The following is a 278,764-nucleotide window of genomic DNA, read 5'->3' on the forward strand; positions in this document are numbered from 1 at the left end:
AAGTACGGGCGTATGAACGTTATCCTGCTGGGGCAGCTGCTGCTATGCAGAGATGCTCCTGCTGCTCAGAGCTCTTGCAGAATTTCTGTTGGACCCTGAAGATCTGAATCCTTAAATAAAACCCTTTTCTTCCACTTACAGGACCCTTAAAAGTAGTATCAAAATGAAGTTAGCAGCTCAGGGAAGATGAGCAAAGTTAATGACCTTAAACACTGAGGTGTACAGATAGATGTATATACATATGTTTCTTCCAACCTGCTGAAGTTGGAAATCTAACTTATTAGCAACTGGTTTCATACTTGCTCTTGTATTAACACCTTTATTTAGCTTAGATGGGTCTCTCTTATTTTTATCCTTATTAGTGTGCTCCTATAGAATATGATTTCTTCCTATTATTAGTGTTTTATTAGGCTAAATAAGTCAAAATTATGTAATCTCCTTCCTTAAGAGTCTTCCATCGCTCTGATGGTTCTGGTAACTTGTCTGAACAGGGATAAAAGTTTAAGTTCATTTTTCTTGAAGTACAAGTGACCAGAACCTACACATCTCAGCGGTCTGTAAGCACCTAGGGAATAGGTTGCTGACCTGTCTGCTATATTCACTGAGTACATTCAAGGGCTCCACTTGTGCCTCCCTCACACTCTTTCTGGGTTGTTTTCATTCTCGGTGAATTGTTTCTGCTGCTCCTGTGTCATTTCTGACCAGTGAGCTCATGTAAAACTGACCTTCTTCTTTGTCTCTGACGTAACCTTGCGCTTGGTTGTTGAAAGTTAGGAGGACCTAGTGAAAAACTAGACAGAAACTGTCTTTAAAACATCACAGGTGTTGTTCTGGATTGCTGCATCTCCTCTTCCAAGAGACGTGGCTGGAATATTCCTACATTTTGCTACAAATGACTAAAGGTGGTGCTAAAATTTCAGTGTTAGCATAGCTTATTATGTCTTGTTGCCAGATTCATCATCTCTCTTATAGTTCCTGCAGCGACTGCCCTTTTTTCCCAGCAAACTTTGTAACTCCATATGGGGTGCTATACCTACTGCTACATCCCACTACTTACTACTTTTGCCCAGAAAATAGTCATTTTTGGGTCATGGGTTAATTTAGCATAGTTTCTCCATGGTGGAGTTGGCAGATGCTGAATGTATCTATATGTTTTTAACCATCATTGCTAACTCGGAGCCTAGCACTGTACAAGCAAAGCTGGGACCGCGTTTCCCTCGGGATGCTGCTTTTCACGGAGGGGCCCTGAGGGGCGGCGGCGGTGCAGGCCGCCTCCACCGACTGTCCGTCCCCGCTGGTTTTAGGAGCAAGGCGCGGCCCCGCAGCGGCCTCCGTCTCCCTCCGGGCGCGAGGCCCCGACACCAGCACCCCCCGCTCCCGCTCCCAGCCGTGGGTCCGGCCAGCGCGGCCCCGGCCGCCCTCTCTGCTCCCCCAGCAGCGGAGGCTCCGCGGGGCCCGGGCGGGCTGTCGCCGCTCCTCGGCCCTGCCTGGGCGGGCGGCTGGGCCCGGCGCCTCCACCCGCCGCGCCGGCTCTGCCCCAAGGCCCCGCGGCCCCCGCCCCGCCCCGCCCCGCTCCCCGCCAGGCCTGACGCTCCCCCTGCGCGGCCGCGGAGCGGGCGGGGCCGCCGGGCCGGGCCGGGCGGGCGGGCGCGGGGCAGGGCGGGAGAGCGCGTGGGCCGCGGACTCGGTTTCCCAGGGACGCCCGCGGGGGGCGGCGCGGCCCGGAGCGGCGGTGGCGGCGGCGGCGGGGCCCGGGCGGGGGCGGCGCTGCGGCGGGGCCGAGCGCGGCGGCGGCGGCGGCGGCGAGGCCCGAGGGGTGGCGCGGAGCCGGGGCGCAGCGCGACGGCGGCAGCGGGCCCGCGGCGCGGCCTTGCCGGAGCGCCCGCCCCCGGCCGCACATCCGGGCCCTCCTCCGGGCCGGCCCGGCCCTGCCCTGCCCGGCGCGGTGCGGCTGCTCCGGCCGGGCCCGGCCCTGCGCCCCGGCGCCCGAGCCCGCGCCCGCGCCCGGCGCGATGCTGCGCTGCATGCCGCCGCTGTGGCGCTGCAACCGGCACGTGGAGGCGCTGGACCGGCGGCACTGCTCGCTGCAGGCCGTGCCCGAGGAGATCTACCGCTACAGCCGCTCGCTGGAGGAGCTGCTGCTGGACGCCAACCAGCTCCGCGAGCTGCCCAAGGTGAGGCCTCCCGGCCCGGCCCGGCCCCGCCGCCCTCCCCCCGCTCCTGCCCCGGCCCGGCCCGGCCCCGCCGCCCTCCCCCCGCGCTGCTCCCGGCCGGCTTTGCCGCCCGCTCCTCCCCAGCTAAAGGAGGGTAAAGCAGGGCAGCGCCCGCGCTGAAGCAGCTGGGTCGAAGCGCGGTGCTCGTTTTGGGGGGGCTCGAGGGGATTTTGGCTCTCTGATTCAGGGCTCCTTGCAGCTGCCAGCCGGGAGCTGCCTCTCCGCAACCCGCTGCAGCAACCCGGGTCGCTCCCTGCGCGTTCGGGAGCTCCCTGCCCTGCGACAGCCTCATGGACGCTTAGAAGGTAGTCTGCCCCGCCAAGGGGGTCCTGCCCGCCAAGGGGCACGCGTTGTGCAAACCAGCAGTCCTGCGCACCGCGCCTGCTGCTCAGCAAAATCACAAGATGAGCCCAAGAGCTCCCTTTTAATCTGTAAACCACAACAGGGTATTGAGCGCGTATATTAAAATTGACGGAGATGCTTTATGCTTTTTAACTGCGGCGTAGGCCTGGGCTTACCGCTTTTTCCTCAGTTCCTGTAATCGCGGTGCTCTCGGTGCAGGTAACACCGTAACGCTCTGCCACGCGCCGGGCCGTGCGAGTCCTCCGCAGAGCCGGGGACGGGAAATCCGCCCTGCAGAGCTGCCGCCTTGGCCCGGGCGTCTCTGAACCCCGAAGGCTTCGCCTGCGCGAGGCGGGAGTCCTGGATCTGGCAGAATCCCCCCGCTTTGGCCTTAAAGTATCGTTCAGCAGGAGCCGAAGTGATGATGATCCTGTTCTGCCGGATGATCCGGAGCGTAGGGTGCTGCAAACGGGAGCTGGGGTTTGAACCCCGTCCCTCACCTCTCGGGAGGGAGGAGGCCTTAACACCCCACTGGGCTATAGGGTATTCTGGAGGAAGTTTTTCCATATCATGTGGAAATTATACCATTTTTTAAAAGTTAGTTCGGTGTTCCTTGTGCCAGGGAAAGTATTGGACTGGAGCTTGTTTGGACAGGTGCGCGCCAGAGTAACTGCGGGCTAAGTCGCATTTTGCACACCTCGGAGCGTCCCGTTGAATCACTGATGTGCTTTTCTTATTGCCATGAAACCTGAAAAAAACATTTGCTTTTGGTTCAGGCCAAAGCAGTTTGGTTCGGTTTTGCTAAGCAGACCAATTTACGCATCCCTACTTAAACAGATTCTCTCGTACAGAAATGGCACCGCTTTGCTCTCCCGTTGCCGCTCATATTTTTGCCTTCTGTCTTTCTGGTCTGGTCCTCTCCGAGAGTGCTGTGAGCCAGCTCGCTTCAGTCGCGAGGGCACGTCGTTCAGGCGTGGAGGAGCTAGTACAGCACTTCGAGTTCTCCATCATGTACCTTGAAATCTTATTATACTTCAAATTTTATATACATCTACTTATATAAAATATATTTATAGTATATACACTTCTACTTCGTTTCTCAAACTACTGGAAAGTTTGTGTTACAGGTTACAGGCAGGTTAAGGCTGATGAATGAGCGAAAGTCTCTCTTGCAGAGCAGGCGAATTGCAGCGTATCTGCAGTGGACTTGCCTCTCCTTGCGCTGCTCAGCTCTTTCTTGTATCCTCTGAACAGCCACTGCCTTTGCATTTGTGTAGAGGCAGGTTTTATTGAGGTGTGGTAGTTTTTTGGATGTGGTTGGGTTTTGCTTAGCTTTTGAAGAGCATCGTTTGGATGACAAATGCAGATTTTATGTTGACATTTTATTTAGTCTGTGGTCAGGTAGATGAAATGCTGCCTGTGTGTCTGTCCTCACCGTTGTGTTTCCTTCCTGTTGTCACCAAAAGAACCCGTATTTGCAAACATTTGTTTAACTCAAGGTGTCATTATCTGTTCTCTTCTGCATGGGAGCATCAGAGCTCTTCCTGTGACCTGTCCCGGGACCATGGGTTCCCTCTGTAGTGATTGCGTGCCCTAAAATTCTTAGATTTTTTAATGTCTAGGAATTATTAGAAAAGCATTAGAGAACAGAAAAACACTATTACATCATCATACAAACCTCTGGTGCACATTTCTGGTCCCCCGGTCTCAAGGAGATGTCTTAAAGTTGGACGTGGTAAAATGCGTGGCGGGGGGGGATCATCAGAGGCGTGCAACAGCTTTCCCACAGGGAAAGCAACGCTCACAAGAGACCTGGTCTCAGCCTGAGAAGGGTGTTGCTGTTCCTCCATCAGGCGATGGAGGTCTGCAGTATCGCAGGCGGTTTGGAGGAAACAAACAGGGAGCAGCTGCCCACTGTTTCTTCCAGAACGAGGATCAGAGGACATTAGGTGACATCAGTAATGGCCGAGTTCAGAATAAATACAAGGAAATTGTTTTTCCATGCAAAGCGCAGTTAAGGTATAGAACTGCTTGTCATGCGGCACGACGGAAGCGCAAAATTGACGTGGGTTCAGCAAAGCACCGGACAAACTCCTGGAAGAGAAATCCGCCAGAAGTTAGTATATACAGAGAGAGCATCCGTGGCCGAGGCGCAGCCCGTGCTGCGGGTCGCGGGGCAGCGCTCGGAGGAGGTGGTGTCGTGGGCCTGCCGCGCTAGCCCTCCCCTTCGGCTCCTGATCCTGGCTGCCGTTGCTGTTGGCTTTCTCCAGCAGTATCAGCCTCGCGCAGCTGGGATGCCTCTGCCCCGCGGGGAGGGCGAGGGTCAGGTATGTGCTGGGGGAGCGGGGGGGCCCTGAGCGCTCGCTGCTCTTGGAAGAACCAGAGCGCTGGTGGGTGCTACGCAGAGGTGCTGCGCTCTGGAGACGTGTCGGAAATAGGTCCCACGGTCTTCCTGCTTTCCAGGCACCCGCGTCAGGAGTTTCTTCCAGCCGGTGCCGTGAGCGGTCGCCTCGTCCGCAGGAGGTGGTGAGGAGCTCCGCACCTGGCAGGACCGGGATGCGAAGCTGGAGCGACCTGCGGTGTCACCCCACGGGTCTCAATGCCAGTGCAGCTTCCCCGAGCGACCAAGGGTGCAGGTCTTAGCCCCAGCTTTAGTTCGCTACACACGAACCACACGCAGGAGGGACGTTGTTGGGGGCCGTGATGGTATGGGCTGATTGCTGCTGCAGCAGTGAGAAGCTGCGTGTTTGCAAGGTGGGGGTGGCACGAACGCTGAAAATAAATTGCCCTTCCACCAGGGAGGGATAGGGAAGCAACGCTTCATTAGGCAAAGATTTTCCCTGAGGGAGGGCAGCCGGAGAGGCCTTTGGCCGGGGCAGGGAGGGTGCTCTCCGGCTGAGAAGCGCTTCGTGGAGCGGCGTTTGGTCGGAAGCGCGAGCCTTTCCCGTGGGAGAGGTGCTCGTGGGAGGACTGGTGCGTGCCACGAGGAAGACTCGGAGGGAGGAAACCGTCTGCGTGCTGGTTTCGGGGAGCAGGGCTGCTCGGGAGTCCTTGGGGGGAGGCTCGAGGGGGGCGCTGAGCCGGCTGTGCCGGGGACGGAGAGTTAGAGAAATGTGAATTAGAGAATACGTAGAGTGTTTAAAAGCAAGTTTGACCATAACGAGTGTGTTTTTAAGAGCTGAAGCAGGGTTTTTGGAGAAGGCTTCTGTGTGGAGGTGGTTTTCGAAGCAGCAGAGTGCAGGGGAGGCTGGCTTTCGGAGAGGTTGTCATCTTTTGCAGTGAAGAAGCAACTTGCTTTAGAAATGTTTGAATTTATTTGCCTCCTCCATGGGTTTTCCTCCCCAGCTCCCGCTGCTGAGCTGTCTCTGTCCAATGTGCTTTTATTTGCCTTTCACCCACTTGCTCCAGACTCCCGAAACGTTGGCGATCTCTTTTTCTTTCTGCGGCACCGTTTTCTTTCCTGCCAGAACAACCCATGTCCCTTTTTTGCTACTGCCTTGCTCTCGGTCTGATTACAGATTCTGCCTGCTGCCTGGCGTTTCTGGATGACACCAACCACCGTAGTGCCTTCAACATCTCCTGCGAGCTGTAAAAGTGGATGCTTGTCTCTCCTTCCCGCGGTGACTAGCCCTTTTGTACCTGCTCCTGCTCCTTTTTACTTATCCCGTGGGGAATGTTGCCTGTTTTGAGTCCACATTTCTCATTATGGTGGCTGAACTCCGGCTGCTCAAAGCGATAGATTAGATCTGTGTTAGAAGCATCTGCTGCCTTGTCACAGGGGTTTGCTGCTAGGGTGATACAGCATGATTTAGCGGAAAATGTTAAATTCTGTTTGGTAAGTTCCCTGTGCTCCTCGTTAGTGTCCGAATTCCACAGGAGGGGATTCCTTGCTCTGCACGGTTCCTGCCCAACCCAGCGTGCATGGGGTGGTTCCTGCAGGACCGAAAGTGTGTGCGGTGCGGCAGGAGGATAAATAGCAGGTCCTTCAGTTTTCAAGGATACGGGCTGCCGAATCATTACGTTAAAGCTGCAGAATGCTCCCGACCCTTTTAATCCCTTCCCTATGAGCAGTTCAGAGCGTGTAGTTCTGATCCGTGTGGGATGAGCGTAGTCTGGCGCTTGGAGATCAACAGTCAATGATCAACATGATCCATGATCAATGGCGACCCAGAGACTTCCACGTGTTTTAAAAGGAGTGCTCTGGCTTGGAGCGTGGGAAGGCAGAAGGGAGAGGTCAGAAGAAGCCTGGGTGGAACAGAGATAGCAGGACCTGGCGTAGCGCAAGGAGGCTGAATAGGGCCTGGAAATAATGAGCAGGTTGACGCGGAGGAGGGAGGGGACCTGCAATCCGTCTCGGCAGTAGCGCGGGAGGGACAGCCGGTTGGAAACCTGGTGCTGGAAGGGAGGTGTGCTTGGGTGGGCCGGACCGAGGGATCGGGTGGTGAGGGAGGAGGAGGAAATTGGAGCTGCGTTTGATAGCAAGTTTCTGGACAGTGCTGGTTCTGTAGGTGCAAAGCCTTAGGGATGCCTAATTGAGGGGATGCAGTTTCTCCGCTTTGCTTTTTCCATGCCAAAGCGCCTGTGATAAGTTGGATCCAACGCAGAAAAGTTTTTCCCTGTTGCCCAGTGAGCTGTTCTTCACTTGATCCGAAGAAGGAAGGAGATGGACACCGTCCCGCAACGCCGAGGAGCGGAGGCCGCGCGGGTCCCTTGCAGGCTCCCTCCTGTTCTGGCTTGCTGCTCCTTGCCTCGCGGCGGGGCCGTCGCTGGGCTGGCAGGAGCTCCGGGTTTCGGCGCTTGCCGGGTTTCGGCGCTTGCCGGGTTTCGCGGCGGTCGCCCGCGGCAGGAGCAGCGCGTCCTTTGTCCCGGCCTGGGATCCCGCCGCGGCGGCAGGGCGAAACCCGAGTGCCCTGTTTGTCACTTTCCCGAGACGGGGCGGGGCCTTCGCCGGGCTAATTAAGAGCAGCTTTTAATTTCCTGGCATCTGGGGCCTGTGGGGAGGATCTCGGGTTTTACTTACTTCCATGGAGGAGTAAAGCTGTTTCGTTTAATCTCCCCGTGCTCATAGCCCTTCCCTGGAAGAGCCGGGCAGCAGTGAATCATCAGTGACCTGAGCTCTCCTCCGTTTCGCCGCGCCCGAGCGTGCCGCCGTGCCCGGTAAGGCTGGTGCGTGCGGCGGGCACGTTCCCTCGTTCAGCCTGCGGATTTTCTGCAAAACTGCAAGCTGCGTTCATTCAGCAAAACCAGTCAAGAAACTGGTTTCACTTGGTTGTTATGGGACCTATGCGCGGTGTTGGCATGTCTCGGCGCCTTCCAGCAGCTCAGGAGCCACGTGAGTTAACGTGTACAGATGGATGTGGTTTCGTTTCTCCAAAAGCCAGGTATTTTGGATGTGCTGCTGCCTAGAAATTGAAGTGGCGCAGGTCATTGCACCCTCGTCCCTTTCTCTTCTCATGCGGCAGCTTTCTCTTTTACCAATTCAGGAGTGTGGTGACAAGGGAGACTTAGGATAAGTGATGGAGTAATAACAGCTGGATATAGGCTCATTTATAGAAAAAAGAGCTCATACCGCTCTTGAACATAAAAACAAGAGAACAGCAAAGAGGAGCAGGCAGTCGATTTTACTACAGTATGCAGTATTAGCAAGGCTGCACAGGGATGCTTTAAGGTCTACAAATAGGAATTCACAGTTAATATTCACTTCTGTGTGAGCTCCGAAGCGTGTGGCCAGCTTCCTTTCTGGACAGTGTGTAGGATGTTGCACTGCGTGGATCGCAAAAGGAGCTCAGGTCTCGGAGAGGGTCTAAGTGTATGTAATACCGGAGTAAAAGGGCATGCTGGGCGGCAAAGGGGTTCAGTGAGGCAAAGAGACAGTGAAGATTTGGGTGACAGTGGCCTAAATAGTGCTGCCTCTCACCAAATTTCTTGTTACGCTGGTTTTGTACAACGTAGGAAGGTCGTCAGTGGAAACACCTACTTAGTCTTTCCCCCAGGGTTGGCTGACCCTCTTATTGCAAACCTCTAGATGAGTCTCTTTAATGTGGTTCATAACTTCTTCCGTATCTTTGGGTACACGGGCTGCCAGTTTGGCTGCTCGACCTGAGTTTGCGTCTTTGAAATCCTGCCTGCTCTTCTGTGACAGTTACCGGCATAGGCTCTTCTCTCCTTGCTCGTGCTCCAGGATGCCTCTAAAACAAAATACCACACTGGACTTACAGATCCCTATTTGCTCAGTGCTGGGTCTGCTTTTGTTGCGTCTCTAAGGTCTCTGCTTATTCCCTTTGGCTGTTGTCTGAGCATCTGCCAGGAGTGATACGGGTGATGTTTTATCCGTGGTTAGGGGTAAGGGCAGGACTAGATTAACCTCTTTAGGTCTCTTCTGATGTATTTTTTATGTTTCTCTGAATATTCCTGGATTTCATAGCTTTGTTTTACTCTCTCTCCCTGTCAGAAACTTGCATGAGGCAGGGAAAGAGCAATGTGAGTGGTAAGACATACCGTGCACTAAGGGAGCTGGATGTGCTGGCCTGCTGAGCTCTTGCATTGCAATCCTTCGTGGTTTCTGACTCCTCCGTTTTCCATTTCTGCTTCAGAGCATTTAATAGTGTATGTCTGAGCTGTTCCCTCGAGAGCCGCTTTGGCACCTTCCTATTTCTTGTGCTCTTCCTGTTCAGAGGAACTGTTTGCATCTTTTGTGTCTGAGAGTCTCCTGCTGTCTCCTTCCACACGGGGACATTTAACTCTTCAGGACTCTTTCAGTCCCCCAGATGTGCTTCCATAAATCCTGCGGGTACAGTCTGCCGTACTCTGAATACCTTATTTTATACTAGTTTATAAACCTGATCTCATCTGCCTTGTCCGTCGTTTCCCAGTTTCAGCATTGGATGTTTGTGGCACTGTGGATAAATAAATGGCTTCTTTGTAATTGCTGGGGGACCTTCATTTGGTCAGAAGATGGCTTAGAAGACGAGCTGTAAATGGGTGAAGCGGGCTCCTCTGTTGAACTGGCACGGTGGGTACGATGGAGAAGGCCGCTCCTGAGAAGCTGCTGTGCCGGGGCGGGGAGGGGAGGAGGTAAAGGGTGGACTAGCTGAGAAGCAGGACAGGTATTTGGATTGCGCTTGGGGGATATTAGGTTTTTCCTTCATCGCCCATAGCCAGAATCCTGTCCCGTGTCACAGTCTCAGTAGGTCTCTCCAGTGAACCGGATTCGTGCTTTTGCAGTGCTTTGCTGCAGCAGGGAGTGCCGATGTCCGACGTCCGTCCTCCTCCGGACTCTGCTCCCAGCCGCCCTGCGCAGGGCCGGGGGCCGAGGCCGCGTGTGCCCTGGTCTCCGTCGGGGCCCTCTGCCCGCGCGGTTGCACCGTGCTGCTGCCGCACGAGAGAGGCGGCCCGCGACGGTGGGGCCTCCGGGCAGCAGAGCCCCGCGGCTCTTCGCAAGAGCAAAGCGTTAATTGTGGTGTGGTCAATCTAATTCTGGCTCGGGGATTTCCTTTCTGTGGCCCCGAGTTAGTTCGTCCTTTCATTAGAGCAGAGCTGCTGCTTTGCTCCCGCACTGGGTTCTCGGGCCTGTTGCTATTAGCAGTTAAGCAGCTGCTGCGCGCTGCCCCGGAGGGGACCGCATTCCTCCGTCCCCGATTAAATGCCTGGGAAGCAGCAGCTGGCGAGCCTTTGGCTCGGAGACAGCTTGCTGTGTCCTGGCCGGAATGCGTTCCTGGAGCTGCAGTGCTTTTATAGATGTGCAACGCATTCCTCAGGGCCCGGTACCTGGGGTTAAATACTCGGAAATCCGGCCGGTCTGCCCTGCGGAGCGCGGCTGCCTGCGCGCGGGTCTCCTCCCCCAGCTCTGAGCTCTGCTACGTGGGGGCCGCGGGGGGGGCCGCGGCTGCTCGGTGCCCCGTCCTGCCCTGCCCTGCCCCGCCGGGGAAGAGGAGCCCCTCCTCGGGAGCCTCCCCGCTTGCTGAGCCGCTCGCGAAGCGGCCTGTGTGTGGCGGGGGGGCAGCCCCGGGGTGGGCGGAAGGCCGCGGTGGTGCCTGTCCTCTGGCAGCTGCAGAGGGCCCGGTGTTCCCCTTTGGGACTCTGCTCGGTCGCTGCCTTTTGGGTGTTTTCGATCGTGTGCCGGCGACCGGGAGAGAAAGGGGCGAAGGCGGTTTGGTGGCAGGGGCGGGCGCTGTGAGGAGCGCAGAGCCAAGCGCTGCCGCGGTTGGAGCCCGTTGCTGGGAAGGATCCCGTGTTTAGGAACCGCTCGGCGAACGGGTCGGGCTCCGCTGTCCCGTGGTGCAGCCCTGCTCCGCTAAGCGAGGCCGAGCCTCCTGGTCGCTCCTGGGAGGATCCCAGAAGTACAGTCAAGTCAAGCCGCGTTCGACCAGGGAAACGTCGGTGAAGCACAAGGCCCAAATACATGACTTTTTTCTTTTTCTGTGAGCATTTTGAGGCGCTGCCGCAGCTGCTACACGTCACTGCTGACACCTCCTGTGCGGCGGTTGAATCCTGCGCGTTTGCTCCGGTTGAGGACGGAGGCCCAGCTCTGCTGCGGCTGCTCTTAGCCTCTTGCAGTCAGCCCAGCCTTGGTGGCACGGGAAACCAGGCCCTGTTCTTGCCCGTGAATCACCAGCAGGACTGTGATTATTTCCCTGTTACACGGTCTGATCCTGCCTTTACCTAAACACGCGCTGTCCTGTGAAGGCAGCGGGACTGCAGCAGCAGGGACTGAAAACTGGGCTTGAAATTCTCTTAGAGCTCGTGAGATGTGAGGAGGCCCCGTCTTCCCGACCACTGGGACTGCTGGTATCGGAAGGGTGAGCAAAACCTTCAGGCACGGCCGGCGTGCTCCGTCCCTGCGGCAAAATTGCCTGTATCCGGACATCTCTGGCTCTGGGCCTTCGTCATCGAGACAGCGTCTGTGTCACGCCGACGCGGAGGTTGCTTTTGGGGAACGAGGGGACGCGAGAGCTGCTCCGTGGCTGGCAAAGCTCGGGAGCACCCTGGCAGCTTTCACTGAGCAGCAGGAAGGTTCTGTGCAGTTCTAGGGTGACGACTGTGTTCACAGCGTGGACCCGGCTCCTGGTTCCCAGCTTGTCACCGCTCTATTTCAGAGACACTGGCCTGCCTGTAAGTCACGGTGTCTCTGCGGGTGTGTGAGTTGGATGTGTGACCTTCCTCTTCCTCTTCCTCCGGCGTGCACCCCGTTCCCCTTCGGCAGTGCTGCGGTCACCCCCCCTTGAAAAACGCCGCTTTTAAGGCGTCTCGTCGAAGTCTGCTCAAAACACGCTTGGCCGAGGCGGGAGGTGTCCCTGCTGCCCGATGGCCCCGGCAGCTCCCTGCCCTCCTTCCTGCTGTTTGCAGGAGCGGCGCTGGTGGCAGAGCGGGCTCCCGCGAGCCGTCCGTGCTGCAAACACAGCCGCTCCTTCCCGGGGCAACTGGGAGAACGTGGGGTTTCCGTGTGCCTCCGCCGGCTGGGACTGCTGCACGCGTGGCCTCGGCGTTGCAGATCGGCGTGGAGGTGCTCTTTTCTCACGCAGACGGTGCAGGTGAGGGGAGAGCTGTAGCTGCAGCCTCAGGTAGGCCAGAAGCCGTTTCTTCTGCAGCCCCGAAGCCAGATGCAGCCGCCGGGGACATGCAGCATCGCAGTGCCTGGGTCGTTTCCGCACCCAGACCCTTTCCTCCTCCCTGCCGGAGCAGCGGCCCCGTCTCTGCCGTGCCCCTCCCGAGCAGCTCGTGCTGGCACAGGATTACCCGGGGCTGCAGCGCCTTGGCGGAGCGGGGCTGTCTGCCGCCGGCCATTAATCCCGTTTAGGGAACGGCTGGCTTTCCAGGCTGGCTTTCCAGGCCTTCCCCTCGGGTTTTTGTTGTGCCGGGGAAACTGCATAGCTGAGTGGTGGCTCAGAGGGTTTGTTCTGATCCTTTCATCCACTGTCCTTTCTCCTCTTTCCATTCTCCACCTCTCGATGGGGTGGAACGAGGGAGCAGGGGGAGGAGGCATGGCTCCGCGCTGGAGCGGGAAGGGAATCCTTAGGGACAGTGTCCAAATTCTCAGCATCGCTGTCCGAATACTGCGGTTATCCAGGTAACCTCATAGCTCCATGAGCCTCTTTCCCATGTCCTGGGGCTTTGCTCCAGCCTCTGTAGCAGTGCTGGGCGCTTCACAGATATGAATTCAGGCAGTTAGAGGCAGGACTGAGGTTTAGAGGTCAGCAAACCGGAGAAGCACAGCTCAGGTGGAGGCATGCTTGCTGCAGAGGCGGGAGGGAACTTCCTTCAGATATTTCTTAGAGCCTCTCCTGCACAACAGATTGAGCAACAACTTGAATGGGCCCTTCGTGGCTTTGCTGCGTATGTACGTGCTGGGTACGACTTCGAATGTACCGGCTGGTTGTGCTGCCGTTCAAAGGGACCTTGACAGCTTGGAGAAATGGGCTAGCAGGAATCTCAGGCAGTTCAGTGAGGGGAAATGACAAGTCCTGCCCCCGGGAGGAATAACCCCGTGTACCAGTGCCGACCAGGGAATGACCGTTTGGAAAGCAGCTTTGCAGAAGAGGACCTGGTGGACACCGAGCTGGACATGGGCCAGCAACGTGCCCTCGCAGCAAAGAAGGCCAAGAGCCTCCTGGGTTGCATTAGAAGGAGCGTTGCCAGCAGGTCGGGGGAGCTGATCCCAGCCCTCTGCTCTGTGCTGGTGAGGCCACGCCTGGAGTATCGTGTCTAGTGCTGGGCTTCCCAGTGCAAGAGAGACATGTACATACTGGAGCAAGTCCAGCAAAGGGCCACAAAGATGATTAAGGGATTGGAGCATCTGTTATACGAGAAGAAGCTGGGATTGTTCAGCCTTGAGGAGAGAAGGCTCAGAGGGGACCTTACCAATGTGTATAAATATCTGATGAGAACTAGTAAAGAAGACGGAGCCAGACTCTTCCTAGTGATGCCCAGCGAAAGGATAAGAGGCAATGGGCACAAACTGAAATACAGGAAATCCTGCTTAAACATAGGAAAAACCTCCTTTACTGTAAGGATGGCCAAACCCTGGAACAGGTTGCCCAGAGAAGTTATGGCATCTCCATCCTTGGAGATATTCAGACCCTGACTGAACATGGCCCGGAGCAGCCTGCTCTGGGTGACCCCGCGTGAGCAGGACTAGGTGATGTCCAGAGGTCCCTTCGGACCTCCGCCGTTCCGTGGTTCTGCTGGGCCTGCCCCCGTGATGCAAGCTGCCAGCTCGACTTAACTGCTGGATTTGGAAATCGGCATTCCTCCCTGACTGTGATTACTGCGTACTCCTTTGCTGCTTGCATGCAACAGTGCTTTTTAGAGACTTACCCTGTGTCCTTAATTCTTCTGGAAGCTCTACGCTAGTGTCTGTAGGCAGTAGGACACCTGCCCCGCTCCGAGTCTGTACTCCGCTCCTGCAGCGTGGAGGAGCTCTGCACAGCCGGTCTCGGAGCTGCGCCGTCCCCGTTCCTTGCTTCATGGGCGAGGAAGGGTAGAGGTGACTGCCCGACTTCTCTGCGCGCAGGAGATAGGCGTTTCCCTCTTTTCCTTTGGCCAGCACCACCTGCATTGCTGTGCAGCGGTCGTGACGTGCTGAGGAAGGACGTGAGGCTGAAGGCTGGTGTTGTGGGTCTGGGTAGTGCTCGTTCCTTCCTACCATTGCCCTGCTTTCCCCGGCAGGAGCGCGGCGTTGGCCGAAGCTGGAGCCGCAGGCTCACCTGCCTCATAAATTAGGTGCAGGCAGCTTATATAAGAGCTTCATATATATTCATATATATGAACATATATATATATAGAACTCCATGGGACAGGGGACTCTTGTGCTTCTGGGTCCCCCTGGGTGAGAAGCTCTGCAAAGCGGCTGTCGGGCATCCCTGCAATATCAGTAAGAAAGGAGTTCTAGACCGGTGGGCCTCAGCATCTCTGTGTGAGGATCAGGACTTTTTTGACACACAGGTATTTTGGTTCCTCAGCGAAAGGCGGATCTGCCACGTGGAGCCTCTGTTTGCTGCTGCCAGGTTTTCATGAACTGGCTGGGCATGTTGTTATTTCTCTGGATAACGTCAGATAAAACCACAGCACGCTGTTTGGAAACGTCGGTGTCCCTTCAGTAGGGCTGACCATCGAAGATGAGCCTTGGCCATGATCAGGATGGCTCTCTGCTTGGCTGGTTGCAGCATTTCAATCTGAAGCTAACATTTCTTTCACTGTGCAATGATGGTAGGTGTGACTGTTGTCCTTGCAGTGCTTCTGCTCTATTTGCCTGGTAATTTTCTTTTTAAAATTAATCCCAAGACAGTGGTCTGTATCACAAGGTTCATTAATACTTGCACTGGGGTTTCATCCTTCCTCACCTGTGTGTATAATCGTCATATTTCAGTATGTGAAGTGGATCTTCTGAAGCTGCTGAGACATCAGTTATTGTTAAGAAGGAAGTTAATTCCCCCAATTTAGCTGGATGCAGCTGACATACGAGTGTCGGGTGCTCTAACGCTAGTTGAATGAATAGCTCCGGAGGGTCAGGTAGCTTACCTGGAATTTCTTGTGGACCAAAGCCAAATCCTTGAACCAGGAGGTTCTGGCTGGATACCAGGAGACTTCTTTTCACCGTAAGGACAGCTAAGTGGGCTAAGTGGTGGACCCAGGGGCTGGAGAGTTGCGGATAATCTGTCCTTGGAGGTTTGCAAGACTTGACTAGATAAATCCCAGAGCAACCTGGTCTGACCTCGTAGCTGCTGGACTGCAGACCTTCCTTCCAACCCGAGTTATTTCCCGATTCTGTGGTAAAGGTCCGTGTTTGCCTGCTCTCTCCTTGAAGAGGGGCTGGTGAATGAGGATGTCACTGTTGGAAACACACTACGGAGCCTGCATTGCACAGTTCTTTTTCTGTATTTTTTGAAATGCTGTAATTTTGTGGAGGTGATTCCTCATCTTTTGGATTGTGCATTATAGGCTCTTCATACCTTTGACTAATTTTCAGCTTGTCAGTATATTAATGAGAGCAATGGTTTATGTATTCCTAATCTGTTACAGCACCGTTGTGTTGCACTGGGTATTGTAGGAATTTGTGCCGCCTGAAGCTTATTTGCAGGATAATTTCGTGGTTTGCAGGGGCTTCTGCCTTGGGCATCCTGTAGCAATTCCCGTGTTTCAACAGCAGAATGTCTTTGGAATACGTGTGCTTTTCTCTCCCCAGTCACCCAGCTGTGCTGTTAATGTGTTAGTGCACTCAGAACTTTGAGGCTTTCTTTTTTTTAATTTTTGGTAACCTCTGTCATACTTTGAGCTGATTGAATTCCTTCGCACCGGAGTCCTGTCTCACTAATCCTCGTTAGCACTACGTGGTCTTTGTTCGGGCTTCTGGTACGCTAACCAACAGGGGAAGAGTGAGGCTTACTTTTTCTCCTCAAACTTCCATTTTTTGATGTTATATCAGTCTAGTCTGGACTCGGAAAGATCTAAACTGTGATTTTTTTGGGGGGGATGCTGAGAAAAACTGAAAGAAAAGTTGTGCATGGTTCATCTCAATAGAGACATACGGCGTGGTTTTGTCAAAATGGTGATTTTTTTGCCAGCTGTATGCAACCAGACTAACCTTGGTTAGAGAAGAGGTAATTGCCAGTCTCCAAAGAGACGTTTGCTTGGGTTTCACTCCTCGTGCTAGTGACAATTTCAAAATTAATTTCTTCTCTGCTTTTTCCCAGTGTCAGAAATGGCTCTGCTGTGCAGTCTTGCTTTGTAAATTAGAGTTATGAGTTGAAGTCCCCATTTCAGAAAACAGTGAGTGGAAAACTACCCACGTCACGTCAGACGTAGCGTTTGCAGTCTTACCTGTTCCTGGTTACATGATGCCGTACGTTATATCGTGTTAATTGTATGGTCCTGGCAGAGGTAAGAGCAGACTTTGCGTGCTTGCTGCTTTTCTGGGCTTTGCTGGCAGCAGTGGGGAGCAGCGCTTTGCTGCACTTCTGAGCGTTTGCCGCTGCAGACCGACCCGTCTGTGCCCAGCGGCTGGACGGCCGGGGCCGGTCTGTGCTTCGGCAGCGCTGCTCGGCCCCTGCCCCTGCGCTCGGCAGCGGTGGGTAGCGGAAACGTTGGTACGCGGTGCTGGCGAAAGTCCTCCTCGTGCTTCTATGGTAAAGCCATTCATGAGCAAAGCAGTCCGTAAGAGAAGGTGCAGATCCGTGGGTGCCTCTGGACTAGCAGCGCTTCGCTGGGACGGCCCTGCTGGCAAGGGCTCGACCCTCTGCTCGTCTCCGGTAGGGCTTTGCAGGCGAGCAGTGAGTCACCGATGTGTGCCAGGATTAACAGAAAGGACTGTTTTCTCGCCAGAGTGAACACGGTGTCTCAACTGGGGTTTTTTGTTGTTTTTGTTTTTTTTTTAGCAAATATAAAATCTTAATTCTTGCAGAGGAACACTAATTCTCTGGGGAAAGTGTGGTTTCGGTGACCTTCACTGACAGCTTTTGACTAGTTTACATTTTTGTCACATCAAAATATTTTATTCAAGTCCATCTTAATTCTCTCTTTAGAAGGGGGAGATTGTTGTGCTATTTGAGGTTTTTGCCTTTTTTTTTTTTTTTTTTAAACTGTGGGAGAGAAATTGCTGTTTAACAAACTGGCATAAAAAAGCATACAAAGAAAGGTATTTTGGAGCATCATATTTAGTCACATGTCTCCCTGAAGCAAAATTATTTGGGCAGGAAGAATTGCAAGATCGTCAAAATAGCCTGATTCTAGAGCTTGCTCTGCACTTTACAGATGTGTCTCTATGCGTGTAGGCTTTGATTGTTCTCAGTAACATAGTTGTGCTAGTAAAAGACCTATTATGCAGCTTGTTGGTTTTTTAAATTGCAGTAAACTGCATGGATACAACTTCTGTGCTAAAGAACTATTATGCTGCTTTGGTTTTGATGGCATAGCTAAAACAGTAAATCTTAACTGTAAGCAAAACTGAAGTCAAGTGTTTGCTGCTACCAACTTGCCCTGCAGATGATTTGCTCTTTAATCTCTATTCTGCCAAGTAAACCCTTCCCATATATTTTGCAGTGCAATGCACAGCATGATTTAATCCTCGTGTATTCCAAACAAAAAATGTGTTTGGAAAAGTGTGCATGTCTATGTTGAGACTGCCCAAAGACTGCAGCCAGCAGTGCTGGACGCTTGGGATATAGATGCTCTGCTCCCTCTGTTGTCGTCTGACTTGCCGACTCTGCCAGGTCAACGTAATGTCTTGCCTGGAATTTCCTTGCGTTCTAAAATTAGGAGAAGGAGCTGGGAAACAATAGCAAATCAAGTCTCTAAATCTCCTGTTCTGGCTTGAAACTTTGTTGTCATTTAAGATTTCACCCACTTCCTTTCTTATTTCACCGATTTGCATTGGATACACTGAATTGAAAGAACTCAAGCTGCTCAGCGTCGAGGAATTTTCTGCTGCTACTGCTGTGCTTTACTGCTTTAGGACACAGCGGGTATACACTCACATCAGTGCTGCTCACCCCGGAGCACCTCTTGCTTGCTGCGCGGGGCAGGGCGTGGAGGTACCACGACCCGCGCGGCCGAGGCAGCGCTCCGCCGTCCCTCCGGCCCTTCCCGACCGAGGAGCCTCTGCGGGAAACTGCAGCGCTTTGGTCTGCAGCAGAGAAACGTTTCGTGTCTGCTTAGACCTCGTTGCCCTCCCTTCCAGCGGGGCGAGCGAGTCACGTTATGGCCTGTGTATCTTTTCACTTTTATGTTGCACATCAGCTTTTCATTCTTTACTTCTCTTTTTTGGCCTGTATTGAAAGCAGCAGACTACTGTGATCCGCAGTGTTATGAGTGAGAGGCTTTTTTCTCTACTTTACTTCTGGTCATGAACAAATGTCGGTACCCCACACCTGTTCCTGGGGCACGTCCGTTTTAGCAACCCTTTCTGCAGATGGATTACTGGAAAAGCAACTGGGAGAGGAAGTCCGGACCTCAAGTCCTTGTTTGGTCCTTTTCGTTGCAGTCTGAGTAACCGTTCCTGACTCTGAATCAGTTTTCGGATGTATGAACAAGTTTGCTTTCACATCTCCTGTTGCTTGCTGTACCCCCCGGTCTGCCTTTGGCTTAAGACAGACTGTGATTACACTGATTAGAGCAGTCTGCACGTCACTTTGTAGACGTGAGTTCGCTCCTAGCTTTATCTCTACTTTCTTTTGCATCAGTGATTGAGTTACTTCTTACAGCTTGGTCATCTGAAACTCGTGAACTGGTAGAGGTGACTTGGAGTAATTGTCCATGTTGTGGCAGGACCCACACACGATTCCTGCGTGTGCGTGTGTCCGTCTCTGCCTTTATTTGTGGGTTATGGGTGACCCTCTTAAATCTGCCTCGTTTTCTGCGGTGGCCTAATATTGTTTGTTTGTTATTCCTGGCCGCTCTGGAACGGTCCAGGAAACGCAGCAAACCCCACAGCCTTGGCTCCATCCTGTCCAGTATCCGACGTCTCACAATAGCTAGAAGCGGCTGCAGGATTCACCCAGTGTAAGGTTATAGCCTGAGTTACGTGCAGAAAACTTACTGAGGGCTGTTTGTGTCCAGAAAGAGGATGGTTGATGATCTTCTGATTAACCTTTTATAGCTAATAAACTCACTTCTGAAAGCAAGGCTGGGTTTGAGAATTTGGATGTTGTTGGACTAAAAGACCTCTAGAGGTCCCTTCCAGTCAACTTTTCCAATGTTGATGTTTCTAGAAAGGCATTCTGCTAATTCCTGGTTACTTGAGCCCTGTGGATCATTTGTGCGCTCCTTTTCTTTCCCAGTTCAAGTAGCCCAACCCTTTTTATGGTTGCCTTAGAGACCTGTCACTGATGTCCCTGATGAAATGCACTGTACAGTACGGATGTTGGTGACAACAAGGACAGGACTTCAGTCTGAAAGTCCCCTCCAGCTACATGTTCCTAGTGTTTCTTCTTTTGTTGTTGTTGACTTCTCTGAACCAGACTTATAAACATCATAGTGCCTGCTGTCGCGGCTTTATAGCGACTTTCCCATGAAGCTAATATTTGAACGCCTAAGATGTACTGTTGTCTAGGGAAACAGGCGCGTTTTCTGCTCCAGGAAACTTACATTTTGCATCCTGCAAGGAAAGGAGAAGGTTAGTATGGTAATGGAGGTGTTAAAAGAATCATCAAGCTGAACTCACTAAATGCCTTTCTCCTTTTACCCTTGCTTCCTGCGGACCGTAAGTGGGGTTCTCATCTGTTCAGTAGTTGCACTTTGAGGGCCTCAGCAGGACAGCGGTTATGAGAGAGAGCAGTCGACACCAAGGATGGACGTTCAGGTTTGCCCTGAGGTGAGAAGACAGGTTTTCTACGGAACTGCCGCTGACCCTGTTTTGTTCTCTTCCCGTCCTAGCCCTTCTTTAGGCTTCTGAACCTGCGCAAGCTGGGCCTGAGTGACAATGAAATCCAGAGGCTTCCCCCTGAGGTTGCCAACTTCATGCAGCTGGTGGAACTGGATATCTCCCGTAATGGTAAGGTCAAAGCTAGACAGGGAATGGAGCGCCCATGCTTGGGCCCCGGCGTCCTGCTTCTCCCACTGCAGTAGTGCTACTCAGCATGCTACGCTGTGCACTGCTGTTCTGCAGTCCCGTTTCCCATTTGATGGGGTCTTCTCAAGCCTCTCTTTTTGTTTCACGTGTTTTTTCCAGACATTCCAGAAATTCCTGAAAGCATCAAATTCTGCAAATCCTTGGAGATCGCAGACTTCAGTGGGAATCCCCTCTCCAGGTAGGAAGGCACATGCAGTCCCTTCGTGCAGTTGAGAATGAGGGTTGAGGTTCCTCATTCTCCTGAGCTTTCTCTGGTCTTCACCTTGTAATCAGCTTCCCTTGACATCAGTCTGTGATCACCCTGGCTTTACCAAGATCTACAGGTGCGTCTGCCCTCCCGGCATAGGGAGCACTCGGTGCAGGGAGGAACTTGAGTGCTCCCTCTTCTGCGGAGCCTGTGGCTTGGGCTGGTGAGGTTCCAGTCATACAGACGCCTCTGGTGTGAATGGTGAGGACTTTTGTCCTCTTGGAGTAAGTTTGTGCTACCTCCTCACCGCTCCACCCTGCTGCGCAAACCAGAATGGATGGGGACTGGCTGTATTTCCGAAGAGCATAGGAAAGGCCTGCCTGCTACCCTCTGCTCCGTGTCAGTCCTCTTTGCTCTGCCTTACTTATTACTTAGGATAGCCATGCTTTGCCCTCTGTGTTTGGTCAGAGTCTCCCTGATACCACGGTGCCTGGAGCTGCGTCCGAGAACAGGACTCTGCCCTCTCTCTTCAGTCTTCTGTCTCTGCAGCTCTTAATCTCTCGCGCTTGGGGAATTTAGCTGTGGCTCATGTGTGTTCACAAACCGTGCTTGCAGGTCCTGACGACTTGGTGCGTTCTGTGCCAGCGTCCCTGGAGATGTCATTTTTACCCCAGATACTTGCTGCCCGTTGTGCTCCTGGGGAGGCATTGCCCAAGTTGCCCTTTAAGCAGATTTAGCTTTGCTTCCCCCCTGCAGTGCCACACACTGTCGGAATGGAATAACCTTTCCAGTCAGGGAGAATCCCCACACTGCAACAATGACCAGCAGTTTCTACGCTAAGAGTTATTTACCAGGGTCTTTTTGTGGCCTGGAGTTTGCAGACTATGTGCCAAGAGCAGGGGGCCAGAACAGCTCCAGCAATAGCCCGTGAGCAGCAAAGGGCGTCTCTTCTTTGTGGGTCTTTCCCTGGTCCATTGCGCCCTGGAGCTGCTGTGGTGGCACTGCTTGGCCCCAGGGAATGCAGCAGGGCCATCTGCAAAGGTGTCCTTAGCTGTAGATTTGGATTCCTTGGTAGCCCTCCCTGCTCCCAAGCTGAAATGACCTCATGGCATCGCTTAGCCTGGGAGTCCTGCTTGAACACTCCAGAGCCAAGTGTGTCCAGTGGGACCGGTAGCACCTTTGCTGTAAGGGGTGTTGGTGTCCTGGCAATGGGTGTGTGCTAGACCAGGAGCCACGGGCAGAGCAGGTTCCTGCTTTTCTCCTTTCGCACGTGTTAATAGCAGTTGGGATAAGACTGGGTTTTCAGGGATTTGGAAGAGCTGTTCAGGGCTTGTTTTGTGCACAGGACTTTAATGATGTTCGTTCTGTCATGTTTTCACAGGCTTCCGGAGGGTTTCACGCAGTTGCGGAGCCTGGGCCACTTGGCCCTGAATGATGTGTCCCTGCAGAGCCTCCCCAATGACATTGGGAAGTGAGTATGCTTGCACTCCTCATATGGCGGGGGGACCTTGCTTTTAGGGTGGCAACACTAGAGGATTTGTGGGGAAAGTGTAGCCTCCCGGTCACAGCTCGTCACTGTACTGAATGTGCTATCTGAGACCTCTGAGCCTTATTCGTGATAAAAGAGAACCTCTTAAAGAGATTCTTTCCCTGGACTCATGCACTCTCCCAGCAGAGTTTCTGCCTTTCCAGTTGTTGTCAAAGCGGTTGTTGGTGTGTGAGGATTGCAACTGAGTGGGTAGAAACCTCAGCTGGAGGGCTGGTGAGAATCACAGTTTATCATTTTGCTTAGGTTAGTTGTGCCCAACGTGCTGTTTACGTGTGGATCCCCTGCCTAACCCAGCAGCTCGATACGTCACTGCTCCGGGTGCTGGTGGGCAGCTGCAGTACAGGGGAAGGAGGCACTTGACCGTGCTTCCACAGACTGTCCGTGGCACAGGCAAGGAGTGAATCCAGGCCTCTCAAATCCTAGAGTCTGTCTTTTCCTCTCATATGAGTGCCCATTTGCCCCCTCCCAAGCAGATGCGTTCTGTCCGGTGACGCTCATGTGATTAATGCTGCTAGCAAATGGCCAAGGCAAAGCCCTTGGGGCTCTGCCCACGAGGCGTACTGTCCTTCCCGCAGGATTTGGCTTCCTGCGTGTGAGGGTTTTTATCCTTCTGGGCAGACAGTCCGATGCCACATTTCCTTGCCCTGGGTTTGGACACAGCGTTGTTTCCCTGTGACTTTGCAATAGGAAATCACCATCGTCACAAGTGGTTTAAGATCCTTTTTGTTTTGCGTTTTCCCCGCCACATACGTTTTTGTCTTCACACTTGCACATACTCCTTTGCGCAGGCCCTGAGAGCCTGTCCCAAAGGAGGGGTATGAGCATGTCCTTGTGTCCCTGAAGCCCTCTCCAGTGAGTCTGGCTTCCTTGCTCCTTTTTCTCTTGCAGTTTGGCAAACCTGGTGACTTTGGAGCTGCGAGAGAACCTTCTAAAGACTCTGCCCACGTGAGTGTCTGTCTGGTGGCTTCAGGAGTTTCCTGCCTGATTATTATTACTGCATCCCTCCGGGACTTGCTATCACTGTACTACAGGCTGTAGCACTTTGCTTGGGAGGACTTGAGGCTTTGAGCAAATCAGCTGTATCTTGCTGGATTTTTGTAGATTTGGGCGAGTAGGGAGAGAGATGATACAGGACTGAAGAACAGAGAAGGGTATTTAGAGTTTACACTGGATTGATTTGGAATAGACAGGGTTCCAAGACAGCCTCTGGAAATGGTGAGAGCCCTTTTTCCCTGAGAAGAGGAGCAAATGACAGATTGTTTTGGAAAAAGAGAGAAAAATGTACTGCTGTGGGTGTAGAAAGAACTCTGCATATGGTAAAATTAGAAACTTGAGGAAGAGCAGATATGGTTAAAGGCATATTTTGCTTCCAGTGCCTCTGTTTCTTGGGTATCCTTTCTGTTTTTCCTGGTTGAGCAGTTCTATGGGAAGGGGTGGGATACCAGGCTTTCCTAAAAGGGACAAGGAATAAGCCAGCAAAGGAGAAAAGGTAAGTTACTTTAAATGTTTCAGTGAGTCAGGGACAGAGGTTGCTTCCTGCAGAGCATCTCATTGGTGCAGCTCTGATGCAACCAAGTAGACAGGATGTGGAGAACTGATGAGGTTGTACATTAATCTCTAGTTTGGGGCCCATCAGAGTTGTCTGCTGAGTTTTCTAACCTATGTTAGCTGTTTCATCTCATTTTCTGCCCGCTAATCCATCCAATTCATGATCCAACACGTCTTCACTGAGGACATGTTGGAAGGGGTTCCACCTGGCTCGTTTGAGTAGCAGTGTGTTTTGGCACCACATGAACTTCGCAGTGAATGTGTGAAATATGGAACTGTAGACACTCTTCCTCAGTGCCCTCTCACTATTCATAGCAAGTAATTCAGTTTGGCAACCTGTATTTCTCCCTTGTTTCCCTGCTTTTATAATAAGGGGCAAAGGAGGCATCATGATACAGTGTTCAAGCAGGGCTTTGTGACTCCAAACAATGAGGGCTTTAGTCTTGCTGCTTCTGTGATGGCCTTGCCTCCCTCATTGCAAGATGTTGCTGTGACACATAACATATGCTCTTGTCGATGGTAGTTTTCCTCTGGGACCTGCAAGTACAGGCTTTACCCAACATCAGTTATATTGGCTCGTAGAGTTCATGTGTGTCAGCTTTGACCCAGAGGACAAGACTGCTTTCAAAAAGGAGATGAAAGAGTCTACACTGGTCAGCTCCCAGGCTTCACACCTAGTTATTACCCAGTGATGGAAGCACAGTTCAAATTAACGTTGTCATCTTGTCTCTGATGCCAAAGTCACGATCTTTCTGCACAGAAATTCTCAGCATTGAAGCCCTGTCACAGAAAGGTGACGTTAAGAGACCAGCTGAGGTGGCCTCTCATGGAAGGCACCCGCAAGGGTGGAAGGTGAGAGCTCAAGGTCTTTACACCAGGCTGAAAACTGGCAAGTGGGAGAAGTTCAGGTCCTGTTGTTGGGACCCACTGCTGTCTGTTCCATGTGTTCCCTGTAATCAGACAGGCAGACAGACAACACCGCTTCGATGCATCCTATAAACAGAGAGATGCTTGGTGCAATAGCCACATCCAGAGTTGGACTTCCAGACTTCAATGAAGAGTGATCCCAATGACTTTTCACCATCTAGGAACCAGCAAGGACCTGAAGATTGAGTATGCAGTCCGTGATCAAACCCATGTGGTTTCAGGGCAGATCTCTCATGCTCAGTTTTCCCTTGTTTCCCTGTGTTAGATCTGTACACTACCCAGCATGATACTTGTAGCATGCCATGAATTTTGGGGTGTTTTCTCTGAGAAATAAGTTCAGACTTCATACGCATCCTGCAGTGCAATTCCAACTTCTTTTCACTTTTCCAATTCATAGGACATTATCCAAAAGTAGAAATAGCGGGGTCTTGAAGACCGAGACAGTTTTCATCAAATCTGTCAGTCAAATATGAGATCTGAATCAAAGCCAAAGAAATTTCATCCAGGTCTGAAGCCCTTGTACTTAGTCTGGTTACAAACTGTGCTCAGCAGTGGTTGTAGACAAGTCCAAGTGATCTTGCCAAAGAAAAGAATGACTTATCAAATTGGACAGGGTTTTCAGTTTGTGAGTTTGCTAAGCTCAGTAGATAGATGGGCTTCAGTACTGTGAATTTGTGGCTGTTTGATGCCTAAGCAGCCTTTTAGTTTTGGGGTTGGTTAGTTTGTTTTTGTTCAGCTCCTTAGGATCCAGCTTGCCATGACCTTGGTTTGTCAAAACTTAGTCATTTGTTAGTCTTCTATTGTCAGCTGAGTTTCTGAACAGTTCAGCTCATACAGCTGGTTACTGCTCCTCATCTCTCCCATCGAGATGGGGAAGAGCTTGCCAGTCCGTTGGGAAGAATGGCTCACACTGATGCACTCTCACAGAATAGCAGGTGCTCATCTGTGCTGAGGCATCTTGCAGGACCTCATAAATCGGCATGGATTCCATCGTTCACTTGCCCCTGTTTTGGGAATTCAAACTGGGAAGGTGCTAAGGGAGAGTCATGACTGCTTCATCATTCTGAGTAGTCAACAAGCAAATGTACAGTCATAATGAGGCACTGCTACATAACAGAATCAGTCCAATTAGTCTGTTGATAAACCTTTGCTTGAGTTCATGTGGTATCTCAAAATCCACCACTGCATAAGGTGAGGTCGTCCTCTTCCCAAGTTGCTCCAGTATTTTTGCAGCCTGTCCCAGCTAGGGCAGATCTTTTTTTTATTGCTTTCTGGTAGACTTGAAGCCCCCAACTTCCTTAGTTTGGGTGGTGGAAATGCGTAGCTGTATTTCACAAAGAAATACAGTGATTTCTGTGTGAGGGCAATTCCTTATGAAAAGAATAAAAAGGGCTGAAGACTCTCCATGTCAGGTACACGGGCAGGGTTAAGATTCTTTTCCTTAACCTTAGTAGAGTTTTTCATTGATTTAGTAGAGCAAGAAACAGCAACCGCAGTTTGCAGAAGTAGGGGTTGGAGTTGAGGTGGTAGCACTGAGAGCTGAGAATACATGAACAGCCCGGTCACATGAGAAGAACTGAATCCTAGTGTTTTGGGTCTGTGGATTGGAGCTTTTTATACCGGCAGTTTGCAATGTGTCTGGATACTCGGGGCACCTCCTTGGCCCCCCTGCGTTGACATGCTCCGGCTCCCGTGCAGGCTTCTCACAGTATCTTGCCTAGTGACCTTCTTGCCTGTACACGTCTTTACCTCGTCTGAGACATCATGCCAGTGTTGCCTTTCCCTTTCTCTTAAAAGCATGGGGCTCCCGTTTAGGGAGGTTGGGGCTGTAGATTTGTCCCTTCCCTCTGCTCCCTGCAGCTATGCTCCCTTCGCGCCCCAGTTGTGTATTGTCCTCTGCCGACTCTCTCCTCTTGCCTGTTACTCTGTGCTCAGGGCCCCATCCTTGCAGCCAAAATTGGCGGCAACGTTAAGGTGTGGCTTGTCATCTGTCATGTTTTTGCTTGAAGAGAGTGGGTTTTATGGTGGGAGGGGGAGAGAGCAAGTTGGTGTTATTATGGAAACTGGCCACTTTGGGACTTCTTGGGCCACTGACCCCAATTCTTTAGTGCAGGTGGCCTGGCTTGGGGGAGGGTGCCAACTCCTCTAAACTGTTTAGCTCAGAGGGACTATGAAAAGGGTCAGAGTTGCCCCATCTGTTTTAGGAATTATTCAAAATAATGTAATTTGTGAGATATGTATCCCTGATGCTAACCCTCCTTTCTTTCTTTCTTCTTTCTCTCTCTCTCTCTCTCTCTCTCTTCCTCTCTCTGTTCCCTGTATCTTGCAGTTCACTCTCATTCCTTGTCAAGTTAGAGCAGTTGGATCTTGGTGGCAATGACCTGGAAGTACTGGTAGGTGAGGGACTGTGGGGAGGGAACATGGGTGGTTGGTAGGGGCAGCACCCTGTACATTTGTGGAAGCAAGTGTTTTTCCATCTGAAACACAAAGAAATAGGTCCTGAAGTTGTCTGGGAAGATTGTGGTCTGCCCACCATGGCCTAGTCGTTGTCCCCATGATGTTTGCTTCATGTGTTTGTCCTGCACTTTGCTTCCCACTCTCCTGTTGCACAGCTCGCTCTGTTCTTTGCAAGCCCTTTTGCTCTGGGATGTTCTGCCTTGCTATCTAGCTGCCTTAGGATCTTTTCTTTCCGATTCTGAGACTCTCTGCTTGTTGCTCCCTTTCTCTTCTGTGTTGCTCTCTGCCACCATCTCTTTCTTCTTTACTTCTGCAGGCCAACTTTCTACCCTTCTCCTTTCTGATTCGAATTCTCCACTAGAAAGAGTGCAGGACCATTCCCTGTTGTTCCTGGCAGTGAAGTCGGCCAAGCATGGGGTGTGTGCCCTGGGATGGGGGTGCCACCATGGAGGGCTCTAAAGCCTACGAATGTTGAGAGCCAGAGCAGAACCTTGAACTCTTCTTAACATGCGGGGGCATCCAGCAGTGTTCTTTAATTCTGCAGCTGTGGATTAAGTTACTGAATCCTGCTCCTGATGTTCTGGAATGCTTTTTGGTGGAAAGCTACCTAAAATGGGAGACAAAGATGTTGGTGCAGCTCATTGTGCCCAAGGCTGCAACCTACTTGTGGGAACAGTTTTCTGGCACTTGAATTGCACCTCGGTGGTGCGTTAACTCCAAAACGAAATGATAATCAGTGTGTGCCTTGTTGGTGATTAGAAATACAGTGATGCAATGAACGGATGTCTGTCGTGGCTGATAGTGTTCATACATCATGTTGGAGTGGCCAGTGTTATCAAAATGCTTTCATTCAGGTCTGTGAGGAGATGTATTTCTTCTGAGAGACCCAAATCTCCAAAACCCTATCTAGCTCTTACCTTGCTGCTGCCAGACAATCCTTGCTGTTGTCTTCCATGTTTCCTGTTGGGAGCTTCTGCAGGCAGTATGCCAGCCCAGAGACCTCCAAACATATGTGCTGCGGCATCGTGGCATAGCAACATGTTAGCATCATAAATCGTTTGGTGAACGGTTTTAGGAGGTATGGAAGCTGTAACAGTGTCTGGCTTTGCAGAGGCTGAGTGTGATTTGGAGCATCCTAGAGCAGCCTCTCCCTTGCGGAAGGAGCTGACGTTATTGCTCTCCTGATCTGTTACAGCCAGATACTCTGGGAGCGTTGCCAAACCTGCGGGAGCTTTGGTTAGACCGGAACCAGCTCTCAACCCTGCCTCCAGTGAGTACCTGTTCAGGGCCGTTGCTTCACCGCTCCGCTCCTCCCTCCGCTGCTCCCTTGAGCCTATAGCATCTTCCTTTCTCATCCCAGGAACTGGGCAACCTGCGCCGCTTGGTCTGCCTGGACGTGTCGGAGAACAAGTTGGAGCAGTTGCCCAACGAGGTCAGTGGGCTGGTAGCACTGACAGACTTGCTGCTGTCGCAGAACCTGCTGGAGTGCATTCCCGATGGGATTGGTGAGTACTGCGGGATGGTCACCGGAGCAGAAGCCTGCATCTCCCCCAGAAGTGTTCCCGGAGGGCTCAGGCTCCCGTGCACAACAGGGTACTAGGGCTCACTGAGCGTAACCGCTGTAGGAGGCTGCGGGAGCAGCAGGTGATGTTGGTGAGCAGAACTCTATGGGACAAGCTCAGGTTCTTGATCCCATCACGCGTGGGTGAAAGCTGTGAATAGGACTGGTGAGGATGGAGGGTAGTGCCGGTGTTTCTACGCTGATAATCCTTGATAGGAGGCGGTTCAGCCAGATGAACACGGGACGTTATCTTGCTGCTGTGACGCAGTTCACACCTAGCTTGTTGCCCTGGCCAGGTCAGCTGAAGCAGCTCTCCATCCTGAAGGTGGACCAGAATCGGCTGACAGAGGTGACGGAGTCAATTGGAGACTGTGAAAATCTGTCAGAACTCATTTTGACAGAGAACATGCTGACAGTAAGTGTACATGTGGCTACCCCTGCCCCTCCTGTGCTGTTCAGTTCAGCTGCGCACCAGGGATCCTCTCCCATCTTCTGCTCTCCGAGCCAGACTCTTCAGCATGCTCTGACTACTGTGCTTGTAGCTGCTTTGCTTCACAGAGATTCACCCAGCTCAGGGCCTCCTCGTAAGACCCTGGTGGGAGCTGTTTTCTCTAAATAATTAGCTGAAAAGTTCTCTAGGATAGCCAGGATGGGTCAGTGCAGAAGCCCAATCAGTCTGATGGGAGCAGGACTGCATGAAAGGCTGCTTTTGGTCAGGGGTCATGCGGGAATGTGATCCAAAGTGGACCTGCTCTGAGCTGCTCGCAGTCTGATTGGTAAAACACAGATAATGGGAAGGGCCAGAGAAACAGAAAAATCTTTGCCGAGGGTCGTCTGAGTGTGCTGTGCTGAGGTGAGTAGTTTACATGGGCAACAAGCTGCGAACCTGCGGGGAAATCTGGCCCAAGGTTGAAGTGAGAACTGTACTGAAATCTTGTCTATTAGGAAAAAAAGGCAGCTTTTTTCAGAAGTAGAGGGGTTTATACCCGCTCTGCTGTTCTTATCTGGTATAACAACTCAGTCATCTCCTTCCTAGGCCTTACCAAAATCCCTCGGGAAGCTGACCAAGCTGACTAACTTGAATGTGGATCGGAACCGGCTGACGTCCCTTCCAGCCGAGATCGGAGGCTGTGCCAATCTGAACGTGCTGTCCTTGCGGGACAATCGCCTGGCGCTCCTGCCACCAGAGCTTGCCAACACCACCGAGCTCCACGTCCTGGACGTGGCAGGGAACAGGTAAAGAGTCGGTGGAGCGAACAGGCTTGTAGGGATGTTCCCGAGGAGGCTGGTGTGAGGGAGCAGCGCGGGCTGGGCACTGATGTGTCGTGGGAAGCGCTGTATCCGCGCTGATCCCAAGGGCACGGAAGCGTTTGGAGAGGCCCAAACTGGCAGCTTAGACCTCTGGAAAGGGGGAACATATCTCTTAGCCTTTGCCGTTAAGCCCTTCCCCGTTACAATTTGACGTAGAAGAGAACTGATGCGGAGGGGTGGGGGTGTTGTGCCATCTGCGCGTGCGGAACGGAGATCTGGGGGAATCCCTGTCCGCTGTCCTCCTGCCTTCCCCGTTTTGTAGTTTTGCGTAACCAGTTCTCGGGTAATCGGTGCCAGAGCCTTGCGACGTCTACCAGATTCTCCGCGACTGCAGGCGTGAAAAGCGGACCTGCCTCTGGATGAGCACGGTGTTCGTTCAGTCTCTCTGCCAGGCTGTCGCCAGTCTGCTGGAAATGCACCTCCTGCTACTCACACTCGCACTCACACTCGCACTCACTCGTCATCGCAACGTACACGCTCCAGAGTGGCTTTTGGTTTGATCTGTGCCTGTTCAGCCTTCAGCCCTCGGCAGTGGCGTCAAGTGAGCACCAGGCTCGCTGTCAGTTTTGTGTAAATACAAATGTTGTATTTTCTCGGTAAAAAGCAGTCCTTGCTCAAAAAGTCTCTCTCAGCCTGTAGCGTAGGGTGTGCTTTGGCTGTGACCCAGCCGTTGCTTGGTTGCAGGTGTCGGCGCTGCAGCAGGCACGCTTAGTGCTTGTTCTTCTGCTTCTCTCTCCAGCCAGTGCCAGCTCAACCTCCCCACTGTTTTACCAGTGTCACTGGGATTTTGCCAACATTTTTTGTGCTGCTTAGGTGTCTCACTGGGATTGTCAGCATTTATAGGCTGAATTATAAAATTCAGTCTGAATAGTGGACCGGTACAAAGCACAGCCTGAACGCCGCTCAGCAAAATATTGTTGCATACTAAAATTCTGTACTTTATGCAAGGACGGAGATTTTTTTTTTCCCCCTACAGATTTGTATGTGGTTCACCGGCTGCATCTGTATTTTGGTATACTGTTTTGGGGGTAGAGAAGGCAGGATTCCTGCCTGGTGCCATGTCACAGGCAGCAGCGTGATGGATTTGGGGCTCTGCTGTTCTGAAACCCTAGAATTCAGAGACTAGGTAGACTTTCATATTAAAAAAAAGAAAAAAGAAAAAACAAGCATGCAAACACCTGTAGTCTCGTCTGTAATCTTCTGCAGATTTTAGCTACGGTCCTGTTAGCTGAGGTTTGTGTTTCTAACAAAAGTTGAAAGCCGGCCAGACCTTCTGTTCGGAGCAGTAGTCCGTGAAAGCATCATCCTTTCTGCTTTCAACCCCCTCCTTGGAGTTCACTGTTTCCACGTTGCTGATGGAAGTTGTCCTCTGCTGAAGCCTGTGGTGGGTTTCTTGTGGGTTACTGGAGTCCAGTTTGTGGCTGTGGCAGAGCCACGTGCAGCTGCTTCCGGGCGCACAGGAGCGAGGGATCCCGCGGTGGCTCGAGCTGTCCTTCTCTGACACGGATGATGCAGTCTGGGGTTGCATGGAGGCTCCTTCGCAGCCCGAGAGGTTTAACCAGCAGTTCTCCTTTTCTCTTGCAGACTGCAGAACTTGCCATTTGCTTTGACAAATCTTAACCTGAAAGCGCTCTGGCTAGCAGAAAATCAGTCCCAGCCCATGCTGAAATTCCAGACAGAGGATGATGAAAAGACCGGAGAGAAAGTTCTTACTTGTTACCTGCTTCCCCAGCAGCCCTCTCCCAGCCTAGGTAAGAGGCCACGTTATGGATGCTGTCTGCCGTACCATGCACTCTGCAGAGTGCTGTAAAGAGGCCGCAGACTGTACTGGTCCAGGTTCCACTGCCTGGTCCCTTGGCCTCTCCTCAGGGTCACTTTCCTCCCTGCCTGGGTCTGTTCTTGATTACTGTGGTGGCTCTAACAGACCTAGTGTCCTGACGGGCTGTTGGCAGCTTTCTAGGGCAGAGATTAAGCAGAAACTGCTCCTCTGTCAGGTGGTGAAGATGCTGCAGCCTAGTCTTCAGGCATTCGGCTTCTGTACGTTGACCGAGTAGTTCATTGGCTGTAAAGTTTGCTTGACATGATGACGTTCCTGTGTCAGCACTTCTGATTTGTGCCTTAATCCTCCCTTTTTCCTTCAGTCCTTGGGTAAGGTGTGCTAAAACTGAACCCTCCAGGACCCTTTGTAGGGGCTATTGCGGATCTGGCAAGAGACGTACAAGAGATGACAAGATCTGGAGGCTTTGTCCTTTGTCCTTAGTGCCTCTGCAGCTCGATGGCCTTGGGCAAACATGATAGAAGTGTTCTAGCGAGATGGGAGCTGTCTTTTGTCCAAGCCCGCAACTCTGCTTATTCAGAAAGTAGCTCCCACTTTGTTTTCCTTCTCCCCAGAGAACCTTTTGCAGAACAGCGTGGATGAGAGCTGGACGGACACCAATTTAAACAGAGTCAGTGTGATTCAGTTCCTGGATGAGCCCAAAGTGGATGATGATGAGGAGTCTGGAGCTGAGAGAAGGGTAAGAAGAAGAATTTCTAGAGACTCGTTACCTTTCTGCAGAAGTGTGCGTGTAATCTGCATTTTATTTCTAGTACAAGGAGCCGTTATGGTGTTCCTCTTTCACAGCCCCTGTGCTATTGCTGCAGGCATGTGCTATGTTTTTGCAGTCCTGAGGGCGTTAGGCTCCCTGAGGAGACAAGCAAATATAAAAGAGATTTCCCCAAGAGCCTTTGTGCAGACCTAATATTGACGGCCATCCCGTGGGAGTTGAACTGTGGCTGCTCACCTCTCTGTGGAGCCCTTGGTATCCCAGAGATCCTCGTGGTCACAGCAGTCAGGACTGGATCGGAACTGGCCCCTCTGTGGGGACATGCAGCACCTCCAAACCTGAACCAGACAATCTCTAACCCTCCAGGCCTGGAACCAGATGCAGTCCCGTGCTGTGGAGTATCCTGTGACTAAGGTGGCTAAACTTTATAACTGTAGACAGAAAACCTAAAAGCATATGGCAGATCATTTTTCTTTAATTCCAGGTACAAAGGGCAGGATAAACGTTTCAGTTTGCAGCAAGCACTGTGTTGGTTTAAATGTCCTGCAGGATTTCTTGCTCTTTTCATCTTGTGGAGAGAGATGATCCTGAGATCTGAATCCTTCTAATAAAAGATACTCGGGCTGGTCTCAGTGCTGCATCTCTCCTTGTTGCATCTTGTCCATCTCTCCACTGAGATCTCTTTCCTGGTGATGTTTGGATTTTTTTTAATTGTTATTAATTTTAAAATGCTGAGTGTTTTTGACTCCTGTTGTGGGATGGACCCAGCTGAGTGTCAGAAGTTCTGCTGACACAAGAGTTTGTCAGGCATTTTAAGAAATGCCAGACAGATCGGGAAGTTCCACCTGTGTGTTCCTCTAGGGGTTTCTGGGTTGGCTGTGTCATGGCGTTTGCTAAGACTGAGGCACAACTTAAAACTTCCTGTCTGCGTAATTTCTAGTTCCTCTGTTAATGAGCTGGATAATGTCTGAGAGGAATATCTGAGAATCGTTATCTTCTTCCACATCTGTCCCCTTCCCAGCCGCGGGCTGTAGTAGAGGAGACCGGACCACATCCTGCAACGTGACGGTTCGGCTGGGTTCAGCTGGAGCTCTGTTGCTCTCATTTAAACTTGTCATTTGAGGTGACAGTTCAGTCCTGAGGCATGGTGCGTGCTGCTCTGGCTGTTGAGTCTCCTGCTCTGAGGGTTTTCCTTTGACAGGGCTTACAGCGCCGAGCAACCCCCCATCCCAGTGAGCTGAAGGTTATGAAGAAAGTGATTGAAGTCCGGCGCAATGAGATATGTGCTGCAAAGCCTGACGCGGAGCTGAATTCTCCCAACTCAGAAGTGAGTGGTGTTCACTGAGAAATAGGTAACCATAGGGCCACGCATAAAGCATCTGGAGAGCGGGGAGGCAGCGTTTGTAAGCTGGGCAGGAGGAACTTATTCTGGGGAAAGACTGGAATGAAGATTTGGTGGTAGCAGGGGTCACTGACAGAGCAAGAGGTTCAACCGGGATACAGAAAAGGGTATAAGGGGGATTGGGTGCATTAGTGCAGCTCTTATCACAGTACGGGGAGAGAAGAAGGAGGCTCTGATATTCTGAATAAAGAGTGATAGGAGTAGAGTTGGGGGGGTGTCTTGCTGCCCAGATGCTCCCAGTATTGACAATAAATGCCCACACAGATGAAGGAACTGGGGTGGACCTAGGTGAAAAGCAGCAGACTTGGCAGGGAAGGCGGTAGCCAGTCTGAAGCAAAAGGTGATTCTGTTGGCGCTGGATCATGTTCCACCTTGTGCCAGTCGCAATGCTCTGCTCCGTCTGCTGCTCTGGCTTTCGTCTTGGCTTTTACAACCTGTCGTCTTCCCAGGAGAAGAGACTGAGTGCCACGTCAAACCGCAGCGAGGACTCGCACCTCTCCAACAGCACTGCCTCTGCTGACTTTCGGGGAGAGGAGCAGGGAGAGGAGGGAGAGAGGAACTGGCCAAATGGGCAGGTGCCTGAGATGCAAGAGCTGGAGAAGGAGGCCAAGTCGAGAGCCGAAGAGGAGCGTAAAGAAGCAGCCGACCAAGAGGACGACGACGTCGAAGTGGAATACAATGAGGTAGGAGCTGCAGCAAGGTCATGATGAAAAAGCAGAAGGACCTGAAAGTTTCAGTGGAAATGATAAATGGGGGTGCAGAGTGAGCTGGCCATCACTGGGGGTAGGCGAAGCCCATGGATGCCCAAGTGCAAGTAGAGAATCAGGGAGGCTGTGGGAGCTGGGCGCATGGGAGACCAGGAAGGACAGCGTGGGAGCCAGGCAGGGACTGTGGGAAAATCAGGATTACGGGATTGAGTGTCCTCAGTCCTTGGAGCTGACAGGAGACATGTCTGGGCAAGGGATCTGATACAGAAAAAGACAATTGTGGTGAAAGTTGTAATGAGCGTTCCTGCATCTTCTGTAGCGTAAGAGCAGCAGCGCTGGCTTTGCCTGTGTTGGCGATGGAGGGGCAGCAGGTTTCTGTGCTGCCTCCAGGTATAGCTGTCATCTGAGGCTCACAGCCTTTGGGGGGCTTTGCCTTTGCAGCCCACTGTACACTTCGCTGAGGACACACTGATACGGAGTGACGATGAGGATGAGGATGAAGAACGACCGTTCCCAGTGGAGAAGCAGAGGCTTATCCGCAAGGACACACCCCATTATAAGAAACACTTTAAGATAACTAAACTGCCCAAGCCAGAGGCAGTGGTGGCACTCCTGCAGGGGCTGAACAGTGATGGGGTCCCCAAAGAGGAAGAGGAGTTAGGAGGCTGCAATAACAACACGGAGCCTGAGGATCAGGAGGAAGCGTGGGACGAGGATGACATAAAGAACGGAGCTTTATCCACTCAGCCGTCGGTGAAGGTAAGGTCTTGTGGGAGGGCTTCCAGATATCCCTTCGGCTGCTTGAGCTACCAGGTGTGGTGCCAGCGAAAATATTGGCAAGAGGCTGTAGCCCCTCAGGAGGGACGTGCTGAGGGTGGGAGCGCTGAAGTTCTGGGGCGGATACGGTTGTCCAGTCGCCTTGCTGCGTTGCTTATGTCTGACTCCTTTGCTGTGTCCAAATCCTTGCGCACTCCCCACTCGCGCGCGATGCTGTGCTCTGTGCTGCAAGAATAGTTCTTCTGTCTCACCGCTGACAGGTTCTTTTGTTCCTTTCAATCGACTCCTCGCTTACTGGGTGTTGCACCTCGTCGGCAAGCGGGTGAGCTGTGTCCCTGGGGAGAGTCTCCTCTCCTCAGGCTTGCGTTCCAGCTGCTCGCAGCTGCCCTTTCCGCTGCAGTGCTCCCCGGAGAGGAGCGGTCGATGAGAGCAGGAGGAAGCGTGCCACGCTGCCTGCACCGGTGCAGGTGCATTCCCATCATGTGTGCACTGGGTTTTGGGGGAATTTTGCCGTTTCCACGGTGAGCCTTTCTGGTCCTGCTGGGAGCTGATGAGTCCTTGGCTCTGCTCAGGTGAATCCCTACGCTTGACCAGCGACACATGGAGATTTTTGTTTGGGGAAAGATGCTCACAGCAGAACAGGAACGTGCTGATGAGGGACAGTGCATGAGGTCAGGCAGGTTCTTGTGGGAGTTGAAGTTGCTGATAATTCTGTGAGGTTACTTAACGGGCAGGGATAGGATGGGGCTGGATCTCCATCGTAGTACGACATCCACAGATCTCACGGATGAGATGTGGGTCTCCGAAACTGGTGGAAGATGCTGGAGTAATGGCTATTCTTGCTGGGTGCCCCTCTCTTCCCTCTCCTGGGCCACTGGGATCACTTCCACCCCACACGGGAGTTCGGATTGCACAGGGAAGGTTCTTGCACTCAGGTTTGCTTTGACCTTTTCCCTCCGTGGATGCTTGCCTTGCTCCGTCTGCAGTGGTACTTGCTCTCTAAGGGCCAGACATGCAGTTTCCTTGCTGTTCGTGAAGTTCTTCAGAGTAAAAATAAGTTGCTGCTGCTGCTTGTAAGAATGTATGAGGCCAGTTCGAGTCCTCTACATCAAAGACTGCCATTACTTGGGAAATATCCTGACCTAAAAGGCTTATTTTAGTTTGGGACTCGGAAGCAAGGATGCACTGCCCCATTGGCATCACCCACAAGGAGCTGAGACCGCAGGTTTGGTGTCTCGTTATCAAAAAGTGATCTTTGCTGTTTACGAAGGCTTCTGCCTGGAAATACCAGTTTTCCTCCTCTTGGGGCTGCTCCATGAGGCAGGTTTGCTCACTTGCCTCCTGAGCCGTGTTCCAGACAGGGCAGTGTGGGGAGCACTGTCCCCGTGGAGCAGTCTCAGGTGAGAAGCGCTGCACGTGTCGGAGAAGGAGATAGAACAAGGTGTGCAGGAGGCTGAATCCTTGAACCAGAGTGGAGTGGGGTTTTTTTGCTTTTTGTTTGTTTGTTTTTTTGCTAAGGCAGTTGTTGTTTGAGAGAAGTTCTGAGGTTTCCTGCGTTTGGGAGCAGAATCCTGTGGCATCTGCCAGGCTGCAGCGTCCCGGCAGAGCCTCTTCCCTCTGCAGGGCTGAGCAGAGCAGTTTGCCCTGGGATGGCCTCATTCCTGTGCAGCACCTGGGTGGCCCCGGAGGACCCTTCGTGGTTTCCTCCCGTGCTGCTCAGTCCTTCTTCTCCGGCGAGTGGCTGGGCACAGGGCGGGTAAAAGCAGCTCTTAGCGTGCAGCTGGCGAGCGTGGTGGTCACATCCTCAGAGCGCCCACGCAGACGAAATGCTGCCTTTAAGATGGGGCTTGCAGTGACCTGGGCTGAAGCGGGGGTCTGCCCCGGTGCCGTGCGGCCAGACCGGCTGGAGAGGTGTGCGTCTGCGTGTTGGGTGGTGGTGGTGGTGGTGGTGGTGGCGGGTTTGGTTTACGCTCCACTAATCCGCATGCCTCTTTGCTGGTTCCTGTCCTAACAGGGGGTGTCGTTTGATCAAGCCAATAATCTGCTGATTGAACCTGCTCGCATTGAGGAGGAAGAGGTCTGTACCATTCCCGCTGTTCTCTCCCTGCCGGAAATCATTCAGTCTGCTTGATTCGCTTCCCAGGCTCACCCGTGTCCTAGGGGGAACTCTGGTCTCTCTGGGTCAAGTGGCTTCCGGACCTGACTGATCACAAACACACGATGATGATTGTTTCTCCCCTTCTTTCACCTCCTTTCCCTGCCTTTCCGTTCCTGAGGCGAGAATGGCTGCTGCAGATCGAGATGGAGGAAATGCAGAAAACCAGAGGGAGGGCCGAGATGGGAATCTTACTTGCTGTACACTGAGGAAAGAGAAGGCGGAAGAAAATAGTGTGCACTGTCAGGGGTGACAGGTAGCTGAGAAGGAGCAGAGGCCTCAGGGATCTGCTAATTGCGGAGTTTGAGCTGCGGGGTAGGGAGGGGAATCTAGCTCAGGAGCCTGTGCCGTTGGACGGGAAGAGCGGACGGGAGCTGATGTTTCTTGCACCTCGTGCGGTTCCCCGTAGAAGCTTCTGAAGTCTGCACGTGCAGGACTTGGGGGTGTCACGAAGGGGCGGGTGGCACCGGCGGGATGTAAAGCCCCATCACGTGTACGGTGTTGTGTGTCACAGCGTGAAGTCCTGCGTCTTGCCGCCTTAGCCCGTCCTCTGACTGTGATTAACTTCTTGAACTCTTTCCCGGCCGTTGAGCGGGCTCGCCCGACCTCTGGGTGAGGGGACTGCCTGCCGGCACTGCTTCCAGGGAACCGCGGGAAGGAGGACGTTACCGGCAAGAGGCAGAGACTGTTGACGGTGCTCACTGCTTGCGGCGAGGACACTTCCTTCGCGACAGTGCCGTGGCGTCAGAGCCATGCGTTACAGCAAGGTGCTGGCCTGTCTTTGCTTCTCCCTCACGTGTGATGAGGAGACGTCCCTTTCCTGGTTTTGGAGCGAAACTTTCTGGGAGGGAGATGACGGAAATCCTTTCCGTTTCAGGCAAAGAGTGAACTGGCTCAGTTGTGGTCCACTCTTAATGTGTTGTGGAGATTCGTCCACCTCCTTAGCTGTAGATCATTGCAGAACATGTCCATGTTTCTTGCATTTCTCTTTCGCGTAGCTTTTCTATCGCCAGTAACCAAAGCTCAGTACAGCCAGGTGCTTCCTGCTTCCTTCGTTTGGGAGCTCACTGCTCTTGGGGACTGGAGCATCTCCCGCATGAGGAAAGGCTGGGTGACCTGGGACCGTTCACCCTGGAGGGGAATGTTTCTTGCTAGTGCCTATAAATATCTGAAGGGAGGGTGCAAAGAGGATGGCACCAGACTCTTCTCAGCGGTGCCAGTGACAGGACAAGAGGCATTGGCCCAAACCGAACACGGGAAGTTCCTTCTGAATCTAGGGGAAACCTTTTCCACTGTGTCTGTTACAGCTACGCCAAAGGCCGTTTGCCTGAGCAAGCTCTGCAAGGCCGTTGCAGAGTGGAGCACCTGGTGCCTCCTCACCAGTGCTGTGTCAGTTCATAGTGCTGCTCTTACGTTCCTTGTATAGTTTTATACAGCTCTTAGAGGGAAGGAACTACTGATTGTGTGTTCTTTAAGTCTAAGCCAGAATCCTGAGCCAAAGATTGACCTCAGTAGAGCAGAGATGGAGACATGCACCTGATTTCTATCAGCACCCCAACTTCAGGGTGTGGGGACCGGGTGCTGTGCATGCAACGGGTGTTTCCCAGTCTCCTCTGACTGTTAGTGCAATGGGGTTCTAGTGCAGGGGAAGGAATAATTTTGTTAAAGCATAGGAGTAACTGATAAGATGCTTGGATGCCATGGCTGACCGTCTTCCCAATGTGTTGCCTCAGTCTCCATCTCTAGTACAGAAATGGCTGTGTCTGGGTTGTAGGGAGGCTTCTGCAAGGCAAAAGAAGTGTATCAGGCTGCTGTTTGAAGGCATGAAGTTGCACCTGAAATCTTCTTGGTTTCAGAGAGTTCTCAAAGAAATAGAGCGTCCAGCAAGAGCTACTACGTGGATTGACGATGATAGGGGGAAGTGGGTCCCAAGCTCTGTTTAAGTGACTTAGGTTTCTTCGTCTGAGATAAGGACTGATGTCATCCTTCTGGTTTTGCCCAGACTTAGCCTGTCTTCTGCAGAGCACAGTGAAAATAAGAGACATGAAGAAATCTGCGGTGGCAAAACTTGTGCTGGTGGAGGAGCTTTATAGGTTTTTCTTCTCCCGTGGGGCTTTCGCACATTGCACAAGGCCATCCAGAGAAGATGCGCTGGCAATTTCCCTTCCTAGAAAGAAGCTAGACTGCTCTTAGAGGTTCAGAGCTCCTTGACTTGCTTCCTTGCCAGAGGGCGAAAAAAATGCTGTCACCTTCCTCTGCTCAGATGTGAAATCCTGTCACTGTAAAGTCAGGAGCAAGTCTCGCCTTGTCGAAATTGCTCAGAAATGCCACCATTTATGTTTGAATGCAAGCCTCGTGCTGATCACCACAACTGTTAGTGGCCAGAAGTGGACAGTGACAGCACAGTTTGGTCCTGAAACATCCAAGGCTAAAGGGATTCAACTTTAAAAAGGCTGGTACATTTAGTGCTTGGCATCAGGATGCCCTGCCCTTGTGAGCAGTCCTGTTCATCTCGGTGACACTGCCGAAATACTGCCTTTTACTTGGACCTCTATGCCTTGGTATCTCTCTCTCTCTTTTTTTTTTTTTTTTTTAATTCTTTGCTGGGTGAGACCACTGTACTTATCAGGATATTATCAGGCTTTGAATTCTTATGTAGAAAACTTGATTTTCTCACAGTGACCTGTAAATTTTAAGCCCCAAAGACATTAATAAATCTCTTTTGTAAGATCATGTCATCTGCGTTTGCTGAGCTGACTTGACTAGAACATATCGTCTAACAGAGCAGAATCCTCTTACAAGGTTGTCAGAAGATGCAGTGCCCCACTTTCTCTACTTAGTTTTTAAAATGACTAATTGTCTCATTGAGCAATGAAAAATGTGCTGTATTTTCTGTTTACATGTCTGTCTTTTAATTTCTAGCCAGACAGATTTTTTATGACCTTTTCCCCCTGGATTGAAGGGCTCTTACTGCATTTTGAAGACAGGGTTTGTAATCTTTTCTTGTAGATGTTGAACTTTGCATTTGGGTCTATTAAGGCACAGTTTGAATACAATCCCCCTTCTAAGTGACAGCCATTACTTGTGTGATTGTTTCTTATTCATCTTAGTATATCACTCTGTCAGCTGCAAGTTTTAACAGATCTGGAGCTTTTTTGAGGACCAAGTAGCAAACCGTGGGATGGTTTCTCACAGAAATGAATAAGCTGCCTGCAGGGTTTCCTTCCCGTGCTCTAAGTGTGTGGCACATCATCTGATTTGCTTTCTCAGATAGAAAAAGCAAAAAGCAATAGAGGAGCCTCTTTTAACAAAGAGGGAAAAGGTACCTTGTTTAAATAAAACACTCTACTGCAAATCTGATTTTTCCTTTTGCAAATGGGCAAACAGGTTGTATCTAACAGATACAGGTCTTGCTGCTTAGGACTAGCATTATGCGAACATTTAGGCATTAAAATAACGCCTGTAGAAAATAATAGGGCTTAAGCATTTGCATGCCTCTAAAAATTGGTCTCTCCTCGCAAATTGAATAGCAGAGATAGTGGTGACAGCAGAGAGGGAGAACTCCTAGGATAGTTTTGAGACTTTGTGATGGAGGACAGCACCTCCAGCTTGGGTGCAGGAACTGAAAGGAGACAGGAGTCGTTCACGTTGCGATAGGTTTGCCCTTTCTGGAAGATATGCTTTAGCACCCCTTCTCCCCCATCGCCCAAAAAAGGAAAAAAAGACAGTGTGCTCAAGTTGGGAACATCTAGCTGATATTTAAGAACAAAATAACATAGATTTGGAAGAAATATTGAATTCAGGTCTCCTACAATCACTAGCAACATGTACTATACTCGCTTTCAAACTTTTTATTAAATATAGGTAGAGTCCCCCTCATACCCCATGCACACACTCAGGTTCCTCCTCCTGGGAGGTTTTTCCAGAATTCTGCTTCTTGAATGATAAGAAAGCTTATTCTTAGGCTAAACTTGCATTTGCTACTTCTTTGTTCCCATTATCTTTTCCCTTGAAAAAATCTCTTTCCTGTTACCTGACCCTCTGTCCCTTTCTCTGCGGTGTACTTTTATGGACCTCAGTCACAACCAGCTTCAGCCTTCACTGTGCTGTGTTAAAGATACCAAACTCTTCTGGTTGCCTCTCGTGAGATAGGTTCCTCGTTCTGTATCTCCCTTATTGCCCTTTCATGCACCCGTTCTGTCTGAATTCAGCTTTGTTGTCTGAGGGCGACGGGCCAGAGCTTATTCAGACGTCAGTTCGCTAAATTCTGTAGTTTTCCTTCCACTTCAGATGTGGCAGTTTCTGTTCGTGAATGTGAATTCTCTTTAGCTATCCTGCTTCTGTTCCTGCATCCAGCATCAGCATCCTCACCGAGTTCTGTCCTCCAGGCTATTTCATGTACTCAAACATGTCTATGCTTGTGTGTTTTGAAATAACTGGTGCCGGGTTTAGCGTAAGAATTTTCTATCTGCCTTACTGTCACCTGGGACAAAAGCTTTCCCAGTGTATTGGCTGCCCTCAGCGGCACCATCCGAAAATGAAGCACAGTTCTTAACTGAGGCTAGCCAATGAAACAGATTTTAGGGAAAAGTCATAAATTCTCTAATCCTGCCAGTCTTTCAATTCCATATTAAACGATGTGCTTAAATGGACCTTCGGAACAATTAAATTACTGGCCTGATGGGCGTTTCTAGGTGAAATTTTGTAGTCAGAATGATGCAAAATAGATGATTTTAACAATTCAGAATGAAAAAGAATCAATAAGAATAGGCATAAAAATAAAAATGTTTGCATTTCCAATGGGGCTCTGAATGTCTCCCATTGCTTTTCAGTATTTATCCAGCCAGTTCTTTTCAGGATCCCCTCTCTTGTTATCGACACTTCCATCCCTGTGTCAAATCTGGGTGCCCTGAGTGTCCAGTGAGGAAGAAGTACTAGCTCCTTAAGTCCCTGTTTCTGGAATCCACTAATGAAAGAGCTAATCATATCTGTATGAACCTAGAGATTTTTATTTGTGGTGTAAAAGTCATCATCAATAGGAATATTTAAAAAAAAAAACAAAAAACACAGCCTCTTTTCATCCTGGCTTAATGAAATGTTGTCCAGGGACGTGGAATCTCTGCGGGAAAGGAGCCTGCAGGGATGCAGCGGAGCGTTTAGCATCGCTAGGTACTGTCCGTGATGCTGCTGCCGACCCCTGGGACCCGCGAGCCTTTCCTCCCCCTCTGCCCAGCAGCAAGCAGGGTGGGGGGTGCCCAGCAGGAAGGGTAGAGGGCTTGGCTGCTGTGCCCTCCGCCCTGCCACCCCTACCCTGCAAGTGTCCGTTCCCTCGGTAACCAGAAAAACCATCTGAAAGGAGGAGGAAGAGGGATCGGAGCCGGCCGAGTCTTCTGCCGGTTCCCCGCGGGCCGCCCCGGTGCCGTGCGGGATCTTTTCTTCGTGTTCCTTTTTCCGTTGTTTGTTTCTAATTTAGCTCTCGGCAGCTCACGCCGCAATCCCCCGCCTTCCGTTTGCTCGCGGACATTTGCGGCGTAGCCCCGTGTCCTCGTAGGTCGCTGCTTGCTGAAGCCGGACAGATTTAGCTCCGCTCATCTTCCCCGGCGAGTCAGCGCCTCTGGCCCCGAGCTGCGTGAGCCGCTCCGTAAGGACCCCCGTGTTGCCGGCTGCGCCCGCAAGAAGGACACGCGGAGTCGAGGGGGGTCTGCGAAGACACCTCTGATGCCGGTGTGAGGGGTTTCCTTCCGCAGTGCTGTTGGGATGGCTGCGGGATTGGGACGCCCGGACCCGAGGGAGGCACGGCGATGCTTGCCCCGTTTTCCCAGCTTCTTGTACTCTGTCGCTTCGGCCCTTCGCAGGGTTCGCACCGCTGAAGTAGACGCAGGGCAGCTGCCGTCAGTGTCTGATTCTCTCCGGTCCCCTTCACGCATTTGATTTCCACAGCATTTTGTGGCAATAAATGATGCAATTTAATTGTGCTTCGTCCGCAGCAGCATTTCTTGTAAGCCTGCTGCTGGCGTTTCGTTGGGTGTCACCGATTCCGGTGTTTTCAAATACGGAATAACTATTTCCTATAACAGCATGAATGGCATGGAGAAGGTGAATATATCCCTATGCTTTCTCCTCCCCCTGTTCGGAGAATCCTGGCTTCCCCCCGTGGGGAGCTATTCAACGCTTTTGCTGTCAGTGGTTTGCGTTAAGATCAGGCCTGATAAAGGTCCCTGCAGAATGCTGCTTCTGGGTTCTCCACTGATGACCGGTACTTGATCTCTGCCAGTTCTTCGCTTGTGTCATGTACGCTTAAAAATAGCATCAGATGATGTCAGTAAGAATGTCTCGTGATCACAAGTTTCATGTTTTACAAAAGTCTGCTTGTCTCGTCTCTGCTGCATCAGCCAAGTTCAGAGCCTCGTCAAAGAAGGGAAGAGTGCTGTTTGGGGGGGGGGGCGGGTTTTTTGTTGGTTTTGTGTGTGTGTGTTTTTTGCAAGACCTGAGTTTCATAAAATTCAGCTGCTTGGCATGAATTGTGTTTCTGTCTGTCTGTAAGACGCATACGTGCCAGTTCTTAAATTACTTTTCTGGAGCTGGTGCTGGCGTGACCAGCCTGTAGCGACGGGCACTGCTGTGCGTGACCTCGTTGTCTCACCACACGATATAAATGCTATTTCAGGGTATCGGGGTTGCAGAATTTAATAAATACTCCGTATGCAGATCAGGGATCTTGGTCAACTGTTGAGACTCTTGGGTGCAAGTTACCCAGATCTTCTAGGTTTTAAATTATTATTTGTTCTTTATTGATGATATTTAATGGATTCTTTAGCTGCCGACGGAGTGAGATGTGCTCTGTCACCAGCATGTGATGCATGTACATCATCGTGCGTCTGTCTATCCAAATGCAAGTCCGAAGTCTTTATTACATGCTTGGCTTTTCTGCGTCACTGCGGACAATCCAATCTTTTAAAGTTTCAAGTGATATAAATCCAGGGATCAGACGTGTACCTGCCTCTAGTCGTATAGCATGTTTAAAAAAAAAAAAAAAAAAAAAAAGACGTTTTTGCATGCGGAAACTTGCTGCCTGCTGGCAGTAAAGCCCTAAAGCCCCATTCCCCCGGGTACGTCTGGAAGGACAACTTAGCCCTTGGGCAGGCTCCGAAGTGTAACAGCTCCACGCTTTGGCACTGTAAATCCCGTGAACGTCTGGTTTGCTGCCGCGGTGTCTGCTGTGCCCCTGCTAAGGGCAGGCTGCACAAATCCTTAGCTGGCAGCTTGAAGGGCACGGCGAGAGCACGGTGCCCAGTCTGTCAGGACGGTATTCACATATGCCCTGGCGGCTGCTGAAAAGCAGGCCTGTCCCTGTGCGTTTTATTTCAAGTTTCTCTATAACAGTATATGTTGACGTGCTGCAACTTTGAAAATGTAGCAGTGAATCTGTTAAAAGGTAGCTGTATTTAAAAAGGTACAAAAAATAGGTTGGGATGGAATCAGTCCTGGTTTGAGTGAATTCCTCAGAAATGCACAGGCAGAAACAGATTGGGGGGGCAGAGGAGAGGGGAGGGAAGCATAGCTGCTGCCTTGGCTTGTACTTTGGTGCAATGGATAGGAGAAATGGGCCTTTCCTTGTCTTCAGTGGGAGTTCAGGGAGATGCAAGCATTAGGCCAAAGTGGTGGTTTTTTCCCTTTTCCCGTTCCTGCCCGTCTGGGAGGACCTAGGAAGAAACACTGCATGTGAACCCAGTTCACGAAGGTTTGCCTGTTTTGCTGGTGCCAGGGACCAGAATCAGATGAGTAACATGTTTCTAGGTGAGAATATCTCTGATTTGTTGTTACTTGTGAGATGTACCGTTTTTGGGGGGTGAGTTGGGTCCCTGATTCTGGGGGCAAAAATAGAAGAAGAGAGAAAACTGCAGGAAAGTCACTGACAGTGACTGCAGAGGCTGTGCGGTCCCGGGCTATGAGGGCAACTGTTCGCTGCGTTTCCAGAGTCTCTCAGTCCAGATACCAGGAAAGTCAAGGCAGCTCTGAAGCAGCCTTAGGACAGACGTGGTGTTGGAAGAAATAACTTACAGTTTTTGTGGAGAAAAAAAAGCAGCGTCTTGGCCATAATGTGCAACACTGAATGTAAAATTGAAAAGCCCTAATAGACTACTGGATCCAGTTTCTTCTTGCTCAGGTTCATATTCACATCATTCTTTTCATAGACTTAAAATGACCATTCACCAGTTCGATTTCTTGCTACACTGTCTTTGTGCAAGGACTCATTTGTTTTGGGTGTTTGAAATCTTCTTTCCAGCCTAAATATATTTACGTCCAATTCATGTCCATTTGCTGTTATTCCAGCAGTGTCTTTTAATTTAATTAGGTCTGGTTCCTCCGTGGTGTTTGGTTCTTTCAGTTTATTTTTATAGAAATGAGGCTCTTAACTCTCAGCCCAGTTGACTTTTCTGGCAAGTTCCCCCATGTTTTTGGTCTAGCTTCTATGAATTTGCAAAATTCATCTTTCTTTTTAAACTTCATCAACTTACTGTACAAATGAGAGCCACTTTCTGGAAGTACTGACTTGGTGAATTCCTTACTTGTTGTCAGAAGCAAGTCAAAAATGGCATCCCGTTTTATTGATTCCATCACTGAACAGATTCACCAGCTACTTTACTTGGCAATATCTGGATCCCATGATTAGAGTACTCTCTGGTCCTTGTCTGGGAACCAGGTCTTCAATGATCTCTAGAAGTTTTTGTGTTGAATGTAGATAGAAATCTTTAGAACATTACGAAAATCCAATAAGACTGGAGGGGAAAAAGGAAGTAGGTATTCGTAGTTAGATCCAACAGACTCCGTAACTCAAATACGTTTATCTAATCTATAACTTGGCTTGCAGTGTGCTAGCAGTGATGTACACAGCTGTCTCGTGACCACATTTCTCTGTCTCACCTGAAGAACGCATGTCTTTCAATACCTGTATTTCACTAGTCGCTAGGTTTTGCTCCAGGGGAGATGTACTTATGGGCTGGGTGGAATCGGGTTCCCTTGTGAAGCAGCCGGCAAGAGTTGCCAATTTTACAGTTGACTAGGCACCAAAGGAAATGGCAAAAAAACTAATTCTAGTTCTTCATTTCCTTTTTTTTTGTTTGCTTTGATCTTAGCAGAACGCGAAGCTCACACAGGCTCCTGCTTTGGTCCCTGTAGAAAGTAAGGAAGGGTTTGTGGGGAGGGGGTTAAGGAAGGCCAGTCTCCCGCTTCTTTTGCCGCCCGCTTTGTGGCCCGACCTAAGCCAAGAGGACATGACGTTGAAGCTAGATGCCTCTGCAGCAGCCGCTCTCTGCTCTGGACGTTGTTTCTGGAGAAGTGACATCTGGAAGACAGCAAATTTGGTTCTCTCCAGGTGTCTGTGTACTTTTCTTTCGCTTACCTCTCCAGCTCCTCAGTCCTTGGCCCTGACAGATCCCTGAGAGTCCTGTATCCCCCTCCCTTCCATGTGTCCTACCTCATGTTCCATATCTTCCCTCCTATGGCTGAGACACGAGCAGTTTATGCTAGTGTCCTAACTACAGGCAGTTTCAGTTCAAGTTTTGCTTTTGGAACTTGATAATTTGGTATGTGGAGGTGGGAGGGAGGAAGGAGAAGAGGCTTCTGTATTGCACGGCCACAGTCTCGAGCCTGCCTGTGCCGAGGGGAGAGGAGGAAGGAGCCAGCCGGGCAAAGCAGATGGCTTGTTCAGACTCGCTGGCTGGCTTTGCTCTGCTGATGGGGGTATTCTGGAAGAGGTGCAATTCTTGTTACCGCACGCTGCAGTGGGGTGACCCTTCATCTCCCAGTAGCCGTGTGGAATTAGACCCCAAAGGGAGCCATGTGGTAGAGCTGGGCTGTGATGTGAACACCATCCTCGCCGCTTTATCCGGTCCTGTCCCACTGCCTCTCAGTTTATTTTGCGGTGGACATCTCGTTCTGACGTGTTCATTGCAAGCAAACTGACTCTTGGTCTTGACATCTAGTTCAGGGCTCAACTGTGAAAAAGACTTTGTCCAAACGTGTTGTAACTGTGGTCCCTCTGAGGTACGGATACCGCAGCTTACCCAGATGTGCGAGCAGATGCATGCATGTGAAGTTTGAACTCCCGTGCTTGTCTTCTTGTATACTCGTCCCTTGCTCTTCAAGACGATTTTGGCCTTCTCCCTGTCTGTGCTGACCTGTAACCCGTGTCCGTTCTCCTTTCAGCTGACGCTGACTATCGTGCGGCAGACGGGGGGGCTGGGCATCAGCATCGCGGGGGGCAAGGGCTCTACCCCCTATAAGGGAGACGACGAGGTAAGACCCTGCGCTGCGTAGTTACTGACGCACCCGCTTGCAGGAGCTAGTTCTCTGTAGTTAGAGGCTGGATGTCCATATGTGGATGGCCAGGCCGGGCTTTCGCAGAGCAAGGTGGGAGCAGTGCTTGACCCTTCCAGAAGTAAGAGCTGTCGCCTCTGGTACCCGAGTTCTGGTACCTGCAAGCTGCTGACTGCCTAGAGCAATAACGAGGAACAGCACCGTCTTTCCCGTCTGGGCCCTGATGCACAGGACTCAAAAGGGGAAGGGTTGGGGTTGTCTTCCATTCACATGGTGTCATCAGCTGTGTCATGCTCTCATCCCACTGGAGGAGGAGGATTAAGTGTCGTTCCCTTTTCCACCTCGTCACCTGTGGGATAGCCCTGCAATGGGATTTCTTTCCCCTTTACACCAGTTCCTGGATGGGGTGATGTGGCTGTCCTCTTCCCCCAATCCAGGGGATGGGATTGGTGAGGGATTTCCCCTTTCCATGAAATTGAGTGGGGCTGAATGTCCTCCTTCCACGCTCCAGGGCTGAAGAATGGGCTTCACGTTTTCTAACATGTAATTTTGTTTTCAGGGCATCTTTATTTCACGTGTGTCAGAAGAGGGTCCTGCGGCTCGTGCAGGGGTTCGTGTTGGGGACAAGCTCCTGGAGGTGAGAACTTAGGTGCCGTGAACAAATAAATGCCTGGAACTAGTGATTACTAGAGAGTGCAGGGAGAGGTGAGGTTTGATGCTTACTGGCATCACACTGGTCTGTAGGCCAAGTTAAGCATGAGGAGCTGTGCAAGAACAAAACAAAGTCCCCCAGCTCAAAGAGCAAGTTGTTTGGTTAACATTACCATTAATCCTTTGCTGTTTTATAAGGACAGAAATTGCTCCTGCATTCATTCTCCCCAACTCTGGAGCGTTCTGTAACCTAGGCAGGTAGAGATGCCAACTCGCGTGTGCCAGCCTCTCCAAAAGGCCGAGCAGCCAGCCTCTACACCCGCTGTCGGTTTCTGCTTTCCTACATGGGCAAAAGTGGACCTTGTAAGACAGATTCTTAACCAGAGGGCCTCTGGTTAAGATACTTTGTACCTGCCTCTCTTCAAATTATTTAAAAACGATTAATCATATAGAGTCAAGATCACTTCCTCAATCCTTGAGGAAGGATTGATTGCATCATGCAGGGAAATGTCTACTGTTACAATATTGGATTGAGACCAGAGAAATAACTGGCCTATACTTGTAGAACTGCTCCATGTTCATGAGATCCAGTATGGTCTCTAGATACGTCTTGCACCCCTACTGGCTGCCGCCTGCCTCTTAGCCATGGAGGCCTGGGCATCTGCCTGACTGTAAGTTCCAGTCTTTCTCACGACTTACCTGGCATTGACCATGGTAGAAGTCACTTAAAGTGCTATATGGTTCTATATTTCAAAGCTTTTACATTGGTTTCATGAGATAAACTTGATTCTGGAGTTTCAAAAGCTACAGTGTTCATTTGTGCAGTTATCATAACGTTGCCTTGATAATTTCATGAAGTCCAAAAAGGAATATCCACTCGATCATCTAGTGTGATATTTTGTATGTTGCAGGGCCTTAAATGTCACCCAACATTCTTGTATTCACCCGTCATCTGGTATTTTGCTGCAGAGTGACTTCCAAAAGGGAGTCAGATCATGAAGATTTTGAGAGAGGAATGATTCCTCCTTTCCCCAACAGTTAAATTGATGGCAGCTTACCATTTGGTAGAACGTAGCTCCATCTTTGGTTATGGCTCTCAGAAAAGACTAATTCTTTTAATTTTGATTTGCCTTCCCATGATGCTCATTCATCTATGCCTCCTGCAAAAGTGGATGTACTCTCATAACATTTCTCAAGAGATCTGTCATATTCCCACTAAAATACTGTGTATGCCACAAGTAAGAGATGGCTGAGGCACATCAGAGTTGGGTTGGCTATGAATTGTAAGGAATACCCCTTTACCCTTAGAATAAGGATACAAGACTTTGCTCAGTGATGAAGGCCACGATGGTAAGAAATTCTTAGATACCACTAAGTAGAAGAGATGGGGTATGAACTCCTAGTGTTCAGGCTGGGAGGCAGACAGCCTTTCCCGAAAGCCTGTGTTAACACGAAATGGAGCAGCTGCTCTGAAATGGAGATTCTTCAGCTTCCTTGACCCCAACTTTGCACTTCCTCAGTCTCCTGATGCGGTAGGACTTCATCTCTGAAGTCATGGAAACAAGAGCGGAGGGAATCCGATTGCTCCCCTGCGGACTGCAGACCCTGCTGTCCTCCCCGAGAGCACTTCACTAGTTTTGCGTGGAGGGAGAGAAACGGTGTTTCAGATGAGGAGGAGGCAGACGCCCTTCTTAAAGCTCAACGAGAAGCCGTGTCTTCCTGAGTTGTGCTGAGATGTGTTAGGGGAAGTAGGTTTCGGTGAGCAGTTACTCGTCTGAGGGTGTTCCCGTGGGATGCGTGTTCGCTGTCCGTGGGGACCTGGAGGGAGATTTCCTCTGCAGGGACCTTCACTCTGGCTGTCGTCGTAGGCAGCGGGATGGGCATCGCGTGCTGTAGGAGCCTCCTGTGCTGTGTGCAATGGTGGGGAAGCTCCCTTGCAGGCGGCACATGAGGCCTGGGGTATCCGGTGGAAACAAGGTGGAACTATAGAGCCGCGCAGGAGATCGGCTGTACTTTTTGTGGGGCAGCAGTTGCTAACGCTGGAGCCGTCTGTGCGGACGGCTGGAAGGGCTCCCGGTGGAGCCCAGGTTGTGCCCGGCTCTGTGCGTCCCCAGGTGAACGGCGTGTCCCTGCACTCGGCTGAGCATCACGTGGCAGTGGAAGCCCTGCGCGGGTCGGGCAGCTCCGTCTCCATGACGGTTCTGCGGGAGCGGATGGTGGAGCCGGAGAACGCCATCACCGTCACGCCGCTGCGCCCCGAGGATGACTACAGTCCCCGCGAGAGGCGAGGGGGGCTGCGCTTCCCGGAGCGGCCCGACGGGGCACCTCCCGCGGAGAGATACTCCACCTGCCTCGTGCGCAACGAGAAGGGTCTGGGCTTCAGCATCGCTGGCGGCAAAGGCTCCACGCCCTACCGGGCTGGTGACACGGTCAGTGGCGGTCCCCTGGGAGTGAAGGTGCTCCGTCACCACGTCTCTGCGTAGGCTGTGGGAGCAGCTCGGGGTCTTCCTCGCTTTTGGGGCCCAGGGACTGTGGGGCTGGGGGCCAGGCAGGCTCTGTCCTCCCTGTGCTGAGAAGCAGAGTCTGTTCTAAACTGGGGATGGAGAGGAGCTCGGAAGGAGGTGGGGCTGAGGATCACGATCCATGCCAGTGACATTTAATCCTGCCTCTGTCCTTTTGACCACATATATCCCGGGCTCATGGCCACGTGAAGGCTTTGCTGCAGCGGAGGTTTCGCAGGTGGCTCTAGAAGCAGAAAAGGTTTTGTTTGCAGAGCGAGGAATGACGGGGAAATGCCAGGGCAGAGGAGGAGGAGTCCGCTGAGGGAAAGGGGTTGAGACTGACCTAGAGCCAAGGAGCAATTCTGGAGGCAAAGGCTCCGGTGAGGGGAAACACAGGCTGCTCTGACCTTCCTGCCTGTATTTCAGGGGATCTTTATCTCACGGATTGCAGAAGGAGGTGCAGCCCATCGGGACGGGACTTTGCACGTGGGAGACCGGGTCATCTCGGTGAGTGGGGGGGTGTGGGGAAGGGCAGCGGGGCCTGGCGAGGGGTCTGGCTCGCTGCTCTCTGGGCAGCAATCACAGGTACAGCTCCCTGCCCTTCCGCAGACGGGAGCTGCTTTCCCGTCACTGACGCTGGAGTTCCGGGGTCCTTTTCAACTCCTTGGCCGTCTGGGAGAGCACCTAAATCTTGGCTCTTCTCCCCCTGCCCGTCACCAGCTTGCAACTGGCAGTGGCTGGGGAAGAGGGGAGGCATTGACCGCACGAGCGCTGCGTGTGCCTGCTTCCCCGGAGGAACTGCACGCAGCAATGCCGGCTGCGCTGGAGAGAGACGACACCCTGGCACCGCCCTGGCCTGGGTTTCCCTCCTTGCCTCGCAGGGCAGCTTTGGAGGCCTCTCCCGCAGCGCGTGGGAAAGGAAGCCCCCCGGGGCACAGCTGACCGCTGCTGCCTGCGGGAAGCAGGGCCCGGGGCCGGCCGGAGAGGAGGGGGATCGCTGAGGGTGCTGCGGGGTTGGACCGTGCGCGAGCGCAGTCCTTCCCCAGCCTTTCCTCCTCCGAAACGCCGGCTCCGGTTTTCCGTGCTGCTGGTGTCGGTGGTCTGAATCTCACTGCTGCCTTTCGCCGTGGAGCCTCTCCGCCGTGCGCGTCCCTCGCTCCCCCTCCCGCGGCGAGTCTGCGGAGCCTCCTCACCCTCTTCCCCAGCTCGCGTGCCGCCTCTGCGCGCTCCGGCCGGGAGCTGCCGCCTCCCCGCTGCTGCTGCCGGTGGGTTTCCGGCCCGGCTGCTGCGGTAGGAGCACGCGTTACCGCAGGGCTGGTGCGCGTAAGCACTGGTACGGCCTCGTCAGTGCTGGCTTCTGTCTGCTCTATCCCTAGGCTGGGGGCTGTGCTGTATTCTCCTCTCTGGCGCAAAATTTTAACGGAGTTCTGGCCTGGGTCTGCCATTCCTGCTTTGGCGGGGGACCCGAAGTGCTACAGCCTCCCGCCTTCCTTGCTAACGTTATCCCCTGCCCCCAAAACCAAGCCGTTGCCCTGCCAGCTCGCCTAACTTGTTTGGTTTTAGCTCGTCTTCTGACGCTGCGCTGGCGTGGAGGCATGACCGGGAGACAGGCACCCAGCCCCTTGCGTGGTGTTGACCTGCTGGGCCTGTGGCCGGCAGGGGAGACGAGATCGCAGAGCAGATCCTGAAGTGAAACCTGCTCCTGCGCTCCCCACCCCAGCCCTCCGTTAGCAGCTGTGTTCGTTTCCGTGGACAGCTTCCTAGGAAAAGCAGATCTGACTCCCTAGAAACAGCTCGCAGTGTCTGCAGACTGCTCTGTATGGGCTCAAGGCTTACAGAACTCGGGAGCATTAACAGGTGTTGGTATGGATTAGGGCCTTGCTGTCAGCGGCCCTCTGACACGCCGTGCTGTCACGGAGAGTGCAGTGTTGTTGCACAGATAGGAAGTGTGTCCGTGCCTGAGAGCGCGGTCCTTTGCCCTCAGCGTCACGGCCTGTGCAGAAGTACGTGCAGTAATGAGAGATGTGCTGCTGAGCATCAGTGTGATAAGAAGAAACTGATAATCTTCCGGGGAGATACTTGCCTAGTCTGGGCTTCTCACATGACTCCCCGCACCTTCCCACAAGTGTCCGACCTCGCCGTCTTCCGCAGCTGCCGTTCTGTGCTTCCGGCCTGTGGGGTTTGCTGCGAGGGAGGATGTCCCCGTGCTGCTGGAGGTAGGGGCGTATCCTGAGGCCTCTCATATCTCCTGGGAGTGTTTGTCCTCAGGAACGTGCCCACCTCTCGCAGGAGAGGCGGAAGCAGCTGTATGTGTTTTACCCTGTCGGCGGCCAGCTCTGGTGCTGGCTGAGACCTGTGGTACTGCTCTGGCCCGGTGGTGCAGGATGCTGAGGGTGTTCACCGCAGAACGGTGCCCAGCTAACGTCACACAAATTCACTGTTTGCTGCAGCTCTTTCAAGGCAGTGATTGCCCACTGTTATTGGAAAGCCTTTCAGTACGCGGTGATTCCTGGGATGTGCCGTGCGGGTTGCAGACGTTCCCCTAGGTCTGCACGAGGAAGGCAAGAGGGCCCTGGCAGGATGCAGGCGGTTTCATGTGTCCCGTTCGTCAAGGCCGCAGTCTCCTGGTCATGCCTCCGTTCTCACTTTGCCCAAGAATTTTTGTTTTGTTAGGAAAAGAAATACAGCACAGCTTCCTATTCTCATCCTGTGCTCGAAGCCACCCTGGACTTCTCTGCGGGGAAGGACGGGGATAACTCCTTTTATTGCTTCAGGGAGCTTTGAGTATATGGATTGAAGAGCCCAGCCTAGATCTCTCTTCACAGTTAACACCCCACAAACCTCACCTGACTGACTGCTAACTCTCCAGCCCTCCGCAAATTCTGGTCCCTCTTGTGAATAACACCCTGGTACAGCTGTGGGGTGGATATCGTGAGTCATCTTGGGAGCAACAGGCGTGGGGCAGGGTGCTGCGAGGGGGGAGCGTTAGACGGTTTGAGTCGTCACATAGGAGGGAGCTGAAGTGGAAGCGGTGGCTAAGGACGGACAGTGTGTTGGAACAGGGCCGGGAGCAGAATGAAGAAAACTGGTTCTGGGGTGACTCAGGGCCGTGGCAGCGCCAGGCGGTAGGTGGGGGCCCTGGTGAGAGCAGTCTGGTCACTAAGAAGCTTTCCAGAAATCTGCAGCTCCCTGGGACGCAGAGCCCTGCGCGGAGCTGGTGAAGGGCAGATGATGCCCGGTCGTTTCCTCTGAGCGCTGGGCAGCCGGACTGCTCTGCCTGGCCTTCTCCTCTTGCTGAGCAGAGGCACGGTGATAAGGGCCCCTGAGAGCTAGCTGTGCAGAAGCTTGGAAGGCAGCATGACTTACTGGGCAGTGGAGAAGTTCACGAGGAAAATGCCGCCAAGGGCTACTCTACGTGATGCACCTCTGACCCGGGGAGTTCCTGCGTTCCCGGGTGACTTGTGTCTGTGGAAGCACCGCGGTGCACTTGTGCTGTGCTCCTGCGCTAACGGAGAGCAGCCACCTCCCTTCTGGGCCTTTGATACTCTAGCCAAGCTGCTTTAAACCTTGTTTCCCTAAGGAAAAGGCTCTCTGTTCTTCTGCCTAGCAGCTCTTCTCTGCGTATATGTTAACTTGTGTTAGATTTTTTTTTTTTAATATGAATAATGAGAGTAGTATACAGTTTTTCAGATGAGTTCTCCTCAATGCCATTTACAAATGACATTGCTGCTTCCCTACATGTACTGGAAGTACCTCTTCATCCAAAGCATCGTATCTTTTGCTGGTTTCATAGCAGGATTGTAGCTGCGTTCTTGAAATTACTTGGCATAGCATATTGGATAATGTTTTCTTGCCCAAGGGAATGATAGTTTTCCTTTTGTGTCAGCCAGCCGGTCACTGTTGACTGGTAGAGTCTTTCTCAGTGTTTCCAAATCTTTTGATACCTTGGGTATGCTTTTTATGTGTTAAAGCAGGCAGCACAGGACAGGCCCCCCTGAACTGCCCTGACCTTACCCGGCACGGGTGGGCAGCAGCTCGGCGGCCAGCCGCAGGTCCTGCCGCACAGCACATCGTGTCCTCTTGGGACACGGCTCCTGGGAGTGACTGATGAGGGCAAATGGCCTGGTACAAGAGCAGGTGCTCCTGTGGCACGTCGGTGTGATGTGACACTTCTGGGAATCAGTGCTCTGCCTTCTTCCCACGTCCAGAGCTTTTGACCCACCCCTTTAACATCGCCCTTTGGGCTGCTTTCGTCGTGAAGCAGCGGGCAAGCTGGAACGCGAAGCCGTGCAGGAGCGGTAGGCAGTCTCCTGGTAGGGAGTGAGCCAAGGCATCGCCTTGGCAATAGCCAGCTCGGCGGGTGGAGATGGTGCTGGGTCCTCGTGGTCCCCGGAGCATCACCGATGCTGCTGGAGCTTGGAGGCGTGCAGGGAAGGTGGGGAAGGGGCTGGTGAGCTGGCTGGAGAAGGGGCTGCGGTCCGGCTGGGCGTGTGCGGGCTCCTCTGTCCCTTCGTCACAGGAGCGGGGTAGGTTACGGTGCGCTTCGGCATAGGCCTTTAGCAGACTCCTGAGGAGGGGCCGGATTCTGGCAGAACGGGGCCCTTTGGGCTGCTTGGCCACGCGCTTGAACCAAGAGGGCGTACTCGGGCGATGCTCTGACACTGAGTTTGCGGGTTGTTCTAGATCAATGGGGTAGACATGACAGAAGCCAGGCATGATCAGGCAGTAGCGCTGCTTACCGCATCCTCCCCCACCATCGTGCTGCTGGTAGAGAGAGAGGGTGCGGAGCAGCTCGGCGAGGGAGACTCGCCGGGGGTGCCACGAGCGCGCATGCACTCCCCGCCACCGCCTCCCAGCCGTGGGGAGAGCCCGCCCGAGGAGACGCCCGCGCTGCCGAGGAGCCATCTCTCCAAAGGCCTGGAGGATCAGTACCCCATCGAGGTGAGCCTGGCTGCTGGAGTACGGGGTGGTGTAAAGTTGGGTGGTTTTCATGTGAAAAGGTGATGGGTCTGAGGAGGGCTGGCCCCGGGGCGTGGAGAAGTGAGGGGGAGCTCCCTTGCGCCGTGGGAGCTTCCCTGTGCTCGTTAACTCGGAACGTCCCCAGCCCCATGCTGTGGTCCTTACGTGATATCCTTTATTCTCTGTAACTCCGCTTCTTCTTCCCTCAAGGAGATTCACCTTGTAAAAGCAGGTGGTCCCCTGGGTCTCAGCATCGTGGGAGGCAGCGACCATTCGAGCCATCCGTTTGGGATCCACGAACCAGGTGTCTTCATTTCAAAGGTAGGGGCCTGTGTGGGCCGCCCGGCAGTGGACATTCCTGAACTGCTTCGTTATTGGGGCTAAGAAGAAGGATTTTGATGCAGGAGTCTGAAAAGTATAGTGTAGGTTAAAAAACAAAAAGTGGGGAATAGGGAGGAAGGATGCGTGCATGTACAAAGAGTTAGTTTGCATTAGACATCCTGCTGCTGTTTTAGAAATTTAAATGATGCTTAAAACCCGGCAAACCTGTATAACTCGTGCTGAACTGTTGGAGGAGTTAGCTTCTGAAATTGGTGAGCTTCTCTTAGCTTTTAATGAATCCTGGAAAGATGTGGGCATTTCAGAAAACGGGTCATTACTCAGAAAGTGTCAGTGGGATGAATGTGTAACTAAGAAAAAAACCGAAGTACCCTGCTGCGTTCAGGCCAATGTTCATTTGACCCAATACTCTGTCTCCAAAGGTGGCATTAGCAGATGCTGTTTGGGGACAGCACACAAGCCCAGCCACCTTCTGCAGCCCGTTTCCCTCACAGTCCCCCGCACCCAGCCTCTTTGGATCAGAGATGTTGGAGAGGACGTCCCTGCCCAGTCCTACTAGCGTCCATGCATCTTTCTGATCCCCTGGACGTGCCGAGTCTGTCTCCTCCAGCCCCGCACAGTTGCACGTCCCAGAAGTTCGTTATCTGCCGTGTGAGAAAGCACACTTGTTAATCCGTTTGAAGCTGATCTACTGGTTTCACTGAGTGCTCTCCCGTTCTTGTGTTGCTGATTTGGTAAACGAGTCTCCTATGTTCAGCTTATTCACCTTCTTCATGGTTTTGCAAACCTCATTCATTTTCCTCCTCAGCCTTTTCTCCAAACTCGAGTTGCGACTTTCTTCGTTTTTCCTTGCAAGGTGCTGCTCCAACCCCTCAACTATATTGGTTGCCTTTCTCTGTACCGTCTCTGACTTCTATGTCCTTCTTTAGATGTGGGATCACGGAGTAATTGAGCTTGGAACAGAGCTGTGAGGTCATTTGATCCACCTGATCCCACTCAAAGCACAGGACCAACTTAGATCAGCTTGTTTTGAAAAGCTTCACAGATGGGGATCTCACAGCCTCTCTGGGCTCCTGCTGCAATGTTTAACTAACCTTATGGTGAACATTTCTTTCCTAATATTTAGTCAGAATTTTCCTTGTCCAACTTGAGTCCGTTGCTTCTGTTCCTACCACTACGCACTTTCAAGAAGAGCCTGGCTCTCTGTCCTCTCTGTACCCTCGTGTTTAGGCGGCTGAAGGCAGCAGCAAGACCCCCTTTAGCCTTCTGCTCTCGGGCTGGGTGAGCCCAGGTCTCTGCCACTCCCTTGCAATGCGTTCTGCAGCCGCCTGTTCGTCCTCCTGCCCATCTGCGGTACTTGTTCCCGCCTGTTAGCGTCTTTCCTGTATTCCAGATCAGCCTCACAGGTGATTAGTGGGAAATAATCACTGGAAATAATCACTTCCTTCAACTTGCTGGCTACACTCGTGGTAGTTCAGTATGCAGTTAGGCTCCACTGCTGCAAGCAGTCTAGGTCTGCGGACTAAGTCTCCACAGGAAACTGGAGCCAAGCTCTGGCAAGCAGCAAACCTGAAACAGCAAGTGTGTTTGGCAGACGTGTGCTCTGGTCCCCTGCGGCAGGGAGTTTCCAGTGGCTTTCACCTGGTGACATACGGCTTGTGGCTCCAGTGCCTCCCTTGATGCAGCTTTTTTTCTCCTCGCCTGTTAAAGGCACTGCAAGAAAGAAGGTGCCTTCCCTGTTACCAGCAGTCACAAGCTTCCAGCCTGTTACGACCCAGGGTCCCAGAGATCCAGGTTTCGTGGTTCCCCTGGGCTAAATTAAGGTGAAACTACACCAAACGATCAGTCACACCCTTTATTCGTTAACATGGACTTAGAAACAGCATTAACTTGGAGGCAGCCTGAACCTAGAAAGTGTGAATGGTCGGCAAGGGGTTCTGCTGAAATGTTTATAAGAAGGAACAAAGAGAGAAGGAGTGAAAGATAGAGAAAGAGATGGTCACCGCCCTTGGATCCCTCGGTCTCCATGACATCCATGGCAGTCCTCCGGTGGTGGGTGCACACGTGCTTCACACATGCCTTGCATGTCCTTAATGGTCTCTCACACAGCCTTTCCCATCCTGGGAGCCTCTCCTGGTTTTTCAAGCACAGCCCCTCGCTGACCCTCCCTCCGTGTGATGTGGGGTTTAGGCTCTTCCCTTTGCAGGGTCGCTGTAAGGACCCTGTTGCTCTCCTGTTCATCTTCCCTGGTGTCGTGCAGTCCGCTCGCCTCCTCCTGCAGCTCAGCGCCCCAGCCAGAGCACATCTGCTGCCGGAGGTCACCATCGCCACCAGCTTTGGGGAGAGGCCCCTTCCCGCAGCCCAGGACCTCGAAAGCTGTATCCTCCCTCTCAAGATCTGCCTAGACCCAGGCCTCTGAAGCGTCGGGAGCACTCCCACTGGTACTTCTTGGCCTGCGACACATCACCATCACCCTTGCGCGGTCCCAGGCAGAGCTGCTGGATCCCCTTCTGCTCTGCCTGGATGGTGGGGACGCAGAGTTGGACAGTGCTGGAGACACGGGTGCACCAGCATCCAGTGACGCTGTCTGTCTCAGTACCCTTTCTGATGGTGCGCAGCATTTGAAGGTCTTTCTTTTTAGCTCTTCTTTCATGTAGAGCCCATGATTTCAGAGATCATTCAGCAGGGGCTGAGCTCAGCATTGCGTGGGCATGGTTTAGGGTTTTTTTTTTGCCCTGGGTTCATTATCTATGCTGAAACTCATCCGCTGCCTTTTTGTCCACCGCTTTTTTGAGTTTCCCAGCACCAGAGTGGTATTTGGCTACTCAAAAGAGCATGGTATCTGCAGACCTGGGGACTTCACTGTTCGCTGCCTTTCTCAGGTTGCTGAACACGCTGGGTTCAGCATGAACATGCAGAATAACAATAACGTGAGTCCTGCACCGATCCCTCGGGGATCCCATCAGGGACTGCTCTCCATCCTGAGAAGGGACCGTCCAGCCCTGCCCTCTGCTGCTTCTCCCTGAACCAGCTCTCGGTTCATAAAAGCACCTTTCCTCCCGTCCCGTGGAGACTCAGCCTCTGTGGTAGCCTTTGGGCTGGGACCTTGTCAAGGGTTTTTTGGAAACCCATGTTCTGGCTACCAGATCCCTTCAACCAGTGATTCCCTCACAAAGCTTCAATGGGTCAATGAAGCAGAATTTCCTTTTACTGAAGCCATGTGATTCTCTTTCCCAACAGACTACATTTATCTACGTGCTCACAAATGTTACTCTTTACTGTTGCGTCTATCATTTTACCAGGAATAGAAGTTAGGTTGGTTGGTCTGTAGCTCTCAAGATCCCCTCTGGAGCACTGCTTTTGTACCGATGCTGCCAGTTCTGTCACAGAGGCCATTTGCAATGGTAGGTCGTGCACCTTGGGCCACAGCACTGCAATTTCGCATTTGTGGTCCTTCCGAGCTCTTGGGAGAAAGCTGTGTGCTGGTTAGTCTGGCATCAGTCACAGGGAAAATAATGGAAGAGCTGGCACAGGGTTTGGTCAGATCAAAATGCTGGTATCAGAACACAGAAACACATTCAACGACATTATAAAGCAAATTTTATTTCATTTTTTGCCAGCGTTACATTTTTGATTGATAAAGACAGCTTGATAAAAGTAACCTTTATAAGACATTTGCTGTATTATCTCCTGATTAAAAGTTAACGCTTTGTAATAGCAGAAGAAATATTAAATGAACTTGGAACTGGGCAGCAGTTTTCAAGGAGCAGCCACCAGTGAGATGTCATCGAATGGGAGTGTTTCCAGAGGGATTTTGCACAGATTCATACCAGACCTGATGCTATTCAACAGTAGCAATGCTGTTGGACTGAATCTCTAGTTGAAGCCAATAAAACGTATGTAGAAATATTGACACCATGGTAAATAATGAGGAGAAAAGAGAGATTTTGATCACATTTTCTGTTCAAATAGATGTACTTTAAGGTAACCGAACACGAGTGTTTACATCTAGAAATAATCTGTTGAACAGTTTCCCATGTTGTGCTGTTATTTTCTGGAAAGCAGTAGTGTTGAAAAGCACAAACTACAGCATGAATTCTTGGTGCAAAACAGTGATCCACCTGGTCTTTGGACATACAATGTGGGATAGTGAAGGGACCAAAGCTTCCTTCCAGGGCAGTGCTGGCTAAGCCAAAGTCAAACCTTCATCCACTTGAACTATCTGCGGTATCAAAAGATGTTAAAAATGCGGAAGAGGAAATGAAAGCTACAAAGACTGTTCAAGAGCTGGAGAAAATGTCACATAGTGACGGGCTTTTACCTTCTTGTGGAGAAATTGTAAAGTCCTTAAGGACGCTTTTTCCAAATGACAAAGATAAAAACAGGGGCTTAAGAAAAGATGTCAGACAGTAGTGGGCTGAAAACTGAGGAAAGCTTTTTTAACTAGAAAGAATAATTGGTCACTGAGAAAATTATCGAGGGTGATTATAGTTTTTGCAGCCATCAGCACCTTCAAATTGAGATTGGATGTTCATCTGAGAGATAACTGTGTTAAAACATGGTACTGAGCTTAGAGCAGAAAGTAGGGATGTTGAATGACCTGTGATAATCCTTCATGATGTGCTAGATGATTTCTTCTGGCTTTAATAATATAAATGAAAATCCCACTTGAATGGCGTCCTACAGCAAATAACTGGTACTACCAGCAGTCCCAGTTATGTCAGGTTTTGTCAGGTGACTGAAAACTTCTGTTTCCTTTTTGCTTGTGTCACAGACTCCCTGCTGTCCTGATGTATGCGCAGTTTTAACTTGCAGTCTTTGAGCTCATTTTGGGTGCGGTTGTATCTCTTTGGCTGCTGTCTCACCTTCCAAGGTTTGAATGATTTAGCACTCTATTCCAATGCCTCGGAAGCCTCCAAATTAAAAAAAAGAAAGGTTGAGAGGGTTGTGTGTGAGTGCATGTAAATGCACGCACAGCGTGCTTGGAGGATAGAATTGTCCTTTTTATGACGGCTTTCTCAGAGGCGTTAATGCATTAGCTCACCGAGCAGATTCTTCACAGATACATTATCTCTTAGCTTTGGTTGCAGAGAGGAGTCAAAACAGGCCTCAAGTGCTGGAGGATAGTCTAGGGAAACGATGGTAATTATCCCTTACTATTTCCAGTAAAGCTTTGACGCTTGTTTGGTTTCTGTTCGTGTGTTTTTTCAAGACTGGCTTTATCGGATCTCTCTGTGCAGAGACGGGATTTCCTTTTCCAGTTAACGCTGATGGTCTTCGCAGGTCATTCCCCGTGGGCTGGCATCCCGCAGCGGGCTCCGTGTGGGGGACAGGATCCTGGAGGTGAACAGCATCGACCTGCGTCACGCTACGCACCAGGAAGCGGTGAACGCCCTGCTCTCCAACGCCCAGGAGCTGACGATGTTGGTGAGACGAGACCCACCGCCACCTGGAATGCAGGTAGGTGCTGGGTAGGGGCGCTGGGGGACTTCACTCTCCTCTTTATACAAGTCTCACCTTCGAAGGCAATTTCTTATCTAGCCGGAAGTTTGGGACTAGGATACAGCCAAACTTCTAGTCACGGGTAGGTATGTATCCAGCTGAGGACTGTGGAGAGCCTGTTGCCCGTGATGACACTGTAATCAGTGAATAATCAGATTTCTTGAAGACTAGACCTGGAATAGGAGACAGAACTAGAAAAAAGGGCAGCGCCAGATCAAACAAGCCAGACTGAGAACTGGCTGAAAGGCAGAGCTCGGGGGGTTGTGCTCGGTGGCACACAGTCTCGTTGGAGGCCTGTAGCTAGCGGTGTCCCCCAGGGTCAATACTGGCAGCTTGTTCATCAGTGCTCTGCACGAAGGGACAGAGTGCACCCTCGGCAAGGTTGCTGATGGGTCCTCCTAATTCCTGAGGAGGAATAACCCCAGGCACCAGCACAGGCTGGGGACTGACCTGCGGGAGAGCAGCTCTGCGGAGAAGGACCTGGGGGTCCTGGGGGACACCAAGGTGACCGTGAGGCAGCGAGGTGCCCCTGTGGCCAAGAAGGCCCACGGCATCCTGGTTGCATCAGGCAGAGCATTGCCAGCAGGGCGAGGGAGGGGATCCCCCCTCTCCGCAGCCCTGGGGAGGCCACGTCTGCAGTGCTGGGTCCAGTGCTGGGCTCCCCAGTCCGAGAGAGACATGGAGCTACTGGAGCGAGGGCAGCGGAGGGCTGCGAAGATGCTGAAGGGCCTGGAGCATCTCTGCTGTGAGGAAAGGCTGAGGGAGCCGGGGCTGTTCAGCCTGGAGAAGAGGAGCCTGGGGGGATCTGCTCAACATGTGCAAGCATCCGAAGGGAGGGTGCAGAGAGGATGGGGCCAGGCTCGTTCCAGCGACAGGACGAGAGGCAACGGGCACAAACTGAAACGGGAAGGTCCATCTGAACATAAGGAAAAGCTTTTAGACTGTGAGGGTGGCTGAGCACTGGAGCAGGTTGTCCAAAGAGGCTCTGGAGTCTCCATCCGTGGAGATATTCAAGAGCCGTCTGGACGGGGACCTGGGCAGGCTGCTCCAGGTGACCCTGCTTGAGCAGAGGGGTTGGATCAGATGATTTCCAGAGGTCCCTTCTAACCTCAACCATTCTGTGATTCTGTGAAAAAAAACAAATTGTGCCAAATAGGTGAAAGGTACAAATCAGGTCCCTTTCAGGATATTTAGAATATGGTCAGCTATTAGAAGTATTTTTTCCTCAACGATTCCAATCTGAACTTAACCCAGAAACAAGAAGACCTTTTCTGTGTCCACAGGAAATATGCATTGAAAAGGCTCCAGGAGAAAAGCTGGGCATCAGCATCCGGGGTGGAGCAAAAGGTCATGCTGGAAATCCCTTCGATCCCACTGATGAAGGCATCTTCATTTCTAAGGTACCAGACCCTGAAATCTGCAACTTAATTGCATGCTAGGGAGAAAAGTGATCACTGCGGGAATTTGTTCCATAGTCTGTCTGCACTTTTCACTGGATATACCAGTTTTCCCAGAGTTTTGTCCATCCACCAAAGCATATGCACGGGTATCCTTTCATATTTCCTTTTCTACGACAGCTGCAAGATTTCTTCTTTCATTTCCTATATTTGTCTCTATTTTGCCTCGCATTTCTTCTCTTGCACTTTTTCCATTAAATGAACCCACACTCCTTCGTTTTCCTCTCCATTCCTGTTGCCTCCCCCAAGTGCTTGTGACCTTTCTGCCTACTCAGTCATGCTTGGTCTTCCCTCCTTTCAGTGAAAGCCGTACGCATTCCTCACCTTTCCTCCTGGGCCTTGTACCACGTGGGTAATTCTGCTTCCTTTCCTTAGTAAGCGAATGCTTGTGTGCGTACCCTTGTGATGTCACTTCTCCCGAAGAAGGGACACATTTTCTTTTCAACCATATATTGTTATATATGCTTATACTCTCACCAAAAAGTATTGCATTTTCTTCCTTGTTAGCAAGAAAGCATCATGATCAGAGGTGTAATCTTTGGGTCAAAATCATTTCACATCTCTTGCTGCTGACCAGAAGGGGACTCTGGGCGTTCGTGTTAGTGTCACTGGTTTCTGGTCTAGCTGTGTTATGGTAGGGTGGAAATGCTGCACAGCTTTAGAGATCCTAATAATCCTTGCTGGATGGTAGACCCTCCGTGAGTCCTGGTTAATCCTCCATAATAACTTGCTACTTTCAAAGAAATGGAATACTCAACATTTGTTTTCACTTTGCCATCACTTCTTTATCTGATTTTTAAAGCTGAAAGAGTAAGTATACTCTATCAAAGTAATAGCTGCATAGTCAACTGCAATATTTACAATAGTGGTAAAAGAAAACCTAAGATTATTGTAATCCAGACTTATTTTTAATGATTAGGTTTGTTTTTGTCTCCTTCAGTGTTTCAGCATCTAAGTTTTTGGAAGGCTGATAATTTAGCCCCATTGCAGTGTTGGTTTGCTTTTTTTTAATCTTAGTTTTTTCATTTTAATAATTGCTTTAGCTTGCATAGAGCCAAAGCGCTGAACTTTTTTGGTCTCCTCCTGACTGTCATTTCAGCTTGATCTCTCTTACCTGACCTTTATGATTGTGTGTTTCCCGATTCTTTTGTTTTGCCTTGGAATATCTCCCGTAACAAGGAGACAGAGCACTGCTTTTTCTCCCTGAGGTTCCTTGCGTGTCTGATTACCCCCTTCTTTCCACTTAGTCTTTCTGAATTTGCATTTATGTTGGGTACATTAGTTATCACATTTTTTAGCTTTAATCTGGCTCTTACTTTTTAAAACCTGCTTGGTGAAGTGTTACAAGTTGAATACCATGAGAAGTATTAATTATACCTACAATTTGAAATTCATAATCTGTCTCAGCGGGGATAGTTCAGAGTCCCCCCGTGACATGAATAGTACAGATGACGGCATTCAGGACACTTTTCTACATTAACTTCACCTCCTCCCATTATTTCTGGGTGTTCTACTGTCACACTTGTGCACTTGCTCTCCCTGGAAAAGAAATTGTGAGTACTTGGTCTTTTTCCATTCAGCTGCATGTGACCACTTCTGTGCATGCACATGCACCTACACACGCACACTTGTTTTCCTTGGGGAGAGTGCGCACAGGCATGCGTGGCTGCCTTCCCTCCCCCCGACCTGTGAGAAATTGCATGCAGCTTTTTATTCTCCTCTTTTATAGGTACTTTGTTAAACATATATATCATATCTGGTGGTATTTTTTTGTCCAAAACAAATCTCATAAACCAGCAAAACACTCATGCTTGTGGGTTTTTTTTATTTTCACTGCTCCCAGTAATATACAGTGTGCAGTTATCCTTTCTTCCATTCCGATGATACCTGTGCCATCGCACTCGCCTCCTTCCCACCTTGACAACCAGCCAAACGTGTCTTTGCATTTTTCCCCATCCAGTGACCCATCTCACGTGCCCTTATGCTTTGCTTATTCTCTGGATTTACAGGCTTCGCTCGAGATCCCTGACATTGGTGTATTCCTGCTGCAAAGCCCTTGTGTAGCACTGGTCGTAGTTTTCTTTATTAAGGCTCGTCGTGTTGGTTCTCCAGCTTTAAGACTGGGCTTTTGAACCGAAGCCGTTCGTTTGTCTCTGGTGTTCCCAGCAGTTCTGTCTGCGTACCGAGGTGTTCATCTGGTCCAGCTGACCACGTGTGTGTTTGTTCCGTTTTGTTCCAGGCTTTTTGGTTCTCCAGTACAAAAAGTAATGCCCTTCGGTGATTCTCTTCCTTTCCCCAAGGCGCTTTACATTGTTCCCTGTATTTCTGTCCAGTTCCTGATAGTTCCTCCTCCTAACTCTGTATTGTTCTGTTGTTTCTCACTTCTCCAGCTTGCGTATTTTTCCTATAGCAAATCTCATATTTGCATGTGCCGTTTTCTTTTTCTCTTTTTTTCTGCGAATCCTGCAGTCTCTTTTCACTGTCCTGAAGAGAAAAATGAACAAAACCCTGTACGTTTACTTCCCTTGTCCTGGTGACAAAGCACGCACTCGCATTCTCTCCTCAGACGTACGGGTGCTTGCACTCCTTGAGACAAAATCTGGCTTTCATGTGCCTTGTCGATGGGTTGCAAGTAGTTGCTTGCCCTGGTGACAGCTGGTGTACAGGAGGCAAGTAGGAGTTCTCGTGACTCGCTGAGGAAAGAGAATAGGGTTCCCCATGCTGTTCCTGTGAAAAGTAGGAGGGAAATGCCACACGTGCGTAATGTCGTGTCTGCATCTACTGTGAAGACAATGAGAAGTCTTTGTGCAGCGTCTCTCTTTATCTACAGAAATTATGTACTTGTGCTTGTGTTTTCCTCCTTCTGTGAAAAAGTTGCACACTTCTTTCTCTCTCCCCCTCTCTTTTCCCCGACAACGTGTTACACTTTCCTTCCTCTGAAAACAAGTCGTAGATGTGTGAGCTTTCTTTCTTACTTACCTGCTTCACTGACAAACCAGCAGCGGTTTCTTTCCTTGGGGCAGCACATTTCAGATGCATATTCCTTTTCTCTCCTCTAAGCAATTTCTTCTGCACCTGTTTCCTCTGCCAAGCTTCATACGTTCTTCCTTTTTCCCCCCTCTCCCTAACTATATAAGCACTTCTACACCCTTCTCTGTCAGGCAGCCTCTGTCTTTCCTCCCTGCTTCCTCTGCATGTTTTCCCGTCTCATCCCTCCTTCCTCGTGGCCCCCTGCGCTCTCTTCCTCTCTCGACGCCTTAGAGAAACTCCTGATTCCCCCGTCCGTTGCAGGTGAGCTCCTCTGGGGCTGCTGCCCGGGATGGTCGTCTGAAGGTGGGGATGCGGATCCTGGAGGTGAATCATCAGAGTCTGCTGGGAATGACGCATACGGAAGCCGTGCAGATGCTCCGAAGCGTGGGCGATGCGCTCCTCGTGCTTGTGTGCGACGGCTTTGATCCCAAGGCTGCAGCTGCCATTGAGGTGGGAGCTTAAGGGCAGGCACAGGGGCCTGGGCCATCCCAGGAAACAGCACCACGAGGATCCCACCTATTTCCTCATAGCACATTGCTGGATTTTCCAAACTTTTGGTATAGATTTTTTTTTTTTTTCCTGAAGTCCCAGATTCTAAAGTCTGGTCTCCTGCTACGTGAACTGGAGCTTGTTGCCAGCTGATAAATGTAATAGTCTCTCAGGGCTCTGTAGATCATCTCACTGCTGATTAGAGAACTGTTTTACAATGTCACTGCTCTGGTTAGAAACCTAGTTTTCAAAGTAATTTTCTCCTGGCCATTTTATGCCTATTTGTTCTGTTGTTGTATTTGAAGATTTTTTTTTTAATTTTTATTATTTTTTTTTGTACTTTTTACCTTTCCCCTTAGTACACTTACAGGCAGAAATCCTGTGCCTTCTCAGCTTGCTTTTTTTCAGGGCTTAGAAAGTTAGCTTTTTTTTTAATTCTCCATTATAATATGTATCCAGTCCGTGATCATCTTATCCCCTTTCTGTACGAGTTTCAGTTTAAATTCAGCTTTCACTGATCTCAAGTTCTTTGTGTATTTGGCAGTGGAAATAAGGTTTCAAGTTGTGATACAGTTCTGACTTGCCCAGGATCATCTTGATATTCTGTGTCTGGAAGCCCAGGATATGGAATCTATTGTATGGCATACCAGGTGCTGGTGCTTCTGCCATGCTTTGCTGTCTTTTTGCTTTGTAGATGTCTCCAGGAATTATTGCAAACCCTTTTGCTGCTGGTATTGGGCGCAAGAACAGCCTAGAGAGTATCTCGTCTATTGATCGGGATTTAAGCCCTGAAGAACTGGAGATCCTGCAGAAGGTGGGTGTTCTAGCCCCAACTGGGAGCATGGTGTGGAGTGGAGAAAGTCTCTGAAATTCCCTAGAGGGGGAATCCCGTGGCAGGTAATCCGCAGTATAATGAGTAGGCCAGTCTGTCCTAGTAGTGGACTTCCTTCTTCTTATGGGATCAGTAGGTCATTGCTTTTGCATCAGGAGCGTGCTAGGACGTGACCGAAATTTCCATGAGGTTGTAGGTGCTCCATGGGGGGAGAGAGCGCTGCGTGAAGTGGCTCTAACTTTGGTCTCTCCTAGGAGATGGAAATGGTGAGAGAAGCAACTCAGTGGGAGAGAGAAGAAATGGAGAAAGTGGTGAGACACTTTTCATGTAGGGGAGTCTGTTCTTGACAGCAGGTCTGCCAAGGCTGTGAGCCCTAAGGGAAATGCCGCAGAATTACTTCAACCAAAATGTTATTCCCGTGGGGCAGCTTGGGGCCTTCTCTCTTCATAGTGCATCTCTCAGCTATTCTAGCTGCTTTTTGACTTGGCCGTACCTTCCTCTGCACCACTTTGGTGGTACTCTTCTCTTACTTACGGAGTTCTTCGTTGTTACCTGCTTCCACTTTCTGGACGAGTTTTTTTCAAAGCTGCAACTTTGAGAAAAATGGCCCGTTAGCTTGGAAGTCCCATGGTTAATCCGTTCTCGCCAGGCAGTACTCCATGACCTGATGGAGCGTTTATGAGCAAAGATGAGAACACACAGCTCAGAGTTGCCCTGAATTTGAAGAAGGGGCCCTGATAATCGCAATTCTGTGCTCCTCAGTTTGCACGACCATTTTTCTGGTCTGTCGGGCTTTTTGTGTTACTGCCCGTTATCTCAGTCTTTCACAGAAAATAGATTAGCAAAGTCAGGCTCCTCAAGGACTTGAGTTCTCTGGTTACCCCTTTTAAAAATGTAATTTATTCAGAGTTGGATCTTTCTGGAAGATGAGGGAGAGTTGGCTTCTTCATTACTGTGAATCGTGATTCTATTCCACTGGTAGATAAGTATGGATATATTTTGCAGATGTTTCTTCAGGTTTGCAGTTTAGATCCACCTCAAATTTCTCTACATTCTTTCTGTAGTTGTAATCCCTCAACTGAATAGACTTGACCTGACTTTTTCCATTTGCTACCCCATGAGAGTACAGTTGTGTTGGCAATTCTGGATGGAGATGATCTTTCTAATTTAGCTAACACTTAAGGTGTTAATTGTTTTGGCAAAAACAACCAAGGTTTTGAATGGACAGTGGCACAGACTGTAAAAGGACAAGGCAATGAACAGGGAAATGGCCTTATGGCCTTTCAGGCACGTGGTATGTGTGACCATTTAAAAAAAAAATCATATATACTTAGACAATCCCACTCTGCTTTCTGTGCGCAGCTGCGATGGGCTGTGCAGGAACACAGCTTTACAAAAGGCTGGGGCAGAGACACAAAAGGGGTTCAGCGTGTCATGGACTCCCTTTGGGACCTTTACTCTTTCTCGGCTCGCCTACAGCTTAGTCAGATTAATATCAGCACGTGTAGGACAGGGTTTTCTGTCCCAGTTACCTGCAAGGTGTTCTGGCGGTGTTTGAGATCTGTACTTAGATGGGAAGTCTTCCAGTGGAATGACCTTATAGAATTATAGAATAATTTAGGTTGGAAAGAACATCTGCAGGTCATTTGGTTCAGCTCTGCTCAAAGCAAAGCCAAATTAAATCAGGTTTAGGTTTTTCCTGTAATATGTCTTGTTCCTTGCCCAGAAAGAAACTGAGAGTGGTTCGTTGTGATTTCAGAGAAAGCCTGGTTTTGTTGTGTTGCTGTTGCAGCAAAGGGTATTCCTACCAGTTTTAAGTTAGTAGCATATGGATTTTAATAAGGAACTCTCATAGTCTACAGATAGTATGAGTCATTGCCAGCATTTCTAAAACTTCTGGACAAACAAAGAGCAAGTCCTTTCCCAAAACCATACAGCTCTGTCTGAGCTAGTTGGATTAGTTCAGTCTTAGGTAGGCAAAGACTTTTCCGTAATTGATGCTAAGATTACTGTAAAATACCACAAAGACTTTGACAAAAAGAAAAGAAAAACATTTATAGATTGGGAAGTGGTCTTGGCCATATCTTATTTTAAAAAATGTTGATGGTATTATGGCAGTTCTTTATGGAAAACTTGAAATATTACTAAAACGGCTAATTTAAAAGAAAAACCTTAGCCATAACCAGCCATTCAGCCATCAGCAATATTTAAAAATAGTGGTAAGCATCTTATAACAAATATCATTATTCTTTCTAGAAGCTGAACTGTGCATAGTAATCTGTCTTTGTCTTTCTTGGATGTTTTAAATCCGATGGATTCTTAAAAGACGCTCTGATGTTGCGATGATGTGTATTTAAGAACTTGGTATAAGATCTGTATTCTCATATACTGTGCTTTCTCTCACCATAGTGTGGCTTACTATAAATAGAATTTTGTTTGTCTCAGCCTCTGAAAAGCTGAGAATTATGCCTGTAGCCTGGTGATCAGCAGAGACCAAGACTCCCCTCCAGAATTGCCTGTGCCTTAAAAGACTTTTTTGGGGTTTTGATGCCCCTGCCATTAGGGCACTAGAGGGGGGAGGCAGTGGGGGCTCCAGACTCTGTTGTTTCACTGTCCATGGCCTGAGACCAAAGAGTAAAAACACATTTTTCTGCAGATGCCTTTTAATGTGACTTTGAAACTGGGATTCTGTCTCTAATACTGCTTTTGATGGTTAAATCTAAATTTATACCAGTGACAATATATGATAGCCATCATAATGTAGTAGGAAGTTCCCACCTCAGCGCCTGATCCTCACTAACACTGTTCCTATGTCACTATATTTGGTCCTCTGATAATGCGTGTTTTAAGTTCAGTTTTGCACAAGAGTCCTTCAGAGGTTTTCAAATACCGCTGTTGCGGTCTCTACATACATCTCCAAAGTCTGACACTCTGTTGATTCAGATTCTAGCAACAATATTAATAACTCCAAATCTTCATGGACTGATTCACTGTGCATTTTTCTATCTCAGTTCTGCATCTGTAGGTTTTTTTTTCTAATCTTAACCCAAAACCTTGCTCAGCTGTTTCCAGTGATGGACTTTGAACCTTCCCCAGCTCAGTCTGGGGTGGTCGGCCCTCTTGTCTCTCTTCAACTTGAGAGCTTCAAAGAAGGATCACATGCAAGATTACTGTCAGCTTGAACATTTGTTTTGCAGACAATACTTGTCCAAAATGTGCATAACCGACTTCAGCGTAGACTTTGGCTGAAATACCCCTTTGGGTCTTGTGATTCTCCAGAGCCTTGTGTCTCCTCATGTCGCTCACTGTTGTCGGGAGAGTGAGGGTGTGATGGGGGCACTGGTTATTTGCTAGTGGTTGTGCACAGGAGCCTTTGAAGAGAAGGGCTTAGGTGACTATCAGTATTTTCAGTCGGCTCCCTCTGTATTTTTTAAATGCCTCCCACCTTCCATCCTTCCAGTGTTGGGACTTCTGGACCATCTGGGTACTGCTGCTTGCGGGGAAGCAGTCAGGAGGGCTGGAATATGCAGTAGAATAGAAGAATGATGCTTCGCTTGTGCACAGCCCTCCCTCTGCAACATAGATGCAGCACAGAAAGTCACAAAAGTATAAATGCACAGAGATCATTCTTTAAGATAAGTAACAGACATTACTTTCCTCATGAAGCCTGGAAGAAAGCCTCCAGCCAGGGGAAAGTGTTGTGAGATTCGTCACTGGTCACTCCTACATGACGTTCCTGTGCTGTGCTGTGCTGAACGGTTGGGAACTGACCAGCTGGTTTCAAGCCCTGTCTTACGCTTTCTCAACTCCTGTCTCTCCATAGCATTTCTGATTGTGATGCTATAAATGAGCGTGTGATTCTTGAGGTCTTTTTCCCTAGTGACAGCCAGGCCTGTGCCACGTAGATTTGTTTCCCATTCCCTTCCGGCCTCTCCAACCTGTGCTCTGTCAAGATGTCTCTTTCGGCAATGAGCAGTCTTCTCCTTTCCCTTGGTTATGGCTCGTCCTGCGCTGTGCGGAGGACTTTAGCTCCCTTCTCCCCAGGACCGGCCCTGGGGAAGGATGCTAGAGGCACCTGCCCTCTTCCCGTCACGTGGTGACACCGTGGCCCGTATTGCTTGCGGTGGCCGTTCCCGTCTCTTTTGCTAGCAGTAACTGAGCTTACGCTGTGCAGAATTCCTGCTCCGCTTTCCCCCGTGCGTCAGCTTCCCGCTCACCCTTCCTTGGCGCCAGCCCTGCTTGTGCTGCTGTGTCCTCCCCTCTGGAGTTACTGCCCAGCATGGTGCTGACCTCTTTCCGTCTCTCTTTGCCTGCGCTGCTTGGACGCTGCTCTGACTCTGTGCTGTCCCCGTGGAAGGAGTGGATGCGCAGGGAGCGGGAGGCAGCCACGCAGCAGCTGGAGGAGGAGGCAGAGGTGAGGAGCGTGGCGGGAGGGCTGGAGAGTCGCAGGGAAGCCAGCTGGGCTTAAAGGCTGAGGAAACCTCTGAAAGTGCTCTTTCCCCTCAACTTGTCCACCCCCCTCCAAAATAAGAGATTGACTTTAAGGTATAAGGGAAGATATCGGAAGTGAAGGAATCTTTTACGTGATTGTGGAAGGAATGGTGGAAAAACAGCATCTAGAAATTGAAAGCCAGACAAATTCAAACGGGAAATCAAATCAAAGAAAATTGAACAACACGTGTGATGGGAAGAGACACCATAAGGGAACTGTAGATTCTCTCTTTCGCGGTCTTCAAATCCAGACTGGAAGTCTTTCTGGATGCGATCTGGAGAAAGCTGCCGTAGATGTAACGCTCCTGTCCCTTCCCGTAAGGGACCGGGTGGATGCATCCGGGGGCAGGAGGAGCGGCGGGGATTTGTGCACCAGCGTGTGTTTACCAGGCCCAGAGCAGCATGTTCTCTGCGGTATTTCTCAAGCCCAGTGTCCGTCACGTTTTTCCGTGGCTGTGTTTGGGACACTGCTGGGTTCATCTCCCAGCAATGGGAATTTCCCGCAGTTTGGAGATAAGGCCGCGGTTGTTACGAGGCCTGTTGTCCCGGGGGGTGGTTTCCTTTGAATTGCTCTCTTCCGTCGACTTCCAGCCTGATCTCTTCCTGGTGTTTTTTGTTTGTTTGTTTGTGTGTTTGTGCTCCCCCCTCGCCCCTCTCCAGAGTGTCACGAGTGAACCTCTGAGGCTGGACTATCGGACCCTGGCTGCTTTGCCCAGCAGCGGCTTGCAGAGAGGCAATCGCACTGTAAGTGGGGGGCCGCTGAGGTGGGGGTCCCGGTGCGGGGAAGCTGCGGGCACTCCCTTTCCTGCCCTCTCCCTGTGGGAGACAGCAGAAAGCTCTGCAGGGGAAAACTGGGAAGCAGAGCTGTGGTCGACCTGCACGCTCTGACGTGCAAGGTAGCCACAACAGAAAATCAGATCGGAATGAGAAAATGAGGAGAGTGGAGGGCCAGGTGGCTTTCCGTGTTGGAAGGGGAGGTGGTCTCGGCAGCTGCTGAGACAAGGAGAAGGTGTCTCAGAACAGGGCAGGACGAAGAGCCCGACAGAACAGGACACGCGGGAATGGGCCGTCGTGGGAGACAGGAACGAAGCAGCTACCGAAAGCTCAGGGGAGGGAGGGGAAGACTGAGCCTGACGTGGGAGGTGGTAATGTTATCCACGGAGCTTAGCTGCAGGTTCATTGCACGGCGGCGTTTAGGAAGCAAGGCACTGGTGCCAAGAATTAAAGCAAAGTCACAGGTCCGTCTAGGACTGCAAAAGGCAAAAGGGTAGTGACTGCCTATCAGAACTTAGCCTAGATGCAGGCTGGGTACTCCTGCCCCTCTGACCTGCACGTCAGTCCCTGATACCTAACAGCAGCTCAGCAGACAGAATCCAGACTTCGCACGTTACAAAGTGGTGTCTGTCCTGTGTTGTTCACAGTCTCACCTCACTTCTCCATCCTTGTTTCCTTTGGTATTGTTTTGTCTTCCCTGCGTTTGCATCGTACCTCCTGCACTGGGATTCTGCCTGCTCCTTCCCACACGTCCGCAGCCCTTGCCTCCGTTCTTGTCTTGCCGCTGCAGCAAGGCCACCCCTTTGCTAACACCGTCAGAGGTTAAGTTACCCTTTGCTCCTCCACTGCCGCTAGACATGACATTTTCTGCATTCCCATTCCATTGTTTCAGGAACATTTCTTTTACCTTCGCTGTCTCCATGTCATTCCTTTCAGACAGGCCTTCCCTCCTGTTCTTCTGTTCTCTCACTGACCTCAGGCCCTCTTGCTTTTCTGTTTTCACTCTTATTAGAGCTCTATTTTGCGTCGTTTTGTCTCATTTTGTTCCCCTCCCTACTCTCCAGCTTCTGGTTTTTGTCTCCTGGGTATTTACACAGACTAGCTGGTGGCCAGTCACACAGAAGACTATTATCAGGGAAAGGTTTAGTGTATTTTTAGCATCTGTTAATATAACTCAGTAGCTGGGAACAAGGGGAGAGCCAGCCCCCTGCAAGCAGCTGCCTGTTTGCTGAACAGCCCCTGTCCTCCAAAGCAGCATTTGGGAACTTCTGCCTTAGCGGGTCTGATGCCGGCCTGGGAATGCCTGGGGCTGGAATGTGGGGCTGGAACGCTGGGGGGGTGAGTGGCATCTATAAATGTCCTGTTGCAAGGGAAGGGCCGAATAGTGTCCGCGTTCGTCTTCCTCCAGCTGTCCTTTGCCCAGCCCTGTCATTGCTCTGTTTGACAAATATGTCTATTTAGACTGCGAACAGGCAGAAAGAGATGCAGGCTTCAAGGACAAGGTTTTTACTTTCCTTCCAGAGCTACACCTAACCCATTTGGCCAGCAGAAAGGCTCAAACTGGGATCAGTTTGGCCAGCAGAAAAGCACGTCATTCAATTACCAGATTATCTATTTCCGGACAGTCTGCTTTGATAAAGATGACTAATGTTATTGCCCTCTTCCCCCAGTACTTTTCTATTTCTTCCTGTCTCAAGTTCCTTTCTCAGCAACTACTTTCTTCTCTAAGCAGTGTCCCTATATTTCGGTTGCTGTATAAATGACAGTTCAGCCTCTAACTCTCGATGCCAAGGAAAGCCAGCATCGTCTGCGCAGACTCCCAGCTGGGCCTGGAGTGGTCTTTCATCCGACAGCGTGTCTAAGGAGAACGGACTCCAGTGCTGGGCCATGACAGGCAGCGTGGCCAGTGCTATCCAGGGTGTCCCTTCCTGGCAGCCTGGATTCCCCGTGGGGAAGGGGTCCGGGTGCTTTGGGGGCAGCGGGGGGGGAAAGGCCCTGCGTTCCCTTTCAGTGCCTGCCGTCCTTCACGGTGCGTCCCTCTGTCATAACTCTGCTGTAGATTGCAGGTAGAATTTCCGATGAGGGTTCCCCAGGAATCATGCCTAAGAAGGGGCAAAATGTTTAAATTAGCTTGGACTATTCTGCATTGCTGTGTATTGATGCTCTTGTGAGCAAGGGTTGCAGAGGCTTGCTGCAATACACGCCTTTCATGTCTGCATACGTTTAAAACTCCAGCTGAGAAGTTTCAGCAGGAAGGTTCGTTGGGATGCTCTTCTCCCTGACACCCTGCCTCTGTGCCAGCTTCCCAGTAACTTGATGCCTGTGGAGGACCCACTTCACAAGAATTTCTGGATAGTCCCATCACAGTAATAGAGGGGCCACTGTAATCTCTCAATTTTCTGTGTACTACAGGCTTGAAAACCTTACCCATGAATAACTGCAAAGCATTTAAAGTCTTGTTTCGCTTTCTGGACTGTAAGTAATGGAGAAGACTTTATACCTCTCAGTAAAGTGTCACTGTGGCTAGATAATTAATAGTCTGTACTTTCTAGTCTGAATCTGTTTCTCTGTAATTTCCAGCCAGCGATTCTTTTTCTACGTTTGTTCATTAGATTTAAAATTTGCCCCGGAACAAGGGCTGAAACGAGTCTAAGTGATGGATCAGAACTGCAAATGCATTTGTCCTGTATTTGCCTTGGAGGATGCGGGGGGGAACATGAGTCTCCTCTCTCCTGGACTGGGGAGTGGCAGAGACAAAGCTGAAAAAAGCACGCTACATCGCCAAAATTTCCACTAACCCAGAATAGAAACTGTCGCTTGTCTGATATAAATAGCCGACAGTGAAGTGGAGGGAGCGGGGCCTCCAGCACGCGAATGCACCGCTGCAGCAGTAGCGCTGGAGATTGCAGTGAGGGATGGATGATGCTCAGGTTTTGCTCTGGACAGAGTAGAGTTTTGAGGCTGCTCGCGGTCTATCGGACTTCACGCAAGCGTGGCGGGATGCCCGTCTCCGCGGTGCCCTAGAGGTATTGTTTCCTTTTCCCTGTTGCGTGAGCGTGGTAGCCGGTGCTGATGTTAGGACTCGCATGGAATCGTGGTTGGTTGGAGTTTGCGCTCTCCGGCTTGTCAAGGGAAAATAGCAGGAATGGGAGTAGTGTCAGGCTGCGGGATGCACAAGCCCGCCCCGTGGAGCTGGGTTGCTGGTGCTTTTCCCTGTTGCATCCCCGTCTGAGACAGACAGTGTTCCTAAAGGTACTTGTGGCTGCTGTAGCTTCATGTGCATTAGAGCTCTTGCTAGTGCAGTTTATGGCACTCGGGAAAAGGAAGGGATTTTTTTTCCTTTCTTTCTTTCTCTTTTGGTATTTTTTTTAAACATTGTGAAGTGACTTGGCTACATTAGCAAAATTTCTAAGAGTAGCACAGGCTTCGCTGTCTGAAGAAATGTGATATGACCCAGGGTCCTGCCAACTGCTGCTTCACGTTGGGTCGGGGCTGACAGGTTGAGGGAGGGCCTCCGAAATTCCTGAGCCTCCCAGCTGCCGTCGTGGTCACCAGCCCGCCCAGCCCCGGGAGCTATTTTTGAGAGTGCTGCCGTGACGTGGGAGCTGGAGAATGTGCTCTGGGCAGAGGGGTCTTTCTGCTGCCTGCAGGCAGTCGGATGGAGGAAGGTTGAAACGTTGCTCTCTGGTTATTTCTGCTTCCCCGAAGGAGGCCTTGGCCGGGGCAGCACGCTCTTCTGTGGCGTTAGAAGAGGCAAGGTCAGTGCTCCGCCTTGGCGGGTGCAGCTCAGCCTGGACGGAGCTGGAGCTCTGCTTCAGCCCTGCTGCGGGAAGAGTGCGCAGAGGGGCCTGTGCTCCGTGTTAGCTGTCACTTAGCCTCTGTTCCTTGCTGTTGGTGCGTGTTTTGATGAAGTGGGGCCATCAAAGGCACCGGCTCGTGCAGGGTGATGGAAGGGATTGGGGCTCACGGTCGGGTGATGTGGTGGAGGTGTGTGGAAGTGCGTTGGAGCAAGGCGAGGGGCGTTTTCCACGTGGAAGTAGTGGAGCTATGCTGGAAGCATGCTGGGGTGAGACAGGTGATGACTGGCCTCGTGATGGCGTTGAGGGTCTGCTGCGACGGGGTGAGAGGGGATCTGTGTCTGCACTGGTTTTGGCAGTCACTTCTGCTGGGGGTCGCGGCGTTACTGGAGAGCTGCTGGAAGTGCAGGCTGGGAGGTGCGTGAGAGCTGGAAGTGTGCAAGTGCGTGTGGAGCATCTGGTGCATGTACTGCACGCAGAGAGCAAGATCTGCCCTTGGAAGCAGCGTTCAGGATCACCGGCGGATTTGGTGATGGAGTAGAAGAGAGGGAAGGGACGGCAGGGCAGGCATCAGTGCCGGACGTTTTCTTCTCCCTTTAGCCTTCGTCACTGGTGGTATTAGCAAGTGCTCTGCGTTTTCTCCCTCCTCTCCTTTACTTTGTTCTCTCTGTGTCTGTCTGATCCTTCTGTTTTCCTCTCAGCCCGTTCGGTGTAATAGGGCCAGCTCCAGAATGGAGGGCGACTGCGCTGTGCTGCCTCGGCCGGTGGCACAGGACAGCCGGGACTCAGACCCCGACACGGCCGCAGGCCCGGTCCCCAGAAGCGCGGCCGGCCTCCCCCGGGCCCCCGCGTCACCCGACGAGCGCGCAGGTGGGGCAGAAAAGCCCCCGCTAGACGAGCAGGACCCCGCGGGTGGCCCCCCGTCCCGGGAGCAGCCGCCCAGGACGCCAGAGCAAGAGTGCATGGTGGACTCCCAGCCGATCCTCTTCAGCGAGAACCCCTTCGTGGTGGCTAACCGCAGGGGGAAGGCAGCGGGCAAGGCGTGCCTGGGGGGCCCGCCCCTGGGCTACGGCCGGGGGGGCGTGCTGAAGACCAGCCCTTACTCGGAGGCAAGCAGCGCCGCGGCATGCCGGGGAGCACGCAACCGCGCGGCGCAGCCGCCCGCCCTCTACTAAACCAGCGCGCGTGCGCCGGGCGCCGGCACGAGCCTCGTGCGGGAGCGGTGCTGCTAACACGGAGCGGCGGCGCGTTTCTGGCGTGCCGCGCGCCGAGGCTGTCGGCCGGCGACTGTCGGCGGATGTCCCCCGGCCACTAACGTGCTCGCGGCTGTTGCCGAGCGTGCATGCTGCTGAGCCCCTCTGGGGCTGGCGGGGTTTGCGGGGCAGCGGGGATGGCGTCACCCCGACGGCTCAGGGCTTGGGCCAACAAAGCCGTGTTTAGACTCCCGGAAACCGAGGGGCAGCGCAGCTGGCAAAGCCCATCCGCAGCCCAGGGACGTGCTGCTCTTCAAAGTGAAGGATTTCAGCGTTTCTAGATTTTCAGGTTTCAAGGCAGAATCTTGCTTTTCGCTCTGGAAAATCTGTCTGTATTTAACTTTCTAAGCGTTGCACAGCAAACCTGTAGTAGAGCAAAGACTGGACCCAAAAATCTCATGTTCCAGACTAGCACCACACTGCTCTCCCCTTCTTCCATTTTTCTCAGCCTTTCGGGAGCTCTGAAAAGCAAGAGAACCGAAACAACCCCAAGCAAACAAACATCCCCCCCTCCCACCCAGCTGTAGTTCTCTTAGTTTGTTGCCTAGTTCCTCGATGAGAGTTTCTTCTTCCCAGGTGTGTGGGCATCTGAGGATTGAGAGAGGCATGTCATGGGATATCTGTAACCTCTCAATAGCTCAGACGCAAAGGCTGTTGTTTGGACATTACAGAAATCCAATTTTAAAGTTCCTGGTGATGGACCGAAAAAGCAGCAGTCACAAAGCACTGAGCCTTTTCGAAGGCTTGTGCCAGATCAGGTATCACCAGTCTGGAGGTAGGCGCCAGAGTTACCTTAAGCCAGTCTAGTTCCACATTACCACCCAAAGGGATCGACTCCCCTGTCTACACGTTCTTCTTTCTGCGTGCTGATGCCAGAACTGGAGCAGCCGTGTGTCAGCTGCGTTAGGGAGCTGATATCCCTGAGAAAACGGTACTTTCTCGGTAGGATTAGGTCTCTGCAGAACGCTCCATCCTTGGCGGATTGCAACGCCGCACGTGCTGGCACAAGGGAAGGGCTGATACCTGTGGCGGGAAGCAGGGTGAGCAGGAACATCCTCTGCGGTGGTGGTGTGGAAGTAGATCTGCTGCGACTGCAACACTCCCTGTCACTCCAGCGCTAAGGACGGTTTCATAAAAATAGGGTTATATATAGAAAATAAAGGATATTTTCTGCTCTGTAGTATAAACTTCAGGTCACATCTTCTGGCTCGATCAGTAGAAATGCAAGTGCCCAGGGCTGACCTCAGTCAAATTAACATGGTTGGATGATTCACTAGTGCATGGAGATGGTATTAATGATCGTGGGACCTTAGACTTGCATACACGGTTCTGTAAATCCCAAATGGCCTTTTCCCACCTTTAGGCATCTAAATTACTTTTTAAGTCATGCTCCTTAATCCTGTGGTCAGACTGTAGATAATCAGCTGGACTCTGCTCTTGTTGCAGCCGTTGGGGCTGGCCGCAGGCTGCCTCTGAGCGCGAGTGCTGGTGCTCCCAGGTTCCTATGGAAGGGAGGAGATCCCTGTCGTTCCTACGTTCTAGGCTGCCCCAAAGGCAGCGGATGGGGCTGGGGGTGAATCTTGCCTCCCTTCACTTAGGCCTGGCTTTGGGTGCTCAGCGTCCACAGAACAGGAGGTTTGTCTACGCTATGGCCCGTCCTCTCAAAGGCTAAAGAGAAGCTGGGGGAAAGGATTCCCAGGGATGTCCTACAAGGCAGGAGGCTCTAACACGATTCACTTGGCTTGCAAGGCGTTTGGATGTGATCTGATTTCTAATTCATATAATTCTCTGGCTGTTTCTGGTGGTTTTTGCAAGCTGCTGCCATGTGGCAGTTGCTGCTGGGCCCAGTGCTGATTCTGCTCCCTCGCTGGCCCCGGTCTGGACGTCAGTGCTCGCGTCTGCCGCCCTCGCTGCTAAGGGAGGCGCGTGGGAGTCGCTGCTCTACAGTAACTGTCCAGCTCTGTCTTTTGTCTTTCAGGCTCCTGCGGGCGAGTCTGGGACAGGAAATTCCAGGCGGGACCCCCCCTACTCTCCCGGTAATCCGCAGGTGAGGATGCACCCGGGACAGGCAGTCTGGGGAGGGAGGGAGGCGTGTTCCCGGGGCAGGACAGCACTAGTGCAGAAGGGCAGAAGAAGCCGAGAATGATGCGTGTGTTTGAACACCTCCGAGGTGGAGAGGTGGACATCGAGGGAGGCCGCTCCAAAACTAGAAGAAAAGCTCTGCTCTTTCAGAGTGCCTCAGAGACCCAGGAGCAGGACTAGCTAGTCATAAACTCAGCAAGAGGTTGTTCCTCTGAAGGTTAATTTAATTATCGGGGTAATGAGCAGGGCAGTGCTTGGAGCACCTACGAAACGGTGGTGGTCTGTCTTTGAGACTGGCCTCGCCAATGCCTTATACAGAGACTGTACTTAATTCTGGCAACTGTTGCTTCAGAAGAGATGGAGAAGTCGGGATTCAGGAAAGGGCAAAAACCATCTCAGGCCTTGAACCCATTTGTAGTCTGTCTCCCAGGGAGAGGACTGGTTCTGTTTCTTACAGCAAAGAGTTATAGCTTAACCTGCCCTTCGGAAATATCTTCTAAACCTCTTTCATGAGAGCTCACTCTGTCTCTGAAATGGGAGATTTTTTTGGTTTTGCGTAACTTGATTTTTTTGTAAGCATTGCCTATTCTGATTAGCTATTCTTGCTACCTATATCAACTCTGATTTTTCCTTTTAAATCTTGCAAAGTGCCTGATTTCACTTTCTATCAGTAAGTTTCACCAGTTGGCAGTGCCTTGTGAAAGGAAATATTCTTAAATGGATTTTAAAGTTTTCTGCTTTCCCAGTCATTACATGTCATTATTCTTGTATTATGAGCTGGAATTAATTGAAAATTGTACCGTCTACTTTATACCTAGTCATTTTGTATCTGTCGCATTCCTTTTGGAGTGCAAGTGCTCTCCAGAAGGACCGTCACGCTCGCTTGTCCCACTTTCCCTGCTGCTTGGTCCTACCAGCCCTGGCTTTTACCTGATCTTCTGCTGCGTCACTTCAGCTCTCTAAGCTGGAAAAAAGCTACGTACTTTATTTCTGGGTTAGTTTTCACCAGCTTAGTGAACTGAATTGGGTCATCTTGGGGGGAGGTGAGCAATCGCACTGGTTTTGGGAGAAGGGCCGGGACCCTGCGGCTGGGAGCAGGGAACAGGAGAAGGGGGCCGTGGTGAGCAACAGCTCAGCCCGTCTTGTGCCACAGCAGTGCTTCCTTGGCCTGTCTTGCATCTCCCCCAGTTCCTGGATCCTTGGAGTTCGGGTGAGCACCAAGCACACGATAAGATTGTGAGAAGACACTATAGTAATATTCAGAGTATAGTAATATATAAGGTAATGTAGTATAGTAATACTATTTCTATACTTTCTGTTCCAGCTGCTTATGTTTGCCTACTTGCTTTTCTGACAGCAGTTGCTTGTTGATCAGAGGTTTATCTTTGGGTGTTTGTAAATTTTCCTTTCAGCACACGTGGCAATTGTCTGTGCAGTTAGGTGCTTTTACCCAGAAGTGTTCGTGCAGTGGGGCTGCTACTCCCTTGTCTGCAAAGGGAAGAGATCTGGATCTTCACTTGCTTTGTCTTTAAAGGTCCTCAGTTCTCAGCTGAAAAGGAAGCACAAATCCCCAAGGATGACCCTGTAGCTGTTCATGGAATGATTTAGGTTGGAAGAGACCTCTGGTCTATGCCCCTCTCAGAGCAGGTCCAGTTGGATCAAGCTGCCTAAGGCCATATCCAGTCAAATTCTGAGTACCTCCAGGGATGGAGAGCCCACACCTCTCTGGACCCCAGTGCTTGACTGTCCTCGTTATGGTGGGGTTTTTGTTTTGGATAGTATCTGATTGGAATTTCCCTTGTTCCAACTTGTCGCAGGCAGCTTTTGTGGTACTGCTGAAGTTATTGGCTTATCGATGTTCTGGCATTGGAGGTTCGGTGGCATGTCCTTGCAGTTGGCTGCCCCGTAGCTAACGCCGTCATCGGCTCTTTTGGCTCAGGATGGGCCTGCTTGATGGCAAAGTCTCTGTGGCATCAGAGGGGCAGTGGTTTGCTGTTGTCCAGCTTCCTGCGGCAACAGCGAGAGTTCGTCTTCTAGCAGCAGTCACTGCTCTGATTGTAGAGGCTTTTCAGATGAAACTGTTCGCTCGCTCCTTCTTGGACCCTGCGAAGAACAGAAGTTTCACTAAAGCATTCTGTGGAGTCTGGAGCATCCCGGTGGCAGTTTTCCGGATGCAGGGATGCAGGCATTTGCCTTTCCAACTCTAGGTTGGATGTCTCAAATGCCCTGTTAGGTAGCACTTGCTGTAATTTACACTCCATTCTGTCAGTTTAGATTCTGTAGCTTAAGAAACCCCTTGAATAATGTATACAATATAACACGCGTATTTTTTCTTGCTCTTCTGTTTTAATTCTGTGTGCACAAATGTGCATGCCGTGTGAGAGTCTGTCTGTTTCTTAAAGTACTTACAGCCAACCTCATGGCTTTGTCCTTTATTTTAACCTTTTAAGGTATTTAGCAATATCACTCACTGCTTTGAAATCTCCATTTCTGAGATCTAGTCTGTGTATCACTTTTGAAAGTCCTCTCCCCCTGCTTGGTCTGTGGCTGTTATAAATTAGTGACTTTGGCACTTGTTCTTGAAGGCACTTTGTTGCCGCAATGCCGACTCGTTAGGTTTGCTAACGACATCCTCAGTCCAGCGGTCTGTACGGGAACCTTCTGTCGCATTTACATTATTTAATACTCTTGATCAGAGCCTTGCATGGCAGTCTCCTTCGTGTCAGGTGAGGTTATATTTGGTAGATTTAGCTCTGTCCACACAATGAACCTTATACAGAATGGAACAGGTCCAACAGAATATAAACGTATAACATAATCACTAGCCTTGTAGCTGGTACGTTTTTTGGAGATTTGGGAGACTGACCTTCAAGCTGTTGCTCCAGAGCAGAAATTTCAAGGGATTGGATCACTAATTCTCTGCCTCCAATTATTTTTAAAGTAAATTCTGTGAGTATGAGTTCTCGCAGTCCTCACGGGATTTATAGGCTTATTTCTGAACTCTCAGAGCTCGGAAAGACTTTTCCAGAGAAACTGGATCTTTTGTGCTGATGATGATCTTGCCTGGTCGTGGGCTCTGTGAGGTTTTGGTGGGGGGACGGAGCAGGCGGGGTGGCGGGAAGGAGCCGTTTTGCGGTAGGGGTGTGCGTGTGCGTGCGTGCGCGTGTGCATGCGTGTGCATGCGTGTGCAGAGGGGTCACGTCCACGGCGTGTAGCCAGGAGCCATGCGTGCGTGTGCATGCGTGTGCGTGTGCGGAGGGGTCACGTCCACGGCGTGTAGCCAGGAGCCATGTGTGCGTGTGCGTGTGCATGCGTGTGCGTGTGCGGAGGGGTCACGTCCACGGCGTGTAGCCAGCAGCCGTGCGTGGACGGGCAGCTCGGGACACTGATGTCCGCGCTGGGGAGAAGGTGCTCGTCTCAGCCGCTCACACGGGAAACCTGCTCTCTCCGTTTTTCTTGGATTCTCCCCCGACGATCCTCCCCGGCGTTGCCCCTCTGCAGGCGCCCGCAGCCCCTCGGCCTGCTCACCTGGCCGGCAGGGAGACCCGCTTTGTAAGTGCCCCGGGTGTGCAGTGCGCCCCGCCGCTCCCCCCGGCCCCGCTGCTCCGCGCCCGCTCCGCCGGCTCCGCGCTTTCCGGCTCCGGGACCTGCGCCGCGGAGCCGCTCCGAGATGGCATCTGCGAACGCTTCCCGGCAGAGCAGCTGCCGTGCTGATGGCTTTGCTCGAGCTTGGGAGCAAGCGCAGGGGACGCGGGCAAGGGCCAGGATCAGCTGAGCTGCAGCAGAAGGGGGGGGGGGCGCGGGGGGTCCGTGCCCGAACCCGCACGGAGAGTCGTGCCTGTCTTCCCACATCAAGAGGAAGAGGAGAAGCTGATCCCGTGGGAGGGCTCCGCACTGCTCCCCATGTGAAGAACAAGCTGGGGGGGACGGGGACGTCCAGGCTTCTCCCTGTGTGAGGCAGGGGCAGGTGGTCAGTTTGGGAGTTTTTGTGTCTGTGTATGGAGCAGGGTGGACTAAAGCGTTCCTGTACTCCAAGTTTACCTTTATTCCTGTTTTCAGGCTTCCATTAATTTCATTGCATCGCAGGATGACAGCAAATCAGTAAGTACATCTGCCACGAGACCTTGCTGTCGTGTCCCTGCGCTTTCCGCTGCGTTTAGAGCTTGCCTGTTCCGTCTGTGTGCTCACTTCCAGCCCCGCAAGCCCCACCGTTGCCTCTTGTACTCCTCTTTAACCCGCCACTGTACCTGAGGTCTATACAAATGCACTAAGCCTGGCATTTTCCTGATGTGAAAGCTTGCTGCATGTAGTTTCTCAGCTTTTACTCCTGTTTACACTTGCAGCTTTCACTCATGTCGTTTCTGCTGCCTCACTCCATTCCTGCCTCCACACGCTCTGGTACCTGGTGTTTTGTCCGACAGCGATGGCACCTCGGTCAAACCTCAGACACTCGTCTCTGCTCCTCGCTCCTGCCTGCGTTTGCATTTCTAACTGGACACGCGCTGGGTCTCGGTTCCGTTTCACCCCAGGCTTCTGCCGGCACCTGCTCCTGGCTGGTGTTCCCAGCTGCGCCTCCCATTCGTGGTGCTTGCATTCTGCCAAACTGACCTATTCGTGCCATATCCCTCCGAGCCTTGCAGCTGCCTGCTCTTGCGGCAGATTTTGTGTCCTCGGCTTATCCATTGGGCCCTGTCTCTGCCCTAGCTAGTCTGAGTCCCTCTGCCTGTCCGGAATGCTTCCTGCCTCCAGAGGCACTGCCTGCTGCTTGCTGTAGTAGCTCTCGCTCCCAGGCTGGTCCTTGGAGTCAGCAGCACAGCTGAGGAATTGAGCTCAGGTGCATGGATTCGCCTTACTCACTTGCACGTCAGAGCCATCTTGCTGCCCTAACTGCTCCTTTCTCTGCCTCTCTCTTCCTCCGCCCTTTCCCCTGTCGTGCGGTACTGGCACAAGCAGACCAAGCCAGGCGTCATTCAGCCTCTCTCCCGAGCGCGACAGAGTGCTGCCTCGCGTAGTTTGGAGGACGGGGACAGCCCCAATCCCTTCCAGCAACACGAGCCGCGCTTCAATGTCCAGAACTCTGTAAGTGGCCTCTGCCGTTCCTTCTCGCTAAGCTGTGTCTGTTTGTCCTAGGCTGCTACGGTGGGTAGGCTGAACACACCCTCCTTGTAGGTTAAAATCACGTGCCTTACCTAGGGCTGTTCTCGATTTTGCATCAGGCTGGCTGCCTCGATTTAGATCCATGCTCCTGACAAGCAGAGCCACGGTCAGTGCGTCCCGTTCAGTTTTCCAACAGGGATGAGCCTCGCCAGCCTGCCTTGTGTCTTCCCTTACCCCTCCAAGAAGTTTGCGTTGCTGAAGATAGACTGTGGCTAAAATCTGCCGAGCCGTTACGGTTTTAGATCCTTGTCTCTAGATGAGGAGCTGCATTCTGATGCATAAAACTTTCAGAACCTTTGTGTATCAGTATCTTGCATCTTGGAGCAACAGCCAGTACCATGTTGCTGGTATCGTTTTCTGTTTCTTGAAATTATTGGTTTTTTGAAAGATTCGTGTGCTCAGGGCTGTAAGTTGTGGGAGAGAAAGATTCAGGTATTTTGGTCTTTGCCCTGGTAACAATTGCCGTGTCAGAAGACTTGCATACCTGCAGTGTAGCCCTTCCCTTTTTTTCTGATGCCTGTATGATGCAGTACCAAAGTAAAGACCTGATTTGTAGATAAAACCAGACACAGCTGTATCTGATCCATATAATTGGCCAAAATTCACATATTTTAGAATCTCTCCTCTAATCTTGATGTGCTGCTCTTCAGTCTAGGCAGAGGGGAACCTCATCAAACGACATAATTTAGCCTTTGCCCGGGAAGAAGAACTGCAAGCACCAGAGGCTGAGACAGTAGCTGAAGTAACTTAAGGGGATTTGGTTTGAAGTAGAAAGGAAGGCGGTGGTGTCTTTTCCCCTGCCACCGTTCATTTCTGTGGTGCTTAGAGCAGGTCATACTGACTCTTCTTCCTTGCTGGATGTGGTGGGGGTGAGGGGGATCCCAGGAAAGACGGGAGGAAAAGAGCAGCACAGATAAGCGACAAGCAGTAGGAAGGTCCTCTTGGACCTCATCAGATGTTTCTCTGAATAAGTGAAATTCTGTGAAGGGAAAATTTGAGGTCAAAGATAAGTTTTCTCCAGATTATTGAACCCTGAATGGGACGTTGCTTTGGTTTAGGAGGCCGTGACCATTAGCCTTGAAATGTGTAGAAGTACATGCTGGTAGTTTTATAAACAGAAGTACAATAGCTCCTGCAAAAACAGAAATGGAATGAGACTGATAGATCCCTTGCCACGAGGAAGATCCCTCTATCAGAAGTGGCCAGATGAGGCTTATCTTTCATGCTGTAGTAATTTTGGTCTGGCTTGTTCAGCCCTAAGTAGGGATTGGAGTAAAGTAGCAAGAGCTCCCCTATTCCAGCCCCAAAGTCCATTGATTTAAGATACGTGCTGGTTGAATTGGGAAAAAAATCCTTGAGGAACAGGACAGCAATGTGGCCCCTTGACCAGGAGGTCAGGTCGGTGAGGATCTGTACCGCCAGAACTGTCATTCCTCCTCTATCCAAGCAGTAAAACAGGGGCTGAGTACTCTGGAAATACAGGTGCTGCGCTGTGTAGCATGCAAACAAGATGCTGCTCACGAGGCTGCTCACAACCTCGCAAGGCTGCGGAAACTGTCCCTTACATATGCCGTTCTTCAGGCTTTGCAGGCCGATGATTGTGCTGTGTTTCCCCCACGTTCTCTTCTTTTTATGACATCTGTGGTTACTTCTACGTTTTGTCTTTGTCCCGGTAGCCAAAGCCGCCTTCGCCCCCCTCTCCTGACGAGATCCCTATCAACGTCAAGCAAGCATACAAGACCTTTGCAGCCGTGCCCTTGTCGCACCCTCTGCTTGAGACGCAGGTAACTAGTGGTGGCGGGGCGGAAGGGTTCACAAGCGGCGGAGCGGGCAGAGGACTGAGCGTTGCAGGTGAGCAGGGGAAGCAGAAGGGTAGGAAGGGGTAGTGATTTGTTTCCTCCAAGGAAAGATGCCGTGAGAGGGATGTACTGAGGCCCCTTGGACCTTGGGAGTCTACTCAAGTGCGGGTGGTCACGCTGCAGAGACCTAGCAATGAGTATTTTAAGTTCTGAAAGCTAATTGAATTTCATGTCCCTGTTAGTCCTCCAGGACATTGCAATGCTGTTGCATAAACTTCCTACCCTGATATATAGAAACTGTCTGAAATTGCAGGCTCCAAGGCCAGGCCGTACCTGTTCTGAGGAGGTTTTTGGTCAACTTTTGCTCTTTAACTTGATCAGAATTATCCTCCTCCTCTCCTTCCTCCCTCCAGGTGTTTGAGTAGAAGGATTTAGGCTAGATGAGACCTCTGGAGGTCATCTGCTCCAGTCCTCCGTGCAAAACAGGGCCACCTTTGAAGTTGTATCGGGTTGCTCAGGCCCGGTCCAGCCGAGTTTTGAATGTCTCCGAAAATGGAGATTCTGCAGACAACCTCTTTTAGTGTCTGACCACCGCTGCTGTGAAGAGTTTTCTCCAAGTGTTTTATCAGAATTCCCTTTGCTGCAGCTTGCGGCTGTTACCTCTCACCTCTGAGAAGAGTCTGACCTCGTGCTCTCTGTACCCCCCCGTTAGGTAGCTGGGGACAGGAATTAATTCCCCTCTACCCCCCACCCTGCCCCACTGAACAGGAATGGCTTTTTGAGCCTCCTTTCATGCCCCGTGTGCTCCAGCCCTCTGGGATCATTTGGTCTTGATGGTCCTCCCCGGACCTGCTGCAGTTTGTTAGTACCATTCTCGTACTGGGGAGCCCCAAACGGGACCCACTGCTCCAAACATAGTTTCCTAAGCGCCAGAGAGGGGAAGGATTGCTTCCCTGGACCTGCCGGCTGCCCTCCAGCACCCGGGATGCGGTCAGCCCTCATTCTGCAAAGGCGCAGCGCTGACCCGCGTTCAGCTTGCTGCGGATGCATCGCCCGCCCTGTCTCTCCTGCCTGTCCTTCCTGGAGAGCTTGTGTCCGTCCATCCATGGCAGTCTGTTTTTAGACAACCATACCAATCTCTCTGCCTTTGCCTCTCTGCCTCTGCCCTCCCGCCCCCGCCTGCCTCTCTCTGCCCCTTTTCTCTCCCCTCTCTCTGTTCCCCTCTGCCTCTTTGTTGACCCCGAGCTCTAGTGGGAGGGAAAGAGAGAGAAAGAGAGAGAATATGAATGAAAAAGGGGTGGTGGTAGCAGACCGTCTTCTCAGAACGTGCCCGTTTCTCTATGTCCTTAGGAATTCCTCGGTCAGAGCAGCACGGAGAAACTCCGAAGTGCCCAGGAGGTGAGTTCTGGTGGTGGGAGTGGGATGGGGACTCCTGCGAGTCGGGCCTTTGGGACGGCGGGCGTGGAAACGGGATCGCCATGTGGGCATGCAGGGAGGGCTGGGGAGGAGGAGGAGCGTGGGGGTGTCGGGGTCGTGGCTGGGGTGGGCAGGGGGGGGCATTCACTGGGCGGAGAGGTGTGGAGAGGGGTCTGGGTCGGTTGCTGGACAGACGGTGTGCCCGGTGTGCTGTCAGGTGCCACGGCCGAGCGGACTGCACAGCCCGGAGCAGCGATCCTTCCGAGAGAGACAGAAGTATTTTGAGATCGAGGTGAAGCAGCAGCAGATGGATAAGCCTCCCAAGCGTGTCTCCTTGGTGGGAGAGGACGACCTGAAGAAGATGAAGGAAGAGGAAGGTATGTTAGAGGCTGTGCAAAGAAACTTGGCCTACTCCCGTGAATTCTTCCTCAATGGAAGGCAAGTGAGAGGAGACACACCAGGAATGCAGCACCTCCAAAGGCCCGTGAGTGGCTATTAACAAGGTTTTAATTAAAGTCTTCAGAGGTGCCTTCCAAGCTTAACCATTCTGTGCCTCTGAAAACGTTTAATCAAACAGGATAAGCAGCATTATTACTTTGGAGCTACGTTGGACAGGTCAGAATACCCGTGTGCTTGTGGGGGTCTGCAGAGAACAGCCTGCTCAGCGGCCCCTTCTGTCTCTCACCCTCCTGTGATTTGTGTGTCCGCCCGCCCGATGGTTCCCCTTGGTTCGGTGCCGTATGTGGGCCCCGTCGCCGGCACGCCGGGCCGTATTCCCGCAGGGAGGCAGGTGGGAAGGTCAGGCACAACACGTGTGTGCAGATTCTTAGGGCTTTCCATCCTGGGTCTGCACACAGCTTCCAATTTGAGCGTAAATAAACTCAGCATGATGAGCTGCTGGAAACTTATTCTGTGGAGTGTCCAGGAATGCTGAGAGGTGGAAATCTTTGAAATTGTAAGTCCAGAGAGTTGTAGGAAAAAAGTTTAGTGAATAAGGAAGAAGGGACTGAGGGAATGGGGTGGAGCTTACTACATCTGGAGCAGTAATGGAGTGGAGAAGAAATAAATGTATCTGTGGAGAGGATATAGACGTAGAACAGCAGAAGTCTGCAGGGGCGGTCAGCATAAGGACCTGCCCAGAGGTTGCATCCCTGTGGGGTTTAGCGAGCACTTCGTGCTCTAAGATGAGCCTGTGTTATTTTGGCAGCCCGAAAACTCCAGCAGAAACGTGCCCTGCTGTTGGAAGAAGAAGGGGAAGAGGATGAGATGGTAAAACAGGCACCTGATATGAGCCTGCAGTCCAGTGTCATCATTGAAGGAGTCGAGTACAAGATTGAGAGGCTAAATGGAAGGAGCATCCAGGCCCCAGCAGCTCGGTAAGACAGACTGCTAGCTCAGTGCCACCCGTGTGCTCGCAGCGGTATCCCAGCATAAGTAATTTTCAGGGAAGAGGGCTGGACAGCCTCTCCTTTTGGAGGTAGAAATGGGCAACCTGCAGTTTTTTGTCAGCTCTTTCTTTTCAGAAGAATAGCTCCTTCAGTATGTAGAACCGTTGATTTGTGAGATGGGTAACTCAGGATAAGCTCTGATGCTGAACCTACCCCAGCTTTGCTTTTTTAGGCTTTTGTTTCCCAGTTCTCCTGGACTTGTTCTCCAGGTTGCCTTGATGTTGTTTTCCTTATTCTTGGCCGTACAGCTGGGGAATGAGAACAGACTTCTCATAAGACCTCAGATAAAAATAAAGCTGTGGTAGATTAAAGCTGAAGCTCCTGCTTTTGGACTTGCCCTTGTCTGACTCTCTCTTCTGAGTCTATGGTAAGACATTCTTTTTCTTCACCAACATTTTCATTGTCAGTCTTGCAGTGGCTGGAAACACTCATCCTGTCATTTTGAATCTTGTTTCTTTCTATCGTTTCTGTCTTGTCCGTGTCGAGGAACTTCTCACAACATGAATACAGTTAAACCTTCCACCTCCTGTGCCACCCTTAGCTCGTTACTTGGCAGCCCTAAAGAAAGGCAGCAGCCAAATGCAAACCAGCGGCTTGGTTTGGTGTGGAGGCCCCCGTATCCCTGCCTTTTGCATAATGAAGCGTGGGAGGTTGGAGAGCACTGAGTTTGGCTCCATCAGATTGCCCTGCTCAGTCGGCAGTGAATCTAACAGGGGAAAGCTCTGAGGATGGGCAGCCTGCAGCTACCAGTGCTTATCTGTGCAAGAATAGGCAGCTGCTGGTATAAGACTTTCAGCTGCATGTTATTTATGCTCAGACAAAGGAGAGGCAGTGGGATAGGCTGAATTTGTGTTTTTTTAAATATTTTTGTCATGCTAGAACAGAAGCTGGAATTCAAGCCATATAAATTTGAACAGTAAAAATAATGGCTCATGATAAACTTACTGACTGCCAGCAGTGCTACAGTAACTGTGTGGCTGTTCTTAACCTGTGGAAAACAGGTATTGTGGGTTTGTATGATCTCCGTTCATTTCAGGTCAAACTGAGTAGTGTCTGCATGTGCCACAACTTAAGAGTGCAGATGGTAACTACAATTCAGCTGATCTGATGTGTGCAGTAATTTGATCATGAGCATAAATCTTCAAAGTGTGATGCAACTGTGCATGGAGTGGCTACCCTGAGGATCAGTGCTATGGGATCGCTCAGGATTTGCCCTTACCCCAGGCTTGCATTCATTTACAGCCTAGGAGCGTCATCCTTCGTTAACATTCATGCAGATCTGGCATCAACGGAGGAAAAGCAGGAAGCAGCCAGGCTGCCAGTTCCGTAACGGCACCTGGGAACAGCCAGGCTAGAGCTGTGTAAGAGCTCATCAGCAAGTACAGCGCATTGTGTGCGTGTGTCGTAGTGCAAGGGGCATGGTTGACCTCCAAATGAAGAAAATGAGTCTGAGGTTAGGTAGGGAGAGCATGAACTGTATGAGACCAACAAGGAAACGTTTGCAGTAGTGAAGACAGGCCTGTTGAGCAAAAACTCAAGTGTCGAAAACCTTGTCTTCCAACTGAACTAGCTGTTGCTTCCTGGGGCTTGGATCTGTTCCGAACATCCCCTGGGAATGCCGGTCCCTAGCGCCGTTGGCTGACATGCTTGTTTTGCTCCAGACTCTCTGAAGCCAGTGAGAACAGCAGCTCCCAGAGGAATTCGCTGGAAGAGGGGATCAAGGCAGAACAGAGAACCAGCTCCGTGTCTGGGTAGGTGGATCAGCAATGTCCTTTGCCTAAGAACTGCCAGATGGTGAAGCAGGCTTCTGCTTTTCAGCAGATACGGGGCGTAAAAGGAAGGATTTAGTGGAAAAGGGGAAACTGCTTGGAACCAGCCTTTTAGGAGTAACTGACCTTTGTGTTCTGTGTCTGTCTTCCATCTCCCAAAGTGATGTCCTTGAACCTGGAGGTGGTACAGGACAGTTGACTGGGAGTGTTGGTCGTCACCTTTATCTTGAGGAGAACAGGCAGATAGAGCTGTGGTGGACCAGGGCAGCCGACCCCTCACTGCTTCCCTCTCTCCCCAGGTTGAGCCCGTTGTATCTTGGCGCAGGGGATCCGGTGGCACCTGTGAGGACAGCCAAAGCCGAGCGGCGTCACCAGGAGCGACTGCGAATGCAGAGTCCCGAGCTGCTGAGCGGCCAGGAGAAGGAGCTTTCTCCAGCAGAGCGTCGCGCGCTGGAGGCAGAGAAACGAGCCATGTGGAGGGCAGCACGGTGAGACAGAAGAGTCTTCCCTCTTCTCCCCGGTAGGCTAGTTCAGGAGGAAGGGAGCTGCTGCGTGTCTTTCAGCATCTGCGGTATTAGAAACTGGGAACATACAAGCCTTCCTAAGGCAGATGCTGGAGGAGGCAGTTGTAGCACGTTGCTTCTGTTCAATGCTTCTGAGGTGCACGGGTGAGATGTCTCTCATATTTCAACAGCACCTGCACAACCATGAGGACAGTGGAGTTTTATAAAAAACGTGACTCAAACGCACTTGCACAGTGATGAATGTATGCCTTTCCTCTCGGCACACAGCTCCTCACCTCTTTTGTGACATGTAAAAATGATATTTAGTGAAGCTGCAAGGCAACAGATTGAAAAAGGAAAAAGGAAAAGAGCATTTCTTATATTTGGTTTTGCTAGACTGGAAAACTTGCTGAAGCCAAGAAGTTAGCAAAACTTGGGAAATTTTATCCAGCTATTTCATCAGCTGTCAACTCATAATTAAACAGTTGTTTTGGGAGAGAGGATTTCCTACTTGAGAACTTAAGACCAGCCGGAAGCTAGTTCAGGCCTTTACTGCATTACATAATTCCTTTCAAAAAGTGGTCAAGCTGCTCCTAAAACTAATTACAGTTTTCTTCCCTGAGTGCTCTGTAGGAGGCTATCCAAAGGGTAGTCTGAAAGCGGGCTCTTTTGCAGTTTGAATGAGACTTTCAGAGGAAAAGGGCTGCTAGAGACTCACCCCTGCCAGTCTGTTAGATGGGACACTGGAGGGATTGCCTTGAGTTGTGACCTTGCAGTTCCAGTGTTTGTGCCTGGACAGGGATGATAATGGTGCTGTCTCCTTCTGAGAAGGCTCTGAGGATGAAGAAATGAATGGTGCAACCCTCCGTGATGAGAGTTGGCTAATTATCTAGGGCTTTGAGAGTATAAAGCGTCCTGTTGTTATCTGGAGATCATAAAACGCATCTGTTTATGGTTTGTTTAGAGCTGAATTGAGCTAATGTTCCCAGTACCAGAGCTCTTGTCCTTCAGGAAAAAAGTTTTTGGCGTGCTCCAACTCCTTTGTCTTGAAAGAGTTCCCAGCCAGGTCTGTCTCTCAGTTGGAAATCTTTTCTGAAGCATTGCCTGAGTTTCACCACGCTGCCCTGTAGGGCCAGAAAACTGAGCAGGTCACCGGAAAGCCTGTCTTTTGTATGAAACCTTAACTTAGAAGAGATTGAGTTCTGTCATCTTGTAGCATGCTTAATGTACCTTCAAAACTGACCCTGCTTTGAGCAGCTTTTGGACCAGGTGACTTCCAGAGGTCCTTTCCAGCACAAATTATTCTGGTTTTTGTACTCAATAATCTTATCCCCCCGCCCGCCAGTAATGGAGATGCCTAGATACAGGCACAGCAGTGAGTCAGGGTCATAGTGTGCTCTGTCGGGGTTGTTTTCTCCCCGTGCTACTGTTTCATGCTCCTGTGATGAAGTGCCAAAAGCTGTAGCACTATGTCTGCTGTTCTGACTTGCTGAATATTGTGCTTTATGTGGCATTTCACACCTGTTCTAGTTGCTGCTGTTCTCATGGTTTCCATTTCACATGTTTTCAGGTAGCCTCGTTTACAAATGAGGTTCTGTATTTTCACATTAAGCGAGGATTTCTCTCTTTCCTATTTTTCATGGAGAATGTAATGTTTTTATCTTATTTACAGTGTATTTTCTGAATAGAATGGATTTTCATGTAACTTTCAAAAATTACTCAAAAACAAGTCCTCTAAAGCAGCCAAGAGAGAAAATCTAACTCAAAAACTGAAAAAAAAATGTTTCGAGTATATATTTGGACAAACTAAATGATTATTATTAAGCAAACTATATTTTTCCTGAGAGCTCACACAGAACCAATGACTCCAAAGCATTACTTGAGGAACAGCCTTTTACAAAACCTTGACAAATGGAAAGGAATTTGTGAGCTGTTCTTGCTGGAATAGAGGCACTGTCCTTGCATTAGAGGGCTACAAGTTGGGAAGGTGTCGGAGAGCTAATGTGTGCTTGCAAACCATTGCTCGGGAGAGGTTGGGCTGACACTGAGGTGACCGGATCCAGGTTCTCGCTCTGCCCTATAGTCCCTGACGACCTTGGGCAGATCACCGGATCTTGCTGCGCTGCAGATGCACTCTTGGGAGAAGAGTGCAATAGCACTTCTCTGTCTCACAGGGAAGCTATGATCGTAAAGACAGAAGAGCTGAAGTTCGATATGGTGTTGTGTAAGCAGCACAAAGTCAGCAGGATTAGGCATCTAGCAGGGAGTTGCTGCTCAGTCTTTGCACCTAAAAAATGCTCCACTGTTGTATTTGACCTAGCGAAACAGTTGTCTGTTAGGCTTCTCTGTCTGAAAATCAACGTGACTGTGCTTTGAGAGGGGACAGACACTCATCTCTCAGCCCTTCCCAACTAGAACCCCATGCTTTTCTCCCCTCGTGCCTCCACTTTCCACGCGTATCTCCTCGTACTACAGGGCAGGCTGTAAGAGGTAATACCAGCTCTGATTCCTTCCTAAACCTGAACATGAAAATATCCAGGGAATGCTAGAATAAAAGTTTTGTTTAAGATGGATATAGCATGGGAGACCATGACATTGCCCTTAATACAAACCTTTGAAAGGAAAGTAGCTGTGAGGACACGGCTCACGTGTCGCAGCACGTGCACCGATTGCCTCAGGAGTCTGTATTGCTACAGGAGCTTGCTGCTGTTGCCAGCAGATGAAGAAACTTCTGATGCTGAGAAATAAAACAGCATTTTTTTTAATGTTAACATTATTGACTCTTGTAACAATACCATACACCTGCCTGTGGTTCTGGATCAGCTGGGCATTTGCTGAAATTGCTTAGGGCACAGTAAAAGTTTTGCACTGCACTGTTAGTGTTGAGTATAGCGGTTTTGTCACTGTGTGCAGGGTAGAAACCTCTGCATTCCAAACCTTCAGTCTCATCCTTTTAAGCATGTTTTGTTGGTGGAAAATGAGCCAGTGAAGGGAGAGCCATTCAGATGTAGGAAGATGCCACCTGCAACTGCCTTGGTTTTCAAGTATCAGATCCAGTCTTACCATTCTTAGGTTCTGCAGACCAGGTCCTCAGTTCCGTTTCGTTTCTTGCAATACCTTCCCAGGTGTTGCTTTTTCCTCAGTTCTCAGAGAACAGTCTGGCTGGTTCCTTGGACAGGGCTGAGGCCTTGCTTATTTTGGCATAGGCAAGAATCAGTCAGTCGCCGTAATGATAGCTCCTTTCTGTAAGCCAAGGATGGACACTTGAGCTCAGTGTGTGCTGGACTGTCCCCTGCTACCTCACGTCTCCCAGGATGAGCTGTTCTTCTTCGGACCTGTCTTTTATAGCTGCGCAGGTGCAGTGACGTGATGGCAGGCAGCCAGGACTCAGGTCTTGTTCCAGAGATCCCCAGGCAGTACCGCATGTGCTGGGTGGGAGGGAGGACTAGGTTGCCCTGCACATGGTGCTGCAGCCTTACTAACCTGTATTTTCTTTGAGTGCATGCTGCTGACTTTATTACCTTCTTTCTAATCTTCTGTCTTCTGAGTCTTTCCATTTCTCTGGTCTGTGTGCGGTCACTCCTGACCCCATCAGTTTGCACGTTCTTGGGCTTTCCTTTTGCGTACTCAGTCATCGGTGCCTTGCCAGGACATGTGCACACCCCCCCTCACCCCCCCCACCCCAGTGCTCTTTTGGGACAAACACACTGGGAGCCATGCTACATAAGTGGTCTGAGCACACACAACTGTCATGCCATAGGAAGAGTATGATTGAGAAGGTACGGGCACATATCCAGACGGGACAGAAGGTGTCTAGAAAGGGCTCTGTGCATCTTGGCAGTCTTCCCAACATGCAGGTGCTCTTTTGTGAATGTGCTCTCCTTTTCAATTGCATGTGTTCCAGGGCCTGTGGCAAATACAGCCCCCCCTCCTGATGCGCTTGTCCATTTTGCACCCCTTGCACCACAGATGGTCAGATATGTGTATGCAAATGTACACTAACAGCTGTCCAAATGTGTGTGCATGTGCACAACACACACACACAGAGAATGATGCCTTGTGCTCACTAAGTCAGCTTCACACATGCACACGTACACAGTTCTTTGCAGCTACCTGCTGGGCCCTTTCTGTCGGGCCTCTCTTGTCATCTCCCAGCACGTGCGGAGGGCAGTCCCTGGAGGCTGAGGCTGTAAAGGCCGACACTTCTGGGCACAGCATCCCAGATTGCCCTCTGGGGGTCCCGGATTCTGCAGTAGTTGGTGTTGGACAGGATCAGATATAGGAGCCCGGTTTAATCAAGGCTACCCCTATGTCAGGCACATGTTTTTTTCTCACCAGGGTATGTTCCTGTATCTGTTTCTTTCTTTCCCTGCGCTTGTCTGCTGTGATGTTCATCACCATCATCTCCTCTTCCTCTTTCTCCTCCTCCTCCTCCTCCTCCTCCTCAGATCCTCAGCTCTTGAAGACAGTGTTAAACAGTACGAGCAGGATCTGGCCAGGAAGCTGTACCAATCCCGACAGTGGGCACCTGCTCCTGGGGCCAGGCCAGCTCAGATGCCTAGTCCAATGCAGAGTCACGTCTCGAGAATCCTGGGGTCAGGAAGCGAATCCAGGTGTGCACAGCCCCTCCCTGCCAGCTGCATGTCCAACAGTCCCTGTCTGCATCCCTGCATCCCGGCGTAGTGCTCCCAGATGCGTCCTGTTACGGCTAGGGAGAAGATTTCAGCGTGGCTGCTGGTGTTCCTTTTGCTGAGGCCCCACAGACTGCTGACAGCTCAGTGAGAGTGAGATGGAGGGATGCTGGGCTTGTCTGATATTTGGGAAGCAGACGTTTTTGAGAGCTGAGCCCACATTGTCTTAGGTAGCTCATAATCTCATGGCAGAAGAGGGTTAAGATACAACATTGAGACCATAGAGGAACTGATTCTCCTCATTTGAGCCCAGGCAGGTCACCTCCCTCCTCCCTAACCTGGGTTGCTCTCCCACCATATATGACACCTCCGGAAAGCCCTACAGCTTCTCAGTGGGCTGGTGCTTAGCTCTAGGTTCTGTCTGTTCAAGGTACTCGATGGTGTGTGTTTCAGGACATTAATGTCTGATGACAGCAAACCAAGCTGTTCTTTCCTGCTCCGAAAGTTTGTGTCCCTCGGGAAGCCACGGGGCCATGTGCTGCTCTCACCTTTCTGCACTCAGCCTCTTGTCTGTGGTCTGGCTGCTCGGTACAGAAGAGGGTGTTGGCTGTTGCAGAGGTGGCAATGTCTGATGTCTGTCTCTCTCTGCCCCTTCTTTCTGAGGCAGGATGAAGTCACTTGAGCAGGATGCTCTTAAAGCCCAAATGGTTATCGCCAAGTCCAAGGAGGGAAAAAAACGCAGCACTCTGGAGCAGCTGGCAGAGTCACCTTCACCTGCTCCAACCCCATCGCCAACACCACTTGAAGGTATTGTACAGCTATGTCTGTCTCTGAGGAATAAAAGTTACTGCTTTTCTAGTTAAGCTTCTTTCTTGTGATTGAAAACAGACCTGTCGAAAGCAGTTTCCTCATTCTGCCTAGACTAGAAGGTCCTTTTGGGTATATGACATCTCTCAGCATAGGGGATAGCCCTGACCTATAGAAAAGAGACTTAAACATCTGAGGTACAGTTCCAGGGAACCAGAGCAGAAGATGACCCAGCATCATGACCAAAAAGACAGGAAAGAGGCACTTGTGCTGAGGAGGCAGTCTCTTTCCTGAGCACAGTCTTTTATTACACTTATATGTTGCTAAATGGCAGGGGAAGTGTTGTGTGTAATACAGTATTCACTAAATAGTGCTTTCACATCTTATTTTGCAGACTGCAGTCCCAGGAACGTCACTTCTCCGGGAAGGCTGGTATGAGATACTTCTGCTTACTTTTGTTATTTTGCCTGTAATCCTGGGATTTGTCAGTCACTGACCTGGGGCGTGGATCATACATCTGGGCCACAGGATCCCTGCTTAAATCCTTTCCCCTGGTCTGGTTGCATGATATGCAGAATGGTGATGAGGGCACCTTGCATGGAGCTCTGCCATACCCATTGCTAAAAGTATCCCCATTTTTAATAACTGAGTTCTAGTGTCTGGTTTTGTTTCCCTGTTTTATTATTCCACCCCTTTCTTCTCAATTCTTTTCCTCCATCTCTGCATTCAGAAAGCCTTTCATTCCAGAGACTTTACCTGCTTGTCTTCTTCATAGCATAAAACTGAGAAGTCCAGCTGAAATCAGTATCTTGCTTTTTCTAGACACTGTATAAATGCAGAATTGCATTTATGCAAAAACAGAACTGTTGCAGATAGCTTCCAAAATTAGTAAGACAGACAAACAGAAGAGTGGGAACAGCTGCAGAGAGGGGACACGGCTTTGCCCAAGGTCACACAGTAGAGCCAACTCTGGACTGAAATCCTGGCTATGCTAAAGCTATCAGAAATCTTACCACTAATTTTTTTAATGAAGATAGGGTTGTTACCTAATTTGGTGTGCAGTTTGCTGGAGCACATAATACCTCCTCTGCAACGTGGTGCCCCTGTCCTGATGCCAGAAGAGCTAAAAGACAGTGTCCCAGAGATGCCTCATTTTCAGAGGCTGTATCCAGGCTCACCTTGGCACTAACTGAGAACGACGCTTTGCCTCTGCTTTTGTCTCTGTGTAAATCACTCTGCTTGCTGCTGTTTCCCTGTCTGTTCCTCTCCCCTTACTCTTTCTTCTCTATTTCCTCTCCTGCTGTCCTTTCTAGTCCCTGTCCGAAAAGAAGTTTGACTACCGGGAATTTGCCGCTATTCCTTCTTCCAAACCTGTTTACGAAATCCAGGTATAAACTGCATGCTGAATTCCTGCCAGCTACGAGATTGGTTAGAGCCTGATTTGATGGTAGTGCCTGCAAAGGCAGCAATGACCTCGAGTAGAGGCTGGACCACTCGAGGAAGCCCTCCTCAGAGGTCCTGTCTGTGTGGGAGGCAGTGATGACCAGCCATGCCATATAACTCAGTTATTCCTGGAGACTTCTTTCAAGTGGGATTATGAAGAAATTGATCCAGATGGTTTTAAAACTAATGACAAAGCCTTTGCAAATGTAAAGCAGCTCCATCTTCACCTTAGAGCATCATTTCTCAGTGCTTTTAAGGTCACCATATTTGGGCATGATACAAGCCCAAGGCAACTCTGACAAACTTCCATAGACAATCAATTGATTCTGAAACACTTTAAAGTGTAAAATGAGAATTAAAAGGGGCAAAAACCTACAAAATTGATTGCCAACAAGTTGCAAGTTGGAGCAAATTTAACTTCAAACTAGAGTGTATCCAGCATCCTGCCAAAGAAACAGTTGTGCTGACAATTGCCATATGTTGTAACTCTACTGTAGATGAATTGTGAAGTAATCATGTGATGAGAGCACACCAAGCTGTGGGGTGAGTGCCTTGGCCAGGTTCTTTTGGGAAAAAAATACTAATTTCATATACGCTGCCGTGTCATTCCTGTGATCTCTATTTGTCTGGGTCTGTCATTGACTGATTGCATTTGTGACAGTTGATCTGAGCAGACACTATGCATCCATAATGCTTTTTTTTCTTTTTTTTATGAAGACAACGAAGTGGTAATATTAGATCCCTGGGGTTACATTTGTGTTGTGCATGGAGAGCTAGCAAGCACTGCCATGTTAGGCTTTAACCTGCTCTCATGACACACAGATCCCAGGTCCAGAAGGTCTTAACCCCAAAGTCAAGCTGACTTTAGCAGAATTGCAGTCGGAGGATTCTTAGGCAGTTATTCATTGTTTGATTCATATTTTTGCCTGACTACTTTTACTGGTGATATTACCCAACCTTTGGTAGTCACTCATCTTTTTCTCTAAGAATCCTTTCCCTTTCAGCACGTGTAGGTCCATGGTGTCCAGGTTCTGTACCAAGCATGCTGAGGGCTGGCAACTCGAGCCCCAGTGTCCAGGGGCAGCTCTGGACCGCTCGAGTTTCCCCAAGGCTCTGCTGAGGTCGTAATGCCACCCTCTTCGTGCAGCTAAGAAGCTGCCTCCAGAGGGTAACGCTACACCTCCAAGTCATCAGGCAGTTCCTCTGGACCTCTCCCAGCAGTGCAGTGTTTAAGAGACTGTGTCTCTTCCTGGCCATCCTCACACAAGTATGTCATTCCCTTTGGATCCCTTTTGCTATTTGCCTGGACTATGAAAAGCTCCTCAGCAAAACCTTCCAAAATCATCACTGTCCTCTGTGCTCTGCTCTCTGGTCTTCATGAAGAGCATGGCTTTTACCATACCTTCACTTTATTTCCAAGGCACTAAATGGTCTGAGATCATCTCCCCTTCTTTCCTGCCTCCCCCTCCAGTTTTGCTGGTTGCACAAAATAGGCAAAGCCTATATGGAGATGAGCACGTCTTGGACTTGTCACGGCTGTGAGACTTCTGCAGTGCTTTCCCTATAAGTGCAAAGAGCCCTCAGTCTTTATCCTGCAATTAAAAATTACACCCCCTTCTCACTTGTGCTGTTCTTGAGCTGAGCAAGGAAAAGATCCCAGACAAACAGATGTTGTTCAGTAGCGGCCAGAACTTTCAGAAGAGTTTGGCATTATTAAGTTTGGATACTGAGCTCTTCTGAAACCCTATCCTCATATTTGTGTAGCTCAGAGAAATGTTTAGGTCCTCAGCATAAGTATTGTGTGCAAACCTGGAAAGAAGCAATAAATGCAGTCATTGTGGTAAACTGAGGACCTTAATAGAGTAGTTTGACCTTTCTGTCCTTGAAGCACTATCCACAGCTAGATTAAATTCTCTATTTAAGCAAAATAACAAGAGTTTGGGACATTTATGCCTGTCCCCACAGTAGTGCTGATTCTCAAGTCACCTCAAGTTCATGACCATGACCAAAGTTGTTGCTTTTCATGGTGTTAAGACTCTGGTCTGATGAACTACAGACAGCTGTGGTTGTTGGAAATTTTGTGAAGGCTTTAAAGTTAGCAGAAAGTGGTGGAGTTTCATGAGTATCACTTTACCGTCTCTCCAAAGCTGTTCGTTAAGATGTCGTCTAGGCTGTAAGTGCATGTCGGTTCTCTACACGTACCCAGATACTGAAGAAGGTTGATTTTGCCTGTGAAGCTAGGCCTGGAAACACTGCAGATGCAGAATTAGGATCCAAGACTGTCGAGGACACATAGATTTCTCGTGTTTTGGCTCTCATGTTTCTGCTCCTTTTCTTCTTTACGCTTTCCGCGTTTCCTGTCACTTCCTTCCCGCACCTCTCCCTGCCCACTCAAAAGTACTAAGAGGAGACAACTCTGCTGGGCAGAGGCACCTCTTGTCCTGCAATTCAGGCAATGGGCTACTTGACTTTAGCATGAAGGATTAATGTATTATCACGTGCATTCACCAAGTGTCGTGCCCCAGCTGCTGTATCACCAGAGCCTTTGAGGGCAAAAGGCTCTTTCTAGCGTGTTGGAAGGCTGAAGGCGGGTCATTACCTGGCACTAGTGTTAAAGAGGTAGATGCTCACATATTCTGCTCTTTTCCAGTCACCTGATGCAGCTGATGATCACGGATATGTAGATGACAGAAATAACTCAGGTAAGTTGATGGCCGGGGGGGGTGGGGGGGGGCGGGGGGGGGGTCCCCCTTGTACCGCTTGCTCCTCATCGTGGTTCTGGAGGGTCCCCTCTGCCTGCCTGTGGAGTCAGCACTGAGGACATCCGTTTCTTGCTGCTTGGAGCAACGTCCTTTTTTTGTCCCATTCTAGAATGAACCCTCCAAACTCGCCACATTGAGTTTTGGGTAGGATTTTTACATTTAGTGATTGTTGCTTTAGTGATGACTAACCTGCTGGGAATGATGTGTAACAAGCATGCCTGGTTCCTTCCTGCTTTTTGTTCTGGAGCAACGAGTGGGCAGAACATGGGGGGGGAGTTCTGGCTCCTGGCAGCCGCAGTAGGTAGATAACCACACTGCTCAGGGTCTGCCTGAAGCCCGTGCTGCTGCAGTCCGACTCCTTGCTCTGGCAGAAGGTCACGGCAGATAAATTGCTCCTGGTTTAGAGCTTCGGAGCGTTTGGATGCTTGAGCACCCAGGTGACTTGCTAGGTCTGACCTCGTGGACCCATGTGCTGGGGGGCGAAATAAACGATACTGAAACCTTTGACTGCTGTATTTGTTCAGGCCGTGCTGGCTACTCCATGCCTTCCTGTCTGCAAGTATAACAGGGAGGCTCAGGCGCTCTCCCACTTCTTCCTGGGTGGCTGTTGCGGTAGCGTGTAGTTCGGCAGGGCCTGCTCCTTCATCGTGGTTTTGTTTCTTTCAGCAGTTAGCACTGGCTTTTTTCTGCCTATTTGGCAACTATTGTTTTCTCCTTTAATGAACACACGAAACAGTTTCTCTCTCAGTTTTATCTTGGAAAATCTCCTGAGTAAAGGCTGCACTCCAGACAGCTGATCCTTGTGCTGGCCATTGCCAGAAGCAGGGATCCTCAGCTAAAGCTCATTTTCCTTGTTCATCTGTCAGTGTAAATCTCTCAGCCCTGGGTTTCTTTTCTGAGATGGTCCATTCAGCCAGTCTACATAACTAGGGAGTTTAATCAGCATTTGCACGGGGGCTTCAGACCTCGCTATTGCCTATCATCAGTCTGTTGGGTCCTCAAAGAGAATATAAGCCATATTATCAGATGATGAAGAAAAAAGACCGTGATGCTCTATTAAGAGCTTTTTGACCTAGCCTTTAGCCTAAGTAATCCTTAGATCATCACTGAGGCTGTGATATGTGCGAGGTACCAAAAAGCATGCAGGTTTTCCAAAATTCAGTCTGGAAGGATAGCAGCTTAAGATGCAACTATGCTATTTTGATATGGGACAAAGCTCTCAAGTTTTTTTTTTCTTTCTTTTTTTTTTTTTTTTTTTCCTATCTGGTTCTTTCAGGCAGTGCAGCATTTCATTCAACATGCAGACTTTTTTTTTTTAATTCATTCATGGAGCCTGCATAGATTTTTGGCAAGTTCTAGCATCTGTATCTAGAATAAAAACCTCCTTTTCAGCATCAGTTCCAGCCTCCTGCCAGTCCTGCTTTTGTCTCTCTTCAGATATATGTCTCAGAATACATGGAGAGCATATTTGAATGAAGTATTTTTCTCAGGAAAATACATGAGAGTTGGAGAGATTTTTATTTGCAATCTTCCTTACCATAAAAGGAAAGAAAACCTTTATCAAAAAAACCCTGTGTCTGCGCCCCACTGCTCCCAACCGCCCCCACCCCCCTCCCAAACACTAGCTGCATTGGCAGCTCCCAGCATTTCAGGCACCAGTTTCTAGGATGATTAGGTCCAGGTGATTAGGTCCAGGTGAAGAACCTCCTTCACACTGGCCAAGGATACAAAATTCTGCTCCGTGCCATAGCTATCAGATGTAATGACTTGATTTACATCTGTCTTAGAGTCTGCACAAGAAACTGTTGTGCCCCATCCCTTTAATAATGCTAAAAATGAATTAATGTTTCCAGAGTTATATATCTTGTCCTATATATGCTTGCTAAGCTTTGAGGGATTCAGGGCTCCTATTGAGCCTTTCACTTGTGTGAATTTAATACAGCTTTTAAAATGTCTAATTGTTACAATTGCTGTGACACGTTTTCTCTGTATCCCTTTACCACATTAGGGTTTTAATCAAAATTGTCCTTGATCATGTAATTTTGGCTTTTTGACCATATGGTAAACTCACCTTTATGTTAGAAAACTGTTATAATAGAAACTCAAGGATATCTTACTGCTGACTGCAGGAAGTATTAGCATATCTTTCATCTTTACATCTTTTGGACCACCACCATTAGCTTCCTGCCCATCACAGATGGGCTCTGAGAAACAATCCCATTCTCAGATCTGACTTCATGGTCTGCAGCAGACTCCTGTCATCGTCTTTTAAATTTGTTAAAACGTTTATTCCAAGCCATTCAGGAGGCCATGAAGTTAACGAACCAAATAATAGTATTTGTGGGGTGCAATGGTACCGTGCCACGTGCTTGATTTCCAAATCACTTAAAGCCAGAGGCTTGTGCCTTCCAGTCTTACAACCGTCAGGTTTCAGAAATATGTCCTTACTAATAAGCAGCAGGTCTTCCTGGGCTTGTATCCTGTCTGGCTGGAAGGGAGTTCTTCGAGGGAGATTATAGGAAGCTCGATTTCTCTGTTTGCTTACATGCATCTTCTCTATTTGCTTTAATCATGTATTAATTAGGGCTGTCTTAAGCCAGATGTTGTATCTGGATCATCAGTGGAACTAGCCTTCATAAAATTCTCTAGTCTTTCTAAATTTTTTATCTTTCATGACACTTTGGTGTGAAGTTCCATAATTAGGCATTTCGTTTACACTAATTCTGTTTCCTGGTAACTTCCTCGGTTCTTGTGGGATGTAGAAAGTAGCCATGTGCTACTCACGCTTTCCATCCCGTTCATGCAGGCCCCCGAGCACAGCTGCCATCAGCTATCTTCCTTCCAAGCTGAAGAGTCCTCGTTTCTCTTTGTGGGAGTCATTCCCATACCCTCTCTGTGGACCTTTCCTGTTTCTTCTATGCTGTTTTTGAGGTGGTGGAGGAGGACATGGCTACAGGCACTCTTGCAAATGTAGGTACATGATGAATTTATGCAGTGGCAGAATAATGTTTTCTGTTTGGTTCTCCCATCCTTTCCAATTTCTCATACTCAGAAGTGAAACGGTATTGCTGAGCACTGCGCTGACGTTTTCAGAAAGCTCCCCCTAAGGACTGTAAAGTCTTTGTGGACTGGTAATCTCATTTTAAGGATGTTGCATTTTATATGCAGTTGGGATTATGTTAGTTTACCTTTACTGAGCTTGAGTTTCATCCAGTAACATAAGAAAAGAGTTAGTAGATTCTGGCTAGCCCAGTATTTGGTGTCTGGCGTGAGTCACTGGGAATGCCAAGAAAAGAGCATGAAAGAAGCTAAGCATACAGTGGTTCTTCTCGGAACAGTGCCTGAGACTACAGCAAACTGTGTTCTAGCACTTTCTAAGCCAGAGGCTGTTAATTTCAGAGTTGATTTGTTCGTTGCTTTCTTGAGTCTATATACATTTGCAGTAAATCTCACATGCCATGTTATTGCCCAGCCAACTCTGTAAAATCCTAGTAAACTTTTTTGGTCGTGACGTTTCATTTGACTGCCCAGATACACGACTTGGAATCATCAGCAAACTCTCTCAGTACAGCCCTCTCCACTTCGCCCCTCACTCATCACTTACCAAACACTGACTGTGCTACAGATAACAATCTGCTTCTAAAACGGAGAAGAGTTTCCTCCTACACCTTTTCTGTGTTTTAGCTACTTATTAATCCACTAAGAGCCGTGCTTTCTTATCCCATGGCAGCCTGTTTTCAATAAGAGCTTTGGCTGAGGAGCAGTGAAAAGCTTTTTGCAGAGTCCAGTATGCTGCTCTGAGATCACGCTTACCTGCATGTGTGCCAGTTCTGGTGGGTTTAAGAGGCATGACCTCCTTCTGTGAAAGCCATGCTGATTTCCCTCTCACCCAAATCTGGATTTTTATCTGCATGTCTACGTATGCCTTTCTTTTATACTAGTTTGCCTTGTTTGGAAGTCAGTCATCTGCTTACAGAATCCTTTCAGGATGTCAGATTTGTCATCTATATTCATTTGGTCCTGAGACCTTTTCAAACAGCAGGTTAAGACTACAGGTAGTGGTTCAGGAACAGTTCTGGACTATAGCAAGTACTCACACTTGGGTCCTGTAGTGAGGGGGCATTGCATCTTGGAGTCTGGCCCTAGAGCAGGGGAGGGCCACCAGGCACAGCTCAGTGGACGTTGCACCTCTGCTCTGATATATCTTCATAGATTTTTGTATTTGACATTCTGTACTACATTCAGAAAATGTGGAGAAGGGCTTCTCAGGAGCTAGTTTGTATTTGAAGAGAAAAATGTGTGATTTAATGGAGCCTTCTCCTTTTTTACACAAGTATCTCAGAGTCATTGCTCAAGTCAAACCACTGCAAATGGCAGGTGTCCCAGGCGCATGTCAGAGCTCCTTGGATAAGTTGCACTGGTTCCTTTCGGGAAGGCAAAAAGCCACTGTAAGAGCAGTACTTCGTGTGCAGCACACATCCCTAAAGGGCCTGAGAATGCTGCTGAAACGCTCGCAGCACGAGGAGACACCTGAAGCCTTTCAGTATACTTGTCTTTCCTAAGGCTTGGCACTTCCTTATTGTTTATGTTAGGGATAAAAATCTCCTCAGGCATGTGAATTCCTTCTCAAAATCCATAGCAGTCAGTACATGAACTACACCTAAAAACACCAACAGGAAATAGTGGGCACAGGGTAGGTTTAAATGACACCTTAAAGACTTGGGTGTTACCTTTGAGACAGCGCAGGGGTATGTATGTATACCTTTGTGCCCGTATCTGCTGCATCAGCTATATACCTGACCTAGCACTTTCTCCTAAAACCTTGACTTTTTGTGTCTACGCAGTTCTCCAGGAGCAGGTTGGGCAGCAAGAGGACGAGGAAACGTTATTAACACATGATTCATCAGCACCTACTGCATCAGCACTTGAAGAAATGGCTCTGTACAGCAGCAAACGCAAACTCCGACACAGCCGGCGCAGTTTGGAGGCTGCTGTCCCCACGTAGAGGCTCCGCTGCACCTGGGCAATGGGACGGTCCCGCACGGGGCTTGGGCGTCCTGTGCTCCAGGGACAGCGCCGGACTGCCCCACCGCTGCCGCCTGGCCTCCGGATGGGACCTGAGCACCCCGGGGCGCTTTGGGTTAACTGACTTCCTTCAAGGCTGTGAACCGCCCTCTTTTCTCACCCCGTAACGCAGCGGGGCATGTCCTGCACGACACAGGACAACACTAGACTTGCTGATGGCCAACGGAGAGGAGGTGTGGGTAGGACAGGGCAGATGCAGTTTGTTAGCCTGTAAATATTGGGGTGGGGGGTGGGAGGGGAAGGGTAGGACAGGGAGAGCATAAGAGTGAGAATGTGTGTGGGGGCTCCAGTTGTTATTTCCTCAACTTGGATTTTTTAAGTGGTTAATAGGGGAGCTTCCGTTCTGGTATGAATTTGAAGGAAGTTCCAGCCTTTACTGCTATTTAATTTCCAGTCTTTTGCCAAAAAGCATCTCCCTCCACCTCCCACACACAGTGTCACCTCGCTTTCTTCTGGGAGCATGTGGAAGTGGGTAGCTTTGAGGCAAAAAAAAAAAAAAAAAAATTTCAGTGAAGTGCCTCCCTCTGACACTGACACCTGCGTGCTCGAGCAAGAAGACTGGATGAGCAGGAGCCCGTGCCAGCTCCAGGGAGCATCAGCTCCGTTCCACTTGCCTCTGTGAGAGCAGCTACCTGTCTGTTCCGTGTAGGAAACTGCTCCTGCCGGTGCTTTGTGCTCTTCTGGGCGACGGTACCTGGAGGTGCACACAGCTGCGTGTCCCACGCACGCAGAGCACGAGCCACTCAACGTGCACGCTGCAGCACGTGTCAGGGGACACCGGGGTCTGTCGGCATCACGATCCAGTTGGTGAACTGGGGCAGAAAGGAGAAACAGGCTGCAAAGCTGTAGTGAGAATATAGCAGTGTGCATGTGTGACAGCAATAGGGGACAGAATAGCTGGGGGTTAGGATATGGTGGCAGAGCTAGGAAGTGTAAACAGCAGATAAAGTAGTGGGTTAGGATTCAGAAAATGGGGAACGGTAGGTGACATTGCTGGGGTTAAGTTAGGAGTAATGGGCTCTTACAGGTAGGAGGATACTAGTGGGTGAATCCACCACGTTGCCCACTAGCACCGAGATGAAATGTGATGTTGAGGCGGTGCTAGGTCCGGAGCTCTGGAGGAGCGCCTGCCCGGCAGGGAGCACAGCGAAACACGATGGGTCTGGCCTCTGCCTTGCAATAACTGCACAGCCCTGCTCTCTCTGCCAACATGTTGGCTTTAGGCCCCTTTCCATGCAGAACAGGGCAAATACACGCTTGCCCATGCAAGAAGAAAAAAAAAAAAGAAAGAAAGAAAAGGAGCAGGGGTGTGCTTGTTTCCTGCATGAAACAAGGGCTTAGAACAAATTCGGTATTGAGTGAGCTTTGCAAATGTGGAGGAGACAGACATTGCTCATAGCTCTGGTCTGAAATCAGTCTCTCCTGCTCTACTGCCCACTACTGATGTAAACATCCTTTTTTGTTTGTTTGTTTGTTTTTAATGCCTCCAGGAGAAGAGAGAAAGGCATCTCAGTCTGAGCTTGGCAGGAACCTGCTCTGTCTGCCCTGCTGCATTGGTGCTCTCTGCGGAGCCCCTCCAGCAGTAAGACCACTTGCACCTGAAGCCTCTCAGTGAGGGGATGTGGCTTGGGAGTGGCAGGCACTTCTGCTTGTGTATTTGCTGGATGACTGGATGCAGTTTCTTTTAGTGGAGAATCTCCCTTCATGCCAAAATCCAATGGATCATTTTAACTGACTTTGTATGTTTTAATTTTGCAGGGCTTTGAAGGGGGAACTCTGATAATCTCAAACTGCAGCTACAGCTGCTTCCATCATCAGCAAGTTGAGCTTTCCTTTTTTAAATCTAATTTTAGCATTTGCTTTTTAACAAGAGCAATTTTGGAAACAATCCTGGATTGATTTTGGTGACTAACTTGTGATTTTTTTTTTTTTCCTTTCCCTTTGCGGTACCTGGTGCCAGGCTCTGGGTTCTCTCCCGTTCTCTCCTGAGAGACTGAGGGAAAATTAGCGCATCAAGACTGTAACTAGTGAAATTTGTACAACCAAAGAAATCTATTTTGTGGTTCAAGGATAATAAAGTTTACTTTACATTTTAGAGCCTGTAGTTAGTGCAGTTTGCCGTGTGTGAGTGTCTGCAATTTCTACACCAACACTTTGATCCTGATCATCTAGCAAATACACCAGTGAATTTTACTGCTTCTGTGTGCACAAATAAATGATCACATAACTTAGTGCTAGCTACAGGGATATCAAGACGAGCTTGTGTTACTCATGCAGCCCTAACTGAAAGTCCTCTAGCGCACCTGCTATTCATTGCCTGCAGATTGTTTTCTGAAGCTAATATGAAACCATGGCACCTGTGTTGGGAGGAAGGGAACCCAAAACAGTAACTATTAGACTCATCTTCGCATCGTTTGAAAAAGGCTCCATATTTTGGAAGCAGCAGATTCCCTGGTTGGGGCAGGGTGGGACAGAGCAGAGGTTTTTGCCGCTGCAGTTGCTGTTGCGATACACAAGACACAGTAGTGGAGAAGGGAAAGGGGGACAAACAGAGGAGATGATACATGTAGGCAACAGTGGTTTCATCATCACGTTTGTCAGTGACAATTAGTCAAAAACATCCTGCTCAATGGCCTGCAAGAGACGGGACAGATTTGGGAATGATCAAAATCATCCCTTCAGTATTACACCCCTGTAAGACAAGTACCAACAGTAACTGCAGAGAGACTAACTCCATCAGTATGAGGGGGTCACTAGGTACCAAATGCTCCTGGGTGCGGTGGTGTCCTGCTTCATGTGCCCAGGCCTCTGTCAGTAAAGGCTGCCAGACGGGATGCTGCCTACCGGGGCAGTGAGGACGAGTCCATCACTGATCCCTGCCAAGCCTGCTGCCCCTGCCTGCTGCCCCACAGGTGTGAGACCACATGCACCCAGCTGTTTACAGCACTACTCACAGCAAAAGAGGCCAAAAATACAAGGCAGCCTTTCAGTGCCATCCTGGCACCAGCACAGTCAGTTATTTGCTGTCAGAATACAGCTGCCTTAAGTACAGCAAAGGGGCAGTTGAAAAGCAGCAGCAAGATTACAGGAATGTAAGGTTAGCAATTAAAACCCCAAAGATGTGAATTAAGTACACAAGTCGCTCAGAAGAAATGGTCTCCACCTTTTAGCATCAAAATTCACAAATACCAGAGGCTTTGCATGTAAAAGGTTTAGGAAAAAGAATTCAAACAATAAAAAGTGAAGAAATACACCCTGCAAAGGACTATGGCACTGTTACAGCATGCTTTGGGTATGTCAAGTACAATGCAAGAGGAATTGCGGGTAAAACATGAACTGGCCAGTAAACCAACAGTGCTTGAATTGTGTATGTGTCTTCCAGGCAACCATAACACCAAATGATTAAAAGAAAAAACAAACAACAACAAAGAAAACAAAACAGAGTAAAATCCAAGTATTTTATCCATGAAGATAACCAGCCATGTAAGGAAACCCTTTGAACCTCATGCATTAAGTTCCAGTGTTACTTGGCAGAAAACAGTGAAAATTATAAATATCTGTATTAAGAATAAGGTGAACATTTAACTAGCAAGGATTTTCAAACCAACAGTGGACGATTATAAAAATAAACTTAAAAAAAGGAAAATAACCAATCTCCCTATAACGAAATTTAGAGCGGAATCAGCTAGTGTTGATCGCAAGGCTGCAGCTGCTTTTCCAAGAGCTGAGGGAGGTAAGCGTTAAAGGCTATGCATCCCAGCAGGTATTCAGTATGGAAGAAACAGAAAAGCATACCATCAAAAGCTTTGGAGAAAGAAGTGAGCTCCACAATTTAAGGTCACAAAAAAAAACCCCACCCAAATTAAATATTGTGTGGGAACTTACACGGCAACTTTAAATGCAAACACCTACAAGAACCCAAGGGGTGCTGAAAAGTTTAACCCTACATATGTTACTTATTCAGTAATTAAAAAAGCATGACTAACAGCCAGTATTACAGAAGATTGGTTAGTGACCTGTTCGAACCATACAGACCGCTGAGCATGTAACACCTTCCTGATGCTCAGTAATAAAACTAGCCATCCAGCTCACCTGTGTGATGTGCAGCTGAACAGTCCAGCTGTGCTTGCCACCAAACTCTACCTCACTTTTACAACCACTAGACCAAAGAGTGTGATTTTCAAAATGTTTTATTTATGACAAACACATTTGAAAGAAATGACAAACCAAACAAATCAGTAGCATGTGAATTTTGGAAGAGTTCCAGCATGCCTTGAAAAACATCTTCCTGCATGAGACTCAATAAGTAGCAAGACGATGAATGGTGTTTCGAAGGCACTATGGAAGGAATATCCTCATGATTTTTGAAAGGTTTGAGAAATAAGCTGGTAACGTAACTCGAGTAGTAAACACTGGACAAACTGTTGGATTCGATGAACTGAAAGAGACAGATATTCAAGAGCTTACAGAATCATATGAAGAAGAGTTACAGGAAAATTGATTAGCTCAATTTACTGAAGAGCAGCAGAAGAAAAAATAGCAGACTGAAAAGCATCAAGAATGGAAATACAGACACAAGTATCTATGGGAGCAGTAGGAAGTTTGCTGAAGGGCGCTGAAAAAACACCCTCTTGTTTTCCATTCAATGATTTCCAATTTTAATTTATGCTAATTTACATCCACGTTTAAGAACACATCTGTCAGTTTTAAGGATGGACTACGGTAGTAACATTTTAATGAGCAGAAGGGTTACATGATCACAAGTGGAAATATTCTGAAGGTTTTTCCTCTCCTACCTTATATGTATAACAGTAACTTTTCCAAAGGACTTAAAAAATTTACAGTTAAAAGATATGGTTCAAAATGACCTCAGATGACAGAAAGAGTAATTGCCACATACAGAGAGTCCCATCACGGAGGAATTGCTCAATGGCTGGAATTCAGCAGAGGCTGAGTTAAAGAAAACTATGCAACTTGCTCCAGATTTAAAAATGGTGCATCACCTACCTTGGCCAAGCCCTGCTCCAGCTGTCAAGATTTAGTTTAGTGTGGGAATTTAGCTTGGCCAGACAAATTCAAGTCTCAGGCCTCAGCATAAAACACTTAGTCCAGAGAAGTCCAACTGTCTATTTCCGACATTCCCAAACAACACAAATTACTATAAAATACTTTCAAATAGGAGAACTTCCAGACCTTGCAAATATTGTGCCAATACACAGAAAGGATCATTTAATGACGCTGCTTATTAGAGCCAACCAACCTGACTTGAATTTAAAAATATATACATATATTGAAAGACTGTTCCAAATAACCTTCTGATGAGAAACAATACAGTTACTTTTTGCATTCATAGTTATGAAAGATAACCACTTAAAAGGCATACTGCTGTAGCTAAAATTATATATATAATGTTTTGATGCATTGTCTGTGTGTACCTATAGGGAGAACACTTCAGAAAGATATCAAAAAAATTAGAAGGGTTTACAGAAAAAGAGCTAATTCAGAAAAGAACAGTACAAAGTGTGGTAACTATCCTTCTCAGAAAGTGACTAAAGAAGTTTGACCAGTCTGGTTTAAGAGCAAGTTAACACATAAACAGATTGTCAAATCTTCAGATTATTTCTGGAAGGTATGGCTACTATTAAGCATCACTTTAGCCTGGCAGAAAAAGACATAATATATACTGAATGGCTAAAACATGAACCTTCAAAATTCACACAAGAACTTTTCCCTAAAATATTAAAAAAAACATGTGGAATACCTAACCACTGGAAGTAGATATCCCTTACTGAAGTTCTTAAGCCAGGGAAAGGCATCTTTCTGAAGACCTGCTGCAGTTCAAGTACAAGTTCTATAGCTATTATCAAGTCAGTTCCTTTCGTGAGTGTTACACAGCTCGTGTTAAATAATGACCCCCCCCGGCCTTAAAACCTGCACATTTTTGTAACTTTTTTTTCCCTAAAATGTTTGTAGGAATGAAAACAGCATTACTTTTAGCCATTTTATGGTTCCATCTTGGCTATTTCCTCCCCATGACAGTCAAGCCTACAATCATAGTTTATATATAATATAAATATTTTAAGACAGATAACTAAATCATTATTCTGTTTTAACACTAGGATGGAATATACTTGACACAAGTAAAGAAATACTTGAATTTCTGGAGAAGTAGGATAAACTAGGAAGTTTGGTACAAAGGAAATATATGACAGTCAAAAACTTTTGCACCGCTCTGCCTTTAGATGTACATTTCCAACCTACACTTCCCATTAATTTGGCTTTAATCCCTCTGATCTTCATCACCGTATCCACTATGCCTAGGATATTTTTCCCTAACTCTCTGATACATAAAACGTTCATTCTTCATACAGTTCATTACTGAGGGACTGGAGACTGTTTCAACTGTAAGCATAAAGGAATAGTATGGTCTTTTTAGGTCCGCAGGAAGGAGCCTGAAATGCCCTGCGTTGGCTGATCCTCATGCACGATGGAGGCGAAAGAGCCAGTCAAGTAGTACATGGTGATGAAAACAGGCACCGCAGGGCACAGTCCCCAGAGGAGGGGTGATGGCTTTGGAGGCTCTGGCCAGCGCCAACTCAGGCTACCCAACAACACCTGAGACTCACCAGAGATACGGACTTTGTGAAAAAAAGAAGGAAAAGTCCTCCTCCTGAGAGTTTAACCAAATTACCAAAAGGGAACAGTCCTGACATCATCTGGAACCAGTAAGTACCTATATAATAAAGCTTCTTTCTCTACAGTATTATCAGATAGGCTGAATTAATCCATTTGGCTTCACTCCTGTCCAGTTCACTGTTAATTTGGCTCTTAGCGCAGAAATAGTTCCATCTCCCTCATTCTAAAACCAAACAAACACTGTAAAAGGTCACTATTCCTAGGCAAAGTGGTCCTTCATGAACCTCTGTTTAAGAGCTTCTCTGTTTTTTTCACCTATATCAGTGAATTTAATAGAAGATTTTAATCCTACAAACTGTCTCTTCTTGTAGCTGCAGTGATTCAAGAATCACTACTATATAGATGTGATTATCATTTTAAAATATATTTGCTGTATTTTAATCATCATATTTATTAAAACAGTGGCTAAGGATAAGCAAAAACTGGGACTAAATATGCTAGGCACCAGACTAACAGAAGTCTGAGTGGGATTCAGTTCAAGATTAAGACACCTAAAATTGATCTTTAGGCTTCACTGATTGTAAACTGCCCTAGGATATAATAAGAGGCACCTAACTCACGTTGAGACATACTTAAATTTGTGTCTTAAACTGAAGCCATATATACATATTATAGCTTCAAGAAAAAAAGATGTATGAGTCCAGAAAGGAGGGCAGAAGGTAGTACATTACCTAGCGACAGTGAATGCTCTAAGAGCAACAAGTATCACCAATTACTGACTTAGGCACTGGAACAGTCCTAGTTCTCCTGTCAGAAGTCATTTCTTAAGCTGTATTAAGAAAATGGTGTCTATCACCACAATCTGTCCTCAATAGATTAAATATACAAGCTCCTTTGATATTGTAGCCAAAGCTTTTCTACTGAGGTTTCTTAGAGCAACGTTATAATAGAGCAACGGATCTAGACTTTTTTTTAAACTCTGGTAATAAGTTTCCTCCATAGCACAAACCCCAGAACAACAGTTCTGGATCCTACTGCCTCTTAGCCACTTTTTTTCTCCTTAATGCTTCCTTTTATGAGCAATTCTCGCACTCCATGCTATCTAGCTGAGAAGGACTCTTTCCCTGGTATAGCGGAGAGGTGATTTTTCAGAGTCCCTGCATGAGGCCAGCACAAACAAGTGTGGTCAGGCACAGCTTTGCATTGTTTTTTCACTTTAACCATTTTTCCATTCTCTGAGAAGACAGGCAGAAGCGAGCAAACATGCCTTTGGCCATTTCTCAGCAAAGAAAACATTTACAAGAGTCACATGCATTTAATTTTGCTTGTTTAGGAAACAAAAAACCCACAAAGGAGCGTTGTTAGATCTTCAGTGGATGTCGATGTTCCCAGGGCACAAGCAAGGAAACCATTAAATTTTCCTACCTAGAATCTTGCCTATATTGGCCTCTTCATTTAAGCAACTCCCAAGTGCTATGAATTCATCCACATCATATATATGTGAAAGTAAAATCATGTTAATTTTGCAGAAACTTCAGTAAAAGAAGGTAATCATTATTTGGCTAAAGCAGTTGGAAAAAACATACCCCTATAGAACCATATTTTGGGAGAAACAGGACAGGGCTGGATGATAACTTTCCTCTTTCTCTGCTCCTTCCATCGCCTCTCAAAGGAACGCCGTACCACAGAATTTTTGCACAGACACGTTAGGAAATTGCCACACACTCTCTTACACAAATGAGAAAAGAAAGACAAAAATTAGAGTTAAAAATAATGCTTTAAGGTGGTGTTAATTTCATTCACTCTTTCAGTCACATTTCTTCTAACGTTTTAATTTTGCTTTAAACATGCCTCAGAAAATGATTGATTAAAGTGCCACATTATCTAACAGAGCCTGCAAGTGTTTAGCGGTGTTAGCTCTGCTCTGATTTAGCAAACCTTTGTTTTTAGCTTCCAAGTGATACTAAATTGGAAACCACAGCAATAAGCAAAGAGAAAGGGGATAGAAAGAGGGGAGAAACTGGAGATTTGCACCTCAAAATAGAAGAAAAGCATTCCTCTCTATACCATATCTACCACAGTCAGATAGGCATTAAATTTGGGATACCCACACAACAAATCACAAGGGCAAAGGACTGAGCTCCTCCATCCTAACTTTGGGTGGGAGGCTTCAAGTGCAGTTAATATTTCAAAGCTCTTTAAATCTTTCGAATTACCCTCTCTATTAGTTTGTCTAATAAATGATAGGAACTCTGCCTACAAACCTCTATCATTCCTAATATCCAAATTCTAGTTATTATGAATGGAATGATTCAGTATAAATTACATTAAAGAATAAATAAAAATGAGTTTGTAAATAAGGGTCTAAGAAAATCAGTTAGGTTCTCTGTCTGAGCTCTTCAGTCCAGCTGATTTGAATATCGAAGAACCTCTTCTTCAAAACAAAAATGCTAAAATTACCCCAAACGAGGAATAAAACTTGCATAAAGTTAATCTAAATGTATGACTATTTCTCAAGAAGGATATTAGGAATTAGCAGAACTTAAAAAAGAAAATGCTTAAAGAAAGCTATGCATAACAAAGATCAAAAAAAGAGCAAGCACAAAGTGGTAAGTCCCCCAAAATCAAACTTAATATACATTGCAAAGTGTAATTCAACAAATAAACTCTTCACCTCACTTTTCAAAAGGACCATGATGTTGACAATGGAACAAAAGAACGATAGTTAATGGGAATGAGATTAGGAAGTAGAATTACAGTACTGGACGTATAGAAAACTTTAAGAATCCTACTATCCCCAAGCAAATTCTTAGTAATTTCTATCCCAGAATTTGGAAGAAGTGTCACATTAAATCACAGGTCCAAATATAAAATATACGTTAAGAAATTTTACAGTGTAGTGTTAAAACACGTTACTTAAAGCTGCTTGCTCAACTCTAGTACTTTTCCAAATATCAAGATTTTTCCCTTACAATTATGGAACTTTGTTAAGAGCATTGTAAATCACTGCTTCGCTTTTTCTTATTTGGCACAATAATCCCTTCATCATATTTTAGTAGTCCTGGCTCCTGTTTCTTTAAGTAGTATGACCCAGTTACCCCCGCTCTGGAGAATTCCCCTCTTCTCCAGGAGAGTTTCCTGGTTTTCCTTCAAACAACCTGATCAGTTCCCTCCTCTTCTCCATGTGAGTATCTTTCAGTATCTTTCCGATCTTTCAGTATCTTCCATTACTCAGCACGAATCCCATCAGTTCCAGCAAAAGAAGAGGCCCTAGGTGGAGAACAAAGCAGCCTGGCTTATATTACCGGTTTTCATCATCTCCCTTTGCAACTATCACTTCATCTCTTTATCCAACAATTTAATCTGTGGTATGGACTGCAATATACAATTTCTGTAGAACACTGGTCTCATTTTACCCTTTTATTTCATCTTGCATACAAAATTCAGTTAAAGTGAAGAAAAATTAAGTACAGAAATCAAGAGAGGGAGAGAGAAAGCCTCCTCCCCGACCTTTCCTCCTCTAACTGTAAGACGCCCAATGCCTCTTTTGCTAGTTATACAATGAGTGTTTCTTTTGACTGTTTTGGTTTTGTTCAGCATCCTTCCTGAAAGCAATCTGGCCTTGTTTATATAAAGAGAACAACTGTGTTGCAGAAAATGGACTGATGGAGGAGTACCAAAGTAGTAACAGAGAGGAGCTGCTAAAATTCCATACTACCTCTCATATCTCTCCTTCCTTCATTTATATTTATAATAACTCTGCTCATTCTCCATAACATGCTGAATTTTAATTGTCCACTAGGAACAAAAATGAAATAGTGCCTCTATTCAAAATACAATGCATCTTATAGAAGTTTGCCTGAGTAACAGAATTTGGCAGACTGCTGGCATGACCAAAAATGACATACAGTATTCAGACACATAATTGCCTCCAAGCTGTGAAAAGGTGTAAAAGTCTAAAAATCTGATAGTATTTGAGGACTTCTGTCCTATATCTGATCCGTTCTGCCTCTCTCAGATTACAGTCCCAGTCATACTTGTGTTCCCACACAATCCAGTCAAACTGCACAAAACTATGAAAATTTAGCCTTGCAATTTGTATTTCGCACTTTATACTTCACCTTTTTAAAAAGTAGCCTGGAACCTGTTGCATTCTCCTGATATTAAACCACCAGATGCTTCAAGCAGAGAACAAAACCAAAGCGTTGTCAATGTCCTGGTACTTTGCGACAGAAAGAATTAATTATATGAAATACAATCACAGAATCCTAGGGGGAAAGCCTTGCTCTAGCCTAAAGAAAGTAAAAAGCTCCAAACATCCCTGCCCTAAGAAAAACTCCTTCCCATTCCCTAATCTAGTAACCAGTTTAACTGTGAGCATTTCAGTGAAATGTATTACCCAAACATCTGAGAAAAGGCTTTCCTACATCACTTCAGAGGTCATGGCATATATAACCAATCTTTTATCTACAGAAATGAAAAAAAAAAACCAAAAAAAAACCCCCCAAAACAGCCACCAAATGAAATATTTAGCTTTTTATATATCAGGAAAAAAAAAAGTCAGAGAGACTTTCAACACTTTAAATAAATAATTTAAATAAATCAGATAAGAAGCCATTGGTTTAATTTATCCAGTACGCCTGAATAGAGGCTTAAAGAAAAAAAAAAATCACTGGCAGTGGGACCCTGACCACAGCCAGTATTAAAGCTCAGAGGACAAGTACTTTAGGAAGGCAGTCCCACAGACACGAGTTACACTCTAGAAACCAAGACATTACCTTTCTGGCCACAGTACAGACTGCTGACTCAGATGAAAGTGGATAACCTATGTATTTAAGCATATTCATACATAACCTACCTATTCAAGCATTGCACAACATTTGCATTCTTAGCATTGTCTTCTTGCATTGACTGAACACCCTCTCAGTTGTTCTAAGCAGTCTTCAGCTCAGAAGATGCAACCACCTGCACTACGACTCTGACAACCCAGCGTTGCTATAGTCCGCTCCCAAGAGTGCAGCCTAATACTACCTGAAAACAGAGACTTTTACACCAGACACACAGCTAATCATGTCCAGCAGTTTCAGTTTTCAGCTTCCTTTCATTCGTGGGAATGGAAGGATAACACAGAGTCATTCTTTTATTTCAACTCCAGCAATGGAAGAGTAGTTAAAGCAAGGGCCTGTAACTTAGGAAACTTGAGTTCAAGTTTCTGCTCCAGTACAGATTTACTGGTCAAAACTCCAGACAAATCATTTCCCATTGGCAAGTATTCTAGCAATCAGGGATGGAATCATTTTCTTCCTTACAGAGACATTCTGGGAGAAATATATTAAGAAGTATTCAGCTATGCTGCTAATGAGATTCAGTGAAGCGCAAAAGACATGCGCCTTAAGACCGCGCAGTGCTGTTACCATGACACCTGTCAGGAAAATCTCAAAATTCCGTCCAATGCCCCAGTTACCGCATGCGATTTTACTCCACGAGGAAAACCTCCCTACTAACCCTACCCTTTCTCCAGGTTTTTTCATTGTTGAAGCTAGTTTTCAGCTTTAGGAGCAGCAGCTTTTCTGACGCTTTCCAGCCATTTATTTTCCTGAAAGACAGCACATGACAACAGTTTTATTATCAGCTGTGAAGTGACAACATGCTCCTTTCTTTGTGAGCTACATGTAACACCTCCCATAAACACCTCACAGCTCAAGGGCTCTTCAGAGCTCAAGCTCTGCTAACGTGAGCAGTCGCAGCGAGGACGGCAACTACACCTATGTGCATCTGCTGGGTAAGGCCGTAAATGAGCGAGTCAAGCAAAACCACGTTGTCTGCAGCTAAGGCGGCTGCACCAACTGCCAGGGACCAGACTGCGCGCCGCACGGCACCGCACGACAGCGCCCGGCAACGCGGCGGCAGGACCGCCCCCCCCCCACCTCCCCGTTGCTATGCAACCAGGACGCGGAAGTGCCCGCCGCGCGTAACGGCTGCGGCGCGAGACCATCACGTGACGCGGGGGGGGGGCGCCCCCCCCACCCCGCCCCGCCGTGTCTTCGCCGCGGGTGCTGAGCTCGGCCCGCGGCCCGCGCCGGCGGCCTGGGGGGGCCCGGGGGGGCCCGGGGGGGCCCGGTCCGGGGAGGAATTATGGTCAGATTGAGGCAATATTTGCACTCAGCGGTTTTAAAATTACTCATGAGATTTCTGAATGGAGTAAAAATTGAGGGAGGAGGAAGGGTTGCAAAGACGGGACTGTTGTGCTCAGCAGTCTGAACCCTTGAGAGTTTCAGTATGTTAAAACAAAATGTGTTTTAGTAAACCTTAAATGCAGGTTTTCTATCTACAGAGTGCAAAGACACATCTGCAGTAAAGGCACTGCATTCTGGAAAACTGACTGGAAAATTCCCGGGGGAGTCCACAGAAAACACATGCGCTTGCAGTGCCATGCTGTGATACAAGGAGTTAATAAGATCAGATAAGATGAGTGCTCACATGCAATGAGATTTCTAGTAACACCGTTCTGTAACAGACGTAATGAGGCACACAGCTGGAAGCTGACAGACATTTAAGACAATAAAAAGGTACAGTTCATTAACTACAGGAGCTATTTACATGCAGTTTTGCTGGATTATCAGTTATTTAATTGCTTCAACATTCTTCTAAAATGCATATCCTCTGCAGGGTGGTGCTTAGTTTCTCAGGTCTTTTCATGCAAGACAGGAGAGATGCTCAGTACATATCTTGTAGGTTAAAAAATCTGTGCATCTTCTCTACATACCCTAATGTTGGCTTGTATAAATAAAGCCCGGATTAGAGATTAAAATAGAATTTTGCTAACTGACAGTAAAGACTCTGTCAAGGGGAGTGGTGAGCTGTGGGCACTGGGGAACCGATCCTCCTGCCTCCCTCCTGTGGGAGGACTTTAACTGGCCAGGCCAAACAGATGTGTTTTTTCTTATTCAGATGATACTAGCTGTTCAGCCACAAACACTGACCTTGATTACCCCCTGATCCGCACTGGGGATTAGCCTCCTAGTCACAGGTTAGGGCCAGTTTATCTGATGACAGGAACCTTCATCTCTTGAGTCACCTCCTATATCTTTCCCCAAAGGGAAAGACTAGCTAGACACTGTGGTAGGGAAAGACAAAAAAAAAAAGAAAAGAAAAAAAAAAGAAAGCCTTCTGGTACCCGAAGAATACTGCTATACAGAAGAATTGATGGTGATGATTCTTACTCTCTTACTCTCCATCTAGTATGTTAATTTAAGGCAGTTTCCAAATTAAAAAACAAAGCTGCAAGCATAATAGTGAAACTACACAGGACTAAAGCTAAGTTCATGTTTCCACACCCATTCTTCCTTCAGATGTCAATACTGCTTGTTATAATCATGCTGGATTTCTCTACAGTCACACCTGAAAAAAAGAAGTTCTTTACAATGAAAAATTGCCAAGAAGAATTAGGATGGGAATGAAGCAGGCAAACTCCTCAAGAGACCCTTGCAATATTGACAGCAAAGCAAGGCTGAGAAGTCAAGAGGCTGGAGACCAATGAATTCTTCAGGGATACACAGAGCATGTGTTAGGGTTCACTGCACAGAAAATAAGTGCAGTGCTGAGTGCCAGTTGTCGTTATGACTTCTTGATATGGAGTTGGGATAAAAACTGGAAGATCTTGTTAGACAGCTTCAGGCCAGATAAGTAGAAGCAAGAAAGCAAAGTTGCACTTAACCCAGATAATCTAACATATACAAATTAAGTGTCTAGAACAGATCAAAAACAGAAGAGGCAGAAAGGATGTCACAGACTTTAAGCCAAAAGAAACATTCACCATTTCTTCCATTATAACATAGTCCAGGGGATCTGAAATGCTAAAGTAACAGCATAAAAACATAAGCAACTCAAAGAACAAGCAAGATGAGTTACTATACATCCCAGGCCACCTCAGCTTGTCTTTGCTTATGACTTCTTTGGGGTAGATATTTTACTTCTGTTCCTTGTATACGCTCAGGGAGCAATGAGGCCAGCTGCTCCCTCAGGACGGAGGGCCAGGAGCTGGGTGGGACAGTACGGGCAGCAGGGCAGGGGCCTCCCCAGCCAGGACTCGGTCGCACGGGGCCCGAACGGTGCGAGCAGGGCAGGCCCAGGGATGGTGGCAGCCAGGGTCAGTGCAGATCCCAGATCACCAGACAAGTCTGTAGTGACAAGACAGATGTGAGGCCAAGCCAGGAAGTCAATCCGATGGCGAGGGTCAGGTCCAGTGGTGGTGATGAGGGTTAGGCACAGTCCAGTGATTGCTGGGCAGGTCCATAGTGATACGGCAGGTCTGTGGTCAAGCTGGGAACTCAGTTCATGGCTGGGGTCCAGATCAATGGGGTCCATAGCCAGGCATGGGCATGGCTGTGGCTAAGCCGGAGACTAGTACGCCTATGATGGAGCTCAGGCAGGACTGAAGGCCCAGGGCTGGGCTGAAATGGGGGTCCTGGGCCCATGGGCAGCGGGTTTGGGTGGAGGCCCCAGAAGAGGTTGATCAGGGCCATTAAGGCCCACAAGTGCACTCAGGGCCCGGAGATAAACATGGGTTGCTTATGTTTAGTCCCCTCTATTCCTGTGTCTCTCCGCATGTTGTTTTTTTTATGAAAATGTCATTCCAATCTGAGAATTATTGCATTGTCTCCACTCTCCATTTATAAAATGATGAGATTTGTGAGGTTCAAATTTTATCTCAGACAGTGATATGGGTAAATAGTTTTAGAAAAATGAAAAAGATTTGCAGGGAGGCAGCCAAGCTTGATGCAACATGCAGAGTGGTGGGACCCTGCACCAGCTAGAGACGCAAACCTCACAGTGAATGAACTTTGTCAGGGCAAAACACAAGTCACTCCTGCAGGTTACCTTTCTTTAGCCAGTGTTTCAGAAAAGAAAGATCTTCTCAGTTCAAAATAAGAAAACAGCAGGGCATATTCCATCCTACCCTTTAACAACACCGGCAATCTCCAAACTTTCCTTCTTTCCAGATTCTCTTCTGTTCTTTTCTGGGAAGTGTAAATTCCCCACGGCTAGAAACATCCCACTGCCCTGCATATTGCTGTAGAAGACCAGCAGCAATTGCCATTCCAAAGAACAAACACTAATCTCTGCTGGTGTGAACAACGGCACAAATAATACCCTCAAAAAAGAACATGATAATTCAATTAAAGAGAAAAAAGAGAAGTGAAACAGTTGGATTGAAACAGTTGGATAAGTTAATGCCAACAGTGCTATGAAAAAATTAATGCCTTTTCAGTTTTGCTTCCCTTTTAATTTGCAGTTTTCTATCGAGACAGGCAGTGGAAGAAATAATGAGAGAGCTCCTGCTAGGCCCCTGAAGCCTGAAAGACATACCAAAGGAGTGAGGACATGATAAAAGACAGGCTCCTGTCAGGCCAGCTTCATGATGCAATCCAGACTGAATAAATCACTGATGAGAATGGTTCTGAACAGCTGGATTCCTGATTACAGACCTCACCTTGATCAGCCAGAGGCAGAAGTCCTGCCAGGCACAGGCTGTCATTTTCCTCCAGTTTGTTGTGATTTCCAAAGGAGAAGGATGAACACTGACACTTTGGAGGCAGGTGTTGATGTCTTTCTCATGTATTTTGGCAAGGCTTGTCTACATGTCATGCCAACAAAAAAACTAGAATTGGACTGAGGACGATACAGCCTAGGACATGCATTCCCATGTTATAATATGCTTCTTTCCTCCCAGTTGTGCCAATGCACTAGTCTGTGAAGCCATTATGTGAAGTGGATCAGGAAACAATTCCAAATTTAAAAAAGCTCAAAAAGAAAAGCTTGTTTAACAAGAGTTAAAGTGAAGTGGCAGTTGTAGAGGTACAAGAGTTGGAAATAAAAAAATCCAATTGAAGTTCAAGATGAAGTACATAGAGGAGTTCAAGATACAGTAACACAACAGCACAGAGTATCTTTATTAGCACGGACCACCTGAAGGAATCCAGTAACATTTTTCATGGAGAATTCATACTTTAAGCAGCTCGCTCAAGTTCTGGAATACATTCTTTCTGTCTCTTCCACCAATTATTCTGGTCCGGGTTTTCTGCATAATGTTGGTATCCCACCTATTCAAATTCTAACTTCTTTTCAGTGTCTTCCCCATCCCTGATAAGTCTATGTGCTGCAGCAATAACCAGTACAACCCAAAATGGAAGTTTTGTGACTTCATGGACTCTTTAATTATATGGCTCATTTGCATAAAAGTAGAATATATATGTATATAGGATGTTAATTTTACAAAAGAAATAACTTCATATAGTCACCAAAATGACTGCATTGCTTTTGTTTGTGCATCTGCCACTACTGCTGTTACTTAACTCATGCTGGTGAATTTGTGTGCAATCAACTATGCATATATATTTCTTTGCAGATATGAAGCCTTACTGTTCCTAAGCAATGAGGAAAAGGGGCTCACCTTGCCAAACAAGCACAAACTTTTAAGATCCATGTGCCAGTCTTGTGTCACCTCAAAACACAAATTTGTACAATACTCTCCTAAAAACTACTGTGATCTTTAATAGTACTTCTGTTCAGGATATTGCCAAAAACTAAATTCCCAGAAAAACTCTAGCATGCTCCCAATCGACAACTTTGTGTGTTGTGTTGCTTGCTCAAAAGAGCATGGCAGCAGAGATTCTGAGAAGGGGAAACTTTAAAAAGTCACTGATACAGGCTCAAAGATCATCATCAGCAATATCTCAGTGGAATATATTTTCTTTCACAAGACATACAAGAACAGGGGACTTACCAAGTGCTCAAAAGGTGTAATACACTATTTATAGATAGACAAAAATGCTGTAGTGAAGAAAATGAAATAGAAGATCCTTGCTAGTGTCAAAACAACCACTGTGGCTGAAATTAATGTAAGAAGCAGTTGGTGTAAACTGGAGGCCAGTTTTGAAGGAGTGGTGTGCATCATCCGTGCTGAAAAATGGCAATGCTTCTGCATCCAGAAAAATTGTTTATGAATAAGTTTACTATATATATTATAAAGCTAAAAAGTTGAAAGTTCAAAAATCAAAAGGAGTTAATGGCTAAAGCTTTGTGCAGAGTAGCTTTATAAATGAAAGATGATCATTCATCTCAAAGCAGTGTAAGTTAGTTGTTCCTTCAGTAGCATTCTGAGCACTGAAGAAACCAATACAATTCAAAAAACACCCTTACCTTAGTCACGTGCTCTCTTTGTATAATGCTAGCAGGGCAAAAGGAGACATCATCTCCTCAGCCAGGGAAGAACAACTTAACAGTTGGGCCTAGACTTGGCGTATGTAATTGTATGCAGAGAAAAAAATTATCTATTACAGCACATTTTGCAGCCATTTATTCATACGTTTATTGATACAAGTGGTAAGAAAGTCATTCAGACATTAAATAGGCTGCAGCACTGTAGGCCTCACTCAATAACTGAAGAGACTGATACAGTATGTATTCACAAGATCTAACTGGAGGAAAAATTTCACACCTAAACAGTAAGAGAAATATCACCAAAGTCCTGTCTGAAGAGTGGAAAAGAGATTAATTCCTGAGTTCTGCCTTAGGTGTGTGAGTACCTCTGTTTCAAGCTGACCCAAGACCACTGTAACCCAAGGTGCAGATACCTGTTCTATTTTCATTCACCCCACGTCTCAGAGAGCTAGCAGCAACCAGCCATACCCATTACTGATCGCACACATGCGTATTTGTGCTATGCCTTGGGTTCCTCATCTTGCACAATATATCACCAAGCTGCAATACAGCCCCGGGAAAAAAAAATCTCTAGGATTAATCGAGTAGCAAGCTTTCCTAGGACCGGTGTAAGCAGAATGCGGAAGGGCCTGCCCCTCTTCTCAAGGTGGTTCACTGTTAGTGCCATTTGCTGCTTACTCTTCCAATGTTGAAACCTCTGTTTTAACAGCTGTGACAACTGCTACCATCTGAAATTACGCTCACTCCGTTCTGATTACCTCTTTGTTTTATCCTCCTGTCGCGTCATGTCATTAATCCACATTATAAGCAATGTGGAGCAGCAAATGTCTCTTTACTACTGGCTCTTTGTTTGAAGGCAGTTAGCTTAAAAGAGCCCAGGTCAAGACATTAGTCACAAGTAGTAATTATCTGGATGTATTGCTAAATTAATCCAGAACGACAATGCATATATACATTATAATTAGTAAAAAAGCAAACATAATTTACAAATGAATGCAATGGCTGAGGATTCTTTAAAAATAATCAATGTTCGCTTGGAAAAAATAAAAGTAAGCATTCTCAACCTTCAGAACAAGAAAGCAGCAAAACATTATTATTAATTATTAATTGGAAGGATGCAAGTGATACCATCATGCCATAGTGTGATGATAAAGGACTTTTTAGACCATCAGCAATAAGATCACCTCTGTTAGGAATGCCCTTCTTAAAATGAGCAGTTCTCGATAATTTTCACTTAACAGTCCAAGGGAACTGGCTCAGAAAATGTCAAACCTACTCAGATAAAGTTTATAAAACTTGGAATAGCAGAATAATTCTGGTGATATATTTATGTATACAGCAATAGTGAGCCTGATACTAAAGGTATGTGGACAGTTTGGTATTCCCATTTTTAAGTTAGTTTTGAAAAGCTGGAACAGGGCAGAAATGAACTACAAATATAGTTTAATAGATGGGGGGAAACAAACAATGAGAGATTTTTAAAAGTTCAGTTTATTTCAATTATTGAAGAGAAGATTGTAAGGTGATTATTTTAGTTGCATTGCTGAGGAACATTTTAGTCAAATAAAGGTTACCAGACTCAGTATAGAAGTGACTAGATTAAATTCTATAGATGTTATTATTTAGGAGGTTGAAGCAGAAGGGTGATACAGTCCCTTCTGACCATAAGCTCTATGAAGGCAGATGACACTGAGGTTTTCCTCAAATATCATGTCTAAAAAGAATACTTCAAATGGTACCTTGCTTGCTGATAGAAACTAGAACCAAAGTTCATGTGGATTTTACATTCATTTACAGATCATTTTAAGCTCAATTACAAATCATTCCTCTTTACAGAATAAAAGGTTTGTAAAGCCATACACTGAAACCTTATCGAAAATGATTGTGAAACATTCTAGATTGGATGTTCTGGGGAAGTTCAGCATTCGTATTGCGAGATCATAGAGGGAAAAGCCCCAAACCCATATTGCAAATTTGCCTTTCTTACAGTCATATTTGGTTCAACTCATCCTGAATCTCATCTTCAGATTAGGAGCGGGATTTATCCCACCTAAATTCAGGTGACTGTATCTGAGATAGCTGGTTTGGCTCCATGTGTACTCAGTGGGGTTTAGGTGGAGTTCATTTTTCTATTTTTGAAGGTTTGAATTGCATCCTAGACTCCATTGACTGCATTGACTAGGCCTTCACAGACAGTAAAAGGAGCATGGGATGACTTGCCCATGTAAACACCTATTCCCTGACAAGAGGAAAGATACATGATCTTGACTCAATCTCAAAGTCATATAATAAATATAATCAAATCCTCCAGCAGATAGCAGAGTGGTTAAAGTCCATGATGAGAACCAGGACCTGTGATCGTGAGGCTACTTCCAGGTGTCTGTAGAAGGCCTCATCTACTTCTTCTTCCTGATCTCAGGTGGCCTGTAGCAAACACCCACAGCAGTGTCACCCAGGTTAGTCTAACCCTTAATCCTTACCATAAGAGCATGTAGCCGTCCATGGCAGCATTCCAGCCATATAACCAAATTCTACATTCTGTTAGAGAACAGAAGTGTTCTGTCCACAGGGAGAGAAGTCAAGGGGCTGGTGAATCATCACCACTATATATCTGCCTTAGCCACCAGTGTTAGCCTTCAACATTTCCTTCCTTCCCCACTGTGTGTGCATCTCCACAGTACCTGCAGCAGATCAACACAAAGGAGAAACAATGACCGAACAAAGCAGAAGAAATCCATGCAGAGGCTGTCCTGCAGACCTGAAGCCTTCCGTTCTGCTCTGAAGTACCGTAAAACCAAATAAGAAGATGAGTATCCCAAACCCAGGTGTGCAGTTGTCTGTTTAGTCATCCTGAAGTTCCAAGAAGCACGAAAAGTAGTCAAAGGCCAAACTTTAAACATGAAAGTCGGCATTATAAGAGTGACAAAAAAACATAACTGTAATCATCACTGGAAGATGCCTCTGAAAGCTACTTTCTGCTTAGGGAACAGAAATAAAGGTAAAGATCATAGGTCAGCAATTGGACACGCAAGCGTATAATGTAAAGAAACAAAATAATGGGTAAAATAGATACACTCTTCAGAGAAGACTGAGAAAAGATAATAAAAGGGAGTCTACTGGGAGTCTGCAAAGAGCATCAAAAGGTTTATATCCATATGTACATTACTGGGAGGTATTAAGAGAGAAAAATGCCATTGGGAATTGTGAAAATACTTAACTTCTCAGACACAGACTGGAAAACAGATGGTGGTAATAATGGCTGGGCTTAAGCAGTCACGCAGAAGATAACAAACAACTTCTTCGCTGAATAATCTTAGAATCAGTGAAAAGAGACACAATTTTCAATTTTGTTTTGCTAAGTAAAGGAGATTTTATTCTATGTCTGATCATAAAAAAAAAATCTTCATTTGAATTAAGTTCAGTTCTCTGCTGCCAGTGCTAAACAACAGCTTTAGCAATTTTGTCTTAAAGAAATTCCAGGTTCCTTCCATGTTCAAGTCCTTGAAATCCTGAATCTGACTAATTGCACTGTCTCTTAATTTGTCAAGATTTCTCCTTTTTTTTTAAGTGAGCATCTTACACAGGCCTGTTTTTATTTGTCTTTGCATTTAATTTAAACTGAATCAACATTCAGATGAAGGTTGTGATGTTAGGTAAATGAAAACCAGAGATACTGCCAAGGGCAACTTGGAAGGTATCAAACGAGATCACAGAGCTCTGGGGACGGTGGTCAGGGGTGTGGGGGCCCAGGTCGTTTTCTCCTCGATCCTGCCAGTGAGGGGGAGGGATGGGAGGAGGAGTAGACGGATACTGCAAGTAAACAACTGGCTGCACAGCTGGTGTCGGCAACAGGGTCTTGGTTTCTATGACCATGGGACCCTGTTTGAAGATTGACAACTGACTGGGAGAGATGGGGTCCACCTCACTAAATAGGGCACACGTGCCTTTGCCAACAGGCTGGCCAACCTGGTAAGGAGGGCTTCAAGCTAGGAAAGATGGGAAGGGGAGAGTTATAGAGAGCATGCAGTCAGCAAAACAGGGCTCAAGTGGGGATACCTCAAGCATTTGATGCAGGCAAGGAAGTGCCTACAAGACAAGACTATGGGGAAACCTCTTGCACCACTTCTGGGAAATCATCATGCTTGAATACCTCTTTGAAATGGCTGTACACAAATGCATGCAGCATGAGGAATAAACAGGAAGAATTGGAGATCTCTGTGCAGTCACAGGGCTACGATCTCATTGCAATTACGGAGACGTGACCGGATAGCTCACATGACTGGAACGCTGCCATGGATGGCTACACGCTCTTATGGTAAGGATTAAGGGTTAGACTAACCTGGGTGACACTGCTGTGGGTGTTTGCTACAGCCACCTGATCAGGAAGAAGAAGTAGATGAGGCCTTCTACAGACACCTGGAAGTAGCCTCACAATCGCAGGCCCTGGTTCTCATCATGGACTTTAACCACGCTGCTGTCTGCTGGAGGAACAACACAGCAAGGCACAAGCAATCCAGGAGGTTCCTGGAGAGCACTGATGATAGCTTTCTGACATAGGTGAAGGGGGAGCCAAAGAGGAGAGGTGCACTGCTGGACCTTGTACTAACAAACAAGGAAGGGCTGGTTGGAGAGGTGAAGGCTGGGGGCAGCCTTGGCTGCAGTGACCATGAGATGGTGGAGTTCAGGATCCTGTGAGGAGGAAGCAGGGCAAAAAGTAGGATTACAACCCTGGACTTGAGAAGAGCAAACTTTGGCCTCTTTGGGGACCTTCTTGGAAGAATCCCATGGGATAGGGCCCTAGAAGGAAGTGGGGTCCAAGAGAGCTAGATAGTATTCAAGGATCATCTCCTCCAAGCTCAAGAATGGTCCATCCAATGAGCAGAAAGTCAAAAAAAGGGAGGAGGAGAACTGCATGGATGAACAAGGAGCTCCTGGCAAAACTCAAACACAAGAAGGAACTAGACAGAAGGTGGAAGCAACAATTACTAATACTTCTCCTGTGTTTGATTATCTAGAGGCTTCCATCCCATCCCAGTGGATGATGACTTGACCAGAATTAGTCAGGTTTTTGAACAACTGCATGAACCAATCAGGCCTTAGAGACTAACTTCACAGAATGTGACATGTTAACCACAAGAACACCAAACTAGCCAAGTACTGTTTGTGCCGTCTTCTCTTTGGATAAACACCAAATTCTAAGTTGTGTTTCTTATCTTCAAGGTGTGCGCACAGAACATACAGAAATCACCTGATATTCCAGGTTGTGATAGAGACTATCATAACCATCCCAGTGGCACAACAGAACCTATAAAAGCACAGATTTGCTTATACCTACTTATAGTTCAAAACACACTTCTTTGATCTTGCCTTTTCTAACAAGGTTAGCAACCTCCACATTGTAAACAAGAACAGAACATAAAAGCTCAATCAAAGAAAATATTCTGGGACATACGCAATTATAGCCATGAGGAGAGGAAGAGGAAAGAACAAGACACAGTAGAGAATTAGTCACGCAATAATGTGCTACTGGAAAGCAGATACTTGAAGCTGAAATCACTGAAAGATTAGGCAATGATGGAATTAAGATGGTCTGTCCGTATAGATGGCCATCCAGTCTGCATTTCTTATATCCCCACCTGCTAGAGACTCTAAAAGATGTGGTTACTGAAATCTTGAAAGTGTGGGGGCCATTTTAAATTTAATATTCCTGCTCCAATTCCTTTCCTTCAAAATAAGGATAATCACACCATCACAGCCTAATTGAGTACTGGGAAGTTAATTAATATTTGCGAAGCATTCCAGTAGTGTTCTGATGAACAGCATGGCAACACCTACATGGAAGTTAATAACTCTATTCAGTGTGGTGTTTAAACAGCATGTGTTGAATAATGCCCAGGGCAACACAGTAAAGGACGATTAAAAGCAATGTATCGACTGGTTACCTCCTCAGCTGGTACTTTCCATCCTTTGCACTTAGTGAAACAAGTTCTTACAGAGAAAATACTCCACAAATATATAATTGAAAGCTGTTACATGATGCATATACATTTGGGTAGAAAAGAGAGACAACAGATTCATGATCCTCGGACAACCTTCATCTGGTATTTTCCACATTCTGAGGAACCCCCACGTTGGCACCTTAATTTAAACAACATTTTATAATACATATGTTAAATTATCATACAGGAACTTGAATCTGTGGTAGGAAGCGCTACTTGGGAATGCAGATTGCGTGATGTGTGGCCATGCCCTAGCTGTTGTGTGTGTATATACGCCTTCACTACGCGCTTATGCTACCACGCGTGCGTCTGGCCTTTCCGTGGTGCCTTTCCCTCAGCCACCCAGACGCCCGGACGCCTTCCTCCGCGCCCTCCGGCTGTAGGGTCCTTCCTGGCTGTCCATGTGCTCCCAGCTGCAGGCAGCCGGGCGTCACCGGCAGGATGAGGCCGAGGCAGGCAGGGCCGCCGCGGCCCGGCAGGCGGCAGCCCGCAACATGGCGCCCACGTCGGCCCGCCCTGCGCCGCGGTGCCCGGGCCCTCCACAACCGGGCTGCCCAGGCCTGAGTCACCGCCGCCGCCGCGGAGCCGCCCCCCGCCGCGCCCTGCCGCCGTCCGGGCACCGCCCCAGCGGCACCGGCAGCACCGCCAGCCTGAATAAGATAGAACATGAAAGGTGGAATCGCAGGCGCTGCCACGCCCGGGGCTGCGGGGAATCTCGCTTAACCCTTCTCTGCCCTCTTCGGCGCGGGGCCAGGCCCCGCTCCCTCCTCGCCCGGGCAGGCCGCAGCGCCGGCCCGGCTGCCGCGCTGTCAGTGAGGCCAGGCTGTGCGTGACGGTCGACGGGAGGGGAGCAGGGAGATGGCGGGACTGGTGGTACCGCACCCTCCGGTGCCCTTTGGCGAAGCAAGAGGGAGGCCATGGCCCTACACCCCCAGACGGGCCTGCTGCCACGGGGCCGTGCCCGGTTAGCCAGGCCCAGCCGCAGGCAGAGCAGCACGGCCTCCCCGGGCAGACCCCAGGGTCACCGCCGAGCCCAGCCCTCCTCCCAGGGCGGCTGCCGGGCCGCGCTGCACCTGGGCCCTGGCGGCGGGGCCTGTGCCCGTCGGGGTGCCGAGGCGGCGCTCCCCGGCCTGCCCCGCGAGCCGGGCCCGAGCTGGTCCGACAGGCTCGGGGCGGACGGGCAGGGAGAGGCAGCCTGCGGCTCAGGAATGCGCAGCCCTTATCTTTCGCTGCCCTGCGATCCTGGGGAGGGAACAACTCTCCGGAGTTTGCCTTTCTCTCGCTCTTACTCACCCTCTGCCCTGGGTGGAGCTTGGCTCTCGCTGGCTCGGAGGTGCCTGTGAATCAGGCTGCAGGCACGTCCAGGGGAGCGGAGAGCCGGAGCGCGCCCCACCACCTGCCCTGGCTCACCCGGGAAGGTAGGAGACGTGCAGGCCCCTCCTGGGGTACGTGAGCGGCCGCGGGGGGCGGCAGGCGGGGGCCGGGGAGGCCCCGTCCTGCCCCTCTCGGCAGGGCTGGGCGCTGGGGATCTGGGGCAGGGACGCTGCACGCAGCCCGGGGCAGAGAGGCTGCTGCAAGGGGGACAGGCCCCAGCAGCAGGAGCGGCCAGCCACACCATGGCTGCCCTGGTGCGACAGGGAGTCCCAGGAGGAGAGGGCAGAGGCAGGGGCGGAGGGTGGCTGTCGCAGCAGAGACGGCACAGGCATCGCGTCTGGTGAGGGAAGAAACCCGTCAGTCCGCAGGTAGCCTGAGCAGAGTCGCTCAGCGAACACTCCACCAAGCCTGTGTCCCATCCCCTTTGGAAAAAGGCCCAAGGAGTGGATATTTCCTAGCTTATCCCTGTCCTTGGGAGGGGATCAGGCAGCCTGGCTCTGTTTTCCAAGTCAGAGCCCAAGCTGGCCTTCTCCTTGAGTAAGAACCGCTGTAGGGATGAGACGTCCGCTCAGGAGATCGGGACAAAGAGGATTTCACTGGCGGCAGGTCTGGAAAGGCCACGGCGTGAGGCAGGCAAGGAGACCAGAAACAGCTCTGAGGCCACTGCGCCTTTGCTTGCTTTGAGCTGGCTCCGCACGCATGGGTGTGTAGCTACCTGCTGACACGGCCTGCAAGCAGCGACACACACATACGTGCACGTACATGCACAGGCACAGGCACACGCGTAGGGACACATGCATGCACAGGCTCACGCGCATAGACTCACCAGCTTTTTTCCACAGATACGAGCCTGCCTGACAGAGCTTAGGTTCAGTGGGTGCACAGAGAGGAAGGGGAAGGTCTTGTGTTCCTGGCACTCCAGACTGATTAAGGTCAACGGAGTTCGATGTGACTTTTGTCTGGCCTGAGGACCGAGGTTCTCAATTTTCTAAAACAGTTAGAAGGGGAGGAGGTGCTTGGAGAGGAATGGCAGTACCTACAGTGACACTCTTCTGCTGAAAACATTTAATTCGTGAAAGTTGCAGTACGCTCAGCTGCAATAGATGCCAAAGATAAATGAGTAACAATTCTAAACAACAAACTAGCCCCAAAGCACAGTAGTGACAAATACAGTGCAAAACACTGGTGGCCCCGGACTCCTTTGCACAGCTTACAATAATATGTGTATTCTTTGGACAAGGAGTAAAATAGCAAGCAGACAGAAAAACCATAGCATGCCTTCACCATGTTACAGGTCTACAGAAGGGCTTCAGTGTGGGGAAAGAAAGGTTTTTTGTGGTTTTTTTTTCCTTGTTTGCTCCCCTTTGTCTGAGGGGCTTTAGACAGTTGTATTTGAGAGGGTAAGAGCTGTATTTGCTGTCACCTGGCAGGGGAAATGGTGATATTCAATGGAGAAAAAAAAGTTACAATCACTGTATGGTTGTAGGGAAAACTGCATGTCAAAGGGAAAAGTGAAAATGTCACACACCACATCTGGAATGGTTGTGCCAGGGCAGTGTCATGGCTCAGGACAGAGGCACCTGTGTTCTATACCTCATTTTTCATGCAGTCACAACTTTCTAAGCAACTAAAATCCACCTCAAAATCTTGCAGAATTGGACTTCTTTGTATTTTATGGGTAAATGGAACAGTTCTGAACTGTTTGACAGACCCCATTTGGCAGAATTACCGTAGCCCTAATGAAGGAGTTTCATGAGTGGATTTCTACAGTCTGATTGGGGAGGAGAGGTGGGGTAAAAGGCCAAGGGCAGCATGCGGTGGGGAATCTCCTTCTGCAAACTGTGGTGGACTTTTTCTTGCAGTTCTGTTATGGACTTCCTTATATCTGCTCTTTAGTAGATATAGATCCAGTGAAGGGGATTGATTGAAATAGGGTAAGCTTTGCATGAGCATTGCTATCTCTGTAGATAACCCGCTTTCTGTAGAGGCCGCTTTTGCATGCAGCATCTAATTTTCCTGGTTTTCAGTTTGCCTCAGTGTGCAGAAGGTAACTAGCTGTAAACATCAGGTTTTGCCCCAGTGGCTGTCTGCATCCTGGATTTACACATGCCACTGCATACTCCTTATTGCATAAGACAGTTAAGACTGACATGCTGTCTCAACAACCACTTCACAAGGAAAATTACAACATGTAATTTTTCTGCTACTTTTCTCTTCCTCTGGCCTGTAGGAAGATCCTGGACATTCTGAATGTCCAGCTAATTTCCTGATTGTCCAGCAAAGGATACTTTGCGGGATCCTTTGCACTGACTAAAAAGCAGAGGTGAGTGGGAGTCCAGTAGCGGTTCTGATGTGCTGACTAGGCTCCCAGTTCTGCTCTGCTGCGTGCCTGTAGCATTCAGTACATTCGCTACTCACCTTGGACCATGGAAGAGTTTATTATGCCAGTCCGCAGGGTGAGCTGGCAAATGCACATAATATGGGAGATAAAATTGTCATCTGTGGATGCTCAGTGATTGAACTGATTAAATGAATTCAAGCAATTTCTCATCTGATGACCATGACTTCAGACAGAATGAAACTCCTAGACTACAGCAGGCAGATATATCCTTTTTTAAAATGACGGCTGTGAGGACTTAGCAGACGCAGTTGCAGCTGAGGAAGAGCCTAATTCAGAACAGCACCCGCATTTCACTAGACTGTTTTGGGGAACATGTCTGAGCCTTACCTAGAAAAGCACCTAATAGGAAGGCACTGGCGTCTCCAGTGCGGCCCAGCCTCCTTTGCCATAGCTCCTGTAGACTCTCCATGGCAAGGTGTTGTGGCTACTCAGCAAGTTCTGGGGTCTGCGTGTGAGCTAAAGGTGCTGCATACACATGGCTGTGAGACTGGCAAGTAAGAGGCCTTAAATTGAGAGATCTTTTGCCAGTTGCAGTTAAATCCTTAATAGAGAAAGCTGCCACATGTAGGAGTAGCTCCTGGAAAAGATGAGCGTAGCTGTCACAGTTAATACAGGTTATTCAGCCAGCTGCAGCAGGGTTAGAAAGCACTGGCAGGCTCTCTATCACACAAAGCAGAGTTAAAAAGCCACCTTAAACCCTCGTACAGCATTTTCTTGAGCGCAGCCCACATTTTCCATCCCACGTTTTTCCTCTTATCATCGCCATGTCTGTCCAAGTAGTTTTACCTTCAGCATTACCGTCGTCTCCTAAAGTTGACACTTCCAGGATATTAGCAAGCTGTTCTCATACCAACTATTCTGTTTCATCAAATGTGATTTTTTAAATCATTGGTTTCCAAACTTTGGTGATTCCAGAAATTTTGGAAACCTGAAAATTCTTCACAGCCCACCATAAAGAGACGTAAGGGACGCTGTTTAACATGGCTGTGTGGCCCATCTGTGGCCCACTCACTCCTGCCTGCTGGACCACAGACTGGAAATCACTGCTTTTCTCCAGGATATACCTTTTTCTGCTTCTCTGACTGTCAAATCACTTTGGGTTTGGCAGCCCCCCCCAACACCCCTGGCACAGAGGGGTTTCGTGGCTGTGTGTGGAGTACAGCCGGCTAAATTAATTCTTCTGTCTGCTGCCCTTCTCTTCTTGCTTGTATCCAGGGCAATGAAAAGACTCGATGTTTAAGAAGTCCAGCAAATTGTGCATATACTTGCATATGAGCACGGGGTCTCAGGCAGGGATCGTATCTGACCATCCCTTTCCAGGGGGCTTGTACAAGCATTGCTGCCTCTCAGGCGATTCCTTCTGCTGGTGCACGCAGCGCTGCGAAGGCCTCAGCGCTTGGGAGTGTCCCGAAGCAGAGGAGCAGGTCCAGCGGGGAAGTGATCAGCTGAGAGAGGCAGGCTGGGAACTCGCTGTGCCGGCAGAACACGTAACGACAAGCACCGGAGTCGGGTCGGGCAGGAGGATAGAGCCAGCCCGAGGTGCTGAAACAGCTGCAGGGCTGACATCAGGCAGCAGCAGATGAGAGAAAAAGGAATCACTGAGCTAGTTTTCCTTTTGCTCAGACCAGAAAAATATAGTCCATCAACTTGAAGAAGGATCACACTTGATTCACACCTGGGACAGAGGAGAATTCAGAGAAATGCAGGTCCAATTTTTTTTTTTTAATCTATGAGGCTTTGAGGGATCGTGGCAATCATCCAGTCAGCATAGCTCAGACTAGGATTTCATGTCACTTTCTGAAGAAAACAGTTAAGCTCCATTGAAATGGACCATAATATGGAAAGGCAGCAAATGATGCACAATCCAGCAGGGCCACAATTTACTCCAATATCTGCTCTTATTGTTAGTCTAGAGACAGAGGGAGAATTTTTACATCTGGCTTCATCTGTCAGTTACTTTGCTGTGCTCCACCTAGATAAAAAAATTCCTTATGACTGAAGATTTTTCTGTGCACAGATATTTGTAGTCTGTGATCACATCACGTCTTACTTTTTTATTATTAAGAGAGGAACATTCTTTGGTTCGATAGCTTTTGCCAGTCACAAAACTGAATGCTTGAGATAAATATCAAACCAAATGAAGTCACTCCCAGTTACATCAATGCGAGCAGAACCAGGCCTCAAGCCAAGCCAAAGGGAATTTTCCCTAGGAGACTCCCCGCTCAAAAAAAGCTCTTGGTAATTGCACAGTGGTAGCTTCATGCTCTTTTCTCTCCTATTTCTCCCCTGCCAATGTATTTGGGCTGAGTAGAGGGGTGACTGAGTTAGCGTCCTTGTACAGAGGTGCACTGGCAGAGTAGCAACCAACGCAGTCTCTTCGGGAAGGCCCACGCAGACGGGTGAGGGAGACCTTCACTGTGTCTTGCTTCTCATCAGCCCAGTGTATCAGCCTTCACCTCCTACTTGCTGAGTTTTCAACAAGCTCCTTCGTGCTCTCTCTTCATCCGCTGCCCCTAAGCATGGGAGGAGTTGCTCATAAACAGCTACGAAGCCTGTCGTCGTCTTCTTCTTCTTCAGCTTCCTCCTGAACAGAAACAGCCGTCCCGTATTAACACGCTAACAAATAACTTCTAAGAAGCTAACGTACTGAACGCTTGTTTCTTTATACAGCCCTGTCTATATCTGTCTGTTGTCCCTTATATTATACCTAGAGGACAGATTTCCTGGGGAGGTACTAAATTTTGTAGTTTTAGTTGTCCATTTCCTAATATGATAAGATTCTGATTTATGACTGGTGCTTTTGCTACTTACAAATTTATGAGCCCGATTTTGTGAAATGATTGTTTAGGATAGCAGAGAACTGCATGAAATGACAAATAATTGTAACAGCCCTCTAGAAGAAGTGGAGAGAGGGCACTGGGAATCAGTGCTTTTTTGCCCTCATTCTATGAAAGACCAAGCCACCGAGTGACTGTAGATACAGAGGGATAGTAAAGATGAAGTACTGCAACACTTGTGTAGCAGAGATGGAAGCCAGTGTGGTAACTGGTCTGAAATGGTAAGTGAAGGGTGGTCTGCAATCCCTGCAAAAACAGGTTCACAGATGCTTTGGCCTGTTCTCTGTGCTCTCCATGGTGCAGCATGACATGCCTTGTCAGACCTATTCTCTCCCTGCCTGATGCCAGTTACTTCACTGTCTTTCCAGTGATGTTTTTCCTGTACTTCTCCTTCTGTTGATAAATTCTACCAAAAATTTATTCTTCAAATCTCCCTTTAGAAGATAGTTGTAGTACAGTGGCTATAGCCCACTTAATTGCACAACTGATTATGTGCACAATGCTAAATTTGCACATCTCCCAGTTGTTGCTTTTCAACCCTCAGCTCATTTTTCTCTTTCATTCATTTAGCATTTCTAATGCAGCCTTCATTATGAGACCTTCTTAAGTAAAAGCCCAATTTAATAATTGCTGGTACCTCATCTGACACGGTGGTTTCATGACTCTTGATTAGAGTCTCTTACTGTAACTGTAACCAAACCAGCAAGGCTGCTTGCCTGTAGCCTAACTCTCAGGTTTCAGAAAAATTAATTGGTGGTCACTGGGGTCAGTTCAGCGACAGCAGGGCTAAAAGCAAAAATCAAAGCATAGTAATGCTATCTTGTAAATCAGCAGGATGCCCATTGTTCCATAGCAGTCAAAAAGCAAACCTAATATTAGGAAAGGAATAGAGTATAAAACATTATACTACTGTATGTTAATCCATGTTTCACCTTCATCTTGCAGTTCCAGCTCCACCAGCTCAAACAGGATATAGTAGGAGTGAAACAAATTCAGAGGCGAGGATAGACTGGAGGATCATCAAAGACACAGAGCAGTTTCCATATAAGAAGCAACGGAGGAGGTTAGGGTCCTCCATCTAGGAAAGAGATGATTGAAGGGAGATTTGACAGGGATCTATAAAATCAGTGGCATGATGAGGAGCAATACATATTGATTCTTCTATCCAAAGCAAAAAATTGGGAACAAGCAGCAGATTCAAAAGAAAAGGAAACTGTGCTTCATCTACTGTATAGCTGAGCTGTGGAACCTCTTGCCTCTAGATGTTGTGGATGCTGAAATTTTATATGGGTTTAGGGAAACTCTGAATGAGTTAATGAAACCAAAATCCACTGAAGCTATTTACACACATGCCTGGCTCAGAAAGTTCTTGAGCCTCAGGTACCTAAAAATTGGGTTAGAGAAGCTGGTGAAGCATCATAAATGCCTGGCCTGTTCCTAATATGTTTTCCACATCATCTCCTGGTGGAGACAGGATTCTGGGCTTGATCTGACCCAGCACAGCTGATTTTATATTCTGTTCTCTTTTGGTCATACTATTTCAGAAACACACGGAAAAGGGAGGTTTCAGACACAGTTAATGAGAATGAAGCCTGGAGAGATGGAGAGTTTTGCGACCCTTTATTTAAAGATGCCAGAAATAAAACACTTTAAACTGATAGGCGTAGATGGCAGGTGGAGCACAAAGGTCTTGAGAGGAGCTTTTACATTATAGTTATTTAGTAATAAAGAAGACAATACATAGGAGTACAAAGTACAGTATACAGTAGAGAATGGGATTGGGAAAAAATATAATCTTTCTGGAGGATTTTGATCTGAATCAGCAGGGTTTATGTGAGGAAAAGCTGTACCAGTAATTTACATGGAGAAAACTGCTTGAAAGCTGCTATTTTAAATGCAGTTTCAGATGGAAGCCATAGGTACACACAAAAATGCTGTATGCCAAGGTGTGGTTAGAGTAACTATTTCATAGCAACTTTATGTGTTTGCTCTTACTGCATGGTTCCCCACGGTAAATGCAAGGTATAATAGTTCTCTCCTGTTGAAGAAGAAATTGCCTTTCATTTACGACAAGGAAAGAGCAGGGCAGTTGCTGTAGATCACTATGTTTGTGTCCCTTAGCTTACATTGCTAATTTGATCCTGAATCCGTACCCTAATAGCCAGTTGTTAGCTGGATGAATATGATAAAATCATTTTAGTGGATAAAAGTGCATTATTTTCAAAAGGCCTTTGACAAGATCTCGCTCAGAGTTTATTGAAAATAAGTAGTAATAATCATTGAAGTAATTAAATCCAGAGAGAACTGTACAGAATTTTGGAAAAAAAATAACCAAGCTGGCTAAAGGACGAGCATAATGCAAATGAAACCATGTGCTGCCAGTGCAAAATGATTTAGACAAAGGAAGATACTGATCTACTTGTATGCTTTCTGGGATTCAAATAAATACTATAAAAATCAGGGGAAAAAAAAGGATCTGGGTGAAGTTGCAGACTATACTGGCATTGCTACAGGGAAGTCAAAAAGGAGACAAGATGCTCTAACCTTAGAAATAGTTAATAGTTTGGAAAAATAATGCTTGTTGTGCAGTTCAGCATTGTGGACTCATCTCTCGCATCGTGCAATAGTGGTAGTTTCATCTTGATGTTGATATTGCAGAGTTCAAAGGTAACAGGGAAGCTGACTTAAAAACAAAAGAACAACAGTATTTATTAGACACAGTCAGAAAATGCTCAGGAAGAGAACCTGAAAAGGTTGGTATTGTCACAGTAAGATTGAAAAGATTTATATCATCACAGTAGGGATAAGATGAACAAGGGACATGATAAAACAAGGAATACAGTAAATTGAGATGTTCTGATTTTCTCAACAGAAGAACAAGACATACAATTCATAGACAACATTAAAAATGATAAAATAGCTTCTTCTACTCAGTAGCTACTTAGGCGGTTGAATTCTTTTACAGAAATTACATGCTGCCAAAATAACTTATCACTAGCCAGGGAGAAAGTAGGTGTGTGTACAGTTAAAAAGCCTATTCAGCATCCTTATAATAAGAATAATAAGACAATTTGGGGAGTTAAGCCAGAAGAGATCGTTAGATAATATAAGCTGCCTATTAGTACAAGAGACTATAACATTTAGCTCTGTTTTTTTCATGTGCTAAAAAGACATTCAGTCTTGATAGGAAAGCATCACATTTCCCTCAGAAAATTGTTCTAGTATTTAATTACCCCAACTGTAAAATAGTTAGCGGTATTACCCATCTGAATTTTAAATGGAGGCCGTACTTCTCATTCTTGTGACAATCATCTTGTTTCTGCAAAAATACAGTGAAAATATTGAACACTTTTTATCAAAAAAAAAGCAGCAGATGGTATCTTATTTATATTGATTGCTCTCAAGTACAGAAGTTGTTATGGTATGCAGAAGACTGCAGGGAAGAATGTCTGGCTGTCATGATTAAGGGCAGTATCAAGATTAGATTTGCTTGAAGAGCATCAGGAAGAAAATAAATCCCAGCAGTGAGAGAAGGCCATTTCTAGACAGAGAAAGAACACTCCTAACAACATAGAAAAAGTAGAATTGTGCAATAAATATTACACATCCTGTTAGGAAACAGAATTTACAAGATAAAATGATGGTTTTACAGGCTGAAAATATCAGCAAGCTAGATCTTGTCAAACCGTACCGGCCGTCTTTGGCCTGATCGTAGTTTTGCCTGGTGAAGGTGTAGGTGTGTTTATTATAGTAAGCGTTGACTTCTCCAAATCATCTAAATTACTGCTTTCTGAAATGTAGTTACAAACCATACCTTATGCCAAATTAACAGGTCTTACATTAGGTAGTTAATGAATAAGTATCAATTATTAAAGAGAAGCTATTAATAATGCTCACTTTTATCAGACTTACCAGCAATTGAATCTTTGTCCGGTGCTGCTCAGTATTTTAATAAAATATTTAGGCAATCATTAAACAGTCTGATAAAGTCCAGAGATAACAAAAAGTTTGAGGAAAGAGTAAATAATGCAACACTACAATCTGATGAATCGTATTTTAATACAGTCAGATAGAAAACAATGTGCAGAAAGCATGAATGAAGGCTGAAATTACAGACTAGATGAGTCAGTCATTTTACCTTTTCCGGTCACTAGTAGTATAAGTTAATTTTATGAAGACTTTCATTTTCTTTTATTTGCTAGTCACAGTTTACAAATTTTAACGATACAAGATGTAAGGCCGCTAGTGTTATACTGTTTCTCCTTTTGGTATTGTGATGTGAAGATGAGTTAAATTACAGATAAAGTTCAGAGAATCCTTACGTGAATGCCACAGACATTGTCCAGGAACAAGAAACAAGACTTAAAACCAGAAAAATCTATTCAGTTTATCATGGAGGAAGTAATCAGGGATTTGCACTGTACTTGAACAGACAAAAGATCTGATATGAGGGGGTTTTTTTTCTGTTTTGCTAATAGAGGCATTATAACACAGCTAACATAGGAAGTTAGCTTAAATTGACTTTGTAATAAGGTGCATTTTCACTGCAGTAAGGTAAACGAAGATTGAAATAGCTTGCTAGGAAGATGGTTGACTCACAGCTGCCTGGTATTTTAAAACAAAATATAACTTCTAAAATATATGCTTACGTATAGTTACTGGGAGAAGTGTTATCACCTGCGTGTACAAGGTGCTGAAGTGTTCAGGCTGAAAGATTTACTGGCCCTTTTTTGTGCTTTGTGTCTGCACTTCCCTCTCTGCTGTACTCTACCAGTCAGGTCTGGGGTCGAGTGGGATCGCCGGCTGCGTGCTCCTCATGCCTATTGCTCGTCCACCTAGGTAGCAAAATAGCGATGATGATCACATCTCATATTGCAGGACTTGCCTGAAGGAGGCAGGAAGTAGCTTTCCTCATTACGCAGGTGGATAAATGTATTTAGGACTTTTAGTCTTCCTTTGACCCAGATGGCCACAGCTTCGGGTAGAATGGGACAGTGAAACGCTGAGCAGCAACAGTCCAGGCAGATATTCAGTGGCTTGGAATATCGAGTGCTGAGCTGGTGGTTTGCGGTATTAAAGCAGATGATTTAAAAGTTCCCCCAAAGTATACTCAGTCTTTTAAAAAGCAGGTGTGATATAGACTGGATAACAGTTCAAAATTAAAATAGGCCCTTTAAATAATTTTAAAAGTTCTGTTTCAAAACCAGTCATCAGTTGAATGGGTTTGTTTTTAGCAGATTTCCACAAAGTTCAGTGTTATCTTTTATCTCAGTATTTTAATCAAAGACGTAAGAACACTTACAATAAAGCTTTTAGATACTTGATTATTGTGAAGATTAATTAAGACAGAAGATAGGGCAGTCAAACAGAACACCTTGGATCACTTGATAAACCAGGTGCATCACAATTAATTACACTTAGTAACGAAATCCATTTCATACCTATAGAAAGGAGATGGTATCCCAGCTTTCTTTCAGACACTAATGGGTGCCAGAGCAGCCAGTGAGTTGAAGTGCAATGCCATCGCAACAGCCGTAGAGGTACAAACAGGATCAGGGAGGCAGTTTTGTCTCCAATGTGGCATTGATGAGAGAACCATCAGAATACTCTGTTCGGCTGCGCTAGCTGTGTTTTAAGATTGGCCTTGAACAGAGTACAAAAAAGTTATCAAAGCAGTTTGATGGCTCGCAAAACATTGTACGGTGATGGCGGGACTCCTCAACACCTTGTTCTCCATCAGCTATGAGGGGAATACAGGGCAATTATTTTGCATGTAGACATTTTAGACACCTGCATTTAGTCAGTGCATCTTACTCTTGGGGAGCAGTCCAGGTTCATAAACTTAGGTGTCTAGTGTCATTTTAGGTGCCTCAGGGTAATGCAAATATGGCAGATGTGGCACAAGCCCTGTGAGAGACTCACACTGTTCTGGACCAGCAGCTGGAGGCCAGGCAGATACCCGAGGGCATCCCAAATGACAGTAAACACCTGAATTGCTCCCCAATGGTTTGTCTGCACGTTGTTTATATTTAATTTATCCCAGGCTTCAGGGCTAGGTGCTGGAAGAGGTTGGAAGAAACTTTCCCCTTGCTATCTGATTTGTCTGCTGGGGTTTTTCTTTCATTTTCCTCTGAAACAACACAATTGGACAGCTCTCGTGATAGGATAATTAGTGGCATATGCTCGCATGCTTAGTGGTCTTAAAGAACTTCTCAGGTCCCTTATTGGTGTGTTCTGCTCATAAATTCAGGCTTAAAACAACTGCTGGATTTGAGGGCAGGAGAGTTTTTCCCAGGTCGTGCTGGCAGGGTTTAATGGGAGTCCCTTGCTTTCTTGTGCAGTGTAAGGGTAGTGCTCTTCCGGGGATATTTTTCCTGAAGTTGCAGCTGTCGGAGGTGTGAAGGACTTTGGTGGTGAGCTTGATCTTTCCTGTTTCCTCCTAGTAGTACATTGAAGGTTTTATGGCTTTGGGGCTGTTGTACAAAAGGTCTTAACTTTTTTCTGTACTTGTCATGTGAATTAAAGGAGGGATGTTTGGTGGATACTTCCGTCAGGTGGTTACCCATGATTGCAGAAGCTGGAATAGATGATTTATATGGGCTCTTCTCCTCCTGTAGTGCTGTGAGATTCAGTTCTTGAATCAACTGGAGTACAGAATATCTCATCACCCTTTATAAAGATCCTCAAGAGTGATATGGTGGCGCCACACATTATTCTTCTCTAGCAGCTTCATTTTTCACCAGATCCCCCATAGCTTGTATCATTAAAATTTGTAAACTGTGACTAGCAAATAAAATAAAATAAAAGTCTTCATTAAATTAAATAAATAAACCTGTAAATAAATAAAACTCTCTATTAAAAGCAGTTGCAGGCTTCCATATCCATGTGGTACACTCTCAGTCTGTGACTCAGTTTCTTTGACTGGTACAGCAGTTCAGCTTTCCACAAACCAGTCTTTTTCCAAGGTGAATGAAAGCTGCAAAAAAGCAGATTTGCAAGTAAATTTCAGGAAAGGAGAGCAACCCCCTCTTGGAGTTCCTCTGTCTTAGATGCTACCATACTCTCATAGGAAAATCCAGACATCATGCAAGAATACTAATAAATAGTGTGTGCCCCGATCTTCTGTCACTGGATTCAACTAATTCGTAGAGAAATTAGTCATCGAATGATGGATTATTTGACCTAGAACTAGAGACGCAGCCTTGCACTCTGCAGCTTAACATCGAATTTGAACCAGTAGCTCTGAGTTCTGCCCGTTTCAGATAACTATTCCCAGGAGTTGTGACTTAGTGGAAGAAAGAACTAATACATTAACTAAATGCAAAAATAATGTAGATAAACTCTGCAAGAGGGACAGTCGTAGAGGTGTACTTGCAAAGACTGCAAATGCATGGAGTCCCGTGTAGGTGGCTCCTCTGCAGCACAGCGAACTGGCATTCCTCGCAGAGTTTCTGCCCAGCAGCTGCCTTGATTGCTTTTGCAAAGCTTCACTTATTCGCTGACCTGAGATGCGCTCATGCTCTTACCACAGTGACAGAAGATAATATTTGAGGTTGCAGCTCACTTCTCCCCTTCTGCTTAAATGGGCAGGTAGGAAGGTAGTTTGAAAGACTCCTGAAAGAGCCTCAATCGCTTTGTGCATCTCTTGTCGTGCAAAGCATCGAGTATGTTCATTGTAGATAGCAGCATGTGAGGAGCTAGAGGAAGATTGTTGGGATTGCGCCGATGCCAAGTGTTCTTGGGCTATTTCTTCACAGGATTTTTCCCCAACTTTTTAGGGTTACAAGGGGCATAATGAAAATAGACCTAAGGGAAGTAGGGCCAGATCATACAAGCAGCCATATCAATGATGCAGACAGAGAAAAAGCAGCATTCTTCGTGGAAGCTGAGAATTAGTCAACCTATTATGTCCTTGCTGCAGATCAGGGAATTAAAGAATTCTGCAGCATGAAGAAAACATACAAACTACATCACATCACCTTGCTCATTATTTAAATATTTTACTAGATGTATAAATGCTAACAGCTGCCTTTGTAGAAACAGCTATGACCTGTGTAGCACGCACTCCAGATTAGTACCTTTAAGGAAAACTGCAATATAGACTAAAGCAGGACATTGTAGGACACCTCTCTGTTCCCATAAACAAAACCCTGACTATATAGTGTCCTTTTGCGATAGCAAATCAGCTACCCATGTGTTTGACTGAAGCAACAGAGAAACATCTGGATTTTCTGGAGCTTTTTTGCCTGAGATCCAGGAACTTCAGCCTCTTCAACTCTTTGGTGGGATTCAAGGGCTAAAGTAATCTTTCCTTGCAGATGCACACACAACCATTTGCTCCTGAGACTGTTCGTAGTCCCCAGCCTTTAAATCCGTATCAGCAGACCATCAGTTATCCATCCTGCGCGAATGTGAAGCACAGACACTTGTTCTGCTCCTCACTCACCAAGCAGATCTATCACAAGTGCAAAAGGACCACGTCTTTCTGGATGCAGTCCAGATAATTCTCAGGAATTGCCCCAGTGCTTTTACTCCCCAGCATCCTATTCGTAAGTTATTTTTCTCCAAAGTGGTGCAGAATATTTAAGAGATTTTTAAAACGAAAGGACTGCTTATTTACCACATAAGCTGTTTCTATCCAGGATTCAGTGAGGAGAAGTGTGTGCATACCCCCAGAGCCCGGTGCACGCACAGCCGGCCTGGCGGGTGTAGGCAGCGTTGAAATTGCTGCTCGTGCTTGCACACACGACCCGTGCAGCCATGACGTGTCCTGCCGTACCAGCCTCACTGCGCGTGCGCAGACCCTCTGTGCAGCGCTGGTGCTGTTAGCCTGGCGCTACCCGGGGCCACCCGACTTTGTGCCCACGCCGTAGGGTTCATCTATGTGTGCGCAGCAAGCTGCCGACCCAGGTTACCACTGCTGCTCCAAACAAGCGGTCAGAAAATCCAAGTAGGAAATCTTCAGCTCTCTCCTGAACTATCTTCAGGGGATCTATTGGGGAAAATCAAAGCTATACATTAAATGTGAGCAAACTCCAGGATTTCCCCACACATAGTCTCAGGGTAATCTAGGGACTTATTGGGGGGAAAAAAAAAGATGCATTTTTACAGCTTTCCTGCTTGGCCTTGGGACCAGCATAAAGGTCAAACACACTAGTGGTAGGTGTTCTTAAATCTGTTGTACCCACTTTTGAGGGACTTCTCTTTATCTCCTTGCAACTCATGCGTTACTTATGCTTATGGTTGCAGAAACACCATTTCTTGTATCATTTCGCAGTTCTCAGATGAGTGTGTCTATTCTGGAAGAATTTAAACCCCCCTGAGGGAGAAGTCTGCTCCTTAAAACTGAGGCGGCTCCGTCGCTAGAGCCTTTCCCGGAGGGATGTGGGACCGGCACACCCGGCGGGCTGCAGGCTCTTGCTGGTGGCGCGGGGCAGCCTGCGTTTGGTGGTGCTTTCCCAGCGTTAACCTCTGAGGAAAAGGGACACAGCATCTCCCTCCTCGTTAGCCAAGGAGGGTGACGGTGCAGATATTTTCGCCGCGGGCCTGTTCGTGCTCCGGTGCTCGGCGCGATCCAGTTCAGGTGTTGGCTGCGCCCTCGCCCTCTGCGCTCGCAGGTGGAGGTGACGCTGCAGACCGGTTCCCCCGCCCTGGGCCCGGTTCCCCCGCCCTGGGCCCGGCCTGCGCCTGCTCCTGCTGCTCCGGGCGGCCAGGCCGGGCCGAGCCCCGGCTCCCGCGGTCGGTCGCAGCCTCTGCTGGTCCTTCGGAGGCTGGAGGCATCAGTGACCCCCCCCTACCACCGTTGTAAAACCTGCTCACTGACCCCCTCCCCTTTGTTTCCTGATCTCCCTTTGCAACCACAGATTTTTGGGCAATGGAGAAGTGCTCTGCGTAAGTGCTGCTGCAGGTCGGTCCGGCCCATACAGGCTTTCTTGGGCGCTCGCTGTTGGCCGCTCTCACAGACACGATGCAGGGAAAGGCAGACTTTGGAGCTGACCAGTACGGACGTTCTCCAGGTCTCTCCTCATGCGCTTACCTTGTCTTACGATCAGCCAGCTTGTGCGAAAAGCCTTGGTGAGGAGCTTGAAGTCTTTTGTTGTTGCTTATAAGTAATGTCAAATATACAATATACAATATAAATGAGAACTCCTAACTATGTGCTCTCTGATTTCTTCAAGGCACAGTGGGAGATTCACAGGACATGGTTCCCCCCTACAAAAGTAGTCCCCCCCCAATTAGCTACAAAAGCTAATTTCTGCAGGAATCTGTTCTGCTCCTTTTCAGCCTAAGAGGTCTCCTTGCACCCCGTCTGCAGGACAGAGCGCACTGTGTATTCGAGTACATGCGTACCGTGAATCCGTGCACTCCTTCCACATAAAACCCTCAGAGAAAGAACACTTGAGACCCAGCACACAGTCCTTCTGTGCCTGAGCCTCACTTGAGAAAACTGGCAGAATTTATTCTCTCCTCGGAGCCATCTTTCTGGGCTCTTTCTCCCCCTCCCTGACCACAGCTATGGCTCTGCTGACTCCTCCTTGCCCCAGGCATTGCTGTTGTCTCCATTACCTCCTCTCCAGCCCCATGGAGATATCTAGTTACTTTCTGAATCCCTGTAAAATTTTAATATCTAAAGCATCCTGTAGCAGGGAGATCTGCAGTGTAAGTTCAGTTGAGAAAGAGCATTTCCAGGTTTCGATTTGAACCCACTACCTGCTAGGGTCATTTGATGGCCTTTTAGTTCTCGCACTGGAGGAGAAAATGGAGAACTGTTTCCTGGCCATACTTAATAGACTTCTTCTTCAAGCTAAAGAGTCATAGTTCAGATTTATAGTAGTCCTTTCGAGATGTGAGCAACTTTCATGTTCACAACGTGTTCAGGTTGTGAGTTCCGCCTGAATTTATGTAGTGGCATAATTTTCTCTATTCCTTACCTAATAATGCTTAGCATTAGCTGACATTTTTCCTTTAAAAGCTCCATCTTCTCCTTCTTGATTTATAATAGTATCAATATAATGATATTAATGTAATATAAAATTAAGGTTGTTCGATCACTTTATTTTTATCAGCATTAAATTCCCTCTGCCATTTTTATTGTCCAGTTGGTATTGTAAAGTTCTGCTTCTTCTCCTCTCCCCACTTTTTCTTGCAGTCGGTTCTCACCTTTGCTGTTCTGAGCAAGGCAGCATTATCAGTAGTTTGTCACCTGCATGATCATTCATCCCATTTACAGGACATATTTGAATATGTTGAACAGCTTCAGCACAGCCGGGGGGACCCCTGTGAAGCTGTGGGACTCCGTGGGGCATGGTAAAGGCGACATCAAGCATGAAACTCCAGTGGGATGTTGTGGCTAAACCTTTGTATCAGTAAAGCAGAGAACATAAGCTAGGAGAAGAAAATTGAGGCTGCTGCTACATGAAGTACCAATGATCTCATTACTTCAGTGTTGTGTCCTTTTTCTGTAACCTCGCTTCAGGAGGAATGTAAAGCCAGGAAAAGTCTCAGAAAACATCCAAGAACTACTTGAACTCTGGCAGCATTTCCTGAAAATGAAAGGCTAGAGACACTTCTATAATAGTTAAGAACAGGTACAAAGGTGACTTGAGCACACCAAAAATGAAGGTATACAGTGGACTGCTTTTTTCCCTAAGACAAAAAAAGAATGAGAACTAGCAGTGGGAAGACAAAGCTAGATAATTCAGACTGCAAATAAGAAACATATGTAAACTGCAAAGACAATTATCCATTGCAACACTTCACGCAGGGACCTGTTGGATTCAGCTGCTAGCTTTATATTAAGGCCATATTTTTTTTCTGTTGTCTGATGCAGCTCTACCAGGATTTATAGTTTGAAAGCGGAGTAACTTGCGATATTCTGTGACCAGCATTATGCAGATATTCAGATGAGGAAGTCCACTCAGGCTTCATCTCTGAACTATTTTGGCTTTATTCTTAAAGTGACTAATGAGCGCGATAGTATGGGCCTGCAATCTCTTTTCTTCCTCCCACATCCCTAGCAATCCCTTTTATTTTGGAAGCAGAAAGCTCCTCTGTGTTGGATGACAACGACAGCAGCAGCCACTTCCACCCGCTGCACTCAGACTCTGTTGAGGAAATTTCGCGTGAGTGGTCATGAGAGCACACCATGCTCTGTTTTGCCTGTCAGGAGGCCTGTGCTGGCATGCCAGTGACGGGGCCTCAGGAAAAGGGTGTCTGAGCACTGGCATTAATTGAGGGCCAGGAGCCAAAGAGCTCCGGAGCTCTTCACAGGTCAGGTGGATATTAGTACTTGAGTTGTATTTGCGCCATGACAAGCTTTTCTTCCAAAAAATGTGGTTGAAATCACTTTTTACTTTAGTTGTAAACAATAGGTTAAGGTAAGTAGTCTTAAAAGTATTAAATATAAATATGTTAAATTTATGAAATTTATTAATTTATTTAAATTTTTTTTTTTAAATAATTTAATATATTAAATATAAGCCCCTTCATTACAGGATTTTTCTAACTAAATCATCAGGAAACTGAAGAAGCAATCGTGGCTCTTGTCTTTAGACCTTCATGGATCTCAGCAGTTTTGCACTTGTGTGTCTTCTGACCGTGCTACAGCAGCAAGCTGCTTTATACCTGCCTGCATCCCGGGCGTACCCTCGCTTCTGTTCCTGTGCTGAGGTGGTTGTAACGCTCGGCTTTTTGAGGATTCAGTAGATGCATTTGTACACATGCATGTGCTTTCTGGTTTACTGCCATATTACACACAGTGAATAATTTATATAGCATGTAGAAATGAGTTTTAATGCAGTCCAGCTAATAACTAGCAGCATTATACTAATTTGAAAAAAATATAGTTTTAAAACAAAGAATAAATTTAAGCTTGGCAATCTGTAGCCTAAAAGAGAAAGCTGAGCATTCTGTTAAATGCGCTAGGCTCATTCATCACTGTATTGCCCAATTTGATTCATTCCTTAGTTTGCCTGAAAACACTTAACTATGTTAAAGTGACGCTTTAAGTGTTTGCCGTCTTTGCCTAATCAAGGCTCCCATGCATTAGGAATGACTTCTCTCCAACATTACTCTGCGCCCTTTGAGTTTCTTCCCTTTCCATGTTGCCATCGTGACCCCCAACCCTCGCAGTTTATGAGGATGGACTTGTCGCTGGAGTGAGACTGATGGCCTGACTGTTGCTGTTGTCATCTTTTTTTAATTGTTTTTTTCTTTTTCCCCAGCTCTCCCCTTCCTCATGGCTCGTCGGTCTCAAAGCTCCTCACAGGGGGACAACCCCCTTGACCCTAACTACCTGCCGCCGCATTACAAGGAGTATTACCGCTTGGCTCTGGATGTGCTAACCGAGGAGGGCAAAGAAAGTTACCAGCGCTTCCTGGCCGAGGAGGCAGCCCCTGATTTTCTCTGCAGCTCGGAGGTGGATCACATCATACAGAACCTCCAGAAACCCCAGTATGCCAACCAGGAGAGCAGCACAGACACCGCAGGTGACAATGACATGGATGGATCTTCTGGGACTTACTGGCCCATGAACTCAGACCTTGCTGTTCCTGAGCTTGACCTGGGCTGGCCGATGGTCTTCGGGTTCAGGGGAACAGAAGTGACAACCCTTGTGCAGCCACCGCCCCCGGACAATCCGAGCATTAAGGAGGAGGCGCGCAGAATGATTCGAGCGGCTCAACAGGTGAGAGAGTAAGGAGCCAGACTAGATCAGAGATAAATATGTGTTTGTGTGTGTGAGATGAGGATGCATCAGGCCCTCTGCTAATTCCCTTAACTTTGCTCCCAGGACCCGATGGCAGGGAAGGATGTTTCTTAAGTTACCTTTTACGGCATCAAAGCTAGCCTCTGCTGTCTGAACCCGCAGAGAGTTGTGTAAGGCAACATTAAAATATATGACAGGTTCACAGAATAGCTGAGGTTGGAAGGGAGGGTTGCAAGGGATCTCTTTCTGGAGAGTGTCTAGTCCTGCTCAAAGCAGGGTCAACTACAGCAGGTTACTCAGGGTCTGTCCTTGAATATCTCCAAGGAAGGAGATGCCACCACCTTTCTGGCAACCTATTCCAGCGTTCGATAACCCTTACAGTAAAAGATTTTTTTTTTTTTATGTTTAAGCGGAATTTCCTGTATGTCAATTTGTGTCCGTTGCCTCTTGTCCTTTCACTGAGTAGCACTGAGAAGAGTCTGGTTCTGTCTTCTTTACTCCCTGCCATCAGATATTTATATGCGTTGAAAAGAGAAGAGTTGGAAAGTATATGGAAATCCCAGAAAGGTTTGAAGCTACCTCCCATTTAACAGCATATAGACATAGCTATATACTGGCTGGCTGAACGCTGGCCAGGAAGTTATCTAAAAACGGCATGTGTGTGTCAGAGGGTGTGGGTCTGTAATGGCCAAGCAGCTCAATACAACCTCCTGATGTGCTTCTGTGACCCAAAAATGCCTGCTATGATTATTGGGTTAATTAACAAGGGGACGTTCAATAGCAGTGAGGGTTTTCCCTCACTTGTCACCCTCATCTATGGAATATGCACATAAGATATGAATTCTGATTCCAGTTCTGGGACCCACAATGTTAAAAAAAAGACATTGATTTCGAGACAGTGCAGCAGATCAGCTTTGAAATGTGAAGTGCCAGGGAACATGCCCAGGTAGGATATAAGCCAGCACAGACCTGTGGTGTCCTTGCATTCTTTTCCTAGGTGGTGGCCATAGTGATGGACATCTTCACCGACGTGGATTTGCTGTTTGAGGTGCTGGAAGCTGCTACTCGCAGAGTCCCTGTGTACATCTTGCTGGATGAAATGAACTCTCAGCTTTTCCTTGATACAGCTGCTAAATGCGGAGTCAATCTTAACTATGTGGAGGTGAGCAAACAGAAGACCTCTATCCCTCCTTCCTATCCTTAGAGGGGTATGTCTTGGGACGCAGAGGTCTGTCATCATAGTAAAAATCTGAGAAAAGGGAAAATTGGGCTAGAGCTGAGAATTATAGGAGTATGAGGGAAGCCAGGAGAGCTGGCACAGCAGTATAGTGGTGAAGGCTGAAGACATGCTATTTAGGGGTTTTTCTACCTGTTGGGTAGGCAGGCAGAATAGCTAGTGCTGAAACATAAAAATGGTGGGTAGGGAGGGAAATTAAAGGAGCAAGGGAAAGACCTAGGGGCAGGAGAAAGGAAATAACAGCTTCCAGTTGAGTCAGTGCCTTATCTGGTTTGCAGTTCCTAAGGGTGAGGACAGTTTCTGGCCCAACCTACTACTGCCGCACAGGGATGTCCTTCAAAGGCCACGTGAAAGAGAAATTCCTCTTGGTGGACTGCATGGTGGTGCTGAGTGGCAACTACAGGTGAGAAGCCCTGCAACTTTACATTTCCCTATTTCAGTGAGGGAGAGGCTGGTTGTTGGGTAAAGCAGTGTTTCAGATTTCCAAATGAACATCAGTGACAAAGTTCTTCTCACTGAAGGATACTGAACAGCAATTTTAAGGAAAATACGCCATTTTGCAACTGAAGTAGATACACCAATTGAACCTGAAGCCCAAATACCCAAAGCTGAGCTTGTTTAACAACAAAGGTGTAAATTGTCTGTACAAAAGATATAATAAATATAATGTATTTTAAAATCTAATGCAGTACTGGACAACAACGTTGCCAAGGTTAACAAGTCCAAAAGACTTGCATGCAGTCTGGCAAGCAAATGATTTAATGTGAACTGGTACTGCTGAGTTACTTGATGATAACACTATCATTACTTCTGTTTTTCTTTGCAGTTTTATGTGGTCTTTTGAGAAGATTCACAGAAGCATTGCACACATCTTCCAGGGGGAGCTGGTGTCCAGCTTCGATGAAGAATTCCGAATTTTGTTTGCACAGTCAGAACCTCTTGTTCCTCCAGCCAATGTCTTGGCAAAGGCAGAGAACCCATTTGCCATGACTCCCTTCGGCAATAACATGCCTTTCTTTCAGAAAAAAGCACCCCTAATGTTCCAGAGAGAGGACAATCTTTTCCCCCCCTTTATGGACAGAGTTGATCCAGACAGGTACTTCCTGTCAAATTTCAGGCGGGATGACATGCTGCGCCATACTGTGGAGGGCTCAGCCATGCGAATGTACAAAAAGGTAGAAATGGAGAATTCTCAGATGGATCCTGTCAGGGGTTTTCTCCGCTCCAAGCAGTTGGAGTTGGATGCTTTTAAGAGACACAGTTTTGCAGAAGGAACATTTGAAAATTTCGCTTCTTCCAAACAGTATGCCAGACAGATGTTCATGAACAATCTGGATGATTTTAAAATCCAGTCTAGTCACTTTCAGAAGGACCAGTTCTACCAGTACCAGTTTGAGCATCCCCATGGCAGGCCTCATGGATTGTTTGACAGAATACGAGGCGGCAGGCCAGGATTCAATGAACTGGAAGACTATGGAGCGGGACCAAGATATCCTGAACTTGAATCCAATTTTCCACAGGAGGGTTTCCCCTTAAGACTAGATTACGTACCTTCAAATTCTTCCAGGGAAGTGAGACATGGATCTGATCAGCTGAACCCTGCAGGCAATGGCCCCATGGGAATGATGTTAAGAAGGCAAAACATAGGACAGAAATTCATTTGCCAGACATCTCCTACACAGAAGCAAAGCCTGGAACAACGCCTGTTTTTACAAGACAAAGATGAGGACCCCGATCAAGACAAGAATGCCCAGGAAAATAGAACAGGGTTACGTGACTGGAGGATTTCTTCATACCTTAGCGCGTACCAGTCTGAACCAGAAGAAGGTCTCCCAATGCCTATGGAATCGGAGGCATACAATGATGTTCTTGGGGATACCCTCACAAAGCACTCCAGTGACCTCATCCCAACGTTCAAATCCCCTATATCATTCAATAACAAGTCACTAGGAATTGAAAGTGCCAAAGAATTTGTTGATCCTGACAGAGCAGGTGAAGAAACCTCTGTAATGAAACAAGATGCCTTTAGGTCCAGAATAAATCCCTTGATCCAGAGGAGCTCAAGACTCAGGTCCTCTCTGATTTTTAATGCTGCCAAGTTAGATCAGCCAAACACAACAATAGAAAAGGTTCATATGATGCAAAAGGAACAAGTGTCCAGCGAGCTGACAAAAGACAATGAAACTATAAAGACAGCTGCCTCATCTAAAGTGGCAGAACTCTTAGAGAAGTACAAAGCTGTGGGCAAAGACACAGAGCGAGTGACGGTCAGTCACACCAAAGCTATTTCCAGTTTCCTCCAGGAAGAATCACAGAACACAGAGAAGAAATGTACCAAGTCTGTGCAATATAAGATTCTGGAGAGTAGGGTACTAGACTCCAAAGACTCCTGCAGTACTTACAAAGTGCATGGAGAGACTGACAGACCATTTGGAATGGCTTCATCAACCCCCCAGCTTACTGACACATTGAGTAAAGACCCCCTAGCACATATCAGCACTAAAGCGGACAAATTATCATCTCGGTTTTACCCTGTAGAGAATAAACCTGCTCTTCCAGAGAAGGAAAGTCTTATATTTGTAGGGGACACTCAGAAACTGAATCTTCCAGAGAAGAAGGAAAGAGTGACATTCAAAGAAGACACTCAAAAACCAGCTAATATGGAACTCAAGAAACCACAGATTAGAACAAGTACCACATCAGTTCTTGAAAACTTATCTAAAAGGCAAGGATCTGACAGCTCTCTCAATAAGTCTGAGGAAGAATGTTCAAAACAGGAACAGAATCCAATGGAATTTTTCAGAAAAGGGTCATTACGGCTGAAGCAGCTGTTGAACCCAAAAGGTGAAAAGAAATTGGAGGAGGAACCCCTTTCTGAGAGTGGAAAATCTGACAAACAGCCTGTGGTTCTCAAACGATCTTCCATAGGTGACTGTCAGGAAATGATGGAGGAAGAAAAAACCCATAAATTTGCAACACCACTTCCTCCCAAAAGCAGCCAGCCAATGCAGGGGAGATTTCCCTCTTCCACAGCTAACATCCTGTACAGCAGCAATCTCCGTGATGATACCAAAGTGATTCTAGAACAAATTTCTGCAAACAGTCAGAAGAACAGAGCTGAACTGGTCAAGCAACTGCCATCCACTAGCAATCCTGATCTTTCTAAGTCAACTACAAGCTTGGAAAGGAAAGGTGAGAAGGAGAAAAGCTGTAACATCCACAGATCAGAGAGTTTTGGGAGCCAGAAACGAAATGTTCAGCGGCAACCATCAGAGGATCGAGATACTCTTCTGAAAAAAATGGAGAATATGCGGAAGGAAAAGCGAGTCTACAGTAGATTTGAGGTCTTCTGCAAGAAGGATGATCATACAAGTCATAGTGAAGAGGAATATGACACAGATGCCAAAGACAAGAAGATGGGAAAATTCATGCCCAAAATCTTGGGGAGCTTCAAGACCAAAAAATGATCATAGAAATACTATTTAATTCCATATAATCAGTGACTGTCAAAAGAGAATGAGGTAACACGTTTATGATGAATATAAGCATCATAGGAAATACACTTCTGGGTTATGGAGTGGAAATATGTTCATCATTAGCCTCCTGTGGCACAATTTGCCAGTCATGTGGTATCAGGCAATCTTATTGCAGTATGTTTCAAATAAAAATATTAAATTGCCAAAATGCTTAAAACAAGTAGAGTAGAGTCTCTTTATCTTGTACTCAGGGAACATTTTCAGCTGACAACACAATTCCACTATCAGTAAGGACAGAATTGAAAACAGAAAATTCAATACTTGGGCTTGAGCCAGGAAAAAATATATATATGTTTGTATATATAGATATATTAATTGAAAAAGTGTTTTGTTTTGTTTTTTTAAAAAACAAACTGCTTCTCAGGTGCAGATAGCTTTTCTTTGTATCTAGTACCAGAAGTCACATCTTCGAAAGCATGCAGGAGAAAAAACATTGCTCAAAAATAAGCTCTTTTCCCTTATCTATGGTTATGGCCTTCTCCATTAACACATGCCCAGCTTTCATATTTATCATTTTATAAACCTACTGGGTGTGTTCTGTTACTGTTTTGTTTCCTTACCTACAGTCATAAGTACTATTGCTTTGGAGGGCAAGCTGAGAGAAGCAGCTGGAAGGCCATAAAAGAAGAAATTTCCATGCTGTGCAGGGAGAATGAGGGGTATCTAGGTCTGCACTTCAGCTAAGCTGAGCTAATAGGGAGTTTAATTAAGCCTGTGTAATGCTGTCTTGGCCAGGCAGTAGCTTACCTGATGACGCAAGTCCACTGTAAGATTTTTTTCTTTTGCTGGTGTTCTAGGACAGTAACCAAGTAGTTGTGAATATTGTGATGCATTAAATAAACACAGTAATTTACTATAGTGCTGAAAAAGACTCAGTTTTCACACATACATGACATGAATGAAGAACTCAAAAGTGATCCAAATTCTCCTTATGAAATTGAGTCCACGTTCATGAAAAAGAAGTTGATACCACAAAGGACAGACCACTAAACATGCAGTTTAAGGAGGCAGGACGAGAACTAAGTGGGCACAGATTTCCTAGCATATGTGTATTTTCTTTGTCTCTGTTTCCAATTAATTCTAATTTTTCTTTTAACATTTGAAAAGAGAAAGTAATCTCACTGAAATGTGGCTAATACCGTCCATAAAAAACAGAGGAGAATTAGAGTTTGTATATCAAGGTCTACATCATTAAAATGATTTTCTGCATTCATAAACAAATTAGATTTACCAACAGCACTACAGACATTTCAGTAAGGATTGTGTCCACATAATGCAATGCGTTGTATGACACTGCCTCTCCAAAAAGTTTAAACACAAGCAAAATTCGAACAGTGAGGGCACAAAAATAATACCAGGTATACACAGGCCAGATCCTCAGACGAAATACACTGATGTCCTTTCAGGCATTTCAGCAGTACCACACCAAGCTGAGTAACACCATTTCAGGATACCACCTGTAGTCTGTTAAATACACAAATTCATATATGAATGCTATATGCATCCTTATTTCATTTGCTCTTAGCAAAGTACTGAATCAGAGGCAGTTATAAGTCCCCAAATTAAGTGCAATAATTAAACAGTGTTCAGTTATATGATACAGATAAAGCTGATCCTACTCTAGAGAGGAAGATGAGCTCTAAAAGTATATATACATACAAATACATATATGAGGTCCTGAGATTCCTTCTTGCCCTCTTTTCTGTAATTTATATTCACATTATTCCCTATGTCCCCAGCCCTCTAGCATCATTCTGTAGCAGACGTGCTGGAAATTTGTTTCTATAGTCACCAATTACATTAGCATTTTAGAATTTTGCTTTATTTGTTTAGACTTTTAGAATTTTATCTTGCTCAGCATTGTGTGTTCAGTGTAAAAGTATGCTCCTGACCAGAACTAGAATAACTCTCTATTTAGTGTGATTTTGCTTACCAGATGTTGTAGATGTCTACAGATATTGCAGAATAACTAACTTACTTGGTAACAACAAAAGCCACTTTAAGAATAAAAAAACTAGTGTTACAGCCCATCACTTCTGTTTCAGATTAGGTTCAAAGAAGATCTGAGCTCTTGCACTGTGTCATCAGACTGCTAGGTTCTAGGCACTTCGTGGAAGTCACGGCCCTGCATTAAGCAGCTAGGCTCCCTTTTCAGCGAATAAGAACCGACACCTTAGACTCACAAGAGCCGACACACTGCAGAGGGAGCTGCCTACACAGCATGTTCACTCAGTCACTGGTATTTCCTTTATCTACCTAGACTTTTATCTGACATGGAAAGGAAATGCCTATTTTATGAATATGCCAGAATAAAACAGGACCTTCCTGTCAATGACATTCCTAGGTCCCTAGTATTACCAGCCTTAAGTGACTACACCTGGTGCCAGAAGTGAATGCACTACTACTTATTTCACTTGTCTTTGATGTTTAGGTACTAAAAGATAAAATGGAAATACCATCAATGGCAGTGGTACTCACACGTTGTAATTTAGTGCTTGAATCCTCTGTGTAAATATAGTTCCAAAGTTCTGCAACAACAATCCTTATGATAGGCGAAGTAAAATTTCAGGGACAGATACTTCTTATAAGAGCTCTGGAGTTAAAAAGGAGAATCTACCAAAAATCAGCATTAAAGCAGGAAAATAGTTTTGAAGTTTACTGTAGTCCCACTGTTACCTGAAAACAACTTCACAAAGTTCCAGCAATAGCACTTTTTGGAACACTGCTTTCCGAAAGGAACAAAATTATCATCATATTACTAATTTAACAAGGTATCCCTGGAACTTTTCTCCCATACACACAGAGCAAATGTTTAATAAAAGACAAGGATTTTTTGCAGTGCAATATAGAGTTTATTATTACAATACTTACAAAATACATTCATACATGGTAGGTAAGGTATTAAATAGTGTAGCAGAACCCACCCATATTTACAATGTTTTTTACTTGATTTTAATGAAGAGAAGCCCCCATCAATTCTATTAATTTACCCCAAAAGACTCATATAGAAGTTAGTGGAAAATAAAGTGAAGGGCTTTCAGATTACCTGTGAAGAGTTTAGCCTTCCTGGTCTTCAGAGAACAGTTTATCAGTTACCTGTTCTGCTCCAAAAAAACCTAGATTCAGGCAGTGCGCCTGAAGCTTGTAAAGAAGTCTGAATACGTCTAAAGACAGTCAAACATCAGAATATTGCAGCTATAATTTTCTGCAATAATACAAATGAGGAATAAGAACTGGGAGTATTCACTGTTCCCATGGTGTGTGAACAAACAGTGCTGTGCCCATGTCTGGGAAAACTGGAAGGCAAGGGGATTAGACTGTCGTCTTTGTCGCTTTGCTCAGAGGAAAGTGGTACAGTATTCCCTGTGATGAATAAAGCGAAATGAATAAAAAAATTTCTCTTTAGCTGGGGTAACTGTCAAATGCCTCTTATATTTTCATTTGCTGTTACCAGCAGAGCGAGGGGATTGATGAGAGGAGCTGTACTTCACCTGGTTAGAGCTCTCACATATTCACTATTCATGCTGTTGGGAGGAATTTGATATTGGAAGACTTTGCAATGCAGATTTACAGATGGTTCCATAGGCCTGGGAGTAACTGCCCATTGATGCTTTCGGATCACCAGCAGCTCCCATATTTGCAGTAATCTGGAACATCTTTTTGCTGGACTTCAGAAGGGGACGAACTTCTTTGCTGTGAAACTGAGCACTTCTTGGATTCTGTGCAAGAAAAAAGCCAAGACAGTTCAGGAACCCTTAAGCAGCTTTCTAAAATACAGATAAGGAACACAATCTGCTTGAGCTGAGGGGTAGGACAGATCATGAATATTAAATGAATAACAAACGAAACAGACTGTTCCGTAAGATCAAGAGTAGGGTGGTGAGAACGGTGTGAGGGAAAAGGGCTTCAGAACGAGTATATTGAAAATGAGATTAGGGGCACTGGGGCAAGGTATGAGAAACGAATGCTACACTGAAGCAAAGATCCATTGGCCTATTTGGCTAGTATCTTGTTTCCAACAGTTGTGAATGCTTTAAATGTACCAAAGAGAGGTCATCATCATCACTGCCCAGTGTACTCTCCTGGCTTCTGCCAATCTAATGGGTTCATGACTTTCCAAGTTGGAAGCTGCATATAGATGGTATGTTTAACAGCCCCACTGGGGACAAGTTAATAATATATTCAGTAGATGAGAGCAGGCTGGAACCTGCAGTTCAAGGAAAGGTGCTTCACTGCAGCTTCTACTTTGTGACCCTCTATTAGTTAACTGAAAGGCAAGGGATTCTACCCATTACTGTAGCACTGGCTACTGTCACCCTAGTGGTTATAGGAAAGTCTTTCCTGGTCAAATAAATGGCTGTGAATAACAGCTTCATGAGCCTGACTGGACAGTGAAAATGCAGACTGAATGCGGAGCAAGCTGGAATGGAAGGACCTTTCAGCTCCTGCTGAGGCAGAATGAGAAAGATGGCAAAGTCGGGGTTCACTTAACGTAAGATCAGCAACAGTGCTGATAATCCTTTACCACAATAACCTGTCTCTGACAATGATCAGTAGTAGCCTCTCAGGAAACAAATCTAAAGCACAGGGCATATGTAGAGCTATCTTCTCCCTATTATGCTCTTCTAGTAAAAGAAAGTTGATTATAAGTACCTGGAGATTCTTGAAGATGCATTGTTCACATATGCATCTGCACATGCAGCGGCTAGTCCAAGGAATGAGCATCTCACAGCCCCTTCAGCACTCCACGCTATACTTGTGGAATAAGTGGTTCCTCTCGTTTTCAAAACATTTCTAATGGGATTCCGAGGCAGAGGGGAAGAAAGATGGATTGCAAATGTGCAATGGGGACATACTTTGAAGAATTTTCAGTTATTGGCAATCATCTCTCCTTTTACCAACTATTCATATCAAATCACAATAGAAAGAAGAGATTCAGTAGGAACAGGCTTGACCCTTAAGAGAAAGTATCTGCAACTAGACTGAAATGGTTCAGATCATTCAGAGCTGTGTTCAGGGAAATAATCTGCTTTAAGGTAGATATGATATTGCACTCTGACACAAAGCAGGAGATTCCACCCAACTCTTGTTTGGTAGTGGCGTGTCTCAGAATTTCTATGGGAGGTCCCTTGGTACAATGATTCTCAGCATACATTTTGAATGGTTTGGAGCCCGAGCACATAAACATTCAAATAGTCTTTTGTGGGGATCTCAGAAAGTCCCACGACAAACAGCAAGCAATCTTTACTGTCACAAAGAGGGGGAATTCTTGGTGCCTCCTTCCATCTTCTTGTCCTACTACAAGCTCCCCCCGATTGCCTTGTGTTGGCTAGACTCTTTGAGCTAGTTAGCAGACAACTAGCCCAGAGGGGGGGGAAAAAAACACACGGGGCAAGCAAGTCACTGAATACCCTAACGAGCATAAGAACTTGCACAAGGAACGGTGGCCAGGAACGGGGAAGAGAGAGGAGCAGAAAGGACACAAATTAAACCTCCACTGTTCAGCAACATTAATCCATTAGGTTGGTTCCAGAGGCAGCATGAATTCTCCAGCGAAGCCTGGAATGATCCAATAGTCTGAATCTGGTTAAAAAAGAATTTACTACCTACAAACTTTGGACAGGACATGCCATCATTGGAGAGAAAGTAAAAGCAACAGATTTGTAAGTCAAGATCTGAAAGTCAAAGGCAGTCTTTGGAGCTGCCGACAATCTGAACAGTGCGATCATCTGAAATGGTGTTTGAGTTCTCATTTGTCCAAAGTGATAAAATTGAAAGTGAAATGAAGCTGAAAATTGACCCATCCTCTAGAAAAATGGCAGAGAAAAAGTCATATATCTCAGCGTATTTGAAAAGAAGCTGTATTAAAAACTCGACGTGGGAAAAAAGCATAGGCAGAGAATCTGCAGAGACATTTTTACTTTTCTTTTTGATTGCATTTAGCTTATATATGAGATCCATTACAGCTAACCTTTGTGAAAAAATGTTAGTAATGACATAGAGGCCTAGATTTACAGAAGGGCTGTGTTATTACACATTCTTTAAAAGCACCGCACTCCAGTATTTAAGTTCCAAAGTCATTCATGGAACTCCTGCATAAACCTATAGGCACCAAAATACCGTTGCTGCTCAAATCACGAGTGGTAGTGTTTTTTGAAATACTTGGATTAGACTCAAAACCCCAGGAGAAAGTTCATGTTTATGAACCCAGACTAGCTGAAGATGAGCATTAGGTATGTCAGAGACATGCGGTTTAAGCCCCATCTGTGCCCTGGCATTTCTTGGTGATTAGTTTAGATGGTTCTCCTCTCAAAACTCTGCCTCATGCACAAAACTTAATTCAGGGTTGTGAATTTCATTAGCTGACAAAACATCTGAAAGGTAGGAAATGTACTGAACACTGAAATATGCAAGTTCCTATATGAATCTACCCCATACTAGAGGCAAGTTATGGCCAGTTCTTTCCCCTGCTAGCAGAAACTCTACAGCTAACACACTCTTCAGCCCTCTCCAAAAGGGAACACATTCTGTGCAAGCCCAACTGCCTCATCAAACTGGGTGACTCGTACCATTTGACTGACACTACATATAGGCAATGAAATCACAGTGTGTATCTTTGCCATCAGTAACTTCAACTGGTGGACATTTAGTAATTTAGTCACTCTCAAAGCAATATGACCTCTCTCTCATGTAAGTATCTTTACCAAGTAGCAAACTAAAATATTTTTTATCTCATCTTGATCCCTGAAAAGGTAAGGCTTTTTTTTTTTTCTTTTTGTAGGACTGCTACTCACATTAGAAAGATTCTGTGTAACTGGAGGTGACCGAGGATTCGCATGTGCCCATGTGATTCGTTTCCCCAGTTTCTCATTGCTGGAGGTTCTCTCCTGCTGAGGAGGAGGTGCAGAATGGTTCCTGACCACAGCACGAGAATTTCCATTACCTGCAGGAGAAATAATATGTAAAGGAGAGAAAGGAGGAAAATCATGAGGACACAAAACAGATTATACTGACTGAGGCAAGGACAGAACATAAAAACTGAGTCAGCCCCTGCCACCTTGCTTCCTCTCACAAACACTGACTTGGATCACCCAGAAAAGGAAAAAATACTGAGAATCAAATTGGAAAGCAGAAACAAACAAAACTAGTTTAAAAGGGTATGGGAAAACATAACAGCAACAGAAGAACAAACAAAGAGAAAAGAGAAAGAAACAGAATTAAGACTGAAGCAGCAAAGAGATAAAGACAATGTCATATACACAGAACTCATTCAACAGTGTCATATTCTTCAAGTCATTTTCCTTCCACTCTTTCACACTCTCAGCCTGCCATGTAAATTCCCCTTATTTCTCTTTCCCTCTCCAACCCCCTTCCCCCTTTCTTCCCCCCAAATAATGCCTCACGGTGAATTACATCCCAGTGTAGGAGGGCTGGACCTACTTTGAACAGCAGTGTGTGTTATGGGATTGTATATCACATTGATCTTTGATCTCTGACATAAAGTTCTTGCTAAATCTTCACTCTGGTTGGGTGCTTCTGGCTGGATGCTAGTTGTAGTTCCGGCATGCATATGTGAATTGTTTGGAAGAGGCAATCTTGGTTCTCTCTGGCCTTTCCTGGTAGGTAGAGTCACAGAACTGGAATTTGGAAGAAGTGGCCTGGATTGAGACTGACTTTGTTGAATGTTTTCTCTTGTCACTAGCTCCTTTGGATGGCTATTTGCTTTCTTTTCAAGGATCATCTGCAGGAAGGAAAAGTTGATTAGACTTAAAAACAGCTTCACAGCAGAGCAGAGGAATAAAACAGAAACAAAGAGAAAGATTTGCAAATAACTGTAATTCCACAGGATAGGTAACAATTACAGATTTAGAATTAAGGTAGAGTCGGAAAGAAGATAGAAAAAAAATTCTCAGTGGAAGGAAAAAATAGGCAAGAGAATTAAGAAAAAGGACTACTTGGGTGAATAGGAAATATCAATACATCCTGAGGGAGAACACTACTACATAAAATAGGCAATAGCCTTGGAAAAGACAAAAATCTATATGCCAGAAGGTTAACACAACATTGTTTCTTACCATCCCTTTCTAGAATTTTGCCAAGTCTATTTTTAAATGGTCAATACAACATTCATTTCAATCACTGCATTATCTTTTCTTACCTACCTGCCTCTGCATGGCAATTATCTAGCATCAGAATCCTTGAAAAGCTTTTCAGGCTTTGGTGCGACCTGCTCTCACTTTCCTCTAATCACAGTCCTCCCCAATTTGATACACTATCACTAAAATTATTCAAAACTATTCATTTGTTTCTTAGCGTTGTACCTAGGTTATCTGTGAGCAATCTGTTGTCCTTTATAATATCTTTTCTACCTGTGGTCACTATCTATCCACTTTACCCAGTCATCTGCTCAGGACTCCTAAAACCCTTTCCCAGTAAAGTTTTTTAGATTCCTTCTGCTGAAGACCTTAACAGAAATTTTATAAATAGGTCCAACTTTTTTAAATTCAACTTTTTTTTTCTTTTTTCAATTTTAACTGCTGTTAACAGAAGCAATAACATTGTTCCTCACTCTCTGGGAAGGTGGACACATTTGTCATTTTCTCAGTCTTGTATTTTCTGACCTCCAAGAGTCCTTTTTGATCTTCTCTTCCCACAATCTTCCCAACTTCTTTTTACCTAATTTCACTTGCCAACCCCTGCTCTTCTCACCATCTTCCAGCTCCTTTCCGTCATATTACAGCATTTATGTAATCTCATTCATTGAAGAAAAAAAAAAAAAGAAAGAAAGAAAACCACCCCAAAACCCACACAAAACCCCCCAGAAACAATTCCTCACCCTGAAGGCTTGACTTACTTCCATTTTTGCCGCTTTTCATATTTCATTGTTAGAGCATTCAACTGAAGCTATTATCTTACTACTGCACTAACAACATCATCCAAATCAGCCCAGCCTCCTACAATTAGCTCTGACTTGCGTTTATCTTTGTTCTTTTCTCACTTCTGTAATCATTACCCAAATGTTAGCTTTAGTTGATTCTGCTCTCTGCAGAAGTTCCTCTACTCTCTCTCATCTTTTATTTCTCTCACTTCGTTTTAAGCAGATCTAATCTACTCATGCTTTTTCATTGATGACCTACCTCTCCAATTCCACATTCTTCTGTGTCAGTTTAAAATTAACATAAACTTTTACTTTCTCACTCCATGAGCCTTTCTGCCTTGCCACCTGACTTTTTCATTTTCCTAATTTTTTTAATCTGGCTCTCTTTCCCTATTACTTAAACTTACTAGGAAAGTTCAGCTTTTATTTTCCTTTTGATCTTATCCTATATATCAAATGGCATTTAAAATACTATCTTTCATTTTTCCCCTGTACAACTAAAGGTCTTACTTCAGCTTTTGTATTGTACCATTCGCTTGATTATTGTACCATTTCCATTTTTTTTATTTTTCATTGAATGTTAATACATTCAAAATATGGCTCCTAAAGAATCACTGTCCTTTATTATTATCTTTGCACATCAGCTACGCTTTAAATTCTTCACCTGCTCTTCCTCCTCTGTTAATTTTAATTGTTCTGGAATCTGATAATTCTGTGTACATGGTACAGCATGACTTGGCACTTGACTACTCTTTAGCACCAAACTCCAGTCTTTCTCAGATATCATGCTTTACAGACTCTTCTTTTCCCAGTGGGAATGTAGATTTAAAGATCTCTTTTAAAAGTTATGACAGTACAGAACTGAATAATAAGAAATGCCAAAATGTAACTAAACATACATGGAAAGCCTAGGGGAAGACAAATAGGAGAAAGTGACAGAATTCAGTGAGTGTGTGCAAGAACAGCACATTATCTGGAGGAGCAGGGTTTGGGGAAATAGGATCAGAGGAACTACCTCATATAATTTATTTCGATACTCTGCTACAGAGAGCTGGATATCATCATCTAAAGGAAGAATCACATCATAACCCAGAGAGGGTTCCCTGGCAGGACAGTGAAACCTGGGAAGAAGATAACACACAATGTAACACACTAAGACTAAGAACAGCACCACAGGTTGAACAATCTTTTCTAACATGGTATTAATCATCTAATGTGACCTCCAGTCTAAATAAACCTGGAGAGAATTACGAATTAGCTTTGTCTTTTTTCCTACCATGCGTATAATGGAAGCTTGTGCCAAAAGCAGCTCTATCATAGTTCAGAAGACAGCGGGGGAAACTGCACATTGATATTACTCTCACCTTTTCACATAGGGATGCTGCAGTGCCTCCTCTGCTGTTAGCCGTTTATCGGGGTTAAATACTAAGAGTTTTTTCAGAAGATCCAAGGCATGTAGTGGAGTAGAGGATGGTAAAATCTCCTCAAATGTTACTCGCTGCCTAAAAGTCAAGAAACAATGGCATAAGCTCCCTATGTCTAATTCACAGTGAAGTCAGGAATTACAGTTCGGGGAATCACAAAGATGACACCTATCCCCAGAACTCACTCACCAATCGTATGTCATAGTCCAGGAGCACTCCACCATACTCCCTGAGCTAAGGCTCTCACCTTGTTGATTAGCTTTGGATGCCTCCCTCCTAGCCTTGGGCACCTACACAAAGCACCTAATTTAGAAGTCTAGTCTTTCTCTTGTTTCAGATATAATTGAGCGATATCACACTCAGCATGCTGGAACCTACTAGAAAAATAACCAATTCTCTGGAATATTTCTTTTGTTCTTTTGATAATGGAGGAAGCCCAGACACCTAACTTAGATGTTTCAAATAGATTGAAGATCCCATGATGCAGCCCTTAGAACTACAGAAATATATTTCTGTATTATTTGCAATGAGAAGATGAAATTTTTGTACTTTAAAATCCTGAAGATAATTATTAATATAATGAACAAGATAAAACCTAATACATTTGGAAAATAGTTTTAAAACACTATCTTTAATTGTGATTTTAAATCATTTTCATGCCATGACAGCACTCTTTTAGTTTAGAAAAATGATCCAACATTGAACAATACCTTTTGAACTGAGTGTCTCAGAAAAAATTATTTTCAGTTTTGAGCATGAAGATTTCACTTGCTCTTTTACTTAGCTAGAGCCATCTATCAGAATTTAACCATTCGAGTCCCATATTATCAGAGGAAAAAGAAAGGAAGATAAAATCCAAACTGTAAGACTGTCAAAAAAAAAAAGTGCATTTCAGCTAGGAATGAATGGAAAGTTCTAATTGCTGTCTTCCACTACTTAGAGAAGGGTTATAGAGAAGATAGAGCCAGACTCTTCTCAGAGGTGCATGGCAAAAGGACAAGAAGCAACATCCAAAAATTACAACAATGGAAATTCCTATGGGATACAAGAAAAAAAAATCATAGTGGGAGTCATTAAGCAGCTGGAATGAGGCTGTCATCCTATAGAGCTTCAGGCATTAGACTCAAACAACTCAGAATAGGAAAATATTCTAATTTTGAGAAAGTACACATAACAATAACTTGGAATGTAGGCAAACCTTATTGTTGTTCCCAGATTCCAATCAGTCATTGGTCTTCTCATCGGGGTTTTAATTTAAAAAACAAAACGAACAAACAAAAAAAACCCTTACAACCCTTCCTTAGAGGTAGGTGAATACACAGAGAGAAGGAATCATTTCCAGTGGTGAACACTGGAAGGTGAACACCAGATGAACAGGTGACATTTCTGTCCATGTAATATAGTGGATTGTTGACTTCTGAGACATATCTCTACAAGGCTTACCGGGAGCTCATGCGCTTGATAACTGAGGCCCTGTAATCTGACTGCATAGCCAAAATATCTGCAATAGAAAAAAAAATACAGTTAATGCCAACATTAGGATTACTGGAACCAAAAAGTTTACAAAGGAAAGCAAGTATTTGATTTTAACATAGGAAATTAGGATAACAAAACTCAATGGGAGATCTTACGGAAGGAGGGTGCAATATTTATTTACAAATGTGCTAAGTTGATTTTCTCAATTCCTATTCATCCTCTCACAGACTGCATATACTTGCCCCCTTATACCCACATACTCAGAAGTACCACAACATCTGAAGAAATGGTCTGGCCAGGACACTTGTTTGTGATACAGTGGACAAGGCATATCGGCTATTGAGTTCCTCATCCCATCTCTGGAGTTATTCTTGACTGGCAATGATGAACTATTTTCTGCACGTATCTTTCACACTCTTCAAGAGTAAACAGTTGTTCTGGAATGGTCTTTTGCTTCAGAATCTTGATTCTTTGATGTCCCTAAATCTTAGGCAAGGTGCCTAACAAACTCGTCATTTGTTTTTCCTTGTTTGAAACAATGTTTTGACCATATGTCTGTTCTTACTTATTTGGCTAATAGAAAAAGAAATGGTGTCTGTGATATGCTGCAACTTTGCTCCCATCGTCCTATGTTTAGGATGCGGGACTTTCTGCTAGAGTCATTTGTCCTGTGGTCTTATCAGAGTATAGGTCTTGTGATTTTGACATAATCAACACATTCCTCAATCTTATTGCTGAGAACGGCAGCATTTTTTGTTACCAGTGCAGGCTATTCTTCAACCCCTGTTTTGTTCTTTTTCCTGGTGTTTTCACACACACGTTTCCATTCATACTTCATTCACACCAATCTGTTACAAACCTCTAATAAAGAATATAAATAAATGTAAACTAGAATGGAATTTATCAAGACTGTGATGTCCTTAAATCAAAGGTGGTTATTTTTCTAAAAGCTATTCATGAACTCATTTAGAACACATCAACACATTGCAAAAATTAATAAACTTTATGGACTGGAAGTCAGAAAAGATTATCATAATAATAATCCCTTGTGTATTTTAAATATATGTACTCCAGCTTTCACATCTGTGTTTAGATTACTAGATTAGAAAGTCCAATTTACTGTTACTATACAAGTCCCACAGAAGTATGATACTCTGTTTTAAGCTGTTATCCTCTAATAAATCTCAAAAATGTTTTGGAGAGCCTAGCCCTTATTTCTCATCTAATCAAGCGCAGTTCTATTTTTCTCAAATGCTAACATTTCACAATTAAGTTTTTAAATTTCCTTGGGAAGATATAAGAATGATTCACAACCGATATCCTCTTCCCTGATACAGTTGCACTGCTTTCCTTTCACTCTTTTCACCACTTCTCTGAATATCTTTCTCCATAGAAGAGTCTTACCTTCTGCAGATGGGGCAGGAATGACTCTCAAGATCTGCTCTATTTGATTCACAGTTGATGTTCCAGGAAAAAGAGGTTTCCCAAGTAGCAGCTCCCCCAGAATACAGCCGATGCTCCACATGTCTACCCCTTTAGTATAGCTACAAACAAGAACAGAACAGTGTTAGGAAAAGATCAAGCAAGCATCTTTCCGTACTTGATATTTTCATCCTCTATGTTAGCTCCTTTTCATAGAAAAACAAGCTTGATCTATTGCTTGAAAAAGACTCTTGACAGGTTTTGACTACAAGGTGAATGAGATTAGGGAAATCATGAATCAGAATACTGTGTCCGATCCTGGGCTCCCCAGTACAAGACAGACATGGATTTACCAGAGCGAGTCCAGTGAAGGGCCACAACGATGATTAAGGGACTGGAGCATCTCTCATATGACAAGAGGCTGAGAGCTGGGACTGTTTAGCCTGGAGAAGAGAAGGCTCCAAGGTGAATCTTATCAATGTTTATACATATCTGATGGGAGGGTGTAAAGAGGCCACGGCCAGACTCCTCTCAAGGGTACCCAGTGAAAGAACGAGAGGCAACGGGCACAAACTGAAACACAGAAAGTTCCACTTGAACATAATATACTTCTTTACTGTGAGGGTGGTTGAATACTGGATCAGGTTGCCCAGAGAGGCTGTAGAGTCTCCATCCTTGGAGATATTAAAAACCCAACTGAACACAGTCCTGGGCAACCTGCTCTAGCTGACCCGTCTGGAGCAGGGGGGGTTGTAGGTGACCTACAGAGGTCCCTTCCAACCCCAACTACTCTTTGATTCTGTGAATGTGGCAAGAGCAAAACAAAAAGGAGATCTGTCCTATTAGAAGCCTGCTCCAGGAAACCAGAAAAGGAGATATATTAAAGGTGAATATCCGGACAAGCTCATATATACTTTACATATGACCAATAATGAAGCTACAAGCTGCTGTTTGGAAACAACTAGTATAACATGACTTTTCAGGGCATAATGTATCAGAAAGTAATTACAATTACTTAAGCAGAGTAAATGGCAAATAGTGGGTATATGACAGTTTGCAAAATATCCACATTTCAGAATTGGGATCTTTACATATATTTATTTTCTTTTCTGATTTGGTCTACTAAAGTCAAAAATAAGACTAAACCTGGCCAACATGCAGTTAGCCTAACATTTGGTTATAGACTATTTCCTGAAGGTCTATCAAAAACAAATCTTAACTCAAATAACAGATTCTTCTGATTACATTTAAAAATTAACAGATTCAAGAAATGCAGCGAATACAACTTTTTTTTATTTTACTGTAGACTCAAATATTCCATCTAATCTACTTGAAATCATCACTGTAAAGCAGACTGTTATGAGACTTCTATTTTGAAAGTCACAGAGATTGTCTGTGGGATTTCAAAGCTGACCAGGAAAGGAAATATATACAATTTGAGAGGCAGGCAAGAGTGAAGGACAGCTCTCTTATGAGCACTGGCCAGTGCCAGGATGACATGACTGCTGACTAGCGTCTTGCCTGAGGTTACACTAACTGAACGTGACACAGGACACTACTGAACAGGATGTGAGAAACTGCTGGATGTAAAAGTAACAGTATAAGAAGCTAACCAAAGTTACATACAGCATTGTGAAGACTGGCTGGATTTCACAGGCAGTTAAGGGAAAGTTATGCAAGAAACAGTGGAACACTGCAGGTAACTGAAGAGGATTTGGGGGGACCTTTTGCGGGGATCAGTGAGGAAGAACTAATTATGGATGGGTTGCTTATTTGGGAGGAGATGGGGGTGGTAAAGGGGAAAAAACAGGGAAGGGAAAAAGAGGGAAAAAGATGATGTAAGGGGTAGTGAATAATGTGATTTGAGCTGTTTGGGGGTCCCGGTCAAGCAGCCGTGCATCAGATCACCACAGTTTGGAGCAAGACAATAAACCCACTGTTTCCACCATACGTGTGTCTGACTTGCCTCCCCAGTCGGGAGTGATCTGGTGCATCTTGCCTGCTGCTGGTAAGGGAACCCTGGAGGGTAACACCTAGCAACATCATCGCCCCTCCTGAATCTCCCTTAAAAAATAGTGAAATGCTGACTCTTGTATAACTGATGAAGTCATTTCAGAAGACATAGTTAAATAGGGAGGATCAATAATTATTCTACACTAGCCAGGACGTAAAAGTGATGCAGAGGAACTCTGGAAGAAGAAAAGAATAATTTCACTGAAGTGAGATTTGTGACGTGGATGGAGATAATACATAGATACAGTCTGAAACATAGATCTGCACCAGGAGGAGGACATTTCTGGAACAGAAATCTCTAAGAAAATGAAGGATGAAAGCTGATTTACCTAAGGCAGTGATCCTACCCTTTTTCCCCACTAGCTAGATTTATATGTCCCAACAGTATTTGCTCCTAGCTGTTCACCCAAGACTGCATCTCCATGTGGTCTACCCTTCCTTTTCTAACCCCATCTCACTGTGTACTCCCTTCTGGTCTTACACTCCCAGTCTCTCCAAATAAGGACTCAAAACTGATGACCATTTTCCCCATGCTCTCCTGCATATTTCAGATTCCCAGCTCTGTGCTCCCCCTCCCATCTCTTCTGTTTTTCTACTACATACTGATGTACCTGCCCTCATCTGGAAACACAAGATCTGATATTGCCTTAGATGCTACATATCATATGATGGACCAGGCATGTGGGCCACAAGCTACCATACCACATGGCAACAAGGTACCACACATTAATTGCTCTCCAGTAACTGCCCATGTACAGATTCTTATCTCACAGCTATATCTCACATCTTACCTACCTGCAAGGTAAATAGATCATCTCTTTCCTAGAAAGTAAGAAACTTCAAATGTTCTGAAACGTGACCAGACAAGAGCTCTTTCAAATGGAGAGCTGCTGAAGGGCAGCTGGCTTACATCAGTCAGACTCAAGAAGTCATTTGGACTGAGGCTGACTGCACACTTAAACAAAATTGAGACATCGATGAAAAATTCTGGAAGGCTAAATATCACCTCTCGAAACGGAATGTGAACCTTTTTTCTAAGTTCTAATATTAGATCCATTACTACAGTGTTTAACACTTAAAGAGAACAATATGCTTCACTGAGTTTGTAAAGAAAGGCCAAGATACTATTATGCTGTACGCACATGCATCACGTAACAGAACAGGAACATCACATCACTGAACAGTTATTCTGCTTTCTGTTATCACTGCAGCAAGCAGACAAAGAGCTGTACTAACCCAAGTTAATAGTTTTGTATCGCCCACATTTGAAATGGACAAAAATTATCTGTCTTCTTGCCATGTTAGCTGTCACAGCTGAGCCAAGCTTCCTTTCACTCTAGCTTTCTTTCCCTAGGCTTAGAGAGAAGGAAAGAAGTGCTTGAAAAGGAGGAGCAGCAAAATGAAGAGAAAACATGCCTCCAGAGGTCCTTAAAGCAAAATTTGGAAAAGAGGACCAAGATACTCAAGAAAATTTTGTAAAGATGCAGATTTAATGGGAGAAAGAATAAGTTTGGTGGGAGAATGGATGACAAACATATAAGCTGGATGATATACATAAATGGGCAACCTAAGAAGACAGGAAGGAACATGCATGTAATGAGAGACTTTTCTGTTGCCAAACAGGATTTTAGGTGCACATTGAGAAGATGGCCTGGTGACATGACCTTGCATCTGTTGACATCTAAACTAAAATGCTGTAAGACTTCTCAGCCAGTAATTTTTCCCAATAGTGAAGAAATGATATAATCCCATCCTTTCTCTCATATCAAGCAGACTGTACCCCACCAGCCTTACAGTTACCTCTGAGAGGAAAGTAAGATCTCAGGGGCTCGGTACCAGCGTGTCGCCACATATTCTGTCAGCGCAGGGTTGCTCTGGTCCTCATTCATCTGACACAGAGAACGAGCCAGCCCAAAATCACAAAGTTTAACAAAGCAGTCTGCATCCAGCAGGATATTTGAAGGCTGTATTGAACAAAGAAAAATTAATAAGCTCTTTACTCTCTGAATAGCAGAAGGTTATTATTAAGGTTCTTATTCCAGTCTCATTCCTTTCACACTTTCTCATTACTGTTTAACAGAAAACTTCAGTGAAGGAGTGACCATCCATTTCAATAGAGATTAGTGACTGAACTGTACCTTCTGATCCCTGTGAATAACATTTCCTGAGTGGATGAATTTAGTGGCCTTCAAGAGTTGGTAGAGAATGTAACACTTGTGGATGTCTTTCAACAAATTCCCCTTCTTAATCACTGCATGTAAATCTGTCTCTGTAATACAGGTCAGTAAAGCATTACAAGTTGTGAATATAAATTCCTCTGAGAAAGGCCACAAAGACCACTCCCAAAACTGTAATCTTTCAAGTGCATCCTCAACAGAAGTTAATACTTCAGTTACTGAGAGTACTGCAATCTCTCTGTCCACTGTCATCAGGTCCACTTTTGAACTATAAATGTATCTATTATACTCTTGAGTCCTAGGTTAGCAGTTTCACACGTGCAGAGAAAAACATTTATGCTCCTTAACTGATCAAGAATGCACTAACTGTAAAGCTAGAATAACACCTACTTTCTTATTCACATTCTGCATTATATATACCCATGTATACTTTGACCTGTAGAACTCATGCTACAGTAGTTGTTCTATTGCATAATTTTGTTATAATAAAGGTGCATATAGTCATCCCATGCAATTCTCATGTTTCTACAAGCCTTCTAATTTGTTTCTCACTGCCTTCCTTCCACCTCCTCAACCAAACCAATTTTCATAATTATTTTCCCCCTTAAGTTTCACTGCTATTCCTATCTGATCACAACTGGCAGAAATATAAAGAGCTGTACTGCTCCTGTGTATCTGCCTACCTCTATCATTATTCATGTTAGTCATCAACACACTACTGTCAAGGTAGGGAACAAAGATAACCCGTAAGAGAGGATGAATTTAAATGGCTGATGCAATGCTGAGTCTCACCCATGGACTCAAAGACGAGGTAGATGTCCTTGTCATTCTGAGCTCGGATAACATCAAGCAGCTTGATAATATTTGGATGTTCTCCAAACTCCTGCAGAGGAAAGAGACCCAACTGTTGAAATCAAGAGCCTTGCTTGTGAACCAAATAAAGAACAATAGCTTATTTTACTTTTTATTGTGCTCTAGAACAAACATTAAAATGTTATTTCCTTCATTATGCTTCTACAGAAATACAAAATAAATGTTACCTTCTAAACTTGCTCCACAGTGTGAAACTGCCAAGTTAATCTAAAACACCTCTGTTTCTGAGACTTTAGTACTAAAAGTCCCCCTATACCACATACAAATAAAATCCAATCAACATTATGCACCTCATAGTTTGTACTCAGGACAAAGAATTACTACGGCAGTGAAACTATGATAATAAAGGTGCCATTAACATTCACATTTTAAAAATCCACCAACACAATCCAGCTGGCCAACCAGAAACTGCCCATTTGAGGGTAAGCTGAAACACTCTACAGGTTGCATTGAACTGACTTTAATGGGAGATCAGACAGCCAACATGCACAGAGATACCTAAACACAGATATTCTAATCTGAAGGTGAATTTTACCCTCACATTTGCAGGCTGATAATGCTGGCAGGAACACCTACTTCATCCTCAGCCATAACGACTTTCATTTCCTATAACTAACACTATAAGCTAGCATCACTATGAACAATTCACAGTATGCCATTTTCATGAACCATCCTGAGCAGAAAATTATAAACAGGTGCACCATAAAACCTATGCTGCACCTACAATACATAAATTAAATCATCATTATTTGTACTAGTAACATAGACTCCTTATCTGTTTCCATCACAAATTCAGTTACAATCAGTATCAACAATCATATTGAACTATCTCCAGAACAATCTTAGAAGAGCATCAGCTCCCTAGACTCTGAAGCTAATACAAAAATTGGTTATAATGTACATCTAGAAGAATTCACAAACTAACACACCCATCTGCAGCAACCAGTGAAAAGACACTACAAAGCTGTGATACAGAGCCAGGCCATCAAACATCCTTGTGTTTATTCTGAGGACAATATTCACCATACCCACTTAAATAATCTAAAGAAGTCTTTATGCAAAAGATAAAGTTTAAGAACTTAATACTGAAGGAAAAGCTCCACTGCCTCACACTGCCTTGCCCTGGAATTGATAATGGAAAGTTATGAAAAAGTTTCAATCAATACTATAAAAACATCCTGCCTTGAAAAAAAAATCTTGCCAGAGCCAATCCTACTTATCTTTGCTTAAAGAACCATACTCTCACTAAACTCATTACCAAAATCATATTCTGTACTGTGGCCCAAAAGGCACCAAAGAGATCTAGATTTATGCTGAGCAATAAATGTAAAACCTGCCAGCACCATTATGACCAACATACTACATATCACCCAGAAGAAAACCATCCAAATGGCCAGACTCTACATACACACTTCTCAAGTATAATGAACTTCATCCAGTGCATTAAATACCTTTATGGTAAATATACAAACAAAACTAAACAATCACTACACACAGGAAGGAACTCTCATAGATAAGCAATATAAGACAGAATATCCAGGTATGTAAGAAAGAATACGTCTTATATAATCTTTCCATTTCTTATCTCTCAGTCCTGATCCTCAAGGAAGAGCTACAAAACACATGCAAAAAGAAGAGGTGGGAACCAAAATTCTTAAATCTATTGAGCACCAAAAGCCATGAAAGTAAAGTCTTAATGGCACATTACAACCTTCCCCTCCCCCACGTCTTGTTCTTTCTTTTGGGAGGAATCTTTCTCTTTCTTCTCCCAAATTCACCTCCACTCACCTACTCCAGAAGTGCTATACTTTCAGAGATGACCTAACTTATAACTTAAATTAATTAGCCTCTAAGAAACTGTTTTCGTAAGTTTTTAGCTCTTAAGTCTGTTGCTTCTATTTCAGGCTTGAAGAATGATTTGAGAGTCCAAACCCTCATATCTTTCTCACCTAAACTAAATGGTCTTAGGAAACACCTCTTCCTATGAACCCCGTCTTGCTTGTGTCCTTAGATGATAATGGTTATAACAACATTACCACTATTCCAAAACATTAATGCTTCTACATGATGGCTCTATGGAGGAATGGACAGATGATTTTAATGCCGCTGCCACTGATACTGTAATTAGGCCCAGTGTGTGGTTAATAACATTACAATAAGAGCAACCTTAAGTAATTCCATATAGAACTTCTCCCTTTAGTTATGCTTTAATTATTTCAAGTGGTCAAGTTTCCTCCTACATGAGGGAGGAAGAAAATTTTAGCACGTAATCCTCTTCCATCCCTTGTCCCCACCTCTGAATCTTGGCATTTAAACTTCAAGGAAAAAATCTTTCCATTCATAAAGAAGGAAGATGTGAGAGAGAGCGCCTATCCGTATGGTGGTTAAAGAGCAGACACACTGCTAAAAACAGTGAAAGAACAAGACATGTCTGAAAGAAAATATAAGACCAACTCTCCGTTTCATTCAGGAGCTTTTGTGGAGTCATGGAAAGACTGTTTGCCAAGACAGACAGTGGAGAAAGGAAGTAAAAAGACATGGCAACACTGACTACTGCATTTTGAAAAAGAATGAGAAGGAAATATGTGAATGGCAGCAGAGAAAATTAAAGATTAGAGAGGAGAGGGGAAAAAAATGGACCTTACCTGCAGGAACATAATCTCTCGAAAAGTTCTCTAAAAATAAAGAGAAACATTTATTATCACAACAATAGAATGACAGAAAAGAATATGGATTTCCAATGGAGAGGGATAAATCCATTGTAATCACTAAGGCAGAAGAAAATGTTACGTGGTAGACAGGCTAGAGAGTCATAAACGTGCTCTCAGTGCTTAGATACTGTTGAATAACAACATAAGAGAGAATCAAATTGTGCATGCCTATAAAGACACTTTCCCCTCAGTAACATCAGTCAGTAGACTGTAGATGCTATGATACACAGAGCCTTATATATTTGCTCATTTTTATCCTAATATAATTATAGACTATATTATTACACACAACTGTCAAATAGCTAACATTTTTCAGAGCATAGTCCAGTTGCCTACACATAGATCAATACATAAATCCTCAAAATACCTATGAACTCCTACCACATCCTTCAGGACATGTCGATACAATGATTTCTCACCTGAGCATCTGTTCTGTTCCTGAAAGCATCAAAAATCTTTTTAACGGCAACTGTTTCTCCTGTCCTGCGATCAATTGCTTTCCACACAATGCCGTAAGCCTAGGGGAAAAAAAGCACAGATGAACAGTGTACTGTCTTAAGCTCTGTTCAGACCTTCAGTGTTGAAGTAGAACGTACTCAACAGAGAGCTTAAGAGAAGAGATAATCACTGACTACCTAGGAGACAGAAAAATTAGGCCAATGAACAATACTTCTTGACTGAAGGACTAAGAACATCCATACTGAGACAGACAAAAGGTCGACGAGGCCCAGAACTCTGGGCCCAAAAGCAGCCAATAGTAGAAGTATATGAATAGAGTAAATACAGAACAATACTTCCTAAGCCTCTACTAATTTCTGGCTGAGGACATACCTGAGCCAGAGATGGTTTCAGTGTATTTTAAAAAGTTCCCATAGGTTTGTCTTCTATTAGCTTGCCCAGTTTCCTCTCAACAACATGCTGAAGTATCAACAACGTGCTGTTCCAAGAAGAATGTTTGGTTTTCTAAAAAGGAAATCCTAGTGTGACATAGATCAAACTAGTAGGATCCTCCTAATTCAGTGTTTTGATTCTGAGCAAAGGCATGAAATGCTGACCACAGCGACTCCACAACGAAAGCAAGGTAGAAACCTTTGGAATAGCTTCTGTTGGTTAAGAAATCATCTTGAACCTTGGAACCCACCACTTACAGCAAACAACACCAACGTACATACAGGGCAATAACGATAAATCTCATTACCTGCATTTGTCACATTAGCATCTAAACACCACAAATAAGGATGGATGATGCAGTGAAATTAAACAAGGCTCCATGAGCTTGATTTTTAAAAGTACTTACCATTGTTCTGCTCAGCACTGCCATAGGTAAATCCTAAATTATCCTACCATCTAATGGAGTTTTTGTTTCAAAGACAGGCTTTCTGTACTAAGAATGTCTTTTTAGGTACCTGAACTTCCCATTCTCAGAAACTAGGTAAATGGAGAGATATCTAAAGTGTATAGTAAAATAAAAGAAGAAAACAGAGAGAAGGGATGTTTTTGACAGTTATATAGCTGATGTGGCCAGAAACAGACATCTATCTCTGGTCACACAGACATGTTTGTCTGTTTGAGATCCTGAGCTACATACTCTCCTCTGAAACTGAGATTAGGACCACACACACACACACACAAAAAAAAAAAAAAAACCAAAACAACCCCCCCACACACAACTGCCAGCATCTCAGCACCTGAGATGCTTTCACTCCGATTGTTTGCTTTGCCTGATGTGCAGCAAAGGTCTGGAACCCATACTCCAGGACCATGAATATTCCTGGGAAGTCTCCCTTAATAACAGTATCAGAGTATTTAAGTACAGAAATCCCTCATTTTCTCATATTGGAGCTGTTTTACTTTGTACAGTTATTTAAATATTAACTGGGCAACAGAGTTGAGAAATGACTCTATTGTGCAGGGGTAAGGCATTCCCTACAATGTGGAAAGTTAAGATTCAGATCTATTACCTAAAAATAACAAAATTGGAGCTGTTCCACAAGGGAGGCTGCGTAATCACCATTTGCAAATAACACACCAGTTAACACACTCATCCAGAATAGGAAAAACTCGACTTAAGGTTCCCGTTCCCATCATAGGCAATACTGATTTTAATTTGAGACAATTATGAACTGTCTGAATGCCCTCACTGTAAAGGAACAGCTTATCTCCCTTGTTGCTGCCTGTCTTCCCTGCTCTGTTTTTTGGGCAGTCTTCACCTGTTTCAGGGCCTACAACAGTCTTTTAAAGACTCAGGTGAGATCATCAGCTGTGGGATTTTGCCAATACGTACAGAGCTTTCTGCCTACAAGAGGCAGAAAACACAGATGTTTAGGAGACTGGCACCACCAAAGTTAAGAGCTTCGCTAGTAGTTTTGATAATGTCAGTGATGCCTAGATGACGAACCTAAGGCCGCTAAAGACCTTTAAAGACCTGGATCCATGTAGTTATGTTTGTGAAACAGCCTCCAGTGAGAACCCTCAAACAATTTCGTACTCCAGAGGAGAGAATAAAGCCATTTTGTCCTAAAAACACAACACATTAAAAGATGTAATATATTACATTCAGTCAAAGGAAGAAAGCTGGTAAGTAGTAACAGGATGGCAGCAAAAAGAGACAAACTTAGAATTAAATACATAAAAAGACTGGCATGATTTCAAAACTAGAAAAACAAACCGTCATCTTCTAGGAGAAAGTGTGCCTCTCTCACTTATCCAGATGGAATTGCACATGAAATCCTAGCATGATATAGATCAAACTAGTAGGATCCTCCTAATTCAGTGTTTTGATTTTGAGCAAAGGCATGAAACGCTGACCACAGCGACTCTACAACAAAAGCAGAGGATCCTGAGATACCAAGAGCTGTGTCCTTCATCTTACAAACCGTAAAGAGCTGTGATAGTGTAGCTGGAGACCTCTAGCATTGCTACCTGTACCTGATATTATTCAAGATACACAGTATTTTTTTAATTTTTATCCAGCAACTTTTTGTGTAAATGCCTGCAATGCGAGTCTTTCCTTTTGGGTGGTGTGCTCTGGGAGACACTGTCTCCCATAACATCCTCCTTCACAAGCAACAGCAAACAGCTGCCAGATCAAAGAAAAGCCGCTCATTAGGAAGGGCTTAGAGACTGTCTGAGGAGAAAGAGCTGAGAAATTAACTTTGGCTCTTTAAAACTACATATAAAAATATATAAATACTTTATGACGAAAAACTACATGATGTAGCATTATACTTGAAATAATGGGGTTACAGTAGATGTGAAAGAATCTGGCTGGCACAATCCGAGTCTCTTTTCAAGACTCAGGCTGATTTTACTACAAAGTAGGTAGACATGAAAGGTCTAACACTGCTTTGTGTAGTAACACAAGTTTGCAGCAGAAAATATGGAAGTGGGAGGGGTTCTCCACTAAATTACAGGAAAAAAGGACAGGGAATTTAAAGGTATTTTTCATTTTATGTGCTACACATCACACCTTCCTTTTTTTTTTTTTTTTAGTCACGAAACAAGAACAAAAACCTCCAAGCATTCAGGCTATGATTTGCGATTTTCTTAAGTAGCTCAGGGCTCAGTATTTCCTCAGCTTTTTGATAAGCTCCCAGAGCTCCACCGCTGGACGCGGCCCCGCTCAGAGGCCCGCGCCCGCCCGCGGCCAGGGCGGAAGGGGACGGAAAGCCGCCGCCGACCCGTGGACGACCCGAGGCTCCGCGCCGCGGGCCGGCAGGAACCTCCTCCCCGGGACAGCGCGCTCCCGAGACCCCCCGCCGCGCTCACCCCCTTGCCCAGGCGCCTCTTGATCTCGTACTTCTGCGACACGAGCGCCTCCACCTCCGGCGCGCTCATGGCGGCCGGGCCGGGGCGGGAGGCGGCGCCCCCGCACGAGCCTCCCCCGCCCCCCGCGCGCGCCGCCCTCCCTGTTGATCCCCGCTGCTATGGAAACGGCCGCGGGCGCAGAGCGCATGCGCCGGTCGCCCCATGGCTGCGCATGCGCAGGGCCCGGTCCCGGGGGCCGGTTGCTGGGGGCGCTCCCTGCCGGGCCGGAGGTGCGGAGCGGCCGCCCCGGCTACTCCCCCCCGACCCCCCCCCGCCGGAGCGGCGCGGCCGGGAGTCGAGTCCTGGATGAAGGACAGTGAGGTTGGCTGCAAACTCATGGCAGGCTGGAGAGAGGGGCAGGGAGGAACCGCATGGAGTTCAGCCACGGGAGACACCGAGCCCTGCACCTGGGGAGGAGCAGCCGCCTGCCCGGCACAGGCGGGAGGCAGAGCCGCGGGGAGCAGCTTGGCGGAGGAGGACCTGGGGGTCCTGGTGCACAACAAGCGACCGCTGAGCCCACGACGTGCCCTCGTGGCAACGAGGGCCGAGGGCATCCGGTGCTGCATTCGGAGGAGCACCGCCAGCAGGCCAGGGGTGACCCTTCCCCTCTGCTCTGCAGCGGTGAGGCCGCGGCTGGAGCGCTGCGTCCGGTGCTCCCCAGTACGAGAGAGACATGGACGTGCTAGAGTGTGTCCAGCGAGGGGGCATGAAGGTGATTGAGGGCTTAGAGCATCTGACATACGAGGAGAGGCTTTATCCTGGAGAAGGGAAAGCTCGGGGGGGCCTTACCGATGTGTGTAAATGCCTGATGGGAGGGAGTACGGACAACAGAGCCGGACTCTCCTCCATGGCACCCAGTGGCCGGATGAGAGGCAACGGGCGCAAGTTGGTATTTGGGGAATTCTGTTTAAGCGCAAGAAAGAACCTTTCCTACCATGATGGTCATCAAACGCTAGAACACATTGCCCAGAGAGCTTGCGAAGTCTCCGTCCTTGGAAATATTAAAAAGCCCACTGGACACAGCCCTGAGCTCCCTCCTCTGGTTGATCCTGCTTTGAGGTCCCTTCCAACCTCAGCTGTTCTGAGCCTGTATAAAATATCCCTGCGTGGGTATCCAACCATGGAGGAAAGGTGACCTCCGGTGTTGGCATTGATGAGGTAATTGGAATTCAGAAGTGTTCAGCTTGGAAAGTGAATATACCTGTAGGCTATCAGAACTGATTGTCAGTTGTTTCTGAAGTGAAACATTAAGCAAAAAATGAAAAAAAAAAGAATCAAAATTGTTATGAATATATTCAGTAAATATAGTTTATTGATAGTTCTGACTAAAGGTTGAACATCTTATATTACTACATATATTAATTAAAGAATTTAGTTGCTTACTTATCTATTTTACCTCCTTTGGGGAGGTAAGATTAAATAAATTAAAGTCCTTGCCTTCTAGAAATTTGGGGAAAATGAATGTTGCTGGAAGCAGGAGCTGGCCTACACCAGTTCAGATTATGGTATCTATAGGTGTAGTTGGCAGTGAAAAATAACAAAGGTTGCCTCACTAGGTCTAAGAATATAATTTACAGGCGGAAAGTTACTAATTGATGAAATATCAAAGTCTGTTCTCAAAGAGAGAAAATCTCATTTTATTTTGGGAAGTGAAAGGATTGCAGTTTCAACTACTACTTAATATGGATGTTGTGGAAGTTAGAGCTGAGGTTACTTTTGAGATGTATTTGGATTGTGCTCTGAGCACAAACTATGTAAATCAAACCATTCACCCACCCACAGAATGTGTCAGCTGTTCACCTGACTTCTGCATACTTCGTTTCCTGACTAGTAGTAGCAACAGTCCAGCTATGTCTAGTGATAAATCGGCATGAGTGAGGAGCAGAGAGGTGTTTCTTCTGGGCTAGTGAACACACCTGAAGGAGCTATGGAAGCTGTAGGTTTACCTGTTTGCATCAGGTACCTCATGCTGGGGAAGCCAGTGACGCATGCGTGCCATGTCCTGGCTGTACTGGTTCTCCTGAAGAAGCTGCTGCTGCTGCTCCCTCAGTTGAAGCCTGATTGCTTTAAGAACGCGTGAGCATTGGATGAGGCTGAGCAGTTCCTGGCGTAGATGCTCGTTCTCTGCTTTTATTTGTTTGGCATGCTCAATCAGAGATTGTACTGCTGCTGCTTCTGCTTTCTTGGTCAGAACCTGGATCTTCTGGTGAGACTCTACCTCGCAGGCAGCCTTGGCCTGGAGAAATCTGCTCCTGATTTTGTGCATTTGTTCTGAATGCTGGATCTTTGTGACCAACAGCTCCTTCTCCAGGTCCTTAATCTTGTTCATCTGTTCCAGCTGCAGCTCTTTGAAAGGCTGCAAGTCTTGGACCTCCTTGTTCATAAGAGAATACTTTGCCTCCATATCCATGAGGTAGTTCCTTATCTCCTTCTCTTTTTCTGTATACTGTGAGATTAGCTTCTCTTTCTGCTTCCAGATTTGAGACAGATCAGTGTGATTCTGGTCATTTAACGTTATTATCACATTCTCGCACTTCTGGCTGTATTTTGATATGTAGGAGAGGTAAGCGTTGCTCTCCTCCTGATTCTGTTGAGCTTCCTTTTGTAGGATATCGTTCTCACGGAGGAAGTGCTCCACTCTTCCCATGTACGTGTTCATGTGTTCAGTAAGGGTCTTGTATTCCTTCTGCAAATACCGCTTCCTCTCTCTGACAAGTGTTTCCGTGGAGCTTCTTCCTTTGGATGTTTCTCCATTCCTGGTTCTTAGTCCTTCCTTATTTGTTCCTGAACCTATGGGGTCTTGTTTCAGCTTCTTTTTCTTGGATGTCATACTTCACACTGATGTATCAAACTCTGGCAAAATGTAACAGAATGAAAAATTAGGAATTCTAGGGGAGTATTCCAGTCACATGTATGAAGGTTGCTTCCCCCCCCCCCCCATCACGTCCTCTTGTTTTCAACTGCTTATAATTGGCAGCTAAAACGTTTGGCCTAAAGCATTTCATGTCTGGCCTGCATCTTGACTTGAAACGTGCATTTTTATAGTCCTAGTTAACTGATGAGTAGTTTTCTAATCTAAAAATATGTATCTTTTAAGATTAATTTTTTGTTGTTGTTTAATGTTGTACTCTTTCTGCAGTTTGGTGTATGGGGTCAAATTCCACGGGGGAATTATTACGGTTTTACATTGTGTACTGTTTCTCCGTAGGCAGTGGGTCTTGTGACCAGAACTTCAGCCAGAGAATTGGTACTGAAGGCTGTATAGAGGCATGACTGGAATCCATACATTTATAGAGTAAATTATAAAATATGGCTGCAAAATCATTGGACTAGAAGCTATCTGAATTACTCTGTAGAGAGTTATGTTATGGAGAGAAGTTCCATTCCTCCATCAAAGGTAGATTCCTGTATTTATATTCGAAGAGGCAGAATTCACAGCCACATCATTTTTCTGGAATTAGATACTTAACTCAGTATTGTCTTATGAAATGGGAGCAGAGAAGAAAATGTTGCTTCCAGTTTAAACCCAAGGCTTCGATGACTGATCAGGGTATTTAGTTACTTGGGGGGGGGCGGCTGCATTCTCATCCTTCCTCTGCCTGAGGTAACATGAACTGACATCTTCTTGGACATCATCTTAACTATTAAGCTACAGTATAATTTGAGATACAGCTCTTAGGCAATTAAATATTCATGCATACAGAAAGAGTGAAGGAATGACTGTAAAGACTGATGTTTCAATCCAAGGACACTCACCAGAGTGAGGGGAGAGTTGTGTTCCTGTGCTCATTATTCTTAGATGTACACCCAGGTTTCCATGGCCAGAAAACAACATCCCAGATTAGAGCCCAGGATGAAGAAACACGTGTAATGCAAACAATGGCAAGAATTACCATGTTGTTAGGAAAAATGGGCACAGGAAGATGCACCTTTGGAGCATACAGTTTTTTTTACAGAAGGGCCAAATATTACAGAACAATTAATGCTCAAGCACAGTAACAAGCAAGAAGCTGTACACGTCTGGAATGTATGCTTTTTCTTTAGTTTCAGAATAATGTTTCTGTTAATCTTGGTGTCTGTATGCCAGAGGTTCACACTGTTAAGTATAGCTAAGCACATCCTGAATCCGAGAAATAAGTTAGAAGACTTGAATATTTGTGAGCTACCAAGGGAAGATGATGGAATAATGGAGAATGCCTTAAATAGCACTTTTTAAAAGCCCTCTTCTGTACATATGAAATGATTAAAAGGTAACAGGTCTGGTAATCACATCACAGGTAACAATGCCTGGTAATTAGACATAATTTTTGTGGTGTGAATGAGGCTGGGAATTGTTGATATAACAGTAAGTGGTAATCTAATTATTTTAAGATATATTCAAATAGTGTAAACACTATGCCTACTATCCTAAATTAAGACTTTGCTAATTTTTTTGAAAGCAGACATTTTAGCAGAGGTCTAATTTTTTAAAATGCAACATTATGTATTAAAACTGGTGAGATACCTGCAATTTGAGAGGCATGGTTAGGTCCACAACAAATATTGAGGGAAGGGAAATGCATCAGTATTAGTGACTCTTGCAGACTTAAAATTGTGAATATAGAAGTGAATAGTACTTTGTGTGCTGAACTTTGAAACTACTTTTTCAAAGGAGGAATACTGCAATCAAGGATTTAATCACAGCGAGAGAGGTCTGATAAGTATAATGTAGTTTTTAATGAACATTTGTAACTAAAACTTAATGCATCCTAGTAAAACTGGTGTCTCTCTTTCAGAAAATGTCCAAAATTCAAGTAGATAGGTGACCGAAGTAGAATAAATATACAAAAAGCTCTTATCATAGTAATAACAGAACAGGTTCCACGCTGGGAATATGGCAGCTGCATCAGAAGTATAGTGCATACAGGGAGACACAAGAATCTGAGGGAAAAATCAGCACAGCTGTTTTGGGAAACACACTTGAAGACTAGATGGGTGTCATGATGGAAAGTAATAGAAATGAGTTAATGCAAGGCATGGTAGGGTTTGGGGTGAAAGACAATTGTAGAACTGTGTGAATGTTGGGGGAATGGCTAAATCTGCGTGGAAAGAAACAGGCTTTGCTGAAGTTGGTATTATACAAAATGTGTTTTTCAGAAAGCCACTGACCTTTCCTGCTCTTGCTGTCTTGAAGTTTCAAGATAACTTCTTCTGGCTTGCTCCTCCTGGCTTACAGGACAGCATTTGAAGATAGCCAAACCGTGATTTCTGAACAGTGGCGGTGTTTACAAGCTGTGTGTGTCCATGGTGACCAAACGCTGCAACCACAAGCAAAGCTCTGCAGCGAGATTCTCGGAACAATTTCAGTTCCCAGCCCGGTTGTGAGGCCAGACTGTGGGATGTTTTGTTACCTACCAAGTGATGAGCTGTCGGTTAAATAGAAATGTAAGGGCAGTTTGGCTTATAAGAACAGGTTTTATAGAGGCCACTATATTTTGTGGGAGATAGTCTCAGCTAGCTATTAGTATTTGCTGAAGGAAAACGTATGACTCAAGCCCTGATCCTCCTTGGGAATTAGGTACCAATATCTACTCAAGCATTTCTAGTCCATTTATTTGGGGTTTCTTTCCATGAGGTTGGCAAGCAGTCCCAGATCCCACAAAATTAGGAAGGGATGTATGTATGGGAGGTGGGGGGCAGCCACACAGGGGGGGTCCATCTAGCCTCAGAGCCACGTGGGGGATCTGGGACAGTCAAAAGCCACACAGGGGGTCTGTGGGGTGCCAAAGTCATGCTGAAGGAAGAGTCTTGGGGGCCTCAAAGCCACACTGGGGGGCAGGTTCTCAGTCTGCATTTAAGGAGTTATCTGTTTATGTGTTTGGCTGATAGTTTCCGTTACAAGGAAAACAGTCCATTAATTCACCTTTCAATATAGTTTAATGCACTTAAATTATTTTCAGAACAGATGAGATTGGCTGCAAGTCTGCACACTAACAAGTGTCTTGTTGCATTTCTCATGTTTTTTATGTTCCGCTACATGCGGACAAGAATCAACACATTTTTAAAAACTCTGATAGACTGAGATTGCATACAAGAGAGAAAATTATTCATGAGCTGGCAAAAATGCTTTAAAATGAGGCAAAAGCAACCCAATCTCATTTCAGAAAAAGACTGGGACATGCAAACACAATACATAAAAATCTGATGTTTTGTAAGTTCTGTCTCTGTGTGTGTGTATATTATTCTTCGTGCCATGCTTTGTATGTTGGTGATCTGTTAATCGCAGTAGATAATAATAGGAGGGACATCTGTCCTTACAGAGAGAAGTGCTTTCTTGCTCCTGCTCTCAGTTTGTTTACATTTTGTACTTCTCTTTAACTTCAGCTAGGGAAAGTAATCTTAAAAGAAAGTTTGCATCTTTCCCTTTTCAGGTATGTGTGTATGATAACAAAATAGAACAAAACCCAACAAAAGCAAGCCAAAGCAGGATACAGCTAACAGTGTCAATGGTGTTGGAATGGATTACTTCCGTGCCACTCCTGGGAAGCAAAAATAACGAGCAATTGCTATCAACAGTGACTTTGGGATTCCTGCAAGAATGTCTCCTCCTATTTTTGTTGACTTCAAGGGTCCAATTGGTAGCGTTTTTCCTTTTATTTTTAATTTTTCAACTTATCTCATTATTCCTAATCAGTAATTTGGCAGTTCTCCATCTGTGCGCGTTATTGATCAATTCCAACCATTCCTTAAAAGAAACTGACAGATTTAATAATTTAAATATGAATTGCTACCTGTAGGTATAGATTTTTATCCTCTTTTTCTTTGTTACTTTTAAGAGAAATGCTGGGTGCAGTGTCTGAGTAAAATTCCTGCGCTGTAGGGTTAACTTTTGCAAACATTGAACACACTGGTTAAGCTTTGTCTGTGAAATGTATTAAGTGCTCTCCAGTACTCATCTCTGCTGTCTCCCTTCAGCGTGACTTTTATTCTGGTGCAGTCATGCTATTTTACTGTTCGTTATTCGCTCCTCCCAGGTTCCAGCTCTGCTCACGCGGTCAGGTGAAAACCGCAAGCAGCAGCACTGCCGCTGGGTCTGGCAGCTTCCCTTTGAGCTGCTCTCCTCTGTCGGCCTTGCGCCATCCCTGGAGCTTAATTTAAAAAGATAAGGAACTCAGTTTAAAAAGGCAATATAACCGCCACTAGGCGGTTATATTTTTGGAGGACTTTTCCTGAGCTTTAGCTGTGACTGACGAAGCCATTGCACCTGGGATCACTTACAGCCACCTTCACCTGCTACAAAACCCTGAACCGCCCCCGCCCGCGCTCTGCTGCCATCGCGCGTCTGAGGGGCGGCACTGCACCCGGAAGGGGGACGCGCATGGGCATTGCGTTCCGCCCTGCGCTCTGCTGCCATCGCGCGTCTGAAGGGCGGCACTGCACCCGGAAGGGGGACGCGCATGCGCATTGCGTTCAGCCCTGCGCTCTGCTGCCATCGCGCGTCTGAAAAGCGGCACTGCACGCTCAGTGGCCTTGCGCATGCGCATTGCGTTCCGGCGCGCTCACGGCTGCCCTCGCGTGTCGACAAGGCAGCACTGCAGCCGCCGGCGGCCACCGCTGCGTACGGAGACCGTTGCGGGCAGCCGGCGCACACGTGCGCGCTGCCGGTCGCCGCGTTGGCCGCTACTCTGCGCTCTCTCGGGGACGGGTAAGCGCAGGGGCCGCGCTCGTGCCCCCTGCCCGGTGCTCACGGACCGGGAGCGCTTTTCCCGAGAGGGCTTTTCCTTCTCGGTGCTTCCTGGGGGCGCGGGGACGGGCAGTGCCGTCTCGGAGCTGCTCCGCGGCGCTCTCTCCCCGGGGCAGCCCCAGCGCCTGCTCGCTGAAGCCCGCCGCTCTCTCGGGCGCGGGCAGAGCAGCCTCGGGGCGCTCGCTGCTCGGCCTGAGCGCCGGGGTGGCGCGGCGGGCTGCGGTTGGCGCGCGGGAGCCGGCCGGCTGCAGCGCGGCGCTGCGACCACGCGAGGGCGCCATTGCGGGTCTCGCCTCCCCCCCGCCTCGCGCTCCCCCGCCCCTCGCGCTCCCCCCGCCCCTCCCTCGCGGTCCTGGGCCGCGCACGCGCGGTGCGGCGGCGGGCAAGATGGCGGCGAGCAGGGCGGGTGTTTTGGCTGGACGGCGGCGGGCGAGGGCAGAGGCGGGCTGGAGTCGAGCATGTGGGGGCCGCGGTGAGGCGAGGTGAGGCGAGCGTGCGCCTTCGGGTGGCCGCGGGTGTCGGGCTGTGTCCTGCCAGCCGGGGCCGTCGCTGCGTGGAGGCGGCGGGGCGGGGGGGGGGGAGTCGGGCCGGGGGCCGCGCCGGGTCTGCGCGGCGCCGGGTCTGCCGGAGCGCGGCTCTGACTCTCCCTTTTGCGTGTGTCGCCTGTAGGGCCCCGGTTCCTCCCCAGCGCGGGCCGGGGCGTGCGCTCGCCCCTGCGGACGCAGCCTGGAGGAGCGGGGGGGCAGGCGGGCCCCGGAGCGGGATTAGGGCACGGCGTCGGCGGGAGGACGGCTCCTGATGCAATAGGCGTGCCCGAGAGTGCTGGTAGGTCATGAAGGAGTTTAAAACCTCTGGACCAAATAGGGTTAAGGTCAACTTGAGTTAGATACGATTAGTGCAGCCCCAAGTTATTTACTTGAGAATTGTGGCTAGGCAAGCAAGAAGATGGGTAGAAGACAGATGCTCCTGGACACCCTGAGGCCTCCACTGCCCCCAGGCACAGACTGTGGGTACCAGCCGACGTGGGCACCAACTGATTGGAACCCCCGCTGAGCCCTGCTCCCTCCTGTACAGCTGCCCTAAAGCCATGAGTTTCCCCGGTGCAGCATGTGTCGATGGGTCCTCCATTGCCTCTGACATCTCCCCAGGCGCTCGTACGCTGCGCAGGGGTCTGGATGTTTCCAGCAGCGGCACAGCAGCCTGATGCCTCCTCTCCTCTGGGATGCGGGGCCCTTGGTGAGTTCCCTGCTGCCTCCTCTGGCGTCCTCTGCGAGCTCATAAATCCCCCCTCCTCCTCCTCCTTCTCCTCCTCCTCCCCCTCCCCCACCACCCTGTCTGGTGGGGTGGGAGACCGGTGGCTCCTCCTGCCAAGCTGACAGCCACGTGGGGCACCCCTATGCGCTCCCTACACATCTGGGATGGCACCCCTGCCCTGAGGGCCCCGCAGAGTCCCACCCTTCCTGCAACCACCCCCCCAAAGCCATTAAACCACACAATATCAGGTAAAAATATCAGGTAAAAAAAAGGATTATTTTTTAAACTAATCTGTGGATAAACCATGTATGTAATAGTCTGGAAACAATTGATAAGCATGAGTAAAATGTAATTCAGGGTCTGATCCTGTAATCCATGCTCACAGATGTATAAATGATAACATTTTCAGTTTAAGGGCACAAGCAGTTCTAAAAATACTTGACTAATTTTGCTCATTTCCCAGTATTCTGTAGAGAGTGGCTATTTTAAAAAGTTAACCAAGTCTGTGTAGTTTTTATTAGGTGTATTAAAAAGATAAAAGAAGGAAATATAGCTCACATTCAAGCACTCAAATATGTGAAAACAGCTGAAATTGCTCTTACTGCACTAAGCTCATTAAATTGACTTGCTGGAATGTTGCATATTAGAATGATCAGACCAGAGTGTTAACAGCTTTAATGCTTTTATCTGGTGCAGTTTGCCCACCTCCCCACCTGAGGGTTACCGAGCAGGCACAGTCGACTTCCTTTCTGAGGGCTGTGATGCCGGGCTTCGTGCTGGTGTGTGAACTGCTGCTGTCTGTGCTTAGTGCAAAAAAGAGTTACTAAGACAGACCTTTGTGGTGAGAACCCTTGATAAAGTTCTGTCGGGAACGCATCCCGCTGTCCTCGATAGAAAAGCCACCCTGGATCTCAAGTTTGATTCGGTAACTGATTAAATGGATTCTGGTTTAGATCACGAATATATCACATAGTCAAAATTGTGCAATATTCTCCATGAACAGTTAAAGTGATTATTTCACTTTAGACCTTGAATAAGGAGATTGAATGAGCTGATAAACATTACTTGGTGTTAAGATGGTATGAAAATTTAATATCTTTATTCTTCAGTCTCGGTGCTGCAGGAGTCTCTCTCTCATCCTGGTAGATAATATTAATTGCTGTTTCTCTACCTATGGAGCATATGAGATTTGCCATGCAAGCTCAGAATGAATGCAGTTATCCAACAACCTTACACATTTAGAAAATACTTTCTGTAGCCAAGACATATAGCAATGTTATAGCATATGTACAACCTAAAAAGATGGTTTCCAGAGATGTATATGTATACAAGTTTCAGCCTTCTGGGTGTGTGACTATTCAGAGACTCCCAGCGAACTGTGTCCAGGTTAGCCTGTAGCCAAACAGGCAGACCCAGCACACTGTGCCTGTGGTGTGTTCAAGCCTAAAGAGACTTCAGGTGCACTGTCATCACCGGGTATCATGCTGACACGGTGTCCACAAGGGGTGGATCTTTTCTGGGCAATTCACAGCTGCTCTTAGACTACCAAATAGTCAGAATCCTATACGGAATTATTAATGCTTTTGCTACTGGAAAAAAAGAGAAAGACAGAGTACTTGATCTGCATATTCATAGCCTGAAAGAACAAAAAAGATATGGGATACAGAAAAAAGAAAGAGGATAATAATTTATTTAAACATAAAAACAACATTAAACTACTGCTTCATTGTTCTACTACCTTTGGCTCACAGAGCTTAAGTTCCTGGGGAAGCATGGTAAGGGGATGAAATAGGATTTTTTTTCAGTTTTTTTTTAGTAGCAGACTAGTGAAGGTGATATGATCAAGGTCCCTAATCTTTTTTTTTTTCCTCTACCCAAGAAAACTCAGAAGGATACATCACTGCTTTGACAGAGAGGGGGATAAAACAAAATCAAAAAAAAAAAAGAGCTCCTTTTTCAGGAGCAATTCCCACTTACTGTGATTTAAGCACCCACTCTGAAGTTCTGTGACTAAGTACATGGTCCATATGCTCTGACTACAAAAAACACTGTCCACAGAGAGCAAGGTCACTGTGATTACCTATGTAAAGTTTCCTTCAGGATGCCCGTTATCTGGAGAAACCCGTTGTTGCACATGATCTATCTTATATTTTCTCAACATATAATACAGCGATTTCTCAACATATAATACTTGAAGACCAATATAAATATTGTGTAGAATGATACTTTCTAAGTCATTAATTTTAAATCATAAATCAAAAATATTTTAAAAAGAGAGATTTGTTCTGCATTGTCAGAGAATAACTACTTCTAAAATAAACTAAAAAGGCTCTATAAATGAATAAATTTTGCAATTTTTTGCCTTCAATAGTGTTCAAAGGTTAAAAATGAATTAAAATTGTAAAATAAGTGCACTAGCTACTTATTTCATTTATTTTATCTTTCCCTTTCCTCCTTTGAATACTCTTTTCCTTAAATTGTATTTTCCAGATATTGCTATATTCCAGTTGTACTTTCTCTTTTTCTAATATTCTCTTCGTAAGTATCCCCTTAAAGCACTTTAAAAAGTATCTGACGAATATCGCTGTTTCTCTGTATTATGTGAATGATGTTAATTATCTTTACTTTTTAATGGTTTAAAAATTCAACTTCCCTAACTAAGAGTATGTTTTTAAAAAAGTAGCGATTGCACAGGGGATGCTCCCATTTTCTATTTTTGCTTTTCTAGATTAACGTTCAAATATTTCCTGATAGAAATGTATGTTTTTGCAGGTGGAACATTCCTCTGATAGGTACATTTGGTATTGAAATGAGTTAGTCCCGTATAAATCCTGGCATAGGACTTTCTTCACTAGTTTTAGGTGGATCTCTTCTTTCTCAAAGGTATGGCACTAGGTGAGAAAAAGGTGCCGTCAACCTGTAGTTATATTTATACCCGTCGAGGGGTGGGGATCTTTATGTAGAAAGGGGACACACAAAAGTGTAGCGAAGGGGCATATTTTTCTAAATGTGCCCAGGAAACCTATGAGATAGGTGACACAGAGAATTCAGAGGCCTTAAAACAGTGTCACCATTTGAAAAGCAAATTATAAGCTGCAGGAGTGTGTGCACTCCTGCAATGCTTAACATAACCACAGTCTTCACTTTGAACTATGCCTGACTATTGGCTTACATCCCGTTTTCATGTAGCAATATCCAAGGTAACACAAATCTGGCTCCAACTGTAATGTACGTAGGAGACAGCGAGTATTAAGACACCAAAGAATTCAAAATGTTTGAATCTGGAAGGACGAAAGAACAGCGTACTCAGTGATCAGCCTTTCAGGTGAAGGAGACAACAGCTGTGGTTTTGGTCCCTGTTCCCTTGATTATTTCTGCATGCATGGGTTAGTGACTATCTCATCTAATTAAAAATAAATACTGTGATCGAGGACCAAAACTCACAGGTCCCTCTTTTCCTTGACAAAGCCGTAACTAAATGCTGTTGAATATGTGTGATACGTTATGTGCAGAGCCCTTTAAGATTCCATCTGATTTCTTTGATCTTGTTTTAGGGTGCTTTCAGTCTATTTCCAGTGAGCTATAGTTTGCTCAAATATGTATATGTATATATGTATATGTTAACATATATATGTTTTAAATTCCTCTTCCCTTTGCATTACTCTACTGATTTTTTTTCTTATAACTGTCTCCTATGTCAAGAAGATTTAACAAAATGAAAAGTGTGTCTTCATAGCATAAAGACACATTTTTGTTAGTTACCATAATACAGACATGAAAGGAAAGATAAAAGAGAAGTAGTTCTTCAGATAAAGTCCGTTAAGTATTCATAATGTGACGACATAGGTGATTGTGATATTATCTAGACAGAAGAGCTCTGCCGAAGGTAGCTTTCAGACAATTATATTGGTAAAAAGAAAAACTGGTAAAAGCTGATGAAGTCATTAAATTTTCAAAAGTTACAAATTATCCTGTAAAGCTTCAGTGACTGCAAATTAGCCTTTGCTATAGCCCTCTGCTAACAAGCTATAGATCATTTTATTATTCATGAATTTTAGTAATTTCAGGACACCACAGGTCATCTTATGCTCATTTATTTGCTAAACACCTTGTGCTGGTATGCCTATGCTGAAAAATTGCTACTATTTACTTCCCGTGAGACAAGCAAGCAACAAAGTGGTGGATTTGGCCCCAGACATCCACTCTGCCAGGCAACATATACATCTTGCTGTCAGTGAAATAAATGAGCCCTTAAATTGACTGCAAAGCTTTAAGAACTGAAACTTACATGTCTAGTTATCAAACAGAAAGTTCAGAACACCTGCCAATATGAAACATAATTATGACAAGCTGTTACATTTTACCTTTAACTTTTCAGCTTTAACACCACAACTTCATTATAAGAATGTCCTCCTCCCTGCCCCTCCTTTCTCCCTTCCCCCAGACCCAGCTCCCCTCCCAAAAAACGCTCACTGCATTCCATTGTAAATGCTGAGTTAACGCTAATACACTGGGTTATCTATCAGCAGACAAAAAAAAAGTCAGACATATTAAAAATGCTAGGATTCCTCCTAAGAATAACCACAAATTTTCACAGATTACCAAAAATGGCTAACAGGGTATAGATATCTGACCTTTATAACCGCCTTTGAAGGCTTTTCAGAGAAAGTCAAAAATCATGAAACAAACTTACAGATTCCTTGTTTTGTTTTTTACTTAAAAAAATCAATTCAATTACTTCTATCTTATTTCACTGACCGACTTCATTATCTTTCCTTTTGGGTCGCAGAGCCCTACGGCACAGGTTTTTGCCACAACAAATCCAACAATTGATAAGCTGTTTACTGTTTATCCAAATGTTCATGGGAGGGCAAAAAAAGAAAAAAGCCACCAAAAATAAATGTTACTCTTCTTTAAACCCACTTTAAACTATGCCCTATGTGCACTATAACTAAATATCTTCTCTTGTGTGCATGTTTACCTCTGTTACAAACCACAAACAGCTATGTGAGAAGAACACTATTTAAAGGAAAGACTTTCTTCTTAGCTGTCAAGGAAGATAATATCTAGGCTAAAATTCCTTTCAGCATTTTTTATAGATATATATATATGTATATATATACACACATACACACATATATAAAATATGTATATATCAATATGAAGAGCTTAAAAATTACAACCCTTGACCAATTGCACCCTTCTGGTCAATAAAGTAAATATGAGCAATATGAGAAACAAATCAAATGTATGAACTTTACCTCTTTTATTACTTTGACCATATTATTTCTTTTTTTATAGCACCTGCATACTGTATTTTCATTCAAGAAATTTGATTGTGGATAAAGTAGTTCCTACATGTCATAGCAAAAAAATGACGTGCTAACCAAAGTTTAAGTCAATGTATTAGTCAAAACACACCTTCTTTTATTCTTTTTCTGACCTTTTGCTACAGACATAGAAATCTCACATATATATTGGGGTTAACAGGACTTCAGCAGGGCAATCTGTGTTTTAAGCAGGGTTTCTTGCTGGTTCAGGTACATTGTTTGTTCAGTGTTGGGATCCTATGTATTCATACTGCGTTTTCTGTGTTTTGTGTACTGATAATGAATTAAAACAGCAGAAAATCATATACGTATATTTTAAATGTGACATGTCTGATTTCATTTTAATGTGATTTGAAATATTTCACCCTGAATTTATAAAAAAAATCATTAGCACAGCTATACGCATTGTCTTTTCATGATTTTAATTTCTTATTCTTCAATTAAAAATATGCTAAAAGCAGATTTTGCTTAAATTCTGAGATAGTTTGGATAGATTTAGGACCAAATTGTGGCTGCTTTCTGTGTGCAAGCTTTGACTAGAAAGGTGACACAAACAAACATTTCTACCTGGTTTTCAAGGATATGTCAACAAGGTCTATTTACACCAGTGCACCATTTAGCACCACCTGCGTTCATGGAAATCCAGAAGTAGCACATGCCTCTGTTCACAGAAATCTCAGCCAGCTTTCTCTGATGCCTCGTACAACCATCACTGCAGCCACCACTGTCGAGCTAATTCAACTCTTCCAAAAATCAGCAACTGCTGATAAATTCTTGTCTTAATATAAAAGTTGTGTTTCAATTTTATCCATAATCATAATTTTGAGCATAACAAAAACAAGAGTAATATTCATATCAAACATAAAAAGCATGTGGTGTATGTGAATCCTTATGCCTTATCTCTGCTGCATTTACCTATTGGTAAATGATTCTGACTCTCACCTGAGTCAGAACCCAAATTCGGCATGTGCTGCTTATTCGGGTTGTACATAGATTTGCTGGGAATGGTGACAGAAAGGAGAGAAAACAAGGATTCGCCTGGTCCAGGTTAGATGTGTTTTGGCTGCCTCCTAGGCGGTGAACCCAGGTTTAGTCTCTGTCAAACACTGGAGTAAATGGGTCAAAGTGGTGTGTGCCAGACTTGGGAACCAATTTAAATTCCCAGATTATTTAGGTTAAGTGTAGTCAGACACATCAGAAGACAGCTGCTTTAGGACTTGTCTCACCTATCGTTCAACTACTCCGAGTTTCCAGTTCATGTGTGGTCGTCGACAGTTCAGATGTCTAAATTTGTTTTTATGAAACAAATCTGAATTTTTGTAATATGAGAGATTTTACTGTTACCCTGTAATACAGTATGGGCATTGCTAGCTCCTGGCCGTAAGCTTCGCACTGAGTTTGCACAGCCTCGGGACTGAGGCTGGTCAGGCTTGGCCCGAGTTTTGTCTGAACTCGTCTCGCCTGCAGCTCTGCTTCCCTCGACTTAGCTGGGGCAGCAGTTTTTCTAACTGCCCGGATGGCGATGGCTATTTTATTTTACTTGTGTTTATCTTTGTACGGTAGAACCATAGGTTGATAAACAAACAGGACAACAAAAAATGCACATTTAACTTATGTAAAAGGCCCCAAACACCAGAAATTCATATCCAACACAGAGCTGCAGACCAATGAAGAAAGAATGATGTAAAAGCATACTAGAAAACATATAAAAATAGCCCCAGATGAATCCTAGAGTGAGTAGGAGGAAACCATCACCATGAACATCATATTCCTCCCGGCGAAGGAGCCCAGATGCTGACAGCTCGCTCTAACACCCACCGTCATCCCGCCATAAATGAACCACAGACCTAGGACCTACGGAGCAGCGGAAGGGTGAACATAATACTGGGAAAAGAGGTAGAAACTCTGAAGTGTAACAATTTTAACAGTATTATTATTATTATTATTATTGAGGCTTTTTTGGTGTATAGAACCCTTCTTCTCATGTAACAATTTCTTCTGGACGAATAACGATCCTGCATTTAGACCGTTAAGATTCCCACTATATTAACACTAAATTCTTGGCTTTATATGTAAGGTATGTTTCCTCTTTGCCCATAAACAAGATTTTGAGCATAACACTATTATTTATTTTGATCCTAGTAATATTATATGTTAACATATAGGCAAAATATCATAATTAACAAATAAAAAAGTGTAAGTGGTTGAGAATATAGGCAGGATACATTTATATTCTCTTTTAGGCATGTGATCCCTGTCTTTAAACCTAATGTCAATCCAATGTGTTTTGGCTATTTCATATCTGTCATGAAAATCTATAGAGTTTAATGAGGCTCTGAGATTCTCTGGATGAATAAAAAAAATAGAAACATACAGAAATTACAGTAAAAAAATCAAAGAAATCTGAGAAAAGGAATAAATGGGCATGTTATTCTGTAAAAACAAATTGTAAGTGTTTTTTTCTCCTTTGAGTACTGCATTGACAGAGAAGAACAGAGCAATAGAAAAGTATAAAATAAGCCCTGTAGGTATCTTTAAGAGTCTACCTTTCTGGTTGAAGAGCAAAAGCTATAACTGGTCATTTCCTGTTCTTCTGAATTTGGCAAGTGTTATTTTCGGTTTCTGGGTTTTGTTTTGCTTTGTTTTTCCCACAGGGTTGTTTTTTACCTGGGAGGTTTTAGTAAAACTTTTCTCCTTGGGCTTTGGGTTCAACAATCTAATGTAAGCTGCCTGGGCTAAGTTTTATCCTATGCAACACTTGTAAGTTTGCACTAAATTTACAGAATTAAATCCATTAGACTCAGTTCTAAAATAGAAATTATTTTTAAATTGTCTTCATTACTCTTTGAAAGTTGTGAATTTGCACATGATTTTTTTGTGTTGCTGTTAAAATGAATTTTACCTTAATAACTTTCATTTAAAATACTTCTAATTGAATGATTTTAATCCAGGGAATCTGACTAAACTTTGGAAGGAATTTTCTGTGTTGATCACTTAGAGATAAGCAAGATAGCACTTGTGAATCAATGAGAGCAACGATGACCTCCAATATTAGTGCTTACTTGCGTTTGCCATCTAATACGGTTTTAAATCAGTTTCTGAACTTACTGAACAGAATACATTCAATTTGTAAATGCTGGTGAATGTTCAAGTGAAAAATCTCAGTAGATAGTGGGAAAGCAGAAAAAAGATTTACGATTACTATGAAAGAGCTTAAGTACTGAGTCATAAACATAGAATCTTTTTTATTCAGAGTTGTTGTATGAAGACAACTTTTATCGAATGTCAATATGTCTTTAACAGACCAGCTCATCCTGCAGTATAATGGTTTATCATTACTACTGAATGCCCCGAAATACAAACAGATAACTAAAATTCTCAGGCCTCATTTTCAGGTACCTGAGGGTACTTTACACTGTTCTATGAATAGAAGTGTACTGAAGCTTAGTAATATAAATGAAAAAATAATTTCTTATTTTTTTCTTTGCTTCAGTAATAGAACAGAATAAGACACCAGTGGAGTTCTCTATGAATATTAATGTTCAGGTTAGAAGCATAATCCTGAGATATATCTGTACAAGACACACAGTACCAGACTCTTCTTAAAGTCAAAGCTTTCATTTATTATTAAAATTTCAGCAAATATTATTTGGGATGCTAAATGAGATTATAAAAAAAAATTGAAGATCCATGATCCTTATCCCATTGACTTCCATAGATTTGTCATGTCCCCACTCTCTTTCTCTCTCTTTTTTCTCTTTCTCTCTCTTTTCCCTTCCCCTTCCCCTTCCCCCTCCTCTTTCACTTCCCCTTCTCTTTCCCCTTTCCATGCCTCTTCTCCATGCAATTCTTAACTGTTAGGTAGTAGGCAAAAAACTCTTGAAAGAATTGGGTTTAAGAAGTCCAATTGTGTAGTAAGATGGAATTGTGGAGGAAATGATGCCTTGTAAGTCAATAGACTAATACTGTAAAAAGCTATCAATCAGCCAAGCTTTATTTCTTTATTTCTACTGAGAGAAAAATATTTAAGATACTACTAAGAGTAATCCCAGTGAGATAAGCTCTATATACTAATTTATAAAGCATAATAAAATATTCTTTAATGAAGATTTTAGTGAATTTTTATACATACACACATGCACACACACAGAGATCTATTTTTGCATTCACAAACATATATTCATGTGGACACCAAAGAGTTTGTAGAAGCCAGTTACTCAAATAAAATTACAAATGTATTTTTAGCTAACATAAAATTCTGGTTCAGAACACTGTTTTGACAAAAACCAGCTCACCTCTAAGCTTCTTAATTGTCCCACTGATTTTATGTGACTAATATTTATTTCTCTTAATTCAGTTTTAAGCAATGCAGAATGTCTACAGCTGAACCAAACTAAGCTCTCCTCACAGTAAATGGAGAGACGTAGGCAATGAATAGGTAATGTTAATGTTAAATGTTTAAGATAATAATAACTGTGTTCTACGAGTTTCTCTCCAGTGATGATAAGCAGTGATCTGAGTGACTAATTCAGCTGTAAGCTTGGTAAGATAAATATTACCTCTCAACTCCCCTCTTACAGAAAAAGTCATATATATGAATAATTCACTGAATCAAAATACTAAACATGTTGTCTGGATTTATTACTAAAGAGGCTGTGTGTTTGTCTTCTGATGACACAAGCAGTCTTGCTAACATCATCGTACCACAACTATGTGCATCACCACGCACTGAGGCAGTCAGTGGCAGGTCACTCTGGGCTCTACCAGAACGAACAACACTTGTTAAAGAGCCAGTCCTGGAGACCAGGGGCAAAAGTTGCTTGTAGCTGCCATCATTTAAGGACACCGCAGCTGGACAGGCAGACAAAGCGGTGCTGGTAGGAGAGTGTAAATACAAGATATGTTCTGAGTCTTTCTGGTTGAAGACATTCTCTAAAAACTCTTCTACACATGCTGTGATCTAACACCCTCCCATCAGATATTTATAAACATCCCTGTGGCCCTTTGCTGGAATCGCTCCAGTAGCTCCATGTCTCTCTCGTACTGGGGAGCAAGGAGCCGGACCCAGCCTGACTCCAGGTGTGGCCTCAGCAGTGCTGAGCAGAGGGGAGGGATCCCCTCCTGCAACCCGCTTGCAACACTCTTCCTAGTGCAGCTGTTAAGCTCAGGCTGGAGCTGGAGCTAATGCAGCTCAGGACGATATCAGCCACCTCTGCCACGAGGGCTGTTGTTGACTTGTGTCCAACTTGTTGTCTGCCAGGACCTCGAGGTCCTTCTCTGCAAAACTGCTCTCCAGCCCATCAGTCCCCAGCTTGTCCTGGTGCATGGAGTTACTCTGCCCCACCACCACCCAGGTGCAGGCCTTTACATTTCCTTTTATTGAACTTTGTGAGGTCACTCTCTGCCCATTTCTCCAGTCTGTCAAGGTCCCTCTGAATGGCAGTACAACCATCTGATGTATCTGCTGCTCTTCTCAGCTTTGTATCATCTGCAAACTTGCTGGTGATGCACTGTGTCCCATCATCCACTTTTCTGACCTGTACTTCATCAAGACCATGAGGATATTATGGGAGACAGTGCCAAAAGCCTTCCTGAAGCCAAGGGAGACAACATGCCCTGCTCTCCTCTCATCCACCAAGCCGGTCATCTCGTCACAGAAGGGGATCAGGCTGATCAAGCACTATTTCCCCTTTGTAAATCTGTGCTGACTGCTCCCAGTCACTTTCCTGTCCTTCACATGGCTGGAAATAATACCCAGGATTAATTACTCCATCACCTTTGCAGGAATTTAAGGTGAGGTTGGCTGGCTTGCAGTTGCCCATATCCTCCTTCTTGCCCTTCTTAAGATAGTTGGGGTGACCCTGCAGGACAACATAAAAGATCATTTTGAAGCAACTTTGTTTAAACTGTCAGGATGTTCTATGGGAAATAAGTTTATATCAGTCAGTAAGTTCAGCAGAGTCAGCCCATTTGCCGTCTCTAGTTCCACCACAACCTTAGAGTAAGGCTATGGGCTGGGTCCCATTTAAACTTTAGGTGCCTGTGTGTAGACATCTACACCTATCACAGTCACACTGTATTCCTTTCATAGAAAGAAATCGTTACTTCTAGATTCATTTGATGTATTTCATATGTTTTTTGGACAGAACAAGGTGAGTTACACTGTTTTACACAGTGTTTTTTCCAATGCCTGTTCAGTAAGCAAAGGTTAACTGGCTCAGCTGCAGACAGCTACATTGTAAAACACAAATTTAGTTAGATGACTCTAGCGCTTCAGCACTGCAGGTAAATGTAATTTTCACAGTAGCAGGAGAGGGCTGTCAGTGGTGTAATTTCTGAAAGTCCTGGTCGCAGCTGGCAGAGGCTGCTTTTCTGGTGTGATGATCCGATTATAAGATCAGGGCAGAGCAAACAACCGATGATTGTTCTGATGCAAGAAAAAGACACAGTCTTTAGAGGTAATTAAATGGCCCCTTACGCTTTGGTGAAATAAATACATAAAATAAATTGAAATAAATCCTTACTGGAAGCAATGATTAACCAGAAGTGAACAATAATTTCTTTAGAGACCTGTAGGCTTTAACTTTCAGTGGACTAATAGCATCACAGGGGCCAAAATAGATGGCATTTTTATTTGATTTTAGTGATGACTTATTCCTTATGCAAGTAATTTTCTGTGAAGATAAGAGTTTACGAGAGAGAAATCCTGAAATGTAAGTAGCTTATATAAACATCTCTCCAAGGAAATCTGTATTTTAAATTGCATTTACTATTAAAGACATCATATCTTTAATTGAACTGAAAGAAAAATGTTTTCCACCATATTGTTCACAGATTTTGTAGGCTCTTAAAGTTCCATGATGGTGATATTTCTGATGTAATAGTTCTCCACCTTTAATCTTCATGATTTCATGAGATTCATCTATTTTATTCTCCCAACAACTTTTTATAATGAGAACACATTTTTTCTATACATTTTTAAGAGCTGTTATATGAATCAACATATGCAGTTATTAACGTGTACCTATATAGCAAAGTATATGTGTTAGAATACAAACGATTTTTTTTTCCAGAGATATTCATCATTGGTACCGTGTATCAACCAAAACCAATAGAATTATATGCTGCTTTCAGAATTAAGCAGCATGACTCCTACTGCACTTAAAATTTGAGCTCTTGCTAGTTCCTGGGGGATTCATGCATTCATGGTTAAATTTTGCTTCTCTGACACAGGAGGAAAGCTCATTTCTGCTACTTTTGCTTTACGTTAACAGAGCATGAAATAAACAAAAATTTATCATGATTCGTAGCATTAATTAACTAGACGTACTGATGTTCCACAGATTTCATTTACATCAGTCCCACCACAACAAAAAGATGTTTTGTCAGAACCATTCTTATCTTTCCCTTCCCAAATAATGTGTAACCAGGGAATAAAGTAAGAAATGGTATTTCATTTTGTACTACATAAAAATCATTTACTAATATAATGGGACCTACTGACAAGAATGAACTGTATGGACCAAGACACATGCAAATATCCTTCTAGCATTTAATCCAACATAATACAGATTTGTTTGTGTTTATTTATACATATATTTATTAATTCATGCTAGCAATCACAGAGAACTTCATGATTCAAAAAGCCTTAATTCCTCCCAAATTATCAAACATAACTTGTTCTGTCTTTTTTTTTCCCCACTGAATTCCCTTCCCCCCCCAACAACAAACAAAAACCCTTTCTTCCTAATAATTGGAGTGAATAATTGAGTTAAAAGGCTATTTCTGTACTAGATACTGCTATCAAAACTCTGTTCTTATACGGTGATACTATGCAGAACTACATAAGTTGTGGACCCCATCGCTGTGTTTTGAACAGCTTTGCTCTAAGAAATTTTCAGCCTTTTGTTCATCTATTAAATGTAAGGAACACGATGTACTCCTTCAGAGGTATTTATTGAAAATATTTTTCATTAGATCATGGTCAGTGTTGATCTCCGCAGGAGAATGTGTTGGTGGGGGGGATTGAAGGAGTTTCTTATTTTTCTGTTGTTGCATTAGATAAGCTTCTGAGCTGCCCAGTGTTGGAATCTGAGAGGTTTCAGGTAGCATTTTTCAGGGTTTCTTTTTTCTTTTGTAATTTATAGATTAGAGCTTTTCAGATTAATTTTACAGTGATTGTAATAACAATTAACTGCGGTGCTTATGCCTATTAGAGTTGAGACTGTGGCCTATGAAGATTAAATTCACTTGTCACTGAACTGTAAATATTTCTTGTATGAAACACAGTGATATTCTGCTAGTCTTTGTATCCAGGAGAATAAGACTGTTAACAAGGAAGAACCCTATGCCAGTCACTAAGAACCACATAACCTATGGAAATCTCTTAAGAGAAAAAACAAAATCTGACCAAATTAGCTGCCTAATTTCAGCACTGAAATGTCTAATAAGTAGTCTGTGGTCATCAGCTGTGAAATACAGACTACGAAAATCAGGTAGCATGGTTCCAAGCACTGTTCATGCAATTTTATATTAAACAGTACTGGATAAAATAGGAATAATCTAGCAATAAGGTCAGAAATTCTCAGGAAAGCCCTTGTTCAGATAAATGCCTGATCTCTCTTACCTTCTCTTATGGTCTTGGCTATACAGTGGTGCATTTTTGTGCTTTTTCAATGGGAAAACTGAACAATGTTTTCACCCTTGTGCTTAGGGTACTCTCTCAAATTTGAGGAACTTGGGTGAATATCCTCAGCAACCTGGTGAAAGTCTAGATTTCCAATGCCTTGGGACAGTGCTGGAACTGTTAGATTATTATAAAATGATTGTTGGCCCTATTAACTACAGAATAAACATTGAAAATGTTAATCAAAATCTGATCACATGCAACTTCTCAGATACTTCTGAAGATGAGAGATTTTGAAAATTCTTCAGTCGTATCTGGACAGTAATGAATTTTAAGAAGGAGATGGACGACTTTCTGCTCTTTCTACTCAAAAAGTATGTCTTTAATCATGTACATTTCAACTTATAGTTTAGTTACTTGATTATCACAAAAGGACATAGAGTATTTGAGGTATAGATCATAATGAAAGATCATTTTTCTGGCTTGCTATTTGAGATTTTGGGAAATTTCAGCATATGGCTTCCCAGGTAGGTGGAATATAGTTAAACAATTTCTGGTGAAATGTTGCACTAAAAAATAATGGATCAATTGCTTCTGTTAGAAGAATCAAACTGAAAGCTATCGTGAAGAATTTGCACACCTAAAACTGTATTGATTTTTCTACACACCATTACTTTGTTTACTGGATATGGCTTTTCTATCACAACAACAGTTTGCTTACTTTCTTTAAAAAGCATCTCTACAGCTTTGGCTTCAGATAAGCCTCTAAGCAACTTAGCAGCAATTATCATTTAGGCTGCTATGCTTAAATAGGAATTGAAAGAAACTCAGAAGCAGCCTCTTGAACGGCCCGTTCTTTCTCTGCCCTTTTGTGAAGATCGCTTTGCATTGGAAGCCGCAGGACCCGACAGTTCAAAGACAGCCCTAGCAGTACTCTGCTGTCTCACATTCTTTCTACTGACTGGCATTTGCTTGGTGAGGAGTACAGGACTCCTGCGTGTGCGACACACACCAGTACCCTCTGAACAGAGGCTTGGGTGCTGGAAGTACTGGTGGGCCTCTGCTGAGCTTTCTACATGGCTAAGGAGGGGCACCAGAGAGGAGAAGGTCTTCCAGTCAGTCCTTACTTCCACATGGCTGGGGCCGTAAAAAGCGGAGCCAAAACACACAGGAATGGCCAGAGGCTGCTACTCCAGACTCCAGAAAGCGAATCCCCATCTGGCCAGAACGCAGTCCCCCCCACAGACAAATATGCTCTGGAATCACTCGCCCACCTCACGGTGTTCAAGGTCAGCTCCAGACGCACAGCCCTCTCCAGCTCCCCCCTGCCATACACAGCTCAAGCACACTGCCAGCACAGCTGGGCCACGCACACAACAGCCCTGCTTTGGCCAGTGGCTTGTCCAGAGGCCCTCCACCCCAAGGAAGCACCTCGTGGATTTCTGTTCAATAGGCAATGTTTTATTTCAGTCAGCTGATCGCACTGGCTCCGTGGTAACACTCTGGACTGCCTGCTCCTTCCTTGCCTGTCTTGCCTTCCCGCTGCTCACTTTCTGCACTCAAAGATGTTTTCGGAGGACCTCCTAGTTGCTCCGAAGATTCCTGAGCTCCACCCAGTTGTCTCTGAGGACTTGAGCTGCTGCCTGCTGCACACTGGGATGCTCGTCTCCGTGGAACAAGTGGAGAGCTGAAAACGACACAGGCAGATTCCTAAATGACTGCCAAAGCCCAGGACCGAACGGTCGTGCCGTCCCTGACTCTCTGAGCGAGCACCACTCGAGAAAGCTGGGCAGCTTTCCCTGGGCTCAGTCCTGGGAGAGGGAGGGAAGGGTGGGAGATGAGTGGTCTGCTTTGCACACTGTCACTGCAAACCCTTGGCCTTCTGCACATAGTCAGCGAGGGAAGCTCTCTCCTGGCACCAAAGCTTCCTCCATCAGGAGTCTTCCATCTCCCTCTAAGTGGCCAGGAGGCTTCTTCTACTTCAGCCATTTGGCCAAAGGTGTGCAAAAGCTTAGTTTCTCAAGAGCCTGACTTTTCCCAGCGGTTACCCAAAAGACATTCAGAGTTTATCAGGAGCTTCTCTCTCTGGGGATGCAAGAGCACGGAGGCCATGTGCAGCTGACATAAAGTCATACCCAGGATGAGTTTTGGGGCACGACACCAGAGAGAAGGGGCAGCGTTGGGCAGTGGAAGGTGGTGACATCTTTCCATGGAATGCAGGAAGGGCAACTGTAACCTACCTGTGCTCAGAAAACTCGTACTGTGCTCTCTCAGCCACTGGCTGTCTGCGTTTTCCAGGATAACACCTAGTCGCACAATGCAAATAAGTAAACATCAAGGCACTTCCTGTGGTAGCCCTAATTCCCAATCTAGTCGCTTCCTGGTCTTGGACAATGGATGATAGGCTTTGGGGAGCAGGGGAAAGCTAGAAATACCAAACCAGAAGGGTCCCTCCCGCTTTAAAGTTCCTGGGCAGAAGCAGGAGGCAGAGCTGAGCAACTGTGTGCGCCAGGGGCCAAGCCTAATGTGGAGCACTAATTCCACTGTGCCTTTGCTAGAGACTTCAGCCCCTTTACAGCCTGTAACTAATTCCTCCTGCTGCCACCCTCCTAAGGCAGGTGACTGTCCCTGGTGCCACTGCAGAGAAAGTGGAGATTGTCCTTTGCTGTCTCTTGCAGGGAGGAGCAGAAGAGAATATCAGCTTTGTCTCTTACCAGCTAATCGGATGGCTGCAGTCCGCATCCCCCAACACGAGCTCCAGAAGTAGGTCTGGAGGGTGCCATAGACGCTTTCCAGAAGCTCTGGCATGTCTCTGGCCTGGTAGAAAACAGAGAAACAGGAGTTCTTTGGCTGAAAAGGCCCTGCCATTGACCCTTGGCAAAGAGGGCAGATGAACTAGGAGAGGAAGGAAAGAGACGGAGGCTGCAAGGAACTGACAGTTCCCATCATTGCCATGCTAGTTCCCACCCTACCACTTCCCAGAAGGCCACTCCATGCTCCAGGTCTCTGAGCCAGGGAAAGTCACTGCCACCAGGCAGTCTCACCCTGGGCCACAGCTTACTCACCAGGTGACTGCAGACAGCTTCCTGGAGCTCTTCTGCACTCTTCTCGGTGTTCAGAGCAACTTGGGTTTGCAGCTTCTGCAGGCCCAGGAATGGAGTGCAGAGCAGGAAAGTGCTTCGACAGGCCTGAAAAGGAGAGTTGCCCCAGCTCAGCCCTCCCCAGGACCAGCGAGGTGCCTTTCAAGGGACCTCATTGAGCTGAGCCCTGCTGTTCTCTTTCAAGAGGGGGGGATGTTTCACTCAACGCCATTTATAGAAAGGAGAGGGGAGGGATTGCAACAGCAGCCACTGTTCCCCTGGCCTGGTATGTGGCACTCCAGAGAGAGTATCGGTGCCTGAGAGCTGTCGCCGCACGATAGCTGTTAACTGATGTGCCCTTGGGAGAAGCCCCGGATCTCAGGAAGCAGGGGAGATCAGAAGGGACATGGTCAGCAAAGGCTTGGAGGCCTGAGCACTGCGGAGTCTGGGAAGACTGTCCTGCACCTCAAACAGAAAATGCTGTTGGAAGAGTTTGAGGTTGTCTTTCCATGCAGAGACATTATCAGGAAGGCCAGTATTGCTCTGCTGTTACCATGTAGCACCCTCCTCATGAAGAAAGAAGTGAAAGGTGGCTCTTACATTGCAAACTTCTGGATCTGGGTCCTGAAGATGGAGCATAATTCTGGTCCACGTAGAAGTTGTAATTTCTTTGCCGAGAAAAGATTTCCATTTCCTCTTGGCAGAGGAGGCCAGGACTCCATACAAGGTGAAGGCTGAGGAACGAAGGACTGCCTCGTCCTGCAATCAGGAAACCCCAGTCACCAAGTTGCTGCCTAGGACCCCAAAACAAACATCTCCTGGCCAGCCAAATGCTGAGCCCATATCCTGAGCAATGGTTCTAGGCAGTTTGTCCAAGGCCAGAGGATCAAGAGAATCCATTTCTTTGAAAGACACCATTTGGCATCAAGAAAGGGTTGCCTTATGCTGAGTCTTTCCTTGTCCATTGCTCAGCTTCTCAGGACCGTGCCTCCTGAGCTACTGGGCACTTAGGCTTTTGGTCTCCGAGGTCCTCAAACACTTTACTGGCACCTGACAGAGAGCTAAAAACCTAGAAGCTCTTGGACTCCAAAGTTCCTAGACTCAGAGCCACCTGGCAGCCTCACACGTTCCTAAGGCTTCAGGGCTTTCACACAGAGACAGCCCTTCAGGTGGCCTGTAAGGGAGTTGTAAACAGTCAGTTTCCATTTCCCTCAGAAAAAGAAAAAAAACCCCTCAGATTCAAAAGGCTCTACAAAATGGAATACTTGATTCCAGTTGGTACTGCTCTGTGGAAGAACTCCGGCTCAGAAGACTCTGTTGTGGTCTGTCATACCACAGCATGGGCACCTCTCATGTCAGAGCAAGTGAACTCCCGCCATTTGCGAGGAGCATCTAAGCAAGTCTTCCAGACTGTAGAGGCCATGGAGAGGAAGAGGCAGTCCAAGGCGCAAGCCCTCCTTTCCAGGGTAGATGCTGAAAAGACCCAGGGTACAGAGCTAGGCAAAGGAGACCCTCAACACCCCTCTTCCTCTCCATTGACAATGAAAGAACCTGTGAGGGCTAGACCAGACATGGAGAACTACTGTGAAGGGAGGTGACGTCCTCCCTCAGTGTCCAGCCTTTCTTCACTCCTTCCCAAGGGCAATGCAAAGGTGATTAGCTCGCTATGGAGCTAGGAATCAGCAGACATCATCCCAAGTCTCATCAGTTTCTCTTCAGGCTTTTCTAGGAATGAGGCTTCTTCCCTGAACCCAAACAGTCCTCATCTGTGCTTGCTCACATCATACCTTTCAGATGATCTCACAGACTACTAAAACAAGAGTTACCTACTGCTCGTTCACTTACGACATCAAAGAAAGTCTTGGTATAAAGGGCGATTTCTTTAAAGGTGACTCCAATGTCCTTCTCTCCCAGCTCTGCCACCACTTTCGCCAGAGCTGACAAACTCTCGCCCACGATCTCAGAAGAGGTGACGTCCTTGATGGCCCTCATTAACGCCTTCAGAATGGCCTTCTTGTGCTTTCTCAGCTGTCAAAGCAGAAGGCACACAAGAGCTCCTCACCATTCATGCCTACAGCAGAAGTTCTTTACCATTTCTCCCAAGAACAGAATTGGCAAGAAACCAGTCCAGAGCACACCTTAGCCCAAGGCTACACACTCTGTCTCCAGTTGCACCTTTGAAGCCAGAGTGATGTCGGAGAATGGAGCATGGTCTTAAGACACACCAGAATTTCCCTGTTGTGGTTGGTCCAGCTTCTGTAAGCCTTGTGCAGCTCTTTACCAGGACCTGTCTGGTTAGGAGCTTTCTGTAGTGAGTGCAAGCTCATGCTCACCTTCTCAGGTGCTCCACTGGCCAGATTGCCCAGGCCCCTCACTGCCATCCGGCGCACAGTGCTGCTGGCATCCAGGGATTTGTCCACCAATGCACGGCGGACAGGCTGAAGTAGCTTCCACTTCTGAAGCACTGGCTCCTTCATCAGCTAGGAAAGAGCACCATGACCATTAGCATTAGATTGATCCTGAGCACTCATGGCACATGCGTAACTGTTCATGGATTCCAGCATGGCTGGGATACTTTCTGCTAGGATCTTCCTGGAGAAAGAGATGGCCGAGACAGCAGCTTGCAAAGACAACTGCTCTCAAGCCTTCCTTTTCCACCTTCTGTCTTACCTCAGCAAAGAAAGATGCTGCCATGATCCTCAGGTTTGCTGATGGCGAGTCCAGCCATGGCAAGACAGCACGTATGGTGGTCACCGTGACCACATCAGTTTGGAGGAGAACACTGCACACACAACACAAGAAGACAAGAAGGCGACAGAGTATGAGGTTCCAACAGTCAGCTGCTGTGATGCAGACGGTCTTCTTTGGCAACTCAGGACAGCCTCCCCAGGCAGATATGCTGGAGAGGTTCCCATCCAGACCGTTTCTGGCTTACAGTCACCCCCAAGAAGGAGAGAAGGCCTCCACAAGGCTCTTACCTAGTCAGCAGACACATGCCCTCATGGTATGTCTGGGGATTTTCAAGAAAAGCCCATGTGTTCTGCTTCCGGAGAATCCCCATGCATTTCTCACTGATGCACTTGCAGAGCACAGTATCTAATGCTTTGATGGAAAGCCTGATTGAAAAGAATATACATATGTCAGAATCGGAGCACTTGAGACTGTGTCAGGATCACTGAGGAAGCTCAGCCACTTTCAGAGGCACTCATTAACTTCTTCCAAGCCCCAGCGAGTAATACTCAAAGCACCCCCTGAAAGCACACTTCATAATCCCAAAGGGCATCAGGCTAAAAGGAAACTGGCATGATCACTCGCTTTGATGCCCCCAAACTCACTGAACACAGGGGAAAACCCGGAAGCCTCAACTTCTTTGATGCTAGAACCTGAGGGGTCTTCTGCAGTACCAGAGTACCATTTATGCAAAAGATGCACAACAAGGTCCTCCGAGCTGGGGAAATGAATTGCAGTGGGCAGGAATCACCATGCTGTCGCTGCATCACCACTTGTGGGTTCCCCAAACAGACTAGTAATGGTAGAAGAGGAGGCCCAGCACAGCTTGAGGGGACAGTCGCCCTTGCAAGGCCAAGAGGTACTTTGTTCTCTATCATTCATATAAGCAAAGTCTCTCAGGGTTCATACACCAAAAAGAAAAAAAGAGAGAGAAAAACAAACAGCACCCCAAGCGATGTTTGGAAACCTGCTGTGGCCACTGTCTGGACAAAGAGAAATTCAGTTCTGGTTTCCTAAGGAAAGGATTAAACATGGTGACAGCAGAAATCTTGTCCATGGAGCACAGAAGCCTCTCTCATAGGAAGAACAGCTACCTTCAAGGCTATAAGACTGGAAGGACCAGAAGGATGTCCTGCCATATCCTCCAGTGCTGACAAACGGGTCGACTCAGCTGAAGGCCAGGGAGCTGTCTCCACTCATGTCTGGTGAGGCAGGAATGTTCCTGCTTTCATCAAACCCCAATCATTGAATAACTGAGACTTTTGATTCAGAAGCACCTCCAAAGGGGAATAAAATCATCCAAGGATGCCCAGGGAAGACTAATAACAAAGTAGACAAAAACCAAGCCCAAAGAAATAGATGAAACAGCAGAATTCCCTGTGCATGACACAGAGTAAACCAATAGGTGAATTTTAGCTGTGCTGAGAGGGCCAGTTCCGCCTTCATTTCTGCTGTAGCTTTTCCTCACCAGGGCCACACAAGATTTTCTTCAGACTAGCTCCCACCAGCCTACTTTTTCAAAAGCATATTGAGCTCATGCTAGGGCACAAGAGACAACTCACAGGCTTTTTAAGAAAGTGGAGCAAAGCCTGACAAGAACGCAGAGAGAGGAGACAGACATAGACAAAGACTGGCTTGGTGAGGTGAGCTAAAGCTGCATCCTTCATCTCTGCCCGTTTTGCTCATTACCTGCAAGGACTGCTGCCTTCACCACTTGCCACAAGGACTGGCTCGTCTTCAACTCTTCCTGCAGATGAAGGCAGCTCCTTTCCAAGAGTGTTGCTGATTTGTTTCAGCAGCATTGGAAACAGCCGTGGCAGCAGGAGAGACACACTTTCCCGGGGCTCCAGGGAATACACCAGCTCACGGAGGGCACAGGTTACCTATGAAGAAATGCCGTCACAAACCACTTGGAAAGGAAGAGCTTTTGCCACCACTTACCCCACCTGCCTGCCCGCCTGCCTGGCTGCTCTCCTCTGGAGCTCTGACTTCTGCCACAAGCTTGTGGATGGGCAACAACAAGCTCTCACAGCTTCTCACAGTGATCAAAATGAGAATGACCCAGCAAAGCACACTGTGAGGCTTCTGCATGTGGATTTACAAGTGCCTGTGTACCAGGAGGATGTCCAACCCCTCGCTTTCATTCCACGGGATCCTCAGCCAAAGAGGGGCAGAAATGTCACTTCACATACCATGAGAGGCTCCAGCGCAGCCAGATTGTCGCTCCCTTCCTCATCGAGGCAGTTGCTTCTGGCGGGGGTGTCTTCAGCGCTCTCCAGTTTGCCCATTAGCAACTGGAGCATTTCAATTGCAAAGATGCCTCTGCCAAGAGTCCGCCACAGCTCCGTGGTATCACTGCAGGTGAACAGTTTACCCGTGATCGCGTGTACTGTTGGGCCTGCAGCCCCTCAAAGGCAGGTTAAATACTCCCCCCCGTCCCAGCGTGGAGCTTTAGCAGCCCCAGTCCCTGGCAAGTCACAAGCACATGCTCTGGCAACAGTCGGACTTTTCTCCTCGGGGAAAGAGACAACTGGCTGCTGAACAGAGTCCCCTCTAGTGCCGCCAGGCTGTGGCGTCTCTGGGCTCCTGAAGTGGAAGGAGAGGGGAGGGGAACCTACCTGTCCATGGGCAGGTGTCTCTGGAGGAGGCTGTTGGTTACTGCCTCAGGGTGATAGCAGCCCAGGACAGACACTGCCTCAAAGAGGAACTCCTTCAGGCTGCCCTGCTGAGCAGCTGGCAGATGATCGTAAAGGATTGTCAGGATTTCTGGCACCTGGAAGGGACAAGGAAAGAACAGCAGGTTGTTTTAGGCCTTTCCTAGGGCTTCCCTTAAAGCCAGACCAATTCTTCAGGGCATGAGCAAGTCCTGCTTCCTTGACTATTTGTCAAGATCTCACCCTAAACTTCAGCCCTACCACTCCACACAGTGGAGGGTTTTCTTTTGGGTCTAAGTGTGCTCCTTGCCCTCTCACGCACACAGATGTGCTGTCATTGCACATGCCTTGGCTCCCTTCTGTTTTCAGCTTCTCTTCTCATGCACACAAAAGACATTTTAACGTTTCACCCAGAGCAGTCTGAACGCTTCTAACTATGTGCTTGAAATAATGCAACATCAAGACCTAACACATTCTTCACACCTTCCGAAGATACCATGCAGTGCCTGCACAAGGGCCTTCAGGTCCTTCCTGGAGGAACCAGCTCTCCAGGGATACTTGTCCTTGCCTCCAGCCTCCTCATTTCTCATAGATTTAACACCTTCCCCAGAGGGAACAACTTTGCTCTGGAGGAAGACATTTGGCAGATCCTTTCACCGCCAGAAACTGTGGCCGTAGCCTGCACAGAGCAAAACTACTCACTTCTCCTGTGGATGACAGCCATCAAGACACTATCTGTCTGCTCTTTTTCCCCACAGGACAGACACCAAGCGATCTGCTGACCACGTATGAAAGGAACAGAGCCCAGGAGAAAAGATGGCTGGCACCGTTCACCAGTGGACCCCGAGACGCAGCACAGACCAGAGAAAGGGGGGGGCTCAACTAAATTGTGTCTATCAGATTTGCTCCTTCTTGGCACTGTGTCTGGAACAGTTGGAGACTTTGCTCCAGAAGGGTTTGTATTGCTGGTACCAGATGCACAGTAGCTCTTGGATTAGGTTGCCAGGACTTCAGCTGGATAAACAAGACATTCTTGGCTCTGCATGCAAGATGCATTTCTGCAGACCACAGCAGCTAGACAAGGGGTAGTGCAGCAGCTCAGTGTCAAAGTTCCAACTCTAAAGATAAACAAGGGGTGTTTTACCTCCAGCAACATTTCTCTTCCACATTCCTTCAGGAAGATGAGCATCCACTCGCCTGCTGCCCTAGCACAAGTGGGGCTGAAGGACAGCATGCTGCCCAGGACAGCCTTCAGAAAGCCTCTTGCCTGCTCTGAGCAAAAGGATTTGCATGCAACCTGGAGAGAAATGAGAAACAGGAGAAACAACATCAGAAGTCTGCTTCCTCTCTTACAAGCAAAGGACAAGAAAACTTGAGCAGCTTCTCAGTTCAGCCATTAGCTAATCCTGAAGGTGGCAGGTGCTTTGTATTCCAATTGCACATACAACTTCTTCTTTTGATTTATGAAGCTCATAGAGTTGGAAGGCTCTTCCATGAGGTCGGTTGCTTGCCTACACAACTTATGTTCTTAAAATAACTCTCAAGAGCTGGCAAGCTAATACATGTTAAAATAAAGAGAAAGCCATTGGGCTAAGGAACTTCCCTGCTTTGCTTCAACAGCTCACTTTCCCCAGATGGAGAGTGTTTGGGTGTGGATGGATGAAAACAAACACACAAACTCATAGAAACTTCATGGAGTCTACTTCTTTCCCCAGTGGGAACGCTAGATATTGTTATGCTTCAAAACCCTCTTACTACTTGCTAACAACAGAGGCCCCATTGCTATAGGCCACTCTGAAAGGGGAGAGAAATCTTGGAAGTAAAGAAGAGAAAAGTGATGGGAGCTGAGCCACCAGGTAGCCACAGCTCTGGCTTTGGAGTCAGTAACCTTTGCGATTTTGGAAGAGGTCCTCAGCAGCGAATCCACATCTGCAGCCACTAGCTCCTCACAGAAGTGATTCAGATCCACTTCCCTTGTGTGCATAACCTTGCCTAAAAGAAACACAGGTGGGAAAGGATAGGCACATTTTCTGAAAATGAACCCCCAGTCCACAGCCATTGATCAAGGAATCACCAAATGGTGGTAGGGAATTCCACAGGGGTAGTGCAGGACCCTTCTGAACTCTGGGTGCAGCATTTTACGAGTCAGGCCATCAGATTCTGCTCTATGCCAGTCAGAAAAAACACTCTCCTTCTCCTATAGCAGTTTTCAGACTATACCTATTGTCCTCAACTATGGCTCCTCTTTTTCTCAGCCCCTCCATCCCATGTGCAAGCACAGGTCACACCTATCCTCTGACTGGGAGGAGGGTCTCCATAGATTCATCAGTGTGGACAGGTGATGCTGACCAAAGTTCACTCCAGAAGCCCAGGTGTACAACTCCCTTCTAAACAATTTCTCAACTGGGATCATTACTTTGTCTCTACAAAGCTAGAAAGTGCTGTCCTCTAATCCTTGGTGCCTGAGAGTGCTGCCCTGAGACAGAAATGTGGGAGGGCTCTCATTCTCCACAGCACCCAGAAGTGCCCCTGAGGCAGGGCTGCTCAGAGAACTTCCCCAGGCCTCCCTTGTGCTATGGCCAGGAGGGAAAAGAATGACCAAGGTCTGGATGCAAGAAACCAGCAGTCTGCTGTCCATTACTCTTCTCCTCTGGCAATGGAGCCCCCTCCCTGCACATTGCCTCTGCTGCCAGACAGGGAAGAGAGGGAAGAGCAGGCAGAAGGAAGTGGGAAGCAATGACTGTTCTTCTCACCTTGTGTTGAGAGAAGGCAGCTGATACAGTCGACTGCCCGCTGGCGTGATGTGGCCAGGGAGTCACAGCTGAGAGGCCCCAGCACTCCAATCATGGAGCCAAACTGCTCAGAAGAGTTTTCTCTCTGGTAGAAATCAAAGAAAGAAGAAAGTTCTCAGGCTGCAGGAGTGGCCCTTCAACCTTCTCCTTCTGACACTGACTCCTGACCCACAGCAGGGCATCTGGATCGACAGAAGCTCAGCTTTATCCTCCCAGGAGATTAGCAACCCAGAGCACAGCTCTGAGCAAACCTCCCTGCCAGGGAAGCAGAAGGGCTTAAGAAGCAATGCTGTCTTGGTGGCAGATGGGTGCTGAGGTTAGGGCAGAGCTGCAGAGAAGACCTGCAGGGCCTCCTGGCTCGCCAGGGCTGCCCTCGTCTTGGTTCCCCGAGAGACTCCAGCTGAACCCACAAGCACTCCCAAAGAGTTTTGGGAAGAGGGAGACAATACTCACAGCATCCTCCAGTCTCTCGGTGTAAGTCTTTAGCAGATGAGTGCAGGCATAAAGGGCCCTCTCTCTCTCCCACTCTTTCCCAGAACGGAGCCAGGCCTCTAGGAGCTGTTGGAAGACCACAGCTAGATCAGGGCATGCATCGTTTGCACGCACACACACTCACACACACACACACACACTCCTTTACAGTCTCCCACCTTTTCTTCCCCCAGGAACCACACTAAGGATACATTGGCCTCCATGGGAATTCATCACCGCTGTGAGGTACACAAACACTGAAGGCTTCTTATATTAGTGTATCTGATACTTGCACACAGCACTCACTCATCAGCAAAGATTGGGAGTGCCTTGTATCCGTCCACCATGGCCATCTTGGCAACAGCTCCCATTGCAACATGCCCTGACAACCAATAACACAACTCCTACAGCCACGACGGGCCATAGTTTTCTCCACCTCCAGGGAAGAATTGCATGCCTTGCACCTGCCTCCAGAGCATCTCCTATTCTCAGATGATCCCCTAAAGCGTGAGGCCCTCCATCCTTGGCTCTCCTCTTGACAAAAGAGAGTTTCCCTTTCTCCTCTTTGCTACTCACGTGAAAGGTTTCCTTGAGCCATGACAAGGTCAGCTCTTCCTCAAGACTTGTCATGAGGCGAGCAAGAGCTTCCAGGGATCGTGTATAGAGAGCCTAAAAGCAAGAGAGAAGGAGTGGTAGCTGAAATCAGAGAGCCTCAGAACTCAGCCAGAGAGGCTGCCAGCATTCAGTGCATGATAAGGTGCAGCTCTGAACATGCAGAGCAGCAGAGGGGGATTGACAGCTACCTCTGCATGCTCAGCATCATCTGCTGCCTCCCCTTCTTTTGTCTGCTCAAGGGGAGGAAGGGGAAATAGGCTTCGGAAGCACTCCTGAAGAAGATGACAGTTTTCCTTCTGGGTCAGAGATGGCTTGATCTTGCTGGCAGAAGACAAAAGAAAGAGTTCAGAAAGGACACTTGCTACTCTTTGCCAGAGGGGGTCCAGTGGCAGCTAGAGTTCCTCTGAAGCTGGAGCCCCAGTTCCCAACACTGCTGTTCCATGAAGAGGGAGCACTTCCGCCAACTCCCATGGATTCTTGCCCATCAGACTCCCAGGGTACAGAGAGCCGGGAGCTCTCTTCCCCCAGCCAGCCAGCCAGCCAGCCAGCAGCCTTTCTGCAGCCCAGACCACTCTCTGTTCCACACTTCTCCAATCTACAGCCTCAGGCCATCTCTCTCCAACACTGGGCTCCAGGATCTGTACCGCATCACATCTTCCAGGATCATACAAAACGGGGACCATCACCTCACCCCACACCAAAGGCAGCTTCTCACCCCACACTCAGGTCAACTGTGAAGCTTCAATCAGCTCCTCTGTGACATGCGGAGGAAAACCCAGCACACAGGAGGAAAAGCCCTACCTCAAGTGCTCCACCGCAAGAATCGCCCTATAGCGAACGGGAGAAGCCACGCAATCCAGGGGCTCCTGCTTCATGAAGTCCTGCAGGTCACAGAGAGACAGGTACACAGAGGTCAGAGGGCAGGAAAGAAGAGGGCCTTGCCTCAGCAAGAAGAGCAGATTCTTCTTCCGCGCGTGTGGCTAACACAGACAGCCTCCATGCAGGTTTCTCCCAGAACTGCCGGAAGACCGCAGCTCCAGAGAGGACAGACCCACTGCTCTTCCCAGGGATCACCCACAAGCTGGCAGCACAAGGGACCCTAGTGTGCTGGTGCCTAGGCCTCGGACACTCCCAAGTTTGCCCAAGGCCTTTCTCAGCCCACAGAGAACAGTGCCTCTCTGAGGAAACCCCTCTCAGTGCACAAACTCTTCTGCAGGACAGCCTCTCTCATTCCATGTCACTCACCAGCACAATCTCCAGCAGCACCCTCTTCGAAGCAAAGCTAAAGTTCTCACAGGTGCCAACACCTTGAAGGGCGCAGCTGACTTCTGTGACACTCTGGATTAGGGCCAGCTTGAGTTCTGTGTCCTGAGGACCAGGAAAGAAAAACAAGGTGACATAGATGAGGAGCTGTTCAAAGGACCAAAGGCCAAAAGATTAACAGGAGGGCCAAAAGATCAACCCAAGGGCCAAAGCTACTCTCAAAGTGCTGCGGAGGGAAGAAACTGCATCCTCCAGGAGCCTAGGGGGAAGGGCCTCTGGGTCTTATTTCAGTGGAAGGAGATCTCTCCTGGGATCCTAGGAAGACATGGACTACCTGGAAGCAGAAAGGAGCTTTCCCCAGCTTCCTACCCAAAAGAGAGCCCCCTGGACTCTGGCCCAAGGCAGTGGGGAAAGCAAATCTGGAACAACGGAAACTGGAAATGGGAGAAGGGCAAGGAGCAAGGCTCATTCAGGGAGCATTTACTGGGGCTGGGAAAGTGATGCCCGGTGCCTGCAAGGTGCAAGGAGAAAGAGTGAGAGTCGGGGAAACAGAAAACACTAGTATGCGAAAGACGGCAGCAGTTCAGATTACCGCCAACACTACGAGGCTGCAGAGACTCATCTGGAGCCCTCTGTCCCCCGCATGGGGAGCAACGGCTAGAACTGGACCTGGGATACTGCTTGTGCTTCGGGTCTCTGACATCTCAGACAAGTCCCCCAAAACTCAAAGAACACCAGCAATGACACGGGGATATATGTCAAAGGGATAGAGTGGCAGGTTTGGAACTGGAGATCCAGGACTCTTGTTGAGAGCAGATCTTTCCAAACAGATGCTCTGTCCCAGTAAGCTCCGGTTCAGAGGAGGGCGGGAGCTAGCTCTAGACTAATTGTCCCGACACCGAGCATTCACAGCTCCTACCTGAGGGCTGGTTCTGTACTGGCACAGGATGTTCTCTACAATGTCCGTCTCGACCCGGGCAAGAAGCTGCTGCTTGGGTGCATGGAGTGCTATTTTACTGTAGATGAGCATGACAGCAGCAGCTGTCTTTGCTCCGTTCTCCTTCTGGTGCTCCTGGAAAATTGGGAAAGTCAGGAGGATTCAGTCGAGCCTCTTCATTTTACCTTAGACTTCCCCTTTGCTTCTAGCTGAGAAACTGCCTCCAAACAGGTACGAGCTTGCCTTTTTCATCCACACTTCTCAAAACATTTCACCAAGTAACTCTTCAATGCCTCCGTTAACTCTCTGGGAGAGAGCTGTTCTCCCTCCCACTGTCTCCCTCTCTTGTGTCTAAGAGCTGGAACTCTTAGACAAAGGAGGGCTGAAGTGCAGAACCTCCTTCCTTGACAGCACCAGGAGTTTGAGCACTGCCCATTGACCATCCCTCATTTCCATTTGCCAGCTGAACTGAAACCACACCCAACACTGTTCCAATGGCCAGTTGCTGTTTGTTGCCACTGCTGGGGAATTTTGATCCATGACTTTGTAATGGGATCTGTCCTGAAGACGCCTGAAGCACCAGAACTCCTGGCTACAGGCTTCCGGCAGTTCTTACACAAGCAAAGAAAGCCAAGACAACAGAGAAAACCTGCTTCCCTTACCTTCTGGAGGGTGAAGACCCTAGGAAGTCTCCTATTCTCCCCAGCAGCAGCAAAGTCGTGGACTGTCTTCAAGGCCAGGTCGAAGTGGCCCTCAGCAGAGGATGCTAACACCGAAATCGGTCCCTGCAACACAAGGGAAAGAGTGAGTCTGTTTCCATCCCACACATTCATCCCTTTCAAGCTTTCAAGCATATTGCCTGAGGGAATCAGCAGGAAAAAGCTCCAAGTCAGGCAACGAGATCCAAGCTGCCGAGGGAAAACTGGAGAGCGCAGGGACAGAGAGCACCCACCTCTCTCTCAGAAGGTTCCAGACGTCTGACTCTTTCCAAGTAGCTCTGCAGCTGTTCTTCAATGTAGCTGATGTTCTGGGACGCTGCCAGTGCTCCCCCCACAGCCTTATAGAGGAAATTCTGAAAGAGAAGAGGCCAGCGCGAAGAGGTTGCTAACACATCAACCTGTCATCACTGGAGAAGCGGAACACCCAGCTACCACCCCATCTCAAGGACCAAGAGACAGCCAAGGCACCAAGACTATAAAAACAGCCCATTTCTTGGCCCAATCCAGTTACCAGCTCTATACAGAGAATTAAAGGAAGAAAAAAAAAAGACATTATGTAGGGCTGAGAATAGGAAGCAGTGAAAAGCAACTGTATTGAAAAAAACCATGCAGGGAGAGAAGCATCCTGTGGCTCTGCCACCAAACCTCTCAAGGAAGAAAAGTAAAGACCAAGTCTTAGCAGAGGACCAACCTTCTCCTTGGAAAAGTTTGGATAGTGGGCCATCTGCTGAGTTAACTCGCCATTCAGCTTCATATTCCAGGTCTCATTCTTTATGGCTTCCAGAGATGTTCTCAGGAACTATGGAGAAAACAAAAAGTGAAGCAAATGCTTCCTCAGGTTTTGTCAAGGTCTTTCTCTCATTCCAGTGTAACAAGAAGGTGTCTGGGGACAGCTCACACTACGGATAATCCATCTTCCCTTCCCACCCCTTTAATCTGCCCCAGACCCTTCTTCCAATATGGCAGCTAAGATCCTTCTGGGTCTCAGGAAACTATAGAGAAAGAGGCAGTGGCGCTTTTAGGACAACAGGCCCAAGTTCTGGGAGAGGACAGGCTTGCCCAAAACCTCACTGCCAAGACCCCACCTCCCAGCTGTCATAAAAGAACTCTGTACCTGCAGCAGACGGCACTCCCATTCTGCATAGTCCAGGGAGCTCTCATCTTTTCCTGGGAAACAAGAGGACACAACAGCAGGTCATCTGATTACAGTGAGCCCAAAAGAAGCATCCACACGTCTCCTTTGGAAGCAAAAAGTCCAGCATTCCCAGGCTACCAGCTCCCAGAATGTACCTGTTCTGTCAGGGCTCAAAGGCAGCTACTCCACCAGCCCCTTTGTGAGTCCAAATGCATAAGGTATGTCCAAGTCCCATTTGTTCAGGACCATGGAATCAACGCTGGGGAATACTGACTGCTGGTCAAAGCAGCTGTCTATTTCCTCACAGGAAGAAAAATGAGGCAGAAGGGCCTTTCACAACCAGCTGGAGCTTAGTGCAAGAGAGAACTGCCACTGCCAAGCTGGACTCGACTGGTGACTCTGAGCTTCCAAGGAGAGGGCAGTGCCACAAAATCTCCTCAAGGGGGAATGTAACCACTCACAAACACTGTCCAAGCAAGGGTGGGAGGATGCTGCCAGAGCCTGCCATTCTGATGCAATATGCCAGGCTAAAGCCCACACAGGGATCAGATTATTTCAGGAGCATTACTTCTCTCAGCTGTCAGTTCCAGCTCCCTGGAACTGGGAGGGATGAAGAACAAGACAGCTTTAAGACACTCAAGGGCTCCGTTGTCCTCAGGCACTCTGGGGACCTGCCTTTTCCTGACTTCCCTTCTGTCCTCTTCAAATCAATCCCCTCCCAGCGGACACTTTACCTTCAAGGTACTGCAGCAAGGAAGGGATCTGGGCCATCCAGGGAATCCCCACCGCTCTGTGAATTGCCCTGTGAAGGGTCTTCAGCAGCTGCAGGGCAACAGCTCCATGGCCACCTCCTTCATAAGGAGAGCAAGCAAGCACCTGGAAGAGGGAAGGAGAGAGAATTAGAGCTCCAGCCTGACAGAGGAACAGCAGTTTGTCTGAGAAAGGAGAGGGGCTTTGCAGGTGCCATGGCAGGCAGCACACAGCAGAACTGCTTCTCTTTTTGCACTGCCTCCCTGAGGAATGGCGCGTCCTTGCTATTCGAGAGGTCCACACTGGGAATGCCCAGGCAGTCCTTGGAGGGCAAGACGCCCTCCAGCAGGCTTGTTCCTCCCTGAAGGCTGCAAGCATCTGCCTTGAAAGCAGTCTCCATCCGGAGCTCTCCCCCTTTCCCTTGGTCAGGAAAACTCTGCCCCGAGGAGTCCCCAACTACTCACCAGGAGACGTACCAGCAGAGCCTGGGGAGTTGGCAGTTTGGCTGGAAAGAGAAAGAAAGATCCATTTCAGCAGGCCAAGTCCCACACAAGATGATCACCCGTCCATCCCAGGCAAAGCCTCCAGGACAGGACTGAAGGGGCCTGATAATCTGCTGATAAATTTGCCTTCCCCCAGCTTTTCCCATCTTAGGGTATCCATGCAATTAACGTGCCGAAAGGAAGGTAACTCCCCAGCACTGCCAGCAAGGAGTCCTCCATTTTACAGGGAGAATGCTGAGAAATGAAGAGCAAAGCATTTTCTCTGGGAAATGCAGAGGAAATTTCCACAAAGGAAATACAGGGCAGGACTCCCTGTCACCTAGCAGAAGGGCAAGGCTGTGCTGTTCACTCTTCCCAGCCTCCCAGTTGGGTCTGCCAGGGGACAGAGACACACACAGGCTCAGCCTGTCCACCTGACAGAGCAGGACAGAATACTTTGGAAGTTTCTCTCTTTTACCGCGTTCTTGGTAGCACAGGTAATTGGGTTCCTCCTTCTCTTCTGCTCTCTCCTGTCTCTCCACGAGCTCCCTGAGGCAGCGGGAGAGTGGGACCAGAGTGCCAGTGTACTGAGCTGGCACTACGAACTGGAGGAGCCTTGGCCATAGGAGCTGCAGAGCAAAATACAGCAATTCAGCACGTCATTCTTTCCATCCCTTCAACTCCTGTTTTCATAGTGGCTGTCCTCTGTGGCTATGACCCAGCCCCTCCACTGTTAGCCCTCTCCAGGGCATTACGTCATGTCTCTCCCACCCTTTCTCTTCTGTCTCTCTTCCTTCTAGTCCACTGTCCTAATCCCCACTTGAGCCCATCTCTTGGACTGTTATTCACAAGGCTTCATTTCCCCTCTCCTCCGACAAGACATTCTGGTAGCCCCGTGCTCGGAAGAGCTTGTCAGCAGGGAGGGGGAGGGCTAGAAGAAGGTATCCTCAAGGCAAGGAGTAGCACCAGGTGGTGGGATGACTTACTCTTGTCATGCCGCTTGCTGAGACGTCCAGGGTGTCGAGGACATGTAAGCAGAGAGTTTGAAGCGCGGTCTCTGCCACTGCTTCCCTCTCAGAGAGGTTTCCTGTCTCCTGCAAGACACAAGTTTGAAAACACTCCCATCAGCTACTGTTTCTTCAGGAAGAGGCTAGAGGCTTCAGTAGGAGACTTGGCTTTTGCTTTGGGAGCACAGGTCACCTGAGGTAAGACAATGGGAAATCCTATAGTAGGGGTCACATCCTGGACTGCAAGGAAAACTACACAGAATGCAGAGAGAGCAACTGCCTGTTTGCAATTACCCAACCAATGGGGGTAAATGGTTTATTCGCGACAGCAGATGCTCAATGGCCCGAGCTCTGTTTTAATGACACCAAAGAAACGCTCTTCAGAGGAGTTCTGCTCAATTCCTGCACTGAAAGGAGAGCAGAACTGGCCCCAAGGACAAGGAAGAGGAGGTGGGAGTTCTTGACACGCTTCTCCTTACAAATGCAGCCTTCAGGAGCCTCACAGCAAATGACTGAACAAGAGGAAAGGCACAGCCAAAGCCAAGAGTTTCACCAAGTCCTTGTTCTGGTGAGCCACCTACAAGGAGTCATTCCCTGTGGACCTGGCTGGCAACACCTAAGAAAGAGGTGCCTGTGGTCCCTTTGTTTCCAGAAAGCACACAGGGCCCGAAAGCACTGCATGGAGGGCAGGACAGGTTTGGACAGAAATATGGAGGACAAGGAAAGAACTGGAGAGCTTTTCCGGCTTGTCCTGCTTAGCCCACAATTTCTGTCTTTTGCTGATCATCCATCAGCAGTTCAGAAAAGACTTGTCCACCTTTGTATCCTGCTGAGAATCCACTTTTCCAGGGTGGCTTTTGCCAAGCAGTTTTGCTGAAATCCCTGGCAGCACCACTGCTCTTTTCTTACTCTCCCACGGTGCCTCCGATTGCATGACATGGTGGTGTAGCACCACAGCCGCACCCTTGACAGCAACAGAGAGACCCACGATTCAAGTCGGTTGGGATGCTGATGAGGTCATGGCACCAGGCACTCAAGGGCTGCTGCTTGGGGGCCTCCACATTTTCAGGGAAGCTCAGTGCAGTAGTCAGTGGACAAAAGGCACAAAACAAAGCCCCAAATGTCACATTCTCCTCTTACCAGTCTGCTGGTGGCCCGACTGAACTCCCTGAAAACATAGGCCACCAGACCCCAGGCCGAACAGTTCTCGACACCAGAGCTGAACAGTTCCTTGATGAAACCAAGAACAGCCACCTTCACCTGCCGGGGAGGAGATTGCAAACAAGAGTAACCATGAGTCCTTCTCTCCGAAGCAGGAAACATATGCCTAGGCTAGATCCAAACTGCGTAGGGAAATGCTTCCCCTGTCACTCATCAGGCTACCATCCCTTCCCCAGCCACCTCACCTTACTCCGGTGGTCTCCAAAGACAGTTTCCACTGCCTTGACAACCAGGAACATGTTCTTTCTTATCGCCATTGCTGAAAGGAAGTACAGGTACGTTGAGGCAGAGCCCACCCCTCCAAAAGAGCACTGTCAAAATGTCTCTGCTTTCTCATGGACAGCTAGACAGAAAGCACGGGGCCAAAATCTGACTTCAGGGGAAGCAGCAGAAGCCAGGAGCAACAGGGACTGCCTAACACAGAGAGTTAGAAAAATGGGATCCACACTGGAATTCACTACTCTTTATGCTCGGAGTGTTACTGAGCTTCAGCTGTCACCCCTGACGAAGCGTGGTCAATAACTATCCAGACAGACTGCTCGGCTGGGTTTGATACGGTTGGAGACTACAATTCATTTGGGTAACATAGTCTTTGTAAGCACCCACGCATTTCTGTGCTTCACCCTTTCTCAGCTGAAACATGGTAAGGTGCTTGGTCCACACTAAGCGTGTGCCCTCCATGGATTTTGACAAGGCTGCTGGCCTGTTTCTCAGAGCTGAAGGGGACTCGGGCGACTTCTGAGATACCTCAGGGAGTGTGCACTTCTTGTGCACTCAGGTTGCAGAGGAGTCTGGTCTACCACAGCCCAACTGCACAGCCTGAACACCTCCTCTGATCAGGCTCTGGCAGTTCATGGCTTCAGCTCTTGGCTGTTTCTGCTCGTAGTCCCTCAGCCAAAGTACATCATTCCTCCTATTTTCTTCCTAGTGTTACTTACGGTCACAATGAACAAAGAATCTCAGCAGAGACAGGGCTGCTATTCTAGAAGCCTCGTTCTCAGCCTCCAGTTGTGAGTACAGAAACTCCATGGTCTCCTCAGGGAAGCTTCGGGCTGGAGGGAAGAAATCATGTTCTAGGTTAACAATCAAGCTCTTCTCCCATTGCAGAGCTTTGCAGGAGAGTTTCAAAGAAACCACAGCCAAATTCTGTTTTCTCCTTACCTAGTAGCAGCATGCAGTGGCACAGCTCTGTTTTATGGCCAATGCGGTGCTTCTTGGTCACATCCGAGAGCTGTGGGAATGAGGTACGTTTTAGGATCAGTCTTGAGAGAGACTGAAAAGAATCGCTCCTATGAGGTCTTGTCTCCCTGGGGACTCACAGGGAAAGATGCCATTCAAGAAGGACAGTGCTCTGTCCTCACAAAGCTGTCTTCTGCTTCCCCCCCCCCCACCCTTCTGTCTCTCTGGAACTCTACGGAGAGGCCAGAGATGAGCTTGTGCTCTGACAGACAGCTTCTAGATCCTGGAGTCAGAGATGAACACCTTCCTGAGCGTCTTGTCAGCTCCACTCTAATGCTCCAGAGGGAGTTTGAGCCTACGACAGGGGACCCACAGCCAAAACAAAGACTACGCCCTAGAGGCAAGAGCAACCTTTGAGTTCCAGTCAGTTCCGCAGCAGCAAAAGGCCGTTAGGATACAAGGGCTGGCTGGGATTCCAAGGCTCAGCTTCAGCTCTCTGGGCTCCAGATTCCTCTTGCTCTCTGCCCGAGCAGGAAACTCCTTTGTGAACTGAGCTGTCCCTGGAACCAGGCAAAGCAGCCCTGGAAAAGTCCGTGGGCACCTGGCCGGAATGGGGGCCTCAACAGCTGCATGGACCTGACTGCAAGGTATGAGAAAAGCCCAAAGGAGGGAAACTCTGCCCTGCCACCCCGTGGGTCTTTCCTGCCAACCAGAGGCAGACCTGCTAACCCAGAGGGAAGTGCAAGATGTTCAGCCCCTGCTTACCTGGTTGTGCACAACAATGCAGATGATAAAAACTCTTTCCCTGGGGATAAAGGGCTCAGTTTTCTCCACAGCTTCCAAGAAATGCCTGAGACGCTACAAGAAAAAGTGAAAACGAGAGGGTGGCTTGTGAGTGAGAGCAGCTCATTAACACAGGACAGCATGCCTCCACAGTTGGCTGTTCTCTGCCCTGAAAAAACAGGCAGTATCAAGCCTCCCCCTCCATCTGTGTGCGACTGTCTTGGCTTCTTCTCTAACAGGTTCCCAGCTCCTCCAGGAACTCCCACAGCTCCCTGATCCCAGCACACACTCACCCTGACCCATGCAGCCACATCGTATCTTGCCAGACACCTCACCTTGGTCACGTGAAAACCATCTTGGACCTCTTCATACTGGTCCAAGAGCCAGGAGAGCTGGTCGCACACATGCCCTTGATACTCTTCCTGATGAAGGAGGAGGCCCATCATAGCTGCCACAGCCCTGATGATGTCCTCCTTGAGCTGCACACAAGGAAGACAGAAGACCTTTGTTTGCTCCGACTGAAGCTCTGCTCTAGGAGGCAGCATCCCCCAGACACAAACTTCCCCCTTCCCAAAGACCGCCATTTCCCAGCTTCCTCTGGAGGAAACGGTCTTGCTCGAGAAGAGAGAGAACATTTCCCCTCTTCTAAACCCAAGACCCTTGGGGCTCAAAGGCCACTGGAATTTGGCTGGTTCCCAGCGGCGGTTCTCCAGACCCGGCCTGGCCTCACTAGTTCATCGCGAGGCTGCAAAGCGGGACTCCAGGCACACTGCCTGTTGGCCCACAGCATTTCCACACTGTCGAGCTGCAGCAGGCTCCCAGCTCTAGACAACGCCTCAACGACCTGCTTCCTCCCTGGAAAGCACTTCTCCTGACGTGACACCACTGTTCCCCAGAAAGACAGGTGAACTCCAGCACTGCAGCTGCTGCTGCTAAAGGGCCACAAAGGCAGCCAGTCTCACCTCCTTCTCTTCACAGTCCAGCCAGTTTCTGACCACGTAGCAGAAGAAAGGGTATGTCTTCTCACAAAGCTGGGCTTCCCCTATTCGAGGGAAGGAGCACTTTGCCCAGTCTTGGAAGTAAACAGTCACCCCTTTCGACCACGTTTCCAGAACTGCATGAAAAATGGGGAGAAAGGTCACTCTGTCAAGTATGTCCCAGAGAGAAGAGTTTGCATTATCACTCCAGCCTGTCTCAAACTGCCGTCCCATGCTCATCAGCACTTAGCTCCAGAGCAGTTTTGGGTTCTGGGGCAGGCGTGAAATGTTTGAAAATGCCTTCCTTGAAATGCTAAGCTGTTTCTCTCCTCCCTCTTCTCCTCCTTGTTCCTGCTAGTCCTTTTCTCCCCTCCAAGATTAGCTGTTGAGTAGTAAAATTAGCTGAGTAGTAAAACTCCAACAACTCCATTCCCTTCCTGGCCACAGCCATCTCCTGAGCTTTAGACATTCTTTTATGTTGTACAGACTGTTTGGAGCTTTAAGGGCTGGAGCTCCCTAGAGGTTCAGAACCTGCAGTAGCAGCTTGAGAGAGAAGAGACTTGGGTGCCGACTGCCGCTCACTAACTTCCCCTTCCCTCTGCATCCCAGTGCAGCCCTGGCACTAGAGGTGGACACTTACCAGCACAGAAGGCTTGCTTCATCCTGCTGCTCTGTACTCGCCCCAGCATGGTGTACATGACATTCCAGGTCATTTCCAGAAACGGGATGCAGCTCAGTGCTGCAGAGAAGGGCAGAGGGAAAGCAAACAACCTGCTGTCAGGAAAGCTGTTCAGCAAGGGTGCCCTTCCCCGAGGGATGGGAGCAGGGAAGCCCTTCAGGGTGGGACTGGAAGCAGAGTGGAGCAGAACTCCGCTAGGCTGGGTCTTCCCACGGTCCCATCCTTAGGGCACTTAGCTCAGGGGACAAAGCCACCACTTCCGACTGCTCCCAGGCAGCAAAAGATGTGGAAGCCATAACCCTGTAGCCCTCCCATATTCCAACAACCGAAACCCTTCTCCCGCTGCTCAAAGAAGCCAGCACCAAAGCATGCAGCCCAAGTTGCCGTACCATAGCTCGTGGCCAGTTTGCTGAGGGTTATAAAAACAAATTCCTGAGGGATATCCTCCACAGGCTTCAGATGACGCTGTAGCTCTTCCATGACTTGTAGGAAGTGAGAGCGGGCCAGGGAGACCAGGATGTCACTTGCTGCTCTTTGCACGACATCCGTTACACCCTACAAAAGGACCATGAAGGAAAACCATCAGCACAGGAAAGACTGAGGCAGCGGGGCAGATGGAACTAGCCAACGATGGCTGTATGACTTCAGCTCTACATTTCCATGTTGAAGGGAAGAGTGAGAGAAACGTCATCTCTCCAGAGAGATCCATCAGTGATAAATATTCCCTGCCTTGTTTGGCTGCCACCGCTTTGCCCCTTTGTGAAAGGTAAGCAGTTCAGCAGTCCTAAACTTGTTGGTCAAGAAAGAGTTTGACCATTTGCCCTTCTGTGCTACTGCTGCCTCTCCCTTCCCTTTGTGACAGCGGGAGAATAGGAACAGAGAAGCTCCCAGAAGGCTCCAGCAACGAACACGCTCCACACAGAAGGCCAGATGGAATATTGGGTACAGCAGGGAAGGGACTGGCACTTTGCCATGCCTCTTCCTCAAAGCAGGATGACTACCTAAGAACGGTAATCCAATGGCCAACCGTGTGGAAGCAGGCTGAGTTTCTGCCTCCCTGCCTGGAGCCTTTCCCTTCAGCACAGACATGCTTGTTACAGCAGTCGTGGGCCTGCTTGCCTCAGCTGCAGCCAAAGGCCCAGTGCCACTTTACACAGGGCAGCTACTTCAGAGGTTGCACCTGCTCAAGAGCTTGGCTGGATATGGCCCTTTCCCTCAAGGAGTCAGCTGCCCTGAGGAAGAGTCTCCCATAGTGGGATCTGGGGACTGTCATTGGTTCTTAAGGCAAAGGGGAGATCTTTGGTGTCATGCTATAGCTTTCCAGACAACAGGGCTCTAGGCAGGATGCTTTGACTAGTTTCGAAGAGAACAAGCTTGCCACTCTCAAATCCCTTGAAGCCAATGTTATTAATTGGCTTAACAGATCTCTCTCCAAATGGTCGCCATCTTCCTGGAGGATTCTCCCCAGTTCCTGGTAAATTTCTACCCGATTACCCTGAGGACAAATCAGAACAGGGAACATCTGAACTTCTTTCTCCTTGATGACCAGGATGTCGTAGAGCACTTGGTCCGTACAGCCTTCCCAAACGGCATCATGCAGACAGCTCCATTTCGAGGATCTAGTCCTAGAAAGTAGCTGAGTGACCAGCCTCACAAGGAAGTGTTTCGCCAAACGGAGGATCCACCCATTGCTCTGGTAAGGATCTCCCCAACTTCACAGCTCCCTCCACTCTGCTGGATATTCTGCAACCACACAGTTGCTGCCCCAAAGAGCTCATAGCTCCTCTAGACCAAACAAAGTGCCGGGGGCAAAAGGAATACACGGGACAATGGCATTTCCAGACTTCCTTGGTAGGGCCTGACTCACAGGCTTCCCCCGGCTCCTTAGGGAAGTTCCTGGGGTAACTTTTGTGGATCATACCGGGAGATCTGCCTTCCCTGCACAGATTGGTTCTCAAATTATGTTTATGTTTCACTGTCTTTGAGAAGTCGACAAAGATCAAAGCATGGTCGGAGCCGCAGACAGCAGCCCAGACAGAGAGGTGGCCGGGGGCTTAGGGTGGGTGTAGGACTACTGCTGCGCTCAGGAAGTTTTCAGAGAATATGTCGACAAAAGGAGGAAGCCTGGGGAGAGCAAATGACCAGAAGGTTGGCCGTGTCCTCTACTGCACTCCTGCCTTCTGTGAGAAAGGATGATGTGCAGTAGCATTGTCTCCTAATGACTGGCAAAAATTGCATTTCTGTGATGCGGTGTTTGCAGGAGAGTGCATTTACCATGTGGCAAGAGCACATCCCCTGGTGCCTGGGCCAGGCACGTTCGGAATCCAAGTGCTTGAATTCAGGCGGAATCCACTGAAACTGCCACTCCCTTACCTCATTTTCCTGCAGTTGGCACAGAAAGGAGACCACAGAGCCAGGCAAGGTGTTGGTGGCTGCAGGAGGAGACTCTGCATCCACGCCTCCATCCTCAGGCTCCTCAGGTCTCACCCGGGAAGCTCTTTTAGTCAAGCGACCTGGAAGGAAACAAGCTGAGGATTACCTGCCCTCAGGTACTAGCATCAGGCAGGGTCAAACGGCTCCCCAGCCTTCAGGGAAATCCCTCCCCTCACTGCTAACACCAGAAGACCAGCTGGTTTGCAGCAGGTGCCTCTATTACCCAGCCAAAGGTGGGCGTATTGGAGCCACCAGATTCAGGCAGGCAGGCCTGACGTCTGGTAGATGGCATCAAAGTTGTCTGCAGTGTGCCGAGGAGACACAGCAGAAAAACGACTCTGCCTTGGTTGCTTCCTTTCCCTTCCCTCCGAGGGATTTTGTGGATGAGTTCCTTGGGTGAGAAGTTCACAGCAGGAGGATCCAGGTCGAGATCAGGCATTTAGAAATCGAGCAGAGGACAGCCCCGAACGGGAGGAGCTCTGTGGGCCTGCCATAAAGAACTGAGGAGTGGCCCTTACCCCACCACAATCGTAATCTCTTCATCTCAGAAGGAATTCCTTCCGGACAGCAGTGCTCGCTCCAGCTACCTCCTCACAGGTGAAGGAGCAAGCCACTGAAGACCCCACCTCCCCAGACGCCCGGGCGGGCAGCCAAGGCCATTGTGACACCCCCGCGTCCCACGCACACCTCACAGACGTCTGCTGACCGCTGCGGGCTGGTGTCCCAGGCAGTCCCTCCCTTGGGGGATGGCACCAGAGGTGGGCACGGGCTCAGGAGCAGGCTCCTTGCCCTCCCACAAAGCCACTTTTCCCCATCTCGCTCAGTCACTCGTACGTGGGTCTTACTTCTGGAGTGGTCAGGAGTATGGACGGTATCTGCGCGTCTTCTCACACCTCCTTTTCTGTTCAATTGGCATTTTCCAGCGACCGGAGATGGAGTGGTCACCTGGGCTGATGGGCTCTTTTCTTTCTTTCTTTTCTGCCATGATGTCGATGCCCTCAGAAAAAGAGGCTTATGCCGTACCCTGGAGATAGAGTATTTCTCAATAGATTACAAGAAGACAACCTTATGTGACTGTACTTTTCATATGAGAGTGAATAAAGATAAAATCGTAAACATATTTTCTGGAAAATCTTTTTTTTTCCTGTGTATGGAAATACATTTTTGTGCATATTGCCAATAAAATGTAAAAAAGAAAAAAGTAACAGTATTCTATTATTGTTGCCTAAAGCTTTTTTCCAGTTAGTGTGCATTTCAATTAATATATTTTAAATGTACAAGTATTACAGATAGCAATGTTAAAATATAAAAATTGATTTTTGAGTTACAAGCAGCTTCCATTTAGATCCACATATTAAAATGTTTAAAAAATATCAGTTAAAGAAATCTTAAATTATTCTTCTCATCAGCCAACTCCTGGGAATTCATTAGCCAGGAACGTTCAGACATCCCCCCCACCCAAATGTTTAATCACAGAACTGTATTCACAACTCTTATTTAGCTCACATGGTAAGACAGTGGCTTCTTGTTTATTCACTGTTCCTGTGACAAAAATCTAATATAGCATGTACAAGAACATCAGATACTTAGACTAACAGAAAATCAAACCACTAATCGTAATTGTTAATTGCTATTGCTAATAAGCAGTCACAGTGGCGCTGGGGTAGCACGTGTAGTGGAGGCTAAATGCAATAATACCTCGTTTTGATGTTGTTCTCTTATACGAAAGCACTTGGAGCAGATTAAGACATTTCTCGTCCTATTTTGTTTATTGAGTGGGCCCTGATACTGGGGAGAAGCTGCCGTGAAGCAGACCTAGTAGTCAGCTTCCTTAGAGAAGGCGTCTTGTCCTGTATTTGAGGGCTTCCGGTACGTTTTGACAGACAGTAGTGAGTGACGGGTTTCCTTTGGACCACCCGGGGAGCAGAAAGTTCTGCCGGGAAGGCAAAATGTTTCTTGCGGCTGGGTTGGAAGAAGCTGGCTGCTGATGCAAGGCAGTGACAATTCTGGGGAGTCGCGGGAAGTTTTGAAAAGACGGTCGTTCCCTTTGCTAGAAGGCTATGCACTTCGGTTCCTAATAGCTGTAGTAATGAAGCCAGGTAAGCGTTCGGGAGGAGCCCAAGCCACTTTTGCCTAGCGAGTATTTGCAAGGGGGGCAGGAAAGCGCTGCGCCCTGCTCCTTGCTGCCCTCGCGTGTCTGAAAGGCGGCACTGCACGCGGGAGGGGGGGCGCGCATGCGCATTGCGTTCCGGCGCGCTCACGGCTGCCCTCGCGTGTCGACAAGGCAGCACTGCAGCCGCCGGCGGCCACCGCTGCGTACGGAGACCGTTGCGGGCAGCCGGCGCACACGCGCGCGCTGCCGGTCGCCGCGTTGGCCGCTACTCTGCGCTCTCTCGGGGACGGGTAAGCGCAGGGGCCGCGCTCGTGCCCCCTGCCCGGTGCTCACGGACCGGGAGCGCTTTTCCCGAGAGGGCTTTTCCTTCTCGGTGCTTCCTGGGGGCGCGGGGACGGGCAGTGCCGTCTCGGAGCTGCTCCGCGGCGCTCTCTCCCCGGGGCAGCCCCAGCGCCTGCTCGCTGAAGCCCGCCGCTCTCTCGGGCGCGGGCAGAGCAGCCTCGGGGCGCTCGCTGCTCGGCCTGAGCGCCGGGGTGGCGCGGCGGGCTGCGGTTGGCGCGCGGGAGCCGGCCGGCTGCAGCGCGGCGCTGCGACCACGCGAGGGTGGGGCCATGGCGGGTCTGGCCTGCCTCGCGCTGCGCTCCCCCCGCCCCTCGCGCTGCGCTCCCCCCGCCCCTCGCGCTGCGCTCCCCCCGCCCCTCGCGCTGCGCTCCCCCCGCCCCTCGCGCTGCGCTCCCCCCGCCCCTCGCGCTCCCCCCGCCCTCTCGCGCGGTCCTGGGCCGGCGCACGCGCGGTGCGGCGGCGCGAGCCCTGGGCGGCCGGCGCACGCGCGGTGCGGCGGCGCGAGCCCTGGGCGGCCGGCGCACGCGCGGTGCGGCGGCGCGAGCCCTGGGCGGCCGGCGCACGCGCGGTGCGGCGGCGCGAGCCCTGGGCGGCCGGCGCACGCGCGGTGCGGCGGCGCGAGCCCTGGGCGGCCGGCGCACGCGCGGTGCGGCGGCGCGAGCCCTGGGCGGCCGGCGCACGCGCGGTGCGGCGGCGCGAGCCCTGGGCGGCCGGCGCACGCGCGGTGCGGCGGCGCGAGCCCTGGGCGGCCGGCGCACGCGCGGTGCGGCGGCGCGAGCCCTGGGCGGCCGGCGCACGCGCGGTGCGGCGGCGCGAGCCCTGGGCGGCCGGCGCACGCGCGGTGCGGCGGCGCGAGCCCTGGGCGGCCGGCGCACGCGCGGTGCGGCGGCGCGAGCCCTGGGCGGCCGGCGCACGCGCGGTGCGGCGGCGCGAGCCCTGGGCGGCCGGCGCACGCGCGGTGCGGCGGCGCGAGCCCTGGGCGGCCGGCGCACGCGCGGTGCGGCGGCGCGAGCCCTGGGCGGCCGGCGCACGCGCGGTGCGGCGGCGCGAGCCCTGGGCGGCCGGCGCACGCGCGGTGCGGCGGCGGGCAAGATGGCGGCGAGCAGGGCGGGTGTTTTGGCTGGACGGCGGCGGGCGAGGGCAGAGGCGGGCTGGAGTCGAGCATGTGGGGGCCGCGGTGAGGCGAGGTGAGGCGAGCGTGCGCCTTCGGGTGGCCGCGGGTGTCGGGCTGTGTCCTGCCAGCCGGGGCCGTCGCTGCGTGGAGGCGGCGGGGCGGGGGGGGGGAGTCGGGCCGTGGGCCGCGCCGCGCCGGGTCTGCGCGGCGCCGGGTCTGCCGGAGCGCGGCTCTGACTCTCCCTTTTGCGTGTGTCGCCTGTAGGGCCCCGGTTCCTCCCCAGCGCGGGCCGGGGCGTGCGCTCGCCCCTGCGGACGCAGCCTGGAGGAGTGTGTGGGGGGTGTCTGCGCGGGGGTCTGGATGTCTCTAGCAGCGGCACGGCAGCCTGATGCCTCCTCTCGTCTGGGACGCGGGGTCCTTGGGGAGTTCCCTGCTGCCTCCTCTGGCGTTCTCTGCGAGCTCATAGATCCCTCCACCTCCTCTCCTCCCCCCCCCCCCCCGCCCCGCTCCCCTGTCTGGTGGGGTGGGAGACCGGTGGCTGCTCCCGCCGAGCTGAGAGCCACGTAGGGCACCCCTGTGTGCTCACTACGCATCTGGGATGGCACCCCTGCCCTGAGGGCCCCGCAGAGTCCCACCCTTCCTGCAACCAGCCCCCCCAGAGCCATTAAACCACCCACTAAACCACCCACAAATCCTGCCCCAACACCCCCACAGGCCCCAAAACGCCTCCGAGCCCTGCCGCAATGTTGTCACTGACTCCAGACCTTCCCCTGCACTCTGTGCAAGGCCCCAAACATTCCTCAAACTGCTGCCAGACCCAGTGCCCGCAGCAGTGAGGCGTTCTAACAAAGATGGGGTGCGATGTGCGTCTCCGCCTCGACTCAGTCCCGCTTTAGAGAAACAGGAAGTTACAGCACTTCCTGGTGAAGAGTGTTGACGGGTGAATGTGCGGATGACAAAGAGACTTTTCTCTCTTTTCTTCTGAGCCGCCTCTCAGAAGCCTCTGTGTGTGCACGATGTGGCTGATCTGGGATAATCGTGCTGTGCGCAGTGCTTAAGGAGAACATTGCCCTAAAATGGAGGGCTAAGGAATAGCCTAAAAAACCTAAAAGGCTCGGGAAGAGCCAAAGAGAACACCGATGGGCTCTGGGAAGCCCCAGTGATGCTAGCGAAAACAGCGTGGCTTTTAGGCACCTCCTCAGAGCAGCAGCAATGTCTCGCTCCAGCCTATGGGGCAATGGGGACTCTTAATTACCGCCTTGAATTACCACAAGTGTTGCAAAAGCAGAAGGGACTAGGGAGCATGCAGAGCAGGTTATGGACTATATGTCAAGTTTAAACAAGCAACAAGCCCCTCTGCAAACAGAAACAGGTTTAGCCCTAAGTAATAGACGAAGGTAGCTGTGAGTAACGTGAAGCGAAGCGGTGACGTCAGTCACCCCGAAAGCCTCGGAGAAGCGGTCTGAAAATCTGGTACCCTCGCGGCCTCGGCAGTCTTTTTGGTTTGTTTGGCAGGGTAGCCCACCGAAGGGGGACATCTCGAAGAGAAGCAGCAAGACCTGGGGATCCGGTGGTTCATTTTGGTCGTCGCCTGTGAGGCCAGCATGCAAGAGTAAGAGGAAGCTAGGAGCAGTCTCAAAAAGGTAATAGGTCTGAAAGGGAGACAGGCAAATCGAGGGCTGTCGTTCCTCCACGTAGTTAAAGACCGAGAGAGTTGTCGGTTAAGCGCGTGCATACGAGGGTTTGCGAACAGTAACAATAACACTGAAGCGGAATAAAAATAAGGTTTCGTGGAAGATGGCGTTAGGAAGGTATTAGGCGACGTGCCCGCCTGCCTAATAACCTAGCCCTAATTGCTGTGTGTAACGTTTCCAGACCGTTTACCCTGCAACGTATGGTGCAAAGTGCCGTATTAAGACCTTTCCCTTAAGGAAAAGAAGAAGAAAAAAAGAAAAAAAAGGGGGGAAAAGAAAACAGGGTAAAGAGAAAAAGATCATGCATAAACCTAAGCGTTTCACTGGAAGTAAAACGCGAGTTTATCGCTTCCTTACAGAGGTGGAACCAAGGACAGCAAATGCTGACGAGGAGAAGAGACGGACGAGCGTTTGCTTGCGGTTAATACCGAAGGGACGGGATGAAACAAGGAAGCCAGAATGCAGCGGCCCCTCGATATCACCAGGAACTGCTACAGGAGGCGGCGTTCTGGCACGGGTAACTAGGGTAAGTATGGCTAATGACCGTTAGCAGTTATTTCGGCCTCCCCGAGGCAGCGCTGAGGACTAAGTAACCTGAGGGGCTCTGGCCTGGGTTGGGGCAGAAGTGCAGGCAGGCGGGATCAGGCATTTTCCTCTAAGCTCTCTGAGCGGAATCCTAGCCCTGAAGGAAAAAGCACTGGGGGGAGGCTACTCGGACACCTGCCATGTCGAGGGCAGGGGCAGGAGCTGACCCTTCCCCGACGGACGTACGTACGGACAGACGCTGGTGCGGCGGTGACTCTTTGGATATCGTAGGTAAGGGGAGGCACGCTGGTGCCGAGCTCCAGGGCGGTTTGCCTGAACACGATGCCTGAGGCAGGAGGTTATGCATTGTGTCCGGGGCTGGGAGCTGGTCCCCGAGTCCCATGTACTTGGGAGTGCCTGCACTTGCCAGGGAGCCCGGTGCTGTTCCCAGAGCTGCGGGGAATTTCCCTTGCGTTGCCTGGACCCTCGGGGCTCTTGGGGGTGTTTCCCCTCATCGCGAGGGCTGCCAGAGCCCCTCCAGGGCTGCGTGAGGTCCCCGAACCGCTCCCGGATTTGCTTTTGGCACTCCGCAGTGTCGCTCGTGTGCCTGGGGCAGCCTGCAGGCGCCATCCTGTCAGCCGCGTTGAGCCCTGCGGCGTGCCTGGTGACCCCTCTGGTGTGCGCCAAGGCCCTTCCTCTGTATTTTGGTCTGCCCCAGAGCCCTGCACTTGCCCTCTGATGCCCTCAGGACCCCTCAGTTCACATTCTGGGTTGCCCCCGAGCCCTCTGCGTGCCTTTCGGTGCGCCCCGTGGCCCCGTGTGTGTTTTGCGGCACGCCGCAGAGGTCTCTGTTTAGCTTTTTCTCTTGTCCTGGAGTTTTCGGGGTGCTTCTGGGTGTGCCCCAGGGCCCTCCTTTTGGTGCCCCCCGAGTCACTCTGTTTGCTCTATCGTTGTTCTTTTTTTTTTTTTTTTTTTTTTTTTTTCTTGACTTGTGTTGCACCCAGAGCTCTCGATTTGTTCTCTTGTGCTCCGCATACTCCCCTTTCCGCACTCTACACCCCAGGCAGGGCTCTCCCTTCAGCTCTCAGCAAGCTGCTGTCAGGAGAGTGGGGGTGCCTCTGCTGCCCTGGCAGCCCCAGCTGTCCCTGAAGGGGCTGATGGCCAGGCCCCCTGCCCAGTTCCTGCAGGCCCACAGCTGCGGGCCCTGGGGCTGGGATGAATGCCAGGGGGAGCTGGGTGGCAGGACAGGCCCCAGGTGGGGCTGATGGCAAGGGCAGGCCCACATTTGGGGGCTGGGGCCGCAGTTGGGGGGAGCTGGCGCTGGGGCAGGAGCTGGGCAGCGGAGCTGCCACGGAGCACGGCCCTTCGGGACCAGCCCGGCGGCCGCCCCGCGGAGGAGGTGAGCGGGGCCGGGGGAGGCGCACTGCAGGCTGCGGGTCCCGCATGTGCCGGGGGTCCCGGCGGCTGGGAGCGTCCCGGGGCCACGGAGGCGGGGGGAGGAAGGGGGTGCGCCGGGGCTGTGGTGCGGTTTACTGCGCGGTCGGAGGAGCGCGGGGGGGGGGGGGGGGTCTCCTGTGTCAGCTCGGGAGCGTGTCGGGGAGCGGGGGGAGGAGGGTCGTGGAGGGGCGGGGGCAGTGTCGGAGCTGAGGCGGGGCCAGTCGCGGGGGTGTCGGGGGAGCCCCGGGCCGGTGGTGGGGCCGGCGGGGCCGCGCTCGGGGCTCTGCGGCCGTTTCCGGGGGGACAGGGGGGAAGGGGAAGGGGGGCGGGACGGAAAGGAACGGAATGTGCCGAGGGTCAAAGGTGCCCCAGCGCTGCGGGTGGGGGGCGGGAGTTGGGGTGCGGGACTGCGGGGAGCCGTAGCTTTCGGCGCGGCATGCCGGGAGCAGTAGTCTTCCGGCACTGGGCTTCCGGTGGGGCCTGTTTGTTCTGAGCGCGGCATGCTGGGAGCGGTAGTCTTCCGGCACTGGGCTTCCGGGCGGCCATGTTGCTTGGCATGGCATGCCGGGAGCAGTAGTCTTCCGGCACTGGGCTTCCGGGCCGCCCTTCTCGCGTGCACGGTATGCTGGGAGGTGTAGTCTTCTCAGGCGGGGCTACTGGGTGACCATGCTGCGCCTCTCGAGGTGGCCCCGCGGGGGGGGCGGCGGCGGCAGGTCCCTGCCAGCGGGGTTCCCAGCGGGTGGCCGCGTGGCAGGCCAGGAGCTGTAGTGCCCGCTGGGTCTGTTCCTTACTGGACATGTGTCACTCACGCCTGAGTCCCCACAGGTCACGGGGGACAGTGGAATGCCCCTGTTTTTCCCCGGTACAGGGCAGGAAGTGTTTTCCATCTCCGATGGTGTTGCAAGACAACCTTGGAAGCTCAGAAAGTGTTCCTGCTGTTTAAACTAGGCAGATGAGGAGGTACCCCCCCCCCCCATTTGCTGGGAGGAAATAATTCTTTAATCAAGGCCATGCTAGAAGTGCTAAAGCCTTAAAGAAATAGTAAATCAAAATGTTTTGTTTTCTATGTAGACGTTGCCAATTTAGCAAAGGAATTCGAGGTATCCCCGAACTGAACTGTCCTCATTATAATACAAGAAAATCACGCCCATAGGTCAGAAAGACCTGTGCCCAGGTGAAGACCCCTCCCCTGAGCATGCGTAGTTTTAAAATGGTGTGTAAGCAATATTAGAATTGTATGTAAATCACTAACCAACCGGTGTAAGAGGGAAAGTTGCAAACCTTGCAACTTGTATAAATGCTACTTGGAAAGCCGGGGCGGGGGGGGGGGGAAGTTGCGCTTGATTTGTGGGGAAAACACCGAGCAGCCAGGCTTGCACAACTCTGAAATAAATAAGCAAATGTCTCTCCTGAGCGTGTCATTATTGGCTTAGTGCACAGCGGGCAACGAATCCGCTTTTCGGACAGCAGCGTGACCAGGCAGGGTTGTCCCCGGGGGCTGGGGCTGTCCCTCTTGGAAATGGGGAGGGCGGGAAGAGTAGGAGGGGTGCTGCGGGCTCCTGGGGGTCGTAGCTTTGCTCAGGATTGGGGCCGGTTAGGCAGCTGCTGGGAGGAGTAGCGGTGCTGGGAGGGCACGGTGCGGAGCTGTCCTGCTGTGCAGCGCAAGGGAAAGTTGACCAGCACCGTTGCTGTCCGAGGACCCTGGAACAGCCCGAGAGACCCTGGAACAGCCACCCCACGGACACCGTGTCACTGCCTCGCAAGGCCACTGCATGCAGGTACGTTTGACTACATCCGGCAGAAGAAATGTAAGCCGAAGGATCAGGGCAAATAGCTGCTTGTCTAGGTTTGTTACCTAGCGACGCACTGGCAAAGCTTTTTATGAACACCCGTACTCGATCGAGTGCGTATTCATTCTGTGAATATTAATTACTGCCAGACCGCGTACGTCACTGATGCTTTAAAGCAAGTCCGTGGCGCTGGGGTAGCACGTGTAGTGGAGGCTAAATGCAATAATACCTCGTTTTGATGTTGTTCTCTTATACGAAAGCACTTGGAGCAGATGAAGACATTTCTCGTCCTATTTTGTTTATTGAGTGGAGCCTGATACTGGGGAGAAGCTGCCGTGAAGCAGACCTAGTAGTCAGCTTCCTTAGAGAAGGCGTCTTGTCCTGTATTTGAGGGCTTCCGGTACGTTTTGACAGACAGTAGTGAGTGACGGGTTTCCTTTGGACCCCCCGGGGAGCAGAAAGTTCTGCCGGGAAGGCAAAATGTTTCTTGCGGCTGGGTTGGAAGAAGCTGGCTGCTGATGCAAGGCAGTGACAATTCTGGGGAGTCGCGGGAAGTTTTGAAAAGACGGTCGTTCCCTTTGCTAGAAGGCTATGCACTTCGGTTCCTAATAGCTGTAGTAATGAAGCCAGGTAAGCGTTCGGGAGGAGCCCAAGCCACTTTTGCCTAGCGAGTATTTTGCAAGGGGGGCAGGAAAGCGCTGCGCCCTGCTCCTTGCTGCCCTCGCGTGTCTGAAAGGCGGCACTGCACGCGGGAGGGGGGGCGCGCATGCGCATTGCGTTCCGGCGCGCTCACGGCTGCCCTCGCGTGTCGACAAGGCAGCACTGCAGCCGCCGGCGGCCACCGCTGCGTACGGAGACCGTTGCGGGCAGCCGGCGCACACGTGCGCGCTGCCGGTCGCCGCGTTGGCCGCTACTCTGCGCTCTCTCGGGGACGGGTAAGCGCAGGGGCCGCGCTCGTGCCCCCTGCCCGGTGCTCACGGACCGGGAGCGCTTTTCCCGAGAGGGCTTTTCCTTCTCGGTGCTTCCTGGGGGCGCGGGGACGGGCAGTGCCGTCTCGGAGCTGCTCCGCGGCGCTCTCTCCCCGGGGCAGCCCCAGCGCCTGCTCGCTGATGCCCGCCGCTCTCTCGGGCGCGGGCAGAGCAGCCTCGGGGCGCTCGCTGCTCGGCCTGAGCGCCGGGGTGGCGCGGCGGGCTGCGGTTGGCGCGCGGGAGCCGGCCGGCTGCAGCGCGGCGCTGCGACCACGCGAGGGTGGGGCCATTGCGGGTCTGGGCTGCCTCGCGCTGCGCTCCCCCCGCCCCTCGCGCTGCGCTCCCCCCGCCCCTCGCGCTGCGCTCCCCCGCCCCTCGCTCCCCCCGCCCCTCGCGCTCCCCCCGCCCCTCGCGCTCCCCCCGCCCCTCTCGCGCGGTCCTGGGCCGGCGCACGCGCGGTGCGGCGGCGCGAGCCCTGGGCGGCCGGCGCACGCGCGGTGCGGCGGCGCGAGCCCTGGGCGGCCGGCGCACGCGCGGTGCGGCGGCGCGAGCCCTGGGCGGCCGGCGCACGCGCGGTGCGGCGGCGCGAGCCCTGGGCGGCCGGCGCACGCGCGGTGCGGCGGCGCGAGCCCTGGGCGGCCGGCGCACGCGCGGTGCGGCGGCGCGAGCCCTGGGCGGCCGGCGCACGCGCGGTGCGGCGGCGCGAGCCCTGGGCGGCCGGCGCACGCGCGGTGCGGCGGCGGGCAAGATGGCGGCGAGCAGGGCGGGTGTTTTCGCTGGACGGCGGCGGGCGAGGGCAGAGGCGGGCTGGAGTCGAGCATGTGGGGGCCGCGGTGAGGCGAGGTGAGGCGAGCGTGCGCCTTCGGGTGGCCGCGGGTGTCGGGCTGTGTCCTGCCAGCCGGGGCCGTCGCTGCGTGGAGGCGGCGGGGCGGGGGGGGGGAGTCGGGCCCGGCGCCGCGCCGCGCCGGGTCTGCGCGGCGCCGGGTCTGCCGGAGCGCGGCTCTGACTCTCCCTTTTGCGTGTGTCGCCTGTAGGGCCCCGGTTCCTCCCCAGCGCGGGCCGGGGCGTGCGCTCGCCCCTGCGGACGCAGCCTGGAGGAGTGTGGGGGGGGTGTCTGCGCGGGGGTCTGGATGTCTCTAGCAGCGGCACGGCAGCCTGATGCCTCCTCTCGTCTGGGACGCGGGGTCCTTGGGGAGTTCCCTGCTGCCTCCTCTGGCGTTCTCTGCGAGCTCATAGATCCCTCCACCTCCTCTCCCCCCCCCCCCCCCCCCCCCGCCCCGCTCCCCTGTCTGGTGGGGTGGGAGACCGGTGGCTGCTCCCGCCGAGCTGAGAGCCACGTAGGGCACCCCTGTGTGCTCACTACGCATCTGGGATGGCACCCCTGCCCTGAGGGCCCCGCAGAGTCCCACCCTTCCTGCAACCAGCCCCCCCAGAGCCATTAAACCACCCACAAATCCTGCCCCAACACCCCCACAGGCCCCAAAACGCCTCCGAGCCCTGCCGCAATGTTGTCACTGACTCCAGACCTTCCCCTGCACTCTGTGCAAGGCCCCAAACATTCCTCAAACTGCTGCCAGACCCAGTGCCCGCAGCAGTGAGGCGTTCTAACAAAGATGGGGTGCGATGTGCGTCTCCGCCTCGACTCAGTCCCGCTTTAGAGAAACAGGAACTTAGAGCACTTCCTGGTGAAGAGTGTTGATGGGTGAATGTGCGGATGACAAAGAGACTTTTCTCTCTTTTCTTCTGAGCCGCCTCTCAGAAGCCTCTGTGTGTGCACGATGTGGCTGATCTGGGATAATCGTGCTGTGCGCAGTGCTTAAGGAGAACATTGCCCTAAAATGGAGGGCTAAGGAATAGCCTAAAAAACCTAAAAGGCTCGGGAAGAGCCAAAGAGAACACCGATGGGCTCTGAGAAGCCCCAGTGATGCTAGCGAAAACAGCGTGGCTTTTAGGCACCTCCTCAGAGCAGCAGCAATGTCTCGCTCCAGCCTATGGGGCAATGGGGACTCTTAATTACCGCCTTGAATTACCACAAGTGTTGCAAAAGCAGAAGGGACTAGGGAGCATGCAGAGCAGGTTATGGACTATATGTCAAGTTTAAACAAGCAACAAGCCCCTCTGCAAACAGAAACAGGTTTAGCCCTAAGTAATAGACGAAGGTAGCTGTGAGTAACGTGAAGCGAAGCGGTGACGTCAGTCACCCCGAAAGCCTCGGAGAAGCGCTCTGAAAATCTGGTACCCTCGCGGCCTCGGCAGTCTTTTTGGTTTGTTTGGCAGGGTAGCCCACCGAAGGGGGACATCTCGAAGAGAAGCAGCAAGACCTGGGGATCCGGTGGTTCATTTTGGTCGTCGCCTGTGAGGCCAGCATGCAAGAGTAAGAGGAAGCTAGGAGCAGTCTCAAAAAGGTAATAGGTCTGAAAGGGAGACAGGCAAATCGAGGGCTGTCGTTCCTCCACGTAGTTAAAGACCGAGAGAGTTGTCGGTTAAGCGCATGCATACGAGGGTTTGCGAACAGTAACAATAACACTGAAGCGGAATAAAAATAAGGTTTCGTGGAAGATGGCGTTAGGAAGGTATTAGGCGACGTGCCCGCCTGCCTAATAACCTAGCCCTAATTGCTGTGTGTAACGTTTCCAGACCGTTTACCCTGCAACGTATGGTGCAAAGTGCCGTATTAAGACCTTTCCCTTAAGGAAAAGAAGAAGAAAAAAAGAAAAAAAAGGGGGAAAAAGAAAACAGGGTAAAGAGAAAAAGATCATGCATAAACCTAAGCGTTTCACTGGAAGTAAAACGCGAGTTTATCGCTTCCTTACAGAGATGGAACCGAGGACAGCAAATGCTGACGAGGAGAAGAGACGGACGAGCGTTTGCTTGCGGTTAATACCGAAGGGACGGGATGAAACAAGGAAGCCAGAATGCAGCGGCCCCTCGATATCACCAGGAACTGCTACAGGAGGAGGCGTTCTGGCACGGGTAACTAGGGTAAGTATGGCTAATGACCGTTAGCAGTTATTTCGGCCTCCCCGAGGCAGCGCTGAGGACTGAGTAACCCGTTCCTGCCCTGTGGCTGCTGTTCCCTGTATCTGCCTTAGCTTTGCTTTGGCTGTTTCTCTTTTGTTTTGTTATCGTACGCGCAGCTACGGAAAGGAATAGATGTCATACTTACTTTTTTAGATTAATTGCCACGGCTGAAGTTGAAGAGACCAAGAAACGTAAGCCGCGAAGGGGCACATCTTGAAGAGAGGGGGCTAGACCTAGCGATCCAGTTGTTCGTTTTGGTCGTCGCCTGTGAGGCCAGCATGCAAGAGTAAGAGGAAGCTAGGAGCAGTCTCAAAAAGGTAATAGGTCTGAAAGGGAGACAGGCAAATCGAGGGCTGTCGTTCCTCCACGTAGTTAAAGACCGAGAGAGTTGTCGGTTAAGCGCATGCATACGAGGGTTTGCGAACAGTAACAATAACACTGAAGCGGAATAAAAATAAGGTTTCGTGGAAGATGGCGTTAGGAAGGTATTAGGCGACGTGCCCGCCTGCCTAATAACCTAGCCCTAATTGCTGTGTGTAACGTTTCCAGACCGTTTACCCTGCAACGTATGGTGCAAAGTGCCGTATTAAGACCTTTCCCTTAAGGAAAAGAAGAAGAAAAAAAGAAAAAAAAGGGGGAAAAAGAAAACAGGGTAAAGAGAAAAAGATCGTGCATAAACCTAAGCGTTTCACTGGAAGTAAAACGCGAGTTTATCGCTTCCTTACAGAGATGGAACCAAGGACAGCAAATGCTGACGAGGAGAAGAGACGGACGAGCGTTTGCTTGCGGTTAATACCGAAGGGACGGGATGAAACAAGGAAGCCAGAATGCAGCGGCCCCTCGATATCACCAGGAACTGCTACAGGAGGAGGCGTTCTGGCACGGGTAACTAGGGTAAGTATGGCTAATGACCGTTAGCAGTTATTTCGGCCTCCCCGAGGCAGCGCTGAGGACTAAGTAACCTGAGGGGCTCTGGCCTGGGTTGGGGCAGAAGTGCAGGCAGGCGGGATCAGGCATTTTCCTCTCAGCTCTCCGAGCTGAATCCTAGCCCTGAAGGAAAAAGCACTGGGGGGAGGCTACTCGGACACCTGCCATGTCGAGGGCAGGGGCAGGAGCTGACCCTTCCCCGACGGACGGACGTACGGACAGACGCTGGTGCGGCGGTGACTCTTTGGATATCGTAGGTAAGGGGAGGCACGCTGGTGCCGAGCTCCAGGGCGGTTTGCCTGAACACGATGCCTGAGGCAGGAGGTTATGCATTGTGTCCGGGGCTGGGAGCTGGTCCCCGAGTCCCATGTACTTGGGAGTGCCTGCACTTGCCAGGGAGCCCGGTGCTGTTCCCAGAGCTGCGGGGAATTTCCCTTGCGTTGCCTGGACCCTCGGGGCTCTTGGGGGTGTTTCCCCTCATCGCGAGGGCTGCCAGAGCCCCTCCAGGGCTGCGTGAGGTCCCCGAACCGCTCCCGGATTTGCTTTTGGCACTCCGCAGTGTCGCTCGTGTGCCTGGGGCAGCCTGCAGGCGCCATCCTGTCAGCCGCGTTGAGCCCTGCGGCGTGCCTGGTGACCCCTCTGGTGTGCGCCAAGGCCCTTCCTCTGTATTTTGGTCTGCCCCAGAGCCCTGCACTTGCCCTCTGATGCCCTCAGGACCCCTCAGTTCACATTCTGGGTTGCCCCCGAGCCCTCTGCGTGCCTTTCGGTGCGCCCCGTGGCCCCGTGTGTGTTTTGCGGCACGCCGCAGAGGTCTCTGTTTAGCTTTTTCTCCTGTCCTGGAGTTTTCTGGGTGCTTCTGGGTGTGCCCCAGGGCCCTCCTTTTGGTGCCCCCCGAGTCACTCTGTTTGCTCTATCGTTGTTCTTTTTTGTTTTTTTTTTTTTTTTTCTTGACTTGTGTTGCACCCAGAGCTCTCGATTTGTTCTCTTGTGCTCCGCATACTCCCCTTTCCGCACTCTACACCCCAGGCAGGGCTCTCCCTTCAGCTCTCAGCAAGCTGCTGTCAGGAGAGTGGGGGTGCCTCTGCTGCCCTGGCAGCCCCAGCTGTCCCTGAAGGGGCTGATGGCCAGGCCCCCTGCCCAGTTCCTGCAGGCCCACAGCTGCGGGCCCTGGGGCTGGGATGAATGCCAGGGGGAGCTGGGTGGCAGGACAGGCCCCAGGTGGGGCTGATGGCAAGGGCAGGCCCACATTTGGGGGCTGGGGCCGCAGTTGGGGGGAGCTGGCGCTGGGGCAGGAGCTGGGCAGCGGAGCTGCCACGGAGCACGGCCCTTCGGGCCCAGCCCGGCGGCCGCCCCGCGGAGGAGGTGAGCGGGGCCGGGGGAGGCGCGCTGCAGGTTGCGGGTCCCGCATGTGCCGGGGGTCCCGGCGGCTGGGAGCGTCCCGGGGCCACGGAGGCGGGGGGAGGAAGGGGGGTGCACCGGGGCTGTGGTGCGGTTTACTGCGCGGTCGGAGGAGCGCGGGGGGGGGGTCTCCTGTGTCAGCTCGGGAGCGTGTCGGGGAGCGGGGGGAGGAGGGTCGTGGAGGGGCGGGGGCAGTGTCGGAGCTGAGGCGGGGCCGGTCGCGGGGGTGTCGGGGGAGCCCCGGGCCGGTGGTGGGGCCGGCGGGGCCGCGCTCGGGGCTCTGCGGCCGTTTCCGGGGGGACAGGGGGGAAGGGGAAGGGGGGCGGGACGGAAAGGAACGGAATGTGCCGAGGGTCAAAGGTGCCCCAGCGCTGCGGGTGGGGGGCGGGAGTTGGGGTGCGGGACTGCGGGGAGCCGTAGCTTTCGGCGCGGCATGCCGGGAGCAGTAGTCTTCCGGCACTGGGCTTCCGGTGGGGCCTGTTTGTTCTGAGCGCGGCATGCTGGGAGCGGTAGTCTTCCGGCACTGGGCTTCCGGGCGGCCATGTTGCTTGGCATGGCATGCCGGGAGCAGTAGTCTTCCGGCACTGGGCTTCCGGGCCGCCCTTCTCGCGTGCACGGTATGCTGGGAGGTGTAGTCTTCTCAGGCGGGGCTACTGGGTGACCATGCTGCGCCTCTCGAGGTGGCCCCGCGGGGGGGGGGCGGCGGCGGCGGCAGGTCCCTGCCAGCGGGGTTCCCAGCGGGTGGCCGCGTGGCAGGCCAGGAGCTGTAGTGCCCGCTGGGTCTGTTCCTTACTGGACATGTGTCACTCACGCCTGAGTCCCCACAGGTCACGGGGGACAGTGGAATGCCCCTGTTTTTCCCCGGTACAGGGCAGGAAGTGTTTTCCATCTCCGATGGTGTTGCAAGACAACCTTGGAAGCTCAGAAAGAGTGTTCCTGCTGTTTGAACTAGGCAGATGAGGAGAACACCCCCCCCCCCCCATTTCCTGGGAGGAAATAATTCTTTAATCAAGGCCATGCTAGAAGTGCTAAAGCCTTAAAGAAATAGTAAATCAAAATGTTTTGTTTTCTATGTAGACGTTGCCAATTTAGCAAAGGAATTCGAGGTATCCCCGAACTGAACTGTCCTCATTATAATACAAGAAAATCACGCCCATAGGTCAGAAAGACCTGTGCCCGGGTGAAGACCCCTCCCCTGAGCATGCGTAGTTTTAAAATGGTGTGTAAGCAATATTAGAATTGTATGTAAATCACTAACCAACCGGTGTAAGAGGGAAAGTTGCAAACCTTGCAACTTGTATAAATGCTACTTGGAAAGCCGGGGCCGGGGGGGGGGGGGGGGGGGAAGTTGCGCTTGATTTGTGGGGAAAACACCGAGCAGCCAGGCTTGCACAACTCTGAAATAAATAAGCAAATGTCTCTCCTGAGCGTGTCATTATTGGCTTAGTGCACAGCGGGCAACGAATCCGCTTTTCGGACAGCAGCGTGACCAGGCAGGGTTGTCCCCGGGGGCTGGGGCTGTCCCTCTTGGAAATGGGGAGGGCGGGAAGAGTAGGAGGGGTGCTGCGGGCTCCTGGGGGTCGTAGCTTTGCTCAGGATTGGGGCCGGTTAGGCAGCTGCTGGGAGGAGTGGCGGTGCTGGGAGGGCACGGTGCGGAGCTGTCCTGCTGTGCAGCGCAAGGGAAAGTCGACCAGCACCGTTGCTGTCCGAGGACCCTGGAACAGCCCGAGAGACCCTGGAACAGCCACCCCACGGACACCGTGTCACTGCCTCGCAAGGCCACCGCATGCAGGTACGTTTGACTACATCCGGCAGAAGAAATGTAAGCCGAAGGATCAGGGCAAATAGCTGCTTGTCTAGGTTTGTTACCTAGCGACGCACTGGCAAAGCTTTTTATGAACACCCGTACTCGATCGAGTGCGTATTCATTCTGTGAATATTAATTACTGCCAGACCGCGTACGTCACTGATGCTTTAAAGCAAGTCCGTGGCGCTGGGGTAGCACGTGTAGTGGAGGCTAAATGCAATAATACCTCGTTTTGATGTTGTTCTCTTATACGAAAGCACTTGGAGCAGATTAAGACATTTCTCGTCCTATTTTGTTTATTGAGTGGACCCTGATACTGGGGAGAAGCTGCCGTGAAGCAGACCTAGTAGTCAGCTTCCTTAGAGAAGGCGTCTTGTCCTGTATTTGAGGGCTTCCGGTACGTTTTGACAGACAGTAGTGAGTGACGGGTTTCCTTTGGACCCCCCAGGGAGCAGAAAGTTCTGCCGGGAAGGCAAAATGTTTCTTGCGGCTGGGTTGGAAGAAGCTGGCTGCTGATGCAAGGCAGTGACAATTCTGGGGAGTCGCGGGAAGTTCTGAAAAGACGGTCGTTCCCTTTGCTAGAAGGCTATGCACTTCGGTTCCTAATAGCTGTAGTAATGAAGCCAGGTAAGCGTTCGGGAGGAGCCCAAGCCACTTTTGCCTAGCGAGTATTTGCAAGGGGGGCAGGAAAGCGCTGCGCCCTGCTCCTTGCTGCCCTCGCGTGTCTGAAAGGCGGCACTGCACGCGGGAGGGGGCGCGCTCACGGCTGCCCTCGCGTGTCGACAAGGCAGCACTGCAGCCGCCGGCGGCCACCGCTGCGTACGGAGACCGTTGCGGGCAGCCGGCGCACACGCGCGCGCTGCCGGTCGCCGCGTTGGCCGCTACTCTGCGCTCTCTCGGGGACGGGTAAGCGCAGGGGCCGCGCTCGTGCCCCCTGCCCGGTGCTCACGGACCGGGAGCGCTTTTCCCGAGAGGGCTTTTCCTTCTCGGTGCTTCCTGGGGGCGCGGGGACGGGCAGTGCCGTCTCGGAGCTGCTCCGCGGCGCTCTCTCCCCGGGGCAGCCCCAGCGCCTGCTCGCTGATGCCCGCCGCTCTCTCGGGCGCGGGCAGAGCAGCCTCGGGGCGCTCGCTGCTCGGCCTGAGCGCCGGGGTGGCGCGGCGGGCTGCGGTTGGCGCGCGGGAGCCGGCCGGCTGCAGCGCGGCGCTGCGACCACGCGAGGGTGGGGCCATTGCGGGTCTGGCCTGCCTCGCGCTGCGCTCCCCCCGCCCCTCGCGCTGCGCTCCCCCCGCCCCTCGCGCTGCGCTCCCCCCGCCCCTCGCGCTGCGCTCCCCCCGCCCCTCGCGCTGCGCTCCCCCCGCCCCTCGCGCTGCGCTCCCCCCCGCCCCTCGCGCTGCGCTCCCCCCCGCCCCTCGCGCTGCGCTCCCCCCCGCCCCTCGCGCTGCGCTCCCCCCCGCCCCTCGCGCTGCGCTCCCCCCGCCCCTCGCGCTCCCCCCGCCCCTCGCGCTGCGCTCCCCCCGCCCCTCGCGCTCCCCCCGCCCCTCGCGCTCCCCCCGCCCCTCTTGCGCGGTCCTTGGCCGGCGCACGCGCGGTGCGGCGGCGCGAGCCCTGGGCGGCCGGCGCACGCGCGGTGCGGCGGCGCGAGCCCTGGGCGGCCGGCGCACGCGCGGTGCGGCGGCGCGAGCCCTGGGCGGCCGGCGCACGCGCGGTGCGGCGGCGCGAGCCCTGGGCGGCCGGCGCACGCGCGGTGCGGCGGCGCGAGCCCTGGGCGGCCGGCGCACGCGCGGTGCGGCGGCGCGAGCCCTGGGCGGCCGGCGCACGCGCGGTGCGGCGGCGCGAGCCCTGGGCGGCCGGCGCACGCGCGGTGCGGCGGCGCGAGCCCTGGGCGGCCGGCGCACGCGCGGTGCGGCGGCGCGAGCCCTGGGCGGCCGGCGCACGCGCGGTGCGGCGGCGCGAGCCCTGGGCGGCCGGCGCACGCGCGGTGCGGCGGCGCGAGCCCTGGGCGGCCGGCGCACGCGCGGTGCGGCGGCGCGAGCCCTGGGCGGCCGGCGCACGCGCGGTGCGGCGGCGCGAGCCCTGGGCGGCCGGCGCACGCGCGGTGCGGCGGCGGGCAAGATGGCGGCGAGCAGGGCGGGTGTTTTGGCTGGACGGCGGCGGGCGACGCAGAGGCGGGCTGGAGTCGAGCATGTGGGGGCCGCGGTGAGGCGAGGTGAGGCGAGCGTGCGCCTTCGGGTGGCCGCGGGTGTCGGGCTGTGTCCTGCCAGCCGGGGCCGTCGCTGCGTGGAGGCGGCGGGGCGGGGGGGGGGGGGAGTCGGGCCCGGCGCCGCGCCGCGCCGCGCCGGGTCTGCGCGGCGCCGGGTCTGCCGGAGCGCGGCTCTGACTCTCCCTTTTGCGTGTGTCGCCTGTAGGGCCCCGGTTCCTCCCCAGCGCGGGCCGGGGCGTGCGCTCGCCCCTGCGGACGCAGCCTGGAGGAGTGTGGGGGGGGTGTCTGCGCGGGGGTCTGGATGTCTCTAGCAGCGGCACGGCAGCCTGATGCCTCCTCTCGTCTGGGACGCGGGGTCCTTGGGGAGTTCCCTGCTGCCTCCTCTGGCGTTCTCTGCGAGCTCATAGATCCCTCCACCTCCTCTCCCCCCCCCCCCCCCCCCCCGCCCCGCTCCCCTGTCTGGTGGGGTGGGAGACCGGTGGCTGCTCCCGCCGAGCTGAGAGCCACGTAGGGCACCCCTGTGTGCTCACTACGCATCTGGGATGGCACCCCTGCCCTGAGGGCCCCGCAGAGTCCCACCCTTCCTGCAACCAGCCCCCCCAGAGCCATTAAACCACCCACAAATCCTGCCCCAACACCCCCACAGGCCCCAAAACGCCTCCGAGCCCTGCCGCAATGTTGTCACTGACTCCAGACCTTCCCCTGCACTCTGTGCAAGGCCCCAAACATTCCTCAAACTGCTGCCAGACCCAGTGCCCGCAGCAGTGAGGCGTTCTAACAAAGATGGGGTGCGATCTGCGTCTCCGCCTCGACTCAGTCCCGCTTTAGAGAAACAGGAACTTAGAGCACTTCCTGGTGAAGAGTGTTGATGGGTGAATGTGCGGATGACAAAGAGACTTTTCTCTCTTTTCTTCTGAGCCGCCTCTCAGAAGCCTCTGTGTGTGCACGATGCGGCTGATCTGGGATAATCGTGCTGTGCGCAGTGCTTAAGGAGAACATTGCCCTAAAATGGAGGGCTAAGGAATAGCCTAAAAAACCTAAAAGGCTCGGGAAGAGCCAAAGAGAACACCGATGGGCTCTGAGAAGCCCCAGTGATGCTAGCGAAAACAGCGTGGCTTTTAGGCACCTCCTCAGAGCAGCAGCAATGTCTCGCTCCAGCCTATGGGGCAATGGGGACTCTTAATTACCGCCTTGAATTACCACAAGTGTTGCAAAAGCAGAAGGGACTAGGGAGCATGCAGAGCAGGTTATGGACTATATGTCAAGTTTAAACAAGCAACAAGCCCCTCTGCAAACAGAAACAGGTTTAGCCCTAAGTAATAGACGAAGGTAGCTGTGAGTAACGTGAAGCGAAGCGGTGACGTCAGTCACCCCGAAAGCCTCGGAGAAGCGCTCTGAAAATCTGGTACCCTCGCGGCCTCGGCAGTCTTTTTGGTTTGTTTGGCAGGGTAGCCCACCGAAGGGGGACATCTCGAAGAGAAGCAGCAAGACCTGGGGATCCGGTGGTTCATTTTGGTCGTCGCCTGTGAGGCCAGCATGCAAGAGTAAGAGGAAGCTAGGAGCAGTCTCAAAAAGGTAATAGGTCTGAAAGGGAGACAGGCAAATCGAGGGCTGTCGTTCCTCCACGTAGTTAAAGACCGAGAGAGTTGTCGGTTAAGCGCATGCATACGAGGGTTTGCGAACAGTAACAATAACACTGAAGCGGAATAAAAATAAGGTTTCGTGGAAGATGGCGTTAGGAAGGTATTAGGCGACGTGCCCGCCTGCCTAATAACCTAGCCCTAATTGCTGTGTGTAACGTTTCCAGACCGTTTACCCTGCAACGTATGGTGCAAAGTGCCGTATTAAGACCTTTCCCTTAAGGAAAAGAAGAAGAAAAAAAGAAAAAAAAGGGGGAAAAAGAAAACAGGGTAAAGAGAAAAAGATCATGCATAAACCTAAGCGTTTCACTGGAAGTAAAACGCGAGTTTATCGCTTCCTTACAGAGATGGAACCGAGGACAGCAAATGCTGACGAGGAGAAGAGACGGACGAGCGTTTGCTTGCGGTTAATACCGAAGGGACGGGATGAAACAAGGAAGCCAGAATGCAGCGGCCCCTCGATATCACCAGGAACTGCTACAGGAGGAGGCGTTCTGGCACGGGTAACTAGGGTAAGTATGGCTAATGACCGTTAGCAGTTATTTCGGCCTCCCCGAGGCAGCGCTGAGGACTGAGTAACCCGTTCCTGCCCTGTGGCTGCTGTTCCCTGTATCTGCCTTAGCTTTGCTTTGGCTGTTTCTCTTTTGTTTTGTTATCGTACGCGCAGCTACGGAAAGGAATAGATGTCATACTTACTTTTTTAGATTAATTGCCACGGCTGAAGTTGAAGAGACCAAGAAACGTAAGCCGCGAAGGGGCACATCTTGAAGAGAGGGGGCTAGACCTAGCGATCCAGTTGTTCGTTTTGGTCGTCGCCTGTGAGGCCAGCATGCAAGAGTAAGAGGAAGCTAGGAGCAGTCTCAAAAAGGTAATAGGTCTGAAAGGGAGACAGGCAAATCGAGGGCTGTCGTTCCTCCACGTAGTTAAAGACCGAGAGAGTTGTCGGTTAAGCGCATGCATACGAGGGTTTGCGAACAGTAACAATAACACTGAAGCGGAATAAAAATAAGGTTTCGTGGAAGATGGCGTTAGGAAGGTATTAGGCGACGTGCCCGCCTGCCTAATAACCTAGCCCTAATTGCTGTGTGTAACGTTTCCAGACCGTTTACCCTGCAACGTATGGTGCAAAGTGCCGTATTAAGACCTTTCCCTTAAGGAAAAGAAGAAGAAAAAAAGAAAAAAAAGGGGGAAAAAGAAAACAGGGTAAAGAGAAAAAGATCATGCATAAACCTAAGCGTTTCACTGGAAGTAAAACGCGAGTTTATTGCTTCCTTACAGAGATGGAACCAAGGACAGCAAATGCTGACGAGGAGAAGAGACGGACGAGCGTTTGCTTGCGGTTAATACCGAAGGGACGGGATGAAACAAGGAAGCCAGAATGCAGCGGCCCCTCGATATCACCAGGAACTGCTACAGGAGGAGGCGTTCTGGCACGGGTAACTAGGGTAAGTATGGCTAATGACCGTTAGCAGTTATTTCGGCCTCCCCGAGGCAGCGCTGAGGACTAAGTAACCTGAGGGGCTCTGGCCTGGGTTGGGGCAGAAGTGCAGGCAGGCGGGATCAGGCATTTTCCTCTCAGCTCTCCGAGCTGAATCCTAGCCCTGAAGGAAAAAGCACTGGGGGGAGGCTACTCGGACACCTGCCATGTCGAGGGCAGGGGCAGGAGCTGACCCTTCCCCGACGGACGGACGTACGGACAGACGCTGGTGCGGCGGTGACTCTTTGGATATCGTAGGTAAGGGGAGGCACGCTGGTGCCGAGCTCCAGGGCGGTTTGCCTGAACACGATGCCTGAGGCAGGAGGTTATGCATTGTGTCCGGGGCTGGGAGCTGGTCCCCGAGTCCCATGTACTTGGGAGTGCCTGCACTTGCCAGGGAGCCCGGTGCTGTTCCCAGAGCTGCGGGGAATTTCCCTTGCGTTGCCTGGACCCTCGGGGCTCTTGGGGGTGTTTCCCCTCATCGCGAGGGCTGCCAGAGCCCCTCCAGGGCTGCGTGAGGTCCCCGAACCGCTCCCGGATTTGCTTTTGGCACTCCGCAGTGTCGCTCGTGTGCCTGGGGCAGCCTGCAGGCGCCATCCTGTCAGCCGCGTTGAGCCCTGCGGCGTGCCTGGTGACCCCTCTGGTGTGCGCCAAGGCCCTTCCTCTGTATTTTGGTCTGCCCCAGAGCCCTGCACTTGCCCTCTGATGCCCTCAGGACCCCTCAGTTCACATTCTGGGTTGCCCCCGAGCCCTCTGCGTGCCTTTCGGTGCGCCCCGTGGCCCCGTGTGTGTTTTGCGGCACGCCGCAGAGGTCTCTGTTTAGCTTTTTCTCCTGTCCTGGAGTTTTCTGGGTGCTTCTGGGTGTGCCCCAGGGCCCTCCTTTTGGTGCCCCCCGAGTCACTCTGTTTGCTCTATCGTTGTTCTTTTTTTTTTTTTTTTTTTTTTTTCTTGACTTGTGTTGCACCCAGAGCTCTCGATTTGTTCTCTTGTGCTCCGCATACTCCCCTTTCCGCACTCTACACCCCAGGCAGGGCTCTCCCTTCAGCTCTCAGCAAGCTGCTGTCAGGAGAGTGGGGGTGCCTCTGCTGCCCTGGCAGCCCCAGCTGTCCCTGAAGGGGCTGATGGCCAGGCCCCCTGCCCAGTTCCTGCAGGCCCACAGCTGCGGGCCCTGGGGCTGGGATGAATGCCAGGGGGAGCTGGGTGGCAGGACAGGCCCCAGGTGGGGCTGATGGCAAGGGCAGGCCCACATTTGGGGGCTGGGGCCGCAGTTGGGGGGAGCTGGCGCTGGGGCAGGAGCTGGGCAGCGGAGCTGCCACGGAGCACGGCCCTTCGGGCCCAGCCCGGCGGCCGCCCCGCGGAGGAGGTGAGCGGGGCCGGGGGAGGCGCGCTGCAGGTTGCGGGTCCCGCATGTGCCGGGGGTCCCGGCGGCTGGGAGCGTCCCGGGGCCACGGAGGCGGGGGGAGGAAGGGGGGTGCACCGGGGCTGTGGTGCGGTTTACTGCGCGGTCGGAGGAGCGCGGGGGGGGGGTCTCCTGTGTCAGCTCGGGAGCGTGTCGGGGAGCGGGGGGAGGAGGGTCGTGGAGGGGCGGGGGCAGTGTCGGAGCTGAGGCGGGGCCGGTCGCGGGGGTGTCGGGGGAGCCCCGGGCCGGTGGTGGGGCCGGCGGGGCCGCGCTCGGGGCTCTGCGGCCGTTTCCGGGGGGACAGGGGGGAAGGGGAAGGGGGGCGGGACGGAAAGGAACGGAATGTGCCGAGGGTCAAAGGTGCCCCAGCGCTGCGGGTGGGGGGCGGGAGTTGGGGTGCGGGACTGCGGGGAGCCGTAGCTTTCGGCGCGGCATGCCGGGAGCAGTAGTCTTCCGGCACTGGGCTTCCGGTGGGGCCTGTTTGTTCTGAGCGCGGCATGCTGGGAGCGGTAGTCTTCCGGCACTGGGCTTCCGGGCGGCCATGTTGCTTGGCATGGCATGCCGGGAGCGGTAGTCTTCCGGCACTGGGCTTCCGGGCCGCCCTTTTCGCGTGCACGGTATGCTGGGAGGTGTAGTCTTCTCAGGCGGGGCTACTGGGTGACCATGCTGCGCCTCTCGAGGTGGCCCCGCGGGGGGGGGGCGGCGGCGGCGGCAGGTCCCTGCCAGCGGGGTTCCCAGCAGGCGGCCGCGTGGCAGGCCAGGAGCTGTAGTGCCCGCTGGGTCTGTTCCTTACTGGACATGTGTCACTCACGCCTGAGTCCCCACAGGTCACGGGGGACAGTGGAATGCCCCTGTTTTTCCCCGGTACAGGGCAGGAAGTGTTTTCCATCTCCGATGGTGTTGCAAGACAACCTTGGAAGCTCAGAAAGAGTGTTCCTGCTGTTTGAACTAGGCAGATGAGGAGAACACCCCCCCCCCCCCATTTCCTGGGAGGAAATAATTCTTTAATCAAGGCCATGCTAGAAGTGCTAAAGCCTTAAAGAAATAGTAAATCAAAATGTTTTGTTTTCTATGTAGACGTTGCCGATTTAGCAAAGGAATTCGAGGTATCCCCGAACTGAACTGTCCTCATTATAATACAAGAAAATCACGCCCATAGGTCAGAAAGACCTGTGCCCGGGTGAAGACCCCTCCCCTGAGCATGCGTAGTTTTAAAATGGTGTGTAAGCAATATTAGAATTGTATGTAAATCACTAACCAACCGGTGTAAGAAGGAAAGTTGCAAACCTTGCAACTTGTATAAATGCTACTTGGAAAGCCGGGGCCGGGGGGGGGGGGGGGGAAGTTGCGCTTGATTTGTGGGGAAAACACCGAGCAGCCAGGCTTGCACAACTCTGAAATAAATAAGCAAATGTCTCTCCTGAGCGTGTCATTATTGGCTTAGTGCACAGCGGGCAACGAATCCGCTTTTCGGACAGCAGCGTGACCAGGCAGGGTTGTCCCCGGGGGCTGGGGCTGTCCCTCTTGGAAATGGGGAGGGCGGGAAGAGTAGGAGGGGTGCTGCGGGCTCCTGGGGGTCGTAGCTTTGCTCAGGATTGGGGCCGGTTAGGCAGCTGCTGGGAGGAGTGGCGGTGCTGGGAGGGCACGGTGCGGAGCTGTCCTGCTGTGCAGCGCAAGGGAAAGTCGACCAGCACCGTTGCTGTCCGAGGACCCTGGAACAGCCCGAGAGACCCTGGAACAGCCACCCCACGGACACCGTGTCACTGCCTCGCAAGGCCACCGCATGCAGGTACGTTTGACTACATCCGGCAGAAGAAATGTAAGCCGAAGGATCAGGGCAAATAGCTGCTTGTCTAGGTTTGTTACCTAGCGACGCACTGGCAAAGCTTTTTATGAACACCCGTACTCGATCGAGTGCGTATTCATTCTGTGAATATTAATTACTGCCAGACCGCGTACGTCACTGATGCTTTAAAGCAAGTCCGTGGCGCTGGGGTAGCACGTGTAGTGGAGGCTAAATGCAATAATACCTCGTTTTGATGTTGTTCTCTTATACGAAAGCACTTGGAGCAGATTAAGACATTTCTCGTCCTATTTTGTTTATTGAGTGGACCCTGATACTGGGGAGAAGCTGCCGTGAAGCAGACCTAGTAGTCAGCTTCCTTAGAGAAGGCGTCTTGTCCTGTATTTGAGGGCTTCCGGTACGTTTTGACAGACAGTAGTGAGTGACGGGTTTCCTTTGGACCCCCCAGGGAGCAGAAAGTTCTGCCGGGAAGGCAAAATGTTTCTTGCGGCTGGGTTGGAAGAAGCTGGCTGCTGATGCAAGGCAGTGACAATTCTGGGGAGTCGCGGGAAGTTCTGAAAAGACGGTCGTTCCCTTTGCTAGAAGGCTATGCACTTCGGTTCCTAATAGCTGTAGTAATGAAGCCAGGTAAGCGTTCGGGAGGAGCCCAAGCCACTTTTGCCTAGCGAGTATTTGCAAGGGGGGCAGGAAAGCGCTGCGCCCTGCTCCTTGCTGCCCTCGCGTGTCTGAAAGGCGGCACTGCACGCGGGAGGGGGGCGCGCAGGCGCATTGCGTTCCGGCGCGCTCACGGCTGCCCTCGCGTGTCGACAAGGCAGCACTGCAGCCGCCGGCGGCCACCGCTGCGTACGGAGACCGTTGCGGGCAGCCGGCGCACACGCGCGCGCTGCCGGTCGCCGCGTTGGCCGCTACTCTGCGCTCTCTCGGGGACGGGTAAGCGCAGGGGCCGCGCTCGTGCCCCCTGCCCGGTGCTCACGGACCGGGAGCGCTTTTCCCGAGAGGGCTTTTCCTTCTCGGTGCTTCCTGGGGGCGCGGGGACGGGCAGTGCCGTCTCGGAGCTGCTCCGCGGCGCTCTCTCCCCGGGGCAGCCCCAGCGCCTGCTCGCTGATGCCCGCCGCTCTCTCGGGCGCGGGCAGAGCAGCCTCGGGGCGCTCGCTGCTCGGCCTGAGCGCCGGGGTGGCGCGGCGGGCTGCGGTTGGCGCGCGGGAGCCGGCCGGCTGCAGCGCGGCGCTGCGACCACGCGAGGGTGGGGCCATTGCGGGTCTGGGCTGCCTCGCGCTGCGCTCCCCCCGCCCCTCGCGCTGCGCTCCCCCCGCCCCTCGCGCTGCGCTCCCCCCGCCCCTCGCGCTGCGCTCCCCCCGCCCCTCGCGCTGCGCTCCCCCCGCCCCTCGCGCTGCGCTCCCCCCGCCCCTCGCGCTGCGCTCCCCCCGCCCCTCGCGCTGCGCTCCCCCCGCCCCTCGCGCTGCGCTCCCCCCGCCCCTCGCGCTCCCCCCGCCCCTCTCGCGCGGTCCTTGGCCGGCGCACGCGCGGTGCGGCGGCGCGAGCCCTGGGCGGCCGGCGCACGCGCGGTGCGGCGGCGCGAGCCCTGGGCGGCCGGCGCACGCGCGGTGCGGCGGCGCGAGCCCTGGGCGGCCGGCGCACGCGCGGTGCGGCGGCGCGAGCCCTGGGCGGCCGGCGCACGCGCGGTGCGGCGGCGCGAGCCCTGGGCGGCCGGCGCACGCGCGGTGCGGCGGCGCGAGCCCTGGGCGGCCGGCGCACGCGCGGTGCGGCGGCGCGAGCCCTGGGCGGCCGGCGCACGCGCGGTGCGGCGGCGCGAGCCCTGGGCGGCCGGCGCACGCGCGGTGCGGCGGCGCGAGCCCTGGGCGGCCGGCGCACGCGCGGTGCGGCGGCGCGAGCCCTGGGCGGCCGGCGCACGCGCGGTGCGGCGGCGCGAGCCCTGGGCGGCCGGCGCACGCGCGGTGCGGCGGCGGGCAAGATGGCGGCGAGCAGGGCGGGTGTTTTGGCTGGACGGCGGCGGGCGACGCAGAGGCGGGCTGGAGTCGAGCATGTGGGGGCCGCGGTGAGGCGAGGTGAGGCGAGCGTGCGCCTTCGGGTGGCCGCGGGTGTCGGGCTGTGTCCTGCCAGCCGGGGCCGTCGCTGCGTGGAGGCGGCGGGGCGGGGGGGGGGGGGGAGTCGGGCCCGGCGCCGCGCCGCGCCGCGCCGGGTCTGCGCGGCGCCGGGTCTGCCGGAGCGCGGCTCTGACTCTCCCTTTTGCGTGTGTCGCCTGTAGGGCCCCGGTTCCTCCCCAGCGCGGGCCGGGGCGTGCGCTCGCCCCTGCGGACGCAGCCTGGAGGAGTGTGTGGGGGGTGCCTGCGCGGGGGTCTGGATGTCTCTAGCAGCGGCACGGCAGCCTGATGCCTCCTCTCGTCTGGGACGCGGGGTCCTTGGGGAGTTCCCTGCTGCCTCCTCTGGCGTTCTCTGCGAGCTCATAGATCCCTCCACCTCCTCTCCCCCCCCCCCCCCGCCCCGCTCCCCTGTCTGGTGGGGTGGGAGACCGGTGGCTGCTCCCGCCGAGCTGAGAGCCACGTAGGGCACCCCTGTGTGCTCACTACGCATCTGGGATGGCACCCCTGCCCTGAGGGCCCCGCAGAGTCCCACCCTTCCTGCAACCAGCCCCCCCAGAGCCATTAAACCACCCACAAATCCTGCCCCAACACCCCCACAGGCCCCAAAACGCCTCCGAGCCCTGCCGCAATGTTGTCACTGACTCCAGACCTTCCCCTGCACTCTGTGCAAGGCCCCAAACATTCCTCAAACTGCTGCCAGACCCAGTGCCCGCAGCAGTGAGGCGTTCTAACAAAGATGGGGTGCGATCTGCGTCTCCGCCTCGACTCAGTCCCGCTTTAGAGAAACAGGAACTTAGAGCACTTCCTGGTGAAGAGTGTTGATGGGTGAATGTGCGGATGACAAAGAGACTTTTCTCTCTTTTCTTCTGAGCCGCCTCTCAGAAGCCTCTGTGTGTGCACGATGTGGCTGATCTGGGATAATCGTGCTGTGCGCAGTGCTTAAGGAGAACATTGCCCTAAAATGGAGGGCTAAGGAATAGCCTAAAAAACCTAAAAGGCTCGGGAAGAGCCAAAGAGAACACCGATGGGCTCTGAGAAGCCCCAGTGATGCTAGCGAAAACAGCGTGGCTTTTAGGCACCTCCTCAGAGCAGCAGCAATGTCTCGCTCCAGCCTATGGGGCAATGGGGACTCTTAATTACCGCCTTGAATTACCACAAGTGTTGCAAAAGCAGAAGGGACTAGGGAGCATGCAGAGCAGGTTATGGACTATATGTCAAGTTTAAACAAGCAACAAGCCCCTCTGCAAACAGAAACAGGTTTAGCCCTAAGTAATAGACGAAGGTAGCTGTGAGTAACGTGAAGCGAAGCGGTGACGTCAGTCACCCCGAAAGCCTCGGAGAAGCGCTCTGAAAATCTGGTACCCTCGCGGCCTCGGCAGTCTTTTTGGTTTGTTTGGCAGGGTAGCCCACCGAAGGGGGACATCTCGAAGAGAAGCAGCAAGACCTGGGGATCCGGTGGTTCATTTTGGTCGTCGCCTGTGAGGCCAGCATGCAAGAGTAAGAGGAAGCTAGGAGCAGTCTCAAAAAGGTAATAGGTCTGAAAGGGAGACAGGCAAATCGAGGGCTGTCGTTCCTCCACGTAGTTAAAGACCGAGAGAGTTGTCGGTTAAGCGCATGCATACGAGGGTTTGCGAACAGTAACAATAACACTGAAGCGGAATAAAAATAAGGTTTCGTGGAAGATGGCGTTAGGAAGGTATTAGGCGACGTGCCCGCCTGCCTAATAACCTAGCCCTAATTGCTGTGTGTAACGTTTCCAGACCGTTTACCCTGCAACGTATGGTGCAAAGTGCCGTATTAAGACCTTTCCCTTAAGGAAAAGAAGAAGAAAAAAAGAAAAAAAAGGGGGAAAAAGAAAACAGGGTAAAGAGAAAAAGATCATGCATAAACCTAAGCGTTTCACTGGAAGTAAAACGCGAGTTTATCGCTTCCTTACAGAGATGGAACCGAGGACAGCAAATGCTGACGAGGAGAAGAGACGGACGAGCGTTTGCTTGCGGTTAATACCGAAGGGACGGGATGAAACAAGGAAGCCAGAATGCAGCGGCCCCTCGATATCACCAGGAACTGCTACAGGAGGAGGCGTTCTGGCACGGGTAACTAGGGTAAGTATGGCTAATGACCGTTAGCAGTTATTTCGGCCTCCCCGAGGCAGCGCTGAGGACTGAGTAACCCGTTCCTGCCCTGTGGCTGCTGTTCCCTGTATCTGCCTTAGCTTTGCTTTGGCTGTTTCTCTTTTGTTTTGTTATCGTACACGCAGCTACGGAAAGGAATAGATGTCATACTTACTTTTTTAGATTAATTGCCACGGCTGAAGTTGAAGAGACCAAGAAACGTAAGCCGCGAAGGGGCACATCTTGAAGAGAGGGGGCTAGACCTAGCGATCCAGTTGTTCGTTTTGGTCGTCGCCTGTGAGGCCAGCATGCAAGAGTAAGAGGAAGCTAGGAGCAGTCTCAAAAAGGTAATAGGTCTGAAAGGGAGACAGGCAAATCGAGGGCTGTCGTTCCTCCACGTAGTTAAAGACCGAGAGAGTTGTCGGTTAAGCGCATGCATACGAGGGTTTGCGAACAGTAACAATAACACTGAAGCGGAATAAAAATAAGGTTTCGTGGAAGATGGCGTTAGGAAGGTATTAGGCGACGTGCCCGCCTGCCTAATAACCTAGCCCTAATTGCTGTGTGTAACGTTTCCAGACCGTTTACCCTGCAACGTATGGTGCAAAGTGCCGTATTAAGACCTTTCCCTTAAGGAAAAGAAGAAGAAAAAAAGAAAAAAAAGGGGGAAAAAGAAAACAGGGTAAAGAGAAAAAGATCATGCATAAACCTAAGCGTTTCACTGGAAGTAAAACGCGAGTTTATCGCTTCCTTACAGAGATGGAACCGAGGACAGCAAATGCTGACGAGGAGAAGAGACGGACGAGCGTTTGCTTGCGGTTAATACCGAAGGGACGGGATGAAACAAGGAAGCCAGAATGCAGCGGCCCCTCGATATCACCAGGAACTGCTACAGGAGGAGGCGTTCTGGCACGGGTAACTAGGGTAAGTATGGCTAATGACCGTTAGCAGTTATTTCGGCCTCCCCGAGGCAGCGCTGAGGACTGAGTAACCCGTTCCTGCCCTGTGGCTGCTGTTCCCTGTATCTGCCTTAGCTTTGCTTTGGCTGTTTCTCTTTTGTTTTGTTATCGTACACGCAGCTACGGAAAGGAATAGATGTCATACTTACTTTTTTAGATTAATTGCCACGGCTGAAGTTGAAGAGACCAAGAAACGTAAGCCGCGAAGGGGCACATCTTGAAGAGAGGGGGCTAGACCTAGCGATCCAGTTGTTCGTTTTGGTCGTCGCCTGTGAGGCCAGCATGCAAGAGTAAGAGGAAGCTAGGAGCAGTCTCAAAAAGGTAATAGGTCTGAAAGGGAGACAGGCAAATCGAGGGCTGTCGTTCCTCCACGTAGTTAAAGACCGAGAGAGTTGTCGGTTAAGCGCATGCATACGAGGGTTTGCGAACAGTAACAATAACACTGAAGCGGAATAAAAATAAGGTTTCGTGGAAGATGGCGTTAGGAAGGTATTAGGCGACGTGCCCGCCTGCCTAATAACCTAGCCCTAATTGCTGTGTGTAACGTTTCCAGACCGTTTACCCTGCAACGTATGGTGCAAAGTGCCGTATTAAGACCTTTCCCTTAAGGAAAAGAAGAAGAAAAAAAGAAAAAAAAGGGGGAAAAAGAAAACAGGGTAAAGAGAAAAAGATCATGCATAAACCTAAGCGTTTCACTGGAAGTAAAACGCGAGTTTATCGCTTCCTTACAGAGATGGAACCGAGGACAGCAAATGCTGACGAGGAGAAGAGACGGACGAGCGTTTGCTTGCGGTTAATACCGAAGGGACGGGATGAAACAAGGAAGCCAGAATGCAGCGGCCCCTCGATATCATCAGGAACTGCTACAGGAGGAGGCGTTCTGGCACGGGTAACTAGGGTAAGTATGGCTAATGACCGTTAGCAGTTATTTCGGCCTCCCCGAGGCAGCGCTGAGGACTGAGTAACCCGTTCCTGCCCTGTGGCTGCTGTTCCCTGTATCTGCCTTAGCTTTGCTTTGGCTGTTTCTCTTTTGTTTTGTTATCGTACGCGCAGCTACGGAAAGGAATAGATGTCATACTTACTTTTTTAGATTAATTGCCACGGCTGAAGTTGAAGAGACCAAGAAACGTAAGCCGCGAAGGGGCACATCTTGAAGAGAGGGGGCTAGACCTAGCGATCCAGTTGTTCGTTTTGGTCGTCGCCTGTGAGGCCAGCATGCAAGAGTAAGAGGAAGCTAGGAGCAGTCTCAAAAAGGTAATAGGTCTGAAAGGGAGACAGGCAAATCGAGGGCTGTCGTTCCTCCACGTAGTTAAAGACCGAGAGAGTTGTCGGTTAAGCGCATGCATACGAGGGTTTGCGAACAGTAACAATAACACTGAAGCGGAATAAAAATAAGGTTTCGTGGAAGATGGCGTTAGGAAGGTATTAGGCGACGTGCCCGCCTGCCTAATAACCTAGCCCTAATTGCTGTGTGTAACGTTTCCAGACCGTTTACCCTGCAACGTATGGTGCAAAGTGCCGTATTAAGACCTTTCCCTTAAGGAAAAGAAGAAGAAAAAAAGAAAAAAAAGGGGGAAAAAGAAAACAGGGTAAAGAGAAAAAGATCATGCATAAACCTAAGCGTTTCACTGGAAGTAAAACGCGAGTTTATCGCTTCCTTACAGAGATGGAACCGAGGACAGCAAATGCTGACGAGGAGAAGAGACGGACGAGCGTTTGCTTGCGGTTAATACCGAAGGGACGGGATGAAACAAGGAAGCCAGAATGCAGCGGCCCCTCGATATCACCAGGAACTGCTACAGGAGGAGGCGTTCTGGCACGGGTAACTAGGGTAAGTATGGCTAATGACCGTTAGCAGTTATTTCGGCCTCCCCGAGGCAGCGCTGAGGACTAAGTAACCTGAGGGGCTCTGGCCTGGGTTGGGGCAGAAGTGCAGGCAGGCGGGATCAGGCATTTTCCTCTCAGCTCTCCGAGCTGAATCCTAGCCCTGAAGGAAAAAGCACTGGGGGGAGGCTACTCGGACACCTGCCATGTCGAGGGCAGGGGCAGGAGCTGACCCTTCCCCGACGGACGGACGTACGGACAGACGCTGGTGCGGCGGTGACTCTTTGGATATCGTAGGTAAGGGGAGGCACGCTGGTGCCGAGCTCCAGGGCGGTTTGCCTGAACACGATGCCTGAGGCAGGAGGTTATGCATTGTGTCCGGGGCTGGGAGCTGGTCCCCGAGTCCCATGTACTTGGGAGTGCCTGCACTTGCCAGGGAGCCCGGTGCTGTTCCCAGAGCTGCGGGGAATTTCCCTTGCGTTGCCTGGACCCTCGGGGCTCTTGGGGGTGTTTCCCCTCATCGCGAGGGCTGCCAGAGCCCCTCCAGGGCTGCGTGAGGTCCCCGAACCGCTCCCGGATTTGCTTTTGGCACTCCGCAGTGTCGCTCGTGTGCCTGGGGCAGCCTGCAGGCGCCATCCTGTCAGCCGCGTTGAGCCCTGCGGCGTGCCTGGTGACCCCTCTGGTGTGCGCCAAGGCCCTTCCTCTGTATTTTGGTCTGCCCCAGAGCCCTGCACTTGCCCTCTGATGCCCTCAGGACCCCTCAGTTCACATTCTGGGTTGCCCCCGAGCCCTCTGCGTGCCTTTCGGTGCGCCCCGTGGCCCCGTGTGTGTTTTGCGGCACGCCGCAGAGGTCTCTGTTTAGCTTTTTCTCCTGTCCTGGAGTTTTCTGGGTGCTTCTGGGTGTGCCCCAGGGCCCTCCTTTTGGTGCCCCCCGAGTCACTCTGTTTGCTCTATCGTTGTTCTTTTTTTTTTTTTTTTTTTTTTTTCTTGACTTGTGTTGCACCCAGAGCTCTCGATTTGTTCTCTTGTGCTCCGCATACTCCCCTTTCCGCACTCTACACCCCAGGCAGGGCTCTCCCTTCAGCTCTCAGCAAGCTGCTGTCAGGAGAGTGGGGGTGCCTCTGCTGCCCTGGCAGCCCCAGCTGTCCCTGAAGGGGCTGATGGCCAGGCCCCCTGCCCAGTTCCTGCAGGCCCACAGCTGCGGGCCCTGGGGCTGGGATGAATGCCAGGGGGAGCTGGGTGGCAGGACAGGCCCCAGGTGGGGCTGATGGCAAGGGCAGGCCCACATTTGGGGGCTGGGGCCGCAGTTGGGGGGAGCTGGCGCTGGGGCAGGAGCTGGGCAGCGGAGCTGCCACGGAGCACGGCCCTTCGGGCCCAGCCCGGCGGCCGCCCCGCGGAGGAGGTGAGCGGGGCCGGGGGAGGCGCGCTGCAGGTTGCGGGTCCCGCATGTGCCGGGGGTCCCGGCGGCTGGGAGCGTCCCGGGGCCACGGAGGCGGGGGGAGGAAGGGGGGTGCACCGGGGCTGTGGTGCGGTTTACTGCGCGGTCGGAGGAGCGCGGGGGGGGGGTCTCCTGTGTCAGCTCGGGAGCGTGTCGGGGAGCGGGGGGAGGAGGGTCGTGGAGGGGCGGGGGCAGTGTCGGAGCTGAGGCGGGGCCGGTCGCGGGGGTGTCGGGGGAGCCCCGGGCCGGTGGTGGGGCCGGCGGGGCCGCGCTCGGGGCTCTGCGGCCGTTTCCGGGGGGACAGGGGGGAAGGGGAAGGGGGGCGGGACGGAAAGGAACGGAATGTGCCGAGGGTCAAAGGTGCCCCAGCGCTGCGGGTGGGGGGCGGGAGTTGGGGTGCGGGACTGCGGGGAGCCGTAGCTTTCGGCGCGGCATGCCGGGAGCAGTAGTCTTCCGGCACTGGGCTTCCGGTGGGGCCTGTTTGTTCTGAGCGCGGCATGCTGGGAGCGGTAGTCTTCCGGCACTGGGCTTCCGGGCGGCCATGTTGCTTGGCATGGCATGCCGGGAGCAGTAGTCTTCCGGCACTGGGCTTCCGGGCCGCCCTTTTCGCGTGCACGGTATGCTGGGAGGTGTAGTCTTCTCAGGCGGGGCTACTGGGTGACCATGCTGCGCCTCTCGAGGTGGCCCCGCGGGGGGGGGGCGGCGGCGGCGGCAGGTCCCTGCCAGCGGGGTTCCCAGCGGGTGGCCGCGTGGCAGGCCAGGAGCTGTAGTGCCCGCTGGGTCTGTTCCTTACTGGACATGTGTCACTCACGCCTGAGTCCCCACAGGTCACGGGGGACAGTGGAATGCCCCTGTTTTTCCCCGGTACAGGGCAGGAAGTGTTTTCCATCTCCGATGGTGTTGCAAGACAACCTTGGAAGCTCAGAAAGAGTGTTCCTGCTGTTTGAACTAGGCAGATGAGGAGAACACCCCCCCCCCCATTTCCTGGGAGGAAATAATTCTTTAATCAAGGCCATGCTAGAAGTGCTAAAGCCTTAAAGAAATAGTAAATCAAAATGTTTTGTTTTCTATGTAGACGTTGCCAATTTAGCAAAGGAATTCGAGGTATCCCCGAACTGAACTGTCCTCATTATAATACAAGAAAATCACGCCCATAGGTCAGAAAGACCTGTGCCCGGGTGAAGACCCCTCCCCTGAGCATGCGTAGTTTTAAAATGGTGTGTAAGCAATATTAGAATTGTATGTAAATCACTAACCAACCGGTGTAAGAGGGAAAGTTGCAAACCTTGCAACTTGTATAAATGCTACTTGGAAAGCCGGGGCCGGGGGGGGGGGGGGGGGGGAAGTTGCGCTTGATTTGTGGGGAAAACACCGAGCAGCCAGGCTTGCACAACTCTGAAATAAATAAGCAAATGTCTCTCCTGAGCGTGTCATTATTGGCTTAGTGCACAGCGGGCAACGAATCCGCTTTTCGGACAGCAGCGTGACCAGGCAGGGTTGTCCCCGGGGGCTGGGGCTGTCCCTCTTGGAAATGGGGAGGGCGGGAAGAGTAGGAGGGGTGCTGCGGGCTCCTGGGGGTCGTAGCTTTGCTCAGGATTGGGGCCGGTTAGGCAGCTGCTGGGAGGAGTGGCGGTGCTGGGAGGGCACGGTGCGGAGCTGTCCTGCTGTGCAGCGCAAGGGAAAGTCGACCAGCACCGTTGCTGTCCGAGGACCCTGGAACAGCCCGAGAGACCCTGGAACAGCCACCCCACGGACACCGTGTCACTGCCTCGCAAGGCCACCGCATGCAGGTACGTTTGACTACATCCGGCAGAAGAAATGTAAGCCGAAGGATCAGGGCAAATAGCTGCTTGTCTAGGTTTGTTACCTAGCGACGCACTGGCAAAGCTTTTTATGAACACCCGTACTCGATCGAGTGCGTATTCATTCTGTGAATATTAATTACTGCCAGACCGCGTACGTCACTGATGCTTTAAAGCAAGTCCGTGGCGCTGGGGTAGCACGTGTAGTGGAGGCTAAATGCAATAATACCTCGTTTTGATGTTGTTCTCTTATACGAAAGCACTTGGAGCAGATTAAGACATTTCTCGTCCTATTTTGTTTATTGAGTGGACCCTGATACTGGGGAGAAGCTGCCGTGAAGCAGACCTAGTAGTCAGCTTCCTTAGAGAAGGCGTCTTGTCCTGTATTTGAGGGCTTCCGGTACGTTTTGACAGACAGTAGTGAGTGACGGGTTTCCTTTGGACCCCCCAGGGAGCAGAAAGTTCTGCCGGGAAGGCAAAATGTTTCTTGCGGCTGGGTTGGAAGAAGCTGGCTGCTGATGCAAGGCAGTGACAATTCTGGGGAGTCGCGGGAAGTTCTGAAAAGACGGTCGTTCCCTTTGCTAGAAGGCTATGCACTTCGGTTCCTAATAGCTGTAGTAATGAAGCCAGGTAAGCGTTCGGGAGGAGCCCAAGCCACTTTTGCCTAGCGAGTATTTGCAAGGGGGGCAGGAAAGCGCTGCGCCCTGCTCCTTGCTGCCCTCGCGTGTCTGAAAGGCGGCACTGCACGCGGGAGGGGGCGCGCTCACGGCTGCCCTCGCGTGTCGACAAGGCAGCACTGCAGCCGCCGGCGGCCACCGCTGCGTACGGAGACCGTTGCGGGCAGCCGGCGCACACGCGCGCGCTGCCGGTCGCCGCGTTGGCCGCTACTCTGCGCTCTCTCGGGGACGGGTAAGCGCAGGGGCCGCGCTCGTGCCCCCTGCCCGGTGCTCACGGACCGGGAGCGCTTTTCCCGAGAGGGCTTTTCCTTCTCGGTGCTTCCTGGGGGCGCGGGGACGGGCAGTGCCGTCTCGGAGCTGCTCCGCGGCGCTCTCTCCCCGGGGCAGCCCCAGCGCCTGCTCGCTGATGCCCGCCGCTCTCTCGGGCGCGGGCAGAGCAGCCTCGGGGCGCTCGCTGCTCGGCCTGAGCGCCGGGGTGGCGCGGCGGGCTGCGGTTGGCGCGCGGGAGCCGGCCGGCTGCAGCGCGGCGCTGCGACCACGCGAGGGTGGGGCCATTGCGGGTCTGGCCTGCCTCGCGCTGCGCTCCCCCCGCCCCTCGCGCTGCGCTCCCCCCGCCCCTCGCGCTGCGCTCCCCCCGCCCCTCGCGCTGCGCTCCCCCCGCCCCTCGCGCTGCGCTCCCCCCGCCCCTCGCGCTGCGCTCCCCCCGCCCCTCGCGCTGCGCTCCCCCCGCCCCTCGCGCTGCGCTCCCCCCGCCCCTCGCGCTGCGCTCCCCCCCGCCCCTCGCGCTGCGCTCCCCCCCGCCCCTCGCGCTGCGCTCCCCCCGCCCCTCGCGCTCCCCCCGCCCCTCGCGCTGCGCTCCCCCCGCCCCTCGCGCTCCCCCCGCCCCTCGCGCTCCCCCCGCCCCTCTTGCGCGGTCCTTGGCCGGCGCACGCGCGGTGCGGCGGCGCGAGCCCTGGGCGGCCGGCGCACGCGCGGTGCGGCGGCGCGAGCCCTGGGCGGCCGGCGCACGCGCGGTGCGGCGGCGCGAGCCCTGGGCGGCCGGCGCACGCGCGGTGCGGCGGCGCGAGCCCTGGGCGGCCGGCGCACGCGCGGTGCGGCGGCGCGAGCCCTGGGCGGCCGGCGCACGCGCGGTGCGGCGGCGCGAGCCCTGGGCGGCCGGCGCACGCGCGGTGCGGCGGCGCGAGCCCTGGGCGGCCGGCGCACGCGCGGTGCGGCGGCGCGAGCCCTGGGCGGCCGGCGCACGCGCGGTGCGGCGGCGCGAGCCCTGGGCGGCCGGCGCACGCGCGGTGCGGCGGCGCGAGCCCTGGGCGGCCGGCGCACGCGCGGTGCGGCGGCGCGAGCCCTGGGCGGCCGGCGCACGCGCGGTGCGGCGGCGGGCAAGATGGCGGCGAGCAGGGCGGGTGTTTTGGCTGGACGGCGGCGGGCGACGCAGAGGCGGGCTGGAGTCGAGCATGTGGGGGCCGCGGTGAGGCGAGGTGAGGCGAGCGTGCGCCTTCGGGTGGCCGCGGGTGTCGGGCTGTGTCCTGCCAGCCGGGGCCGTCGCTGCGTGGAGGCGGCGGGGCGGGGGGGGGGGGAGTCGGGCCCGGCGCCGCGCCGCGCCGCGCCGCGCCGGGTCTGCGCGGCGCCGGGTCTGCCGGAGCGCGGCTCTGACTCTCCCTTTTGCGTGTGTCGCCTGTAGGGCCCCGGTTCCTCCCCAGCGCGGGCCGGGGCGTGCGCTCGCCCCTGCGGACGCAGCCTGGAGGAGTGTGTGGGGGGTGTCTGCGCGGGGGTCTGGATGTCTCTAGCAGCGGCACGGCAGCCTGATGCCTCCTCTCCTCTGGGACGCGGGGTCCTTGGGGAGTTCCCTGCTGCCTCCTCTGGCGTTCTCTGCGAGCTCATAGATCCCTCCACCTCCTCTCCCCCCCCCCCCCCCCCCGCCCCGCTCCCCTGTCTGGTGGGGTGGGAGACCGGTGGCTGCTCCCGCCGAGCTGAGAGCCACGTAGGGCACCCCTGTGTGCTCACTACGCATCTGGGATGGCACCCCTGCCCTGAGGGCCCCGCAGAGTCCCACCCTTCCTGCAACCAGCCCCCCCAGAGCCATTAAACCACCCACAAATCCTGCCCCAACACCCCCACAGGCCCCAAAACGCCTCCGAGCCCTGCCGCAATGTTGTCACTGACTCCAGACCTTCCCCTGCACTCTGTGCAAGGCCCCAAACATTCCTCAAACTGCTGCCAGACCCAGTGCCCGCAGCAGTGAGGCGTTCTAACAAAGATGGGGTGCGATCTGCGTCTCCGCCTCGACTCAGTCCCGCTTTAGAGAAACAGGAACTTAGAGCACTTCCTGGTGAAGAGTGTTGACGGGTGAATGTGCGGATGACAAAGAGACTTTTCTCTCTTTTCTTCTGAGCCGCCTCTCAGAAGCCTCTGTGTGTGCACGATGTGGCTGATCTGGGATAATCGTGCTGTGCGCAGTGCTTAAGGAGAACATTGCCCTAAAATGGAGGGCTAAGGAATAGCCTAAAAAACCTAAAAGGCTCGGGAAGAGCCAAAGAGAACACCGATGGGCTCTGAGAAGCCCCAGTGATGCTAGCGAAAACAGCGTGGCTTTTAGGCACCTCCTCAGAGCAGCAGCAATGTCTCGCTCCAGCCTATGGGGCAATGGGGACTCTTAATTACCGCCTTGAATTACCACAAGTGTTGCAAAAGCAGAAGGGACTAGGGAGCATGCAGAGCAGGTTATGGACTATATGTCAAGTTTAAACAAGCAACAAGCCCCTCTGCAAACAGAAACAGGTTTAGCCCTAAGTAATAGACGAAGGTAGCTGTGAGTAACGTGAAGCGAAGCGGTGACGTCAGTCACCCCGAAAGCCTCGGAGAAGCGCTCTGAAAATCTGGTACCCTCGCGGCCTCGGCAGTCTTTTTGGTTTGTTTGGCAGGGTAGCCCACCGAAGGGGGACATCTCGAAGAGAAGCAGCAAGACCTGGGGATCCGGTGGTTCATTTTGGTCGTCGCCTGTGAGGCCAGCATGCAAGAGTAAGAGGAAGCTAGGAGCAGTCTCAAAAAGGTAATAGGTCTGAAAGGGAGACAGGCAAATCGAGGGCTGTCGTTCCTCCACGTAGTTAAAGACCGAGAGAGTTGTCGGTTAAGCGCATGCATACGAGGGTTTGCGAACAGTAACAATAACACTGAAGCGGAATAAAAATAAGGTTTCGTGGAAGATGGCGTTAGGAAGGTATTAGGCGACGTGCCCGCCTGCCTAATAACCTAGCCCTAATTGCTGTGTGTAACGTTTCCAGACCGTTTACCCTGCAACGTATGGTGCAAAGTGCCGTATTAAGACCTTTCCCTTAAGGAAAAGAAGAAGAAAAAAAGAAAAAAAAGGGGGAAAAAGAAAACAGGGTAAAGAGAAAAAGATCATGCATAAACCTAAGCGTTTCACTGGAAGTAAAACGCGAGTTTATCGCTTCCTTACAGAGATGGAACCGAGGACAGCAAATGCTGACGAGGAGAAGAGACGGACGAGCGTTTGCTTGCGGTTAATACCGAAGGGACGGGATGAAACAAGGAAGCCAGAATGCAGCGGCCCCTCGATATCACCAGGAACTGCTACAGGAGGAGGCGTTCTGGCACGGGTAACTAGGGTAAGTATGGCTAATGACCGTTAGCAGTTATTTCGGCCTCCCCGAGGCAGCGCTGAGGACTGAGTAACCCGTTCCTGCCCTGTGGCTGCTGTTCCCTGTATCTGCCTTAGCTTTGCTTTGGCTGTTTCTCTTTTGTTTTGTTATCGTACACGCAGCTACGGAAAGGAATAGATGTCATACTTACTTTTTTAGATTAATTGCCACGGCTGAAGTTGAAGAGACCAAGAAACGTAAGCCGCGAAGGGGCACATCTTGAAGAGAGGGGGCTAGACCTAGCGATCCAGTTGTTCGTTTTGGTCGTCGCCTGTGAGGCCAGCATGCAAGAGTAAGAGGAAGCTAGGAGCAGTCTCAAAAAGGTAATAGGTCTGAAAGGGAGACAGGCAAATCGAGGGCTGTCGTTCCTCCACGTAGTTAAAGACCGAGAGAGTTGTCGGTTAAGCGCATGCATACGAGGGTTTGCGAACAGTAACAATAACACTGAAGCGGAATAAAAATAAGGTTTCGTGGAAGATGGCGTTAGGAAGGTATTAGGCGACGTGCCCGCCTGCCTAATAACCTAGCCCTAATTGCTGTGTGTAACGTTTCCAGACCGTTTACCCTGCAACGTATGGTGCAAAGTGCCGTATTAAGACCTTTCCCTTAAGGAAAAGAAGAAGAAAAAAAGAAAAAAAAGGGGGAAAAAGAAAACAGGGTAAAGAGAAAAAGATCATGCATAAACCTAAGCGTTTCACTGGAAGTAAAACGCGAGTTTATTGCTTCCTTACAGAGATGGAACCAAGGACAGCAAATGCTGACGAGGAGAAGAGACGGACGAGCGTTTGCTTGCGGTTAATACCGAAGGGACGGGATGAAACAAGGAAGCCAGAATGCAGCGGCCCCTCGATATCACCAGGAACTGCTACAGGAGGAGGCGTTCTGGCACGGGTAACTAGGGTAAGTATGGCTAATGACCGTTAGCAGTTATTTCGGCCTCCCCGAGGCAGCGCTGAGGACTAAGTAACCTGAGGGGCTCTGGCCTGGGTTGGGGCAGAAGTGCAGGCAGGCGGGATCAGGCATTTTCCTCTCAGCTCTCCGAGCTGAATCCTAGCCCTGAAGGAAAAAGCACTGGGGGGAGGCTACTCGGACACCTGCCATGTCGAGGGCAGGGGCAGGAGCTGACCCTTCCCCGACGGACGGACGTACGGACAGACGCTGGTGCGGCGGTGACTCTTTGGATATCGTAGGTAAGGGGAGGCACGCTGGTGCCGAGCTCCAGGGCGGTTTGCCTGAACACGATGCCTGAGGCAGGAGGTTATGCATTGTGTCCGGGGCTGGGAGCTGGTCCCCGAGTCCCATGTACTTGGGAGTGCCTGCACTTGCCAGGGAGCCCGGTGCTGTTCCCAGAGCTGCGGGGAATTTCCCTTGCGTTGCCTGGACCCTCGGGGCTCTTGGGGGTGTTTCCCCTCATCGCGAGGGCTGCCAGAGCCCCTCCAGGGCTGCGTGAGGTCCCCGAACCGCTCCCGGATTTGCTTTTGGCACTCCGCAGTGTCGCTCGTGTGCCTGGGGCAGCCTGCAGGCGCCATCCTGTCAGCCGCGTTGAGCCCTGCGGCGTGCCTGGTGACCCCTCTGGTGTGCGCCAAGGCCCTTCCTCTGTATTTTGGTCTGCCCCAGAGCCCTGCACTTGCCCTCTGATGCCCTCAGGACCCCTCAGTTCACATTCTGGGTTGCCCCCGAGCCCTCTGCGTGCCTTTCGGTGCGCCCCGTGGCCCCGTGTGTGTTTTGCGGCACGCCGCAGAGGTCTCTGTTTAGCTTTTTCTCCTGTCCTGGAGTTTTCTGGGTGCTTCTGGGTGTGCCCCAGGGCCCTCCTTTTGGTGCCCCCCGAGTCACTCTGTTTGCTCTATCGTTGTTCTTTTTTTTTTTTTTTTTTTTTTTTCTTGACTTGTGTTGCACCCAGAGCTCTCGATTTGTTCTCTTGTGCTCCGCATACTCCCCTTTCCGCACTCTACACCCCAGGCAGGGCTCTCCCTTCAGCTCTCAGCAAGCTGCTGTCAGGAGAGTGGGGGTGCCTCTGCTGCCCTGGCAGCCCCAGCTGTCCCTGAAGGGGCTGATGGCCAGGCCCCCTGCCCAGTTCCTGCAGGCCCACAGCTGCGGGCCCTGGGGCTGGGATGAATGCCAGGGGGAGCTGGGTGGCAGGACAGGCCCCAGGTGGGGCTGATGGCAAGGGCAGGCCCACATTTGGGGGCTGGGGCCGCAGTTGGGGGGAGCTGGCGCTGGGGCAGGAGCTGGGCAGCGGAGCTGCCACGGAGCACGGCCCTTCGGGACCAGCCCGGCGGCCGCCCCGCGGAGGAGGTGAGCGGGGCCGGGGGAGGCGCGCTGCAGGTTGCGGGTCCCGCATGTGCCGGGGGTCCCGGCGGCTGGGAGCGTCCCGGGGCCACGGAGGCGGGGGGAGGAAGGGGGGTGCACCGGGGCTGTGGTGCGGTTTACTGCGCGGTCGGAGGAGCGCGGGGGGGGGGTCTCCTGTGTCAGCTCGGGAGCGTGTCGGGGAGCGGGGGGAGGAGGGTCGTGGAGGGGCGGGGGCAGTGTCGGAGCTGAGGCGGGGCCGGTCGCGGGGGTGTCGGGGGAGCCCCGGGCCGGTGGTGGGGCCGGCGGGGCCGCGCTCGGGGCTCTGCGGCCGTTTCCGGGGGGACAGGGGGGAAGGGGAAGGGGGGCGGGACGGAAAGGAACGGAATGTGCCGAGGGTCAAAGGTGCCCCAGCGCTGCGGGTGGGGGGCGGGAGTTGGGGTGCGGGACTGCGGGGAGCCGTAGCTTTCGGCGCGGCATGCCGGGAGCAGTAGTCTTCCGGCACTGGGCTTCCGGTGGGGCCTGTTTGTTCTGAGCGCGGCATGCTGGGAGCGGTAGTCTTCCGGCACTGGGCTTCCGGGCGGCCATGTTGCTTGGCATGGCATGCCGGGAGCGGTAGTCTTCCGGCACTGGGCTTCCGGGCCGCCCTTTTCGCGTGCACGGTATGCTGGGAGGTGTAGTCTTCTCAGGCGGGGCTACTGGGTGACCATGCTGCGCCTCTCGAGGTGGCCCCGCGGGGGGGGGGCGGCGGCGGCGGCAGGTCCCTGCCAGCGGGGTTCCCAGCGGGTGGCCGCGTGGCAGGCCAGGAGCTGTAGTGCCCGCTGGGTCTGTTCCTTACTGGACATGTGTCACTCATGCCTGAGTCCCCACAGGTCACGGGGGACAGTGGAATGCCCCTGTTTTTCCCCGGTACAGGGCAGGAAGTGTTTTCCATCTCCGATGGTGTTGCAAGACAACCTTGGAAGCTCAGAAAGAGTGTTCCTGCTGTTTGAACTAGGCAGATGAGGAGAACACCCCCCCCCCCCATTTCCTGGGAGGAAATAATTCTTTAATCAAGGCCATGCTAGAAGTGCTAAAGCCTTAAAGAAATAGTAAATCAAAATGTTTTGTTTTCTATGTAGACGTTGCCGATTTAGCAAAGGAATTCGAGGTATCCCCGAACTGAACTGTCCTCATTATAATACAAGAAAATCACGCCCATAGGTCAGAAAGACCTGTGCCCGGGTGAAGACCCCTCCCCTGAGCATGCGTAGTTTTAAAATGGTGTGTAAGCAATATTAGAATTGTATGTAAATCACTAACCAACCGGTGTAAGAAGGAAAGTTGCAAACCTTGCAACTTGTATAAATGCTACTTGGAAAGCCGGGGCCGGGGGGGGGGGGGGGGAAGTTGCGCTTGATTTGTGGGGAAAACACCGAGCAGCCAGGCTTGCACAACTCTGAAATAAATAAGCAAATGTCTCTCCTGAGCGTGTCATTATTGGCTTAGTGCACAGCGGGCAACGAATCCGCTTTTCGGACAGCAGCGTGACCAGGCAGGGTTGTCCCCGGGGGCTGGGGCTGTCCCTCTTGGAAATGGGGAGGGCGGGAAGAGTAGGAGGGGTGCTGCGGGCTCCTGGGGGTCGTAGCTTTGCTCAGGATTGGGGCCGGTTAGGCAGCTGCTGGGAGGAGTGGCGGTGCTGGGAGGGCACGGTGCGGAGCTGTCCTGCTGTGCAGCGCAAGGGAAAGTCGACCAGCACCGTTGCTGTCCGAGGACCCTGGAACAGCCACCCCACGGACACCGTGTCACTGCCTCGCAAGGCCACCGCATGCAGGTACGTTTGACTACATCCGGCAGAAGAAATGTAAGCCGAAGGATCAGGGCAAATAGCTGCTTGTCTAGGTTTGTTACCTAGCGACGCACTGGCAAAGCTTTTTATGAACACCCGTACTCGATCGAGTGCGTATTCATTCTGTGAATATTAATTACTGCCAGACCGCGTACGTCACTGATGCTTTAAAGCAAGTCCGTGGCGCTGGGGTAGCACGTGTAGTGGAGGCTAAATGCAATAATACCTCGTTTTGATGTTGTTCTCTTATACGAAAGCACTTGGAGCAGATTAAGACATTTCTCGTCCTATTTTGTTTATTGAGTGGACCCTGATACTGGGGAGAAGCTGCCGTGAAGCAGACCTAGTAGTCAGCTTCCTTAGAGAAGGCGTCTTGTCCTGTATTTGAGGGCTTCCGGTACGTTTTGACAGACAGTAGTGAGTGACGGGTTTCCTTTGGACCCCCCAGGGAGCAGAAAGTTCTGCCGGGAAGGCAAAATGTTTCTTGCGGCTGGGTTGGAAGAAGCTGGCTGCTGATGCAAGGCAGTGACAATTCTGGGGAGTCGCGGGAAGTTCTGAAAAGACGGTCGTTCCCTTTGCTAGAAGGCTATGCACTTCGGTTCCTAATAGCTGTAGTAATGAAGCCAGGTAAGCGTTCGGGAGGAGCCCAAGCCACTTTTGCCTAGCGAGTATTTGCAAGGGGGGCAGGAAAGCGCTGCGCCCTGCTCCTTGCTGCCCTCGCGTGTCTGAAAGGCGGCACTGCACGCGGGAGGGGGGCGCGCATGCGCATTGCGTTCCGGCGCGCTCACGGCTGCCCTCGCGTGTCGACAAGGCAGCACTGCAGCCGCCGGCGGCCACCGCTGCGTACGGAGACCGTTGCGGGCAGCCGGCGCACACGCGCGCGCTGCCGGTCGCCGCGTTGGCCGCTACTCTGCGCTCTCTCGGGGACGGGTAAGCGCAGGGGCCGCGCTCGTGCCCCCTGCCCGGTGCTCACGGACCGGGAGCGCTTTTCCCGAGAGGGCTTTTCCTTCTCGGTGCTTCCTGGGGGCGCGGGGACGGGCAGTGCCGTCTCGGAGCTGCTCCGCGGCGCTCTCTCCCCGGGGCAGCCCCAGCGCCTGCTCGCTGATGCCCGCCGCTCTCTCGGGCGCGGGCAGAGCAGCCTCGGGGCGCTCGCTGCTCGGCCTGAGCGCCGGGGTGGCGCGGCGGGCTGCGGTTGGCGCGCGGGAGCCGGCCGGCTGCAGCGCGGCGCTGCGACCACGCGAGGGTGGGGCCATTGCGGGTCTGGGCTGCCTCGCGCTGCGCTCCCCCCGCCCCTCGCGCTGCGCTCCCCCCGCCCCTCGCGCTGCGCTCCCCCCGCCCCTCGCGCTGCGCTCCCCCCGCCCCTCTCGCGCGGTCCTTGGCCGGCGCACGCGCGGTGCGGCGGCGCGAGCCCTGGGCGGCCGGCGCACGCGCGGTGCGGCGGCGCGAGCCCTGGGCGGCCGGCGCACGCGCGGTGCGGCGGCGCGAGCCCTGGGCGGCCGGCGCACGCGCGGTGCGGCGGCGGGCAAGATGGCGGCGAGCAGGGCGGGTGTTTTGGCTGGACGGCGGCGGGCGACGCAGAGGCGGGCTGGAGTCGAGCATGTGGGGGCCGCGGTGAGGCGAGGTGAGGCGAGCGTGCGCCTTCGGGTGGCCGCGGGTGTCGGGCTGTGTCCTGCCAGCCGGGGCCGTCGCTGCGTGGAGGCGGCGGGGCGGGGTGGGGGGGGAGTCGGGCCCGGCGCCGCGCCGCGCCGCGCCGGGTCTGCGCGGCGCCGGGTCTGCCGGAGCGCGGCTCTGACTCTCCCTTTTGCGTGTGTCGCCTGTAGGGCCCCGGTTCCTCCCCAGCGCGGGCCGGGGCGTGCGCTCGCCCCTGCGGACGCAGCCTGGAGGAGTGTGTGGGGGGTGTCTGCGCGGGGGTCTGGATGTCTCTAGCAGCGGCACGGCAGCCTGATGCCTCCTCTCCTCTGGGACGCGGGGTCCTTGGGGAGTTCCCTGCTGCCTCCTCTGGCGTTCTCTGCGAGCTCATAGATCCCTCCACCTCCTCTCCCCCCCCCCCCCCCCCCGCCCCGCTCCCCTGTCTGGTGGGGTGGGAGACCGGTGGCTGCTCCCGCCGAGCTGAGAGGCACGTAGGGCACCCCTGTGTGCTCACTACGCATCTGGGATGGCACCCCTGCCCTGAGGGCCCCGCAGAGTCCCACCCTTCCTGCAACCAGCCCCCCCAGAGCCATTAAACCACCCACAAATCCTGCCCCAACACCCCCACAGGCCCCAAAACGCCTCCGAGCCCTGCCGCAATGTTGTCACTGACTCCAGACCTTCCCCTGCACTCTGTGCAAGGCCCCAAACATTCCTCAAACTGCTGCCAGACCCAGTGCCCGCAGCAGTGAGGCGTTCTAACAAAGATGGGGTGCGATCTGCGTCTCCGCCTCGACTCAGTCCCGCTTTAGAGAAACAGGAACTTAGAGCACTTCCTGGTGAAGAGTGTTGACGGGTGAATGTGCGGATGACAAAGAGACTTTTCTCTCTTTTCTTCTGAGCCGCCTCTCAGAAGCCTCTGTGTGTGCACGATGTGGCTGATCTGGGATAATCGTGCTGTGCGCAGTGCTTAAGGAGAACATTGCCCTAAAATGGAGGGCTAAGGAATAGCCTAAAAAACCTAAAAGGCTCGGGAAGAGCCAAAGAGAACACCGATGGGCTCTGAGAAGCCCCAGTGATGCTAGCGAAAACAGCGTGGCTTTTAGGCACCTCCTCAGAGCAGCAGCAATGTCTCGCTCCAGCCTATGGGGCAATGGGGACTCTTAATTACCGCCTTGAATTACCACAAGTGTTGCAAAAGCAGAAGGGACTAGGGAGCATGCAGAGCAGGTTATGGACTATATGTCAAGTTTAAACAAGCAACAAGCCCCTCTGCAAACAGAAACAGGTTTAGCCCTAAGTAATAGACGAAGGTAGCTGTGAGTAACGTGAAGCGAAGCGGTGACGTCAGTCACCCCGAAAGCCTCGGAGAAGCGCTCTGAAAATCTGGTACCCTCGCGGCCTCGGCAGTCTTTTTGGTTTGTTTGGCAGGGTAGCCCACCGAAGGGGGACATCTCGAAGAGAAGCAGCAAGACCTGGGGATCCGGTGGTTCATTTTGGTCGTCGCCTGTGAGGCCAGCATGCAAGAGTAAGAGGAAGCTAGGAGCAGTCTCAAAAAGGTAATAGGTCTGAAAGGGAGACAGGCAAATCGAGGGCTGTCGTTCCTCCACGTAGTTAAAGACCGAGAGAGTTGTCGGTTAAGCGCATGCATACGAGGGTTTGCGAACAGTAACAATAACACTGAAGCGGAATAAAAATAAGGTTTCGTGGAAGATGGCGTTAGGAAGGTATTAGGCGACGTGCCCGCCTGCCTAATAACCTAGCCCTAATTGCTGTGTGTAACGTTTCCAGACCGTTTACCCTGCAACGTATGGTGCAAAGTGCCGTATTAAGACCTTTCCCTTAAGGAAAAGAAGAAGAAAAAAAGAAAAAAAAGGGGGGAAAAGAAAACAGGGTAAAGAGAAAAAGATCATGCATAAACCTAAGCGTTTCACTGGAAGTAAAACGCGAGTTTATCGCTTCCTTACAGAGATGGAACCGAGGACAGCAAATGCTGACGAGGAGAAGAGACGGACGAGCGTTTGCTTGCGGTTAATACCGAAGGGACGGGATGAAACAAGGAAGCCAGAATGCAGCGGCCCCTCGATATCACCAGGAACTGCTACAGGAGGAGGCGTTCTGGCACGGGTAACTAGGGTAAGTATGGCTAATGACCGTTAGCAGTTATTTCGGCCTCCCCGAGGCAGCGCTGAGGACTGAGTAACCCGTTCCTGCCCTGTGGCTGCTGTTCCCTGTATCTGCCTTAGCTTTGCTTTGGCTGTTTCTCTTTTGTTTTGTTATCGTACGCGCAGCTACGGAAAGGAATAGATGTCATACTTACTTTTTTAGATTAATTGCCACGGCTGAAGTTGAAGAGACCAAGAAACGTAAGCCGCGAAGGGGCACATCTTGAAGAGAGGGGGCTAGACCTAGCGATCCAGTTGTTCGTTTTGGTCGTCGCCTGTGAGGCCAGCATGCAAGAGTAAGAGGAAGCTAGGAGCAGTCTCAAAAAGGTAATAGGTCTGAAAGGGAGACAGGCAAATCGAGGGCTGTCGTTCCTCCACGTAGTTAAAGACCGAGAGAGTTGTCGGTTAAGCGCATGCATACGAGGGTTTGCGAACAGTAACAATAACACTGAAGCGGAATAAAAATAAGGTTTCGTGGAAGATGGCGTTAGGAAGGTATTAGGCGACGTGCCCGCCTGCCTAATAACCTAGCCCTAATTGCTGTGTGTAACGTTTCCAGACCGTTTACCCTGCAACGTATGGTGCAAAGTGCCGTATTAAGACCTTTCCCTTAAGGAAAAGAAGAAGAAAAAAAGAAAAAAAAGGGGGAAAAAGAAAACAGGGTAAAGAGAAAAAGATCATGCATAAACCTAAGCGTTTCACTGGAAGTAAAACGCGAGTTTATTGCTTCCTTACAGAGATGGAACCAAGGACAGCAAATGCTGACGAGGAGAAGAGACGGACGAGCGTTTGCTTGCGGTTAATACCGAAGGGACGGGATGAAACAAGGAAGCCAGAATGCAGCGGCCCCTCGATATCACCAGGAACTGCTACAGGAGGAGGCGTTCTGGCACGGGTAACTAGGGTAAGTATGGCTAATGACCGTTAGCAGTTATTTCGGCCTCCCCGAGGCAGCGCTGAGGACTAAGTAACCTGAGGGGCTCTGGCCTGGGTTGGGGCAGAAGTGCAGGCAGGCGGGATCAGGCATTTTCCTCTCAGCTCTCCGAGCTGAATCCTAGCCCTGAAGGAAAAAGCACTGGGGGGAGGCTACTCGGACACCTGCCATGTCGAGGGCAGGGGCAGGAGCTGACCCTTCCCCGACGGACGGACGTACGGACAGACGCTGGTGCGGCGGTGACTCTTTGGATATCGTAGGTAAGGGGAGGCACGCTGGTGCCGAGCTCCAGGGCGGTTTGCCTGAACACGATGCCTGAGGCAGGAGGTTATGCATTGTGTCCGGGGCTGGGAGCTGGTCCCCGAGTCCCATGTACTTGGGAGTGCCTGCACTTGCCAGGGAGCCCGGTGCTGTTCCCAGAGCTGCGGGGAATTTCCCTTGCGTTGCCTGGACCCTCGGGGCTCTTGGGGGTGTTTCCCCTCATCGCGAGGGCTGCCAGAGCCCCTCCAGGGCTGCGTGAGGTCCCCGAACCGCTCCCGGATTTGCTTTTGGCACTCCGCAGTGTCGCTCGTGTGCCTGGGGCAGC

At 49.5% G+C, this 278,764-nt stretch overlaps 7 protein-coding genes and 7 long non-coding RNA genes across 54 annotated transcripts in view; 7 read left to right on the forward strand and 7 right to left on the reverse strand.

Moving 5' to 3' along the window:
• The first annotated feature begins 1,687 nt into the window (after positions 1 to 1,687).
• SCRIB (scribble planar cell polarity protein) lies at positions 1,688 to 108,634 on the forward strand. Of its 31 annotated transcripts, XM_064508027.1 has the most exons (45): positions 1,688 to 2,174; positions 19,920 to 20,037; positions 20,215 to 20,293; positions 21,684 to 21,773; positions 22,740 to 22,796; positions 26,656 to 26,719; positions 27,979 to 28,053; positions 28,144 to 28,288; positions 28,641 to 28,759; positions 29,381 to 29,580; positions 31,240 to 31,406; positions 32,047 to 32,171; positions 33,403 to 33,528; positions 34,053 to 34,286; positions 34,752 to 35,069; positions 37,102 to 37,164; positions 47,452 to 47,541; positions 48,122 to 48,199; positions 50,328 to 50,642; positions 51,141 to 51,221; positions 55,398 to 55,655; positions 55,884 to 55,994; positions 61,296 to 61,472; positions 62,798 to 62,914; positions 66,263 to 66,451; positions 67,185 to 67,304; positions 67,577 to 67,633; positions 71,680 to 71,736; positions 72,474 to 72,557; positions 79,616 to 79,684; positions 83,221 to 83,271; positions 83,779 to 83,820; positions 84,670 to 84,798; positions 86,553 to 86,660; positions 88,026 to 88,073; positions 88,309 to 88,468; positions 89,299 to 89,467; positions 91,201 to 91,290; positions 91,608 to 91,796; positions 97,110 to 97,249; positions 97,644 to 97,681; positions 98,563 to 98,637; positions 101,343 to 101,394; positions 101,564 to 101,598; positions 106,299 to 106,432. In XM_064508027.1, the coding sequence occupies exons 1-44, from the start codon at positions 2,013 to 2,015 to the stop codon at positions 101,566 to 101,568; spliced, it is 5,241 nt and encodes a 1,746-aa protein (XP_064364097.1). In that variant the 5' UTR covers positions 1,688 to 2,012; the 3' UTR covers positions 101,569 to 101,598; positions 106,299 to 106,432. The 31 variants fall into 31 exon arrangements, with proteins under 31 accessions (XP_064364097.1, XP_064364083.1, XP_064364084.1 ...); XM_064508013.1 differs by lacking the exon at positions 101,564 to 101,598 and having other exon boundaries at positions 1,689 to 2,174; positions 106,299 to 108,634; XM_064508014.1 differs by lacking the exon at positions 101,564 to 101,598 and having other exon boundaries at positions 1,689 to 2,174; positions 84,673 to 84,798; positions 106,299 to 108,634.
• A 2,077-nt stretch (positions 108,635 to 110,711) lies between these two features.
• LOC112992347 (uncharacterized) lies at positions 110,712 to 131,785 on the reverse strand. Of its 8 annotated transcripts, XR_010388077.1 has the most exons (6): positions 131,691 to 131,754; positions 119,656 to 119,717; positions 118,686 to 118,771; positions 116,334 to 116,445; positions 114,762 to 114,903; positions 110,712 to 110,977 (listed from the first exon to the last, which is right to left on the reverse strand). It is a non-coding gene; the product is annotated as an uncharacterized LOC112992347 (long non-coding RNA). The 8 variants fall into 8 exon arrangements; XR_003261500.2 differs by lacking the exon at positions 119,656 to 119,717 and having other exon boundaries at positions 131,691 to 131,759; XR_010388080.1 differs by lacking the exons at positions 119,656 to 119,717; positions 131,691 to 131,754 and adding an exon at positions 120,159 to 120,294.
• Positions 131,697 to 155,647, forward strand: FAM83H (family with sequence similarity 83 member H). 2 transcript variants are annotated; one of them, XM_026115335.2, is made up of 5 exons: positions 131,697 to 131,815; positions 150,233 to 150,693; positions 151,712 to 151,876; positions 152,230 to 152,354; positions 152,778 to 155,647. In XM_026115335.2, the coding sequence occupies exons 2-5, from the start codon at positions 150,247 to 150,249 to the stop codon at positions 155,416 to 155,418; spliced, it is 3,378 nt and encodes a 1,125-aa protein (XP_025971120.2). In that variant the 5' UTR covers positions 131,697 to 131,815; positions 150,233 to 150,246; the 3' UTR covers positions 155,419 to 155,647. The 2 variants fall into 2 exon arrangements, with proteins under 2 accessions (XP_025971120.2, XP_025971121.2); XM_026115336.2 differs by lacking the exon at positions 131,697 to 131,815 and adding an exon at positions 149,556 to 149,678.
• A 2,669-nt stretch (positions 155,648 to 158,316) lies between these two features.
• Positions 158,317 to 180,380, reverse strand: MAPK15 (mitogen-activated protein kinase 15). 2 transcript variants are annotated; one of them, XM_026115334.2, is made up of 14 exons: positions 180,230 to 180,380; positions 176,881 to 176,979; positions 176,396 to 176,425; positions 173,670 to 173,760; positions 172,839 to 172,969; positions 172,501 to 172,664; positions 168,670 to 168,809; positions 167,233 to 167,290; positions 165,730 to 165,867; positions 165,381 to 165,486; positions 162,928 to 163,228; positions 162,282 to 162,430; positions 158,979 to 159,206; positions 158,317 to 158,850 (listed from the first exon to the last, which is right to left on the reverse strand). In XM_026115334.2, the coding sequence occupies exons 1-13, from the start codon at positions 180,296 to 180,298 to the stop codon at positions 159,003 to 159,005; spliced, it is 1,680 nt and encodes a 559-aa protein (XP_025971119.2). In that variant the 5' UTR covers positions 180,299 to 180,380; the 3' UTR covers positions 158,317 to 158,850; positions 158,979 to 159,002. The 2 variants fall into 2 exon arrangements, with proteins under 2 accessions (XP_025971119.2, XP_025971118.2); XM_026115333.2 differs by having other exon boundaries at positions 158,317 to 159,206.
• Positions 180,381 to 187,860: 7,480 nt separating this feature from the next.
• Positions 187,861 to 194,974, forward strand: LOC135327652 (uncharacterized). 2 transcript variants are annotated; one of them, XR_010388082.1, is made up of 2 exons: positions 187,861 to 187,952; positions 188,661 to 194,974. It is a non-coding gene; the product is annotated as an uncharacterized LOC135327652 (long non-coding RNA). The 2 variants fall into 2 exon arrangements; XR_010388081.1 differs by lacking the exon at positions 187,861 to 187,952 and adding an exon at positions 188,346 to 188,473.
• Positions 194,975 to 204,640: 9,666 nt separating this feature from the next.
• On the reverse strand, positions 204,641 to 208,723 carry LOC135327653 (protein maestro-like). The gene is made up of 7 exons (XM_064508045.1): positions 208,615 to 208,723; positions 208,127 to 208,309; positions 206,882 to 207,040; positions 206,267 to 206,389; positions 205,916 to 206,018; positions 205,442 to 205,507; positions 204,641 to 204,888 (listed from the first exon to the last, which is right to left on the reverse strand). The coding sequence occupies exons 1-7, from the start codon at positions 208,660 to 208,662 to the stop codon at positions 204,785 to 204,787; spliced, it is 786 nt and encodes a 261-aa protein (XP_064364115.1). The 5' UTR covers positions 208,663 to 208,723; the 3' UTR covers positions 204,641 to 204,784.
• A 570-nt stretch (positions 208,724 to 209,293) lies between these two features.
• Positions 209,294 to 211,339, reverse strand: LOC135327654 (uncharacterized). Its single transcript, XR_010388083.1, has 3 exons — positions 211,204 to 211,339; positions 210,701 to 210,894; positions 209,294 to 209,397 (listed from the first exon to the last, which is right to left on the reverse strand). It is a non-coding gene; the product is annotated as an uncharacterized LOC135327654 (long non-coding RNA).
• Positions 211,340 to 211,625: 286 nt separating this feature from the next.
• Positions 211,626 to 215,924, reverse strand: LOC135327392 (maestro heat-like repeat-containing protein family member 2B). The gene is made up of 7 exons (XM_064505521.1): positions 215,732 to 215,924; positions 215,505 to 215,597; positions 214,911 to 215,015; positions 214,419 to 214,542; positions 213,554 to 213,657; positions 212,810 to 212,962; positions 211,626 to 211,784 (listed from the first exon to the last, which is right to left on the reverse strand). The coding sequence occupies exons 2-7, from the start codon at positions 215,556 to 215,558 to the stop codon at positions 211,626 to 211,628; spliced, it is 699 nt and encodes a 232-aa protein (XP_064361591.1). The 5' UTR covers positions 215,559 to 215,597; positions 215,732 to 215,924.
• Positions 215,925 to 216,340: 416 nt separating this feature from the next.
• LOC135327393 (maestro heat-like repeat-containing protein family member 2B) lies at positions 216,341 to 219,015 on the reverse strand. The gene is made up of 6 exons (XM_064505522.1): positions 218,974 to 219,015; positions 218,696 to 218,815; positions 218,406 to 218,528; positions 217,726 to 217,878; positions 216,789 to 216,911; positions 216,341 to 216,424 (listed from the first exon to the last, which is right to left on the reverse strand). Exons 1-6 carry the CDS (start codon positions 219,013 to 219,015, stop codon positions 216,341 to 216,343), a joined length of 645 nt encoding a protein of 214 aa, XP_064361592.1.
• Positions 219,016 to 220,177: 1,162 nt separating this feature from the next.
• Positions 220,178 to 228,594, reverse strand: LOC135327394 (maestro heat-like repeat-containing protein family member 2B). Its single transcript, XM_064505523.1, has 16 exons — positions 228,543 to 228,594; positions 228,162 to 228,253; positions 227,065 to 227,230; positions 226,637 to 226,735; positions 225,982 to 226,133; positions 225,355 to 225,498; positions 225,002 to 225,094; positions 224,219 to 224,288; positions 223,996 to 224,109; positions 223,243 to 223,316; positions 222,977 to 223,096; positions 221,816 to 221,923; positions 221,308 to 221,458; positions 220,812 to 220,852; positions 220,332 to 220,473; positions 220,178 to 220,197 (listed from the first exon to the last, which is right to left on the reverse strand). The coding sequence occupies exons 1-16, from the start codon at positions 228,592 to 228,594 to the stop codon at positions 220,178 to 220,180; spliced, it is 1,638 nt and encodes a 545-aa protein (XP_064361593.1).
• A 13,323-nt stretch (positions 228,595 to 241,917) lies between these two features.
• Positions 241,918 to 244,113, forward strand: LOC135327655 (uncharacterized). Its single transcript, XR_010388084.1, has 3 exons — positions 241,918 to 242,073; positions 242,266 to 242,429; positions 242,840 to 244,113. It is a non-coding gene; the product is annotated as an uncharacterized LOC135327655 (long non-coding RNA).
• Positions 244,114 to 250,447: 6,334 nt separating this feature from the next.
• Positions 250,448 to 252,636, forward strand: LOC135327656 (uncharacterized). The gene is made up of 3 exons (XR_010388085.1): positions 250,448 to 250,596; positions 250,789 to 250,952; positions 251,363 to 252,636. It is a non-coding gene; the product is annotated as an uncharacterized LOC135327656 (long non-coding RNA).
• Positions 252,637 to 269,154: 16,518 nt separating this feature from the next.
• On the forward strand, positions 269,155 to 271,343 carry LOC135327657 (uncharacterized). The gene is made up of 3 exons (XR_010388086.1): positions 269,155 to 269,303; positions 269,496 to 269,659; positions 270,070 to 271,343. It is a non-coding gene; the product is annotated as an uncharacterized LOC135327657 (long non-coding RNA).
• Positions 271,344 to 277,066: 5,723 nt separating this feature from the next.
• Positions 277,067 to 278,764, forward strand: part of LOC135327658 (uncharacterized) — a 2,188-nt gene continuing 490 nt past the window's right edge. The window contains exons 1-3 of the long non-coding RNA XR_010388087.1: positions 277,067 to 277,215; positions 277,408 to 277,571; positions 277,982 to 278,764. The exon at positions 277,982 to 278,764 is cut by the window's right edge and continues 490 nt beyond it. This is a non-coding gene — a long non-coding RNA (uncharacterized LOC135327658). The remainder of the gene's footprint in view (positions 277,216 to 277,407; positions 277,572 to 277,981) is intronic.

Source organism: Dromaius novaehollandiae, chromosome 2, assembly GCF_036370855.1.
Source record: "Dromaius novaehollandiae isolate bDroNov1 chromosome 2, bDroNov1.hap1, whole genome shotgun sequence".
NCBI classification, from domain to species: Eukaryota; Metazoa; Chordata; class Aves; order Casuariiformes; family Dromaiidae; genus Dromaius; species Dromaius novaehollandiae.

Coding starts and splice junctions, on each gene's coding strand:
- LOC135327392 (XM_064505521.1), bottom strand. CDS start 215,558: ATGACAAGTCTTGAGGAAGAGCTGACCTTGTCATGGCTCAAGGAAACC. Junction 214,543..214,910: donor CCGAGAGACTGGAGGATGCT/GTGAGTATTGTC, acceptor GATTTCTACCAG/AGAGAAAACTCTTCTGAGCA. Junction 212,963..213,553: donor CCTCTTCCAAAATCGCAAAG/GTTACTGACTCC, acceptor ATTTCTCTCCAG/GTTGCATGCAAATCCTTTTG.
- SCRIB (XM_064508013.1), top strand. CDS start 2,013: ATGCTGCGCTGCATGCCGCCGCTGTGGCGCTGCAACCGGCACGTGGAG. Junction 66,452..67,184: donor AGGCTGCAGCTGCCATTGAG/GTGGGAGCTTAA, acceptor TTTGCTTTGTAG/ATGTCTCCAGGAATTATTGC. Junction 98,638..101,342: donor AACCTGTTTACGAAATCCAG/GTATAAACTGCA, acceptor GCTCTTTTCCAG/TCACCTGATGCAGCTGATGA.
- LOC135327653 (XM_064508045.1), bottom strand. CDS start 208,662: ATGGCAGTGAGGGGCCTGGGCAATCTGGCCAGTGGAGCACCTGAGAAG. Junction 206,390..206,881: donor CAGATCCAGAAGTTTGCAAT/GTAAGAGCCACC, acceptor TCTCCTTTTCAG/GCCTGTCGAAGCACTTTCCT. Junction 205,508..205,915: donor TGCAGCCATCCGATTAGCTG/GTAAGAGACAAA, acceptor TTGTGCGACTAG/GTGTTATCCTGGAAAACGCA.
- FAM83H (XM_026115335.2), top strand. CDS start 150,247: ATGGCTCGTCGGTCTCAAAGCTCCTCACAGGGGGACAACCCCCTTGAC. Junction 150,694..151,711: donor TGATTCGAGCGGCTCAACAG/GTGAGAGAGTAA, acceptor TTCTTTTCCTAG/GTGGTGGCCATAGTGATGGA. Junction 151,877..152,229: donor TCAATCTTAACTATGTGGAG/GTGAGCAAACAG, acceptor TCTGGTTTGCAG/TTCCTAAGGGTGAGGACAGT.
- LOC135327394 (XM_064505523.1), bottom strand. CDS start 228,594: ATGATCCACAAAAGTTACCCCAGGAACTTCCCTAAGGAGCCGGGGGAA. Junction 228,254..228,542: donor TAAGGAGCCGGGGGAAGCCT/GTGAGTCAGGCC, acceptor CCGTTTGGGAAG/GCTGTACGGACCAAGTGCTC. Junction 220,853..221,307: donor CCTGTGCTACCAAGAACGCG/GTAAAAGAGAGA, acceptor TTCTCTTTCCAG/CCAAACTGCCAACTCCCCAG.
- MAPK15 (XM_026115334.2), bottom strand. CDS start 180,298: ATGAGCGCGCCGGAGGTGGAGGCGCTCGTGTCGCAGAAGTACGAGATC. Junction 172,970..173,669: donor CCTCGTCTTTGAGTCCATGG/GTGAGACTCAGC, acceptor CCTGTATTACAG/AGACAGATTTACATGCAGTG. Junction 163,229..165,380: donor ATCGAAATAAATTATATGAG/GTAGTTCCTCTG, acceptor TCCTTCCTGCAG/ATGATCCTTGAAAAGAAAGC.
- LOC135327393 (XM_064505522.1), bottom strand. CDS start 219,015: ATGTCTTTTTTTTTTCTTCCTTTAATTCTCTGTATAGAGCTG. Junction 218,816..218,973: donor TAATTCTCTGTATAGAGCTG/GTAACTGGATTG, acceptor CTTCTCTTTCAG/AATTTCCTCTATAAGGCTGT. Junction 217,879..218,405: donor GGGTCTTCACCCTCCAGAAG/GTAAGGGAAGCA, acceptor CCAATTTTCCAG/GAGCACCAGAAGGAGAACGG.